Source organism: Mytilus edulis, chromosome 1 (genome assembly GCF_963676685.1).
Source record: "Mytilus edulis chromosome 1, xbMytEdul2.2, whole genome shotgun sequence".
NCBI classification, from domain to species: domain Eukaryota; kingdom Metazoa; phylum Mollusca; class Bivalvia; order Mytilida; family Mytilidae; genus Mytilus; species Mytilus edulis.
The window spans coordinates 32,363,256-32,651,613 of record NC_092344.1 but is presented as its reverse complement, the minus strand read 5'-3'; the positions used below and the strand labels follow the sequence as shown (position 1 = coordinate 32,651,613).

The window sequence follows — 288,358 nt, the reverse complement described above, 5'->3', positions numbered from 1 at the left end:
TTTCTTTTAGAACATAAATGAAAATAAAAAAAATCCCACCTGCGCTTTCTCAAAGAAACTTTTACAGTGTGTTGTACTACTTTTGGGACAAATTATATCAAAATTATAGAAAACTTCATCGCCTCTAACTCAAAATATGGACAATTTTATGTTTAGGGCGTCTTGAAATCTTTTGACAGCTTCCGAAGTGCTCATTTTCAACCTTTTTCAGCTGGACCAAATCACTACTTTCCTTTAAAATTCTGGACCCAAATTTTTTTACAGTGTAATTTTATCCCCCTACTTGCAATTTGAGGCATTAAACATGGAGAAATAAATTTGGAAGAGGTATAAAAATTAATGGCAAGTAACCCACTGTCAACACTAGGGACTATATTTGTGAACAACGAAAATCAAGGGACGACAATGGTGGTCTCGGACCTAATAGGGTATAAAAAGTGGACAAATCTTAAAAAGACTTGGTATGACCAAAGCTTAATGAATTATAACACTGCTTACAAAGTTTCATGACAATAGGATGTATATTATAGACATTAAGTAAAATTCTATACTCCTCTTTGCGTGTAAAATTTTGACGTTAAAATTGAAAAATTTCAACTATCATCATTTGGGGCTTTAAAAATTCAAATATTGCAAAAAAATACTTTTTAAATGACTTAATATATAACTTATCATGTACTTAAAGCAATAGAGTACTCATTTGATTTATAAGACTTGGCATAATTATTCAAAAGTCAAATTTATATGAGCCTGCGCCTAAAAATTGAGGTTTTTCAATGAAGGGGGGCCTTACATGAAGATGTGATATTTTCCACCAATTTTAAATTTGTGAAGCTTTTTGGTTATAAATAATCCTTACATATGTATTGAAAGTACTTTAAATGGAAAGAAAAGTTACAAATAACATATCATATTAGTTTAAAAGGGTCATGGGCCAACTAAGAGTGGAAAAAATTTGGGGTCAATTTAGGCCGTGCCACATATTTGCATTAAAAAATGCATATTGAGACTATAAGAAATAAAAATGTGTGTCTTTTTTATCATTTCTATACTCATGTGACATGATACAACAAATCTGAGCACAAAAAGACTCTTGCCATTAACTTTTCTTACAAGCAGTATGGGCTGATCCAAAGATTTTTGCCTTTTTAGGGAAAAACTTGCATGCAATTTATTCTCAACAGGCTTATATTTAAACCACTTGCTATCCTACAGAAGAAAAGAAAGATATTATGTGAAATGAAACAGGTACAATAGACATTGTAAAGTGCATTTGATACAAATTTAGTGAGGTCTTCAATATGGACATCAAATTTTATGTACCAAGCTCCCCACTATTGACTTCATCCAAACAAGGCGTTAGACAAGGGTCATTTATATAACACATTTTGCACATTTTGTCTGAGATAAACTTCTTTTCTGTAGATTCAGAGTTCATAAATAAGTAAAAGAAGTAGATAAAGGCATAGAAACACAAATATTGACACATGAAAACCTGCCAGATAGAAAGTCAGGATGCCATTTATGCATCAATATTGAAAAAGTTATAAAATGCCTATTTTGACCATAAAATGCCAAAATTGGTTATTTTTGCAGAAATTCTATAAAATAAAAGTTTAAATCCTTTAGTTTCATGCTATTTGACAAGTTGACACCATCAAATAATTTAGGGAAGTTGCCAGAGTACAAATTCTATATTTACAGATTTCACCTCTTAGGTCCGAGAACACAATTAATTCGTAGTGCATTTCTTTTAGAACATAAATGAAAATAAAAAAAAATCCCACCTGCGCTTTCTCAAAGAAACTTTTACAGTGTGTTGTACTACTTTTGGGACAAATTATATCAAAATTATAGAAAACTTCATCGCCTCTAACTCAAAATATGGACAATTTTATGTTTAGGGCGTCTTGAAATCTTTTGACAGCTTCCGAAGTGCTCATTTTCAACCTTTTTCAGCTGGACCAAATCACTACTTTCCTTTAAAATTCTGGACCCAAATTTTTTTACAGTGTAATTTTATCCCCCTACTTGCAATTTGAGGCATTAAACATGGAGAAATAAATTTGGAAGAGGTATAAAAATTAATGGCAAGTAACCCACTGTCAACACTAGGGACTATATTTGTGAACAACGAAAATCAAGGGACGACAATGGTGGTCTCGGACCTAATAGGGTATAAAAAGTGGACAAATCTTAAAAAGACTTGGTATGACCAAAGCTTAATGAATTATAACACTGCTTACAAAGTTTCATGACAATAGGATGTATATTATAGACATTAAGTAAAATTCTATACTCCTCTTTGCGTGTAAAATTTTGACGTTAAAATTGAAAAATTTCAACTATCATCATTTGGGGCTTTAAAAATTCAAATATTGCAAAAAAATACTTTTTAAATGACTTAATATATAACTTATCATGTACTTAAAGCAATAGAGTACTCATTTGATTTATAAGACTTGGCATAATTATTCAAAAGTCAAATTTATATGAGCCTGCGCCTAAAAATTGAGGTTTTTCAATGAAGGGGGGCCTTACATGAAGATGTGATATTTTCCACCAATTTTAAATTTGTGAAGCTTTTTGGTTATAAATAATCCTTACATATGTATTGAAAGTACTTTAAATGGAAAGAAAAGTTACAAATAACATATCATATTAGTTTAAAAGGGTCATGGGCCAACTAAGAGTGGAAAAAATTTGGGGTCAATTTAGGCCGTGCCACATATTTGCATTAAAAAATGCATATTGAGACTATAAGAAATAAAAATGTGTGTCTTTTTTATCATTTCTATACTCATGTGACATGATACAACAAATCTGAGCACAAAAAGACTCTTGCCATTAACTTTTCTTACAAGCAGTATGGGCTGATCCAAAGATTTTTGCCTTTTTAGGGAAAAACTTGCATGCAATTTATTCTCAACAGGCTTATATTTAAACCACTTGCTATCCTACAGAAGAAAAGAAAGATATTATGTGAAATGAAACAGGTACAATAGACATTGTAAAGTGCATTTGATACAAATTTAGTGAGGTCTTCAATATGGACATCAAATTTTATGTACCAAGCTCCCCACTATTGACTTCATCCAAACAAGGCGTTAGACAAGGGTCATTTATATAACACATTTTGCACATTTTGTCTGAGATAAACTTCTTTTCTGTAGATTCAGAGTTCATAAATAAGTAAAAGAAGTAGATAAAGGCATAGAAACACAAATATTGACACATGAAAACCTGCCAGATAGAAAGTCAGGATGCCATTTATGCATCAATATTGAAAAAGTTATAAAATGCCTATTTTGACCATAAAATGCCAAAATTGGTTATTTTTGCAGAAATTCTATAAAATAAAAGTTTAAATCCTTTAGTTTCATGCTATTTGACAAGTTGACACCATCAAATAATTTAGGGAAGTTGCCAGAGTACAAATTCTATATTTACAGATTTCACCTCTTAGGTCCGAGAACACAATTAATTCGTAGTGCATTTCTTTTAGAACATAAATGAAAATAAAAAAAATCCCACCTGCGCTTTCTCAAAGAAACTTTTACAGTGTGTTGTACTACTTTTGGGACAAATTATATCAAAATTATAGAAAACTTCATCGCCTCTAACTCAAAATATGGACAATTTTATGTTTAGGGCGTCTTGAAATCTTTTGACAGCTTCCGAAGTGCTCATTTTCAACCTTTTTCAGCTGGACCAAATCACTACTTTCCTTTAAAATTCTGGACCCAAATTTTTTTACAGTGTAATTTTATCCCCCTACTTGCAATTTGAGGCATTAAACATGGAGAAATAAATTTGGAAGAGGTATAAAAATTAATGGCAAGTAACCCACTGTCAACACTAGGGACTATATTTGTGAACAACGAAAATCAAGGGACGACAATGGTGGTCTCGGACCTAATAGGGTATAAAAAGTGGACAAATCTTAAAAAGACTTGGTATGACCAAAGCTTAATGAATTATAACACTGCTTACAAAGTTTCATGACAATAGGATGTATATTATAGACATTAAGTAAAATTCTATACTCCTCTTTGCGTGTAAAATTTTGACGTTAAAATTGAAAAATTTCAACTATCATCATTTGGGGCTTTAAAAATTCAAATATTGCAAAAAAATACTTTTTAAATGACTTAATATATAACTTATCATGTACTTAAAGCAATAGAGTACTCATTTGATTTATAAGACTTGGCATAATTATTCAAAAGTCAAATTTATATGAGCCTGCGCCTAAAAATTGAGGTTTTTCAATGAAGGGGGGCCTTACATGAAGATGTGATATTTTCCACCAATTTTAAATTTGTGAAGCTTTTTGGTTATAAATAATCCTTACATATGTATTGAAAGTACTTTAAATGGAAAGAAAAGTTACAAATAACATATCATATTAGTTTAAAAGGGTCATGGGCCAACTAAGAGTGGAAAAAATTTGGGGTCAATTTAGGCCGTGCCACATATTTGCATTAAAAAATGCATATTGAGACTATAAGAAATAAAAATGTGTGTCTTTTTTATCATTTCTATACTCATGTGACATGATACAACAAATCTGAGCACAAAAAGACTCTTGCCATTAACTTTTCTTACAAGCAGTATGGGCTGATCCAAAGATTTTTGCCTTTTTAGGGAAAAACTTGCATGCAATTTATTCTCAACAGGCTTATATTTAAACCACTTGCTATCCTACAGAAGAAAAGAAAGATATTATGTGAAATGAAACAGGTACAATAGACATTGTAAAGTGCATTTGATACAAATTTAGTGAGGTCTTCAATATGGACATCAAATTTTATGTACCAAGCTCCCCACTATTGACTTCATCCAAACAAGGCGTTAGACAAGGGTCATTTATATAACACATTTTGCACATTTTGTCTGAGATAAACTTCTTTTCTGTAGATTCAGAGTTCATAAATAAGTAAAAGAAGTAGATAAAGGCATAGAAACACAAATATTGACACATGAAAACCTGCCAGATAGAAAGTCAGGATGCCATTTATGCATCAATATTGAAAAAGTTATAAAATGCCTATTTTGACCATAAAATGCCAAAATTGGTTATTTTTGCAGAAATTCTATAAAATAAAAGTTTAAATCCTTTAGTTTCATGCTATTTGACAAGTTGACACCATCAAATAATTTAGGGAAGTTGCCAGAGTACAAATTCTATATTTACAGATTTCACCTCTTAGGTCCGAGAACACAATTAATTCGTAGTGCATTTCTTTTAGAACATAAATGAAAATAAAAAAAATCCCACCTGCGCTTTCTCAAAGAAACTTTTACAGTGTGTTGTACTACTTTTGGGACAAATTATATCAAAATTATAGAAAACTTCATCGCCTCTAACTCAAAATATGGACAATTTTATGTTTAGGGCGTCTTGAAATCTTTTGACAGCTTCCGAAGTGCTCATTTTCAACCTTTTTCAGCTGGACCAAATCACTACTTTCCTTTAAAATTCTGGACCCAAATTTTTTTACAGTGTAATTTTATCCCCCTACTTGCAATTTGAGGCATTAAACATGGAGAAATAAATTTGGAAGAGGTATAAAAATTAATGGCAAGTAACCCACTGTCAACACTAGGGACTATATTTGTGAACAACGAAAATCAAGGGACGACAATGGTGGTCTCGGACCTAATAGGGTATAAAAAGTGGACAAATCTTAAAAAGACTTGGTATGACCAAAGCTTAATGAATTATAACACTGCTTACAAAGTTTCATGACAATAGGATGTATATTATAGACATTAAGTAAAATTCTATACTCCTCTTTGCGTGTAAAATTTTGACGTTAAAATTGAAAAATTTCAACTATCATCATTTGGGGCTTTAAAAATTCAAATATTGCAAAAAAATACTTTTTAAATGACTTAATATATAACTTATCATGTACTTAAAGCAATAGAGTACTCATTTGATTTATAAGACTTGGCATAATTATTCAAAAGTCAAATTTATATGAGCCTGCGCCTAAAAATTGAGGTTTTTCAATGAAGGGGGGCCTTACATGAAGATGTGATATTTTCCACCAATTTTAAATTTGTGAAGCTTTTTGGTTATAAATAATCCTTACATATGTATTGAAAGTACTTTAAATGGAAAGAAAAGTTACAAATAACATATCATATTAGTTTAAAAGGGTCATGGGCCAACTAAGAGTGGAAAAAATTTGGGGTCAATTTAGGCCGTGCCACATATTTGCATTAAAAAATGCATATTGAGACTATAAGAAATAAAAATGTGTGTCTTTTTTATCATTTCTATACTCATGTGACATGATACAACAAATCTGAGCACAAAAAGACTCTTGCCATTAACTTTTCTTACAAGCAGTATGGGCTGATCCAAAGATTTTTGCCTTTTTAGGGAAAAACTTGCATGCAATTTATTCTCAACAGGCTTATATTTAAACCACTTGCTATCCTACAGAAGAAAAGAAAGATATTATGTGAAATGAAACAGGTACAATAGACATTGTAAAGTGCATTTGATACAAATTTAGTGAGGTCTTCAATATGGACATCAAATTTTATGTACCAAGCTCCCCACTATTGACTTCATCCAAACAAGGCGTTAGACAAGGGTCATTTATATAACACATTTTGCACATTTTGTCTGAGATAAACTTCTTTTCTGTAGATTCAGAGTTCATAAATAAGTAAAAGAAGTAGATAAAGGCATAGAAACACAAATATTGACACATGAAAACCTGCCAGATAGAAAGTCAGGATGCCATTTATGCATCAATATTGAAAAAGTTATAAAATGCCTATTTTGACCATAAAATGCCAAAATTGGTTATTTTTGCAGAAATTCTATAAAATAAAAGTTTAAATCCTTTAGTTTCATGCTATTTGACAAGTTGACACCATCAAATAATTTAGGGAAGTTGCCAGAGTACAAATTCTATATTTACAGATTTCACATCTTAGGGTATAAAAAGTGGACAAATCTTAAAAAGACTTGGTATGACCAAAGCTTAATGAATTATAACACTGCTTACAAAGTTTCATGACAATAGGATGTATATTATAGACATTAAGTAAAATTCTATACTCCTCTTTGCGTGTAAAATTTTGACGTTAAAATTGAAAAATTTCAACTATCATCATTTGGGGCTTTAAAAATTCAAATATTGCAAAAAAATACTTTTTAAATGACTTAATATATAACTTATCATGTACTTAAAGCAATAGAGTACTCATTTGATTTATAAGACTTGGCATAATTATTCAAAAGTCAAATTTATATGAGCCTGCGCCTAAAAATTGAGGTTTTTCAATGAAGGGGGGCCTTACATGAAGATGTGATATTTTCCACCAATTTTAAATTTGTGAAGCTTTTTGGTTATAAATAATCCTTACATATGTATTGAAAGTACTTTAAATGGAAAGAAAAGTTACAAATAACATATCATATTAGTTTAAAAGGGTCATGGGCCAACTAAGAGTGGAAAAAATTTGGGGTCAATTTAGGCCGTGCCACATATTTGCATTAAAAAATGCATATTGAGACTATAAGAAATAAAAATGTGTGTCTTTTTTATCATTTCTATACTCATGTGACATGATACAACAAATCTGAGCACAAAAAGACTCTTGCCATTAACTTTTCTTACAAGCAGTATGGGCTGATCCAAAGATTTTTGCCTTTTTAGGGAAAAACTTGCATGCAATTTATTCTCAACAGGCTTATATTTAAACCACTTGCTATCCTACAGAAGAAAAGAAAGATATTATGTGAAATGAAACAGGTACAATAGACATTGTAAAGTGCATTTGATACAAATTTAGTGAGGTCTTCAATATGGACATCAAATTTTATGTACCAAGCTCCCCACTATTGACTTCATCCAAACAAGGCGTTAGACAAGGGTCATTTATATAACACATTTTGCACATTTTGTCTGAGATAAACTTCTTTTCTGTAGATTCAGAGTTCATAAATAAGTAAAAGAAGTAGATAAAGGCATAGAAACACAAATATTGACACATGAAAACCTGCCAGATAGAAAGTCAGGATGCCATTTATGCATCAATATTGAAAAAGTTATAAAATGCCTATTTTGACCATAAAATGCCAAAATTGGTTATTTTTGCAGAAATTCTATAAAATAAAAGTTTAAATCCTTTAGTTTCATGCTATTTGACAAGTTGACACCATCAAATAATTTAGGGAAGTTGCCAGAGTACAAATTCTATATTTACAGATTTCACCTCTTAGGTCCGAGAACACAATTAATTCGTAGTGCATTTCTTTTAGAACATAAATGAAAATAAAAAAAATCCCACCTGCGCTTTCTCAAAGAAACTTTTACAGTGTGTTGTACTACTTTTGGGACAAATTATATCAAAATTATAGAAAACTTCATCGCCTCTAACTCAAAATATGGACAATTTTATGTTTAGGGCGTCTTGAAATCTTTTGACAGCTTCCGAAGTGCTCATTTTCAACCTTTTTCAGCTGGACCAAATCACTACTTTCCTTTAAAATTCTGGACCCAAATTTTTTTACAGTGTAATTTTATCCCCCTACTTGCAATTTGAGGCATTAAACATGGAGAAATAAATTTGGAAGAGGTATAAAAATTAATGGCAAGTAACCCACTGTCAACACTAGGGACTATATTTGTGAACAACGAAAATCAAGGGACGACAATGGTGGTCTCGGACCTAATAGGGTATAAAAAGTGGACAAATCTTAAAAAGACTTGGTATGACCAAAGCTTAATGAATTATAACACTGCTTACAAAGTTTCATGACAATAGGATGTATATTATAGACATTAAGTAAAATTCTATACTCCTCTTTGCGTGTAAAATTTTGACGTTAAAATTGAAAAATTTCAACTATCATCATTTGGGGCTTTAAAAATTCAAATATTGCAAAAAAATACTTTTTAAATGACTTAATATATAACTTATCATGTACTTAAAGCAATAGAGTACTCATTTGATTTATAAGACTTGGCATAATTATTCAAAAGTCAAATTTATATGAGCCTGCGCCTAAAAATTGAGGTTTTTCAATGAAGGGGGGCCTTACATGAAGATGTGATATTTTCCACCAATTTTAAATTTGTGAAGCTTTTTGGTTATAAATAATCCTTACATATGTATTGAAAGTACTTTAAATGGAAAGAAAAGTTACAAATAACATATCATATTAGTTTAAAAGGGTCATGGGCCAACTAAGAGTGGAAAAAATTTGGGGTCAATTTAGGCCGTGCCACATATTTGCATTAAAAAATGCATATTGAGACTATAAGAAATAAAAATGTGTGTCTTTTTTATCATTTCTATACTCATGTGACATGATACAACAAATCTGAGCACAAAAAGACTCTTGCCATTAACTTTTCTTACAAGCAGTATGGGCTGATCCAAAGATTTTTGCCTTTTTAGGGAAAAACTTGCATGCAATTTATTCTCAACAGGCTTATATTTAAACCACTTGCTATCCTACAGAAGAAAAGAAAGATATTATGTGAAATGAAACAGGTACAATAGACATTGTAAAGTGCATTTGATACAAATTTAGTGAGGTCTTCAATATGGACATCAAATTTTATGTACCAAGCTCCCCACTATTGACTTCATCCAAACAAGGCGTTAGACAAGGGTCATTTATATAACACATTTTGCACATTTTGTCTGAGATAAACTTCTTTTCTGTAGATTCAGAGTTCATAAATAAGTAAAAGAAGTAGATAAAGGCATAGAAACACAAATATTGACACATGAAAACCTGCCAGATAGAAAGTCAGGATGCCATTTATGCATCAATATTGAAAAAGTTATAAAATGCCTATTTTGACCATAAAATGCCAAAATTGGTTATTTTTGCAGAAATTCTATAAAATAAAAGTTTAAATCCTTTAGTTTCATGCTATTTGACAAGTTGACACCATCAAATAATTTAGGGAAGTTGCCAGAGTACAAATTCTATATTTACAGATTTCACCTCTTAGGGTATAAAAAGTGGACAAATCTTAAAAAGACTTGGTATGACCAAAGCTTAATGAATTATAACACTGCTTACAAAGTTTCATGACAATAGGATGTATATTATAGACATTAAGTAAAATTCTATACTCCTCTTTGCGTGTAAAATTTTGACGTTAAAATTGAAAAATTTCAACTATCATCATTTGGGGCTTTAAAAATTCAAATATTGCAAAAAAATACTTTTTAAATGACTTAATATATAACTTATCATGTACTTAAAGCAATAGAGTACTCATTTGATTTATAAGACTTGGCATAATTATTCAAAAGTCAAATTTATATGAGCCTGCGCCTAAAAATTGAGGTTTTTCAATGAAGGGGGGCCTTACATGAAGATGTGATATTTTCCACCAATTTTAAATTTGTGAAGCTTTTTGGTTATAAATAATCCTTACATATGTATTGAAAGTACTTTAAATGGAAAGAAAAGTTACAAATAACATATCATATTAGTTTAAAAGGGTCATGGGCCAACTAAGAGTGGAAAAAATTTGGGGTCAATTTAGGCCGTGCCACATATTTGCATTAAAAAATGCATATTGAGACTATAAGAAATAAAAATGTGTGTCTTTTTTATCATTTCTATACTCATGTGACATGATACAACAAATCTGAGCACAAAAAGACTCTTGCCATTAACTTTTCTTACAAGCAGTATGGGCTGATCCAAAGATTTTTGCCTTTTTAGGGAAAAACTTGCATGCAATTTATTCTCAACAGGCTTATATTTAAACCACTTGCTATCCTACAGAAGAAAAGAAAGATATTATGTGAAATGAAACAGGTACAATAGACATTGTAAAGTGCATTTGATACAAATTTAGTGAGGTCTTCAATATGGACATCAAATTTTATGTACCAAGCTCCCCACTATTGACTTCATCCAAACAAGGCGTTAGACAAGGGTCATTTATATAACACATTTTGCACATTTTGTCTGAGATAAACTTCTTTTCTGTAGATTCAGAGTTCATAAATAAGTAAAAGAAGTAGATAAAGGCATAGAAACACAAATATTGACACATGAAAACCTGCCAGATAGAAAGTCAGGATGCCATTTATGCATCAATATTGAAAAAGTTATAAAATGCCTATTTTGACCATAAAATGCCAAAATTGGTTATTTTTGCAGAAATTCTATAAAATAAAAGTTTAAATCCTTTAGTTTCATGCTATTTGACAAGTTGACACCATCAAATAATTTAGGGAAGTTGCCAGAGTACAAATTCTATATTTACAGATTTCACCTCTTAGGTCCGAGAACACAATTAATTCGTAGTGCATTTCTTTTAGAACATAAATGAAAATAAAAAAAATCCCACCTGCGCTTTCTCAAAGAAACTTTTACAGTGTGTTGTACTACTTTTGGGACAAATTATATCAAAATTATAGAAAACTTCATCGCCTCTAACTCAAAATATGGACAATTTTATGTTTAGGGCGTCTTGAAATCTTTTGACAGCTTCCGAAGTGCTCATTTTCAACCTTTTTCAGCTGGACCAAATCACTACTTTCCTTTAAAATTCTGGACCCAAATTTTTTTACAGTGTAATTTTATCCCCCTACTTGCAATTTGAGGCATTAAACATGGAGAAATAAATTTGGAAGAGGTATAAAAATTAATGGCAAGTAACCCACTGTCAACACTAGGGACTATATTTGTGAACAACGAAAATCAAGGGACGACAATGGTGGTCTCGGACCTAATAGGGTATAAAAAGTGGACAAATCTTAAAAAGACTTGGTATGACCAAAGCTTAATGAATTATAACACTGCTTACAAAGTTTCATGACAATAGGATGTATATTATAGACATTAAGTAAAATTCTATACTCCTCTTTGCGTGTAAAATTTTGACGTTAAAATTGAAAAATTTCAACTATCATCATTTGGGGCTTTAAAAATTCAAATATTGCAAAAAAATACTTTTTAAATGACTTAATATATAACTTATCATGTACTTAAAGCAATAGAGTACTCATTTGATTTATAAGACTTGGCATAATTATTCAAAAGTCAAATTTATATGAGCCTGCGCCTAAAAATTGAGGTTTTTCAATGAAGGGGGGCCTTACATGAAGATGTGATATTTTCCACCAATTTTAAATTTGTGAAGCTTTTTGGTTATAAATAATCCTTACATATGTATTGAAAGTACTTTAAATGGAAAGAAAAGTTACAAATAACATATCATATTAGTTTAAAAGGGTCATGGGCCAACTAAGAGTGGAAAAAATTTGGGGTCAATTTAGGCCGTGCCACATATTTGCATTAAAAAATGCATATTGAGACTATAAGAAATAAAAATGTGTGTCTTTTTTATCATTTCTATACTCATGTGACATGATACAACAAATCTGAGCACAAAAAGACTCTTGCCATTAACTTTTCTTACAAGCAGTATGGGCTGATCCAAAGATTTTTGCCTTTTTAGGGAAAAACTTGCATGCAATTTATTCTCAACAGGCTTATATTTAAACCACTTGCTATCCTACAGAAGAAAAGAAAGATATTATGTGAAATGAAACAGGTACAATAGACATTGTAAAGTGCATTTGATACAAATTTAGTGAGGTCTTCAATATGGACATCAAATTTTATGTACCAAGCTCCCCACTATTGACTTCATCCAAACAAGGCGTTAGACAAGGGTCATTTATATAACACATTTTGCACATTTTGTCTGAGATAAACTTCTTTTCTGTAGATTCAGAGTTCATAAATAAGTAAAAGAAGTAGATAAAGGCATAGAAACACAAATATTGACACATGAAAACCTGCCAGATAGAAAGTCAGGATGCCATTTATGCATCAATATTGAAAAAGTTATAAAATGCCTATTTTGACCATAAAATGCCAAAATTGGTTATTTTTGCAGAAATTCTATAAAATAAAAGTTTAAATCCTTTAGTTTCATGCTATTTGACAAGTTGACACCATCAAATAATTTAGGGAAGTTGCCAGAGTACAAATTCTATATTTACAGATTTCACCTCTTAGGTCCGAGAACACAATTAATTCGTAGTGCATTTCTTTTAGAACATAAATGAAAATAAAAAAAATCCCACCTGCGCTTTCTCAAAGAAACTTTTACAGTGTGTTGTACTACTTTTGGGACAAATTATATCAAAATTATAGAAAACTTCATCGCCTCTAACTCAAAATATGGACAATTTTATGTTTAGGGCGTCTTGAAATCTTTTGACAGCTTCCGAAGTGCTCATTTTCAACCTTTTTCAGCTGGACCAAATCACTACTTTCCTTTAAAATTCTGGACCCAAATTTTTTTACAGTGTAATTTTATCCCCCTACTTGCAATTTGAGGCATTAAACATGGAGAAATAAATTTGGAAGAGGTATAAAAATTAATGGCAAGTAACCCACTGTCAACACTAGGGACTATATTTGTGAACAACGAAAATCAAGGGACGACAATGGTGGTCTCGGACCTAATAGGGTATAAAAAGTGGACAAATCTTAAAAAGACTTGGTATGACCAAAGCTTAATGAATTATAACACTGCTTACAAAGTTTCATGACAATAGGATGTATATTATAGACATTAAGTAAAATTCTATACTCCTCTTTGCGTGTAAAATTTTGACGTTAAAATTGAAAAATTTCAACTATCATCATTTGGGGCTTTAAAAATTCAAATATTGCAAAAAAATACTTTTTAAATGACTTAATATATAACTTATCATGTACTTAAAGCAATAGAGTACTCATTTGATTTATAAGACTTGGCATAATTATTCAAAAGTCAAATTTATATGAGCCTGCGCCTAAAAATTGAGGTTTTTCAATGAAGGGGGGCCTTACATGAAGATGTGATATTTTCCACCAATTTTAAATTTGTGAAGCTTTTTGGTTATAAATAATCCTTACATATGTATTGAAAGTACTTTAAATGGAAAGAAAAGTTACAAATAACATATCATATTAGTTTAAAAGGGTCATGGGCCAACTAAGAGTGGAAAAAATTTGGGGTCAATTTAGGCCGTGCCACATATTTGCATTAAAAAATGCATATTGAGACTATAAGAAATAAAAATGTGTGTCTTTTTTATCATTTCTATACTCATGTGACATGATACAACAAATCTGAGCACAAAAAGACTCTTGCCATTAACTTTTCTTACAAGCAGTATGGGCTGATCCAAAGATTTTTGCCTTTTTAGGGAAAAACTTGCATGCAATTTATTCTCAACAGGCTTATATTTAAACCACTTGCTATCCTACAGAAGAAAAGAAAGATATTATGTGAAATGAAACAGGTACAATAGACATTGTAAAGTGCATTTGATACAAATTTAGTGAGGTCTTCAATATGGACATCAAATTTTATGTACCAAGCTCCCCACTATTGACTTCATCCAAACAAGGCGTTAGACAAGGGTCATTTATATAACACATTTTGCACATTTTGTCTGAGATAAACTTCTTTTCTGTAGATTCAGAGTTCATAAATAAGTAAAAGAAGTAGATAAAGGCATAGAAACACAAATATTGACACATGAAAACCTGCCAGATAGAAAGTCAGGATGCCATTTATGCATCAATATTGAAAAAGTTATAAAATGCCTATTTTGACCATAAAATGCCAAAATTGGTTATTTTTGCAGAAATTCTATAAAATAAAAGTTTAAATCCTTTAGTTTCATGCTATTTGACAAGTTGACACCATCAAATAATTTAGGGAAGTTGCCAGAGTACAAATTCTATATTTACAGATTTCACCTCTTAGGGTATAAAAAGTGGACAAATCTTAAAAAGACTTGGTATGACCAAAGCTTAATGAATTATAACACTGCTTACAAAGTTTCATGACAATAGGATGTATATTATAGACATTAAGTAAAATTCTATACTCCTCTTTGCGTGTAAAATTTTGACGTTAAAATTGAAAAATTTCAACTATCATCATTTGGGGCTTTAAAAATTCAAATATTGCAAAAAAATACTTTTTAAATGACTTAATATATAACTTATCATGTACTTAAAGCAATAGAGTACTCATTTGATTTATAAGACTTGGCATAATTATTCAAAAGTCAAATTTATATGAGCCTGCGCCTAAAAATTGAGGTTTTTCAATGAAGGGGGGCCTTACATGAAGATGTGATATTTTCCACCAATTTTAAATTTGTGAAGCTTTTTGGTTATAAATAATCCTTACATATGTATTGAAAGTACTTTAAATGGAAAGAAAAGTTACAAATAACATATCATATTAGTTTAAAAGGGTCATGGGCCAACTAAGAGTGGAAAAAATTTGGGGTCAATTTAGGCCGTGCCACATATTTGCATTAAAAAATGCATATTGAGACTATAAGAAATAAAAATGTGTGTCTTTTTTATCATTTCTATACTCATGTGACATGATACAACAAATCTGAGCACAAAAAGACTCTTGCCATTAACTTTTCTTACAAGCAGTATGGGCTGATCCAAAGATTTTTGCCTTTTTAGGGAAAAACTTGCATGCAATTTATTCTCAACAGGCTTATATTTAAACCACTTGCTATCCTACAGAAGAAAAGAAAGATATTATGTGAAATGAAACAGGTACAATAGACATTGTAAAGTGCATTTGATACAAATTTAGTGAGGTCTTCAATATGGACATCAAATTTTATGTACCAAGCTCCCCACTATTGACTTCATCCAAACAAGGCGTTAGACAAGGGTCATTTATATAACACATTTTGCACATTTTGTCTGAGATAAACTTCTTTTCTGTAGATTCAGAGTTCATAAATAAGTAAAAGAAGTAGATAAAGGCATAGAAACACAAATATTGACACATGAAAACCTGCCAGATAGAAAGTCAGGATGCCATTTATGCATCAATATTGAAAAAGTTATAAAATGCCTATTTTGACCATAAAATGCCAAAATTGGTTATTTTTGCAGAAATTCTATAAAATAAAAGTTTAAATCCTTTAGTTTCATGCTATTTGACAAGTTGACACCATCAAATAATTTAGGGAAGTTGCCAGAGTACAAATTCTATATTTACAGATTTCACCTCTTAGGGTATAAAAAGTGGACAAATCTTAAAAAGACTTGGTATGACCAAAGCTTAATGAATTATAACACTGCTTACAAAGTTTCATGACAATAGGATGTATATTATAGACATTAAGTAAAATTCTATACTCCTCTTTGCGTGTAAAATTTTGACGTTAAAATTGAAAAATTTCAACTATCATCATTTGGGGCTTTAAAAATTCAAATATTGCAAAAAAATACTTTTTAAATGACTTAATATATAACTTATCATGTACTTAAAGCAATAGAGTACTCATTTGATTTATAAGACTTGGCATAATTATTCAAAAGTCAAATTTATATGAGCCTGCGCCTAAAAATTGAGGTTTTTCAATGAAGGGGGGCCTTACATGAAGATGTGATATTTTCCACCAATTTTAAATTTGTGAAGCTTTTTGGTTATAAATAATCCTTACATATGTATTGAAAGTACTTTAAATGGAAAGAAAAGTTACAAATAACATATCATATTAGTTTAAAAGGGTCATGGGCCAACTAAGAGTGGAAAAAATTTGGGGTCAATTTAGGCCGTGCCACATATTTGCATTAAAAAATGCATATTGAGACTATAAGAAATAAAAATGTGTGTCTTTTTTATCATTTCTATACTCATGTGACATGATACAACAAATCTGAGCACAAAAAGACTCTTGCCATTAACTTTTCTTACAAGCAGTATGGGCTGATCCAAAGATTTTTGCCTTTTTAGGGAAAAACTTGCATGCAATTTATTCTCAACAGGCTTATATTTAAACCACTTGCTATCCTACAGAAGAAAAGAAAGATATTATGTGAAATGAAACAGGTACAATAGACATTGTAAAGTGCATTTGATACAAATTTAGTGAGGTCTTCAATATGGACATCAAATTTTATGTACCAAGCTCCCCACTATTGACTTCATCCAAACAAGGCGTTAGACAAGGGTCATTTATATAACACATTTTGCACATTTTGTCTGAGATAAACTTCTTTTCTGTAGATTCAGAGTTCATAAATAAGTAAAAGAAGTAGATAAAGGCATAGAAACACAAATATTGACACATGAAAACCTGCCAGATAGAAAGTCAGGATGCCATTTATGCATCAATATTGAAAAAGTTATAAAATGCCTATTTTGACCATAAAATGCCAAAATTGGTTATTTTTGCAGAAATTCTATAAAATAAAAGTTTAAATCCTTTAGTTTCATGCTATTTGACAAGTTGACACCATCAAATAATTTAGGGAAGTTGCCAGAGTACAAATTCTATATTTACAGATTTCACCTCTTAGGTCCGAGAACACAATTAATTCGTAGTGCATTTCTTTTAGAACATAAATGAAAATAAAAAAAATCCCACCTGCGCTTTCTCAAAGAAACTTTTACAGTGTGTTGTACTACTTTTGGGACAAATTATATCAAAATTATAGAAAACTTCATCGCCTCTAACTCAAAATATGGACAATTTTATGTTTAGGGCGTCTTGAAATCTTTTGACAGCTTCCGAAGTGCTCATTTTCAACCTTTTTCAGCTGGACCAAATCACTACTTTCCTTTAAAATTCTGGACCCAAATTTTTTTACAGTGTAATTTTATCCCCCTACTTGCAATTTGAGGCATTAAACATGGAGAAATAAATTTGGAAGAGGTATAAAAATTAATGGCAAGTAACCCACTGTCAACACTAGGGACTATATTTGTGAACAACGAAAATCAAGGGACGACAATGGTGGTCTCGGACCTAATAGGGTATAAAAAGTGGACAAATCTTAAAAAGACTTGGTATGACCAAAGCTTAATGAATTATAACACTGCTTACAAAGTTTCATGACAATAGGATGTATATTATAGACATTAAGTAAAATTCTATACTCCTCTTTGCGTGTAAAATTTTGACGTTAAAATTGAAAAATTTCAACTATCATCATTTGGGGCTTTAAAAATTCAAATATTGCAAAAAAATACTTTTTAAATGACTTAATATATAACTTATCATGTACTTAAAGCAATAGAGTACTCATTTGATTTATAAGACTTGGCATAATTATTCAAAAGTCAAATTTATATGAGCCTGCGCCTAAAAATTGAGGTTTTTCAATGAAGGGGGGCCTTACATGAAGATGTGATATTTTCCACCAATTTTAAATTTGTGAAGCTTTTTGGTTATAAATAATCCTTACATATGTATTGAAAGTACTTTAAATGGAAAGAAAAGTTACAAATAACATATCATATTAGTTTAAAAGGGTCATGGGCCAACTAAGAGTGGAAAAAATTTGGGGTCAATTTAGGCCGTGCCACATATTTGCATTAAAAAATGCATATTGAGACTATAAGAAATAAAAATGTGTGTCTTTTTTATCATTTCTATACTCATGTGACATGATACAACAAATCTGAGCACAAAAAGACTCTTGCCATTAACTTTTCTTACAAGCAGTATGGGCTGATCCAAAGATTTTTGCCTTTTTAGGGAAAAACTTGCATGCAATTTATTCTCAACAGGCTTATATTTAAACCACTTGCTATCCTACAGAAGAAAAGAAAGATATTATGTGAAATGAAACAGGTACAATAGACATTGTAAAGTGCATTTGATACAAATTTAGTGAGGTCTTCAATATGGACATCAAATTTTATGTACCAAGCTCCCCACTATTGACTTCATCCAAACAAGGCGTTAGACAAGGGTCATTTATATAACACATTTTGCACATTTTGTCTGAGATAAACTTCTTTTCTGTAGATTCAGAGTTCATAAATAAGTAAAAGAAGTAGATAAAGGCATAGAAACACAAATATTGACACATGAAAACCTGCCAGATAGAAAGTCAGGATGCCATTTATGCATCAATATTGAAAAAGTTATAAAATGCCTATTTTGACCATAAAATGCCAAAATTGGTTATTTTTGCAGAAATTCTATAAAATAAAAGTTTAAATCCTTTAGTTTCATGCTATTTGACAAGTTGACACCATCAAATAATTTAGGGAAGTTGCCAGAGTACAAATTCTATATTTACAGATTTCACCTCTTAGGTCCGAGAACACAATTAATTCGTAGTGCATTTCTTTTAGAACATAAATGAAAATAAAAAAAATCCCACCTGCGCTTTCTCAAAGAAACTTTTACAGTGTGTTGTACTACTTTTGGGACAAATTATATCAAAATTATAGAAAACTTCATCGCCTCTAACTCAAAATATGGACAATTTTATGTTTAGGGCGTCTTGAAATCTTTTGACAGCTTCCGAAGTGCTCATTTTCAACCTTTTTCAGCTGGACCAAATCACTACTTTCCTTTAAAATTCTGGACCCAAATTTTTTTACAGTGTAATTTTATCCCCCTACTTGCAATTTGAGGCATTAAACATGGAGAAATAAATTTGGAAGAGGTATAAAAATTAATGGCAAGTAACCCACTGTCAACACTAGGGACTATATTTGTGAACAACGAAAATCAAGGGACGACAATGGTGGTCTCGGACCTAATAGGGTATAAAAAGTGGACAAATCTTAAAAAGACTTGGTATGACCAAAGCTTAATGAATTATAACACTGCTTACAAAGTTTCATGACAATAGGATGTATATTATAGACATTAAGTAAAATTCTATACTCCTCTTTGCGTGTAAAATTTTGACGTTAAAATTGAAAAATTTCAACTACCATCATTTGGGGCTTTAAAAATTCAAATATTGCAAAAAAATACTTTTTAAATGACTTAATATATAACTTATCATGTACTTAAAGCAATAGAGTACTCATTTGATTTATAAGACTTGGCATAATTATTCAAAAGTCAAATTTATATGAGCCTGCGCCTAAAAATTGAGGTTTTTCAATGAAGGGGGGCCTTACATGAAGATGTGATATTTTCCACCAATTTTAAATTTGTGAAGCTTTTTGGTTATAAATAATCCTTACATATGTATTGAAAGTACTTTAAATGGAAAGAAAAGTTACAAATAACATATCATATTAGTTTAAAAGGGTCATGGGCCAACTAAGAGTGGAAAAAATTTGGGGTCAATTTAGGCCGTGCCACATATTTGCATTAAAAAATGCATATTGAGACTATAAGAAATAAAAATGTGTGTCTTTTTTATCATTTCTATACTCATGTGACATGATACAACAAATCTGAGCACAAAAAGACTCTTGCCATTAACTTTTCTTACAAGCAGTATGGGCTGATCCAAAGATTTTTGCCTTTTTAGGGAAAAACTTGCATGCAATTTATTCTCAACAGGCTTATATTTAAACCACTTGCTATCCTACAGAAGAAAAGAAAGATATTATGTGAAATGAAACAGGTACAATAGACATTGTAAAGTGCATTTGATACAAATTTAGTGAGGTCTTCAATATGGACATCAAATTTTATGTACCAAGCTCCCCACTATTGACTTCATCCAAACAAGGCGTTAGACAAGGGTCATTTATATAACACATTTTGCACATTTTGTCTGAGATAAACTTCTTTTCTGTAGATTCAGAGTTCATAAATAAGTAAAAGAAGTAGATAAAGGCATAGAAACACAAATATTGACACATGAAAACCTGCCAGATAGAAAGTCAGGATGCCATTTATGCATCAATATTGAAAAAGTTATAAAATGCCTATTTTGACCATAAAATGCCAAAATTGGTTATTTTTGCAGAAATTCTATAAAATAAAAGTTTAAATCCTTTAGTTTCATGCTATTTGACAAGTTGACACCATCAAATAATTTAGGGAAGTTGCCAGAGTACAAATTCTATATTTACAGATTTCACCTCTTAGGTCCGAGAACACAATTAATTCGTAGTGCATTTCTTTTAGAACATAAATGAAAATAAAAAAAATCCCACCTGCGCTTTCTCAAAGAAACTTTTACAGTGTGTTGTACTACTTTTGGGACAAATTATATCAAAATTATAGAAAACTTCATCGCCTCTAACTCAAAATATGGACAATTTTATGTTTAGGGCGTCTTGAAATCTTTTGACAGCTTCCGAAGTGCTCATTTTCAACCTTTTTCAGCTGGACCAAATCACTACTTTCCTTTAAAATTCTGGACCCAAATTTTTTTACAGTGTAATTTTATCCCCCTACTTGCAATTTGAGGCATTAAACATGGAGAAATAAATTTGGAAGAGGTATAAAAATTAATGGCAAGTAACCCACTGTCAACACTAGGGACTATATTTGTGAACAACGAAAATCAAGGGACGACAATGGTGGTCTCGGACCTAATAGGGTATAAAAAGTGGACAAATCTTAAAAAGACTTGGTATGACCAAAGCTTAATGAATTATAACACTGCTTACAAAGTTTCATGACAATAGGATGTATATTATAGACATTAAGTAAAATTCTATACTCCTCTTTGCGTGTAAAATTTTGACGTTAAAATTGAAAAATTTCAACTACCATCATTTGGGGCTTTAAAAATTCAAATATTGCAAAAAAATACTTTTTAAATGACTTAATATATAACTTATCATGTACTTAAAGCAATAGAGTACTCATTTGATTTATAAGACTTGGCATAATTATTCAAAAGTCAAATTTATATGAGCCTGCGCCTAAAAATTGAGGTTTTTCAATGAAGGGGGGCCTTACATGAAGATGTGATATTTTCCACCAATTTTAAATTTGTGAAGCTTTTTGGTTATAAATAATCCTTACATATGTATTGAAAGTACTTTAAATGGAAAGAAAAGTTACAAATAACATATCATATTAGTTTAAAAGGGTCATGGGCCAACTAAGAGTGGAAAAAATTTGGGGTCAATTTAGGCCGTGCCACATATTTGCATTAAAAAATGCATATTGAGACTATAAGAAATAAAAATGTGTGTCTTTTTTATCATTTCTATACTCATGTGACATGATACAACAAATCTGAGCACAAAAAGACTCTTGCCATTAACTTTTCTTACAAGCAGTATGGGCTGATCCAAAGATTTTTGCCTTTTTAGGGAAAAACTTGCATGCAATTTATTCTCAACAGGCTTATATTTAAACCACTTGCTATCCTACAGAAGAAAAGAAAGATATTATGTGAAATGAAACAGGTACAATAGACATTGTAAAGTGCATTTGATACAAATTTAGTGAGGTCTTCAATATGGACATCAAATTTTATGTACCAAGCTCCCCACTATTGACTTCATCCAAACAAGGCGTTAGACAAGGGTCATTTATATAACACATTTTGCACATTTTGTCTGAGATAAACTTCTTTTCTGTAGATTCAGAGTTCATAAATAAGTAAAAGAAGTAGATAAAGGCATAGAAACACAAATATTGACACATGAAAACCTGCCAGATAGAAAGTCAGGATGCCATTTATGCATCAATATTGAAAAAGTTATAAAATGCCTATTTTGACCATAAAATGCCAAAATTGGTTATTTTTGCAGAAATTCTATAAAATAAAAGTTTAAATCCTTTAGTTTCATGCTATTTGACAAGTTGACACCATCAAATAATTTAGGGAAGTTGCCAGAGTACAAATTCTATATTTACAGATTTCACCTCTTAGGTCCGAGAACACAATTAATTCGTAGTGCATTTCTTTTAGAACATAAATGAAAATAAAAAAAATCCCACCTGCGCTTTCTCAAAGAAACTTTTACAGTGTGTTGTACTACTTTTGGGACAAATTATATCAAAATTATAGAAAACTTCATCGCCTCTAACTCAAAATATGGACAATTTTATGTTTAGGGCGTCTTGAAATCTTTTGACAGCTTCCGAAGTGCTCATTTTCAACCTTTTTCAGCTGGACCAAATCACTACTTTCCTTTAAAATTCTGGACCCAAATTTTTTTACAGTGTAATTTTATCCCCCTACTTGCAATTTGAGGCATTAAACATGGAGAAATAAATTTGGAAGAGGTATAAAAATTAATGGCAAGTAACCCACTGTCAACACTAGGGACTATATTTGTGAACAACGAAAATCAAGGGACGACAATGGTGGTCTCGGACCTAATAGGGTATAAAAAGTGGACAAATCTTAAAAAGACTTGGTATGACCAAAGCTTAATGAATTATAACACTGCTTACAAAGTTTCATGACAATAGGATGTATATTATAGACATTAAGTAAAATTCTATACTCCTCTTTGCGTGTAAAATTTTGACGTTAAAATTGAAAAATTTCAACTATCATCATTTGGGGCTTTAAAAATTCAAATATTGCAAAAAAATACTTTTTAAATGACTTAATATATAACTTATCATGTACTTAAAGCAATAGAGTACTCATTTGATTTATAAGACTTGGCATAATTATTCAAAAGTCAAATTTATATGAGCCTGCGCCTAAAAATTGAGGTTTTTCAATGAAGGGGGGCCTTACATGAAGATGTGATATTTTCCACCAATTTTAAATTTGTGAAGCTTTTTGGTTATAAATAATCCTTACATATGTATTGAAAGTACTTTAAATGGAAAGAAAAGTTACAAATAACATATCATATTAGTTTAAAAGGGTCATGGGCCAACTAAGAGTGGAAAAAATTTGGGGTCAATTTAGGCCGTGCCACATATTTGCATTAAAAAATGCATATTGAGACTATAAGAAATAAAAATGTGTGTCTTTTTTATCATTTCTATACTCATGTGACATGATACAACAAATCTGAGCACAAAAAGACTCTTGCCATTAACTTTTCTTACAAGCAGTATGGGCTGATCCAAAGATTTTTGCCTTTTTAGGGAAAAACTTGCATGCAATTTATTCTCAACAGGCTTATATTTAAACCACTTGCTATCCTACAGAAGAAAAGAAAGATATTATGTGAAATGAAACAGGTACAATAGACATTGTAAAGTGCATTTGATACAAATTTAGTGAGGTCTTCAATATGGACATCAAATTTTATGTACCAAGCTCCCCACTATTGACTTCATCCAAACAAGGCGTTAGACAAGGGTCATTTATATAACACATTTTGCACATTTTGTCTGAGATAAACTTCTTTTCTGTAGATTCAGAGTTCATAAATAAGTAAAAGAAGTAGATAAAGGCATAGAAACACAAATATTGACACATGAAAACCTGCCAGATAGAAAGTCAGGATGCCATTTATGCATCAATATTGAAAAAGTTATAAAATGCCTATTTTGACCATAAAATGCCAAAATTGGTTATTTTTGCAGAAATTCTATAAAATAAAAGTTTAAATCCTTTAGTTTCATGCTATTTGACAAGTTGACACCATCAAATAATTTAGGGAAGTTGCCAGAGTACAAATTCTATATTTACAGATTTCACCTCTTAGGTCCGAGAACACAATTAATTCGTAGTGCATTTCTTTTAGAACATAAATGAAAATAAAAAAAATCCCACCTGCGCTTTCTCAAAGAAACTTTTACAGTGTGTTGTACTACTTTTGGGACAAATTATATCAAAATTATAGAAAACTTCATCGCCTCTAACTCAAAATATGGACAATTTTATGTTTAGGGCGTCTTGAAATCTTTTGACAGCTTCCGAAGTGCTCATTTTCAACCTTTTTCAGCTGGACCAAATCACTACTTTCCTTTAAAATTCTGGACCCAAATTTTTTTACAGTGTAATTTTATCCCCCTACTTGCAATTTGAGGCATTAAACATGGAGAAATAAATTTGGAAGAGGTATAAAAATTAATGGCAAGTAACCCACTGTCAACACTAGGGACTATATTTGTGAACAACGAAAATCAAGGGACGACAATGGTGGTCTCGGACCTAATAGGGTATAAAAAGTGGACAAATCTTAAAAAGACTTGGTATGACCAAAGCTTAATGAATTATAACACTGCTTACAAAGTTTCATGACAATAGGATGTATATTATAGACATTAAGTAAAATTCTATACTCCTCTTTGCGTGTAAAATTTTGACGTTAAAATTGAAAAATTTCAACTATCATCATTTGGGGCTTTAAAAATTCAAATATTGCAAAAAAATACTTTTTAAATGACTTAATATATAACTTATCAAGTACTTAAAGCAATAGAGTACTCATTTGATTTATAAGACTTGGCATAATTATTCAAAAGTCAAATTTATATGAGCCTGCGCCTAAAAATTGAGGTTTTTCAATGAAGGGGGGCCTTACATGAAGATGTGATATTTTCCACCAATTTTAAATTTGTGAAGCTTTTTGGTTATAAATAATCCTTACATATGTATTGAAAGTACTTTAAATGGAAAGAAAAGTTACAAATAACATATCATATTAGTTTAAAAGGGTCATGGGCCAACTAAGAGTGGAAAAAATTTGGGGTCAATTTAGGCCGTGCCACATATTTGCATTAAAAAATGCATATTGAGACTATAAGAAATAAAAATGTGTGTCTTTTTTATCATTTCTATACTCATGTGACATGATACAACAAATCTGAGCACAAAAAGACTCTTGCCATTAACTTTTCTTACAAGCAGTATGGGCTGATCCAAAGATTTTTGCCTTTTTAGGGAAAAACTTGCATGCAATTTATTCTCAACAGGCTTATATTTAAACCACTTGCTATCCTACAGAAGAAAAGAAAGATATTATGTGAAATGAAACAGGTACAATAGACATTGTAAAGTGCATTTGATACAAATTTAGTGAGGTCTTCAATATGGACATCAAATTTTATGTACCAAGCTCCCCACTATTGACTTCATCCAAACAAGGCGTTAGACAAGGGTCATTTATATAACACATTTTGCACATTTTGTCTGAGATAAACTTCTTTTCTGTAGATTCAGAGTTCATAAATAAGTAAAAGAAGTAGATAAAGGCATAGAAACACAAATATTGACACATGAAAACCTGCCAGATAGAAAGTCAGGATGCCATTTATGCATCAATATTGAAAAAGTTATAAAATGCCTATTTTGACCATAAAATGCCAAAATTGGTTATTTTTGCAGAAATTCTATAAAATAAAAGTTTAAATCCTTTAGTTTCATGCTATTTGACAAGTTGACACCATCAAATAATTTAGGGAAGTTGCCAGAGTACAAATTCTATATTTACAGATTTCACCTCTTAGGTCCGAGAACACAATTAATTCGTAGTGCATTTCTTTTAGAACATAAATGAAAATAAAAAAAATCCCACCTGCGCTTTCTCAAAGAAACTTTTACAGTGTGTTGTACTACTTTTGGGACAAATTATATCAAAATTATAGAAAACTTCATCGCCTCTAACTCAAAATATGGACAATTTTATGTTTAGGGCGTCTTGAAATCTTTTGACAGCTTCCGAAGTGCTCATTTTCAACCTTTTTCAGCTGGACCAAATCACTACTTTCCTTTAAAATTCTGGACCCAAATTTTTTTACAGTGTAATTTTATCCCCCTACTTGCAATTTGAGGCATTAAACATGGAGAAATAAATTTGGAAGAGGTATAAAAATTAATGGCAAGTAACCCACTGTCAACACTAGGGACTATATTTGTGAACAACGAAAATCAAGGGACGACAATGGTGGTCTCGGACCTAATAGGGTATAAAAAGTGGACAAATCTTAAAAAGACTTGGTATGACCAAAGCTTAATGAATTATAACACTGCTTACAAAGTTTCATGACAATAGGATGTATATTATAGACATTAAGTAAAATTCTATACTCCTCTTTGCGTGTAAAATTTTGACGTTAAAATTGAAAAATTTCAACTATCATCATTTGGGGCTTTAAAAATTCAAATATTGCAAAAAAATACTTTTTAAATGACTTAATATATAACTTATCATGTACTTAAAGCAATAGAGTACTCATTTGATTTATAAGACTTGGCATAATTATTCAAAAGTCAAATTTATATGAGCCTGCGCCTAAAAATTGAGGTTTTTCAATGAAGGGGGGCCTTACATGAAGATGTGATATTTTCCACCAATTTTAAATTTGTGAAGCTTTTTGGTTATAAATAATCCTTACATATGTATTGAAAGTACTTTAAATGGAAAGAAAAGTTACAAATAACATATCATATTAGTTTAAAAGGGTCATGGGCCAACTAAGAGTGGAAAAAATTTGGGGTCAATTTAGGCCGTGCCACATATTTGCATTAAAAAATGCATATTGAGACTATAAGAAATAAAAATGTGTGTCTTTTTTATCATTTCTATACTCATGTGACATGATACAACAAATCTGAGCACAAAAAGACTCTTGCCATTAACTTTTCTTACAAGCAGTATGGGCTGATCCAAAGATTTTTGCCTTTTTAGGGAAAAACTTGCATGCAATTTATTCTCAACAGGCTTATATTTAAACCACTTGCTATCCTACAGAAGAAAAGAAAGATATTATGTGAAATGAAACAGGTACAATAGACATTGTAAAGTGCATTTGATACAAATTTAGTGAGGTCTTCAATATGGACATCAAATTTTATGTACCAAGCTCCCCACTATTGACTTCATCCAAACAAGGCGTTAGACAAGGGTCATTTATATAACACATTTTGCACATTTTGTCTGAGATAAACTTCTTTTCTGTAGATTCAGAGTTCATAAATAAGTAAAAGAAGTAGATAAAGGCATAGAAACACAAATATTGACACATGAAAACCTGCCAGATAGAAAGTCAGGATGCCATTTATGCATCAATATTGAAAAAGTTATAAAATGCCTATTTTGACCATAAAATGCCAAAATTGGTTATTTTTGCAGAAATTCTATAAAATAAAAGTTTAAATCCTTTAGTTTCATGCTATTTGACAAGTTGACACCATCAAATAATTTAGGGAAGTTGCCAGAGTACAAATTCTATATTTACAGATTTCACCTCTTAGGTCCGAGAACACAATTAATTCGTAGTGCATTTCTTTTAGAACATAAATGAAAATAAAAAAAATCCCACCTGCGCTTTCTCAAAGAAACTTTTACAGTGTGTTGTACTACTTTTGGGACAAATTATATCAAAATTATAGAAAACTTCATCGCCTCTAACTCAAAATATGGACAATTTTATGTTTAGGGCGTCTTGAAATCTTTTGACAGCTTCCGAAGTGCTCATTTTCAACCTTTTTCAGCTGGACCAAATCACTACTTTCCTTTAAAATTCTGGACCCAAATTTTTTTACAGTGTAATTTTATCCCCCTACTTGCAATTTGAGGCATTAAACATGGAGAAATAAATTTGGAAGAGGTATAAAAATTAATGGCAAGTAACCCACTGTCAACACTAGGGACTATATTTGTGAACAACGAAAATCAAGGGACGACAATGGTGGTCTCGGACCTAATAGGGTATAAAAAGTGGACAAATCTTAAAAAGACTTGGTATGACCAAAGCTTAATGAATTATAACACTGCTTACAAAGTTTCATGACAATAGGATGTATATTATAGACATTAAGTAAAATTCTATACTCCTCTTTGCGTGTAAAATTTTGACGTTAAAATTGAAAAATTTCAACTATCATCATTTGGGGCTTTAAAAATTCAAATATTGCAAAAAAATACTTTTTAAATGACTTAATATATAACTTATCATGTACTTAAAGCAATAGAGTACTCATTTGATTTATAAGACTTGGCATAATTATTCAAAAGTCAAATTTATATGAGCCTGCGCCTAAAAATTGAGGTTTTTCAATGAAGGGGGGCCTTACATGAAGATGTGATATTTTCCACCAATTTTAAATTTGTGAAGCTTTTTGGTTATAAATAATCCTTACATATGTATTGAAAGTACTTTAAATGGAAAGAAAAGTTACAAATAACATATCATATTAGTTTAAAAGGGTCATGGGCCAACTAAGAGTGGAAAAAATTTGGGGTCAATTTAGGCCGTGCCACATATTTGCATTAAAAAATGCATATTGAGACTATAAGAAATAAAAATGTGTGTCTTTTTTATCATTTCTATACTCATGTGACATGATACAACAAATCTGAGCACAAAAAGACTCTTGCCATTAACTTTTCTTACAAGCAGTATGGGCTGATCCAAAGATTTTTGCCTTTTTAGGGAAAAACTTGCATGCAATTTATTCTCAACAGGCTTATATTTAAACCACTTGCTATCCTACAGAAGAAAAGAAAGATATTATGTGAAATGAAACAGGTACAATAGACATTGTAAAGTGCATTTGATACAAATTTAGTGAGGTCTTCAATATGGACATCAAATTTTATGTACCAAGCTCCCCACTATTGACTTCATCCAAACAAGGCGTTAGACAAGGGTCATTTATATAACACATTTTGCACATTTTGTCTGAGATAAACTTCTTTTCTGTAGATTCAGAGTTCATAAATAAGTAAAAGAAGTAGATAAAGGCATAGAAACACAAATATTGACACATGAAAACCTGCCAGATAGAAAGTCAGGATGCCATTTATGCATCAATATTGAAAAAGTTATAAAATGCCTATTTTGACCATAAAATGCCAAAATTGGTTATTTTTGCAGAAATTCTATAAAATAAAAGTTTAAATCCTTTAGTTTCATGCTATTTGACAAGTTGACACCATCAAATAATTTAGGGAAGTTGCCAGAGTACAAATTCTATATTTACAGATTTCACCTCTTAGGTCCGAGAACACAATTAATTCGTAGTGCATTTCTTTTAGAACATAAATGAAAATAAAAAAAATCCCACCTGCGCTTTCTCAAAGAAACTTTTACAGTGTGTTGTACTACTTTTGGGACAAATTATATCAAAATTATAGAAAACTTCATCGCCTCTAACTCAAAATATGGACAATTTTATGTTTAGGGCGTCTTGAAATCTTTTGACAGCTTCCGAAGTGCTCATTTTCAACCTTTTTCAGCTGGACCAAATCACTACTTTCCTTTAAAATTCTGGACCCAAATTTTTTTACAGTGTAATTTTATCCCCCTACTTGCAATTTGAGGCATTAAACATGGAGAAATAAATTTGGAAGAGGTATAAAAATTAATGGCAAGTAACCCACTGTCAACACTAGGGACTATATTTGTGAACAACGAAAATCAAGGGACGACAATGGTGGTCTCGGACCTAATAGGGTATAAAAAGTGGACAAATCTTAAAAAGACTTGGTATGACCAAAGCTTAATGAATTATAACACTGCTTACAAAGTTTCATGACAATAGGATGTATATTATAGACATTAAGTAAAATTCTATACTCCTCTTTGCGTGTAAAATTTTGACGTTAAAATTGAAAAATTTCAACTATCATCATTTGGGGCTTTAAAAATTCAAATATTGCAAAAAAATACTTTTTAAATGACTTAATATATAACTTATCATGTACTTAAAGCAATAGAGTACTCATTTGATTTATAAGACTTGGCATAATTATTCAAAAGTCAAATTTATATGAGCCTGCGCCTAAAAATTGAGGTTTTTCAATGAAGGGGGGCCTTACATGAAGATGTGATATTTTCCACCAATTTTAAATTTGTGAAGCTTTTTGGTTATAAATAATCCTTACATATGTATTGAAAGTACTTTAAATGGAAAGAAAAGTTACAAATAACATATCATATTAGTTTAAAAGGGTCATGGGCCAACTAAGAGTGGAAAAAATTTGGGGTCAATTTAGGCCGTGCCACATATTTGCATTAAAAAATGCATATTGAGACTATAAGAAATAAAAATGTGTGTCTTTTTTATCATTTCTATACTCATGTGACATGATACAACAAATCTGAGCACAAAAAGACTCTTGCCATTAACTTTTCTTACAAGCAGTATGGGCTGATCCAAAGATTTTTGCCTTTTTAGGGAAAAACTTGCATGCAATTTATTCTCAACAGGCTTATATTTAAACCACTTGCTATCCTACAGAAGAAAAGAAAGATATTATGTGAAATGAAACAGGTACAATAGACATTGTAAAGTGCATTTGATACAAATTTAGTGAGGTCTTCAATATGGACATCAAATTTTATGTACCAAGCTCCCCACTATTGACTTCATCCAAACAAGGCGTTAGACAAGGGTCATTTATATAACACATTTTGCACATTTTGTCTGAGATAAACTTCTTTTCTGTAGATTCAGAGTTCATAAATAAGTAAAAGAAGTAGATAAAGGCATAGAAACACAAATATTGACACATGAAAACCTGCCAGATAGAAAGTCAGGATGCCATTTATGCATCAATATTGAAAAAGTTATAAAATGCCTATTTTGACCATAAAATGCCAAAATTGGTTATTTTTGCAGAAATTCTATAAAATAAAAGTTTAAATCCTTTAGTTTCATGCTATTTGACAAGTTGACACCATCAAATAATTTAGGGAAGTTGCCAGAGTACAAATTCTATATTTACAGATTTCACCTCTTAGGGTATAAAAAGTGGACAAATCTTAAAAAGACTTGGTATGACCAAAGCTTAATGAATTATAACACTGCTTACAAAGTTTCATGACAATAGGATGTATATTATAGACATTAAGTAAAATTCTATACTCCTCTTTGCGTGTAAAATTTTGACGTTAAAATTGAAAAATTTCAACTATCATCATTTGGGGCTTTAAAAATTCAAATATTGCAAAAAAATACTTTTTAAATGACTTAATATATAACTTATCATGTACTTAAAGCAATAGAGTACTCATTTGATTTATAAGACTTGGCATAATTATTCAAAAGTCAAATTTATATGAGCCTGCGCCTAAAAATTGAGGTTTTTCAATGAAGGGGGGCCTTACATGAAGATGTGATATTTTCCACCAATTTTAAATTTGTGAAGCTTTTTGGTTATAAATAATCCTTACATATGTATTGAAAGTACTTTAAATGGAAAGAAAAGTTACAAATAACATATCATATTAGTTTAAAAGGGTCATGGGCCAACTAAGAGTGGAAAAAATTTGGGGTCAATTTAGGCCGTGCCACATATTTGCATTAAAAAATGCATATTGAGACTATAAGAAATAAAAATGTGTGTCTTTTTTATCATTTCTATACTCATGTGACATGATACAACAAATCTGAGCACAAAAAGACTCTTGCCATTAACTTTTCTTACAAGCAGTATGGGCTGATCCAAAGATTTTTGCCTTTTTAGGGAAAAACTTGCATGCAATTTATTCTCAACAGGCTTATATTTAAACCACTTGCTATCCTACAGAAGAAAAGAAAGATATTATGTGAAATGAAACAGGTACAATAGACATTGTAAAGTGCATTTGATACAAATTTAGTGAGGTCTTCAATATGGACATCAAATTTTATGTACCAAGCTCCCCACTATTGACTTCATCCAAACAAGGCGTTAGACAAGGGTCATTTATATAACACATTTTGCACATTTTGTCTGAGATAAACTTCTTTTCTGTAGATTCAGAGTTCATAAATAAGTAAAAGAAGTAGATAAAGGCATAGAAACACAAATATTGACACATGAAAACCTGCCAGATAGAAAGTCAGGATGCCATTTATGCATCAATATTGAAAAAGTTATAAAATGCCTATTTTGACCATAAAATGCCAAAATTGGTTATTTTTGCAGAAATTCTATAAAATAAAAGTTTAAATCCTTTAGTTTCATGCTATTTGACAAGTTGACACCATCAAATAATTTAGGGAAGTTGCCAGAGTACAAATTCTATATTTACAGATTTCACCTCTTAGGTCCGAGAACACAATTAATTCGTAGTGCATTTCTTTTAGAACATAAATGAAAATAAAAAAAATCCCACCTGCGCTTTCTCAAAGAAACTTTTACAGTGTGTTGTACTACTTTTGGGACAAATTATATCAAAATTATAGAAAACTTCATCGCCTCTAACTCAAAATATGGACAATTTTATGTTTAGGGCGTCTTGAAATCTTTTGACAGCTTCCGAAGTGCTCATTTTCAACCTTTTTCAGCTGGACCAAATCACTACTTTCCTTTAAAATTCTGGACCCAAATTTTTTTACAGTGTAATTTTATCCCCCTACTTGCAATTTGAGGCATTAAACATGGAGAAATAAATTTGGAAGAGGTATAAAAATTAATGGCAAGTAACCCACTGTCAACACTAGGGACTATATTTGTGAACAACGAAAATCAAGGGACGACAATGGTGGTCTCGGACCTAATAGGGTATAAAAAGTGGACAAATCTTAAAAAGACTTGGTATGACCAAAGCTTAATGAATTATAACACTGCTTACAAAGTTTCATGACAATAGGATGTATATTATAGACATTAAGTAAAATTCTATACTCCTCTTTGCGTGTAAAATTTTGACGTTAAAATTGAAAAATTTCAACTATCATCATTTGGGGCTTTAAAAATTCAAATATTGCAAAAAAATACTTTTTAAATGACTTAATATATAACTTATCATGTACTTAAAGCAATAGAGTACTCATTTGATTTATAAGACTTGGCATAATTATTCAAAAGTCAAATTTATATGAGCCTGCGCCTAAAAATTGAGGTTTTTCAATGAAGGGGGGCCTTACATGAAGATGTGATATTTTCCACCAATTTTAAATTTGTGAAGCTTTTTGGTTATAAATAATCCTTACATATGTATTGAAAGTACTTTAAATGGAAAGAAAAGTTACAAATAACATATCATATTAGTTTAAAAGGGTCATGGGCCAACTAAGAGTGGAAAAAATTTGGGGTCAATTTAGGCCGTGCCACATATTTGCATTAAAAAATGCATATTGAGACTATAAGAAATAAAAATGTGTGTCTTTTTTATCATTTCTATACTCATGTGACATGATACAACAAATCTGAGCACAAAAAGACTCTTGCCATTAACTTTTCTTACAAGCAGTATGGGCTGATCCAAAGATTTTTGCCTTTTTAGGGAAAAACTTGCATGCAATTTATTCTCAACAGGCTTATATTTAAACCACTTGCTATCCTACAGAAGAAAAGAAAGATATTATGTGAAATGAAACAGGTACAATAGACATTGTAAAGTGCATTTGATACAAATTTAGTGAGGTCTTCAATATGGACATCAAATTTTATGTACCAAGCTCCCCACTATTGACTTCATCCAAACAAGGCGTTAGACAAGGGTCATTTATATAACACATTTTGCACATTTTGTCTGAGATAAACTTCTTTTCTGTAGATTCAGAGTTCATAAATAAGTAAAAGAAGTAGATAAAGGCATAGAAACACAAATATTGACACATGAAAACCTGCCAGATAGAAAGTCAGGATGCCATTTATGCATCAATATTGAAAAAGTTATAAAATGCCTATTTTGACCATAAAATGCCAAAATTGGTTATTTTTGCAGAAATTCTATAAAATAAAAGTTTAAATCCTTTAGTTTCATGCTATTTGACAAGTTGACACCATCAAATAATTTAGGGAAGTTGCCAGAGTACAAATTCTATATTTACAGATTTCACCTCTTAGGTCCGAGAACACAATTAATTCGTAGTGCATTTCTTTTAGAACATAAATGAAAATAAAAAAAATCCCACCTGCGCTTTCTCAAAGAAACTTTTACAGTGTGTTGTACTACTTTTGGGACAAATTATATCAAAATTATAGAAAACTTCATCGCCTCTAACTCAAAATATGGACAATTTTATGTTTAGGGCGTCTTGAAATCTTTTGACAGCTTCCGAAGTGCTCATTTTCAACCTTTTTCAGCTGGACCAAATCACTACTTTCCTTTAAAATTCTGGACCCAAATTTTTTTACAGTGTAATTTTATCCCCCTACTTGCAATTTGAGGCATTAAACATGGAGAAATAAATTTGGAAGAGGTATAAAAATTAATGGCAAGTAACCCACTGTCAACACTAGGGACTATATTTGTGAACAACGAAAATCAAGGGACGACAATGGTGGTCTCGGACCTAATAGGGTATAAAAAGTGGACAAATCTTAAAAAGACTTGGTATGACCAAAGCTTAATGAATTATAACACTGCTTACAAAGTTTCATGACAATAGGATGTATATTATAGACATTAAGTAAAATTCTATACTCCTCTTTGCGTGTAAAATTTTGACGTTAAAATTGAAAAATTTCAACTATCATCATTTGGGGCTTTAAAAATTCAAATATTGCAAAAAAATACTTTTTAAATGACTTAATATATAACTTATCATGTACTTAAAGCAATAGAGTACTCATTTGATTTATAAGACTTGGCATAATTATTCAAAAGTCAAATTTATATGAGCCTGCGCCTAAAAATTGAGGTTTTTCAATGAAGGGGGGCCTTACATGAAGATGTGATATTTTCCACCAATTTTAAATTTGTGAAGCTTTTTGGTTATAAATAATCCTTACATATGTATTGAAAGTACTTTAAATGGAAAGAAAAGTTACAAATAACATATCATATTAGTTTAAAAGGGTCATGGGCCAACTAAGAGTGGAAAAAATTTGGGGTCAATTTAGGCCGTGCCACATATTTGCATTAAAAAATGCATATTGAGACTATAAGAAATAAAAATGTGTGTCTTTTTTATCATTTCTATACTCATGTGACATGATACAACAAATCTGAGCACAAAAAGACTCTTGCCATTAACTTTTCTTACAAGCAGTATGGGCTGATCCAAAGATTTTTGCCTTTTTAGGGAAAAACTTGCATGCAATTTATTCTCAACAGGCTTATATTTAAACCACTTGCTATCCTACAGAAGAAAAGAAAGATATTATGTGAAATGAAACAGGTACAATAGACATTGTAAAGTGCATTTGATACAAATTTAGTGAGGTCTTCAATATGGACATCAAATTTTATGTACCAAGCTCCCCACTATTGACTTCATCCAAACAAGGCGTTAGACAAGGGTCATTTATATAACACATTTTGCACATTTTGTCTGAGATAAACTTCTTTTCTGTAGATTCAGAGTTCATAAATAAGTAAAAGAAGTAGATAAAGGCATAGAAACACAAATATTGACACATGAAAACCTGCCAGATAGAAAGTCAGGATGCCATTTATGCATCAATATTGAAAAAGTTATAAAATGCCTATTTTGACCATAAAATGCCAAAATTGGTTATTTTTGCAGAAATTCTATAAAATAAAAGTTTAAATCCTTTAGTTTCATGCTATTTGACAAGTTGACACCATCAAATAATTTAGGGAAGTTGCCAGAGTACAAATTCTATATTTACAGATTTCACCTCTTAGGTCCGAGAACACAATTAATTCGTAGTGCATTTCTTTTAGAACATAAATGAAAATAAAAAAAATCCCACCTGCGCTTTCTCAAAGAAACTTTTACAGTGTGTTGTACTACTTTTGGGACAAATTATATCAAAATTATAGAAAACTTCATCGCCTCTAACTCAAAATATGGACAATTTTATGTTTAGGGCGTCTTGAAATCTTTTGACAGCTTCCGAAGTGCTCATTTTCAACCTTTTTCAGCTGGACCAAATCACTACTTTCCTTTAAAATTCTGGACCCAAATTTTTTTACAGTGTAATTTTATCCCCCTACTTGCAATTTGAGGCATTAAACATGGAGAAATAAATTTGGAAGAGGTATAAAAATTAATGGCAAGTAACCCACTGTCAACACTAGGGACTATATTTGTGAACAACGAAAATCAAGGGACGACAATGGTGGTCTCGGACCTAATAGGGTATAAAAAGTGGACAAATCTTAAAAAGACTTGGTATGACCAAAGCTTAATGAATTATAACACTGCTTACAAAGTTTCATGACAATAGGATGTATATTATAGACATTAAGTAAAATTCTATACTCCTCTTTGCGTGTAAAATTTTGACGTTAAAATTGAAAAATTTCAACTATCATCATTTGGGGCTTTAAAAATTCAAATATTGCAAAAAAATACTTTTTAAATGACTTAATATATAACTTATCATGTACTTAAAGCAATAGAGTACTCATTTGATTTATAAGACTTGGCATAATTATTCAAAAGTCAAATTTATATGAGCCTGCGCCTAAAAATTGAGGTTTTTCAATGAAGGGGGGCCTTACATGAAGATGTGATATTTTCCACCAATTTTAAATTTGTGAAGCTTTTTGGTTATAAATAATCCTTACATATGTATTGAAAGTACTTTAAATGGAAAGAAAAGTTACAAATAACATATCATATTAGTTTAAAAGGGTCATGGGCCAACTAAGAGTGGAAAAAATTTGGGGTCAATTTAGGCCGTGCCACATATTTGCATTAAAAAATGCATATTGAGACTATAAGAAATAAAAATGTGTGTCTTTTTTATCATTTCTATACTCATGTGACATGATACAACAAATCTGAGCACAAAAAGACTCTTGCCATTAACTTTTCTTACAAGCAGTATGGGCTGATCCAAAGATTTTTGCCTTTTTAGGGAAAAACTTGCATGCAATTTATTCTCAACAGGCTTATATTTAAACCACTTGCTATCCTACAGAAGAAAAGAAAGATATTATGTGAAATGAAACAGGTACAATAGACATTGTAAAGTGCATTTGATACAAATTTAGTGAGGTCTTCAATATGGACATCAAATTTTATGTACCAAGCTCCCCACTATTGACTTCATCCAAACAAGGCGTTAGACAAGGGTCATTTATATAACACATTTTGCACATTTTGTCTGAGATAAACTTCTTTTCTGTAGATTCAGAGTTCATAAATAAGTAAAAGAAGTAGATAAAGGCATAGAAACACAAATATTGACACATGAAAACCTGCCAGATAGAAAGTCAGGATGCCATTTATGCATCAATATTGAAAAAGTTATAAAATGCCTATTTTGACCATAAAATGCCAAAATTGGTTATTTTTGCAGAAATTCTATAAAATAAAAGTTTAAATCCTTTAGTTTCATGCTATTTGACAAGTTGACACCATCAAATAATTTAGGGAAGTTGCCAGAGTACAAATTCTATATTTACAGATTTCACCTCTTAGGTCCGAGAACACAATTAATTCGTAGTGCATTTCTTTTAGAACATAAATGAAAATAAAAAAAATCCCACCTGCGCTTTCTCAAAGAAACTTTTACAGTGTGTTGTACTACTTTTGGGACAAATTATATCAAAATTATAGAAAACTTCATCGCCTCTAACTCAAAATATGGACAATTTTATGTTTAGGGCGTCTTGAAATCTTTTGACAGCTTCCGAAGTGCTCATTTTCAACCTTTTTCAGCTGGACCAAATCACTACTTTCCTTTAAAATTCTGGACCCAAATTTTTTTACAGTGTAATTTTATCCCCCTACTTGCAATTTGAGGCATTAAACATGGAGAAATAAATTTGGAAGAGGTATAAAAATTAATGGCAAGTAACCCACTGTCAACACTAGGGACTATATTTGTGAACAACGAAAATCAAGGGACGACAATGGTGGTCTCGGACCTAATAGGGTATAAAAAGTGGACAAATCTTAAAAAGACTTGGTATGACCAAAGCTTAATGAATTATAACACTGCTTACAAAGTTTCATGACAATAGGATGTATATTATAGACATTAAGTAAAATTCTATACTCCTCTTTGCGTGTAAAATTTTGACGTTAAAATTGAAAAATTTCAACTATCATCATTTGGGGCTTTAAAAATTCAAATATTGCAAAAAAATACTTTTTAAATGACTTAATATATAACTTATCATGTACTTAAAGCAATAGAGTACTCATTTGATTTATAAGACTTGGCATAATTATTCAAAAGTCAAATTTATATGAGCCTGCGCCTAAAAATTGAGGTTTTTCAATGAAGGGGGGCCTTACATGAAGATGTGATATTTTCCACCAATTTTAAATTTGTGAAGCTTTTTGGTTATAAATAATCCTTACATATGTATTGAAAGTACTTTAAATGGAAAGAAAAGTTACAAATAACATATCATATTAGTTTAAAAGGGTCATGGGCCAACTAAGAGTGGAAAAAATTTGGGGTCAATTTAGGCCGTGCCACATATTTGCATTAAAAAATGCATATTGAGACTATAAGAAATAAAAATGTGTGTCTTTTTTATCATTTCTATACTCATGTGACATGATACAACAAATCTGAGCACAAAAAGACTCTTGCCATTAACTTTTCTTACAAGCAGTATGGGCTGATCCAAAGATTTTTGCCTTTTTAGGGAAAAACTTGCATGCAATTTATTCTCAACAGGCTTATATTTAAACCACTTGCTATCCTACAGAAGAAAAGAAAGATATTATGTGAAATGAAACAGGTACAATAGACATTGTAAAGTGCATTTGATACAAATTTAGTGAGGTCTTCAATATGGACATCAAATTTTATGTACCAAGCTCCCCACTATTGACTTCATCCAAACAAGGCGTTAGACAAGGGTCATTTATATAACACATTTTGCACATTTTGTCTGAGATAAACTTCTTTTCTGTAGATTCAGAGTTCATAAATAAGTAAAAGAAGTAGATAAAGGCATAGAAACACAAATATTGACACATGAAAACCTGCCAGATAGAAAGTCAGGATGCCATTTATGCATCAATATTGAAAAAGTTATAAAATGCCTATTTTGACCATAAAATGCCAAAATTGGTTATTTTTGCAGAAATTCTATAAAATAAAAGTTTAAATCCTTTAGTTTCATGCTATTTGACAAGTTGACACCATCAAATAATTTAGGGAAGTTGCCAGAGTACAAATTCTATATTTACAGATTTCACCTCTTAGGTCCGAGAACACAATTAATTCGTAGTGCATTTCTTTTAGAACATAAATGAAAATAAAAAAAATCCCACCTGCGCTTTCTCAAAGAAACTTTTACAGTGTGTTGTACTACTTTTGGGACAAATTATATCAAAATTATAGAAAACTTCATCGCCTCTAACTCAAAATATGGACAATTTTATGTTTAGGGCGTCTTGAAATCTTTTGACAGCTTCCGAAGTGCTCATTTTCAACCTTTTTCAGCTGGACCAAATCACTACTTTCCTTTAAAATTCTGGACCCAAATTTTTTTACAGTGTAATTTTATCCCCCTACTTGCAATTTGAGGCATTAAACATGGAGAAATAAATTTGGAAGAGGTATAAAAATTAATGGCAAGTAACCCACTGTCAACACTAGGGACTATATTTGTGAACAACGAAAATCAAGGGACGACAATGGTGGTCTCGGACCTAATAGGGTATAAAAAGTGGACAAATCTTAAAAAGACTTGGTATGACCAAAGCTTAATGAATTATAACACTGCTTACAAAGTTTCATGACAATAGGATGTATATTATAGACATTAAGTAAAATTCTATACTCCTCTTTGCGTGTAAAATTTTGACGTTAAAATTGAAAAATTTCAACTATCATCATTTGGGGCTTTAAAAATTCAAATATTGCAAAAAAATACTTTTTAAATGACTTAATATATAACTTATCATGTACTTAAAGCAATAGAGTACTCATTTGATTTATAAGACTTGGCATAATTATTCAAAAGTCAAATTTATATGAGCCTGCGCCTAAAAATTGAGGTTTTTCAATGAAGGGGGGCCTTACATGAAGATGTGATATTTTCCACCAATTTTAAATTTGTGAAGCTTTTTGGTTATAAATAATCCTTACATATGTATTGAAAGTACTTTAAATGGAAAGAAAAGTTACAAATAACATATCATATTAGTTTAAAAGGGTCATGGGCCAACTAAGAGTGGAAAAAATTTGGGGTCAATTTAGGCCGTGCCACATATTTGCATTAAAAAATGCATATTGAGACTATAAGAAATAAAAATGTGTGTCTTTTTTATCATTTCTATACTCATGTGACATGATACAACAAATCTGAGCACAAAAAGACTCTTGCCATTAACTTTTCTTACAAGCAGTATGGGCTGATCCAAAGATTTTTGCCTTTTTAGGGAAAAACTTGCATGCAATTTATTCTCAACAGGCTTATATTTAAACCACTTGCTATCCTACAGAAGAAAAGAAAGATATTATGTGAAATGAAACAGGTACAATAGACATTGTAAAGTGCATTTGATACAAATTTAGTGAGGTCTTCAATATGGACATCAAATTTTATGTACCAAGCTCCCCACTATTGACTTCATCCAAACAAGGCGTTAGACAAGGGTCATTTATATAACACATTTTGCACATTTTGTCTGAGATAAACTTCTTTTCTGTAGATTCAGAGTTCATAAATAAGTAAAAGAAGTAGATAAAGGCATAGAAACACAAATATTGACACATGAAAACCTGCCAGATAGAAAGTCAGGATGCCATTTATGCATCAATATTGAAAAAGTTATAAAATGCCTATTTTGACCATAAAATGCCAAAATTGGTTATTTTTGCAGAAATTCTATAAAATAAAAGTTTAAATCCTTTAGTTTCATGCTATTTGACAAGTTGACACCATCAAATAATTTAGGGAAGTTGCCAGAGTACAAATTCTATATTTACAGATTTCACCTCTTAGGTCCGAGAACACAATTAATTCGTAGTGCATTTCTTTTAGAACATAAATGAAAATAAAAAAAATCCCACCTGCGCTTTCTCAAAGAAACTTTTACAGTGTGTTGTACTACTTTTGGGACAAATTATATCAAAATTATAGAAAACTTCATCGCCTCTAACTCAAAATATGGACAATTTTATGTTTAGGGCGTCTTGAAATCTTTTGACAGCTTCCGAAGTGCTCATTTTCAACCTTTTTCAGCTGGACCAAATCACTACTTTCCTTTAAAATTCTGGACCCAAATTTTTTTACAGTGTAATTTTATCCCCCTACTTGCAATTTGAGGCATTAAACATGGAGAAATAAATTTGGAAGAGGTATAAAAATTAATGGCAAGTAACCCACTGTCAACACTAGGGACTATATTTGTGAACAACGAAAATCAAGGGACGACAATGGTGGTCTCGGACCTAATAGGGTATAAAAAGTGGACAAATCTTAAAAAGACTTGGTATGACCAAAGCTTAATGAATTATAACACTGCTTACAAAGTTTCATGACAATAGGATGTATATTATAGACATTAAGTAAAATTCTATACTCCTCTTTGCGTGTAAAATTTTGACGTTAAAATTGAAAAATTTCAACTATCATCATTTGGGGCTTTAAAAATTCAAATATTGCAAAAAAATACTTTTTAAATGACTTAATATATAACTTATCATGTACTTAAAGCAATAGAGTACTCATTTGATTTATAAGACTTGGCATAATTATTCAAAAGTCAAATTTATATGAGCCTGCGCCTAAAAATTGAGGTTTTTCAATGAAGGGGGGCCTTACATGAAGATGTGATATTTTCCACCAATTTTAAATTTGTGAAGCTTTTTGGTTATAAATAATCCTTACATATGTATTGAAAGTACTTTAAATGGAAAGAAAAGTTACAAATAACATATCATATTAGTTTAAAAGGGTCATGGGCCAACTAAGAGTGGAAAAAATTTGGGGTCAATTTAGGCCGTGCCACATATTTGCATTAAAAAATGCATATTGAGACTATAAGAAATAAAAATGTGTGTCTTTTTTATCATTTCTATACTCATGTGACATGATACAACAAATCTGAGCACAAAAAGACTCTTGCCATTAACTTTTCTTACAAGCAGTATGGGCTGATCCAAAGATTTTTGCCTTTTTAGGGAAAAACTTGCATGCAATTTATTCTCAACAGGCTTATATTTAAACCACTTGCTATCCTACAGAAGAAAAGAAAGATATTATGTGAAATGAAACAGGTACAATAGACATTGTAAAGTGCATTTGATACAAATTTAGTGAGGTCTTCAATATGGACATCAAATTTTATGTACCAAGCTCCCCACTATTGACTTCATCCAAACAAGGCGTTAGACAAGGGTCATTTATATAACACATTTTGCACATTTTGTCTGAGATAAACTTCTTTTCTGTAGATTCAGAGTTCATAAATAAGTAAAAGAAGTAGATAAAGGCATAGAAACACAAATATTGACACATGAAAACCTGCCAGATAGAAAGTCAGGATGCCATTTATGCATCAATATTGAAAAAGTTATAAAATGCCTATTTTGACCATAAAATGCCAAAATTGGTTATTTTTGCAGAAATTCTATAAAATAAAAGTTTAAATCCTTTAGTTTCATGCTATTTGACAAGTTGACACCATCAAATAATTTAGGGAAGTTGCCAGAGTACAAATTCTATATTTACAGATTTCACCTCTTAGGTCCGAGAACACAATTAATTCGTAGTGCATTTCTTTTAGAACATAAATGAAAATAAAAAAAATCCCACCTGCGCTTTCTCAAAGAAACTTTTACAGTGTGTTGTACTACTTTTGGGACAAATTATATCAAAATTATAGAAAACTTCATCGCCTCTAACTCAAAATATGGACAATTTTATGTTTAGGGCGTCTTGAAATCTTTTGACAGCTTCCGAAGTGCTCATTTTCAACCTTTTTCAGCTGGACCAAATCACTACTTTCCTTTAAAATTCTGGACCCAAATTTTTTTACAGTGTAATTTTATCCCCCTACTTGCAATTTGAGGCATTAAACATGGAGAAATAAATTTGGAAGAGGTATAAAAATTAATGGCAAGTAACCCACTGTCAACACTAGGGACTATATTTGTGAACAACGAAAATCAAGGGACGACAATGGTGGTCTCGGACCTAATAGGGTATAAAAAGTGGACAAATCTTAAAAAGACTTGGTATGACCAAAGCTTAATGAATTATAACACTGCTTACAAAGTTTCATGACAATAGGATGTATATTATAGACATTAAGTAAAATTCTATACTCCTCTTTGCGTGTAAAATTTTGACGTTAAAATTGAAAAATTTCAACTATCATCATTTGGGGCTTTAAAAATTCAAATATTGCAAAAAAATACTTTTTAAATGACTTAATATATAACTTATCATGTACTTAAAGCAATAGAGTACTCATTTGATTTATAAGACTTGGCATAATTATTCAAAAGTCAAATTTATATGAGCCTGCGCCTAAAAATTGAGGTTTTTCAATGAAGGGGGGCCTTACATGAAGATGTGATATTTTCCACCAATTTTAAATTTGTGAAGCTTTTTGGTTATAAATAATCCTTACATATGTATTGAAAGTACTTTAAATGGAAAGAAAAGTTACAAATAACATATCATATTAGTTTAAAAGGGTCATGGGCCAACTAAGAGTGGAAAAAATTTGGGGTCAATTTAGGCCGTGCCACATATTTGCATTAAAAAATGCATATTGAGACTATAAGAAATAAAAATGTGTGTCTTTTTTATCATTTCTATACTCATGTGACATGATACAACAAATCTGAGCACAAAAAGACTCTTGCCATTAACTTTTCTTACAAGCAGTATGGGCTGATCCAAAGATTTTTGCCTTTTTAGGGAAAAACTTGCATGCAATTTATTCTCAACAGGCTTATATTTAAACCACTTGCTATCCTACAGAAGAAAAGAAAGATATTATGTGAAATGAAACAGGTACAATAGACATTGTAAAGTGCATTTGATACAAATTTAGTGAGGTCTTCAATATGGACATCAAATTTTATGTACCAAGCTCCCCACTATTGACTTCATCCAAACAAGGCGTTAGACAAGGGTCATTTATATAACACATTTTGCACATTTTGTCTGAGATAAACTTCTTTTCTGTAGATTCAGAGTTCATAAATAAGTAAAAGAAGTAGATAAAGGCATAGAAACACAAATATTGACACATGAAAACCTGCCAGATAGAAAGTCAGGATGCCATTTATGCATCAATATTGAAAAAGTTATAAAATGCCTATTTTGACCATAAAATGCCAAAATTGGTTATTTTTGCAGAAATTCTATAAAATAAAAGTTTAAATCCTTTAGTTTCATGCTATTTGACAAGTTGACACCATCAAATAATTTAGGGAAGTTGCCAGAGTACAAATTCTATATTTACAGATTTCACCTCTTAGGTCCGAGAACACAATTAATTCGTAGTGCATTTCTTTTAGAACATAAATGAAAATAAAAAAAATCCCACCTGCGCTTTCTCAAAGAAACTTTTACAGTGTGTTGTACTACTTTTGGGACAAATTATATCAAAATTATAGAAAACTTCATCGCCTCTAACTCAAAATATGGACAATTTTATGTTTAGGGCGTCTTGAAATCTTTTGACAGCTTCCGAAGTGCTCATTTTCAACCTTTTTCAGCTGGACCAAATCACTACTTTCCTTTAAAATTCTGGACCCAAATTTTTTTACAGTGTAATTTTATCCCCCTACTTGCAATTTGAGGCATTAAACATGGAGAAATAAATTTGGAAGAGGTATAAAAATTAATGGCAAGTAACCCACTGTCAACACTAGGGACTATATTTGTGAACAACGAAAATCAAGGGACGACAATGGTGGTCTCGGACCTAATAGGGTATAAAAAGTGGACAAATCTTAAAAAGACTTGGTATGACCAAAGCTTAATGAATTATAACACTGCTTACAAAGTTTCATGACAATAGGATGTATATTATAGACATTAAGTAAAATTCTATACTCCTCTTTGCGTGTAAAATTTTGACGTTAAAATTGAAAAATTTCAACTATCATCATTTGGGGCTTTAAAAATTCAAATATTGCAAAAAAATACTTTTTAAATGACTTAATATATAACTTATCATGTACTTAAAGCAATAGAGTACTCATTTGATTTATAAGACTTGGCATAATTATTCAAAAGTCAAATTTATATGAGCCTGCGCCTAAAAATTGAGGTTTTTCAATGAAGGGGGGCCTTACATGAAGATGTGATATTTTCCACCAATTTTAAATTTGTGAAGCTTTTTGGTTATAAATAATCCTTACATATGTATTGAAAGTACTTTAAATGGAAAGAAAAGTTACAAATAACATATCATATTAGTTTAAAAGGGTCATGGGCCAACTAAGAGTGGAAAAAATTTGGGGTCAATTTAGGCCGTGCCACATATTTGCATTAAAAAATGCATATTGAGACTATAAGAAATAAAAATGTGTGTCTTTTTTATCATTTCTATACTCATGTGACATGATACAACAAATCTGAGCACAAAAAGACTCTTGCCATTAACTTTTCTTACAAGCAGTATGGGCTGATCCAAAGATTTTTGCCTTTTTAGGGAAAAACTTGCATGCAATTTATTCTCAACAGGCTTATATTTAAACCACTTGCTATCCTACAGAAGAAAAGAAAGATATTATGTGAAATGAAACAGGTACAATAGACATTGTAAAGTGCATTTGATACAAATTTAGTGAGGTCTTCAATATGGACATCAAATTTTATGTACCAAGCTCCCCACTATTGACTTCATCCAAACAAGGCGTTAGACAAGGGTCATTTATATAACACATTTTGCACATTTTGTCTGAGATAAACTTCTTTTCTGTAGATTCAGAGTTCATAAATAAGTAAAAGAAGTAGATAAAGGCATAGAAACACAAATATTGACACATGAAAACCTGCCAGATAGAAAGTCAGGATGCCATTTATGCATCAATATTGAAAAAGTTATAAAATGCCTATTTTGACCATAAAATGCCAAAATTGGTTATTTTTGCAGAAATTCTATAAAATAAAAGTTTAAATCCTTTAGTTTCATGCTATTTGACAAGTTGACACCATCAAATAATTTAGGGAAGTTGCCAGAGTACAAATTCTATATTTACAGATTTCACCTCTTAGGTCCGAGAACACAATTAATTCGTAGTGCATTTCTTTTAGAACATAAATGAAAATAAAAAAAATCCCACCTGCGCTTTCTCAAAGAAACTTTTACAGTGTGTTGTACTACTTTTGGGACAAATTATATCAAAATTATAGAAAACTTCATCGCCTCTAACTCAAAATATGGACAATTTTATGTTTAGGGCGTCTTGAAATCTTTTGACAGCTTCCGAAGTGCTCATTTTCAACCTTTTTCAGCTGGACCAAATCACTACTTTCCTTTAAAATTCTGGACCCAAATTTTTTTACAGTGTAATTTTATCCCCCTACTTGCAATTTGAGGCATTAAACATGGAGAAATAAATTTGGAAGAGGTATAAAAATTAATGGCAAGTAACCCACTGTCAACACTAGGGACTATATTTGTGAACAACGAAAATCAAGGGACGACAATGGTGGTCTCGGACCAAATATCAGCGATAAATGGAAATCTTTTTGGGAATCCGATATATAAGTATTGTCACTAAGGTGACACTTTTCTTACTTGGATACTTCCACGAGGGGCTTCAATAATGGTACATACAATTATTCTGATCCTCAATTTGATGAAGAAAAAATATTCTGTGCAAGTAGAGAACAAACAAAAAAAAATTCTGAAGCCAGATTTTCCCATGCCTTATAGTGTTAATTTTTTAACCAAATAATTTGATTAATAGCGATGAAAATCTTATAAAATAAAATTGTTAGTGCTTAGCGCGATTTCTTTTTGGTTCACTTCGACAAAACAACCAAAAGCCTACTGTTGAAGTTAAATGCATGGTTGCCCCCTTGGACAACGTTTGGACTGTAAAAACTATATGCATTTATCATATACGTAGCTCCATTAGGGGCCCTAAATCAACCACTGTTTTTAAATAGCAAATAACAGAAAAAGTTTTTTTGTTGTATTAAGGGACATCAATCCTGAATACAAATCTTTACTACAACTATCACATAAACGTAACCACGGCCGACACTCGGCTAACCGAGAGATTGGTCGGTTAATCTATATTGAGTATGTGGCTATATCGGCGGTGGGTCTGTTAATCGGGTTGGCTAAAGTCTGTTAATCAGGTGTTATCGAGGAAATCATTGGAAATTCTGCATGTTTCATTGTATAAATTTTTAAATATATGTTTATCATAAAAATTATTCATGTCTAACAAAACAATTCAATGTACTGAATCCAGTGGTGTAATTATTATTTTTCTAGCTTCGATGTACGATCTATAAAATGAAAAGGCGTGTTACTCATCAATAAATTTATACACATTTTACACACACAAAATGTACACAAAAAGACACGTTGGTTGAATTTACTTGCATGCGATATTTTGAACATCGAACAAAGACAGGCATTATGTTTGTCAACCAAATTGATATCATTGTGTGAAAAATCTACACAAAAATCTGTATTTTGGTGACATAAATCAATCTTTATTTAAAACCTGGTCTGTTAATGGGTCGGATGTATAAAACCCGGTCTGTTAATTGGTCTGTTAAGAGTTATGAATGGCAATACAAGTATAATTTTATTGCTGTACGGAGTGTTATCGGATCAATTGGGTAGGCTCAAGACGAGTGGCTAAAATATACGGAAACAACACATGAGCAATGAAACATAATATATACGGAAACACTGACATGAACAATGAATTTAGGCCATGAATATTGAAAACTGATATAAAAAAGTGTAATATTAAAGTATTATTATACATCATGTTAAAATGCCATATTTTGATTGCCTAATACGAAGGTGTTAATTTACTCTATCACATGGCTGAGCGGGTGACAATTTTTTGGAATGTCACCCTCTCGGCTAGACCAATCAAAAATCGGCAGTTTAAACGACAATGAATTGAATCTACATCAAGTTATTTTATAGACAATGCTTAAAGTTCTAATTTACTATACAACGAAGCGTGGAACGACTCAAACTTATTTCTTTTACAATTGTTGGAAAAACGTATTTCACTTGTTAATATTTTTACTTTAAAACCTATAAATCATTGTGTGTTATGCTTATTGTTGATATTAAACGCATTCGTTCACCATCGATGGGTTTCAACTGGTGATGTACATTTCATCATGTTCATTGTGATGTATATTTCTCAGCCAGATATGAGGCCTTTTGAAAGGGGTATTTACCCAAAATTTAAATAAAATAAATAACAATAACAAAATAACAACAATTGAAAATATTTATTTTCTTGATAGCAGAGCTTTTTTCCCGTTTCGGGCCTAATCCTTGTATCGTTTATATGTCAAGTCAATGCACTACTATTGTCTATTTTCTTCACTTCTGATGATTTTTCAAATACCCGTTACGCTGTCAAGTACGTGACTACATAGAAAATACTTATAATAAAACTCATCTGATAAAGAAAATGATGACAGGACATTCATTATAATAAATCAAATATCACATAGCTGAGAGGGTGTTAGAGCAGATCGGTATCCTTCGAAAAAACATTGTCAACCTTGGCTTCGCCGCGGTTGACAATGTTTTCTCGGGACCCAATCTGATCTATCACCCTCTCAGCTATGTGTTATTCATATCTTATCACATATTTGTTACGCATACGGATAAATTTTTAAGATTTACTTGTTATGTTTCATTAAATTGTTATAATTGAACTTTTTTTCCCTCTTTTCTGCAACACTTAAATGTGTGATAAATAGCTTAAAGATTATAACATGTTTTTTTCATATTTGCCCTAGTATCATCCCTCGACCCATATCGTCCCTCGGCTAAAGCCTCGAGGCCGATATGGGAGTCTCGGGATGATACCAGGTCTAATATAGAAAAGGGCATTTTATAATCTATACATATTGATTTCATCCAAGAATGGTCGCATATATCATGTGGATTCTGTTTAGGTTGTCATGAATGACACTAATTTGTATCTAAATTGGTATTAACCAGTATATATATCAAAGATAAACGTCGTAATGTAACTAAACATCAGTAAGTAAAATATATTGGGATGCTAGAATATATAAAGAATAAAGAAATAATAATGAGTAAGGCAGCACACAGAATATATAGAATAATAGATAAGGACAGTAGGAAGTAATGCATTAATAAAAAAAAAAGATAGAAAAAAATAATAACTGTTTGAGAATAAAGACATGAAACACCCCTGGGTGTTGAAACAGTAATGGATTGCTATGTACTCATATTGGTAATAAATGCTAAAAGTTTACATGCGGACAACTGCATTTCTCCTCTGCACTTATGTAGAAAGGAACTAAACGGAATAAAATGAATTAAAACTTAGGATAACCAAATGTAGCTGCATTCGCACCTTTCCATTTACTTCTTTAGACTGATTTGTAAACAACAGATGATTCAGTAATAGAAGAAAAGAACCAATCGGATGAGGTTGACGATTTAGAGTTTAACGTCCAGTGACAAATATCATGTGCATATGAGAACGACAACACGTTATATGTACCCTGTGTTGTATTAGAAAGACACTTTCGGACGGATTTGAGAACGTGCTACTTTGAACAGACACAAAAATTAAGGCTGAAGAAAACGTTAATAATAAATTCATGCATATTCCAGCAGGCAATCCATATCCATATATTGAAGTGACACACCCCTTAATAAAATGCAAAGGAAGTCAAAATAAAAATGTTCTTACTAGAAGGATACGTTACTGTTGCAGCGTATTGTCATTTTTTTATTACTCAAGAGCATCTCATTCTTAACTTTTTCAAAGGGAAAATATAAAGGTAGCACAACTATTGTCGTGGCTAAATAACTCTTAACTGACACAATATCAATTGTCCAACCCATTAACAGACTTTATTCCCATAAAGTTCACTAAAACATGGTATTACTCACGTTATATTACAATTATGAAATATTTGCTAATTTATATTTTAGAACCAAAGTACGATTTTGTGTCCTTAAAATGATATCTAAAATTGTTTTTTTCGCCTTTCATTACAAAAATTGCTATGCGTATAAGCATAAATACTACATACTTGCGCGACGCCTTTTAGTTTTACTGAAAACTGCGCAGACTATGAAATGTTTTAACAGTTGGAAAATGTTCTATGATATATATCATTTTGTCAGACACTTTTCTTTTTTTGATTTGATTCTTATAATGTACCTTAATCTGTATATTAAATAGATTTTAATATTAAAATTGTGCGTTTTACTTTTAACAGACGTATAACCAACCCGATTAACAGACCAACCGCCGATATAGCCGCATACTCAATATAGATTAACCGACCCATCTCTCGGTTAGCCGAGTGTCGGCCGTGTTAACATGATCCAAGAAAATGCTGTCAAGGTCAGATAAACCAAACAGGAAATACAGGTACAACTTACAATCATTCAATACACTTAATATAGTGTAAGGCACCAGCCCCTACTCAATTTAATATAAGAATTGGTTGATATTATTGTGTGTATTATATGACAAGTACATGCAGTGTTTGAATTGTATGTTTTGAATTGTGCATAGATTTATGATGTTATTTATTTGAATGTTCACCGTATGAAATGTGTTGTTAAGACAAGCAGCTTTAAGTATTTTTGATCATTTTGTAATTGTTCATTTTTGAATAGAAACAGTCATCATGACAGTGACATACAAATGTAATAGAAATAGAACATATTTTATTCAATTTTATTATTGACTAGAAATTTCACAACTGTAACATTCTCATTTTTGAATGATTTATGGCACCTAAAGTTAACTTTTCACAGTTTAAATCTATGAAACTGTTATAACAGAAATAAATTGGCATCACATACTTCCCAATATCTGTATAATATCTGACTCTTGTTAACATAACTTCCTTGTTAATTCATTTGAAATTGTTGAAACTTTTGTCCTTCTCCATGTTGATATATAAGGCTAAAGTGTCGTCTGCTACAAGTGCCTCGTTCCAGAATTAATTTGCATTTTTAAACATGTGCTGATGTCAATCCACATAAGGTGTTACTGTTAGAAAAACGCTATTTTTATGCGTGTTGTAAATAAACTGTAGTTGTTGTATGAAGAAATGTTATTCCTGATACCAGTTCTGTTGATTGAATTGTTGTTATATGAAGTTTTCCATTGTAGACTATGCAATGTAAATTACGAGCACCTGTTCTGAGTGTTTATCTTTATGAATGAATGACTACATTCCTGCTCATGCGCAGTAGTTATAACATGTCAATCTGATCGTTGATGATTATTAGTTCGATTTTTAATTTAACGCTTTCACAGTGGTACTCACCGGCATATCGTATATCCATGAGTTGTATATAAAGTAATCACATAGTTTTTATAAGCTGTCAAGTTGTTTTAACGGTGAATTCTGTAATTTTTGTCAGCCGTTAACACACACATGTTTTGTTCTCATATTCAAGCCGCTACTTCCGGTGGCGCAGTTGTAACTTTATTTATAGTTGCCAAGGAGAATTGAATTAAATAACTTAGTAGAAGCTTTTATATAAATATAAGATGAGAAATGTATTTTATTTGGATTTAAGAATTATTTTTATAAATAATTATTTTTCTTTAAATCTAACTTCCGCGGGAATTTCCTACGTTCCAACATCCAACAATCCAACTGCCCACATTTTCCAACGGTGACGTAGAAAACGCTAAAAACGTTAGTCTTGTTTAAAACTTTGGCTTGTTAAGGCATATTTTGGATTCAAGTTAATTTAAGACAAATTTCCATATTTACTCTAACTAAATGTATAGTTCTTTAAGATTGAAAAGGTAAAAACAATGTCTTTTTAGTTATTGAAAGTTAAACCTATTTTAGCGGACTTTTAGGAGCATTTTAATCTTGTTTTCTTCAGTCATGTTAAGTTAAATTTAAGAAACTGTAGCTTTTATACCTTTAGTTAATTTGACGGATTTTCCAGGCAATGCTTTAATTAAATAGTTATTTGATGTTTGTAAATTTTAAAACACTTTAAATAGGAATAAATAGGCCATCTTTAGAATTAAGGGTTATGGTTTCCATAAGGTTTGGAAACCATATTAAATTCGTTCACAGTTAGAAAGGTTCTAACTGTTAACTTAAAATAGGTACTGTTTCAGGAAGGACCTGGTAGTTGCCTTGATTTTGTAGAATGCTGTCTAAGAAGGACTTGACAGTATTTCTTTTAACCACATTTTTTGTATATATATATATATATCAGGAAGGTCCTGATAGCTATTTAAAATATTGAACTGATAAGGTATCAGTTTCCTAAACTACTTATCTAAATCAGAAAAGGTTTCTGATTAACTTCTTCACGAAATTTTAAACTTTATATTTATAGAAATTGTTAGTTAAATAAGTAATTTATATAGCAAGACTCAACCATGTAAATTTTCTTATACACATCAGTACAAATTATTATATAGTTCTACCAACAGTACTATATAAAACTAGAGATCACAACCTCCTACTGTATTTTTCCCATGTATCTCAACACATTTAATTAACTTATTTTGAATTCATAAATTGATAAACAGATTAGTTCCTACATTTTATTGGGAGCTCTAAGACTGGTTTAGAGCGGTTTAGAGAGGTGCTAGAACTTTTATGATGTAATAACTGTACATGTATACTTATACTGTGAAATACATATTTGATACCTATAATATATAAAAATAAAGAAATATATGGAAACTTCAAAACTTGTTTGGTGTTCTTTTCACCAGGATATAGCATTATAATCTGATTGTCCGGATTCTATGGAGAACCTTTAGTCATAGAATATTCAGTGTTGTCAGTAATAGTCATTTAGTCTTGAGTTTTATACTTTTCCAAGTGGTTGGAATTCAGAGATAAAATTTTGTTTTCTGTTGGGTTAGTCAACCCCTGGCTCGCTACAATAGTGACCTATTGTATTTAGTTTCTAAGAAACAGACGTAAACTAAACATTGACCAGTGAACCATGAAAATGAGGTCAAGGTCAGATGAACCATGCATGGTAGGCAGACATTTTCACTTCACAATCAATCTATGCATTAAATATAGTTGACCTATTCCTTATAGTACCTAAAAATCACACTTAATCATGAAAAAATTACACTGACCAATGAACCACCCAAATACGGTCAAATGATACCTGCCAGACAGACATATACAGCTTACAATCCTTCCATACAACAAATATAGTCACTGGAGTAAAGCTGATGACCGTAACTGCATTCACGGTCATCCCAATATGTCGGATGAAAAATAAGGTCAGTATCTGTATTGTCTGTTACAGTGTTTCTATATCATTTTCTTTACAAAGTATACATTGATACGATGTGAATTTATAAAAGATTCACACAGAAATCACAAATCAGGAAACGGGAAATTCAATTTGAAAAAATCGCTAAGATGTCCGTAAATCATTATCAAAATATTTTCAAGATGACCGTAACATAAAACAAGGATGTTTGGTAAACAGATGATCGTAACTTGTAAAAGATGACCGTAATTTGTAAAGATTGACTGTAATTTATAAAGGATGATCTTAACTTTTAAATGATGACCCTCAATTCTTAGAATATCCGTATTTGTATTCATAGCTTTTTGTTGTGTTTGTCTAAATAGGGGCTAAGTTAGCGGATATAAACATGTTTCATCAGTTATTTTTAACTATTTGCCGTATTTTGAGTTCATGACAATTATAGTAAATTGCAAATTTCTCGTAAACAATGAAATATTTATTGATAACGACTTTAAAATTTTAATACAAATTAAGAGAGACACGACGAAAAGTTGAAGAAACAAGAACGTGTCTCTAGTACATGCCTCATCTACACTATAATTTTCTATGTTCAGTGGACCGTTAAAATGGGGGGAAAATGTAATTTGGCATTATGATTAGAAAGATCATATCATAGAAAACATGTGTACTAAGTTTCAAGTTGATTGGACATCAACGTCATCAAAAACCTCCTCGACCAATAACTTTAACCTGAGGTGGGACAGACGGACGAACGCACAGACGAACGGACGAACAAACGAACGGACGCACAGACCAGAAAACATAATGTACATAAATGAAGCATAAAAAACCAGGGCCGTAACTACATTGAGGCAAATGAGGCAAATGCCTCATGTTAGAAATTAAAAAAAAAAAAAAAAAAAAAACTTAAACAAAAGATTGTCTTAATATCAAATTGTTTTCACGGAAAGTGTCTAGCAAGAAGCAAGTTCACTTCAATCTCTGATGTCGCCCCTGTATGTTTTTCGTTATCCATGATTCTATTTTACTTTTAGTTTTCAGAGTTGATGTTCCATTGTTTATACTTCTAGGTGACTGTCCCGAGTTTGTCTTTTGTTCATTTATTGTCCTACTTTATGACTATAGTCTGAGTGATGATCTTCATTTGTAAACGTGTGGGTTTGCAATGTTGCATTCCCACCGATGTCCAGATATTGTGCGAGAAAATATTTTAAGAATATACGATGCTACAAGACACAGAAAAAAAATGTCGTTTCTGCATGGAGAATTGAACTTGATATCAAAGAATACAAAACTAGCTTTTTTGGGGGGTAAATAAAACTAGAAAGCTGACATGGTTTAAATTAAAGTAAGGTCACCAATTTCCATGATTCAAATAATTTGAAAAAAAACCAATAATGTATTGCCATATGACCTTTTCCATCGAAGGGTTTAACTTGCATTAAGTCATGTTCAGACCCTCTAACAGAAAATAAAGGAATATGGAGTAAATGTGCACGAAAGTCAATGCATAGAAAAAATTCTAAAAGACAATGGTCAAAGTTGCTGGAGGGTCTTCAACAATAAAAAGAATCAATAATACCGTAAAACAGGGTCAAGATGGTCCCTAGTGTCGACTGAAGCAGTACTAGTACTTAAAGTACAATCTGTCACTATAACTAAATCTAGTCATAAAAAATAACCATAGTCTAAGCACAATACAATTAAGACAAAAACAGACAGACAGATCCTGAATTAATGATTATGAGAATTACGATTTTTGCTTTATCCTACATATCGGTCTTTTAATGTTTTCCATAAAACCTAAAAGTCTTAAATCACAATGAATCTATGTTTTTTCTTTGAGACCAGATTATTGTCGGAAAGATAGCAAACAATTAATTGCGTTTTAATGTCAGAAAGAGTCCGGGAAACTTTCAGAATGCACGATTTTTCGTAATTTTTCTCAGAGCTTCTGGGGGCCTTGAGCGACCCCAAACTATTTTGCCTCACAATTAGAAGAGGCTAGTTACGGTCCTGAAAACACTAATCAAACATATGAATATCCGGTAATAGAGCCTGTGTATATGGTTCCAGAGGAAGCAGATTAAAATCTTAGTTTGTCTTTATATATGAATAATATTGCTGAATAATATTGCTGTATATACAAATTGACAAAGTTAACCTCAGTGGTGGATCCAAGAGGGTGGGGGGGGGGGGGTTGTCCGGAACCCCCTTTTTATTTACCGATCTGTGCATTTGAATGGAGACATATAGTTCGAAACCCCTTTACCCTGGGTTGGGACCCCCCTTTTTTTGAAAATGGCTTAATCCGCCCCTGCCCCTTGTGCACAAGACTATTTTAAGGATCTATTTTGCTGGAGCCCGCCTTCACTAGCTTGATCGTAGTATTTTAAAAACAGGTTCTGTCATTTTACTTGCAAGACAAAATAGAAGACAAATCAAAGACGATATATAATACCAATGGGTGTACATCAATTGGCATTTTAAAAAATGCATTTATTATATATGTCATTACAAGGAATTCCAGAAATAAAAAAAAATCTTTTGGCTTTTAGTTGGAGGCTGTGCAGCACAAATTTTTTTTTTATTATACTTGTAAGGTGTCATTTAATCGCGCTTTTGTTTTTGCATGTTTTTCCCACATTTTCATGTGCATGTCTTGTTGTATGTTCATTTAAAAAATTATACCCTCTACCGAAAAAAAGATATATAAGGCGAACTATGTATTTAAAGCACGTCCCCACTTTTTCATGTGCATTTGTATGTTCATTTTAAAAATTATACCCTCTACCGTAAAAAAGATATATATGGTGAACTATGTATTTAAAGCACGTCCCCACTTTTTCATGTGCATGTCTTGTTGTATGTTCATTCTAAAAATTATACCCTCTACCGTAAAAAAAGATATATATGGTGAACTATGTATTTAAAGCACGTCTTATTTTCTCCTACCTATAGGATAATACTCTCATATAAATACGTTTTATATCAACACCATTAATCATTTGATACAAAAAAGGTAGTTATACAAATACGGATATTTCTTAGAATTGACGATTATCCTTTAAAAGTTACGGTCATCATGTAGAAATTACGGTCATCCTTTACAAATTACGGTCATCTTTTAACCAATTACGGTCACCCTTATTATGAATTGCTGATTCTGTTACGGTCATCTCGATTGTGATTTACGGACATCTTAGCGATTTTTTTAAATCGAATTTCCTGTTTCATGCACATTTCTCGGAAGTAATTTGTGATTTCCGTGTGAATCTTTTATAAATTTACATCGTATTAATTTCTCATTTGTAAATAAAATGATATAGAAACACTGTAACAGACAATACAGATACTGACCTATTTTTTCATCCGACATCTTGGGATGACCGTGAATGCAGTTACGGTCATCAGCTTTACCCCAGTGAAAGTTGACTTATTGCTATAGTTTAATAAAACAAACCAACACACTAAAACTAAACATTGAGCAAGGAACCGTGAAAATGAGGTCACGGTCAAATAAAACCTGCGGAACTGACATGTACTATTTTCATTTGGTATTGTGCTTTGTCAGATTTCTTGCTGCCTTTTTTGTCGAGCAAACCATATCCTGTCGTCGGCGGATTGAAAAATATGGTTCAGCCTGTGGTTAAAGTATTTTTTTAAACATCGATAACTTCGTCAAACCTTCATGGAATCTCAGAAGATTTGGACAGAGGTTAAAACGACGGAAATACAGTATTCAGGGCGAAATTTTGAAACTATTTATTTTCATTTTCCGTATTTTACTGATAAATGAACACAGTTTTGTTTCTACAGTTAACAAGGAGATACAGTATGAGGTTTCAGTTTTTCAGCCATCATTACTTTCTTTGTCTAACTTCCATGCAATTTATATAGTTAGGACAGAAGCTTATTTAGGAATAAAATTTCGAATTTTTATCAGTTCCACGGAACCTCTTACATTTTTGTTATCTGTTTGAAACTTAAGTTTCAGTGTCCTTTAGAAATTTGACTGCAATATAAACTGCTTCAAGTTCCTTCCTAGTGGAACTTTTCATTCTTTCTATATCCAGCTACCTATATATTATGTCCGTCTGTGGCATTTACCAATCAAAGAGCTGATAGCTCTGAAGTGGAAGAAGGTGAATAAAAGGTAACTTGAATTACCATAAAAGCAGCCCCACTTACCCAGGCTGTTCCATTATCGTTAAAATGTATTTTTTTTCTTCAAACAAGAAAAGGTCATAAGTACATGGATTTCCCATCCGTACAATCATTTTCTATGTTCAGTTGACTATGAAAATTAGGTAAAATCTTTAATTTGGCAGTAATTAAGAAGATCATATCAAGAGGAACACATGTGTACTAAGTTTCAAGTTGATTGGATTTCAACTTCATCAAAAACTACCTCGACCATAAACTTTATAACCAGAAGCAGGACGGACGGACAGACTAGAAAACATATTGCCCATAAATGGAGCATAAAAATAGTAAGACTTGTTACATACCTGCCAACTTTTGAAAGTTCCCATATGGGTTTTTACTGCACAACAAAATTAAAGGTTACAATTTTTAGTGATGTATTTTGCAAGATCTGGATTGTCTAGAAAAAGCGTCATATTTGTATGAACTTACATGACTTACATGCCTTTTCCTTAAGTCTGTTTGTATAATTCTAGTTATTTTTAAATCGGTAGAAAAATTATACATGAAGCTAGCAGAAGCTAGACTATTAGCCTAGTTGCACATATTGTATGTTGACTTCTAACCAGTTATAAACAAATTTAATATATAAACTTCAATTTAATCCTTGAAAGGAGGTCTAAATTAATAAAATAATTTATAAATTTTAATTTTTTTATTTGTCCAAAATCATTTAAATTCATTTAATCAACATCCTTTTATGATTATTAGATTAAAATATTAATCATTTATAGTCTTTTTACCATTTACATTTTTAAAAGCAAAATAACTGAAAACAGGATAAAACAAAGGGAAGTAACAAAAAAGTATTTCAATATTCCCAATACACATCGTTTTGATAACACAACGGCAGTTAGCCGGAGGTAAACATCGTTGATTACCAGTATGTTTGACACCCAAGCTGTCAAGTGAAGCCATATAATTATACATCTTCTTTGATGTTCAGGTAAAATTTAACACAGGTGTCAATTACACCCGTACAGTAGTAAGAAATGATCAAATATGGCGTCTGAAAAATTTCATACACGGGAGTTTTTTCTCCTAAACGGAGATGTATGTTACGAAGGGCATCTAATTCACATGACAAAGGAAACCCATGAATAAAGATAACACTTTATATATCCTTTTTATTTATATAAAAATAAAATCTTCTTGTCTGCAGGATTGCAAATTCGTAACTTCAAGGGCGAACTTGTAAACAGGGCGAGTTGTACCGATACCAAATTCACGCATGCGTAATACAAATATCTACAGTTAAAACATTCTGTTACAAGTAAACAAATTACGTTCATGTGGATGAGATAAAAGGGTCATATTTACGATAGTGATTGTTTTACAATCATAATTTACAAATTAATTCAGATGCCCAATCATGTGTAAAAATCGGTGTCAGGAATCTAAGTTGTTTTGAAATTGTAATACACGAAATGAATGCGGCATACGGAGACTCAAAGCCAATGGTCGGCCCCTTAAGTCTTCAGAAGACTTGACGTCTTCTTCCACTAAAAAACAACCATAGTTGTTACAACAGCCATGTAAAAATAACTGTTTGAAAGCATGGCCATCTAATATGCACCTGCAAAGTGGAAAGGGATTAATATAAGTTGCAAAACTTGTTACCAAATCCACTATAAATAAATATGTTTAAACTAAATATGCCCATACAAGCTATATAAAAAAAGAAGCTAACAGTGAACAAAACTTAATTTTGCCAGTAGTCCTACCTCAAGAATCAGACTTTGTTATGGAAGGTCGTTTTGATCCCAACACTAATAAATTCGAAACGATCTTTATTCAATGTACCAATATATTAATATTTATTTGATTCACGGTCAATGTAAAGCTAGAGTTTCTACTGGTAAAGTCATCCCTTTCAAAAGAGCTTAACAAAGCCATCATGAATCGGTTGACCATTATCAATGTGTCGCAGCTAGAGATGACCACAGGTATGTTTGGAACACTTTTAAGAATTGTGGGTCATTAGAATTCTACTACTTTGAACTTTATTTGGCATTCAACTTTTTGGATTCTAGCATCTCTGACAGTCTTTTTAAAAAATAGTCTGATATGGAAGATTATCAGTCTGGTATTTTTGACAGTTTTATTCCAACTGTTGTAAGCACAATTCCTCTAACCTTTGAGTGTGAAGGTTAGGTAATATCTTAGGTTAGCATGCTTGCAAGGCCGCTAGCTGCTGATCCGTAGCTCTTAGGTCCTTATGTTTTTTTCAACTAATTGCGAACCATACTAGGAATACTATCCTCCTTCAAGAGTAGACTAGTCCAACAGATAACCAATCAATCTAACTGTAAGACTTCTCCGAAAGGAGGGTAGTATATCTAACCTAATGATTTTACCTTTCAGCTAGCAAGCAAGCTAGCTAAAAATATTACCTTTGCCTACACACTAAAGTCGTTTTGCTGTAAAACCATACTAAATATTACACATATGTACTTTCAAGGTACTGCAATATATCATATCTAGAGTTTGACATTGCACAAGGTCATGTTTTTCTCTTGACTGTTAAAGACATCTTTACACCAAATCAATTGAATGATGGATGTGTACTGGTTGAAATTTTAGTCTTATGTACATGTACATGATTTTTCATAAGTTGTAATTAGCTTTGAACTAGCTGTCAGTAACTGGAATAGCTCCCACATAGGTACTCATGATCAGTGTCTTTTGTTTTTGCGATGTATATTTTTCATGTTAAGCTTTTAAAGGCATTAATCCAGTGTTGGTATTTATCATTGTCAAAGGCCATACAGTTGCCTACATCCTCTTCATTTGAAGTTCAGTGGATAGTTAGTTGTCTCATTGGCAATAAAACCACATCTTATTTTTATAATAAAAGTTGCATCAAATCAATCAGTAGAGCATTTCAATCTTAAAAAAGTACAAATGTTCAGTACAATTACACCAATGTGGAAAGATACACCTATCAAGTTTGTTCTTCTATGTTCAATAATCATGATAATGCAAAGAGTTCCCTGGTGTGAATAATGGACATGTAATATGTTGGGTAAAATTCAAACTAGATTCATCCCCCGAAAGTCACAATTTATGGAGAAAATTAAAATAAACAATGAGGGTTTTCTAAGATTTATTCAGACTTTACAGTCCTATCTGTAGAACCACTTCACCATTTCTTGTTTGTCTGTGGTTACCTTAAAGTAAAAAAATACAGACATGTTATTACATGATAAACCCCGAAAATGGTTTTGTTTTGGTGTATATTTTAAGATTTTTGTTATATTCATGATATTTACATGTAGCTATCTAACTAATACATATAATGGATGAGGAGTTGTGTTTTGAAATCATCATATAGTCTTCAAATTAATAATGGCTTTACAAATTATAGCAATTTTTTTTAACCCATGAGGAATTTTAAATGATACATTTTGAACAAATATACATGAACCAAGGCTCCATGTTGAAGACCGTACTTTGACCTATAATGGTTTACTTTTACAAATTGTGACTTGCATGGAGAGTTGTCTCATTGGCACTCATACCACATCTTTTTATATCTATCTTTTTTTATTGAAAGGATAATATTCTATAATAAACAGCCTTATAAAATATTTCTGTGTACAAATAAATTTTGCCATGTTATGCTACATTACAAGTGTATATTCTTCACTATATGATTTTATAAATTGCAACAAAAGTATAAAACTTCGATTTTTGGTTCCATTTTAAGACATTACTTTCATTTTGGTTTGAAAAATAGAGGAAATACCACTTCAGCATATCTTTTACTGATTTATGATTACTTTAGAATAATACTATCAAACAATTACAAAAAAGTTTGACTGCTGTCCCATACCTTAATCTTCTGGCTTCTCTCTCAGATTCTAACAGTGTCAGGATATCTCCTTCTCTTACTGGACCTTTAACATTTCTGATGATGGATCTGTTACTATCATCTAAAAATTCTACACGGACCTGTAATGAAAATTAAATGATGCAAGGCTTGGAAAAACTTTAATATAATAGAGTATCTTATATCACTATATTAAAAATAATTGTTCCTTGTCCTAAGAATTTGTTTAATTATGTTTTCAACTGCAGCTCAAAATCTAAATGTTAAATACATGTACATGTGCATGCAAGTGTTTAAATATATCTTACCTTATGAAGAAAAAAAGTTACATTTAAAATTTTCTGACAATATTAAACTTGTTAACTAAACAAGCATCTTTACAGAAACAAAATAATTGACCCTGGGAAGATGATAGTCTCATTTTGAGTAAAACCCATTTACAATCTTAATGTTCACAAAAAAAAAAAATACCTGAGTACACTGTCCTTGTGATCCTGTTCTGCCCAAAATTTTGGTGACCTGGAAAATAGGAATAAAATATTTATTATGTAATACATTGCAGTGTTCTCCCCAGGCCGTCTTAGTGTCGCGGCACTGTGACGCTATATTTTATTTCCGTGATGCTATAATAATTTCCACAACGCTATAATTATTTTGAGGATGCTATTTTTCATTGTATCTATTGTAAAACCATGTCGATATTTTGAACTTTCATCTAATTCCTGCTTGTGATTATAAAAATTATATCACCTTAAATTGTAATCCCTTTAAATGGGATAATAGAGGCAATTCAGAGTGATTAAATAGGTGTTAATTGCCCTTTGGGTAATAACTGTTTGGATACAAATACCCCATGCTGTCACTTGTGACATCACTGACATGACTTATACCACATGTTCAAATCGCAAATTCAACATGCAGAAAAAGTAATTAGAATCATTAAACAATTCGAAATCTATGTTTGCATAATGAAAATTCAAAGATACAAACGAATTATCCTTAGGCCTAAAAAAAAAGATATGTGTTTCCGGTAACATCATTTTGAAAAAAAGGGTCGGTAGGTCGGAATTCTTTTTTTTTTTTTTTTTTTTTTTTTGACATCGTAAATGAAATCCGGAAAATTATCATGGTTTTTCCAAGTCCGGATCCGTAATTAGTTTCAAAAACCGGAAGTGTGCCATTTGCAATGTTTTTGAAGCACCTGCTGTGCAAATTTCTTGGATTTTAACCTATTTGGAATACCTTTTGACATTAATAAAATGTTTTACTGGCTTTCTATGCAAGTAGAAGCAAGAGAGAAAAAATATTATGTCATCTATCAGAAGCCTGTGTCAAAAACGGGGTCGGTTGATACAATTTTTTTTTTTTTTTTTGAAGATCAAATAAAAAAGTTAGGGTCGGGGCTAAAAAAACAGGGTCGGTCGGGTTACCGGAAACATCGATCTTTTTTTTCTCGGCCTTAAGAAAAAAGGTTTGGTCGTATTTTTTAACTACTTTCAAAAAATTACTTTCTTTTCCTTCACGTATAATAATATTTACTTGTCAATCGAGAGTGTATATAAAACATTTTAGTTTTGAGCTAAATAATTTTGATACTGCTTTAGAAACTGATCATAATTGGCCTAGTTGATGTGTCATCCTTTTGACACATTACAAGCACCATATGATATGTATTCTCAATCTCTTGTCAAACATTGTTAATTTTCGTAAATTTTCCTACGGCCGACATTGAAATATTTGGGTAAACTACAGATCGGAACCGGGCTAGATACGTTAAAAATCCTCATTTTCTGATAATAACTACAAATGCACAAATTAAATGGCACAGTAGAGTAAGACAAAAAAAAAACAATCTCTAAAAGAAAATTGCTTGATCTTCTTACTAAATTTATTCTTTTTGAAATTGCATTGTTAATATATACGGATTAAAGAAACTTAACTTTTGTTATAAATATATATCATTTTGATATAAAGAACTAACTGGAACTAATTCATTAAGTACCATGAAACAATGAATTTCATAGACTGTTAAGACATAACAAAGAAAAAAATGAAATTTTATTGCTATGATACTTTCTCTTCCCATTTTATACACAATTCATTCATTCTTGAGTTGGGTATGTACTAGGGTAACTGGAACCACACATATATTTATATTTGGCCCAATAGGAAAAAAATAATTCTGTAACTTTAAATGAATATAGAAAACATAATTAAATTGAAACAATTGTTATCATGGGTATAGTTTAATTGTATTCTCAGTTGTGAATTAAAACAACACAAACATATAACATATTAAAGAAAATAGAGCATTGCTGCGACGCGACAAATGACTGGAAAAAATACAGGTTTTTTTACGCCAAATGTGATGCTATCCAAAATTTCTGGGGAGAACACTGCATTGTAAGTTTAACACTTTTCAACCCCTAGTAAAAAGTAACATAAAGAACAGAAGCTTTGGCCATTTCAGCAAATTGTTTATTTTCCCTCTAGAATATTCTTACTTCAATTTAGTCTCCTACTGTCTCTTTTCTATTATTTTCTGTATTTCTGATAAATAAAGCACTAATTTATTTACTAAATTTTTGTCTGCAAATTGTCAAAAAGTCTTAAAAGGACCAAAATAGCCAAGGTTCTGCAGCTAGTCTGTGTCATACATGTATTCAAAAGATTGGTTGTTACTAATTTATCAAAGACCATCTTGTTCACATTAAATTGTGTACATGAAGTGTGCCTCCAGTGATTACAGACGTAAAATACTGACAAGGATAAAACTTAATGCCCCCTCCACCATGGCGGGAGCATAAAATAATATCTGCTTGTTGATATCACTTATATGGTAGTTTCCAAACAAAAGACCCTCATGGTCTCATAGACTTCTTTTGAAATTCATTGCATTTCCTTCATAAACTTTGGTTGTAGTGAACATCATTCATGCATCTAGGGGTTACTTCAATAAAAGTATTTCTCACCATTATGGTGTCGAAATAGCGAAAAATATGATACTGTATTGCACAAATTATTGATTTATTATTTTTCTGCAAATTAAAGTTCTTATATTTAAAAATTCAGCACTACTGTCATTAGAGAATTTTGATAATAAATTGCCTAAGGCTAAGGAACAATATTGATTTCTAGTTTATCCTGAATTTTCAAAACAAAAATGCTTGATGAATTTTAACAGTCCCATAACAGTTCATAGTGGTGAATAAGTAAGAAAGTATGGCTATAAAAGGTGGGGAATAGTTCCAATACACACCCCCCCCCCCTTTTCTCGACAGTCGCTGTCAATATAACAGTACAATTAGGAAGATTTATGAAGGAATTAGGGCACTTTGACCTCGAGCTTTGAGACAAGGGGAAAGAAAATTTTACTCAAATTGTGCCAAACAAAGCCCATTTTTAACTGATGTTCTATAGAAGCTAGACTTAAAATTCGCGCGATTGACCAAAAAAGGCAAATAAATTTACGCAATGGAAATTTTAGTAAATGTTCAAAATTAGTGTTTTATTTTTTATCAGAAAATTTAAATGATACTTTCTTTTAATGCCTGCTTATATACGGAATCCTTGAGGCAGATCATTTAAAATGGGTTATATCATAATTTACAGGGGCGATAGTAAAGGACAACTCTGCATAAATAATTTGGCCATTGACTCGTTGTCATGTTAGAGTTGGAAAAAAAATAAGTATATCTGTACATCATATCTTAAAACGTAAAAGGGGTTCCATGTAAAGGTTTTAAGTGAAAATTAAACACTGTGAATAGCATTTATGAACTAACTTTAGCAAGTTTTACTGGCTGGAGTTTATCCATGCTGGTGAATTTTACAAGGCCGGAAGTGAAAAGAAAGTAGGCACGTGCTTCCGGTGTAGATAAATTTGGTATTTCTTTGGAACAAACCCCAATATCCGGAAAACAACAGCTTCTTTGCTCGACAAAAATGCATATGTACTTCGCTGCATAATTTTACAAAACCATGTAAAGATTTGCAACAAAGCAATAAATTGTAAATAACAGCAATATGCAGCGATGAATGACTAATTTATTTAATGATGGAATTAAAACAAAAGCATGAAAACAAATAGCAACTGTATCTTAATGTCAGTTTGTCTGCATTTTGTGGTTTGCTTTTTTTTGGTTAAAGATGCTAACAAATTGCTATGATATGCTGCGCTTGTTACCAATATGTATGCTTTGCATATCTTATTTATCATTTTCAAACTGCTGAAATTTTAGAAATATTATATATATACTTCAGTGTTCATATCCGGCACATTATTATTTTTCAGTGTTAGTGGCTAATCTATGCAGTCTCTGTTGTAAATATCTAACCTTAGTATGTTCGGTTTTATGATTGTATAAATTTCGATATTGTTTTAGTTAACTTGAATCAGATTCAAAATGGATCGATATGATTCATTTTACATCATAATCATACTGATAAAGGATATCTGTTTTTCTAATTTTTCCATGTTTGAAATACAGAACTTCTCAAAAAATTTAGAAAATTTTACCCCCGCCCGGCCCAATTTGAAGTGCCGAAAAATCTAATATCCCCCATATTCTTTCCCAAATATTTCCAATGCGCGATCCCTTCCGTCCTTTAAGTTACAAATGACCAATCCATATTGTTAAATAGCACAAGAATATACAGTAAAATCAAACAGATTTTAAAAAAAAATAGTCTGAGTTAGGCCCCCTTTTCCGTTTAACATCAATTTTAAACTTTCCTATTGCAATAGTATCAAAGCATTTGGTTTTCCTGCCGTTTACACGGGTGCTCCCAATTCCGAACTATAAGACCGTCAATCAGTGAAAGAATTAGTCCTACGTTGTTTCATTCAAAAATGGCCAACGTAGATATACATATCGCCGAATCAAACCTTGAAGGAATAAATCTTTCTATTTTTGTTTAAATCGCCCTGATTCTGGAATAGGGTTCTTTGAAACTGATAATATCAAAATGCTTGATTTCTTGATTGACAACATATTTGTTACGTTTGGAGAACAAACGTAAAATCACCAAAAAAAAAAACCCGACCTCCAAGACAAATTCTTTACGGGAAAAAGTCCCTTTACAAATGCCAATATCAAAAGCTCAATCACATCAAACGGCTGGAAAACAACTGTTATAATCTTAACTTGGTACATGCATGTCCTTATGTAGATAACCTGGTTTTATAGCTTGCTAAACCTTTCACTTGTATGACAGTCGTCAACTGATCTGCTCTTCTGATCGACTAAGCCAGTAAACGTGTCCCTTTATTTCATAGAGGCTGACTTCATACAGGATCGAGCTTCTTAATTAAGACTGCCGCTTATCTTGACTTATATGTTGAAATTGACAATGAGGGTTATTTAATACAGAACTTTACGGCACAAGAGATGTTTCACTTCCATGCAATTGTGGATTTCCATTTTTCATGTATCAACATTCTGATGCAGCGTCTGCATGCACATGGAGTTACTCAGTATATTTATATAACACCTAGTTGATATGATATTTTACATCACGATTTCCATGATAGAGGGTTGATGCATATGTGCTAATAGGAAGCTATAAAGCCAAGAGTTTCAAGTTTTGATGTCAAAATCAGCCCTTCGAACAATTTTCGGATGCCTCACGAGTTGGTTGATTGTTCAATAATACCTTGTCGACAGATCATGACGCATGTTCCAATTGTCGTAACCCCACGAGTTGATTGGTTGTTCCATAATACTTTGTTCACAGATCATGACGCATGTTCCAAGTGTCGTAACCACAATCTTTTCCTGTAATGCATTAGAACTGCCGATTAAACTCATCACCGTGTTTATACATACACGAGCAACAAGATGGGTTATCAGTCATGTTGAGCAGGATCTGCTTACCCTTCTGGAGAACCTGAGATCATCCACGGTATTTGTCGGTTTCATTTTGCTCAGTTTTTAGTTTTGTATTCTGTAGGTTTTTTTTCAGTGTCATGGTATTGTTTTTACGTAGATACATTGAAAACTCCAAACATACCATTATATCTGAAACGATGATAACTTTAAATGGAATAAATGTACAGTAAATAAACCAAACAGGGTGACCAGCAGGATTTTTAAACAGCCGAAAAAGTTATTGTTTGGTAAGAGCGTTGTCCTTTTGTTATAGCTGAACGAATACCCGTTCAATAAACTTTTTGGGCAAAGTAGGCTTTTTCATCACGTCGTCTATTACACGGCCGACACTCGGCTAACCGAGAGATTGGTCGGTTAATCTATATTGAGTATGCGGCTATATCGGCGGTTGGTCTGTTAATCGGGTTGGCTAAAGTCTGTTAATCAGGTGTTATCGAGAAAATCATTGAAAGTTCAGCATGTTTCATTGTATAACTTTCTTAATATATTTTCATCATAAAAAGTATTCATGTCTAACAAAACAATGCAATGTACTGAATTCAGTGCTGTAATTATTATTTTTCTAGCTTCAATGTACGATCTATAAAATGAAAAGGCGGGTTACTCATCAATAAATTTACACACATTTTACACACATAAAATGTACACAAAATAACACATTGGTTAAATTTACTTGCATTCAATATTTTGAACATCGATAAAAGAAAGGCATTATATTTGTTAACAATATTAATATCATTGTGTGAAAAATTTAAACGAAAATCTATATTTTGGTGACATAAATCAATCTTTATTTAAAACCTGGTCTGTTAATGGGTCGGATGTATAAAACCCGGTCTGTTAATTGGTCTGTTAAGAGTTATGAATGGCAATAAAAGTATAATTTTATTGCTATATGGGGTGTTATCGGATCAAATGAGTAGGCTCAAGACGAGCGGCTAAAATATACGAAAACAACACATGAGCAATGAAACATAACATATACGGAAACAACACATGAAATTGAAAATTGATAAAAATGGTTTCAAAAAGTGTAATATTAAAGTGATATTAATTTCATCCAAGAATGATCGCATATATCATGTTGAGCCTGTTTAATTGTCATGAATGGCACAAATTTGTCATCTACATTGGTAACCAGTATATAAATCAGAGATAAACGTCGTAATGTAACTAAACATCAGTAAGTAAAATATATTGGGATGACAAAAATAAATAAAATGTAGAAAAAAAATGACATAACCGAATTTAAAGAATACAGAAATAAACAATACCCCCAATCCGGACCCTCATGGTATACACGAGAATCTGGATGGAAACTCAGAATATAGAATAATATATATAAGGACAGTAGATAGTGATACATTGCTAGAAACGAGAGAAAAATAATACTTGTTTAAGAATACACACATGAAACACCGATAGCTGTTGAAACAGTAACGGATTACGATGTACTTATATTGGTGACAAATTCTAGAAGTTTACATGCGGACAACTATGGTGGCAGGTTAATGCCATTTTGCGTTTTAGCGCTTTAGCGTTATCGCCTTACATATTCTATATGGCGAAAACGCGAAATTGCGAAGTCGAAAACGCGAAACCGATTTCTCGTTTTCGACTTCGCGTTTTCGCGTTTTCGACTTCGCGATTTCGCCTTTTCGCCCTATAGAATATGAAACGCGAAATGAACTTCACCGGCCACCATAGACAACTGTAGTTCTCCTCTGCACTTATGTAGAAAGGAACTAAACGGAATAAAATGAATTGAAACTTAAAATAACCAAATGCAGCTGCATTCGCTCCTTTCCGTTTACTTCTTTAGAGTGATTTGTTAACAACATATGATTAAGTAATAGAAGAAAAGAACCAATTGGATGATGCTGACCAATTAGGGTTTAACGTCCAGTGACAAATATCATGTTCATATGTGAACGAGAACACGTTATATGTACCCTGTGTTGTATTAGAAAGACACTTTCAGTCGGAATTGAGAACGTGCTACTTCGAACAGACACAAACATTAAGGCTGATTGAAAACGTCAATAAAAAATGCATGCATATGCCAGAGACCAATCCATATCACGCTATATTGAAGATACACACCCTTCAATAAGATGCAAAGAAAGTCAAAATAAAAATGCTCTTTCTGGGATACTGTGGCACCGTATTGTCATTTTTGTTTACTCAGGAACATCTCATTCTTAATTTTTTCAAGGGGAAAATATAAAGGTAGCAAAATTATTGTCGTGGCTAAATAACTCTTAACTGACACAATTTCAATTGTCCAACCCATTAACAGACTTTATTCCCATAATTTTCACTAAAACGTGGTATTATTCACGTTATTTTCAATAATGAAATATTTACTCATGTCAATTTATTTTTTAGAACCACAGTACTATTTTTTGCCCTTTAAATGATATCTAAATTTGTTTGTTTCGCCTTTTATTAAAAAAAATGCTATGCGTATAAGCATAAATACTACATACTTGCGCGACGCCTTTTAGTTTTACTGAAAACTGCGCAGACTAAGAAATGTTTTTACAAGTGCAAAATGTTCTATGATAGATATCATTTTGTCAGACACTTTTCTTTGTTTGATTTGGTTCTTATAACATGCCAACAATCTGTATATTTAACAGTTTAACATTAAATTAAGCGTTTTACTCTTAACAGATGTATAACCAACCCGATTAACAGACCAATCGCCCATATAGCCGCATACTCAATATGGATTAACCGACCAATCTCTCGGTTAGCCGAGTGTCGGCCGTGTATTAGCTTTTACAAAAATCTTCTCCTCTAAAACTGTACTAGGCCAAATCATTGTTTTCCTTTTCATTCAGAAACCGATTAATTTAATTGTTTTGTTTGGTAGTCGTTCAGTTGCAAGTATTTCATGCATTTTCTAGACGAGAAATATAATACTTAGGTTATTCTGTTGCGGATCCAGAAATGTTCAAAAGAAGTGGACATTGGCTGCCATAAACTTGAGTTGTTCCAGGAAATAAATACTAGTATATGAATTATTCTGTATAGATTCAAAGCAAGTTGTAATGAAATCTAGATTATATATGTGTCCGTTTAGGACAATTTCGGTGGTTATTTCGTATTTAAGACTTCGATTGGTACGTGTGCTGTTAAAAAACACGTACTTTATAGAATTACAATGCATGTTTGTTTCTAATTACAATTGTCCGTATATAGGCTACCTTTTTATGCTTGATTTGAGATCAAAAGTTGATTGTTTAACAAGGCTGCGGTCAAATAGAATTTCGTGAGTAGTTTTAGTGTCGAGAGTGTGTCTTGTTTTGTGGGTTCTCATTGGTTTGAAATTTTGTGACCCTAACTTTTGGCCAGTGGAAAACTTCCCGCCGAAGTGTTTCAAATAGCAGATACTTTGATTTCAGACTAACAAGTTGGACATAATTTACAGAAGCAAAATATTTAATAATCTTTGATGTGAAAAGATTTGAAGCTTTTGTAGTAGCCACACATACATGAGGTAAATGTTACTTAGATATTTTCCAAGAATTAAAATTATACGACTTTTTAACTCATAAATTTTGGATATGACACAAAAGACCATCTGACATAGAATTTTTGATGAAGTTAAAATTATATATGCTTTCAAGATGGAAAGAAAAAAAAAGACTTCATGGCTGATGTATTTCTGAATTATATTAACATCATATTTATCTTTATCTATTTAACATTTTATTTGTATTTCAAATTTCAAAAGCATCAACTGATGGCTCGTGTTCATTGACCCCCTTTATTGTTTTTAGACGACGGAACAAATTGAAATTAATAAAAGATACAAGGCTTGCACTGGTTATTAAGAAACCAACTAAGAGTTTGGTTTGATACAGTCAAATATATTTTTCAATAACAAATATTATATCTCATATTAATTTGCAAATATATATAACACATTATTTTGCTTAATTATCGATAGAGGGTCAGTGGCGGATCCAGGGGGGGGTCCGGGGGTTGGAACCCCCCTTCTTTTTGGCCGATCAATGCATTTGAATGGGAGCATATAGTTGGAACCCCCCTTTTACTCTGGGTTGGGACCCCCCTTTTTAAAATGGCTGGATCCGCGCCTGAGGGTAGTGAAGAACCAGGTTCGACTGGCCGTTTTTATTCAGTTTTTACACCACCACGAGCCTTTTCTAAACCCCAGTGTTGTCTATTGTTTATAAAAGTATCTCCTTTATTGGACAATCAATTCTATTTACTTGATCATGAATATTCGTGAAATATTTGAACTGAAAGTCGTGAAAGCCGAAAAATGTCAAATCGAACGAACTTTTGTCAGTGGTCAAGGTCAATTTAAGCGGAAGCACCTCCTAGCGCATCTTTTTCAGTTTCAGAAAACCATCAACATCATTTTAAAGTTGAATCGAATTCACGATTTCAGAAATATCTTGAGTTTCGTCATTATATTTATAGCTGTTGGCTTTTTTTAAGAGAAGCTGCATAAGCTGTTTAGGTTGATTTAATCATTTAGCAAATATATGACCTCATTTTGGGAGCAACCATTTCAAAGGCAAAGTGGGAAAAAAGGGGTGGGGTATTTGAGTTTTAGAGTAGGAATTAACTTTTTTTTAGGTTTTAGGATTTGCATACTTCACTCTGGGTACAGACAAACCTGGATAAGTTTTAAAGCATGACTGGACATAGATGTATGACATTTTTTTTTGTTTTTTATTTCATTCCTGCAAATTTTCTAAGGAACTTAATATTGAATTCAGTGGCAAAAACCCTTATATTTGTTTTCTTTCATCATGTTTTTAAATCAGGGCCCCTTTTTTGTCCCAAGATTCCAGATAAGATATTAAACATCATTCAATCAATCAAGATATCACAAACCATATAAATTCAATAAATGATACACACAATGGCTTTGTAATGATATTACATTAGAAAGAGAAAATTCACACACAGCTAACAACTATATATCTGTATTATATCCTATTTTGTAGGAACTTGCTATAACTGTTTAATTTACAAGGAATCTAAATAAACAGAATGACTACATAGCGACAAGACAGCAAGTCATAAAAGAAAAAAGTTTGGTTGCTGGGATGGTAAGTTAATGATATTACATATAGCGATTACATTGTATTTACTTAAGCAAGGAAGAAATATATTATCATTACAAATCTGAGTTATCTCCCATATTTAAAGTATACATAAAAATAGAGTTTAATACATCTTTCATCATAACTTAATCAAACGTATAAGAAGGGAAACAAGAAAGACGGTTTTACAGAAATAATATTATGTATGTAATAAATGATAAAAATTGCTACCAAACATTTGTAAAACTTAATTATAAACTAAAATTTGAAACTTAATTTTATAACATTATCCCCCTTTAATTAGCAAAAAAAGTTATAAAAGAAGAAATATGTACTTCATATGATACTGTAACCTGAAATTGAGTTGTGATATAATAAAGGGAAACAGTAATGTAAAATACAAAAACATATTTTTTTATTTTTTATTTTAACCCACACATGATGATGTGACACATGATATGCTTGTTCCAAATCCTTAAAATATGTAAATACATTGTACCGTAGTTATATTTTCTTAAATCTTATTGTGTTTTTTTGTCGTTGTCATGTCTGTGAAATTGGTGGTAATGGAAGATCTAGGATAATCTCTGGATTTCTCAACTTCAAAAATATTATAGCCTGAAGAAATCTGTAGTTTAATATTCCTGAAGAAATCTGTAGTTTAATATTCCTGAAGAAATCTGTAGTTTAATATTCCTGAAGAAAGTATGTTGATGGCCAGATATGTTTTGAGTTTTTTCTGTAATTTTATAAATTTTGTTTTCAGGAATAAAGCATCCATGATACAAGCATTTTCTGCTTCCCCATAGACGGATGCTACAGAGCTAATTGTACATCAGAATGTTAATATGACATCAATTCAAAATTTCTTTTTCATTTGTTTCTGAAAGTTGACATTGTATTGCATTCTCAACCTTTAGATAGGTACAAGAAATTCAAACACATTTATTAAAAGTGATGCTTAAAAGTTGATTTTAAAATTTATAATATAAGAGCAAAACACCATAATAATAGAAAGTTCAACATAGCAGACTTGCTTGTCAGTGTTTACAATCTGTTTCAAAGCAAAATGGATAGTAACCTTTGGTTGGCAAGACATAAAGCATGAGCATGGCGCGGACTAACATAGCAGCAGCACCATCTAACATACCCAAAAGCATGCATTTAGCACAGTATATAACTTAAATGCTATGCTGACTTACTGATCCTATGGTGGTTTTACTCTTTCAATTTCTGGTAAATTTTATTTAATTGAAAAAAAATGATGAATCGGTAGTTTTCTAATGTGCCTCAGTGAAGAGCCAGTGGAAGCCAAAGATTCTTGCAGAGGTTGAGAATTTGTAAGTTTATATACTATATCAGGTTATGTTTAGTCTCAGATTTTATTACTGGATTGGACCTCAAATTGGATACTGTGGAATCATTATTATTTGTTTAATACTGATCCTCATGGATTTCGTAGGAACAGGTGAACCACAAAATTAAATGTTCAACAAATTCCAAATTTTTAATAGGCTTGTATGCATACTTTGGTAAATCCATCAAATTAAATATTCACAAACATGTAAGTTTTCCTCAATCCACGAAAAATTGGTACCCATGAAAATACTTGAATCTACAGTAGTTACATCTTTTTTAATTAAATACAGCATTTATTTTTATTTTTATGTTGCCAAACAATGTATTGCAAATTTTAATGTCTACTGGAAATTAGCAAAAATTAAAAACTCCAACTTTTTTTTATTATTTGATGAATCCAGTTTTATGGTTTGAAAAATGATGGCTTACACTTTAATGTATATGATAGAATATAATGAACACTTAATATAAATTCAGCATTTTTCATACTGAGTCAGAATCTTGTTTGATAATTGAAAACAAAGCTATTTTGTTTTACACTATCATTTAATTAAAAAGTAATAAGCATGCAGGGGTGACCAGCCATTTAAAAAAAGGGGGTTGCATGGAAGGGGGCTCAACCTTGTATAAAGGGGTGTTCCAACAATATGTTCCCATTCAAATGCATTGATTGTCAGTTAAAAGGGTAGGTCCTACCCCTGGAACCACTGGCATGAGACAACTAAAATACAGTACATTTCACTCCACTATACATATTCCCAAATTTGTTTTGACTTTCTAACGTGTAAAAAATGAATGAAAATTGTTTATCCAGTTTTTTGTCGAGCCTGCAACTTTTGTTGCAGAAAGCTCGACATAGGGATAGTGATCCGGCAGCGGCGGTGTTAGCTAACTTCTTAAAAACTTTATATTTTAGAAGGTGGAAGACCTGGTTGCTTCAAACTTTGTATATAGATGCCTCATGTTACGAAGTTTCCGTCAGTCACATGTCCAATGTCCTTGACCTCATTTTCATGGTTCAGTGACCACTTGAAAAAAAAGTTCAAATTTTTTGTAATGTTGAATTCTCTCTTATTATAAGTAATAGGATAACTATATTTCATATGTGCGTACCTTGCAAGGTCCTCATGTCTGTCAGACAGTTTTCACTTGACCTCGACCTCATTTCATGGATCAGTGAACAAGGTTAAGTTTTGGTGGTCAAGTCCATATCTCAGATACTATAAGCAATAGGTCTAGTATATTTGGTGTATGGAAGAACTGTAAGGTGTACATGTCCAACTGGCAGGTGTCATCTGACCTTGACCTCATTTTCATGGTTCAGTGGTTATAGTTAAATTTTTGTGTTTTGGTCTGTTTTTCTCATACTATATGCAATAGGTCTACTATATTTGTTGTATGGAATGATTGTAAGGTGAACATGTCTAGCGGGCAGATGTCATGTGACCTTGACCTCATTTTCATGGTTCAGTAGTCAATGTTAAGTTTTTGAGTTTTGGTCTTTTTATCTAATACTATAAGCTATAGGTGAACTATATTTGTATGGAAATATTTTATGATCTTTATGTCAGTCGCGCAGGTTTTATTTGACCGTGACCTCATTTTCACGGTTCATTGCCCTGTGTTAGGTTTTTGTCGAGCCTGCAACTTTTGTTGCAGAAAGCTCGACAGGATAGTGATCCGGCGGCGGCGGCTACGGCGGCAGTGTTAGCTAACCTTTTAAAAGCTTTATATTTCATAAGGTGGAAGACCTGGATGCTTCATACTTTGTATATAGATGCCTCATGTTACGAAGTTTCCTTCAGTCACATGTCCAATATCCTTGACCTCATTTTCATGGTTCAGTGACCACTTGAAAAAAAAGTTCAAATTTTTTGTAATGTTGAATTCTCTCTTATTATAAGTAATAGGATAACTATATTTCATATGTGCGTACCTTGCAAGGTCCTCATGTCTGTCAGACAGTTTTCACTTGACCTCGACCTCATTTCATGGATCAGTGAACAAGGTTAAGTTTTGGTGGTCAAGTCCATATCTCAGATACTATAAGCAATAGGGCTAGTATATTCGGTGTATGGAAGGACTGTAAGGTGTACATGTCCAACTGGCAGGTGTCATCTGACCTTGACCTCATTTTCATGGTTCAGTGGTTATAGTTAAATTTTTGTGTTTTGGTCTGTTTTTCTCATACTATATGCAATAGGTCTACTATATTTGTTGTATGGAATGATTGTAAGGTATACATGTCTAGCGGGCAGATGTCATGTGACCTTGACCTCATTTTCATGGTTCAGTGGTCAATGTTAAGTTTTTGAGTTTTGGTCTATAAGCTATAGGTGAACTATATTTGTATGGAAATATTTTATGATCTTTATGTCAGTCGCGCAGGTTTTATTTGACCGTGACCTCATTTTCACGGTTCATTGCCCTGTGTTAGGTTTTTGTCGAGCCTGCAACTTTTGTTGCAGAAAGCTCGACAGGGATAGTGATCCGGCGGCGGCGGCAGTGTTAGCTAACCTTTTAAAAGCTTTATATTTCAGAAGGCGGAAGACCTGGATGCTTCATACTTTGTATATAGATGCCTCATGTTACGAAGTTTCCTTCAGTCACATGTCCAATGTCCTTGACCTCATTTTCATGGTTCAGTGACCACTTGAAAAAAAAGTTCAAATTTTTTGTAATATTGAATTCTCTCTTATTATAAGTAATAGGATAACTATATTTCATATGTGCGTACCTTGCAAGGTCCTCATGTCTGTCAGACAGTTTTCACTTGACCTCGACCTCATTTCATGGATCAGTGAACAAGGTTAAGTTTTGGTGGTCAAGTCCATATCTCAGATACTATAAGCAATAGGGCTAGTATATTCGGTGTATGGAAGGACTGTAAGGTGTACATGTCCAACTGGCAGGTGTCATCTGACCTTGACCTCATTTTCATGGTTCAGTGGTTATAGTTAAATTTTTGTGTTTTGGTCTGTTTTTCTCATACTATATGCAATAGGTCTACTATATTTGTTGTATGGAATGATTGTAAGGTGTACATGTCTAGCGGGCAGATGTCATGTGACCTTGACCTCATTTTCATGGTTCAGTGGTCAATGTTAAGTTTTTGAGTTTTGGTCTTTTTATCTAATACTCTATGCTATAGATCAACTATATTCGGTGTATGAAAATATTTTATGATCTTTATGTCAGTCGCGCAGGTTTTATTTGACCGTAACCTCATTTTCATGGTTCATTGCACAATGTTAAGTTTTTGTGTTTTGGTCTATTTTTCTTAAACTATTAGTAATAGGTCAACTATATATGTTGTATAGAAGCATTGTTAGCTGTACATGTCTGGCTGGCACGGTTCATCTGACCTTGACCTCATTTTCAAGGTTCATTGGTCTTTGTTTAGTTATCTTGGTTAATGTTAAGTTTATGTGACAGTTGTTATAAAGCTTAACTTTATACTTAGGACTATCAACATAATATCAATGATTAGTATAGAAGGCGAGACATTTCAGCGTGTGAACTCTTGTGATGTCTTCCTTTTAATTTTGCTGGTTTATCATAAGCATTTTGATTTAATCTACCACAGACAATCAAGCATGATAATTTTAAACAAACTTGTAATTTCAAAATCAATCTTTTCTTTTCAGTCTTTCATCTTGTATACTTCACAAGATTATATGAGAGCCTGCATCCTTAACCTATTGGATGATGGCCAATATCTGTATCCTTAACTTAACTGATTTTTGTCAGCCTGTAAGTTGATGCTATATAAAACTTGTTCTTTTTTCACATCAGGTTTAAATTCCAGTTTGGACCCTAAATTTTTACACGGGTTTACTGCATTTATTGTTAATGTTCAATGGCCAAAGTGCATTTTAATGAAAAGAGAAATGTTCATGTATAATTTTTATCATGGTTAAATATTTATTTTGATATACAACTCACAAAATTTTCCGTATACTGTGAAAGTACTTTAATTCGTGGGTATCAATTTTCGTGGATTGAGCAATATTTACATGTTCGTGGGTTTTTTAATTCGTGGATTTTATTTTATTTTTTTTAAATTGAAAATTAAAGCCTATAAAAACGAAGGTTACAAATGTTTTGAATGGTGGAAATTGCAAAGTAAGCATTCACCCCTGTAAATTGAAGTAATAACACTAATGAATCCATGATAAAGTGATCATCAAAGGTGTAAATTAGGCCATAAACATGTCACCTAAAGAAAATAGTAACATAAAAAATGATATAAACGTATCTTAAATTTTGAAATAATTCTTATCAAAATCAAGCCCAGTATGAAATTATTATTTCCCATATGTACGAGCACTATGAGGATATGAAATGAATACTTTATCATACTAGCATATCAATATCAGAAATCTGACTTTCATCGATCAAAAATATTTTTTATGAGAATTAAAAGAACAAAAGTTGTACAGTTTAGGCTATTAAAGATTAAATGAGTATAATCCTGCATGTGGTTGTAGTTCTGTGACTGCTATTAAAGTATTCTCAGATTTGGCGTTATTCAATATATTCTCAAGAATATATCAGTAGTCAAACCTACCGACGGGGATCTTTCCATGTCTTGATTTGGACAATGGTTGTTTTATTTCGTTGGAAACTTAAATTCGTGGATAAAGTCATCCACGAAAACCACGAAAATTGGTACCCCACGAATAAAAGTACTTTCACAGTATACAGTATTTTGTTTATAAAATGACAAATCACAAATTATTAATTGATTCTACCACAAACTGTGTACGTCTCCTTACAATATCAAATGTATGCCAAACTGTATCCTTACAATATCAGATGTATGCAAAACTATCCATACAATATAAGATGTATGAATGCATGTATCTTTACAAAATCAGATGTATGCCAAACTATATCCAATTACAAAATCAGATGTATGCAAAACTATCCTTACAAAATGAGATGTTTGCCAACTGTATCCTTACAAAATCAGATGTATGCAAGCCTGTATCCTAACAAAATCAGATGTGTGCCAAACTATATCCTTACAAAATCAAATGTATGCCAAAACTGTATCCTTACATAATCAAATGTATGCCAACCTGTATCCTTACTATATCAGATGTATGCCACAACTGTATCCTTACAAAATCAGATGTATGCCAAAACTGTATCCTTACAATATCAGATGTATGCCAGCCTGTATCCTTACAATATTAGATGTATGCCAAACTATATCCTTCCAAAACAAGATGTATGCCAACTGTATCCTTACAAGATCAGATGTTTGCCAAAACTGTAACCTTACAAAATCAGACGTATGTCAAAACTGTATCCTTACAAGATCAGATATATGCCAAAACTGGATCCTTCCAATATCAGATATATGCCAAAACTGTATCCTTACTATATCAGATGTATGCCAAAACTGTATCCTTACAAAATCAGATGTATTCTGAAACTGTATCCTTACAAAATCAGATATATATCCTTACAAAATCAGATGTATGCAAGCCTGTATCCTTACAAAATCAGATGTATGCCAGCCTGTATCCTTACAATATTAGATGTATGCCAAACTATATCCTTCCAAAACAAGATGTATGCCAACTGTATCCTTACAAGATCAGATATTTGCCAAAACTGGATCCTTCCAATATCAGATATATGCCAAAACTGTATCCTTACTATATCAGATGTATGCCAAAACTGTATCCTTACAAAATCAGATGTATTCTGACACTGTATCCTTACAAAATCAGATATATATCCTTACAAAATCAGATGTATGCAAGCCTGTATCCTTACAAAATCAGATGTATGCCAGCCTGTATCCTTACAAAATCAGATGTATGCCAAAACTGTATCCTTACAAAATCAGATTTATGCCAAAACTGCATCCTTACAAAATCATATGTTTGCCAAACTATATCCTTACAAAATCAGATGTTTGCCAGCATGTATCCTTGCAAAATCAGATGTATGCCAAAACTATATCCTTACAAAATCAGATGTATGCCAAAACTGTATCCTTACATAATCAGATGTATTCAAAACTGTATCCTTACAAAATCAGATGTATGCCAATCTGTATCCTTACTATATCAGATGTATGCCTCAACTGTATCCTTACAAAATCAGATGTATGCCAAAACTATATTCTTACCATATCAGATAAATGCCAGCCTGTATCCTTACAAAATCAGATGTATGCCAAAACTATATCCTTACAAAATCAGATGTATTCCAAAACTGTTTCCTTACAAAATCATATGTATGCCAAACTATATCCTTACAAAATCAGATGTATGCCAAAACTATATCCTTACAAAATCAGATGTATTCCAAAACTGTTTCCTTACAAAATCATATGTATGCCAAACTATATCCTTACAAAATCAGATGTATGCCAAACTGTATCCTTACAAAATCATATGTATGCCAGCCTGTATCCTTACAAAATCATATGTATGCCAGCCTGTATCCTTACAAAATCAGATGTATGCCAAAACTATATCCTTACAATATCAGATGTATGCCAGCCTGTATCCTTACAAAATCAGATGTATGCCAAAACTATATATACAAAATCATATGTATGCCAGCCTGTATCCTTACAAAATCATATGTATGCCAAAACTATATTCTCACAAAATCAGATGTATTCCAAAACTGTTTCCTTACAAAATCATATGTATGCCAAACTATATCCTTACAAAATCAGATGTATGCCAAAACTGTATCCTTACAAAATCAGATGTATGCCAACCTTTATCCTTACAAAATCAGATGTATGCCAAACTATTTCCTTACAAAATCAGATGTTTGCAAAACTACCCTTACAAAATCAGATGTATACCAGCCTGTATACAAACATAATCAAATGTATGCCAAACTATATTCTTACAAAATCAGATGTATGCAAGCCTGTATCCTTACAAAATCAGATGTATGCCAAACTATATCCCTACAAAATCAGATGTATGCCAGCCTGTATCCTTACAAAATCAGATGTATGCCAAAACTGTATCCTTACAAAATCAGATTTATGCCAAAACTGTATCCTTACAAAATCAGATGTATTCCAAAACTGTTTCCTTACAAAATCAGATGTATGCCAACACTGTATCCTTACAAAATCAGATGTATGGCAAACTGTATCCATACAATATCAAATTTATGCCAAACTGTATCCTTACAAAATCAGATGTTTGCCAACTGTATCCTTACAAAATCAGATGTATACCAAACTATATCCTTACAAAATCCGATGTTTGCCAGCATGTATCCTTGCAAAATCAGATGTGTGCCAAACTATTTCCTTACAAAATCAGATGTATGCTAAAACTGTATCCTTACATAATCAGATGTATGCCACAACTGTATCCTTACAAAATCAGATGTATGCAAAACTGTATCCTTACCATATCAGATGTATGCAAGCCTGTATCCTTACAAAATCATATGTTTGCCAAACTATATCCTTACAAAATCATATGTTTGCCAGCCTGTATTCTTACAAAAAAAATATGGCAAACTGTATCCTAACACAATCAGATGTATGGCAAACTGTATCCTTAAAAATTCAGATGTATGCAAAACTGTATCCTTACAAAATCAGATGTATGCCAAAAACTGTATCCTTACAAAATCAGATGTATGCCAAAACTGTATCCTTACTAAATCAGATGTATTCTGAAACTATATCCTTACAAAATCAGATATATAAATTTACAAAATCAGTTGCAGCCAGCATGTATCCTTACATAATCAAATGTATGCCAGCCTGTATCCTTACAAAATCAGATGTATGCCAGCCTGTATCCTTACAAAATCATATGTTTGCCAAACTATATCCTTACAAAATCAGATGTTTGCCAGCCTGTATTCTTACAAAAAAAATATGGCAAACTGTATCCTTACACAATCAGATGTATGGCAAACTGTATCCTTACAAAATCAGATGTGCAAAACTGTATCCTTACAAAATCAGATGTATGCCCAAACTGTCCTTACACAATCAGATGTATGTCAAAACTGTATCCTTAAAAAAACAGATGTATGCCAAACTGTATGCTTACACAATCAGATGTATGCCAAAATTGTATCCTTACAAAATCTGATGTATGCCAAAACTGTATCCTTACAAAATCAGATGTATGCCAAACTATATCCTTACAAAATCAGATGTATGCCAGCCTGTATCCTTACAAAATCAGATGTATGCCAAAACTGTATCCTTACAAAATCAGATTTATGCCACAACTGTATCCTTACAAAATCAGATGTATTCCAAAACTGTTTCCTTACAAAATCAGATGTATGACAACACTCTATCCTTACAAAATCAGATGTATGGCAAACTGTATCCTTACAATATTAAATTAATGCCAAACTGTATCCTTACAAAATCAGATGTTTGCCAACTGTATCCTTACAAAATCAGATGTATACCAGCCTGTATCCTTACATAATCATATGTTTGCCAGCCTATATCCTTACAAAATCAGATGTTTGCCAGCATATATCCTTACAAAATCAGATGTGTACAAAACTATATCATTACAAAATCAGATGTATGCCAAAACTGTATCCTTACATAATCAGATGTATGCAAAACTGTATCCTTACAAAATCAGATGTATGCCAACCTGTATCCTTACTATATCAGATGTATGCCACAACTGTATCCTTACAAAATCAGATGTATGCCAAAACTGTATCACAATATCAGATGTATGCCAAAACTAAATCCTTACAATATCAGATGTATGCTAACCTGTATTCTTACATTATTAGATGTATGCCAAACTATATCCTTTCAAAATCAGATGTATGCCAACTGTATCCTTACAAGATCAGATGTTTGCCAAAACTGTAACCTTACAATATCAGATGTATGCCAAAACTGTATCCTTACAAAATCAGATGTATGCCAGCCTGTATCCTTACAATATCAGACGTATGTCAAAACTGTATCCTTACAAGATCAGATATTTGCCAAAACTGTATCCTTGCAATATCAGATGTATGCCAAAACTGTATCCTTACTATATCAGATGTATGCCAAAACTGTATCCTTACAAAATCAGATGTATTCTGAAACTGTATCCTTACAAAATCAGATATATAAATTTACAAAATCAGTTGCAGCCAGCATGTTTCCTTACATAATCAAATGTATGCCAGCCTGTATCCTTACAAAATCATATGTATGCCAAACTATATCCTTACAAAATCAGATGTATGCCAAAACTGTATCCTTACAAAATCGGATGTATGCCAACCTTTATCCTTACAAAATCAGATGTATGCCAAACTATATCCTTACAAAATCAGATGTTTGCAAAACTGTATCCTTACAATATTAGATGTATGCCAGCATGTATCCATACATAAACAAATGTATGCCAGCCTGTATCCTTACAAAATCATATGTGTGCCAAACTATATCCTTACAAAATCAGATGTATGCCAGCCTGGATCCTTACAAAATCATATGTGTGCCAAACTATATCATTACAAAATCAGATGTATGCCAAAACTGTATCCTTACAAAATCAGATGTATGCCAAAACTGTATCCTTACAAAATCAGATGTATGCCAGCCTGGATCCTTACAAAATCATATGTGTGCCAAACTATATCCTTACAAAATCAGATGTATGCCAGCCTGGATTCTTACAAAATCAGATGTATGCCAAAACTGTATCCTTACAAAATCAGATTTATGCCAAAACTGTATCCTCACAAAATCAGATGTATTACAAAACTGTTTCCTTACAAAATCAGATGTATGCCAACACTGTATCCTTACAAAATCAGATGTATGGCAAACTGTATCCTTACAATATCAAATTTATGCCAAACTGTATCGTTACAAAATCAGATGTTTGCCAACTGTATCCTTACAAAATCAGATGTATACCAGCCTGTATCCATACAAAATCATATGTTTGCCAAACTATATCCTTACAAAATCAGATGTTTGCCAGCATGTATCCTTGCAAAATCAGATGTGTGCCAAACTATATCCTTACAAAATCAGATGTATGCCAAAACTGTATCCTTACAAAATCAGATGTTTGCCAAAACTACATCCTTACAAAATCAGATGTATGCAAAAATGTATCCTTACAAAATCAGATGTATGCCAGCCTGTATCCTTACAAAATCAGATGTTTGCCAGCTTGTATTCTTACAAAATCAGATGTATGCCAGCCTGTATCCTTACAAAATCATATGTTTGCCAAACTATATCCTTACAAAATCAGATGTTTGCCAGCCTGTATTCTTACAAAAAAAAGTATGGCAAACTGTATCCTTACAAATTCAGATGTATGCAAAACTGTATCCTTACAAAATCAGATGTATGCAAAACTATATCCTTCCAAAATCAGATGTATGCCAAAACTGTATCCTTACAAAATCAGATGTATGCCAGCCAGTATCCTTACAAAATTAGATGTTTGCCAACTGTATTCTTACAAAATAAGATGTATGCAAAACTGTATCCTTACAAAATCAGATGTATGCCAGCCTGTATCCTTACAAAATCATATGTTTGCCAAACTATATCCTTACAAAATCAGATGTTTGCCAGCCTGTATTCTTAAAAAATCAAAAGTATGGCAAACTGTATTTTTACAAAATCAGATGTATCCCAGCCTGTATTCTTACAAAATCAGATGTGCACCAAACTGTATCCTTACAAAATCAGATATATGCCAGCATGTATCCTTGCAAAATCAGATGTGTGCCAAACTATATCCTTACAAAATCAGATGTATGCCAAAACTGTATCCTTACAAAATCAGATGTTTGCCAAAACTACATCCTTACAAAATCAGATGTATGCAAAAATGTATCCTTACAAAATCAGATGTATGCCAGCCTGTATCCTTACAAAATCAGATGTTTGCCAGCTTGTATCCTTACAAAATCAGATGTATGCCAGCCTGTATCCTTACAAAATCATATGTTTGCCAAACTATATCCTTACAAAATCAGATGTTTGCCAGCCTGTATTCTTACAAAAAAAAGTATGGCAAACTGTATCCTTACAAATTCAGATGTATGCAAAACTGTATCCTTACAAAATCAGATGTATGCAAAACTGTATCCTTCCAAAATCAGATGTATGCCAAAACTGTATCCTTACAAAATCAGATGTATGCCAGCCAGTATCCTTACAAAATTAGATGTTTGCCAACTGTATTCTTACAAAATCAGATGTATGCAAAACTGTATCCTTACAAAATCAGATGTATGCCAGCCTGTATCCTTACAAAATCATATGTTTGCCAAACTATATCCTTACAAAATCAGATGTTTGCCAGCCTGTATTCTTAAAAAATCAAAAGTATGGCAAACTGTATTTTTACAAAATCAGATGTATCCCAGCCTGTATTCTTACAAAATCTGATGTGCACCAAACTGTATCCTTACAAAATCAGATATATGCCAGCCTGTATCCTTACAAAATCAGATGTATGCCAAACTGTATCCTTACAAAATCATATGTTTGCCAAACTATATCCTTACAAAATCAGATGTTTGCAAGCCTGTATTCTTACAAAAAAAAGTATGGCAAACTGTATCCTTACAAAATCAGATGTATGCCAGCCAGTATCCTTACAAAATTAGATGTTTGCCAACTGTATTCTTACAAAATCAGATGTATGCAAAACTGTATCCTTACAAAATCAGATGTATGCCAGCCTGTATCCTTACAAAATCATATGTTTGCCAAACTATATCCTTACAAAATCAGATGTTTGCCAGCCTGTATTCTTAAAAAATCAAAAGTATGGCAAAGTGTATTTTTACAAAATCAGATGTATCCCAGCCTGTATTCTTACAAAATCAGATGTGCACCAAACTGTATCCTTACAAAATCAGATATATGCCAGCCTGTATCCTTACAAAATCAGATGTATGCCAAACTGTATCCTTACAAAATCATATGTTTGCCAAACTATATCCTTACAAAATCAGATGTTTGCAAGCCTGTATTCTTACAAAAAAAAGTATGGCAAACTGTATCCTTACATAATCAGATGTATGGCAAACTGTATCCTTACAAAATCAGATGTTTGCCCAAACTGTCCTTACACAATCAGATGTATGCCAAAACTGTATCCTTACAAAATCAGATGTATGCCAAAACTGTATCCTTACAAAATCAGATGCTTGCCAACTGTATCCTTACAAAATCAGATGTGCAAAACTGTATCCTTACAAAATCAGATGTATGTCCAAACTGTCCTTACACAATCAGATGTATGCCAAAACTGTATCCTTACAAAATCAGATGTATGCCAAAACTGTATCCTTACAAAATCAGATGTTTGCCAACTGTATCCTTACAAAATCAGATGTATTCCAAAACTGTATCCTTACATAATCAGATGTATTCAAAACTATATCCTTACAAAATCAGATGTATGCCAACCTATATCCTTACTATATCAGATGTATGCCAAAACTGTATCCTTACAAAATCAGATGTATGCCAAAACTATATCCTTACAAAATCAGATGTATGCATAGCTGTATCCTTACAATATCAGATGTATGCAAAACTGTATCCTTACAATATCAGATGTATGCAAATCTGTATCCTTACAAAATCAGATGTATGCTAAAACTTTATCCTTACAATATCAGATGTATGCAAAACTGTATCCTTACAAAATCAGATGTATGCCAAAACTGTATCCTTACAAAATCAAATGTATGCCAGCCTTTATCCTTACAAATACAGATGTTTGCCAACTGTATCCTTACAAAATCAGATGTATGCAAAACTGTATCCTTACAAAATCAGATGTATGCCAGCCTGTATCCTTACAAAATCAGAAGTTTGCCAACTGTATCCTTACAAAATCAGATGTATGCCAAAACTGTATCCTTACAAAATCAGATGTATGCCAGCCTGTATCCTTACAAAATCAGATGTATGCCAGCCTGTATCCTTACAATATGAGATGTATGCAAAACTGTATCCTTACAATATCAGATGTATGCCAGCCTGTATCCTTACAATATGAGATGTATGCAAAACTGTATCCTTACAATATCAGATGTATGCCAAAACTGTATCCTCACAAAATCAGATGCTTGCCAACTGTATCCTTACAAAATCAGATGTAGTAGGAATCCACCAAGAATTAAGGATTCTATATAGAAAGTAGGCAGTCAGGGATAATGAAAAAAAATCTTGACTGGATTTTTTTTCATTCCCCTGAACAAAATCCTACTATCTAGCTGGAATTTTAAAAGTCTGTGGTTTTTTTCTGTTTTGAAAATCTCAAAAATATGATTAAATTATTCATTTTTCCTACTACAAGATCCTACCAGAATTAATAAATTCCTACCAGAAATCTTTCTATCTGGAATCTTTTTAATTATCTGAAACTGTATTCCTGTTTGCTAATAACACAAATTTTGCTGTGTTTAATGCAACCAAGTTCCAGTTCACAAATTCAAAAGTTTGGGGGGAAAAGAAAGAAAAGTTGTGTTGAAAGTTGGAACACAGTGCTCCAAGGTTCAAACAACTACAATATTGAAATGTTAGAAAATACTGCTCATGTAGACTTCGGGAAGGTTATTTTATTACTTTTCAGTGATTTTTTTTTATATATCGGCTAATATGTTTAGTTATCAATTATTTCAACAATAACGCATTTGTAGATTAGCAAAAAAGTTGCTAAAAGTTAAATATGAACAAATAATGAATAAAATATATCTGCTATTTTCCATGTGGATTCCTATTACTTTCTGATTATAATATAACTCTTTTCTGGTAGGAATTCAATGCAATATTCCTCCTATATTCCGTGTACTTTCTGTATGGAAATTTTTCATACAGGATTAGTCTATATCCTTAACAATTTTTCAGATATATGCCAGCCTGTATCCTGAATGTATATATCTTTTTGTGTTATATTGTATATTCATTTAATTCCAGAGTTCAACAACAGATTTTTAATTTTGTATTTGCAGATGCAGCTGAGAGGATGTTTCAGTCATAGACATTGGATAGACTCCGTTGTAGCAGACCAGGAAGGGTAGCCTATAGTTTCCGCAACGCTATACAATAGTAACAAGATCATTCTACTCTGAGATTGTTAAAGGGCCTGTTTGATGGAAGTGACACCAACGTTCTCAAATTTTAATTTTTTTGCAGATGGAGCTGAGAGGATGTTACAGTCATAGACCTTGGATAGACTCCGTTGTAGCAGACCAGGAAGGGTAGCATATAGTTTCCGCAACCCTATACAATAGTAACAAGATCATTCTACTCTGAGATTGTTAAAGGGCCTGTTTGATGGAAGTGACACCAACGTTCTCAAAAACAGTACTAATATATGATTTGTTTTTGTTGTAGATGGCAGCCAAGGGTATTTCAGTCTTCTCCAACAAATTACTAATCTTTATTATTTTTATCCATTTCAGAGTTCTTACAAAGATGTATAGACTCTTTCTGTGTTTTTGTATATCATATGGTATCAATGTCAATGAGATAAAACACACATGGAATCAACATAAATACCTTAAGTTATAATATTTATATGGATCTATCCTGATTGAATTCTTATACGGATAATTAAAAAATAACTACCTTTAAAAGTATAAATAATACGTTTAGAAACCATATGCAGGATGGGAACAAAAAATCTTTCGAGTGAGAAATCATCATTGGTACCTGGTGTAATTTGAGACTGAACTCTGTGGAGCACAAAATATCATACCTCACAATATTTAACACATAAGACATCTTTTTTTACATTTCTTTTATCAACCAGCACACACAATTTAATCAAAAAGAAGGTATCCATTTCCTAGAACATTTGGGAATGGCTTATCCCTTATAGTATTTCCACCACTGTCCACAACGTTCAAAGAGCCCAGGTATAATGATCAACAGAGATTGAATCAAAAATGGAAGATACAAAGTTGGCAATTTAAAACCATGGACGAAAAAAGACAACACATAACAAAAAAAAGTCTGCAAAACACTACACTGAAATAAAAGTACATCATCAACCCTCTCGAGCACCAACCCAACCAAAGACGATGGATGATCTCCAGCGCCACAGGATAGTAAGTATTTAATATGTTAGCTAATTTCCAAATCGACAAAGTTACATGCTTTTTTTCCCATTCATTTTTCCATTTTTTCTCCAATCAAATATTATGAAAATGCAACATTAATTTTATTTATCAGATATTTTTGAACTTCCGTTGAAATTTTAAAAGTAAAAAGTAAATAATTTTTTAATAAAACCAAAATTGGGAAATGTTAATTTACTTTAATTCACTAATTTAAAATGACATTTGCAAACCTTTTTCATGCATTAAATAATTAAATTATTAAGTATGTCACAATTAACAAATTTCTGTATTTTTTTATGCATATGAAGGTATGCTACCTTAAAAAAAATATTTCCAAAATTTAATAATGTATCCTTTTCACAGAAAATATAAGTAAAACAGACTGATGACTCAGCCTAACTGCATGAACACACTGATATCTTGAATGACAGTAGAGAAGGAAAAAAAATCACTCAATAAGAAGGGGAAGTAACTCTAATGAAATTGGTATATAAATCATACCAATATGATGTGGCATTCAACTTATTGATTCAGTTGTACTGTATATTTGCAAAGTAAAAATAGGGTACACTATACAAAGATTAAAGTGATATATATTTCATCCTTAGGAAAGTTGAAGGGGTACAATGTCATACCAGTGGTGGATTCATAAATTCATTGGAACCCCCCCTTTTTTTGGCCGATCAATGCATTTGAATGGGAGCATATAGCTGGAACCCCCCCTTTACTCTGGGTTGGGAACCCCCCCTTTTTAAAATGGCTGGATCCGCCCCTGCCCACTGACTGCCTAAGATGGTGCTGGCTCCAGTCTTGTTTCAATATTTACGTCAAAAATCAACAAAATGTTTTTCCACTAAAAAAGGGGTGGGGGTGGGGTCCCCTGAAAAACCCTCTGAATCTGCCTGTGTATACTAATGGAGTAATTAGACAAATATAATTGGGTTCAGATTATTTGAATTTCATTAAAAAGTTATCAAAATGCAAAAATTCAGGCTTATAAATAAACAAATATCCAATTTTTTCTATTTTCAATACGTCAAAATGTAGAATAACTAAATTGAATTGTGGTCAGGTGCATTAAAATTTTCATAGCTGAACATTTATCTTTTTATCTTAAATGTTTGCTTGTAGACTAAGTAAATATCGAATTATCATTTCAGAAATACATTGAGATTGGAGTGCTGCGTCTTTGCTAACATTTAACATAGTTGCTTTTTGCTGTAGCTTGCAGTTGGTTCTAGTTATGTCTTCTGTTTTTTCTTGGTTCTTTGGATTGTTTTATGGTTTTCAAGTATTCAGGGTATGGTGTTTTGTTAACAAGGAATCTTTATATGTAATTCTGAAATGAAATTTTGATATTTTTACGGTCATTTATATAGAAAAAATTGTATTTGATTTTTATTGTGATGTATTGGAAATAGAAAAATGAATTATATTTGTATTTTAAATTATTATAGTGAAACATTATCCAAAATGTTTAAGATTATAACATTGTCTAAATGAGAAGAACAATTATTTTGAATCATCATTTAAAAACCTTCATTCTGAGTTATCTGAAACTATCATCATCTCTCAGAGTTTTTCCAAGTATTTATTCCTAATATTTACAGAAGGAATGTCTCTTTTCCTTGGTGGATTCAGCCATTTTTAAAGGGGTCCCAACCCAGGATTAAGGGTGGGTTCCAACAATATGTTGGCATTTGAACTCATTGATCATCCAAAATAAGGGGTTACCAATATTAATTTGTAATAATTTGTCTTTTCATTGCATTTAATAGTTGCTCATCATGATTTGTGGAAAAGTTTTTTGGAGATTGGTACAGATTGGGATTTTTTTCCTAAAAAATTGCACACACTCAGTTGTATAACCAAGCAGTCTTTAATTCAAATTCAAATTTGACCCTGTTCTAGACTATGGAGATTTCACTAATCGTTTTTTTTTATCAGTTAATGACATTATAGAAAACCTACTAGTTTTAATTTGGGATCTGTTTCCTCTCCCAATAGCAAAAAATGCTTTTTATTGACTTCAACTGGTTCTGTATTGATCCAGTGGTTCCCCAAGAGTTACCTTATGTCAGTCCATCTCTATTGATGTCAAGATATCAGTGATTTTCTTGCTTTTCCAGAAGGAGTAATTGGAAGCAGTCCCAAGAAAAAGAAATTTGATATCACCAATCAAAATGTTATCTAATATAATTTGGGAACAAAAGCATTACTTTTTAATTGTATATTTTGGAACTATTATTCTTCAAGTATTATAGTTTAAAAAACAAAATTTTGCAGAATCGCGTTCAATTTGAATTTTGAAAATTATTTTTATATACCCGGTAAATGAATCTGTATTTTTATCAGTTCACCATTTTTCTTACTAAATTTTGTCCTAATTTTAAAGATTTCATACTATATTGTACCATTTTGCATCATATTTGTATTTTTTTATTTCAGGATTTTTTTGTACCGCTTCACAGAAAGATTGCACACATGTTGAAGTTGTGTACCTACTAGTATGGAATTGCTTGAGGAATTTTCCCCCGTTTTTCCAAATTTTTTAAATTTAATGATTTTTTATCAAAATTTACATGGTCCCTACCAATTTTGTGTAATCAATTCCTGCAGTTTTCAATCTAGATCTTTTAAACTTCACACAATGATTGCACAAATATTTAAGTGTGCACTTGTAACAGTGAAATTGTTAGATTTTAGGCATTTTTCTTCAAAAAATTGCAAAGAAGCTATCAAATTTATTTTTTACCCATATCTTTGGAAATTGAAAAGAGTTGAAAATTGATTGAGGTTGATCATCATCCCCCCTATTTACATTTATGTTTCCATATATTTAAATTTAGATATATACCACATGACTTCTATTATGAGTAAAGCATTAGAAGAAGGGATATTTATTAAACTATGCTTTTATTGCTATACTGTACTTTTTTATTACATTAGTACATTTTTTTGTATAAGTATTTACATATCAGATGTCTGCGAACTAGTACATTAGCTATTGTTAAGAGTTCTGTAAATAAAAAAAAAATGTAAACATAGTTCTAAATAATACTTTTAATGGGAAAGAAAATTTGTGGGGTACCAAAAAAACCATTTGGTAAATTTAAAAGCACATCTGGTATTTTTACATAGTATTATGAACGAAATATAATTTTTTGTTTTACATCAAGAATTACTCCAGTAGCCATCATTGGAAAAAGAATATGTTGTTAGATCCTTTGGAACATTGTTGTGACAATTGTACGTTTGATTAGATACAATGGAAAGGACATTTCATTAAATGGATAAAATGGATTCAGTGAACTAATCAGCACAAAAACCTTTGTTGAAAAGCATATAAAAGTAGCCTAGGTAGCAGCTCCAAGGAAGATGGTCAAATTAATCTTCAACCAAGTCTGAGGCTTTTCCATGGAAATAATGAAGCAAGTTTAATTAAGCCAAATAAATGCTATACATTTCTGTAATTAATTTGATTTTATATTAGTACAACACCTTTGTAATCTTATGCATTCATAACACCATTGCTAGTTTGTAATTTAAGATACCAGGTACATGAAGATTTTTATATAGATACAAAATTAAATCTGGAGTACAACTTGAAGACTAATATGTACAATGAATAAGATTTTTTCATTCAATGGGAGATAACTCATTATAATATATGCAGATTTAATATTTGTTTTTTTGAACATTGATGATTTAAACTAGATGATTTACAGATTTACATTTAAATCATAAACTTAATAAGACTAATTTTTATGTTTTTTTTCCAATTTTAATATTAATTTCACAAACTGTTATTTTACTATTATGTACTAGTGATGTTTTAGAATTTAGAACAATATTTGGTAAATGTTGGAGAAATTGAATTGTAAAATATATAAATTATCAATTTTAATATTTAAGGTTCTTTTTGTGAGATGTTTTCGTGGTGTGGTAATAAGACTTGGTTGTCTAATACAGCTAATATGAAGGTTGGTACCAGTATACCTATTTGAAAAAAATTAAATGTATTAGAAATATTAGAAATATGTGCTCTAGGCTTGAAAGTTTAAATGAGTGTGGTGATTAGTCAATACCCTACTTTTTCTTTTATTGGTAAATCTAAGGAACTAACTTAATTATTTAGTTTTTTTGGTTTTGTTGAATTGCTGTATAGTGAATGTTCTCAACATCTATTACACATATAGACTTTTTCTATATAATGTACATACATAGAGTATAAGAAGTCAGAATTTGTAAAAGTAAACCATTAAAAGTCAAAGTAAGGTCTTCAACACGGAGCCTTGGCTGACACGGAACAGCAAGCTAGAAAGGGCCCCTACAAATGTCCAGTGTTAAACCAATAAAACGGTAAAACAAACAGTCTAATATATATATATAAAACTAAAACATTAATGAACCACATCAACAAACAACAACCACTGAACATCAAGTTCCTGACTTAGGACAGTTGCAAACAAATGCAGGGGGTTGAAACATTTTAATAGGTACCAACCTTCACCACTTTACCAGCTGAGATCCTTTTAAACAAGTTTGAATGACTAAGCATTTTATATTTCAGGTTAGCACCACAGCTTGTCTGTAAGGATTGAGGCTGGGAAGGGCCATTAGAGCTGACTTTTATGGTAAAAACCAATACATAGATTTATTAACTATTCAGCCAAGAGCATGTAAATACCATAGATTCTATTATGCAGAGATTTAGATCTTTCATTTTAATTTTTCTTAAAATAACTTTATATAATCTCAAAATGAGGTATCAAGCTGAATAAGGGAAATATTATACCTGTACTAAGAAAATCTTCCTTCAGTCTGCACCTTCGTTTCTTTGTCTGTCTGATTTCTATCTGTCCCACTTTAGGTTAGTTTTTAGTCAAAGTAATTCTTGATGATCAACTTGAAACTTGTATGATTGCTAAGGAGATAACTCACCCAGAGACCAAATGCTGTGGATGTAAGCTAAAAAGCTCATTGTATGGCCTACAACGATGTGCAAAAGCTATACTGTACAGTTAAAAAAAAGTCCCCAATGTGAAAAAAAAGATGATTCAAACTAGAAAACCAACAGCCTAATTCACGATGAAACAATGAAAAAATATGTCAGACATCATCCAACTACTTGTTTGTCATGCTTGCTAATGAAGACTGGTAGTTTAAAATTTATGCTAACGCAGGACATAACAAGTTTAAGCTTTCTTACAGTGAGTTGACTGTTAGTGTTGCTCTCCACCAATTGCAACTCATTCAAAATTTTGACCAAATTGCAATTTGTTATATTAAACCAAATTGTTCAACTGGACAGAATATTGAACAAATTGTTCAGTCAAAAGTGAAAGTGCAAGGTGATAAAATAAAACATACTTACAATCCTATAAGACTTTAACTCCGCTTTAATGAAGTTGTGACAAAATTAGTTTATCAGTTTGTATAGTTATATTATAGCCATTTCCATGCTGAAAAGGAACTGTTTATTTTGAATTGCTATAAAATTGTCCAAACTAAGCTTTCATATAGTTTTTCTTTCTAAAATAATTCTATATTTATAAGAATCAGATATCATTTTAAAAAAAACATCATATATTCAGTAAAATATGTGTGAAATAACAATATGCTATTGATAAGTTTTCTAGTATTATGTAAAACAAGTGCTGTCATAAAAAAAGATGTATGATAACTGCCTTTCATTCCGTGTTTCATATTTTCATTACAAAGTTTACCTCAACCAAATGTGATGAAACTTGAACACAATGCTTATTACCACAAAACACAGCTCAAGATCTAATTTAGGTGACGTCACCTTTACAGTTATGCTCCTTTAAATGTTATATGCAAGTTGGGGCATCATATGTGTTTCATTGACACATTCTTCATTTATTTCATTTTTAGCTCACCCTTCCTAAAAGGAAATGTGAGCTTTTGTCATCACTTGGTGTCTGTTATCATAATATGTTCAGTGTAAACTATTTCAAACATCTTTTCCTCTGAAACTGCTAAACCAATTACAGGCATGATGATCCTTAGAGTTTTCGTTCATTAATATGTTTTTTAATTAAAAAATTGCTGTTTTAATTTTATTAAATATCCAAATTATTTGATATACTAAGATTAAAACTTAAATGTGTTTCTTTTCAGTTGAAAGTGTTACGGTTGCTGCCTTGTATGGTAAAATCTTCAGACAACAACATACAAACAATCGGATGAACTGTTGCTATCTCTATTGGTAGAATCTGTAGACGGTTTAAGTCTTATAAGCAGACGAAAAAATTAACAAATTTTGTTTTTATTGTATTGAGTTCAAATTATATATTTTTTTTTATCATTTTTACTTGCATTTGATTATTGTTTTGTTTTGTAATTAATAAAAATTAAACTGTAAAATTATTGTAATTTGAGGGGTCCAAAGGTATGCCATAGGTTACACAAAGTACCTATAAGACTTACATCAGTTTACATATATTTTTTAAGTTATGTACGTGTTAGTCTTACAAGTGCTTTGTGAAACGAATTTTGCCTGTTACGAACCTATAATGTAGGACTTTGATGGCCAAAAACTAAGAAATATAAAACAAATACCCTGTTGAGCATTTATAGTTTTTGATTCCAAAAATAAATATTTGGCTATTTGGTTGTGTTTTACTCATCTTTCTGTACATTAATACAAAGAAATGGCTGTCAGTTTAATTATTTGGTTTTGTTTATTTAATGCGTTATTCAGAATTTGATACCACTCAACATGCCCAAGTGAAAATAATTTCACAGTTTTTGTAGATTGTTTAATTATATAATTTTTATGTTTTTTTCTCATTGATAATTTATATTTTAAGGAATGTTTTAGGTTTGTCTTTTGAAGATTGTACTCAACATTTTAAGAATTATTTTTTTCACCCAAGATTACTCAGGAACTTTAAGATTATTTTACCTTGGATGGCATTTTAATGTCCAGTGGCAAACTGAATGATTTAGGGTGGGAACATATTAATGTTGTAATAATATAGACCCTGCTTTGTACTAGACCAGCAGTACTAGTAATTGTGGGTAAAAGTTGAAGATCAGTGAGTAAACAGATGATACACTTACTCGCTATAGCCCGAAGGTGGTAATGGGTCTGGTACCTTCATGATGAATAAGGGTAAAACATCTTGCCAAATGACATCAACTGTAATTTTTGGTGCATGACAATAAACAGTACACTTTCTTTAAGACAATAAAAAGATCGACTGATTTTAACCAATCATGTTAAATTTTTCCCAAAATTATGGTAGCAATATTTATTTGAAACCTGACAAATCACAGTAAAACTTTAACCAATTTTTCGCTAAGGGATGCCAACAATGATTGTTTGACGCCTTATGGTAAAAGGAATTCCTACCACATTCCCCAATGGATAAATCAGACTGAAAAAATGCATACTAGTTATCTTCCTTCCTTTCTGGAGGAAAAGTACTGGCTCCCTATAAAAATGAGAAGATTTTTTTTTATAATAACTCTGATTAGAAATACTGAAATAGGGTTGGAGTAAAACTATTTATATTTTAAAACAGCAGGGATTAGAAAGATGGAATGAAATGCAGTTAACTCTTTCCTTGGCAATTCAATAGTTTTTGCACAAATCAAGATCTTTAGATTAAAATAATTACCCAGTTAATAAGTTGGAGTACATCTCAAAAATCTATTTCATTCATACCAATTTTTGTATTTTTATATTTTATAGTAGCTTTTACTATTTGTTTAAGAGTTGTAATGTTTGTGAACATCCTTTTTAAAATTTGAGACAAACTAAGGAATTTTTTATGGAATTCTATTACTTTTTTTATTTCTATCATTAAGTTTGGTAAATTTAAAGCAATGAAAAACTTAAAAGTATATATACTAAGCAAAAAACTAGTCGTTTTAAAAATCAATTATAACATAATTTGATACATGTGTCTTAAAAACAGACTTATTTTTCTAAAAAAAAACAGTCTTATAACTGGTACCCAGGAAAATAGAAATCCTCAGTACTCTCATTTATTTTGTACTATTTTATTGTAATATTATGTTTATGATACCAAACCCATGATGCAGATCCTTTTCCTCCTTTTGATTGTGAAGATAATGTACAACTGTGGCCAAAAGCATATCACAATTTGTTTGATAAAATTACACCCCTACACAGGGGCGGATCCAGCCATTTTAAAAAAGGTGGGTTCCTAACCCAGGACAAAGGGGGGTTCCAATTAAATGTCCCCATTCAAATGCATTGATCGTCCAAAAAAAAGGGGGGGGGTTCCAACCCCCGAGACCTCCCCTCTGGATCCGCGCCTGCCTACAGAAGCAGATTGTGTTTGGTTTCATTTGCGTATTTTGTATAATAATGTATGTTAATAATAAAATTTATTTAAAACCCATCTTATATTTCGTTCAAGCCTGGATGACAAATAAAGGGGATGAGGTTTCTGTTCTTGAGGTTGTGACAGAGACAATGTATATATCCATCACTTGATGCCAATCATCAAACTTCTTTGCTACTTTAAACAAGATTTGAGACAAATGATGCTTAAGACATTACTCAATTAACTCTGGGTTCATCATTATTTGTTGGAAACCAAATTTTCAAGGATTTCCTGGGTATTAGTACACTACAAATTTGAATGTTGAACAAAATGCAAATTTTGTTTAGGCTTGTAGGCAGAGGTTTGCAGTGCCACAATATCAATAATCCACAAAATCAAAATTTTACTTCAGTCCCCGAAAATCAGTATCTATGGAAATAAATGTATCCACAGTGTCTTACAGAATTGTTCATTGGACTTGCCATAACCAGCTTAGCAGCTAATGCTTTTAATATATAGATCAAGAATTATCTAATTTATTGTCCTATCTGTCGCTTGCAAAACATAGGACTGCAGAGGCGTCTTTGAATGAAACTTCATTTATCCAGACGGTAGAAAAGCTGGGTCAACTTTATTTGGTATGCAGGTGCATTATGGTCTGAAGTTTTCGTCTTGCATATGATCATTGTCTTAACTTCGTTTTTAAGGTTCAAAAACCACTTATATTTGGTATTCATTGCAAGAAATTATTTGTCCAGACAGAAATCACATGACCAGTGGTGTTGTGCCATGGTTTAGTGTTAAATCGTCAGTTCCAGATAAGGCATTAGTTTCTTTGAAATTTTATCGACATATTCAATGGATAAAATGATTGTAAGTGTTCATGTCTGTCTAACAAGTATAAAAAGATGTGTTATGATTGCCAATGAGACATCTCTCCACAAGATACCAAATGACACAGAAATTAACATATAGGTCACTGTACAACCTTTAACAATGTGCAAAGTCAATACCGTAATAGTCAGCTATAAAAGGCCCAGAAATGGACAAATGTAAAAGAATTCTAACGAGAAAACTAACAGCCTAATTTATGTACAATAAATGAACATAAGGTATATTTGACCTTTACCTCATTTTCATGGATTTTTGGACAACATTTGGTTTCAATGATTAAGTCTTTTTAGCTCACCTGGCCTAAAAGGCCAAGTGAGCTTTTCTCATCACTTGGCGTCCGGCGTCCGGCGTCCGGCATCCGGCGTCCGTCGTCGTCGTTAACTTTTACAAAAATCTTCTCCTCTGAAACTACTGGGCCAAATTAAACCAAACTTGGTCACAATCATCTTTGGGGTATCTAGTTTAAAAAATGTGTCCGGTGACCCGGCCAACCATCCAAGATGGCCGCCATGGCTAAAAATAGAACATAGGGGTAAAATGCAGTTTTTGGCTTATAACTCAAAAACCAAAGCATTTAGAGCAAATCTGACATGGGGTAGAATTGTTAAACAGGTGAAGATCTATCTGCCCTGAAATTTTCAGATGAATCGGATTACCCGTTGTTGGGTTGCTGCCCCTGAATTAGTAATTTTAAGGAAATTTTGCTGTTTTTGGTTATTATCTTGAATATTATTATAGATAGAGATAAACAGTAAACAGCAATAATGTTCAGCAAAGTAAGATTTACAAATAAGTCAACATGACTGAAATGGTCAGTTGACCCCTTTAGGAGTTATTGCCCTTTATAGTCAATTTTTAACCATTTTTCGTAAATCTTAGTAATATTTTACAAAAATCTTCTCCTCTGAAACTACTTGGCCAAATTAATCCAAACTTGGCCACAATCATCTTTTGGGTTAGTAGTTTGAAAAATGTGTCTGGTGACCCGGCCATCAAACCAAGATGGCCGCCATGGCTAAAAATAGAACATGGGGTAAAATGCAGTTTTTGGCTTATAACTCAAAACCCAAAGCATTTAGAGCAAATCTGACATGGGGGTAAAATTGTTTATCAGTTCAAGATCTATCTGCCCTGAAATTTTCAGATGAATCGGACAACCCGTTGTTGGGTTGCTGGCCCTGAATTAGTAATTTTAAGGAAATTTTGCTGTTTTTGGTTATTATCTTGAATATTATTATAGATAGAGATAAACTATAAACAACAATAATGTTCACCAAAGTAAGATTTACAAATAAGTCAACAGGACTGAAATGGTCAGTTGACCCCTTTAGGAGTTATTGCCCTTTATAGTCAATTTTTAACCATTCTTCGTAAATCTTAGTAATCTTTTACAAAAATCTTCTCCTCTGAAACTACTGGGCTAAATTAAACCAAACTTGGTCACAATCATCTTTGGGGTATCTAGTTTAAAAAATGTGTCTGGTGACCAGGCCAACCATCCAAGATGGCCGCCATGGCTAAAAATAGAACATAGGGGTAAAATGCAGTTTTTGGCTTATAACTCAAAAACCAAAGCATTTAAAGCAAATCTGACAGGAGTAGAATTGTTAAACAGGTGTAGATCTATCTGCCCTGATATTTTCAGATGAATCGGATAACCCGTTGTTGGGTTGCTGCCCCTGAATTAGTAATTTTAAGGAAATTTTGCTGTTTTTGGTTATTATCTTGAATATTATTATAGATAGAGATAAACAGTAAACAGCAATAATGTTCAGCAAAGTAAGATTTACAAATAAGTCAACATGACTGAAATGGTCAGTTGACCCCTTTAGGAGTTATTGCCCTTTATAGTCAATTTTTAACCATTTTTCGTAAATCTTAGTAATCTTTTACAAAAATCTTCTCCTCTGAAACTACTTGGCCAAATTAATCCAAACTTGGCCACAATCATCTTTTGGGTTAGTAGTTTGAAAAATGTGTCCGGTGACCCGGCCATCCAACCAAGATGGCCGCCATGGCTAAAAATAGAACATGGGGTGAAATGCAGTTTTTGGCTTACAACTCAAAACCCAAAGCATTTAGAGCAAATCTGACATGGGGTAAAATTGTTTATCAGGTCAACATTTATCTGCTCTGAAATTTTAAGATGAATCGGACAACCCGTTGTTGGGTTGCTGACCCTGAATTGTTAGTTTTAAGGAAATTTTGCTGTTTTTGGTCATTATCTTGAATATTATTATTGATAGAGATAAACTGTAAACAACAATAATGTTCAGCAAAGTAAGATTTACAAATAAGTCAACATGACCGAAATGGTCAATTGACCCCCTTAGGAGTTATTGTTCTTTATAGTCAATTTTTAACAATTTTCATAAAATTTGTAAATTTTTACTAACATTTTCCACTGAAACTAATGGGCCAAGTTCATTATAGATAGAGATAATTGTAAGCAGCAAGAATGTTCAGTAAAGTAAGATGTACAAACACATCACCATCACCAAAACACAATTTTGTCATGAATCTATCTGCGTCCTTTGTTTAATATTCACATAGACAAAGGTGAGCGACACAGGCTCTTTAGAGCCTCTAGTTCTCAGATACTATAATTAATTGATACTATAAATAATAATTCAAATATATTTTAGGTGAACATGTCTGTCTAATGAGGTACATCTGACCTTGGGCCTTATTTTACTAGTTTTTGGCTGGAATGATAGTCTCAAATCTAGTGTGGGTGAAAAATGCTTTTAAAGTGTTTTAATGCTTTAGGGTTTATCTAAAATTGGCCTTAGTTTCGTGGATCATTGATGATGTTTATTTTCTGTTCTACTTGCATTTAATCCCTTAGTCACAATGACTTTCCACTTAGCATTAGACAGGAAAATTCAGTTTATGCATTCTTTTCCAAATCATATTTGAACATTTTGGGGGTTTTAAATGTAGTTGTTCTTTGAGCACCTTTTCAACATTTGGCAATTGAAAACTTGAATATGATCTACACATGGTTATAACTGCAAAAAATTAACCAGTTAGTCTCTTGCAATGCTGATGATATTTTTTAAAGGATGCTGAGATATTTTTGTTGAGGCTGCATTATTTTGTCATGGAAGCTGTAGCATACTCAACAGTTAGGTTTAGATTAAAGACACCAAATATTTTTCAAACCCCCTCAAATTGTATGAAACTTTGGTCGTTAAGGTCAGAGGCAAATTTAGGGGGTAGCCCAGACCCATCTTTTGTTGAAAAAAATTGGTTCAGTATTTAGGGAATCACTGAAGCATGACTGGAGCAAGTCCCCTCTTATCAAAATTTCTGGATCTGCCACTGACGGTAGATCTGGAGACTTAATTAAAATCAAGACTTTTTGAATGATATGCCAAAATTAAGTTTATATACAATAAAAAGTGTGGATATCAAAGCTTTTGTTTCCAGCTACAGTTAGAGATAATGTTTGAACTTTTCAGTTAACAGTATTTTACTGATAGAAGGTCTAATTATCTTCTGCTTAACACGTTGCTGGGGACATAGAAATACTGAGTGTCTGCTTGTCTGTCCCTTTATCCCTCTGCTGTCGTCCCCTCTAACAGGTACAATTTTTGCCAGATTTTTATAAAACTTATAGGTTTATATTAGCAATATCTCAGACGAGTTTTATCATGGTGGAAGATAGACTTTTCTAAAAGAGTTATGCCCCTTGGAAATAAACGGCCCACAAAACAAAATTTCATGATAGATATATAACAAAGACATTATTACTATGAAGATGTGCTATCCACAGGAAATTGTTATTTAATTTTTGTTCTAGGAGTTGTGCCCATTTGAACTTAGAATTTAAAATTTACTGCTGCAACAGTTTGTCATCGCAACTCCTCAAAAACCACACAATAGAATTTCATGCTACCGAGTAGATAATAAGGATATATTATTATTATGTAGATGTGCATTTCGAACAGGAAATAAAGATTCAACTTTTCTAAGAGACCCTTTGTACTTAGAATTTTAAATATACTGTTGCAACAGTTTGGCATTGCAACTAACTCCTCTGAAACCACACAACAGAATTTAATGAAACTTTGTTTTTAATGAGGACATGATAAGTTCATGTGCATATCCACAAGAAATTTTAATCAGTTGACTATTGTAGGATCTATGGTCAGTTCTGGGTCTTTGAACTTGAAATCTAGTGATATTTGTTTGCCCAGTGAAAATTCAAGGCATGGGGTATGTGAACATGATCACCAACGTTCTTATTAAAGGCCCTGTAAAGGTGTATTTAGAAAAAAATATTTAACAACAAAATTGTACACACTGTTATTAACAATAACTCCATTTACACAGCTAAGTTGACGGTAATACATCACTTTAATATGACACAATTTTGAAATCTTTTTTAACTCAAACAATTGAACATTTCAACATTATATATATATCCATAAAATTTTCACAACATCATTGAAGTAAAAATGTATCAGATCTAAGGGCCAAAATTATAAGTAAATGAACCAACTTCTTTCACAGATTTGGCTATTATAGAAAAATGATTATAACAATAAGAGCTACATGTAAAAATTGCAGAATTTGTAAATTGATGATGCCTTATAGAAGTTATTGCCTTTGAATATCATAATGCAAAAGTTTCAGAAGTTGTCTGTATCCTTTTAACTTTACTTTCTGCTATATTGATGATGTTCTCTCACTAAATAATTCAAAATTTGGTGACTATTGAACACATCTATCCCACCCAACTTGAAATAAAGGATACATCAGATACAGTTAATTATGCCTCATATCTTGACTTACATCTATAAATAGACAATGAGGGTCATGTTGAAAAAGAACGTTGTGACGAAAGAGACGATTTCAGCTTCCAAATTGTAAACTTTCGTTTTCTTTGTAGCAACATACCAGCAACACATTGTATATAGTTAATGCGATATATTCCAGGTCTTGTATTTCCTCACATTATTTCCTTGATAAAGGGCTGCCCAGAGAGAAGCTTTTAACCCACGAGTTCCAGGTAGTGAAGTTGAAATCATCCCTTCATAAATTTTAAGGAACCCTTCAATAGTTGGTTGACCGTTATGGAATATCCATTTCACAGATGATAGCTGATATGTTCCATTTCATAGATATTAGGCGTTATGTTCCTTAACTACAATTCTTCCCTCTCTTTCAAAATGTGACCTACCCAATTAGACCTACTACATAACGAGTGCTACATGTTGAGCAGGATATGCTGATCCTTCCGTAGCACCTGAGATCAACCCATTTTTGGTAAGTTTCGTCTAGCTTAGTCTTTAGTTTTCTATGTTACATTTTGTGTTTATAATAATACTTTATTCCAAAAGCAATACAGCTTATAGGATTCATACTACTGTTAGTTTGTTTGGTCTTTTTCTTTTTTAGTCAGTTTATTTTAGACTCATGATTTTGAATGTTCCTTTGATATCTTTCGTGGCAATACTTGAACACTAATTATACCAAACATTGAAAGTCAATAGATCACGAATGAAGGGCAAGATAAAAATAAATATCCATGGCAATAAGAAAGGCAAATGCTAATGTCAACTGCATACCAAATATCATTGACCTACTACTTATTGTTCAGATTAGTTAATCACAAACTAAAGATTCACTGCTGCCACTGGAACCAGCACACCGAAGTCTCGATTTTTCAACTTCATCAAGGCAGGATACAAATTGACTTGTGGTTAGCCCTTGGGTAAATAACCTTAGCATGGTTGACAGATTTGGATATCCCCCTCCTTAGAGGGCTGTTTTTGTATATTATTGTGCTTCTCGGTATATTTGTTTTTAATGTGTTTTTTTTTTATAGAATAAACCATCTATATATCTAACACAGGTATTTAAAAACAAACAAAACAAGATATTCATAAATAATACTTTATGATTAAATGCTTCTTACACATGGACTACGCTATGGTTACAAATGTACATGATAATAAAACATGTGTAGCAGTGGTGCATACATCTGTCAATGTTAAAAATAGATTTGTAAAAAATAAAAAAATTGTTTAATGTCTGATATTAATCAATAATTTTGTAAACAAATGTCTGGCTGCCAAGTTGAAGAATTATAAATTTTACTCATGCACCATAATCAATAACAACAAAAAGTGAAAAATAAAACAGATATCAATAATATCTTTCCTAACATTGTCTTCAACTTAAATTATTAATTTTTTTATATTTTAAATTAATTTTTTTTTTACTTTTTACATTCGTAAAGGAAATCATATATTCTGAGATATCTATGTAACTGAGGATCATCAATATACGATTAAAATTCCCTGTTTATCTTTCTAAACCCTGTTGTCTAAATGAATTGAATATATTATAACTTTATAACCATTGACATACTATAGTTTTTATTAATAATTTTTGAAAAATTGTTAACCAGAAATCCAAAATTTAACACAATTGTAGAGCACAGAGACACACTAACAACATTCAAATAATTTAAAATATAAATATATAAATTTTGGTACTCTAAAACAATTAAAACAAAAGCTTGTTAAAAGCTAAAACTTAATAAAAATGACATTTATTTCAGAAACCCTACAACTGAAAAATGTTCACCGAGTATCTTGTTAAACATTTTTCAGAACGGAGGTAGTTCAAGCACAAAAGTAACATTGTTTACCATGTAGTTTGTTAGTAATTCTAAGTTTTAAAACTTGCAAAAAGAAAGTAGTTTAAAAATATCATATATATTGAATGTATTCTATATAAGTATTGTTAAAACTCTACAATCATCACTTAAATTCAGATTTTTTTCTCCATAAAAGAATAACATAAATAAGAAATTCTTTAAAAAAATACATATATTTTAATGGTATATAAACAACAGGAACAACTATCACGTCTACACGTATCACAAACTAATTAAAACAGTGAGTAAATGTTGAAATATAACATCAGTTAAATACATGTATAAATAAATTAAAACTAAAAATTTAATTTCATAAATATTTATCACAGTCAGTTTTAGGCAGGATATGTATCTAACAATCTTGTTAACAATCAAATGCTATTTTTAGAACTGATTTTTATTTTTTTATTATGCATTTTCTTATTGAAAAACCTCACTTGTCTTATAAATACTAGAAAATATTCAAATTATATTGAAAAGAAAAAAAAAACCACCCCATCTGCTTTTGGGAATATTTTATCAATTATGCTGAAAATTTCCCCTAACAATCTGAATTCCCCTCCCTCTGCAATTAAAAAAAGAAAAAGGAAAAGAAAAATATTCTAAAAATAGCATAAGAATTTTAATATACCTTAAAAATAGCATTAGAATCTTACAACTTTATACTAGCTCAATAATAAAAACATTTAGACTACAATTTTCTTCTTAGCGTTACTGTACAATTTACTGTAAGACGAGCTCAAAGTGTCATTAAAAACTTGTCTGTGTGACGTTCCTGAATACTGAGCTGACTTCTCTGTCCAATATTTACCATTGTCCAAATGAACTTCTGGTCTGTAAACACAAAATATCAAAATGATTATTTAGAAAAGATCTTTAATTAATATGTCCAATGTATCTTCAACTAATGTTCCCCCTTGCATATGACATTATAAAGGGGCATAACTCAAGAACGGTAAAAGTAACACATCCCAAATTCAAATTTGATCTGTGTTTTGTGGTAATAAGCATTGTAAAAGATTCATAACATTTGGTTGAGGCAAACTAAAGTTAGAGTACTGGACATACAGACAAGGGTAAAACTTAATGTCCCCTTCATTGCAGTTAGGCATAAAAAAAACAAAAATTTGATTACTTTATATATTCACTATTAGTAGGTTTAAAGGTTTTGGAAGTTGATCTAAGAATGGAAACTATTTGAGACAACCATTTGAGTTTCAGGATGACTAAAAGGACAACTGATAAAGAAAATTGGAGCCATACATTTTATAATTTGTTAAGTAATCAATTATACAATGACAAAAAAGTAAGGGAAGAAAAAGGAACAATTCTGTTGTCAATGAGATAGGAACCAAACAAAATGCATGAACACGTACATGAACATATAATATTCATTAATTAAAAGCTTTTGATGGTGAGCAGATCCCCAAACTTGTGTTGTATTTTGATTTCTTTTTATAAATAAGAACATTGTTGGCATGCATTCATTCTTTTATCATTGAAAGCAGTAGATGAATGCAAGTTCATAACAGCTTGATATGCAGCCAATATACAATAAAGCAAAAATATATATACATTCTATAGTAGTCTTATCATGCTTCAGACACATTCATCAGAATTCTATAAAAATAAATGGACATAAATTTACCATATACCAAAATGGTGAGTTATTCTGATATGCCATATTTTTACCTAAATAAAAAAGCATTTAAATGTATTATACTTCTTTTCATGTATCATATTTTTCATAAGACCTTTTTCATTACTTTTGATGTTGTTAGTTAACTATAATGTTATTCTCAGTTTTGTTCATGTTTGATATTGTCAGTTATAAAAAAGCAGAAACAGCAATACTTGTTTGAACTATATACAATTTTAAAGATTGTCTTTAGACTTTTAAAATATTTAGAAATATTGGTGTGGGGGAGTTGCTGCCACCCTAGACTCTCTCCTTTCAATTTATTTTCTATGCCAATACAAGTCACAATAAATACTTTGATGAAAAACATTTTTCTTATGATATTATTAAACTGAGAATAACAAAAAGAACTAAAGTTAGTGATATAGAAGAAAATTGACAAGTACCATGCTAGTCATGCAACGCTAGTAGTAGTAACCATAGTTGTAATACCTCCTTCTTTCGGCTAGGGTTGTATCTAGCGCAAGGTCATCTAGAGAATCTCGAAAGGGAGATACATATCTTGGTCTATAAGTTGGTGTAAGTCTTGAAAGAGACTGAAACAAACAAATACAGTTCTTATAATAATTAAAACTTTATATAACTGCAAAAGCATTCCTTTTACCATTTGAAAAATTCATTATATTTTATGTTTCATATTGCAATAAATATATATATGTATAAACAAATTAGATGTAAGGAATACACCCGCATATATAAAACCAAAACAAACATCCGAATTATAATTGACTTACACAATTTTATAATTCACATTTTGCAAATTTTATCCCTATCAATAAAAGGAGATGTAAAAGACTCACAGTCAATCAGACAGTATCCAATATGCCTATTATTAGGAGATATTTCTCTCAAATTTAGATATTTAGAAACCATTAATGAATAATAACAACATAACAACAACCACATCTTATCCCTTCCTTAGACCTGTTGATGATAATCTTTCTTGCAGGCAACATATATGAAGTATGTTTCAGTGTTACATTTTACATTTTTTAAAGTAATGTAAGTCTTTTGTGAGATGACAGTTACCAAGTGATGTCGATCATGTAAACTAAAAATATCTGTGTCTAATTGTGATCTTTCAATTGCGGTGTTGTATATTAAGGTTGCATTTGTGATTCATATTTGTATCATTTGCCTCCTTTGCTTAACAACCACCATGAACTAATATATCAAACTATCACATGCAAATAATTAAAACATGACAGATTTTTTTAGATAAAATGTTCAGTAAATGTATTTGTAATGTATTTAGATCATCAGGCAATCACCTTTTCGTGACTTCCTGAGTTCTATTATTCATGCATTTTAACTAAATATATTCAGAATTCAAAATATTTCACCTTAATATAAACTTGAATTCATAATTTTAGTCTATACTGCTTTATTATTTAAAGTGATTGAAAACAACTGATTGAGAAAAAAATGGAAAATGCATATATTATTTTTATATTTCCATGCATGTTATATAACAGAAAGGCCTTATCATATCCCAAAAATTAAAATGTTCTTCAAATGCATATATGAAAAGCACAAAAGTACTTTTGGTTAATATTTCTGGTAGGTTCATTATTAAATAACTTATAAAATTATAAAAAAAAAACCAAAAAAACTGTTATCCCCAAAACAGATTAAGGTAGTAAAAAATAGTGTTTTCAAACAGTGAACCCAACCCCAAATGGTGGATGATTAAATAAATGAATTCAGAAGAAAAATCATACCAAATAAGGCCTTCCTGTGAATGTATGTCTTACCCGGTACTTTTTCTTTTTCTTCTACAAAAATCACTCAAATTCTCAAAATACACATCAAGACAATCCATTTCATCTTTAGTATTTGAAATGTTAAATATCTGACTCTGACAGATCTTACTGTGGATTCATTTATTTTCGTGGGTATCAATTTTCATGTATTCATGAAAACTTGCATTTTTGTGGATATTTGATTTTACTGTTTTGCCAATCTCTGCATACAAGACTTATAGAAAATTTGTCATTCATTGAATATTTGAAATTGTGGTTCAACGAAAATTGGTATCCAACGAATAATAATGAATCCACAGTAATACATTTTGTTTAAGATGATGTAAGAAACCAAGAAATGACAAAAATGTACAGTCATAGCCAATAGCATGATAAATTACACTTACAAGTGCTGGTGACAGCATACTCAGTCTTTCTAAAGATCTATTTCTTCTCAATGCACTACGAACTTTCAAGTCCACCCTTTCTGCTGCTGTTAAGGGACTGTAGGTATAACGACTACTAAATGTTGGTTTGTATACAAATGGACTTGGTGACCTTGACCGAGCTCGAATTCTATTCAACGAAGAAGTCAATGCTGCAACTTCCAAATCTTATAAAAAAGAAATAAATGTTTGTTCAATAACATTCTTTCAGTGTTCAGTGGTTGTCGTCTGTTTATGTGGTTCATAAGTGTTTCTCGTTTTTATATAGATAAGACAGTTGGTTTTCCCGTTTGAATGGTTTTACACAAGTAATTTTTGGGGCCCTTTTTAGCTTGCTGGTAGGTGTGAGCCAAGGCTCCTTGTTGAAGGTCATACCTTGACCTATAATGGTTTACTTTTATAAATTGTTACTTGTATGGAGAGTTGTCTCATTGGCACTCATACCACATCTTCCTTAATCTATTTGTATGAATAAAAGTTATGAAGTATAATTCTTTGGTCCAGCTCTCACCAATTCCAAAAATCTAGTCATCTAGTGGTCAACATACTGTTGTAAACGAAATCCAAGGTGTCTTTTTAATTGATGTCAAAACCATTCCCCTTTGAAATATATTTGATCTACTCTTTTTAAATTACTTTTTTATTTATACCACTTAAACAACAAAATATTCAGATGAAAATTAATGGTTATTGGCTATCTTTTTCAAAATGAACAAAAGAAGATATGGGTAAATGTTAAGAATCCATTTTACCCCCCCCCCCCCCCCCCACCCCTTTTTCAACTTAACCAATGAACATTGCATACATACCTTCATCATCACTAACTGCGTAAGATTTGTACAATGGATCATCTCCTGCATCAGGATATTTCTGAAAATAGGATTTAAGCTTTTTTTTAAATTAAGATATTTTAAAACAGTGTTTCGTAAATTTCAATGGTACAGGTAGGTTTCTTTAAAAAAAAAAATTTAGATTAAGTATTGTAACGTTACAATATTGAAATGAGTGTGAAACTTTAATTTGCCCTGTTCTATTATTGATAGATTAGTTAACAAAAGCAGATAAAATATAAAAAAAAAGATATTTGAAGTCTCTGCTCATGCCTACCACAAAAGGTATAAATTCCTGACTTCTCCACCCTACCTCCAAATTTGAGATATGTTGATAATGTGAATAGTAACATGTGTTTATATAATTTATCCTTTTTAATTCTAGTAAGAGGTAAAATCATGCTGTTATAAAGATCAACATACATATACATGTATCTTACATTGGGTCTCTGCCAAGGTTCCAACTTTAAAATACAATAATGTCACTTTCTCTATTAGATAAAAAAGACTATCTAGTGGTTCCAATGTAAGATATACATATTTTACTTTATATAAGAGCATGATCAAAAAGGACATATGAAGAATACTTGTTCAAAGGCTGAAAATTAAGTTAAAATGTTTTACCAAGTTTATAAAAAATTTGGCAAGTTAAAAATAAGCTGTAACAATTTGACAGACATGCACCTTTTTTTTAATTCCTTTGTTTTTAGTAAGCATTTTATAATTCAATGTATTTTTCTTTTTTTTCTTTTCTACAAAACACATTGATTTTAACAAAGCTTAGTATTAGTATTACCTTATAGCTGGCGGTAGATGATAGTGGATATCGGCTATAGTCACTATAATACCCTACAAACGATAAAAACATGCACAAACTAAAATCATGCTTAAATAGTTCCTTTAATTATTTTCATTCATTTTATCAGTTTTGTAAGTTACACAGTCTAGGTAATACAATTAAATGGATGACTTAATACTCCACGCTGGAAAACAAAATAAGTTGTGTGTTTTCTTTTTAAAATATGTTTCAAAATATATGGGTTCAAGTTCACTCAAATGTCACACACACACCCCAAATTTTGCTTGTGAGCAGTGATGCCAACAAGAGTTCTGGCTGTAAAATTATGCAAGATTATGGTTTAAATTTAGATTTTTTTTTCAATCTTTTTCTAAAAACTAAATACCAGGAACCTAAATAATTCAAGCATAAGAAAACAGAGTAAATTATTACAAAACTGATATAATGATAAAATGAACTTTTACAAAATAAGTTTGAATAAAAAACAGAAACATGCATTCTGTACATTGATTATATTTATAACCATTTGACAGTATTTTTCTTTCTGAAATCATGCAAATAGTTGTTTTACTCTGTGCATTACACACCTTTTTCTAACATATTGAAATGTGTAAAAAGCTTGTGACAATTGTACTTTATAGAGACCATGCATGTATTCAATTAACAAAAAGCATGTAACTATTTTTGCAATATTTCATAAACATCATGCCCAACACGACATACCTTTTTCATTACCATGCCTGTGGGATGGTAAGTTGGGGAATGTCCCCAGTACCGTTTTCCCATATGTCTGCGATAAGCTTTACACACCGAACACTTATCTTCAGACATAACATAGCAAGCCTTTGGGGAAGAAGACCTTATTCCAAGAGCTGTCATAACAGAAATATTACTAGTATTACTAACTATCTATCTGATAACTATATGTTTACAAATTATGGAAAGGATCATCATTATCCTAATTTTAATGATATGGAACTGCTTCATTTGTAACTTTCAAAAGATCAATTCTTTCCAACAGTGCTATACTCTCATGCATAGTCAAGGTTGTAAAACACTTCCATAGTAGAATATAAATTTTCTCTTAAACTTTTTAATTAATAAGAGAAAGAAGAATGACCTTGTGAAGTGTTTTAGTGACATACATAGTCCTTAATTCTGTCTGCCATTTTGATCAGATTTTGTTTTATGTCTTACCTGTATCAGACATAGCACTTGTTGGTCTGCTCAGTCTCTTTCCCTTCTTCTTTCCTTTCTTAAGAACTGAGCTTCCTAAACCAGCTGGTAATCTTCCAATTAAACTTTTATCCAACTGTTTTAAAAAAAAAAGTTTTTGATTTTTGAGTAAATGTAGAGGTGTATTCTATATATGTGACAAAAATAATTGCCTCAATCAAAAGTGAAACAGAATTAATAGTTTTTTCCATCCCCATGTATTACCCCTAAAATTACATAGTATAAAAATCAATTCAATTACTAATTGTGAACTAAATGGCTTTATAATTTGTTATTGGAGGTTGTTAATTACATGTACTTACTATACTGTATGTGTTTTGCTCAGACAGTGTTCGGAAGGTGATTACATTCTTATTTTTTGGTCTTTGATGGACAAGTGTTTCATTAGCAATAATACCACATCTCCTTATTTTCATACAGTCTTCTATCAATTTGACTCAAATTAACCCAAAATCAATTTACTTTACTGTGGATTCATTTATTTTCATGGATTAAGGAAAACTTGCATATTTGTGGATATCTAATTTCATGGTTTTGCCAAATTCTGCCTACATTCCTTTAGGACCTGGACCCACAAATTCCACAAAAATTAGTATCCAACGAATATTAATGAATCCACAGTATTAGTGTTTTTCCCTTTTTTAATTAAATAACTTACATGTCTGACAACAAATGGTGGTCTTCCATTGTCTGTTATTGGACCTGGTGACTTGCTCCTGAGGTAAGGGGATGGGGACCTAGAATGACAAACAGAGGAGACCGTTGGCCGGTGGTAGCTTTTCGAGTCCTCCTCTGGTTCAACATGCACAAAGGTCCTACGGGGAAAGAAAGATCGTGAATATGATTTTTCCTTTAAGCGTTTTTACCCACCACCATAAAAATTCTTTCCAATTCTTAAATCTAATCACATTTAAAAGCTTCAGGATTTTAGCACAAAATTAAATGAAAAAGTTAAAGAGTGTCAAAATATATCTTCTCCTAAAACAAAAAATTAAAATATTGACACTCAAGTTAAAGGTAAAATATTGACCATCACTAAGTTATTTTCCATTAACAAAGTAAAACAAGTTAGCTGACTAGTTAGGATTAGATACATTTGTACATCTGTGATTTATATATTCTTGTGCATATAAAATTGAAGAAAAAAAATGGGATTCCTTTGTGTGTATTGTAACTATCTATTCCTTCAGTGCATGATAATATACACCTTTGTGCAAGTTATGAACCAGAGGTTGGAAAATACAACACAATTTATACAAACAATGATATATGCAAAATCAAAAAGACTCTGTATTGAAACTGACTGAAACTTTTAAAATCACATGTAATGAATATTCAATTTTCAGCTTTACATTTTGGTTTATTCGATCCTTTTTTCAAATCTTGGCTGCATTTACTGCAATTCAATATAATATGTGAATAGAGGGATTTTAAAATTTAAAATTCAAATTCAAATTTTTGAATCACAGATGCTCATTTCTAGCTCACACACAGCAAATTAACACTACATATAAGCAAGGACACATGGTAATGAGTCTACTAATGACTACAAACTGTATTAAATATGAATATGTTCTTCTGTGAACTGTTCTCGTCTTTTCAATTTCAAACTTAAAACTTGTTTTTAATCAAATTTAATTTTCAATTTATTTCTTGAATAGAAGTTTTAATTTATTAATAAAAATATATCATGTATATAGAAATGAATAATTAATTTCTTTCCTGTTAATATGAATAAATTATTAGAAAGAAACTAAATGAATTAACATGATCAATTTTAAACAAAACAATAAAGTCTGGGATCAAATGTGCTAAAGTGAATGAAAACAACATGTCATTGCACAAACAAACAGCCATTTCACCAGAACACAAACAGTCATCTGTTACAAACCTCATGGATGCTCTGGATGATGGCCTACTTCTTGACCTTGATCGTGACCTCCTTCTTGATTTCTGTGATAAAGAGAGGGAAAAAAACAATAATAATTTGTAACATTAAAAGTACCTCCACATAATTTTATCAAGTGTCTGAAGTGAAGGACTTTTTTTCAATTCAATTCCTAATTTATTGATTTTTTTATTCATTTAATCTGTCAATCTTTTTTTATCAATGAACAAGGTAATGGTTTATAAAATGTATACTTTATCCTAGTATTTGAGCTTTTCTATTAAATATGTATCAATATATGCATGAATGTTGAACATTCTGCTGTTGTCATAGAAACTGTATAAAATTTGTAAGGGGAGATAATTGTTTAAATTGAAACATCAATAAATCTTTAAGCCAAATAAATAATTGTAATCAACCAATAGAGTAATCGATTCATTCAGCACATAAGACATTACATGTATGTCTATTTTTAAAGACTGCATAATTATTTAACTCTTAATACCAATTGGGTATTTTGTGTGCTGAGTTCAGGTCTTATTGAAGTTGACCACACAATTCATTTTTTCACATGTAAATTAAACAGAATTTCATCTTTAATATTTTGAGTTATACCCTTGCATCCTGCAAAGCCTCATCTAATGCATCCAACTCAGGTGACACTGATTCTTTGATGTTTGTCACAGTTATAAACTCCAGCTTTGGTGAAATTCCCTGAAAATAAGAGTCAATTATAAATAATGGTTAGTCAAATAATGTCGCTTCTTCATGTGTTGAAAAATGCATTTGGACTTCAATAATATGACTATTAGTACTAATACACTTTCTTTTACTACTGGCATCGCAATGTATTTGATAATTCTCAGTGCTTCTGTATGTTTGGTAAGTTATCCACTCTGCATCCCAAGTAAGCTTATTGATTTTACTAATAGTAAAACCTATATGATATCATGTAAAATGATTAAGAAATAATTGATGCAAGCTATACTTTATTGTAGTTTTAATATAGGTAGGCATTATAGTTGTGATTATTTTACCCCAAGCGATGACGAGGGCTAAAATACTATTGGGCATGGGTTTGTTTACAAAGCGAAAAAAACACATTATATTAGCAACACGAATCAGATCATTTGGTGAATATTTTGTGAAAAGAAGTTTGTATCTTTCAACATCTTTAGTATATGATATAGTATATGTATAATAGTTGATCGTGCAAATGCAGATCTTAGTTACTTGTTTCTACTTACAGGGAAGTCAATTGTTCTGTTAAGCAATATTTCTTTAGCAGTGGAAGCATAACATGGAGCTAAAGATGGGTATGGGAAGAGAAAGTCTTTAGCATTACATGAGTAGGATGCCAGTCGAACAGCACCTTCACAGTACTCTGACATTTGTAGAAGTTCAAATATTACTAATTCATCTGAAAATACAAAACAGAATTCATTTGATAGAAAGTTTGTAGGTCAAAAACTTCCAAAATTGTGTTTATATATATTTAATTATTAGACATTTAAAATGTAAATTACCTGTCAATTTTGATATCCACTATGACACAATAGAACTTGTTCAAACAAAAACATAAATTAAGGTGGTACCAAACACCTTGACTAAAATTAATTTAGCTAATTTAATTTTCATGAAATTTGACAAAATATTTACTTTGACCCTTTGACAAAAATATAAAAATTTCAAAAAACTTGAACCACACACTTTCTCAGAAAAATTTCATTGGATATATAGCAGTATGACCAACGCTGATTTTGATCATTGAGAAGATTAATATTTCCCCAACAAAACAATGTGCCTATAACGTTTAGCTGATTATATATAGATTCTACCACTGTCTCGAGTGTGATACAATATTTATCCACTCGAGACAGTTAAATTTTCAAATTTATAATTTGAGTCTCTCCAAGCGTTTTAAATATTTAAAATTTAACTGTCGAGAGTGGATAAATATCGTATTAAACGAGATTTGGTGGTGGAATCTGTTTCTCTAATGATTTTCAAACAATACCCAGGCAAACTTATTCCTTCTTTTCGACTGATCTGCTTAAATGTACATATATGCAATGTAATGTAAACTAATGTGTTTTTCTGTATACCTTTGTCCAACTTAGGTGATACAAGAATAAAATGATATATATAAAAGATGTGTTCTTTCTATGTGACATCATCAGACATGGTCGCCTATTTTCAAGCTGTCACAATAGGAAATTCAGAGGAAAACAAGAATATTAACCTTCATAATCGGATTTTAACCAATGAAGAACTGAGATCAAACGTACCACATGTGGATTAAATTTGTTTATACAATGGGTGCAGAAATGGATAAATTGATGAAGAATTGGAGAAACAGAGTTATCTCCACCTTTATTTGAATATAAATGAGCAGACATTTACCAATAGATTGTTAGAACAGTTTCATTCATTTCCAAATGTAAAGAGGAGTTATTGTACAATTATTTAATAGGATTGCATTCTTCTTCATATGAAATGATTATATTCTACATATTTAATATTGCCTTGTCAAGATAAAGTCTTTTGATTTTGTTAATCTCTGATTTAATATCTAATTGTTACAAGTAAAGACAACAACAAAAATAGACACTGTTTGTATATTGCTGTAAATACTGTGGATTCATTATTATTCGTTGGATACCAATTTTCGTTGTTTTTGTGGGTACAGGTAAACCATGAATACAAATGTTCAACAAATAACACATTTGCTATATATGCTTTGTATGAAGCGATTGGCAAAACCATGAAATTAAATACCCATGAAAATGCTGGTTTTCCTAGCGCTAAATTCACAAAAATTGATTCCCACAAAAATAAATAAATTCACAGTATGTTCTTTTTTAAAAACTTACCTTCTAAATAGTCTGATATATCTGATGGGTCTAAGGCTGTGTAGTATGTCTACAAAAGTAATCACAATGTACATTAATTGTTAAATAAAATGTTTGGTATTGAATCAAGTACAGTTGAATTGAATGAATGAATGAATACTTTATTTGCAAGAAGCATATACATGTATGGCAAACAAAAATATATACAATATATGACAAACAAAAGACAGCAGAGTAGTTACAGAGTATACAATAATATTATGACAATATGTGATATAATTTTCCAAGCTGCATTTTAAATAGTTGCATAGTTTTACTGTCAGAGAGATTTAGAATGAGCTTGTAATAAATTATCTAACTTCTGCTGATTTGGCCAAGAACATTAGTCTAAGAATAAAGGTAAAAATTCTAGACGCCCAGATCTACATGTATACGCTGGACATGATAAAACAAAATGACATTTGTCCTCTAAAACATTCATATTGCAACATATACAAATTCTGTTTTCTCTTTGAGTATTTAGATAACGATCAACTTCAACATTTAATCTAAGTGTGTCGCATCACAGTTTTGTTAATATAGATACATTACAATGAAATTCATTAAATTATCAAATTGTCTAAATCAATTTTTGATGAACTTAAGCTGATTTGATTACATTACACATTACACATGTCATAATTGTCATCTTTTCTTTATTGGAACTAATATACTGATCCAATTACTCTTTATTGTCTGAAATATCTTAATTAAGGGGATCCTAATTAAAGGTATAATTTTACTTTTGATGTAATTAATGAAATTAAGACAGTGTTTGCATACAATGTATCTCTGTTTTGAAAACATCTTTGTATCAAGGTGCTAAAACTCACTGACAAGAACGCCAGTGGCGGATCCAGGGGGGGGGGGTTCCGGGGGTGCGCACCCCCCCTTTATTTTTGCCGATCAATGCATTTGTATCGAGATATATGTTTTGCACCCCCCCCCCCCCCTTTTGCCCTGGGTGCCCTGGGTTTACACCCCCCCTTTCGAAAATTCCTGCATCCGCCCCTGAACGCTTACTTGAGTTGTTAGGGTGCTGTCCCCTTGACAATTTTTTTGTACAAAATATATAGTACACCCTTTAATTCATATGATGGGGAAGATTAAGAACAGAAATTGAAGTTCAATTCTTTCAATTTAAAAAGATAATTGTAAACAGATTAACATAAAATGAATGACATTGTTAGCAATTGCTCTGATGAACCTAAAAAAAATAAAAAAGCAATCATAAAAACATATTTTTCATCTAATATAATTTTATTAATCATCATAAAACGTGTACATACTTGAAATTATCTACCATCATTCACTTACCTTTTCAAAAACAAAATCTTCTTTAAACAGTAGAGGGAATATAGATGGTACTAAATTAGTATTTCTGTATTGTCCAAATAGACTTATACTAAGGTAAACATCTTCTCTACTACTTAACCATACACCTGGTGCTGATACCTGAAATAACACAAAAATATTGTACACATCTGGATTTCATATTTTAGGCCCATGTGTCCTGTTATACTTACAATATACTCAATCCATTTACATTTTTAAGGGCGGTGCATGACGAAAAGAAAATTCAACTATCATAAAAAAACAATTCAATAAGAGCACTTACATTGTACACTACTGGTACTTTAAAAAGATTTTAAAAGAACGCAAGATCTCCAAAAGCTTCTAGTTTGGGTTCATGTTGTTCGATCATAAATTTTAGTAGTTCAAAATCAACAGTTATTTTTTCTGCATTATAATCTGTAAAGGAGTGAAATTTTACCATCGTACATTCTATCAATACAAAAGAAACTGAATAATTAAAGTGTACATGTGTCCATAAAAGCATTGTCACAACTCAAGTTTAGAAACATAATCAGTTGGCTTGCTATTTTATATCCAAATTCTTGGGCCAGTATCTGTTCAGATACAATCTATACAAAAGAAAGCATAAGTATTCTAAAAAGGACCCCCCCCCCCCCCCCCCACCCATAAAAAATAAAAAAAATAAATAATCAAGTCAAAAATTATATAGTTAATTTTTAAAATTGATTGTTACCAATGAAATTGTTCAGATCGAACATATAAATGAAGGTACATGTATATGTACATTTGTTTAATGTACTTCTCCTCATTTCCTTATAATTTATGCAGGTCTACTGCATGGTCACCATGTAACTGTTTAAAAATATTGTAATATTAATAGTGCTTTAATAATCATGTCAATGTTGTAAATTGTAAACTGAGTCTTCGGAATTTTGAGGTGTGCATCTTATTTAATTACAAATACACGAAATATTTGGAAGGAAAGTTAACTGGCTGTGTTTAACACATAATGTATTGTCCTTGACAATAAAGACTCAGATAAAATATTTGTACAAATAAAACATGTCTCTATGTGGAAAGAATTTATCAATGAATTCTTTGTTAGTTACATACAGCAAGTGGCCATTTAAAAAGTTAAATCGTGTTTACCTTTTAATTAAACATCAATAGAAGAATTGTAACAGTATTTAGGGGGGTCTATAATTAAATGTATAGGAGTTTTGCAATTAAGTTTCAAATTCTTACGGTTAACACGAAAAATTATTAAATAGTAGCAAAAATATTGAAGAATAAAGCAAAATCATTTCTTTCTGATATTTAGCTCTGAAATATAAATGGGGATTTGAAATAAATTTTCTATATTTTTTATTTTCATTGAAATAACTGGAAGAGTTTGTGAAAAGTGTCAGTCCTCAGGATTTCACAACCAAAATTTTGTATAGGACTGACACAATTTTAGTATTTGTCAATAGATTAATAGTGAGGACCAGCAGATTTTCTTCAAGGACCACCATAGGCGCAGATCCAGAGGGGGGTTCCGGGGGTTGGAACCCCCCTTTTTTTTGGAGGATCAATGCATTTGAATGGGGACATGTAATTGGAACCCCCCCTTTGTCCTGGGTTAGGAAGCCCCCTTTTTAAAATGGCTGGATCCGCCCATGCACCAGGGGAAAAAAGATTTCGCAAACTTTGAACTGGTGCATCAGATGCATTCATTTCATCAGTCAAATCAAATAATAATTTAAAACTTAGAATTGGTAACTAAGGTGAAAAGCTTTTGTTAAATAGTCATGTAAATTAATGTATACAGTTCCCTTAAATGTAAATGGCACTACGATTATATTAAAGTAAATGGTTTTCAATTTCACTGTCAAATTGATTCAATTTATTTTATTCATCAAATATTTTATTATATATAACATCAATTGAATATCCGAAATTAAAATGTTTTCTACTTCATTGACCTTTAATAAATCGTTCTATTTAACAAAATACACCAGCGGGTTAAATTCAGAACATGACCAAACACGCAATATCAACAAGCAGCTCATAATGCATTGTGACAAATGCTTAAATATAATCTTACCGCTCGTATTTTGAGGTCAACAACACATCTCAATGCTCTCCTCGGCATTTTCACTCTTAATCAATGTGTTATCCTTCTAAAACTTAACAAAACTGTGACAACCACTACAAGTCTCTCCGGTGTCAGGGACGCCTAACGTTCTTAACGATAAAGGGAGATAACCGAATCGACTTCCGGAGTCCTGGTCAATTTCCGGGCACCTGTGTTGACATTTTCAGTTGTTTTGTTATCGGCTGAAATGTCCGAATATGAGAACGTTGGAAGAGGTTCATTGAAACTAAAAGGTGTCTCAGATCATTCTATTAAAAAGTAAGTGAAGTACCCAGTAGCATTTTAAATGTATAAAAGAACTGCAACTCATGATATCTAAGATTTGAAGACATTCCGGCCCAAAGTCGAATCGTCCCTAGGTCGTTTCGTTCCCAATCGATCTGTCCCAATATTAAGTTTTATAAGAATTTATATTAACGCCACTGTCATATGATCCTAAGAGGATTTGGTCACATGTATGAGTTTTTACATGAACACCTAGTCCAAATGGTATACACAAACTGAAACTCCTGCAAAAAATAAATCAAAATAATTTAAAGCAGCTGGACCAGATAATATAAAACCTAAACTACTCAACGAACTGGCCACAAAAATAGCCCCAATCCTTACAATCATTTTCAAAACATCAATAGAAACTGGGGATGTACCAAATGACTGGAGAAATGCGAACGTAACACCAGTATTCAAGAAAGGAGAAATATATAAAGCAGAAAATTATAGACCAATCTCTCTAACTTGTATCTGCTGCAAACTAATAGAGCATATAGTTACAAGCCACATCATGAAACATGCTGATCAACATCAAATCCTCTATTCTTTACAACATCGTTTCAATACTAAACGCTCGTGTGAAACCCAACTAATCGAATTCATGGATGACATCACTAAAAATATGAGTGCAGGTAAACACTAAAACAGACAGATGTTTTTATACATTTGTAATGGATTTCTCAAAGGCATTTGACAAAGTCGGTCCCAGTCTCCTGGTACACAAACTAGAACATTATGGTATCATTGGTAAAACCAATAGATGGATTGCCAGCTTCCCATCGAACGCAAGCAGTACTAGTAGTGGATGGAGAGTGCTCATCACATATTGATGTAGAATCTGGAGTTCCCCAAGGCTCTGTACTTTGTCCTGCATTATTCCTATTTTACATCAACGACATGCCAGATGGGATCACATCCACTGTCTGCCTATTTGCTGATGATACAATAGCATATCTTACCATCTCATCTGACTAAGATTCAAATGACCTTGACAAACTGGGAACATGGGAAGTCAAATGGAAAATGTCCTTCCATCCGGAAAAATGCAACGTTCTTACCATCAGCCGCAAAAACAACACCATCCCAACATCGTACACATTGCATGGCCACAAACTTGAACCTGTCAAAAGTGCTAAATACTTTGGTTGCACCTTCACATCCGAACTGATATGGACAACTTCAGTCAAAGCCTTGCAAAACCAATAATAGAGTATGCAAGTCCAGTATATGGGACCCATACTTTAAAACCGAAATAGATCGTCTAGAAATGGTCCAGAGAAGAGCAGCAAGATATGTTTCCAACAAACACCATAATCACTCAAGTGTAAGCAAAATGATTGAGCACCTGGAATGGCCATCTCTGGAAAAAAGGTGAAAAGACACTAGGCTAACTATGCTCTATAAAATAGAACACGACAAAGTGGCTGTAACTAAGGAATGTCATCTTATGCAACCAACACGACTGTCGAGGAACATGCACGACAAAAGTTTCCCAATTCCAGCAACCAGAAGTGATTACAGGAAATACTCATTTTTCCTGAGAACAATTAGGGATTGGAACGCTCTCCCTCCTGGGGTAGCATCAGCACCGTCAGTCAAGGCCTTTAAAGCCTCACTGACAAAGCTGAACTAAATCATCAAACTGGGGGGGGGGGGGGAGGGGGTCTGTATGCGCACTTAAGTCATTACATAATAATCAGTCTGTATGCGCACTTAAGTCATGGCATAATAATCAGCTTGCTGACTAAGATTCAAATGACCTTGACAAACTGGGAACATGGGAAGTCAAATGGAAAATGTCCTTCCATCCGGAAAAATGCAACGTTCTAATACCATCAGCCGCAAAAACAACACCATCCCAACATCGTACACATTGCATGGCCACAAACTTGAACCTGTCAAAAGTGCTAAATACTTTGGTTGCACCTTCACATCCGAACTGATATGGAGCAACTTCAGTCAAAGAAAATGCATACAAAAGCCTTGCAAAACCAATAATAGAGTATGCAAGTCCAGTATATGGGACCCATACTTTAAAACCGAAATAGATCGTCTAGAAATGGTCCAGAGAAGAGCAGCAAGATACGTTTCCAACAAACACCATAATCACTCAAGTGTAAGCAAAATGATTGAGCACCTGGAATGGCCATCTCTGGAAAAAAGGTGAAAAGACACTAGGCTAACTATGCTCTATAAAATAGAACACGACAAAGTGGCTGTAACTAAGGAATGTCATCTTATGCAACCAACACGACTGTCGAGGAACATGCACGACAAAAGTTTCCCAATTCCAGCAACCAGAAGTGATTACAGGAAATACTCATTTTTCCTGAGAACAATTAGGGATTGGAACGCTCTCCCTCCTGGGGTAGCATCAGCACCGTCAGTCAAGGCCTTTAAAGCCTCACTGACAAAGCTGAACTAAATCATCAAACTGGGGGGGGGGGGGGGGGAGGGGGTCTGTATGCGCACTTAAGTCATTACATAATAATCAGTCTGTATGCGCACTTAAGTCATGGCATAATAATCAGCTTGCTGACTAAGATTCAAATGACCTTGACAAACTGGGAACATGGGAAGTCAAATGGAAAATGTCCTTCCATCCGGAAAAATGCAACGTTCTAATACCATCAGCCGCAAAAACAACACCATCCCAACATCGTACACATTGCATGGCCACAAACTTGAACCTGTCAAAAGTGCTAAATACTTTGGTTGCACCTTCACATCCGAACTGATATGGAGCAACTTCAGTCAAAGAAAATGCATACAAAAGCCTTGCAAAACCAATAATAGAGTATGCAAGTCCAGTATATGGGACCCATACTTTAAAACCGAAATAGATCGTCTAGAAATGGTCCAGAGAAGAGCAGCAAGATACGTTTCCAACAAACACCATAATCACTCAAGTGTAAGCAAAATGATTGAGCACCTGGAATGGCCATCTCTGGAAAAAAGGTGAAAAGACACTAGGCTAACTATGCTCTATAAAATAGAACACGACAAAGTGGCTGTAACTAAGGAATGTCATCTTATGCAACCAACACGACTGTCGAGGAACATGCACGACAAAAGTTTTCCAATTCCAGCAACCAGAAGTGATTACAGGAAATACTCATTTTTCCTGAGAACAATTAGGGATTGGAACGCTCTCCCTCCTGGGGTAGCATCAGCACCGTCAGTCAAGGCCTTTAAAGCCTCACTGACAAAGCTGAACTAAATCATCAAACTGGGGGGGGGGGGGGGAGGGGGTCTGTATGCGCACTTAAGTCATTACATAATAATCAGTCTGTATGCGCACTTAAGTCATGGCATAATAATCAGCTTGTTGATTGTGGCCATTATCAGACAGAAGCAGAGGCAAATAATTATGATGTTTTGCGAGGCTATTTTATTTTCTTCTTGGACGCCTTCCTACCACATCCCAGAAAACAATTAAAAAAGCCTTGACAGACGTCATAATTATTTGGACTAATGAACACCATGTAGCTGCATATATATATATATATACAATAAAAGATAAATTTACTTTTGTCACTGTAGGACAGTAGGTACATGTAATGATGTTCTGTATTTGTTCACTCAATATGGCAGTTCTGTGCATGGACTCGTACATTTATTATGAAAATTCAATACTTTTGCACTCAGCATTAAACTTCTGTACATGTACACTCAACATTAAAATTCTGTACTTGAACACTCAACATGAAAGTACAAAATGTACTATACTTTTACACTCAACATGAAAATTATTCATTCCATTCAAGTGCCTCATCAAATTTATATATGTAAGTGATTTTGTACTTTCAGGAAAAAGAAGAAAAGGGACAAAGAGAAAGATGCTCAGAAAATGTTTGAGCAAATTTCTAATGCCAAAAAGACAAATGAAGGAGATTCTACATCACAAATAATAGTGGATAAACGTACAAAAGCTGAAATAGCATTTGAAAAGGCTAGAGAAGAAAGGGTATATTTATATTGCATGTATTTCTAAATTGAGAATATATTCAGTTTCATACTTGTTAGAATTTCAATATTAAATGGGTATAAAATATTATAAAGAAAGTTCCAACTTACCAAAAGAAAGCTGGTTACTTATTAACTTTTCGTAACCAAAGGTCCACTTAGACACATCCTATTGCAATAATTTTGAATCTGTCAAACTTCACCTTTGTATAGATTCACAGAAACGACATCTTTAAAATAATAACGTACAGAGGTTTCTCTACCTCTTAATTATATTAAATGCTAATTTTAGCATCATTTTTTACTACAGTACAAGTATTACTAAAAACACTTTTTTGTCAGTGAATAAAAATGTATAAAATATAGTTACTCCAACTCTCCAATCTCACTCTCATTTTTATACAACAGCAAAAAAAAATTGCGTCGTATATTGGTATCATGTCGTCTGCGTCGTCATAATCCGAAGATGCATTTAGTTTCCGGTCAATAACTTTTGTTTTAGTTAATGTATCTCTATAAATTTTAATTGGAGTGTTCAATACCACTAAAGGCAGGTTGGGATTGATTTTGGGGGTTATGGTCCCAATAGTTAAGGAATTAGGGGCCAAAAAGGGGGCCCAAAATAAGCATTTTTGTAGTTTTCAAACAATAGCTTATGTTTAAGTGTATGAGTCTCTCTGATATTATACCATGATAGGATGGTTAGTATTGACTTTGGGGGGTTATTGCTAAAAAAAAATGGAATTTGGGGCAAAAGGGCTAAAAAAGGGAAAAAACTAGGTTTTTCTGGTCAATGGACAATGAAGACAATTTAAAAGCAGTGTAAGGGAGGTAATTCAAAAATCATTTAACATACAACAATGTTGGGTATGTTCAGATTTACCTCCCTTACACTGACTACTTGTAAATTATGTCATGTATGTATAAGGAAATGTCAGGTTTTGGAATAATTGCAAAAAAAAAGGGTGGTGGTAGATAAACTCATCATAGATACCAGGACTAAATTTTGTATATACGCCAGATGCGCGTTTCGTCTACAAAAGACTCATGAGTGACGCTCGAATCCAAAAAAGTTAAGAAGGCCAAATAAAGTACGAAGTTGAAGAGCATTGAGGACCAAAATTCCTAAAAGTTTTGCCAAATCCAGCTAAGGTTATCTATGCCTGAGGTAGAAAAGCCTTAGTATTTCAAAAATTCTAAATTTTGTAAACAGTTAATTTATAAATATATCCATATCAATGATAATTCATGTCAGCACAAAAAGTGCTGACTACTGGGCTGGTGATACCCTCGGGGAAATAAATCTCCACCAGCAGTGGTTGTAAATAAACTCATTATAGATACCAGGACTAAATTTTGTATATATACGCCAGACGCGCCTTTCATCTACAAAAGACTCATCAGTGACGCTCGAATTTAAAAAAGTTAAGAAGGCCAAATAAAGTACAAAGTTGAAGGGCATTGAGGACCAAAGTAGTAAATAATACTACTATAGAAACAATACCATTGTCATAATTGGCCTGTGTCACTAAGCTATTAAAATAACATCTACATTTTACATGTTTATGTTATATGTATACAGTATAAACATTTAATATACATTTAGAGAAAAATGAACATTTTAAAAAAAAAACTAAAAAATAAATATGACTGAATAATTTATTATTTTCGTTTCTGTTTACAGAAAGCAGAACAGATTATTGAAAAGGCTAGTAAAACTCACAAGGAAAGAATCATGGTAGGTGTTTGTTTTAAATATAAATGTGGTATGATTGCCCATGAAACATCTTTCAAACGAAAACTAAATGACATAGAATAAGCAGCTATAGGTCACCTTACAACCTTTAACAATGTCTGTTTGTATGGAGAAGAATAGCAAGACTTGTACCTTTGATGTAAAAGATAAAGTAGTGTATACGCCTGTTTTAATACTGGAAATATTACAATATATGATTGTCCATCCATCCATTCGTCCATTTGTCATCAACACTTCAGACAGTAACTTAAAATACTTTCACAAATAATCGTGAAACTTTAACACAACTCGTTATTCTAGTTTTTCAGTGACTATGGCTAAAATGGTAAAATGCATTTTTTGCTTTTGAAGAAAAAGCGACAGATATAAAGAACATTTAAATGGCATTCTCATTAATATATGTTGAAAAGCACGAAATCATAAAATGACATTGATGAAAGGTTTAAGCAAAAATTACAGGTGAGCACTGATGTAATTATTATTATTTTATCTTCAATATACATGTATCTTATATACATGTACTTTAGATTTCCAATTGTTTAGATGATAGCTCAAAGTATAATATGTACTTTTGATCTTTCAGGATTTTAATAAACACTTGGATAATCTCACAGAACATTTTGACATTCCAAAGGTCAGCTGGACAAAGTGAAACCTGAAAATATTTGTAAATGGTAATTGCAGCTGTCTTAAATGTGGAACTTATGGATATTTTTCTATGGAAAGTATTCTAGTGACCAAGTCCTAAACGTGATGACCAGGAATTATACTGTTAAAGTGTTTTGGAATGTGATGATCTGTCTAAATTGAAAACACATTTTATTTATATAATGTATGTAAAAACACTTCTATAATTTATTGTCATATCAAATAACAGTAATATTGAAACGTTCTAAATGAAACCTGAGTTAGCAAAAACTGTATATATGTATTTTTCAGGATTTATTCATTATCATTCTGAAGTGCAAATTTTCGTTGATTTCATGAGCATAAGTGAACCATTAATATAAGTTAAAGAAAATGAAAATTTCATCTAGGATTTTATTCAAAATTGTTTACAGCAAGTTTTCACTATAAATAACAATTGTTTCTCTATTCATAAAGTTAATATTGATTGATCACATATTCTCTTTGATGACAGTGACATGTTTGGTGAATTTATAATTCAGATAAAACTCTTTACAGGGCCCTTTAATTGGAAATTAAAATATTCTTATTTTGTTTGTAGTATGTAATTATTTTTTTTATACAACTTTGTGGTTGTATATTGGTATGACATTGGCGTCGTCGTCTGAAGACACATTGGTTTTCGCTCTTTTAGGAACCAAAAATGGGCCCAAATAAGCATATTTCTTTGTTTTCGCACAATAACTTTAGTATAAGTAAATAGAAATCTATGAAATTTAAACACAAGGTTTATGAACACAAAAGGAAGGTTGGGATTGATTTTGGGAGTTTTGGTCCCAACAGTTTAGGAATTAGGGGCCCAAATAAGCATTTTTCTTGGTTTTCACACCATTTCTTTAGTATAAGTAAATAGAAATCTATGAAATTTAAACACAAGTTTTATGACCATAAAAAGAAGGTTGCAATTGATTTTGGGAGTTTTGGTCCCAACAGGGTTCAAAGGGTCCGAAATTAAACTTTGTTTGATTTCATCAAAAATTGAATAATTGGGGTTCTTTGATATGCCAAATCTAACTGTGTATGTAGATTCTTAATTTTTGGTCCCGTTCTAAATTGGTCTACATTAAGCTCCAAAGGGTCCAAATCGGGGTCCAAAATTAAACTTCGTTTGATTTCAACAAAAATTGAATTCTTTGAGGTCTTTGATATGCTGAATCTAAACATGTACTTAGATTTTTTATTATGGGCCCAGTATTCAAGTTGGTCCAAATCGGGGTCAAAAATTAAACTTTGTTTGATTTCAACAAAAATTGAATCCTTGGGGTTCTTTGATATGCTGAATCTTAACATGTATTAAGATTTTTGCTTATGGGGCTAGTTTTTAAGTTGGTCCAAATCGTGGTCCACAAAATTAAACTTTTTTTGATATCAACAAAAATTGAATCCTTGGGCTTCTTTGATAAGCTGAATCTAAACATGTATTTAGATTTTTGATTATAGGCCCAGTTTTCAAGTTGGTCCAAATCGGGGTCCAAAATTAAATTTTGTTTGATTTCAACAAAAATTGAATATATCGATATGCTGAATCTAACGTGACGGTACCCAAATTGCACCTATTTTGACAGTTTTTTCATCTACGTTTTTTTATGATAAAGACAAAAATGTCCATTCTGTGTTTATTTTGTAGCCGTATCCTTCTTTATTTTAAAGGTACACCAATTTGATTTTAATTCAATATGGAATCATAGAAAAATTGGTCTAAACTGACCTCCAAACCATCAATGATTCTGAAATGAGGAGTACCCACATTGCATCCATGCTTAAATTCACATTGTCAAAAGTGTAATAACAGAGTTTTTGTTTAATTTCTTCAAATATTTTGAACAATTGGATATTAGTCCATGCTTACTCTTCATTATTTTATAAATGGATACTTGTAACATATTGTACTTGCCCATTTTAAAAAGATGACGTTTTGATGACGTCGCATGGCGACGTATCAGTACATTTTGCTTTTTCAGTAAATACTTCATCTGTTGATAAATACTGTGAACGTTTTGTGCCTATCTAAATAGTTTTACCTATGTTAAAAGATGTGCTTAGTAACAAATCATAAAAATACAAATTGTTTAGTCTCTATGAAGTCTTGTAAGATTTTCGCTGCTAGTTTTGCTAAATAGGTGAAATTTGGGTACTCGTGCAATTTGGGTACCGTTACGTTAACCATGTATTTAGATTTTGGATATTGGACCATAATAGGTAAATGTCCAATTTAAAAATTTTAAGTTTTTAAGTTTTAGTTCTTAGACCACATTCATTCTGTGTCAGAAACCTAACTATTTAATCACAATCCAAATTCAGAGGTGTATCAAGCTTGAATGTTGCGTCCATACTTGCCCAAACTGTTCAGGGTTTGAACTCTGAGGTCGTCTAAAGCTGCTCCTGCGAAGCACTTGGTTTCACATAGCAAGACTTCATCCCTTTTGTGTTGCCTATTGCGTTGGTATATGCAGTATTTACAAATCAATATTATTGAAGTTCAAATCTGTTGTTATGTTTTCTCTGCATACATTTTGAAAAAAAATCAATGTTTGAACAATTGAATAAACATAACTTAGATGTAAAAAGGTTGCTATTTTAAATTCTCATCTTGGATGAGTATTCTGCGAATTTGGGGTGTGTGTTTATATATGCATATAAAAGAAGATGAAATATTTTATCATGTGTATTCATTGATAGTTTTATACCACTGAACTTGAAACAGCCATTAACATCATCATTATCATTATCATGATCATCATCTTAGGTTTGAAAAATTGAACTTTTATCATTTTTATTTCTTATTTTTTAACTAAATATTTTGTCATGTTTCCAACACAGAAACTGAATGTTTTGTTGCAATAAAGAAGACAGAAATGAAATTTTTATTTTATATGACTGGAATCTGTAGATGGTTTCATTCATGATCCTGGATTATAGGTAATCATGCCTTGATACTTTTAATAACCTTGCTGTCTGATGTGAATATGGGTGTTATGGTGAATTATCAAACAAGGGAAGTCCGTATTTGTTTTGCTTTCAAATAGTTGGAGTGATTTTACTTAAGCAATCTGTTTCCATCAGTTTTGTCGGTGTGTCAATTTAAGTGAAACCACCAATGAACAGTCTATTATTTGAACTTGGAATTATTTTTAACTATGGAATTTGCTTGATTTCTTGTTATTGAAATTTTTAATAAATTCCAGGGCCGTAGGAAGGTTTTGTCAAGAGGGGGTGCGAAGGGGGTGGGTGTGGGAGGGGCACTCCCCTCCTACAGCTTAGATTTTTTTTGAAAATAGGTAAGCCAATTTCAGGGTTTAATGTGTTCTCAGAACGTTAAATACATGAATATCCATACTCTTTTAATAAGCTTTTAAACGGTTAATAGGGAGATATTTAATTGAAGAAAGCGTATAAATCATTGATCGAACTAGTACTGAAGGTACTTTTTATTTCAACATATTAAATCAATATAACAGTGGTACCTTTCAAAGTTAACATTACAATTTCATATATATGATAAAAACAATGGATTGCACACATCACTTTTGTTCCGTAATTATTTCGGATAAAATAAATCATTCTTATATAAACATAAACCTACTGGCATTTTATCATGATCTATTTAGAGATTTTAAACGGCGTTTTGCATTTGCGCCGATCTGCATTTCATTTGCGCCGATTTTTTCTTTCATTTGCGCCGATTTTTTTTTCATTTGCGCCGATTTTTTTTACAGGTAAATTACAGGTGAATAGATATTAGAAGAAGTTGTATGAGTGCCAATGAATGAACTCTCAATCCAAGTCATGTTCTTATTCATTTATCATTATAGACCTCCTCAGTTATCCACTTGTACAAATTTAATGAATTATCAATCATAACTTATATATAACTGTTGTTCCCTGCTCACCACGGGTACTGAGTGGAAGAAGTCCTTCAAGATACATCTCCAGAATTTACATTGACTGTACCCGCTGTCTTTCGGACATCTACCACATGGTTATGCTCGTTCTGTGTTTTGACAATAGAATCCGTGGTGACTCTGGCTGTACACGATTTTATGGTACATTAGTAAAATGTGTTTCAGGACACTTATCTTCCGATATGTATGGCCCTCGATGATTAAAGAATTGACTCCTCGACCCGTTTCAGTGTGCAATATGTCTATCATGTTACTATGAAGTTTCAGAACAATATGAATCAAAATTAACATAAATGAACAGCATTTATAACCAGACTTTACCAATAGTATAGTACAGTATATAGTACATGTACAAGTATTATCTTACCTGTAAATCTAATTAGGAGCAAATATAAAATCGGCGCAAATGAAAAAATGAAATCAGCGCAAATGAAAGAATGAATATTTTCAAAATCGGCGCAAATGTCATACGCCCATTTTAAAGACAACATGGCTTCATGTCTTTCAAGTTTACTTTTATTATGAACACATAATGTGTTCATAATAAAAGTAAACGTAATAAGACGAATTCCATGAATGACGTACGTGTGTCTTATTACAATATGATGGATTATAAAAAAAAAACAAGGAGCTTAATAAGCATCTATTAAAATCCTTAGAAAAAACATAGTTGATTCTCTCTGAAAATTTCTCAATTTAAGATTTTATCCTTTGACGGATACATGATAAGCTTGGCTAGGGGCGATTCTAATCCTACAAATCTCATTTAAACACCATCATCGGTTGCATTTACATGCGCCTGTCCCATGCCAAGTCAGGAGTATTTTGGTCATTGGCGAAGCATTTAATTTTTATAAGCTTTGGAAGAGGAATACCAACGATACAAGAAGCGTTTTTAATAAGAATTTAGGAAATTATGCTGTGCTTTAAGGTTAAGGATTACCCTTTTGGGTTTTACAGTTATTGTTTTATTTGACATACAGAGCTGTAAGTAATAGTTCCTGCTCTTTTGAGAAGTAGTTTTTTGTGTTATATTTAGTAGGTAGGGGATTGTGACTGTCTTCGTGTCATATTGGGTCTTTTTTCATAAAACCAACACGTGCTATGTGATAGAAAAAAGATTAAACTATTAAATTGTATGCCAATGTCACATCTATTATATATTTAACCCTTACCAGAATACGGCGTGTTGGTGTATTTATTGACGCATTACTTAAAATTTCCAACATATGTTTTAACATGTTCCAACATGTTGAATGAAAAAAAATATCATTTACATTGTACCAATAACATTTAGCAATCGTAATTTAGACCAAACTGTAGGAAAATATTCCTTCTTTAAAATAATATATCATTTTCTCGCTTTGTTCTTTCTGCTTTCCAATATATATACAAAATAAATCGTTTTACACTCCCAAATTGAAAGACATGTTTTGACGGAATGTTGAAATTAAAAACTGAAATTTCGAAAAATCGTAGAAAATTCAGAAATGTTACCAGAAACTAGAAAAAAAGTGCTTAATGCTAGTATAAGGTTTCAGCTTCATAATGATATCAACTATTTTGGTTTGAACTTCGTATTTTTAAGAAAAAAAATCATAATACTGTATTTTTTGTTTTGCAATCCGGATGGAACTCAATCAAGGTTCAAGACCGAGGTCTATACTGATAAGAATTTGCATGATGAATATTACAAACATATGTTCTATGAGGCATTAAAATGATTCCTAAGTCCTTGCCGTTTCACGGAATAGTCGTTTATTCTTGATTTTGGGCTTCTCTCTCCTTTATATCTTCTCAAGCAAGATGACCCCGTGAATTTAAAAGATCGATCTATATGACAGGAAATGGACCTCCGTCATGATTCTTTATATAACGAGTCAGACATGGATTATAGCTCTACGGGTGCTCTGTGAATATCCCGATTGATCTCGAGCCGCCTTTCCATTCCTTTTTAATATACAATTCCTTGACCCCAATAAACAATTTTGAGATTAGGAGAATCTTTACTACAAGACTACCATACGTACTTCTTTTCATAGATTGCAAATATGAGTTGGTAGATCTAATGTAATTTGCCAATTTTATAGATAATGAAATTGAGAATGGATATGGGGAATGTGTCAAAGAAACAACAACCCGACCATAGAACAGAGTTCAACAGACTACAGTAGAAGGCCAACCATAGGTCTTCAATACAGCGAGAAATTCCCGCAACCGGAAGCGTCCTTCAGCTGGTCCCTAAACAAATCACGAAATATATATGCTAGTCAGTCAGTAATAATGAACGTCATACTAATGATGATCTCTCAAACTGTATCAGATGTGTCCTATTTTGTCACAGAAAAACCACGGTAACCCGTCAGCGTGGAGAACAAATGCTCATCCGTGCCTGAAAATTCTTCTAATATTTTTTTATTTTTTTTTTTTTTGAAAGAGGGGGTGCGACCGCACCCGACGCACCTCCCCTTCCGACGGCCTTGAATTCCATGATTATTCTGTACTGAAATGTTCTGTGCTGCGCACAACACTTTCTATTACAAAGAAAATAGTATATTTTCAATAGAATGTGCTGTGCCGCGCACAACACTATCTAACCAAAATACATTGTATGGAAAGTGTTATTAACCACTCAAAAGATCATAATACAAAATAAACATGGAATTTATAAAAAAAATTAAACACAAGAAATTATGCGAATTCCATAATTAAAAATAATTCCAAGTTTAAATAATAGCCTGTTCAATGGTAAATCAATGATATTTGGTATGCTGTTTTAGAAGTATTGGCATATCTCATTTCCACAGAAATCGGTTGGCTATGCACTTTCAGTAATGATTTATTGAAGTCAGATGTTTTGCATAGCTTACATGTAAAATTATTGCAATTTTAACTTCCAAACATTTCCATTATACAATTTATACATTATACGCAGTGAAGTTTCAGATTTTTGCTTCAGTGCTGATATTTCTGGGTTTAATTACACAAAAATCTTACTTGAATGAACTAGTATAACGAAATAAAAAAAAAAGCATCAAGAATTATATCTACTTGTGTTTCAGTAATTTATATGATTCTACATATGTATTATATAATTGACAGCTATTCTAATTGGGAGAGTAAATAAGTTTTTCACCATCATCGAACTTTTTTTAAAGGATTCCTATTTGGACATGTAATGTATTAAAGATATACTTGTACCTGTTTGATGACCCTGTGCAATGAGTTGGGGGGACATATAAATTCCGAGAATCTAACCTTCTACACACCTGCTCTTGTAAGCAATCTCACTTGAACAGTTCTTGCCACATTTGTAAGAAACTTTTATCACTTACTGGATTTGATTGATAAGCCTGATACTATGTTCTGAAATATACAGTAAATTCGGACATTATTGCATTCATTCATAATTGACCATAATTGCAATTAATCAAGAATGGACAAAAAGGCGAGTTAAATTATTGCGAATTTGAAGGTCTATGTTTCAATTATCAGAATGTGACTGTTTACTTTTGCAATACTCACTAGTCCCATTATTCACAATATTAGAAACCTCACGATAATTTCTGAGTTTTCAGTAACTTGGAACAGTGTAGTTTGCTTGTGTGGGATATAACTATCTTTATGTCCTTCTCTTTATATCATATGGATTTATATATATATGTAAATATTTATCTATTATATTTCATTGTCACTGTTCAGAAGATGAAACCAAAAAATCCAGATGTGAATCCTACATATATTACACAACATTGGAACAAGAACCAACAAAAAAGTTCAAAACTATGCATCATAATTATTTTTTTAGATAAAAATAAAAGCATTCCAAATGCAGTACTCACAATGTTAATCATTTAAAAATACTCTTTACATATAATTATAAAGGGTGAGTCAGTTTGGCTGGTAATTGAGGAATTAATTAATTTAATTCAGGAATATGTGGTATGAGTGCCAATGAGACAACTCTAGATCTCCATCCAAGTCACAATATATAAAAGTAAACCATTATAAGTCAAGGTGTTCTTCTTTAATTTCTTTATATTATATAAAATATTAATTCATTAATATCAGAAAATTTCAGAACATGCATAAGTGCATAGCAATCTTTATTGATTTGTAGAAGAATTACATTTTTTAGTCCTATTTTAATTTTAACATGCACGCCAAAACTGTCGGGACATATGATATTATGGTATACAAATGTTTAGCATCCGTCCAGGCCAAAATTAAAAATATGTTTGTTTCCCTTCCCCCCACACGGGTCAAAAAATTATTTTCCACAGAAAAATCAAAATTATTCTTTCCTGAAAATAATTTGTTTCCATTTTTGGAAAGTGCTTGAAAGCAGAAGGATTGATAATCTAAATAAATACACCTAAATTGAGCACAAACAACTGATAAGTGACCTGGACTGGACAAGTCAAACCATTCATGTGACCATGCTATGACAATCACATCCAGTTAAAAAAAAAAAAAAAAAAAAAAAAAACTGCCTTCCTGGTCTGTTTACAAAGGGTAGACCCTGGGGAGGGGAAACAGACATTCTTTTAAATGTGGCCCCATCTGTCTGTCTGGTGTCCACATGTTGCACCATAACTTGAAAACGACTTATTAAAATTTCATGAAATTTAGCATAGTTGTTTCTGGTGATGGTCAAACAATCTGTATGCATTTTGGTGGAAAAAAAGATTAAATCCTTTTGAGTTACGGGACTTTGTAATATAAATGCCAATCTGCATAGTAAACAAAAATATTTGTAATAAATATAATTGTCAAATGTATACCTATGGTTTATATACACTTTGGTAATAAAGATATATAACTGGTACCTAACATCTTCCTGATGAAGTTAAGTTTTCTTTTGAAATTATCAGCAGTCTGTTCAGGTAAACATCATATTAATCAATAATTAGTCAATCTGAAATATCTCTGAATAGGATATGCTATTGGTTAGGAATTATTCTAAAATGAGACTATCACACAAAATCAGGGGCAATCACTCTGTATTACATTTTATATGAATAAAAAAGTACTGAGTTCACGTATTGCTTTTTTTTTTTTTTTTAAGAAACCAACTTTGTCTTCAATTAATTTACGATTTTTAGATTCTTTTGATTCTTTTTAACCCTTTTCACATTATTATTTACATAGCTAAGCCTTCAAGGAACATTTCTTAATGAAATTTCACTTTTACACTGTTATTCGGTACTCTTTAGAACAGAGATTTAAAGGGTACCAACCGGAAGTATTTACGAAAGAAAACAAAACCACGTGTGCTCGTGAATAGAAAACATTGAAAATGCCAAAAAAGTGAGAACGATTATTTTCTTATTAATTTCTCCTCTGTTTTACAAGAGAAAGTGTGTGAGTCTTTGAACCACTGCATGTCAGTTAAACATACAACGCCGTTTTACAGCTCATCTTAAGTTCCATGTGGCACTCAGAAAAAGTGCCAACACCCCTTTCTGGTTCTTTTTTTATTTCAGAGTCTCGGAGATAGATTACTTGAAGGAAATTCAAAATTTCATTATTTAGTTAACTCAGCTTCCACATACACATTTTTTTTTATGAACTGCATATTTTTCTTCAAGTTCAACCCAGTTCAAAATAGCATGAATGAATGTTCCAGTGTCTGATACCTTTGGCTTTGTCTACTGGTCATACATGTAGCATAAGCCATATCATAGGCTCCCACAGACCCCTCATCTTGGAGTGCCATAATCAGATATTCCTGTCAGGTAATCTAAATGTATATTATACCACAGTTGCTTGAAATTTACTGATATACATATGATTTTTTTTTTAAATAAAAATTTACTATTATATAATTATTATATAAATAACAGTAATTTTTTTCATTTTTTTTCTCATATATATATATCACTAAAATTCAAGCGACTGTGATTATACTTTATAATGGTAGGCAGGCATAATTTACCTGTTGGAGATGAAGTCCACATATTTTAACTTTAAAATCTGTTAAAAAATAAACTGAAACACTGTTAGATTTCTGATTTTGGCCCTGTTGTTAGGGATTTTAGAAGCGATGTCATTCATTTCATTTCATTTAATTAATGACATCATTTTCAATGTAAACAAAGAAATGTCATCACGGTTAACGTTTTTTCGTATTAAAGAATATTTAAAAATGAAATTATTATTGTACTCCTTCGTATATTTTACTAGACTGATATTTTTCTCAAAGTTTCATGACAAACCAGACTGGAAGAAAAAAAGATTTCTGCCCAAATGTGGGAAAATAGAAAAGTCTGAAAATAAAAAGTTAACGATTTTGAGTTCATCAGTACATTTTGTAGATTGATTTTTCTTCTGTAATTGGGGAGAAGTCCCTATATTTAATATTGATAATAACATAATATATTAATAAATCAATTGAGAACAAACTTGTAAATTTATATGGGTTCCAGTTCGCAGTTTGCCAGATTTTTTAGGGACTACTAGACCATTAGGCTAGTCACCATTTTATTGCTACTAGACCATACAGTTTTCTCTAGACTGGAAATTTTCAAGAGAAATAAACTGTGTATAAATAGGATTAAAGGTTCATCAAAAGGAGTTGAAAACTATATCCATGGTTTTGTAGGATTGTATATTGCTTACTATGAAATTATGTTGAAGGAACACTTTTTCACAGTTAATTAAACCAAAAGTTCCAAATGGTGAAGTTGAAATCATCCCTTCGTAAATTTTACGGACGCCATCACGAATTGGTTGACCATTATGGAATAACCGTTTCACAAATGATATCGGATATGTTCCTTACGTCGTAACTACAATCCCCTTCCCTTTCATGAATGTGACCTACCGAATTAGACTATTTACCGGATTTGTTATCACATAAGCAACACGACGGGTGCCGCATGTGGAGCAGGATCTGCTTACCCTTCTGGAGCACCTGAGATCACCCCTAGTTTTTTGGTGGGGTTCGTGTTGTTTATTCTTTAGTTTTCTATGTTGTGTCGTGTGTGCTGTTGTTTGTTTGTCTTTTTCATTTTTAGCCATGGCGTTGTCAGTTTGTTTAAGATGTATGAGTTTGACTGTCCCTTTGGTATCTTTCGTCCCTCTTTTGTCACCGTACATAATGTTATCCGACATGAATTGTCGTCTGGACAATATCTACCGTTGAAATTGTGTCCATAGAGAAGAAAAGGTGTTTTCAAACTCAAAGAAAAAACAATATTTCACATGATATAAACATGTGTTTACTCTCATTACTTCCAAAATATATAAATATACATGTAGGTTCATTTCTTCAGAGATATGTATGTGATTTCTCTATCCTAATTGAAGTTTGGATGGAAATAAGCATGTTTTTTTGTCTCTATTTAAATTTGGCTTGTAAACAATTGTGAACTGGAGTATTGAATTCATACAAAATTTGCTCATCACCAAGTGCAATTAAACAGAAAAATATACAATAAAAACAATACTCTCACTACTGTTATTATTTTATCAATAGTTGTGATGTACAATTTCAATTTATTTTTTATACAACCGCAAAATTTGAAAAAAATTTCGTCGTATATTGCTATCACGTTGGCGTCGTCGTCGTCCGAATACTTTTAGTTTTCGCACTCTAACTTTAGTAAAAGTGAATGGAAATCTATGAAATTTTAACACAAGGTTTATGACCACAAAAGGAAGGTTGGTATTGATTTTGGGTGTTTTGGTCCCAACATTTTAGGAATTAGGGGCCAAAAAGGGCCCAAATAAGCATTTTCTTGGTTTTCGCACTATAACTTTAGTTTAAGTTAATAGAAATCTATGAAATTTTGACACAATGTTAATGACTACAAAAGGAAGGTTGGTATTGATTTTGGGAGTTTAGGTCCCAACAGTTTAGGAATTAGGGGCCAAAAAGGGACCCAAATAAGCATTTTTCTTGGTTTTCGCACCATAACGTTAGTATAAGTAAATAGAAATCTATGAAATTTAAACACAAGGTTTATGACCATAAAAGGAAGGTTGGTATTGATTTTGGGAGTTTTGGTCCCAACAGAATAAGGGGCCCAAAGGGTCCAAAATTAAACTTTGTTTGATTTCATCCAAATTGAATAATTGGGGTTCTTTGATATGCCGAATCTAACTGTCATGACTGTGTATATGTAGATTCTTAACTTTTGGTCCCGTTTTCAAATTGGTCTACATTAAGGTCCAAAGGGTCCAAAATTAAACTTAGTTTGATTTTGACAAAAAATGAATCAGTTAGGTTCTTTGATATGCTGAATCTAAAAATGTACTTAGATTCTTGATTATTGGCCCAGTTTTCAAGTTGGTCCAAATCGGGGTCCAAAATTAAACTTTGTTTGATTTCATCAAAAATTGAATAAATGGGGTTCTTTGATATACCAAATCTAACTGTGTATGTAGATTCTTCATTTTTGGTCCTGTTTTCAAATTGGTCTACACTAAAGTCCAAAGGGTCCAAAAACTTAGTCTGATTTTAACAAAAATTGAAATCTTGGGGTTCTTTGATATGCTGAATCCAAAAATGTACTTAGATTTTTTATTATGGGCCTAGTTTTCAAGTTGGTCCAAATCAGGATCTAAAATTATTATATTAAGTATTGTGCAATAGCAAGTCTTTTCAATTGCACAGTATTGCGCAATGGCAAGAAATATCTAATTGCACAATATTGTGAAATAGCAAATTTTTTTTTAATTAGAGTTATCTTTCTTTGTCCAGAATAGTAAGCAAGAAAATATCTAATTGCAAAATATTGTGCAATAGCAAGATTTTTTTTTAATTGGAGTTATCTTTCTTTGTCCAGAATCAACTTAAATCTTTGTTATATACAATATACAATGTATATTTACTTTTTACTACCAACAGATAAATTAGAATAATCTTTACCATTCAGTGATAACAAGCAGTTTTTTTACATCTTAATATTTTATGATGTATTTAAATGAGTAGTTATTGTTGCAAACTCCATTAGAAATTTTAATTGAGATTAGTTTTGGAATAAGGGAAAGGGGGATGTGATTAAAAAAATTGGGTTCAATTTTTCTCATTTGAAATTTCATAAATAAAAAAGAAAATTTCTTCAAACATTTTTTTGAGAGGATTAATATTCAACAGCATAGTGAATTGCTCTAAGAGAAAACAAAAATTTTAAGTTCATTAGAACACATTCATTCTGTGTCAGAAACCTATGCTGTGTCAACTATTTAATCACAATCCAAATTTAGAGCTGAATCCAGCTTGAATGTTGTGTCCATACTTGCCCCAACCGTTCAGGGTTCAACCTCTGCGGTCGTATAAAGCTACGCCCTGCGGAGCATCTGGTTAAAGTGTAGTTGGATGCTCCCCTCTTGATCAATAGTTTTTTTCTCATTGTCAGTTGAGGCCAGTGGATGTTTCTGTCAACATCTTTATAATTAAAATAATTAGAAATGCTTTGGAATTCAACACTTCATTTTTAGCTCACCTGGCCCGAAGGGCCAAGTGAGCTTTTCCCATCACTTTGCGTACGGCGTCCGGCGTCGTCTGTCGTCGTCGTTAACTTTTACAAAAATCTTCTCCTCTGAAACTACTGGGCAATATTAAACCAAACTTGGCCACAATCATCATTGGGGTATCTAGTTTAAAAAATGTGTCCGGTTACCCTGCCAACCAACCAAGATGGCCGCAATGGCTAAAAATAGAACATAGGGGTAAAATGCAGTTTTTGGCTTATAATTCAAAAACCAAAGCATTTAGAGCAAATCTGATATGGGGTAAAATTGTTTATCAGGTCAAATTCTATCTGCCCTGAAATTTTCAGACAAATCGGACAACCCGTTGTTGGGTTGCTGCCCCTGAATTAGTTATTTTATGGAAATTTTGCAGTTTTTGCTTATTATCTTGAATATTATTATAGATAGAGATAAACTGTAAACAGCAATAATGTTCAGCAAAGTAAGATTTACAAATAAGTCAACATGACCGAAATGGTCAATTGACCACTTTAGGAGTTATTGCCCTTTATAGTCAATTTTTAACCATTTTTCGTAAATCTTAGTAATCTTTTACAAAAATCTTCTCCTCTGAAACTACTGGGCCAAATTTATCCAAACTTGGCCACAATTATCTTTGGGGTATCTAGTTTAAAAAATGTGTCCGTTGACCCGGCCATCCAACCAAGATGGCCGCCATGGCTAAAAAAAGAACATAGGGGTAAAATGCAGTTTTTGGCTTATAACTAAAAAACAAAGCGTTTAGAGCAAATCTGACGTGGGTTAAATTGTTTATCAGGTCAAGATCTATCTGCCCCGAAATTTTCAGATGAATCGGACAACCCGTTGTTGGGTTGCTGCCCCTGAATTGGTAATTTTAAGGAAATTTTGTTGTTTTTGGTTATTGTCTTGAATATTATTATAGATAGAGATAAACTGTAAACAACAATAATGTTCAGCAAAGTAAGATTTACAAATAGGTCAACATGACCGAAATGGTCAATTGACCCCCTAAGGAGTTATTGTCCTTTATAGTCAATTTTCAACAATTTTTATAAAATTTGTAAATTTTTACTAACATTTTCCACTGAAACTACTGGGCCAAGTTCATTATAGATAGAGATAATTGTAAGCAGCAAGGATGTTCAGTAAAGTAAGATGTACAAACACATCACCATCACCAAAATACAATTTTGTCATGAATCCATCTGCTTCCTTTGTTTAATAGTCACATAGACCAAGGTGAGCGACACAGGCTCTTTAGAGCCTCTAGTTGTTTATATCAAATTATAATTGGTTTGTATTTGTACTAGAAAATTAAAACATTGCTATATGTGCAATATTTCAGTGACTGTTATTATCTCCCTTTATAGGAGACTTTTTATTTTGTCCGGTTTGACACTTTCTCACAGGACACTTTTATGGCTCACATTTACACCACACAATCTACTATCAGAACAGAAAAACAGATGCATTAGGGAAAGGTTTAAGTCATGACATGGTATAGACATATAGTAGTTATATGATGTCTATAATTCAGTAAATCAAAAACTTTTTTCAAGTATCAGTGCAGAAGATAGCAAAATAAGCAAACACATGAGTTAAATTTGACCAATCCACCCAGTTTCATAGTTTAATTCACCTTTTGTTTGCAGATGTCTATTGTTCATCTGTTGTCCATGTCAATAAATACAACTCCAAACATTTTTGTTATATGAGGGGAGATTCTGAAACTTTTTTCCCAACTTAGTTTATTTTGGCGCCTTCTACAGGAGTGACAAAAAATGAGTAGAACAATTTAGAAAAGTTGATTTTTTTTCATTTTTTTTTTAAATCAGTATCTTTTTTCTCATTACCATTGCAGATACATAGGAACAAAGAGAGTGCAAAATATGTACATGTATATGTATGAACAGTTTATGATTTTCTGAAACATGAAATACATAGTTATATAATTTAATTATCTAGTCCCTGGCATTCCTTAAAGCTTTTCAGTGGCACAGGTTTATCTGTACTAAGAGTAAAGTTTTTGGTTTAAATTTATGTGATCATATTAGCCAAAACTGGTTATGAGAAACAGTAAATGAAATTTTATATCAGATTTTAATTTTTGTTTATTTATTGCTTATATTTTTTCAGGAGAAAAGGGGGGAAAGAAAAAGTAGCTGTATATAACAGTGACGATGAAGATGCTCTCAGTAAGGAGAATCAACCTGATCCTACTTCTGAGGAGTATTTCATGGATGATATTGATGTATTCCATGCTAAAAAGGACAAGGTAAGTAAAATCATTGCTCCAAATCACACATTTAAAGAATGAAGTATGCTTCTTGGTGGCATATTATTTTATTTCTACAGCACACTAGCCATTATTTCATGATTAAACTAAATATTAAAAATGACATGGATAATCTGACCACCAAGATATAGGCTGTTGAATCACAAATTGTACATTCTTGTCTCTCTGTAACTGTGTTAATATGCTTATTTTGAATTTATTAAATTTTTACTCTTTGTATTTGAACAGATTTGTGAATATCTATTTCCTTAACATGTATTGTGCTCAGAACAATAAGGAAAAAAAGAAATAGTAACATATATAAATCAAAGAGTATCTATATGAATAGTTGAACATTTAAAGTATTTTGTAACCTATAGTGATGTACAAAAAAAAAGACTTTATTATTTCCTTTCTTTAAATTAATTTCCTTTTTTCCATTTATAGGTATTGTTAGGAAAAGGAATACAAGATGATGTTGACATGGAATCAGAATCAGAGGTAAATATTACAAAGTCTGACAGAACATCTTTTACAGGTTTCTGTTGAATGTATAATTTCTTGAGCATTTCTTTACCAATTAGATTTTTAGTCCCCTGTCAACAAAGTTGAAGGGGACTTTAGGTTTGCACTCCATCTGTCTGTCTGTCCATCAGTCAGTCTGTCAAATTATTTTTTCACACTTTTTTTCTTCATGCTTGAAGATATTGATTTGTTATTAGGTATATTGTTTTATTATGACCAGTTACAGATAAAATTTGAATTTTGTTTCAGTTTAAAAAAATTGTGCAGAGTTATAGTCCTTGGAAAATTAACTCAAATGATCAGTTTTCATGGTTTTCCATGCTTTTTTTGTCATGCTTAAAGATGCTGATTTGATAATTATTATAGTTTTATCATGACAAGTTATAGACAAAGTTCAAATTTTATTTTGGTCTCATAATTTTGTGCAGAGTTATGGTCTTTGGACCTAGAAATATTACTTAAATAATCAGTTTTCCACACTTTTTTCGTCATTCTTTAAGATATTGACTTGATATTTGTTTCATAGTACAATTAATTTTTAATTGACTATGTTTTGCCATGCAATACTCTAAGAATGCTTGATACTACCAGCATTTGTTTTATGCTGAAAAGGATCATTTTATTGAATTCAGATATTTCTAAAAAGGCTGTTTTATTCTGAAAAGGATCATTTTATTGAATTCAGATATTTCTGAAAAGGCGCTTTTATGTTTTTTTCTCAATAATAGAATCAGAAGATGCCTTTAAATTGACACATAGGAATGACTCAACTTTATAAGGAAAACACTATTTAAAGGTAAAGAAAAAGATTTAGTAATTGTTAATAGCACACTTTACCCTTTGGATGAACTAACATGTTTATACTAAACAACAGAAACAAAACCTATACTAATGTCTTATAAATATATAATAAAGCTCTTTATATTATAGGATGAAGTTTTGGGTCTTGTCAATAGTGACGAAAGTGTAATGTATAATAAAAATATTATAAAGCTCTTTATATTATAGGATGAAGTTTTGGGTCTTGTCGATAGTGACGAAAGTGATGAAGAAATAAGAAACTATCAACAGCAGTTACGTCAAATTAAAAGATTCAAGAAAAAAGATGACATGGGAAGTGATCTGGAAGAAGATGAGGATGAGGAAGCTGGTATTTAACATTAAGATACTTCTTATTATTAATATTGAAAATTCGATATTTTATCTTTAATGAATTAAAGTAGAGTTATGGTATATGATCATGATACAGTAACAGAAGTAATTAAAGGCTAAAAATCATCTAGGGGTCAATATGTGGTCTTCAACAATAGACAGGTGTCTTTTCAATAAGCCAAGCTCCAAATTAATTAAAACATTGGGAATAAAAGTCCTAATCTCCAGTTAACTTAATGGTATACTGTAAACGTGAATGAAAATACACTGTTTGATTTCCTTATTTCTGAATTTATAAGCTTTTAATTGTAAATAACTAATTGTACAGTGTGGCATATGGGGAGATAACTGAACTGTTGTCTTAAATACATGGAGATGGTTAGATTACACAACCTATTAACATGTACAATGATGTAATAGATTTTTTAATCTTAAAAATATAATAAAACAACTTTCCAAAGTTTTGTTGCAGTATATTGTTCTAAAGTACTGTTTTTTATAAGCCTAATGAATTATTTAGATTGATTTATAATGAGTAGTGATATTATGTTTAAACAAGTTACATGAAATGTATTGTGAAAAGTTTGTCAATCTATTTAGGCTTACCAGACTCCAAGGCTTGGGGAATTAAAAAGTCAAAGTATTATGGTGGAGATGTGGAAGATGAAGATTTGGGTAAGTGTAACCTTATTTACTGATTATTTATACAATTGTTTTATTTGCATCATCTTTTAAGAGTTAAAATGTTATGTCTGCCAATACTAAAATTTTCTTTAGGAAATTTTACAGATATTGAAATGCACCAATTGCTATCTAACATAGTGGAAAACTGCCTTCAAATATGACAACCACCCTTTTTTAAAGGTAATACAATAGATAATAGAATTATTTCATATGTAAAACAACTACATTTCTTTGTTTCCTTTAAAAGATCTGTCAGGTTCTGAAGATGAAGAAGCTGCTGCTGTAATGGAAGAAAAGGAAGCTCTGGCTCTACAGAAAAAAATGGCAGCAGAACTTGATGAACAGGACTTTGATCTAGACATATTTAAAGTAAATATATAAACAGGACTTTGATCTAGACATATTTTAAGTAAATACATAAACTGGACTATGATTTAGACATATTCAAAGTGATCTTTTATGGGGGGAAAAGGCAATTAAGAAGTACTTTTTGGAATAAGTATAATCAGTTTTAGTTTTCACAATTCTTGTTTCATATTTGATGGAGAAAAAACAAACTTTATGAAGTTGTCACAATATTAACTCTATTATAGGAGAAGAGAACATACTTTCCCATACAGTTTTTATGCCCTCACTACCCTTGTCTGTCTGTTTGTTTGTCCTGATGTTGATTTCCATTCTTTAACTTTAGTTTGCCTCAACCAATTGTTATGAAACATATACACAATGCTAATTTCCACAAAACTCAGATCAAGTTTGAATTTTGGTGGAGTTACTTTTACTGTTCTAGACAAGTTATGCCCTTTATAAATGGAAAAATTGCTGAATTTTTAGTTTCCGTTTTCTAACTTAAGTTTGCCTCAACCAAACATTATGAAACTTATAGTCTTATACAAAATACTTATTACCACAAATTTTAAATAAACAAACAAATTTGGACAGTGTCACTTATATTGTTTTTCAGTTATGTCTTATATGATATGCAAGCTGGGGAATCATCTGTTTCCTATGGACACATTCCGCATACATTCCTTTTATATCTAAGAAATTGGTTCTTTTTAATTCATAATATAGAAATATATTATCTATAGATATTTATTCATGCTTTTTCATTGTTGTAGAAAACAAAGGTTGTTGAGGAAAAAGACAAAGAAGAAGAGAAGATTATTAAAGATTTGACGAAACTGTCAAAACAGGAAAAAATTAAGGTAAATTTTTATTTTGATAAGTAATTGCTGAATACCAGAAAAAATATAGGTTAAATGTAGCTGCTATCAATTGTTATATATTCATATTAAGTTTGTAACAAAATTTTGGTATAGAATTAATATAGGAATTTATGTCTGTTTAATTTTTGAATGGTGTCTGTTAGTGAATAGCTGTTAAATTATTGAAATGTTTACATGAGTTGCTGTTAATGTTAAACTGTTGACTTGTGTCTTTACATGAATAGCTGTTAAAGAAAGAATCACCTGAATTGATGACATTGATAGAAGATTTTAAAGTAAAGGTAAGAATCAAATCTTGACCAGGTTATTGTTATGTAGAAGGATGATACATGAAAACCTATGTATAAATAAAACACTTGAGACTAGAGAAACTCAGCCTCATTTAAGAGGTGACCTCTGAATTGAGGTTCAAAATGCAATCATTATAAAACTGAAGATCATATGTCAAAGACCAGGATCTGTCAACACTTTGTTTTACTCTTTAATCTGGTAATTATTACATCAGCCAATGAAATTACAGTTTTAATTTTTTGAAGATGTGCATGAATCAGACAAAGGCAGAGAATCCTGAAAATCCTCAAATACAGAAAGGAAATCTGAGCATTTTCAGACTCTAGTAAGCAAAGCTTGGACACAGTATCTATATTTTGATCAGATCAGGATGACAAGAGAAAACCATTTTGGTTTCAAGGTTTATTCTTGAAATATATATTAACCAACACCAGAGGATGTGTCATAATGTATGTACAACTTCCTAAATCCAAGGTCATGGTCAAAACTTGGTTTAAGTTGACAACCCCATGTTCTATGGTTAAGATTGTGTCCGCTCTACATCTTGAGAACCGTTATTTCCAAGTTTATACTTGACATGTATACAAACCAACACCAGAGGGTGTGTCTTAATATATGTACAACTTCCTAGGTCAAAGGTCAAGATCAAAAACTTTTGTTTCAGTTGACAACCACATGTCCTATGGTATAGATCTTGTCCGCTTTATATCTTGAGAACCATTAGGATTTCAAAGTTAATACTTGACATGTATATAAACCAACACCTGATGGTGTGTTTTAATTTATGTAAAAGTTCCTAGGTCAAAGGTCAAGATCAAAATCTTTGGTTTCAGTTGACAACCACATGTCCTATGGTAAAGATACAATTATTTTACCACACATTATTCACAGTGGGGCTCACATAGATGGCTCCCATCTCAATGGTGTCTAGTTTTACCAATTTCTAGAGAAGACCTCAGTTTGTGTGTTGCTTCTATTCCTTTCACAATACATACATCATCATGCCTCTGTGTTCTATTGGTACCATGCATAGTATATTTGTCATCCTCACTTATGATTATTCAGTTTGGGTTATTTAGGGAGAAAAACGAAAATAAAGGCGTTCGAATAGTATTTCCGTCATCGGATGGACTTTTAAGTCTATACAAGACTCTGTTTAGGACAGGACAATTAGTTTTGCGTTTTTCTGTATACTATGATCATACATATACTAGAAATAAAGTGTATTTTTATTTATTATCAAGTTATAGTTTAGTAAATACTTTCAGCCACGATCTAATTGCCCGCGATTCCGCGGGTGTGTTCTAGTACAATTTTAATTTTGTAAAGATATGTTGAATACTAGTGTTAGATGCAGTGATAAAGCACGTGAAATTGAGAATGAGATTGAGTTGTGCATTCAGGAATACTACTGCCAGTAATATTTCATCGAATATTAAAACATTTGTTTCTTTGATTTCCAAGTAAAACTTTGTAATGAGTGCTTATTTGTTGTAGATGACAGAGGTTAAGGACATCTATCATCCCCTTTTGACTCTAGTCAAGGATGGAAAAATACATGGCAAAGCTGCAGAATATGTGGAAACTAAGTTCAAACTTTTACTCAAGTAAGTTCTCAAAAATTAAAACAATCTTGCCTAATGCTAATTTATCAAATATTTTTGGATTTATTAAAAATCTAGTGAATTGAACATTCAAAAATCATAAAAAAAATATTGCAGCTTAAAAAAATTAAATACCTGATACTTGGTATTATATTGCCTGCCACCTGAGGTTGAGTAGCAAATAAGCTGGGAATGTCTGTTTGCGAGATCAACATCTACATATATTGTTTAATAAATACAATGGATGCCCAAGGGTGTTCGGGCTGGAGGGAATTGTTATGTTTGCTTTGCTAGCAGAACCTTTAATATTGTAATATGTGGTTATAGTAATTATCATAATTTTAGTTTATGACTACAGAACTAAAGGTGATGATATGATTTTTGTTCAAAAGTTAGGATTTTTACCTTATTTCATGCTTTAACTTTAAAAGCATTTCATTTTATAAATACATACTTGAAATTTTTTATTTCAGTTACTGTACAAACATAAGCTTCTACATGATGTTGAAATCTAAGCAAGTTCCCGTGCAGAACCATCCAGTCATTAAAAGGCTAGTTCAACACAGGAATGTAAGTATTTAATAGAATCCAGTATAGAACATTCAAATATCTCTAATTCTGCATAACACAATCACCAATCAATCAATCAATCAATCAATCAATCAAATATCACCACTTAATTCTGTAATTTGGATGCAACTCTATTAGTTTAATAAATTTATTTGAAAATTGCCTGAATTGAAATATTTGATAAATTTACTTTGAGAGTAACTTAGAGGTGCTATCATTAGAATGATTTATAAAAAGCATGAACCAGTAGTCCAGTACAGATTTTTTTCCTGTTTTAACCTCATATTTAGCCTTAATATATGTAATTTCAAAGCAATATCCAAGACAGAAGAATTTCTATGTTTTCAAGTATTGAGCTGTATATAACTTTTGTTTATAGTTAATGAAGCAGTTGGAACCAGTAGATGACAAGGTCAGACCAGAGATTGAGGATATTTTAGAAAAGTTAAACAAAGGAGAAGAAATTCATTTTGTAGAACCTGCATCTTCACAGAAGACTTTCATTAGGTACAATACTGTTATGAATACTCCATGCAAAGGCCTTGCTTTTTGGGGTATGATGTTTTCCACCTGACCTATCAGTATGTCCATCATCTTTTGCATCTCCTATTTCATTTCTTCATCAGAATGATTGTTTGGGGTTTACATTGGCATAACATGGACTTTGACATAGCTGCAGTGCCACACACTGAACTACATCTTTCTATGTGCTTCTCCTCCAAAACACCTATTCAGAATTAATGAAACTTTGTAGAATTTCAGTATATAATGCTATTGGGCACCTATATTGTTTTTTTATCAAACTAATTTCGGGGAGTTTTTGCTAACAAATTGTGAAACCCAGTCTACAATTCACTAAAACTTTCTTTGAACCATAACCATATAAATTCATTGTGCATATTTGAGGAGAATTCTTTGAATGTATTCCACAATGGCTATTCTAGAAAAAAATATTGTGGGGTTGGAAGGCAGTTTGGTTCAGCTCCACCACACAGATAATAATAATTGAAAATCATATTGCATTATAGTGTGAAAAAGTTGCTCTACTACCCATCTTCCATGTATTATTAATATAAAGTGATTTATATAAATTTTGTTTAAGTAAAAAGTAAGACCATAAAAGTAAACATGTCAAGATCTTTGTCTTATCATCAACAAGCACCTGTTTTTATGCCCCACCTACGATAGTAGAGGGGCATTATGTTTTCTGGTCTGTGCGTCCGTTCGTTCGTCCGTCCGTTCGTTCGTCCGTTCGTTCGTCCGTCCGTTCGTCCGTCCGTCTGTCCCGCTTCAGGTTAAAGTTTTTGGTCGAGGTAGTTTTTGATGAAGTTGAAGTCCAATCGACTTCAAACTTGGTACACATGTTCCCTATGATATGATCTTTCTAATTTTAATGCCAAATTAGAGATTTTACCCCAATTTCACGGTCCACTGAACATAGAAAATGATAGTGCGAGTGGGGCATTCGTGTACTGAGGACACATTCTTGTTAAATAATGAGTGTATCCTCTTACATACTACATCTGTCTCATAATACCAGTTATTCTAATAAAAATATCTGTTACTTTCCTTTCTGACCTATATGCTCATAAAGGCCACCGTAAAATTAGGTTGTTCGTTATTAAATTATGACATTGTGTGTTGAACAGGAGGAAGCCATCAAAACAAAGCAGAGATAGAATAGAGCAGAAGAAATTAAGTGAATTGGTCTCTGAATCAGAGGAAGATGAATCTGGTCTACAATCAAATAAAAAGGTAAACATAGCAGAATGTGTTATTATTCTTGGTAATCAAATATTTACTTTTTATCTATCATCTAATATTGAAGGATAAGAAAAAATTTAAACAGAGCAGAACACAACTTTTTAATTAGTCACAAAAACAACTATTTTCTCTCCTGTTTTTAATTTGTAACCAATTTAGTTGAGAATGTTAACAAATATTTAATCTGGAATCATTCATGTATAGATTGTGTTATATTAATGATGTTCTATTACCAGAATTCTTCTGTGCTCCTTTTCTTAGACCTTGACATTACCAGAAAGCCTTAACAAAAAATGTAGGTGAATATTGCCCAATTTTTGTTTAACTATTGTTAAAAAATTTAAAAGATGTATCTACAGACCAAAAATCACTCCTTAAAGAAATAAATAGGTGCTGTATGTATCTCAATGAGACAACTATCCACCATTTTCCAACAATCACTCCTCTTTAGTTGGAAGTTAATCTTTACACAACTCTTAATTACAAAGAATGAAGGAAAAAATGTTGAATCTCCAACTTGTATGTGGCAGGAAATTAAAATAAAATTACAGTGTGCATGTTTAAATGAATAGAACATTTTGTTATTTAGAAAATTTGAGAACGAAAATAGATATGAATAATTTTAAAAAATTACCTCTCTTACTTATAATTGTAGAAGAAGAATTCAACAGACAAAAGATATGAAACGAAAGATGAGAAAGATGCTTTAGAATATTACAATATGATGAAATCAGGAGGAAAAGGTCAAAGGTTTGTTAATCTGTCATTATTTTTCCAGATAAATTATAATTCTGGCATAAAGCTGTCGAGAATACCGCGGGAGTCAAGACGTCGTGTTTTACTGTTATGTATCTAGGGTTGACATCAGAGTGCGACGTCGCCTTAACAGCTCTGTTATATGAAGTAAACGTTAAACTGTATGATTGTATTGTTTTCTGTATACGATAATAGAAGTTAGCCTCGACAATTTCTGTATACGATAATAGAAGTTAGCCTCAACAAAAGCAAACTCTTATATACTTTAACATGTTTATGAGTCCAATAAAGAAAGAGTTTTACAGCATAACATCAATACTTTAAGGTGGTACCCAACACTTTCACTAAAATTAATTTGGCTCGTTTAATTTTCCTAAAATTTTGACAAAGTATTTACTTTGGCCCTTTTACAAAAATATAATAAATTCAAAAAATTTGAACCAAGCGTTTTATCAGAAAAATTACACTGGTTATATAGAAGTTTGACAAAAACTAATTTTGATCATTGAGAAGCTTTATATTGCCTTCACAACGCAATGTAATTAAAACGTTTAGCTGATATTACAGAGTTATCTCCCTGTAGTGTTAGGTACCACCTTAAACACTCAGAACAAATAAAGAATATTGTACTGTCAGTATCTGAACAATTGCACCAAAAAGTGATTTCAAGCAAAATCTCTCTCAAGTGCTACTGTAAATAATGGAATAATATCACCTGTAAGAAATTAACAAAATTGCTGGTTAAATGTCATAATAATATTACCTTTAATATAAGAATTAACAAACAAACAAAATGGCTGCTGCAATGTCATATCAGAGAAATTGTCAGTTGCTTGACAAATTGTTTTGCAAAGTATGGTCACCTTGGATTCTATAATTTTAATATCAAGAATCATTATTTGAAAATATGTTTGCAGTGATGGTGAGGAAGTGGAGGAGGGAACAATGAATGGTATAGAGGACATGAATGGTGATGAAAATGTTGGGGAGGAGGATGAATTTGAGGGTAAAAGAAAAGTAACTTATCAGGTATGTATTGATAGATCTATGACAGTGTTAATTACTTATCAGGTGTGTATTGATAGATCTATGACAGTGTAAATTACTTATCAGGTGTGTATTGATAGATCTATGACAGTGTTAATTACTTATCAGGTGTGTATTGATAGATCTATGACAGTGTAAATTACTTATCAGGTGTGTATTGATAGATCTATGACAGTGTTAATTACTTATCAGGTGTGTATTGATAGATCTATGACAGGGTTAAAAGCATCCAAAAACTTGCAAATTATTTTAAGTTCACAGAGGCTTAGGGCTCATTTGAGCTTATGCCACTTCTTTTTGCCCATTGTTGTCTGTCATCATCTAAACTTAAGTCATTTTAAAATATGTTGATATAAATTGTGTAACAATATTTGTAAATTTCAAATGTTTCAATTTTGACCGATTATTTATCGTTTGGAAATAAAACTTTATTTAGTGTAATTATAAAAATTGTGGAATAATGTTTAAAGTGAGAAATATTTTAAGAATCACTTTTGGTTTTCCCCCATGAATGACGCTTTAAAGATGTTTCATAGTATGCTGTAACTTTTTTACAACTTCGTATTTATCAAATTGATTAGTCATTTATGAAATACATAATAATTGAAAAAATGGTACACAAATTACTTGTTGATCACTGATAAATGCTCAGGAGATAAGAGAATCAAAATTTCTAAAGACCTAACCTTCGCAGTAACAGTAGTTTTGAAATACTCAGCTTGTTAGCTATAACTATGCGTGATTTTTATTTACAGATTGAGAAAAATAAGAATATACAGATAAAGAAGAAAAAGGAGGATAGAAACCCTAGAGTTAAACTAAGGAACAAGTTTAGAAAGGCCAAAATTAGGAGAAAGGGACAGGTAATTTGCCATCCAAAAAATATATATCGCACATAAAAGATATTGATACTTAAAGATTTGTTTTACATTAAAAGAAAATGTATTGAAAATCTTCCATATTAAAGCTTGAAAATGCTTGATATTCTTACCTAAATAAAGCTTGGTATTTTTACATGTTGGAAGCTTAAAAAGCTTGGTATTCTTACATACTAAATCTTGAGAAGTTTTTAAAAATACATTTGATAGACTGAGTCATTTTCATGACAATTTTCTTATAATGCACATGGTTCATCATTTTAACTTTTTTTGAATCTTTACCAAATTTGTACATTATATTTTTTATTTTTTTTTTACTACTCATAATAAAATAATCATCTGTTTAATGATTTCCACATTATTTCACAAGTGAAACCAAAAAGAAAGTAGTATTTATACACATTGAAACTGCTTATAAGAAATTGAACTCTCATTGTTATTTGAATTATTATAATTTCAGGTCAGAGAGGCTCGTACTGAAATGAAACGCTACGGTGGTGAGGTGTCTGGCATCAGAGCTGGTATAAAGAGAAGTGTGAAACTCAAAACTTGAATTAGAAGAAAAGACATTTTTCTGTTAGTGTATCAGACTTATCATCACTTACGATGTTTTCTAACCGTAACCTTATGTTATTAAAATGTGTTATTGTTTCTTTTATTTGTTTTACTTTTAATATCATAAAGGTAACAGTGGTATATTGGTGTTCAAAATTGATTGAGAGAAAACAAACTAAAACCGAGTTAAACACATTATCTATTAGAGAAAAACAAAGGAACAAATGGAACACTGAAGTGCAACAAAAACAAACGCCAACATACATAGAAAGGAACATTTGATAAGAACTGCCATATTCCTGACTTGGTACAGGACATTAGTTGAACCTGGTTTTATGGCTAACCAAACCTTCCAATTCATATCACTATTATAAATGATTGTAAATAAGTTTTGGATAAGATGACAGAATTAAGGGCTAAGAAATATTTGCCCATATTGCAATGTTTTAAGAATCAATCTGTGTATATGCAATGTCAAGGTCTCAATAGAAGTTCAACTTTACAAACCTCAATTCAAAAGTATTCAATACAAATTCATGTTTTATATTTGATATGCTCTGAAGGATATTAATGTATCCTGTAATGCTAGTTCAACTTAATAATAACAAAACCGTAAAAGTTTGGTGTTAAGGAATTGCACACAGTTATTACTTTAATAAACTTCTAGATACACTTCAAGAAAAATGTTGTGGAGCGAAGTATGTGAGCTTCATTGGTATGACTAGATATCAGACTTTGATAGGAAAAAGCAATGTCTTGAAATTTGCGGTAGTTATCGAATTGAAATAGTAAGAAAACATGAGGTTTGAGAGCTGTCGGGCAACAGGTTGACAAAAATTTGCCAGCTGAATAAGGGACGACATCAAAAGTTCAATGAAGGATAAAAAACTTAATTCAAATAGTTTTTTCACTGACCCCCCTACCCCCCTATTAACTTAATTTGGGAAAAATTGATTGACCCATATGGATATATGTAAAAATCAATGTCGGATAACAAAATCTTGCAGCAGTTCAACCCCCCCACCCCCAAACTATTTGAATTAAGTTTTTTATCTTACATTGATCTTTTGATGTCGTCCCTAAGGCATTGAAGATAGATGCAGTTGTTTTAAATTTTTAAAGAATTTTTAACAGACAAAGTGATGCATTTGTTTATGTATTACCTTTTTGTTTTTCATTCTTTTTTTTTGGTACATAAATAAGGCTGTTAGTTTTCTCGTTTGAATTGTTTTACATTGTCATTTCGGGGCCTTTTATAGCTGACTGCGGTATGGGCTTTGCTGATTGTTGAAGGTCATACGGTGACCTATAGTTGTTTAATTTCTGTGTCATTTTGATCTCTTGCAGAGAATTGTCTCATTGGCAATCATACCACATCTTCTTTTTTTATATTTATAGTTCCATTTTAATGTTTATGGTTACTGGTAGTTGTTTTTTTAGCTGAAGTACTCGAACAACAGCTGCCTTCACCTTAATGGTAGCTTCCTATATTAAGGAGCAAACTTTTTTTCCAAATTATGAGATCTTTATTTCCTTGTTCTTGAAGTTAGTGGTTGTTCTGTTGTAAGCTTGACTCTGCAGCTTTTATATTGTGGGTCTATTTGACACAGGACAGTTTGTCCAAATGTGAACCTGGTTAAGCCACACCACAAGTTGCCCTGTACCAAGTCAGGCTATCTTGAGTATGTGTTGTTCTTTTTAGTTGTTTTATACTGTATAAAATAGGAAGACTGAAGTCACAAGTTGTTTTATACTGTATAAAATAGGAAGACTGAAGTCACAAGTTGTTTTATACTGTATAAAATAGGAAGACTGAAGTCACAAGTTGTTCTTTGCCTTCCTATTTTGTTCCATGTTACTTCATTTGTGATATCACAACTGGATTATTGGAATCTTTTCAAAACTTACAAGTCTACAGTAATGATAGTATAGGGAATGTAAACTAGGGAAAATGTCGGACAACAAACACGACCATAGAGCAGAAAATTGCCAAAGGTCAACAATGGATTTTCAACTCTTAGAGAGAATTGTTACCGCAATCCTGTCCTCTTTTCTCCGAATTTGAACGACTGAAAAAGATTAATCGCCAGATTTAAATTTACACAGGCAAAACAATGAGTGCCACAGGTGGAGCTTTTCTACTTATTCTTCATGAGCACCTGAGATCAACCCCTGCTTTTGGTGGGGTTAGCATAGCTCAGTCTTTTGTGTTCTATGCTGTATTTTTTGTACTATGGTTTGTCATGACATGGTCAGTTTGTTTTCAAACTAATGAGTTTGAATATATCCCTTTAGTATCTTTTGACTCACTTTTCGTACATTCAAATGTCTATTAACATGGGGGTAATAAAAACCAAGAAATTTTTGTTTATTCTTTATTATGAATGGCTCAGATGAAAGATGAGTATTCATGATTATTTATATTTATTCTTATCATTGTATTACATTTTGTATTGAAAAAATTGTGTTATGAACAACATAATAGCTTATGTATCATACTTCTCATGGGAAATGTGACCTGAAAAAAAAGACAATTGTTTAATCATAGACATATGTGGTAAATTTTATCAGTAATTACATCTGGCCACCATACATATATAAACTTCTCTAAGAAGATTATGCTTTCACAAAGAAAGCTGGGAAGATGTCAAAATGAACAATAGACTGACTAGAAAATTTCACAATTACAACATTTACTACGCACTGGGTATTGGAAAACAGTTCTTATATTTTACTTTTTCTGCGCTCAAAAATAATAGCAACCAATCAGATGATTAAAGAGATTCTGAAATAATTTATGGTGTTTAAATGGTTAAAGGAATTAAGTTTAAACTTAAATTTGGTGTACAGAACAACATCAATAGTTGAAACAAAATTGATATTTCTAAATTAAAATTCAACCAAAAAAATATTTGCATATAAAGGATGAGTTTAAAAAAAATTACAGCAGATTTCAGTCAGTATGTAGCTAATGGTAATATCTTTGGTTAGCTTGCTTGTTAGCTGAACCGTGAAGTCATTGTTAGGTAAGGTATACTACCCTCCTTTTAAAGTAGTTTAGTCCTACAGAGAGATAGATTTTTATCTGTTGGGCTAGTCTACTATTAAAGGAGGGAAGTATACCTTACCTAACAATGACTTCACAAGCAAGCTAACAAGCAAGCTAACCAAAGATATTACCATTAGCTACATACTGACTGAAATCTGCTGTAAACGATACATGTGTAATTTATAGCTTAAAACGGGGAATTTATTTTTTCAATGATTAATATTTGGCAAGTTATCCGTATTTTGGATTCATTGGGGTCTAAAACTGAAGTAAATTGATTGAAAATGTATTAGCAAAATAATTGTATGAGCATCTTTAACATACACATTCAGAATAAACACTCAATATCAAATGAGCTGGTTTCTGTTTATGGAATATTAAGCAACTAAATTTTTCAAACAACACATACTTGCTACATACTGACATACATTTTTTTTAATTGTTTCAAAAGCTCACACTTGAGAAATGGTCTGTAATGTATATTTCATTTAAAAATGATGCTTGATTTTCAATACTTTATTTTTGATACAAGAAATAAATTGCAACTTTATTTCTCCCCTTTAAATTGCACATGTATTTGATAAACAATGAACATTTGTTATAGGAATGATACTTTAAAAACAGAAATTTCAAATTAATATCAAAATATAAAGTGAAATGCCCGTCATGTTATCAACCTTATTTAACCTGACCGTGATTCTAAATTAGTAAACAACCATCTGACAATGATATAAAATTCAGGGATATAAAAAATCTGATAAAAGTTTAAGAAAACAAGCCTTTTAAACAGACCCATAAAAATGTTAGTCCAGTTATTAATTTATAATAAAAAAGCAATACACATCAATACAACCAGTAATTGAATACAAAATATATAGCTTCACAACCTTATTTTGTAGCACTTTCTTTATATATTTTGGACCTTTAACTCCTTATATGTATGCAAACCTGGTATTACTCTAAATTATTTATGATACAATTATGAAACATATCAATGATATTGATGAATTATTCAAAACTAAATTAATGACATTTTTGTTACTTATTCTGTGTGGATGTGGAGTAACTATATTGAGACTTTTTAGTATTATTAGGTGTTACAACTATAACACTTTTCTGCAAGACTTTTACAAATACAACAAAGGAATCTCATATTCCGAAAATTAATTGGTTAATAATAAAAAAAAATATGTTTGCATGTAAGTTTTGAATGGAAAACACTTGTAGCCACATACAGTTAACAAATTGTTTAAATACAGCATAAATGTCCAATCAACAGTAAACATTCCAAGAATAATACATCAAGAAATTGAATTGTTTCAAATAGAAATAAATGTTAATTGCATGTTTGAATCCATATTACACAAATCTACAAATAAAATCAGGTCAATACTTTGTCATGGCATAAATAACCAAGAAGTAGCATGAAAATGAAAATAACTGTATCCTTTATATATCATTGGGGGAACCTCTTTAAAAAGAGATAGGTATTAAATATTTCACATTTTGAGGTTTTATTGGCAAAGTTTTATGCTTACATAAATTTTTGTATATTAACCTATATATTATCTTCAAACTTTTTTAATACCTGCAATTAGGTACAGGCCCGTAGCCAGGAATTTCCAAGGGGGGGGGGGTTCGTTGGACTCATGAACTCGACTTGAACAGTCACAATTTGAACAAACTGTTGACTTTAACAGTACTTATTTGATTTCAAGGGGAGGGGTTCGTCCGAACCCCCTGGCTACGGGTATGACACATATAAAATTTACTTTTCATATTGTGATCTGCCCATGATTGTGTCATGAGTTTTACAAAGATTTATATGAATCCTAAACAGTAACTAGCAGTCACAAACAACGCAAAAAATAAGGTTGTTTTATCAATATATGTAGGTCAATAGGAAGATCTGTAACTCATGACTTATCTGCATATAAAATGGACATGTTGTTTTAATTCTTTCAAATGATGGAGAGACGATGCTTGGACTATAGATACAATGGAAGGGGTATTAAAGCAATGATTCTCATAATATCTTATTTAGTTCTGAATGAAGCAGGAATATGTAAATTCAGAAATTTTTATAATGTTTTTATAACTGTGACAAGATAAGTTTGCAAAAATAACCACTTGCATTTAAAAATTTGATATCATTATATGTATGAAGCTTTTCCCCAAATCCAGTTTGTGTCCTTGATTCAATACAATAATAAATACATGCAAACATTTCTGAATTAGCAGTACATCTGCCAGATCTATCTCTTAATGATATAATGGATACAGTCTAATGAAAAATTGAAATTTGTATTTTAAGTTCTTGAATATGGATTTCTTATTAATATACAACTTTTTTTTCTACTACTCTTATTATTTATGATTTGTGACCATGCCTGTTATTATATTACCTTCAGTAAAACAATTGGTTAAACATAAAAACAATCTGAATGTATAACATGTATAACATGAGTTGGAACAATTTTGTCAGAAGGCAATTTTGCAATATAATGAGCAATTGCCTTATAAAATTAAAATCACATTCAGCAATATAAACATACACTGACATACAACACTATTGAGGAAAAAAAATAACTGTGGAATCATTATTAATCGTTGGATATCAGTTTTCATGGATTTCATACAGGTGAACCACAAAATCAAATGTTCAACAATAACAATTATCCTATAGGCTTTTATGCAGACTTCAGCAAAACCACGAAATTAAATATCCAAGAACATGTAAATTTTCCGTAATCCACCAAAATTGGTATCCACGAATACAAATGAATCCACAGTAGATAAAATTGATGTGTAGGCATCCATTTTGTTTCTCTGTTATCTGTTTTAAAACCATCATCTTCAAGGCTGCCTTGTAAATCTCGATTATACCCTGGTATGTTTTCCAGCACTTAGTCCCAGTGACTATCTATATCCATAATCGAGAAATCAGAATATGCAAAAAAGTTTCATTATAAAACATTATCGAATGCTTGATGCTTCTTTATAGTCATTGCCATCAAGATTAAAGAAGTCTTCTAATTTCCATTGTAATGTTTCAAACGTTGGTCTTTCCATTTCTTCCTTTCTCCAACATTCCAGCATTATTTCATACAAAGTCTGTGAACAATTTGGCGGAGCTGGCATTCTATATCCATGTTCTACTTGATGAAGCACTTCAGCATTTGTCATACCTAAAAAAATTCATAAACATTTGTTAAAGCATAATAAATTGAATAGTAAAAATCCAGAATTGTCAAAAAAAATCATAAACATTTGTTAAAGCATAATAAATCGAAGAGTAAAAATTCAGAATTGTGAAGCACTGTTAGTCTAACTATAATGAAATTCTTATCCTACATTAGAGCAAGCTTCATTGAACAAAAATCTATTCATATCAGTATTCATTCAGATTCATGAGAAATGTTTAGTAGCAACTTTTGTAATTATGTCTGCTTTGTGAAGGACAGAGATGAAACTATATTATGATCTTAGCCTCTTATTTTGGTTCATTTGTATGTTTTTTAGAGTGCAGTGTGGTGCCCATTTCGCTTGAAAATTATACATTATTATTGAGAGGCCAGCTGATGCCCATTTCAGATGCATGATTTTCTCATAGTATTGAAGACCCATCAGTAGCCTTGGGCTGTTTTCTGCTCATTGCTCAAATTGTTTCTTTTGACACATTCCCATTTTCGTTCTCTATTTCATAGTTAAAGGTAATTATAAAATTGAAAACAAAACAATGGCAGCTATAATAAACATTTGGTAGGATAACATCATATGAAGATTTTGTTTATGGATTGTCTAGAACATAAGGATGATGATGTAGTAAATATTATACTTGTATGAGTACCAAGACCTACCTGGATATGGTATTCTGCCAAAAGTTACTATTTCTGTAAGTAGTATACCAAATGACCATACATCAGATTTGATTGTAAATCTATTATAATTAGCTGCCTCTGGGGCGGTCCATTTTATGGGGAATCTAGCACCAACTCTGGCTTCATATTCATCTTCCTATAAAAAATAATTAAATTTTTCAATTTTTCAAGATCCTAAATAATAATAGACATGCTCAGATGCCCTATTCAGTTGGTAAATAACTATACTAGAATATAACAAATAGATTCTTAACCAATAGGAACATATCTTTTTCCAAATTAGTATCATATCAGATAACTTTTAGAGCAAAAGGATATACAAAACAGTCTTCTACATAATTTCAAGCTATGAATGAACTTGTGTAATTTGTATTTTAGGAAATAGGTAAGAGCTGATCCATTATTCTTTTTTACACACTTTTTCTGAATGATTGTTTTTCTAATATTAATTCATTTACAGCTAGGATGGAGATATTGAAATACAAATTCATTTGTCTCTCTAGTAAGTTGTGTCATTGGAAATCATATCATATCTCTTTATCTTTTTATTGTGTTTATATTTACCCCTTGATGTCATTAAGTGTCATAGATTTGTCATGATTTATTCTTAAGCCATGTGCAATTTCTAAAAGATTATTAAATTTAAATCATGTTGTACTAAAGGGCTAACACTCTCTGTTGTACATATTTAATATCAACGCCTCAAAATATTAAAATTTAATCTTTATTATTCATCATTTATGAAAACCTGTAAAACACTGACGACAAGACATAAATAAGTTTACCTTTATTACTCTGGCTAAGCCAAAGTCAGCAATTTTCACAATACTACTGTCACTAACTAATATATTTCTGGCTGCTAAATCTCTGTGAATATAATTCTGAGATTCTAAATAGGCCATACCACTGGCTATCTGTGCTGCCATGTCTATCAACTGGGGCAGTTTTAATTGTCTCCCTTTACCTGAAAAATAAAATAAAATAAAAACGTTAACCAAAACACAATCTTTTTATCAAAATAATGCTATCAATGCCCTTTAGAACTAATTTCTTAATGCATGTAGCGCAAGACTTTGGTTAGCTTGCTTGCTTTGTTTGTAAATTGTACAATTGTAATTGGGATAATGTTCAATCAAATTAAACATAATATATACAGGTTTGGCTATGCCTATATATAATTTATGAAGATGTCAATCTTAATTACAAAGCTTGGGTAAATATTCATATAAACTAACCAAGCAAAGCACCAAACTTTTTCTCTACAAGCATTAGGAAATTAGCTAAGATAAACTGTGACCTCCTAACTGGGAGGATTGAAATCTTCTTAATTTCATCTTCTCTATGTTCCTTTTTACAGATGTTTGTGGTTGACAATGGAAAAAATACATCTATACAGTCATCAAGGGACAAGAAGTAAGGTTGTAACTTATTTTTTTCTTACTCAAATCTATGTGTAAATGTTCCTATACTTTCTACAGATGTGTCTTACTTAAAACTATGGAATACATATTGGTATGCAAAAACTGGGTATTTTTTCTTCTTAAAAAAAATCTTTTCAACAAAAAAAATTCATTTCGCCAATCTAATCTCAGTGTTCATGTAGATGTTGGTTAATTCATGATATATTGCATTTTTAAAAATGGTCTCAGAAGTGCATTTCACTATTGATTTTTCAAAGATTTTGTTTCTGCTATGAGATTAACTGACACAATCGGATAACATTTTTGATGTCATATAAATGAATCTAATAGACACTCTTTGTGGATGTATACTTTTCTAATTTAGTACATGTACATTGTAGACCCTTTGTAGACACATAAGACGATTATTGATTTCTTCTATTATTTTTGGACACCCTTTATGAACTAATCTATAGTACTACATGTGGACACATAAGCAGATTATTGATCTTTTGTTTTCTGTAGTCTTGTATAACTGTATGATTTATACAATTATCTTGATATTGTACTGGTGCATCAAGCAATTTGAATATATACATGCATAAATAATGGAACCTGGCCAATACACCATTGTATATTTTTGCCACTTGTAATGGAAAGTGTTTTAAATGTGATAAATTAGAGCTGATATCTATTCATATTAACCTTGTAGGAAATCCAATAAACTTCCATGTTTCATTAATTCTGTAACAATAAATATTGGTTCATCTTGTGTACAGACAGCATACAGCTGTATTAATTTTGGATGTCGTAATTTCTTCATGATCTGTGCCTCGGCAAGGAAATCTTTGGCGTCCATAGTACCTGAAAAGAGAATTCACTTCAATGTAAATTTGATTATCTTAAATAATTTAGGTGCTAAACAACTAAATTAACTAGTAACATTGCATACATAGGCAAGATAACTACTTTTTAGGAAATTTATTGACTAATCTAAATAAGATGTCATGTGTGCAAAAAAAAAAAACCTTCTTTTTTGTTTGTTTACAAATTACGGTGTACTGTGGGGGAAATACAGTTGTTTAATTCCTGTATGCCATTGTTTCTGATAATTTTTTTCGATTTAAATTAATTTTTTTGGAAATTATACTAATAGTTTTTCTCAAGTATATCATTATCCTTTTTGAGAAAAGATTGCTCGAAGTCATCTTACAACCTTCGACAAACAGGTGTCCTTCTCTTGATCACAAAACGTTCAGAGTCTTGAAAAACAACTATTTCAAGTTCTGTAATTGCTGTTGAATTCTTATAAGGGAATTTATCATCTCATGGGATATCACCAATTGAATTTTGGTAATAGTTTGACATATGGCTAAAAAGATAACATGTTGAAACCAAATTTTTGCCTAAATTTTGTCAATTCAGTGCAACCCGTTTTATCCCACACATTGGGGACCAGAAAAAAAGGGTCTGATTAAGCCAGATGTCGGAATGCTCAGGTTTTTTCTGAAAGGATATGCATATTTTGGAACCATGAAAATGTGTTGGTTAAATGTTGGAATACTCAGGTGTTGGATTAGGCAGGTTACACTGTACTTGTTTCCTTGATCGTTTTATTATTTACCCTAAAAACAATAGTCATCTTCCTCATTCCATGGGGTATTATTAAAATAATTTTGGTAAAAGTTGGACATATGGTTCAAAAGAGAACATCTGGAATCAAACTTTCCTATAAATTTCAGTATATCAATATTTCCTGTGACCTCGATCTTCAACCTATTAATGTCAAAACCATTACAGATCAAAGTCTTTCCATGAGGAATTATCAAGCCAAGTTTGGTTTAGATATATTCTTAACTGCCCAAAACATTTTGTCAAAACAATAGCCAGGAGCTTGACAGGCATTCAATATATTACAAGCTGAGTTAGAATTTGTCTTAGGATGACTCTCACCTCCACTTACAAATGTTGATTACTAAATGTTTTGTATTATTTCTACGTATGTTGAGGTTTCAGGTGTTGTCATTTTACCTTTCAAGTTGCAGTATGAAACTATCCTATTGTTTCATGGCTGAACTGTTTTAGTTGTGTTGGTTCAGTGATCTGAGGTTACATATTTAATGACATTATCCTATGCCTTATTGTTTGTTTATGATGTGTTGTTTTAATAAGTGATCTCAGGACTCAGGCTATATGTCATATTATAACATTATCCTATGCTTTAATGTTTTAGCAATCTCGAGCTACACATGTGAAATTTTAACTGTTGCTATAATTTAGATGTTGTTTCGGTTCATTTACCTGCAACATGTGCTGACTTACCTGGTTTTAATGTTTTGATTGCTACAGGTGTAGTACTGTTCCACATGCCTTCCCATACTTCACCAAACTGACCATGACCTATCTTGCGTAGAAGTTTCAGGGATGACTTAGGAATTTCCCATTGATCTTTTGTGTTGTATGATAAACCAACTGTCTGTGGTTTCTCAATCTGTAATGAAATAATTAAAATTTCATCATCAAATTGATGGATGTCAAAATATATTATATTTTTTATTTTTTTGTGAGGTAATTTAGATTTTAAATTAATGGTAAACAAAGCTGTGCACACCATTCATCTCCCAGTCACTCAGACATATGATAGTGAATACAAAATTTATTCTAATTCAACCAAGGGCTATGGATAATAATTATTTTCTATATATTAATATTGTAACACCCATTTGGTAAATATTGTAGAAAGACAGCATCAAAGTACAATATCAGTAATGACTTCCAAAACTTTAACCAGATTTACTGTACATAAGCTACTATTTATATAATACCAATTAAAATTTCTATATAATGTAATATGTTGGCTAAGAGATTTCTCACGGTTTCTGTTAAAATAATTATTTTTAAGACTAACAGTACAAATATTCATATTCATAACAATAAGTCTAATGAGGTAGATTTTTATTTGTTTTGGACAGTTAAAATTATTTTACTTCATGTGTTTCCTAGATTATTCCATTGATTAAGCTATCTCCTTCAGATGGTACAAGGTGCATTAAAGTAATAATTTTCTTGTTTTCATGTGGTTTTACCATTTCCTTGATACATAATCAAGTAAGTAAACAACAGAATCCAAGTACACTATACTTTTGTACATTAGTAAATATGAATTTAAACTAACATCAATGAATGCTCATACACTATGGATGAGCATCATTTAGCACAGACCAAGTCTGATGAAAGAAAACGTATACACTCTACTGGGAAAAAATGCTTAACATCATCTACAGGTCTTATTAGTTAACTTTAAAACAGGGAAGTAATAAAAAATTGAAAACAATTTGAGTTTTTGGTCTATAAACTAACCCAGCAAAGTAAGTTTAGCCATGCATGTATGACATTTGGTCCAAGGACACAGTTATCGTCCTTTGGTTTTCGTTGTCTACGAATATAGTCCCTAGTGTAAACAGTGTATAACTTGCATGTTTAATTTAATACACTTTCCCAATTTATTTCTTTATATTAAATGCATGAAATATGAAGTAGGGGGATGTAATTACATGTCAAACAAATTTGGGTGCTGAAACTTTATGTTAAGTAGTGAATTGGTCTAGTACTAAAAGGTCAAATTTTATCACGTCTGAAGCTGTCAAACTGAATTTTACACCCCCTTAACACAGAATTGTCAATATTTTGAGTTAGAGCTGGTAGAAGTTTCTATAATTTTGATATTATTTGTCTCACTGGTAGTACACTACACTGTAAAAATATTTTTGAGAAAGAGCAGGTGCGATTTTTTTAATTTGAATTTATTGTCTAAAAGAAATGCACTATGAAATAACTGTGTTCTCGGGCCTAAGAGATGGATTCCTGAAATCTAGATTCTGTACTTTGGGAACTTTCCTGAATGATTTGCTGGTTTCAATTTGTCAAACTCAAAAAAAGTAAAGGATTTACATCTTTGGTTTACAAACATTCTGTTAAAAAGTGCCATTTTGGCATTATACGGCTATAATAAGCATTTTAAAGCAGTTTACATTTTATGCCTAAGAGGCATGCAGACTTTCTATCTAACAGCTATTTTGTTCCTGATATTTGTGTTTCTATGCTTAAATCAAATTAAATTAACCATTTGTGAACTCTGAATAAAGAGAAAATTAGATTATCACAGAAAAAAGTGCAGCATATTTTGAATTCATGGCCCTGGTTAAACGGCTTAATTGATGTATGTAAAATGTGAAGCGCTTTGTACATCAAATCTGTAGTCCATCACAAATATTTCACTAAATCTGTAAAAAAAGTATTTAACTATATTCAGTACACCTTACTCCTTTAAAGCTACCATATTTTTTTTCCTGTATGATAGTAAGTGGTCAAAATTTATGCCTATTGAGACTAAAACTAAATGCAAGTTTTCCATCGAAAAGTGAAAAAAATGGCCGTCAGACCATATTGTCTTTCAAAAAATTTAAATGCAAGAGTCCTTTTGCATTTAGACTTCTTGTATCATAACACCTTAGCATAGAAATGAACAAAAAGTAACACATTTTCACTTCTGATAGCTTCTGTGTGCATTTTTATATGTCAATATGGACTACCGCCTAAATTGACTCTAAATAATTCTCAGTACTACATGCTCCAAGACCATTTTATACTCATGTGGTTTACTTTTTGTAACTTTTCTATACATTTAAAGTACATTTAATATATATGAAAGAATAATTTAAGCTTCAAAAACTTACAAAACTTCAAATTGGCTGAGAAAAATGCATATTTATATAAGGCTTCCCTGAATTGGAAAATCTCTATTTTCAGGCATAGGCGCATATAAATTTGACTTTGGAATAAATACAATACATCTGATAAATAAAATGAGTATGCAGATGCTTTTAATACTTAATATCTAATATTCAAGAGCATTTGAAAAGCAAATTTTTGCAAAATTTCAAGTTTTTAGGCCAAAATCTTGACAGTTGAAGAAATTTAATTTATACGTCAAAAATAAACATCCAAATGTCAATACTAAAATGACCATAGTTTCTGTTATATATGACATATGGCCATGAAACTTGGCAAACTATCTCATTATTGCCTAAGCTTAGGTTATGCAAAGTTTTATAAAGATTGGTCAAGTCTTTCTGTACTATTAGGTCCAAGGACACAGTTATCGTCCTTTGGTTTTCGTTGTCTACGAATATAGTCCCTAGTGTAAACAGTGTATAACTTGCATGTTTAATTTAATACACTTTCCCAATTTATTTCTTTATATTAAATGCATGAAATATGAAGTAGGGGGATGTAATTACATGTCAAACAAATTTGGGTGCTGAAACTTTATGTTAAGTAGTGAATTGGTCTAGTACTAAAAGGTCAAATTTTATCACGTCTGAAGCTGTCAAACTGAATTTTACACCCCCTTAACACAGAATTGTCAATATTTTGAGTTAGAGCTGGTAGAAGTTTCTATAATTTTGATATTATTTGTCTCACTGGTAGTACACTACACTGTAAAAATATTTTTGAGAAAGAGCAGGTGCGATTTTTTTAATTTGAATTTATTGTCTAAAAGAAATGCACTATGAAATAACTGTGTTCTCGGGCCATTTGGTCTTCAGTGGGTTAACATAGAAGTAAATATAAAACAAACTAACCCCTAAGCCATGTATGCATGGCTAAATCACTTTAGTCAGGTTAGCTTTAAAAATAAACCATTACTTAATGCTCTAGAATTTAAATAAAATTGAGAATGGAAATGGGGAATGAGTCAAAGAGATCACAACCCACCCAGGGCAGTATCTGCGAAGGCCACCAATCGGTCTCCAGCACAGCATGAAATATTTGATTCTACATTAAAATAATTCCTAATTTTTAACCTAAAACAATACAGAAAGGCACCAGATTTTTTTTTTCTAATTTGAAATAATTTTTCAATTTTTAACCTAAAACAATACAGAAAGGTACCTGAAAGATTCTATAAAAAAAAACTTATAAAAAGGGACACCTATTCTAACACAGAAAATTCTCAGCTATCAAGAAACTATCATTTATCCTATTTTTGCTGTAGAACTTGTATTGACAGGTACTAAGTAGATTTTATTTTATTTGATTATCATCTGTTTTAGTCATTCTGACTCAGCTCCAGAGTTCTATTAAAACCGATGAATCAATTCTGTACTGTGTTGTGAGAAATTGAAACATAACGGAAAAGTGCATTTCAGCATTATCTCAAAACGTGTTCATTTTATTACAAAAGCAATTCCCCAAACAACTAATAAATCAATATGAATTACTAATTATTAACTAAATTTATCTTAAATCCTCACATTAAACATGAAGACCCAGAGATCACTTCATTAGACGTTATGTAACTTCAACGACAGACGGTGACTAATTCCTGAATCATGAACCAACCTTTTCTTTACCGATCAATATTATGTCAATATCTCAGAAAAAAAATTGATATCAATTCATTAACGTAGAAATTAACCTCACCCAATGACAACACTTATTTTTACACTCATTCATAAAAATAAGAAATTGACACTGAGAAAGTTTTAATTAAGAGCTAAATCCTTGTTGTTGATACTACTTCAGCATTTATACCCTTCACCTTCATTCCAATAACCTAAATGTAAATTTCATGGAAATTCCGGGAAAAATAAATAATCACCACATTCCATAGTTATGAATTCCACAAAAGAAAAGCTCTTCATGAAATAATCAATTTTACTGTTCTTTGTAACAGCATAGCATTTGATTATGTCCAAGATATTTCAGATTGTCATTTCTTTAAAAGTCTTAACCAAGGATTCTGACCAATCAGGAGAAATTGTTTTAGGATGCTGAAAGCCGTTGGGGTTGTTGTTTGTGGAGAAAAATAAGCTTCCTTTGTTTTGACACATGTTTATATATTCCTTAAAGAATTGTAATGCACCTGATTCCTTTATTATGATATATGTGTACCGTATTCCATAAAGAATTGGAATACAACTACTATAAAATTCTTATGAATTATGTTGCAAATTTACTTAGGTGTTTTACAAACTGAAGTCTCAATTGTATAATAACAGATTATGAAATAGTGATATTATTTAATGAAATAGCCAGCTGTGTGTTTCTGGTGAAGTGTTAAAGTTATGCTTGTTTGAATTTAGATGAAGAATACCATGTTTCCTTTCATTTGACTTTACAGCCAATTAACATATACCATATGTGCATATTCTGGCATTCATCATCTTGAGAACTCTTTTTTAGTCTTTGAAGTAATGTGAACACAAAGTTTCCCAGATAGCTAGGGTACAGAATGATCCTTTTTGGTTACTTGTTTACATGTGACAGAGAGACCAGGTGAATCAATAATAATGTCAAATTTAACTTTTGCATGTGGGGTCCATATACATGTACAAGTATATACTTTGGATTCATTTATTTTCATGGGTGTAATTTATCAATTGTTTTGTTGTTTGTGGGAAAAATGTATTTTCATGGATATTTGATCTTGTGGTTTTAACAGTGATATTGTTGTGGTTTTAACAGTGATATTGTTGGCTTTTATCAAATTGGGAAATCTAGAATACACCATGAATTTGACTGAAACTTCAATTTGCAGACCCCTTTTAAGAGTCAACCCCTGCTTTGAAACTAGATCCCTTATTGTCAGTGATGATGATACATAAATAGACCCTCAAATCTGTATAGTCATTTTAGGCATGACAAATGTATGAATGAGTGTTTTTCAGTTTGATTTCATGCACAATTACTACTGAGACTGCACTGTTTGGGGAAAAAATTGTCTTTTTCGGAATAATTTGAAGCCATTTTTTTTCAAATTGGGATTTTTCTCCAGGGGAAAAAGCCTTTATTCTCCAGTATTTTAAGGCAAACAATATCACTGATTTTACTACAGCTTACATACAGTCTTATGGAAAATTTGCAGCTCATTAAACACATTTAAATTTGTGAAACAAATATGGCCTAAACCCGCAATATTTTGAAACTCGGCTACCCATGAAAAATAATGAATTATTGAATCCACAGTAAGAAATGCTTAATTAATTGCCTGTCTGATTGTAGTGGATAATTCTTCCACATAGTCTTTGTTCACCTACTTTTCAAATACCTCTTATAGTTGTCCTCTATATGCATGACATATTTCTACTCTCTATTTACACTGAAAAAATCTTTTCCATAATACATGTACATATGCTTGGTTACTTTTTGAAGCTTTCAATTTCATAATAATTAAAGTTATCTACAAACTTTATAAATCATGACTTATAAAAGATAAAGAAAACATTTTAAACAGATTCAACAACACATGAGTAGATTTGATAATGTAACATAAAATATAGCCATTTTTAAGAATTTACATAAAAAAAATACTTTCACATCTGAAGAGTGAAGATATTAAATAGTGTGGCATGGAATATACTGTTTCTTTCTAAGAATTTCGATCATAAGAAATGATATTAAATATTGGGTCATGAATTATACAGTTGACTAACTTTTGTACTGTACTTTATAAACTAAAATGGTATTTTCCTGAATATATTTAGTACATACATATATTCATCATTTTGTATGAAAAGAGTTATGAACTTAAAACTAAGATGTACTAAAATGATACAAGCCCCTTACATACCACACAGTGTGTATTAAGTCATTTTAAACACCCAGGTAATTACATGTATTAGTACTAGAGTGACCGATGTCACTGTTATAATGGATGGGTTTCACATCACCGAACATAATAAACATAACAGTGTAACATCTTAAAATGTAAATTGATACCCTGTACTTTATGATTTATAAAGGGCAACAAAATTTGTAAGAAAACAATAGAAAACATGTGTAAAACTCATTCTCAAATAGTATAAATACAGCTTAACAAAGTTTATTTTTGAGCGTGTTCAAATCCTAAATTTTCATAAAAAATGTAAAAAAAGTAACAAAAAATCTATCATTTTTCTATCTTCTTGAATAAAAACAAAGTTGCTACTTTACATGTATGGTCAACAATACTGTGTTTTAAAAGAGGAAATCATCCAACTTTCATCAAACAAGCTTGATGTAACTGTATCCTATATGTCGAATGTGTTTGATGTTATTATTTGGGTGTTTCCTCAACTTTGATCAAACATAGCTTATCATGCACTGTGTAGAGACCTTAGTAGAAGCCAAGTCAAGATTAAGAATCTTACAAGAAAAGGTCAAGACTCTGAGGGTCAAGATTACTGCTTTACAAGAGAGAATGTGTCAACCAAAAACAAACTATAATCTCATCAAATCTAGACTGTGTGAATTGTATCAAGAGAAATATACTTCACCTGACAATGATTTACAACTTAGAAAAGACCAGCACATATACTTGAACATGTGAAGTTTTACTATGTTTTTTTTTATATTACTAAGAGAAAGAATTGTAAAAAGACTATCAGAACATGAACTCTTTTATATTTCTAAATCAAAATACATCAGATTTGATATTTACTGGAAAGAAATCCCAAGTGGAATACTGACGTCAATTGTTAATTTATAAAAACTAGAAATATAGCTTTAATCACCCTCTACAGGTCAACTACACAGCAGGAAAAAAGACAAAGACAAAAGAATATGACCTACAGGATATTCCCATGAAGTGTGTGAAGCTGAGTTCATGCCCTTACAGATCAATATAAAGACTTTTACCTTTTCTAAATTTTGCACACAGCAATTAGTGGCAAGTGTAAAGACTAGTTTGTTTGGAGTCAGAAATTGCTTAAGGTTCAGTGGCAATTATTTCATGCAGGTAAAAGTTGAGCAGGGTAATGTGTCTGTTTGAAGTGACCTCAGAAAACATTACTTTGTAAGCTAGCACATTAAATAACTCACTAGAGTATGTTTGTCAAGTAAAAAGTATGGTATTTCTATATCAAAATAAAAATCTCATGTAACCTGTTTATACAATTTTTAAATCAAGAAATATCAAAAAGTGTGGATAATTATAAGTAATAACACTATATAGCACTGCTGAGTTAATATGGCCATCTGTTACAAAAAACTTTAAACAAACAGAATATAAAAAGCCACAAGAATTTATCTTTAACAGTTCAGCAGGTCTGTACTTTGATGTTATGCTCTTTATGGGCCCTTAATTTGGAAAATAAAAATATTGTATTGTACTTTGACTTTATTTTAAGTATTTGTCTCATTTACTTTTTACTGATTTACTGATAATGACCCAAAGTGTTCAGTACAAATTAATCAATGTAATTCTTAAATCCACATTGTGTATAGAAATTACACAAAGTAACATAATGTATATATATGATGACAATTTCTTCATTAACATTTCTTCATAGTGTTTGGAGGAAATATAGAACATGACACAAGACTCTACTTAACATACTAGGTGTATTTCATAGTATCTCATTACAAACCCAATTCAAAATGTACAAGTACCAACTTCCACAAATCTTCATTACAAGTTAAAACACTTCTTATTGTTCATTAAACTGACAGCTATATGACTACCGGTATAGAGCTTGTTCCAATGACCTGCAATGACTACATCCGTGTCTTATACTTTCTTTTTACCTTGAAATTGAAGCTAATTAATTTATCAATTGTTTAGTATTTCTGATGAGAATAATGACCTTGAGCAATATTTCCCATGCAGATCAGAATTGCAATTTAAATCCTTACCATTTGGAAAAGTGGGATTGTAAAATTACTGCTATACCCAAAATACTGTTATTTGATTCAAATGGCTCTCCATACTCTTTTTTTGGAGGACAACTTTATTTCGTAGTGTATGCATGTTACCTCAAGCTTTCAAAATTTGTTTATCATGTATCTCAGTTCATTATGAGTTCAAATACAAACTCTGGATTTTTTGGAGGGATTAGCTTCCCTTTGATGTCTGACACATGAAGTTCACAGACCTAAAACTGACACAAATTATAGTAAACCCACGGGTATATAACTATTTATTATTGAAATCCGCCTAGGAAACGACTACTTCCAGTTCCAGGCTCAGTTTAAGTCCAAAATTGTGAAATTTCAGATTTTTGGTCCAAATTACTTTCTTTTAGATTGCTGAAAATACTGAGAATTTATAATGTTACCTCTAAGAATCAATTTTGGATAAAATCAAGTCAGAGATGCATATTCGAAATATGTGTTGTTTTATTTTTGATAATATTGTAGAAAGTGTAACATTTGTTGATAATTAGCTTAGCAATTCAAAATGGTTGGTCACTCCTTAGTTATCACAATTACAATAGCAACATTAAAAGTGCATGACAATCTGCATTTTATTACTCCTGAAGATTTATATTTAAATATCTAACATACTGAAGGTTTAAAACCTTGAACCAAAATAATTGAAAATTTCAGATGTATGTCATACTCATACTTTCATATTCTTGGACAAGTCTATCTGTCATCATAAAATATGACAAGTCCATGATGCAAGTGGCTGAAAATGTCTGAATTCATTGGGAAAGCTGACAGTGGAAACTGATTGTATAATTGACATGCAGGTATAGAATAACTCTGTTTGATAATATTTCTATTGAAATATTGTTTTATCTGCATAATTAGCATTCAATTCAAATGATATAACAAACCTATTAGAGATACAGTGCATGGACATAAGTATTTGTCACCAACATTTTTTGAAACATGTACATAATTTACATGAAATACATGTAATACATAACACATTTTCCCCATAAAATATAAGGTGTTTACAGTTTGATTTTTACAAACCAGGTGATGAAAGATTCAATATTGTCTGTAGTAGTCTATTAGGGTTCTTTTTCTGGTCATAATTTTGAATTAAGAGGTGTTGGACACAGTATATAATTCAAAAGTTTGTTTTATTCAAGGTAATCATAAATAAATGGACCAATTACTGAGGGGACAAGAATAATTAATCTCCACAGAAATGTGATGTGACAATGTTAACACAACAGCATACCAAATATCATTAACTTACAATAAGTGGTTCCACTTTCACTGACTTAATCAAAAAGTTTCACATTTGTTGACATCAACTAAGGCTATGCAAGAATTGTTATAAAATTGAGAATGGTAATGGGAAATATGTTAAAGAGACAATAACCCGACCAATGAGCAGATAACAGCCAAAGGCCATCAATGGGTTTTCAACACAGCAAATAAATCCTACAACCTGAGGTGGGCCTCAGTCTTGTTACTGCTACTGACACAATAAACATGGCCAAGGCTACACAAACCAAGAACACAAATTTGTGGCATTTAAACATTTATAGTGTTCCTAAGTTTATTAAAATCATCCAGAAATGATGCTGGGATTATTTTGGGGGAAAATGTGAATTTGTATGAAAATAATTTATTGAAAAATATCAAGAGACAGATAATTATGTCCTTGCACTGTACAAGCTATATGTAGGGATGTTTAAATGTGTAAAACTCATATTTACTACAAAAATCAATATAATACTTGATGCAAAAAGTAAAGAGCTTGCATGTACTATAACGTTTTCAATATTGAACTTCACTCAAAGCCAATTAACTGTAATTACATGGGAAAAAAACTCTACTAACATGTATGTTATACATGTAAATCGCTAAATATCTGAAGCTACATCATCCATGTAACAATCTAAGGAAGTTAACTGTACAAATATAATTCTTCTAATAAATATGCACATATTATCATGGTAAATCAAGAATAGATATGTGGGGTAAATGAAATGTTTGCCTACCCTGGAAATCTGTAATAGAAACATTGCTTTGGATTAAAGTTTCTATTGGAAAAAATATTGATGCCAAACTCTCTTCGTGCTCATGAAGAAATTCATAGAAAATTCAAACCTGACAAGTTTATGTTCAATGTACATGTATAAGAGATGTATTTACAATTTTGATATTTAGCTGAATTTTGTCTTCGAATGATCCTAGATCTGTCTCCAAATAACCTTCAGACATCAAGCAACCCTTTTTAATTATGACATTGCTTTGCTGGAACTTGTGTGATTTTTAAGTAAATTGTAATGAGACAGCAACACAAAAAACAAAGAAAAAACTCATAAGACATTTACATGTCAACATACAGTCATTAACAAAACATAAGTGACCATACCATGTTAAGATCTAGATTGACCAGAGTCTAAAATTAAAAGAATAAATTTCACAAAAACTACCAAATCTTTGGAGATAAACAGAAGATTCACTAAAAAAACACATTAAAATATACATTTGTAACTTTAGACACCACCAAAGAATTTCCAGACTAAGGGCAGCTGTTGAGTACCACAATAAACAGTGCAGAAAGTCATTATCTAATAGTATAATACAATGCCCAAAGTTTAGTGTGTGTAGAATTTCACCAAAAATAAGAAATTTTCAACAAACAACTGAGCTTTAGCTTTGATAGCAGTTACGTATCACCTTGGCATCAGTTAGTCCCAAGTAGAACACATACATGTTAATGTAATACATTTAAAAAAAATATATTTGTACTTCATATGCAAGGAATAAAATGAACAAATTGTCCCTTTAGATGTTTAGAAGTTTAAGAAAATGACCACATGCACAAACAACAACAACTATTACAAACTAACCTGAGTACATGGTTTTCTAAGGTTAACACACAGTCCATCAGCCTCCTCAGAATAATGGTCTACTAATTCTGATAATGTTCTGAATGTCACTCGTCTAGCAATGAAAATTCCTCCCTCATCAAGTTGTCTTATTCTGTAATGCTTTACTGTGTCTCCATCTCTCACTGAAAGTAGACATGCAAAACTTTGAATGACATTTCAGGTACAGATTCACGAATTTTGAAAAAAGAGAAAGCCAATGTTTGGAGTGAATCTTGTAAAAAGTGTATACATTTATCATATATATACAAAGCTTCATATAAGCCCTACCACCTTAAATTCCACCTTTATTTACTACTACCAAAATACTAAGACCACATTCATTACATACATGTGTATATAAGCAAATTTATGATACATATTCCATCTCACTTGTGGTTGAGGCAAACCTAAGTTAGAGAAAAGAAATGAATAATACAACAATTATTACATTTTGAAAAGGGCATATGACAACTTTAAAAAGGTAAACATGCCCCCCCAAATTAAAACTTGATCTGCATTTTGTACCAATGTACAAACAGATGGACAAGAGTATAACTTAATGCCCCCTTTGCTCATGTTGCTACGACATATATACATTGTACATGCACATTTAAAAATAAAAAGATATAGTATGATTTCCAATGAGACAACTCTCCAACAGAGATCAAACTTGAACTACATGTACTAAGTATGTTAAGCTGTACGGCTTTCAACAATCTGCAATACCAATACCATATCCTAAGCACTATGATGTATATGATTATATGTATCATGAGTTTCACTTACCTGAAAGTGAATAGTCATTTCTTCTACTTTCACTGTCTCTGATCAAAAATGCTCCATGTTCATTTTCTGGTAAAAGTAATTTCTTTTCTGCTTCCACTCGTTTGATTTTGCCAAAATACCATCTGCATGAAAGAGAAGAAAAAAAATTTTCTTTATGGCATTTAGAAAGTACAATGTAACAGTACAAGAGTTTTACATACATGTAAATAAAATTGAGAATGGAATGTGTATATGTTCCAGACCATATGAGTATTTGGACCGTACGCGTACGGTCCGGACCGTACGCGTACGGTCCGGACCGTATACGTATACTCGTACGGTCCGACCATACGCGTACGGTCGGACCGTATGGGTATACGCGTACGGTCCAGCTGAGCAGACATGTTTTGGGATCATATGGGTTAAATTTAAACAAACATTTATCAAAATCTTTATTTTTAGTTATACAAATTGTTATTATTACAAATAGATGAATAAAGTGAATAAGCGAACAATTGACATTAAATATTTGTTTAATTGTATATCTGAATCCTATTTTGTTACTCTGGACCAAGGTGACACTTGCTACAAATATACCACAAAGAACGTCATATTTTCTTTTACATTAACATGATTTGTTCATGCATGTTCCTTTGTCTTTTTTTGTAAAGTTCCTAAATATTCTATATCAATTGTCTCCCCACATTATGTTTACTTCAGATAACTTCAATTTCAATGAGCATAATGGGCTGCATGTAGTTAACGAATTACTGACATGCTAAATACAGGAGATTAACAGATTAAATAAGCGTGTTTATTTTAAATAGTTAAAATAATAAGTTTTTATTTCCATTACTATTGAACTTTTTATATTAATTTGAGACATAAGTTCTGTTGATCTGTTATATACATTTGTATCTAGTAAACTTGACTAACTTCTTAATATTAATCAGACCGTACGCGTACGGTCCGACCGTATGCGTATTTTGAAAAAGTATGCATACAGTCCAGACCGTACGCGTACGGTCCAAATACTCATACGGTCTGGAACATATACATGTACATGAATATTAATAAATATCTCAATACATGCAAAACGAAAGAAAGACGAGGGTCGGGTTGAAGAATTGATAAACTCAAAAAGTCAATAGTAGGCACTGTGTATTCCTGTGAACTGTTCACTTGGTTCATGGGGTCAGCACGAGGTGTAAGCTTCACTAAAGTGCAATATAGGACTAAGGATGATACAAACTTGATGATTGTCTGCATGAAAGCGCTAATTAATGATAAAGGGGTGATCATAAGCATTAGTAGTTATGTCAAATCTATTTGACCAGATTATATTTAGCTTACTACAAATGTATATGGCTTAGCATGGGTGTTTGTGAACAGTTGGTCTAGGGTGCAGGGAAAAGAAACGGAAGGAATTTTACCTAACAGCAAAGTAACAAACCACCTTGAGACCCCTAGTTTTATTGTAAGTGTTTCCTAACATACAGATAGAGTGGTACTCTCCCTTCTTGCATTGAGAAGATAGAATTAAAATTTTATCAATATGTATACATACATGTACATGGCTACAAATTTAAGCATCCCACATGCACACTTCCAAACATGACGTTGCTCACATGAGCAATAATTTTATCATCAAGAAAATAATGATACCTAACCTGATAATCTAGTTATGGCTCTAAAAACATCTAAACTGTAAAGAACATGCACATCTTTATAACACCTCAAAGTGTATTTAAAACGAGATATCTTTTTTATCTCTTTTTAGACAAGTTTAAAGTTTATTACAACCACTCAGGCACACATTGTGTGCAACAAGAGCAACATAATATATATAGTATACAAAATAATAAATTGGTCAATAAATATTACAAATAAAAATAATGCAACCCCTTTATCACTGCGGGTGAAAAAGAGGTTTTCAGTCTTTGTGAATTAGAAGTATTAAATGCAGCTAGTGCACAGTGTGTCACACATACACATACACTATTAATCAATGAACTGCCATCAATTTCACCAAAATGCTTATGAGAAAAGGTACTCTTCAAGTAATGAACATACATGTACACTGTACATGTAATGAACATTTTGTTATTAGTTGCGATCAATTCTTGTCATAAGTTTTTTTTTTAATGGAAAGTCAGCCACCATACTTAGAGAGTAACATGTAGAGAAGTACTATATACTGTACATTTTTCCCAAAACTAAGTAGAAGCTCAAGTCTCACTTAAAAATAAAAAAAAACATACATGTACATGTATGTATACAGTACTATTGCTGTTAGGCACCAACACCAAAGCAATTTCTCTTGTTGAGTAAAAATAATGCAAAAACATAAAAAATGTCTGAGATGTCCAGAATGACGGGTAAATAAGATACATATGTCACACTCCCCCTTATAGGCTTATACACATTATCGCTATAAATGCTACATGGAAATCTGCTGTGGTTTACAAGAGAAACTGCGCCTCTTGAACTATTGACTTCATAGACAACATACACTTTTCCATTATGGTGTAAGATATTTTGTATTATCATGATAACGACATCAACATTTTACGGGAACCTTTGTGATGGCAGACAAATAGCGATAAGGTGTACATGTACATAGTCATATTGATGATACATTTACTTACGGTTCAGACTCTAAGCTTTTCAACTTGGCTACATAATTAGATGGTATATATCCTTCCTTTTTTGACAGTCTTGATTTAGCATACCACCAATCTCCTTGTGTGTCATTAAGAATTTCTAGGTGCTCCCCTTTTATAAAGCTCAAGTCCTCAGCTGTTCTAGCATCATAATCATAAAGGGAAATAAATATTTTGACATTGCTGGTTGAGGCTTCACTAGCTGATGGTTCTGCAGGCTGCGAAGAAACAACAGAAACAGCCGGACTATCAGGCTGTGGGTTAGTTGTTATTGTTATCTGATTAGGAGATACAACAGCTCCATTCGGCTCGGGTTTTTTCAGCTGAACTGCTCCAGTGGCTGGGGATGATGAATTGTTAAGGTTTGAATTGTCTGGACACAAGCAGTTTCCCATTTTAGAAAATCATCAAACAATATGACATAAGTATAATATTCATTCTTTCATCTTGATCACATTCTTGTTAAAATATCATATTCTACTAGATTACTTCCGGAAGATTGGATAGTTCCGATCGATGATCCATTGACATGATGAGCCGGCGAATTCCGTTCGAAAATATTATTAATCCGCGGAATTAGGACATGATTAGATATATGCCATGCATTTCAGTCAATGCGACTAACGATCTTTCTTTTATATATTCAAATAAAATTCAATATTCCTAATGAGTTCATTATTTCTTTTTTTTTAACTGCATAACTTTCATGTTAAATGCGGATTAATTCATGAAGAACTATTTATAACAGGTGCCCGTCAAAACTGAAATGAAAAGAAAGATTTGATTGGTCCAGTTACCAAAAGAAATAAATTGAGAAAAGTTTTCTCCAATCCAAAATCTTGTACCATATATATTACTTATGAGTCATGTCCTATTTTCAAAGTACTGTTATACTGTGAACACCGATGTCCTATTTTCAAAGTACTGTTATACTGTGAACACCAATGTTTATCAAAGGTACTTAAATTTTAACTCGAATAATTCAAGCCCTTTCCGTGTCCGATTTTCTCCCACACGAGGAGATATGAATGTTTTGTGATACACAATGTATAATTTACAGTATGAAATGTTATAAAAACACACTTTATGTTTTCTTAAACCCTTGGATATAGCCAGAATCAACTGTTATTTTTTAATATAAATCCTTTCAGACCTGAAATAGGACTGTTATTCATAGCATTTGTTATCAGAACTTATCACTTTTTATTGCATTCCGATACATACAAACATTTTTTAATGATTTGGGAGGTGTATGTTGGTTTTGGTTTTATAATAAAAAAAAATCACCAAAAGGGAAAGTCTCATTTTTTAAGTCAATGGTGTAACCAAAAGACAAATTGGTAGGGTAAGAGTTATCTTTCTCAAGATTTCAGCATCTGCAATACCGGTAGTTTCTCCCTTAGTAATGTTACCTGTAAGCATGTTATGCAAAAGAAAACAAACAATTATGTTGAAAATTTATTGAATTTTTTTTAAAGTAAGTAAAAGCTATATCATAAATGAAAATAGTGTCCATGGTGTACCCTTGTAAAAATCATTTTTTGAAAACATTTCCTTAACTTTGAATCATGAAATATATTGATTATAGAATCATACACCAGTAACAACATATAGAATAGGGGAATGGAGCACTTATTTCGTAACTGAATCTTAAAATACACCTTAAATCATTGGTGTTACTGTCAGTGGTGAGACCATTTTGATAAAATAACACCATTGACCAGTTTAGTAACACCACTGAATATATCATGACAATCAGCATTGTTTTGTGTTTCTTTCATGTTTAACAAGCGAAACATATTATTTATGAAAAACAATACTTATTTAACGTTTAAACAATATCATGTATTACATATACAAACTTTTCACAAAATTCATGTATGCTGGTAACACCAATGACACTACTTAGTAACACTATTGACATTTTTAGTAATGGATGTTATGTTATATAATTTGAGATTTTTTAGCCTAAGAAGTATTTTTTCATCTTTTTCTTTTGCTCGGTGTTCTTGGCTTTGTGTTCAGTACTTAATAAAAGTAAAATTTTAAATGTGATGTTTATGGTGATACTTTTGTGTCATTGGAGTTACTGAAGGGTTAGTTGTGTTATTATATAAAAACGGCGACATTTTTCTATTTTTATTCATAATAAATGAAAGTGTTTTTAGGTCGTATACGAAGGATTAGGTATTCTGAAATGAATGTTTGAATAAAATGCACAGCTATATGAATAATGTCAATGTATATTTAAATATACAATTCCTTGGTAACACCATTGATCAACATTGGTACATTCAAATGTTTTAAACACTGACATCACTTTTCAAATTATTACCCCTTCGAAATTTGCACTTTTTTTTATAATGACCCGTGTATATGACTGATTTACAAATATTTATGTCATTTTCGATCAACATGAATTTAACATACATTTTAAATAATACATGTATAGTTCAGTCATCATGTACCATTCAATCAGAATTAATCATCATCCTCTGAAGAAATGAATCTTCTATATTCCCAACTGCATATACATGTATTGCTTCCAGACACTATATTAAAGATTGATTGTATCTAGCCTATTTTAAAAGTATTGGCAAAACATGGTACGCCGAGCGGAGTGAGGCAATTTTTTTTAAGGGTTTTGGAGCCACTGAAAGCACAAGAAGCTTTAGAAGAATTGATGCAAATACAAAAGGAATGCAACACTAACAGAATACAGAAGGGCAATCAATGAACAAAAGACAATAAATAAGAAACATTGATCCCGAAAAATCAGGGGCTATCTCTTAGGGAGAACAGAACTTGCTTCTTGCAAGGCACTCGACGCGAAAACTTCAATTTGATATGGAGACAAGCGTTTGGTTTTGAAATTCAGTGGCGGATCCAGCCATTTTAAAAAGGGGGGGGGTCCTAACCCAGAGTAAAGGGGGGGGGGGGGGGGGTTCCAACTATATGCTCCCATTCAAATGCATTGATCGGCAAAAAAAGGGGGGTTCGAAACCCCCGGTTCCCCCCCCCCCCTGGATCCGCCACTGGTTTTGAAATTTTCTACATGAGGCATTTGCCTCAATGTAGTTACGGCCCTGTAATAAATAAAAGTGAGGTAAGTGTTGCTGAGAAAACATACCTCAAGTTAAATGAAGTCAATTTACAGACATTTCAAGTATATCTAAATAATATTTATACTTTTATTTTTAAACAATGTGGGCAGTGTTTGCCGAAGGCGATTTAAAAAAAAAAGATAATCCGTATCATGCCAACAACTGGTTTTAGAACAAACGTGTTTATTTCCGAATCAAAGACCCTATAAGTGAATCAATATTAAAGTCAAAATATGCAATCTTTAATGACCTGAAAACAGCATCGTACCTATAGCTCTTCTTAATAAATCTGTTTAAAGGTTTTGCTAGCTTTTGAGGCGATTGTCGACATGTTTGTGCATTGTTAAGAATATTACCATAAAAAATTGGATTTGACATACCTGAACGTATAAGATGTATACATTATGTGTGTGTTTCAGTTGTTTGTATTTCCCTTGAAACAAAAGAATGTCAAAATTAGTAATAAATGAAAAGAAATCTGAAAAAAAATATTATCAGTTATTAGGACAACATATGTTAAAACTTATTATTACAATGAACATCTTTATTAAAAATACAGATTTCGCTATCCCTCTTGTCCTACAATCTGATCAAAATATAGATCTCATATTTCCTTCAGTATACTCCATAACACTTGTCCTATTGAAAATGGACCTGTCACTCTTCAATAATCTATCACCCGCGGCTCTTATCAGATCTTGAGATGTTGCATGCATTTGCCTGGTTTGATTCAGGAATGTAGCGTTGACCATCGACATAAAATATGTCTACAACTTGCCCTGGTCCATAACTTGTTTCATTATTTTTACCAGCTATTTTCATCAATCACTTAATTCTAGTGAGTACTGTGAGTAAACGTTTGAGTCTTGTCCCTTAAAACTAACTGTCAGTTTGTTTCGCACTGCCAGACATGCTCTTTGTCCTTAAAGGAAACAAATGGGTTAACAATTCCTCTTGGCTAACGATCAACACATTTTCGTTAAAACTTAAAAAGAAACAATTGTTTTACATTGTCTTATCGGGGCCTTTTATAGCTGACTATGCGGTATGGGCTTTGCTCATTGTTGAAGGCCGTACGGTGACCTATAGTTGTTAGTGTTTGTGTCATTTTGGTCTCTTGTGGGCAGTTGTCCCATTGGCAATCATACCACATCTTCTTTTTTATATATTGTACAGAAAACGCATTAAGATTCGTCTACAATGACTACATATAATCATCGGAAACTCTTCTTGAGAAATTTCTGACTCCTTTGTATCATATAAATTATTCGAAATATTCTAGAAGGTGAAATAAAAGAGATTTCGCACTCCCACGCATGACAATATATGTTCGTTTTGTCGCTCGGTTTCTATGTAGATATAGGAAGATGTGGTGTGAGTGCCAATGAGATAACTCTCCATCCAAATAACAATTTAAAAAAAGTAAACCACTGTAGGTCAATGTACGGCCTTCAACACGGAGCCTTGGGACACACCGAACAACAAGCTATAAAGGGCCCCAAAATTACTAGTGTAAAACCATTCAAACGGGAAAACCAACGGTCTAATCTATATAAAATTTAAAAAAAAAAAACGAGAAACGAGAAACATATATAAATTACATAAACAAACGACAACTACTGTACATCAGATTCCTGACTTAGGACAGGTGCAAACATTTGCAGCGGGATTAAACGTTTTAATGGATCCAAACCTACTCCCTTTTTCTGAAACAATAGCATAACATCAAAACATAGAAAAACACACAATAAAATATCAATTGGCAACTCAATCAAAAACGTACATTAATACACTATAAACGAACTTGTAAATTTGATCTGCGATATCTGAATGAAAATGCACAGTTAATAAAATATTAGGGACAAACATTCAAGGCCAAAAAAGCAAACAAACAAGTCCAAACAAAGCCGTTGCAAATCACCACTGCGAAATATTTAACCCTTCGAAAATATTCACTTTAGAAAAAAAAATGGTTTTAAAAAAACACAGGTAAATCTTGAAGTACATACCAATGTAGTATAAGAAGTGAAACTTAGAATATATTCCAAATGATCAAAGCTGGTATATAGACAAGATCCATATAAATATAAAATAACAACAAAAAGCATTATAAACAGTATCAACAGGTCGAATTAACAAGAAAATACGATTTGAGAGTACTCGCAGTTACTGACAGCTAGTTAAAAGCCAAAAACAATTAATAATAAAAAAATCATGCATCAGAGACTAAAATCAACTAAAACACATCCCAGGGATTATATGTGACTGAATAGTCTACCAGACAACGTTATAACTGAAAACAGAATCACATATTTTAGAAGTCTTGTTCAGTCTTGAAGTGGTTCTGACGGTTGTTTGAACATCTTGCAGGCAATCAGAAACATGTTCATGCATTTTTTTTTTCATTGCTATCAAACTTTTTATTTTAAAGACAATCCGGTACATATTTAAATATTTCTATGTAAACCTCTTGTTTCACCATTGTTATGACAGAGGGTAACTTTGTTTCTATTATTTTCTGTAAAGCACTGTATTCAGATAGGTTATTGGAATAAACTTGTAACTCATTACATAACTTACACAGTCGGTGCACTTCAATTGCACGTGCTGTTACATTATATAAATATCAGAGGTCCCTAACAATGGACTTCTGATAATATTTGTGTGGACAAAAACACAGATATATTTACTGCATAGATTAAGTTGCATTTTTTATAAGTTATTATCTTCTTCATATACTGTCTTAGTGTGTTATATATTTAACATAATATAGTCTCTGTGTATATACTATTCCCAGCTTATATATCCTTATAGATGCTTTTAGTGTGGTGGCCCCTTATGGGGTGTAAAACTGATAATTACATAGTCACAATTTTTTGGCCAATATACTCACATAATCATATTTTTTAAACATTATAATCATATAATAAAAAGTACAGTTCTTGATTTTCAAATCATCGAATACAATGAAATATTTGGTTATCAAATGATCACTATTAAAACAGTCAAGTAACTATAATAAAAAAAAACATGGAGGAGGCTCAAGGCAGGGACTTTCAATATTAGTATAGAAGTCCCTGCTCACTGTGACCTTTATGTTTGCAATGCAGTTATCATGGCTATTTTTTTTATGATTATTTATTTTTATTTTCATTTTGCATGCCTTGTTTTATTGTTACTTAGAAGTTTTTATTTTGTTGAAAAGCTAATCAGAGTAAAAATTTTAAAATTCGAATCGAAAATTTAGACAGAGTTATCCCTCTTTGTACATTTTCTTAGAGACTGACTTCTCATCCTTTATTATTAAACGATGATTGTTTGGTATGAGTGTTAATTAATTTTAATCATGTTGAATCGTAAGTATCTTTTCACCCAATCGGTTTTGTAATGAGTTCTACATTAAGACAATAAAATATCAGTGTACCTGAATATATCCGGAAATTATCTATCATTTCCGGACACGGATCTTAATTTAGACACCTGAAAGTTTCAAACAGAAAAGAACCGAAAAGTTTATTTTTATTTAATGTTACAAAGAACAATATTATCATGTTTGACAGACAAGGAAGACACCTATAAACCCTAAAATCAGAAGAATTTGAAGTGTTAAACGAATATCACTAAATAGGTAAAAGCGTCTGATTATGAATTTAGATTTCATTATTTCATTTTTTCCAAGTGGCTAGTACATGTACGTACACAGGAACTTGACGACTTGTCTCAGAAAAAAGTCCTATATATACATTAATATAACACAATCACAAGGTACTTAACTCCCATTTTAGAAAAATGTCAGACGCTGGCAAATTTCCTTTATATGCTGATTTCTCGGCTGTCAACCCCACTAAAACTTGTAATGTCGTAAATATAAATTGATTTATCTTCACAGTGGTGTATAACATGACGCAGAGCCGCTATAAGGTCAAATCTCACCGTCTTTGTCTCCCGGACAGGACAACATACTTACCTTTTACAGCCAGCCACCAAAGACTGTAGAAAAATGGTCCTTCTTTGTAAACACCGTCAAGGATGGGAACAAACTGACACCAGATAATGCCACAGCACTCAACAATGAGAAAAAAATAATGTCTCTTCTGTAATGTTCAAAGCCAAAACCAATATAATGTGATAAATGTCAATTATAAAAATGATGCCTTTTGTTCTATATGCAGTGTAAAAGCAAGGCTGGCTGGGGAATCTCAACTGATTGAGGCAGACATACACATTTCTGAATCCGGGTCCGTTCGCGCCCATTCACGTTCGCACCCACTCATGTTCGCCCCCTTTCACTTTCGCACCCTACATGTTCGCGCCCAATCTTAATTGGTTTTGTGTTTTTAAACTTTGTAAGCAAGTAAAATTGAGAAAGGAAATGGTGAATATGTCAAAGCGACAACCACCCGACCATAGAGCAAACAACAGCCGAAGGCAACCAATGGGTCTTCAATGTAGCGAGAATTCCCGCACCCGTAGGTGTCCTTCAGCTGGCCCCTAAAATATGCATAATAGTACAGTGATAATGGACGTCATACTAAACTCCGAATTATACACAAGAAACTAAAATTTAAAATCATACAAGACTAACAAAGGCCAGAGGCTCCTGACTTGGGACAGGCGCAAAATTGCGGCGGGGTTAAACATGTTTATGAGATCTCAACCCTCCCCCTATACCTCTAGCCAATGTAGAAAAGTAAAAGAATAACAATACGCACATTAAAATTCAGTTCAAGAGAAGTCCGAGTCTGATGTCAAAAGATGTAACAAAAGAAAATAAATAAAATGACAATAATACATAAATAACAACAGACTACTAGCAGTTAACTGACATGCCAGCTCCAGACCTCAATTAAACTGATTGAAAGATTATGTCTTCATCATATGAATATCAGGTACAATCCCTCCCGTTAGGGGTTTAGTATCATACTATCATAAAATATATGAGAAGAACATAACCTGTGTCATGCCAACAACTGTTTTTTTTAGAAATAAATGTGTTTAGTTCCGATGCAAAGACCCTATCAGTGAATCAATGTTAAAGCCAAAATATGCAATCTTTAATGACCTGACAACAGTATCGTAACTATATCCCCTTTTTATAAGTCTATTTAAAGGTTTTGTTAGTTTCTGAGGAGAATACTGACATTTTTGTGCTTTATAAAGAATATTTCCATAAAATTTTGGATGTGAAATACCTGAACGTATAAGATGTCTGCATGTTGAGTTATATTTACGAATTATTTCCTTATACCGGTGATAAAATTTAGTAAATGTTTTGACCAGTTTGTGATATCGAAAACCCTGGTGTAATAATTTTTCAGTAATACATAAATTTCTCTCGCTAAAATCTAATACATTGTTACATACACGAGCGAATCGTACAAGTTGAGATATATAAACACCATAAGATGGTGACAAGGGAACGTCACCATCTAAAAATGGATAATTAACAATAGGAAATGAAAAATCATCTCTTTTATCATAAATTTTTGTATTAAGCTTCCCGTTTATGATATAGATATCAAGATCGAGGAAAGGGCAGTGGTCATTGTTATCATTAGCTTTATTTAAAGTAAGTTCTACAGGATAAATTTCTTTAGTATACATACTGAAGTCGTCATTATTTAGAGCCAATATATCATCCAAATATCTAAAAGTATTGTTAAATTTTTGTATCAAATGTTGTTTTGATGGGTCTTTGCTAATTTTAGTCATAAATTGTAACTCATAACAATACAAAAACAGGTCCGCAATAAGTGGTGCACAGTTAGTCCCCATTGGAATTCCAATAACTTGACGATATACGGAATCTCCAAAGCGAACAAAAATGTTATCAAGTAAAAATTCAAGTGCATAAATAGTATCAAAGCATGTCCAATTGACATAGTTCTTTTGTTTATTGCTACTAAAAAATGATCTAAAAGAGTTTGAACATATGTACTCGCATTCCGACTTTTTAAATGCCCAGTTAATTAGGGATGTGAATTTTTTCTTAATAAGAATATGAGGCAAAGTGGTATATAGGGTAGAAAAATCAAAACTTTGAACAGATTCAAAATCACCAATATATGCATGCAATTTATCAAGTACTTCCAACGAGTTTTTGACACTCCAAAAGTAATTAATTCCACTATTTTCAAAGGCCTTATTTGAACAATTGTATTCTTATAAGTATAATTGTTGTCATTGTCTCAAAATAAAGTGAGACAGCATTTTTTGTGTGTATATGTCTCTGATCTTAATCATGTTTTGGATAGTGTATTGTTAAAAATAATAATAATCCTTTCTAAATAAAGTGGGATTCTGTCAACGTTTTATTTTGTGTTGAATAACTCTTAATCATGTTTTGGTTAGTGTATTACTATAACTTTGTTTCATTGACTTGTTTCAAAATTTTATCATGTTTTGGTTATAATAGTGAATTGCTGATCATTGCTATATTTTGGTTCCTATATTTTATTGTTTCATTGTTTCAGATCAAAGGGACCAAGCTGTTGAAAACTATTATCTTTTGTGTTTTTCATTTAAAATCTTCAATGTTTTACTCGTACCAAGCTATAAATACATTCAGTATTTACACCGAAGCAATTTAAAAAAACAATCATGATTTTCCAATTATTCAACTGGAATTTGAATTAAAATTGGGTGAGAACATGTAGAGTGTGAACGGACCTTTGGTGCGAACGTGCGAGGTGCGAACGTGTAGGGTGCGAAAGTGTATTGGGCGCGAACAGACCTGATACCCACATTTCTTCTCATTCTTTATGTTCAAATCAAGTCAAACATTTTGATTAGAAAAGTATTAATGGACTGTTTAATGTTAGTTTTTGATGTCTATCATAAAAACCCACATGCTGATGAAAAGTTTGATGCAAGTACACAGTGTAATAGATAATCAATACCATGAATACTGGACCTTTTAATAGATCACTAGAGCCTGTATTTTTTTTTCAGCTCAAAATTTATTTACAGGAATATGATTTCGGATAGGAGTAGAAATTGGTATAATAGTATTTCATGTTTAATAATTTATTTTTTAGATCTCAATGTTGGATAGTATAGATTTTTGTTTGTTTTATTGAGTAAACAAGGACTGTTCTATAGCAGTGTTAGAATTTGGGATAGAGTTACTGTTCTTTGTGTATAAGTTTAAATTTGCATTTATATCATAGGTGACATTATTATATCATAGGTGGCAACCAGAGCCCTGTTTTATTTTTAAGAATTTGGAAGTTCTGTTAGAAAAACAAGAAGGCATGGTGAGGCTACCTTTTTTAGTACAATTAATTTTTGAATACTTTTTTTTATATTCTTTTTGAATTTATTTTTCTTTCAAAGGCATTTGCAACTAAGAAAAAAATCCAAAATAGTCTCATTTTGAGCTCTAGTCTTTTTAATCTTTAGATACTAATAAATAAAGGTCTATCATGTCTATCCTGTGTTCCTTTCTTGGTTAAGTAAAATTTACGTCATAAAGAAAATAGCCATTATAGAATGAAGAAATGTCTGTCGTCGGATCAAATGAATACCAGAAATTATCTCCAGTCCCCAGTTTTGATGATTCAATGAAAAACTATGATGTTTTTTTTTCACCGTTTTTTTAATTTTTAACTACTGTGGATTCATTATTATTCGTTGGGTACCAATTTTCGTGGTATTCGTGGGAACAGGTAAACCACGAAATTAATTGTTCAACGAATATCACATTTTCTATAGGCTAGTAAGCAGATTTCTGCAAAACCACGAAAGCAAATATCCACAAACATGCAAATTTTCCTTAATCCACGAAAATTGGTACCCATGAAAATAAATGAATCCACAGTATAAGTGTACCTAAGGCTCATTTAGATATTTGAACTGCATCAACATTTATATTTAAGGAATGTTAGATATAAATGTGACTGTGGGCCATAGGTATGCTCATAGTTTAAAATGCAGAAAAAGGTTTTGTAACTGCAATTTCTCTGCCCTTTTAGTGAATCTTGAGGTGTTTGCATCATCAAAGTATAAATATAATATCAACAGAAGTTGACAAATCTATTGATGTTTCCAAAAATCATGAAAATATAGGTTTTAAACCATAAAAAAAAATTATTATAATATATGGCATGTCACTTCTAATTTGAACGAAAATTAGGGGTCGTTTGCTGATGCTTATCGTACATTGTACCTTGTCCTTTACATTAATATTTTATTAAGAAAAGAAGTAGAATTTATCTGTTGAAATGCCTTTCAAGTACAATAGGGTTGTCTCGCATGTGGGTCAATTTTCCTTTGAATGGTCCTCGAAGTAAGGAATGAGATTGTTTAATCACTAAGCCATGATGAATGTTAATATAACTAAGAAGTATTTATATGTTTGGAATGAATTGAATTACAAAAATATCACTGAATGAAATTTGTTATTTTTCACATAGAAGCCTTATCACAAAGGGTTCTAAGGATTAAGCTAAATTGTGGGAAAATTAAATCTCATATAAATATATGCTTTTCAGAATTTTTAACCATATATGTGAAGAGCCATTTTGCATGTCAAATTACAGCAATGGATAAAAATTAAATATGTCAAACAGCTACAAATGACAAACACTAGATTGTGATGTCCTGCATTTGGATATGTTGGACTGGCAAATAAAGAATTTTGGAGGGTTTACATGTTAGAAATTCCTCAACTGTCCCAGTAATGTAACACCACAGCATAAGGACAAACTGAAAAATCCATCTGAAAGAGGTTCGTCTCATCACTCCATCAGTTTTTGTCTCGCCTTGACAGAATAAAAAAGCGAGACATATGTACAAATGTATGCTGTTTCCTACGTCCCAGACGGCGGCGACGACGGCGTCACCAATGTATTAGTTTTTGATTAGGTCTAGTTTATGGTGAACCACAAATGGTAGGTCAATCATATTTGGTATGCAGTTGTATAAGCATTGGCACATCTTATTTCCATAGAGATTATTTGGCCCTGCCCCTTCAGTCATGGTCTATTGACTTCACAACATTTGATTATTTTACATGTATTAGTTTGTGATTAGGTCAGTTAATGGGGAACCACAAGTAGTAGGTCAATGATATTTGGTATGCAGTTGTAAAAGGTGTATAAGCAATGGTATACCTCATTTCCATGGAGATAATTTGGCTCTGTCCCCTTAGTCATGATCTATTGACTTTGAAAATTTTTGTAAGTTATCACATATTAGTTTGTGATTAAGTCAGTTCAAGGGGAACCATTAGAGGTAGGCCAATGTTAATTGGTATTTAGTTTTATAAGCATTGGCACATCTCATTTCCATGGAGACTATTTGGCCTCGGTCCTCAGTCACAGTCTATATATATAGCTATTAGCTAATGACTTTTAAACTTATCTTGGTATACATTGTTAGTTTGTGTGATTAGATCAGTTTAAGATGAACTGCTCATGTTAAGTCAATGCTATTTGGTATGCATATTTATTGGCATTTGCAAGTATCCTTTCCATGGAAATTATATAGCCCCACCCCCTCTTCATGGTTCATTGACCTAGAACATTGTAGAAACTTTTACATAGTTTACAAGTTGATGTTAGTATTTAGGTTTGCAGGTAACGACTTATAATAAGTCAATGGCATCTGGTATGCAGTTGTATTAGAATTGGCACATCTCATTTACATGGAGATTGTTGAGCCATGTAACTCAGTCATGGTTCATTGACTTTGAATATTTGCATAACTTGTGTAAGATGTAAGTATAACTATTTTGATTTCAACATTTGCATTATCAACATGATCAAAATTACAAAAAGGCGAGACATATCTCTGTGATAACAGTTTATCTTACTGAAGGTCAGTGGTTCTCTCCTGGCACTGATCAACCTCCACCAGAAATAACTGATCATATCCAATAGTGCTGAAAGTGTTGCTAAACACCAATCAATCAATCATTACTCCATGTCTACATCCATTCATTACTGAACAAAATCACTACATGTACGACTTATTTTGTCTGAAATTTGCATCAACTGGATGGTAGATGTGAAGAACAACACCATTTTAAATATAGTTTTGTTGATATTGATCATGTTTTTGCAGTTTATGGGAAAAAATACAGATGGAAAGAATGTACAAATCTACTTGATGTGGCTATATTTCATATTACTTGTACATTTTTGTACAGTTTTATACTTCTGTAATAAAACTTGAACACTAATTTAGCAGATACATTTTAAAGTTATAAATTCATCATTTTATGATAATCCATTTGCTGATCTGCATGTATACATTAATTAACAAATGATAAAAAAACAAATAAATGTTACTTGTTGGTTTATAGTGTGAAATTTAATAAATAGTTTGATATAACTGAATATATATATATATATATATATATATATATATATATATGATGTTATTTTTTTCTAAATATCTGTATAAACATGGTAAACTTTAAAAGTATATGTTTTATTTCATTTTTACAGGTTTTGTTTAAAAGAAAGCTGCGAAAGACAACAAGCCTGGAGAACAATACAAGGTAATGTTTTTTTTTTACTAACATCAAATGATTATCCTATGGGCAAACATAAAATAGATGTATACAGTGGATTAATGTTTCAAATATTTCTTAGGTGTGGGTCGTTAATATAAAAAGGTATACACCCAAAACCTATATATTGAATAGTTTTGGGTGTATGCCTTTTGTAATGATATTTACAAATAGTATTTAGATGATGGTATTGAGCCTCACTCCTAACATGCTGTTGTTTGTACATGATCAAAAAATTTCTAGTTCACCTCCACAGCAAAGACTATTGGAGTCTTAGTGTCCACATTGATGAAAAAAATTGACATAGTTTGGCCTGTAGATATTATTCTGATTATCTGACCATATGTAAAAAGGTGAGGGTTGAATTTATACATCAGGATTAACTACAATAAAATCTAATTTAAAAATTTAGTTCATAGATACTGTGGGATATATTCTGAGGTAAATTGGTGTATAAGGCCCATCAAAATAGGTCAATATGACCTATTTTTAACGCTTTATGAATTCATATTTCTAATGTTTATTTATTCAAATTTGAGTTATCAAAATTCAAGGTATCTGGTCTGGGTTGCATAAATAGCATTAAAACTCATTTAAATTCAAATTGCTGAATTATCCTTCACAAATACAACAGATACATCAGTGGCAGATCCAGGGGGGGGGGGTTCCGGGGGTGCACACCCCCCCTTTATTTTTGCCGATCAATGCATTTGTATCGGGACATATGTTTTGCACCCCCCCTTTGCCCTGGGTTAGCCTGGGTTAGCACCCCCCCTTTCGAAAATTCCTGCATCCGCCCCTGTACATGCTTCAGTTGGCCCCTAAACAAAATGTGTACTACATGTAGTACTAAACTCAGAAATATAAAGAAAAAAACTAAAATTAACATCATACAAGACTAACAAAGGCCAGAGTTATTGAACACTTTAAAAATAATTATCATTTTTGTACAAAACAATGAATGAAAATAAATATGGTTTACAGCAACAAACAACAACCTCTGAATTACAGGCTATGGCTTGGGACAAGTACATACAGAATGTGGTGGGGTTAAATAAGCATACTGATGCAAAATTCATTTGACATGGCACATCTGACCTTCACCTCCATGACCTCATTTTTATACGACCGCGCATTTTCGTCGTATATTGCTATCACGTTGGCGTCGTCATCCTGCGTCGTTGTCGTCGTCGTCGTCCGAATACTTTTAGTTTTCGCACTCTAACTTTAGTAAAAGTGAATAGAAATCTATGATCTATGAAATTTTAACACAAGGTTTATAACCACAAAAGGAAGGTTGGGATTGATTTTGGGAGTTTTGGTCCCAAAATTTTAGGAATTAGGGGCCAAAAAGGGCCCAAATGAGCATTTTCTTGGTTTTCGCACTATAACTTTAGTTTAAGTAAATAGAAATCTATGAAATTTTGACACAAGGTTTATGACCACAAAAGGAAGGTTGGGGTTGATTTAGGGAGTTTTAGTTCAAACAGTTAAGAATTAGGGGCCAAAAAAGGGCCCAAATAAGCATTATTCTTGGTTTTCGCACAATAACTTTAGTATAAGTAAATAGAAATCAATGAAATTTAAACACAAGGTTTATGACCACAAAAGGAAGGTTGGGATTGATTTTGGGAGTTGAGGTCTGAACAGTTCAGGAATTAGAGGCCAAAAAGGGGCCCAAGTAAGCATTATTCTTGGTTTTCGCACCATAACTTTAGTATAAGTAAATAGAAATCTTTGAAATTTAAACACAAGGTTTATGACCACAAAAGGAAGGTTGGGTCTGATTTTGGGAGTTTTGGTCCCAACAGGTTTTTAGGAATAAGGGGCCCAAAGGGTCCAAAATTGAACTTTGTTTGATTTCATCAAAAATTGAATAATTGGGGTTCTTTGATATGCCGGGTCTAACTGTGTATGTAGATTCTTAATTTTTGATCCCGTTTTCCAATTGGTCTACATTAAGTTCCAAAGGGTCCAAAATTAAACTTAGTTTGATTTTAACAAAAATTGAATCCTTGGGGTTCTTTGATATGCTGAATCTAAAAATGTACTTAGATTTTTGATTATTGGCCCAGTTTTCAAGTTGGTCCAAATCGGGGTCCAAAATTAAACTTTGTTTGATTTCATCAAAAATTGAATAATTGGGGTTCTTTGATATGCCAAATCTAACTGTGTATGTAGATTCTTAATTTTTAGTCCCGTTTTCAAATTGGTCTACATTTAAGTCCAAAGGGTCCAAAATTAAACTAAATTTGATTTTAATAAAAATTGAATTCTTTGGCTTTTTTGATATGCTGAATTTAATCATGTACTTAGATTTTTGATTATGGGCCCAGTTTTCAAGTTGGTTCAAATCAGGATCCAAAATTATTATATTAAGTATTGTGCAATAGCAAGAAATTTTCAATTGCAAAGTATTCAGCAATAACAAGAAATCTTCAATTGCACAGTATTGTGCAATAGCAAGAAATTTTCAATTGCACAGTATTGTGCAATAGCAAGAAATCTTCAATTGCACAGTAATGAGTATTGTGCAATAGCAAATATTTTCAATTGCACAGTATTGCGCAATAGCAAGAAATATCTAATTGCACAATATTGTGCAATAGCAAGAAATTTTCAATTGATTGGAGTTATCTTTCTTTGTCCAGAATAGAAGTTGAATCAACTTAAGAATTATTAAGCAAAGAATTATTTGTATCTGGAATAATTTTGATTCTGGAAATTTGATAGATAGGTATAATGAAAACTAGCCCAATTGAGTAGGCTTGCAAAACTATTCCAGGTTTCATCTAAACCTTGACCTGATTTTCATGGTTCATTGGTCAATGTAAGGTTTTTGTGATAATATTCATTTCTATTACAAGCAGTAGGTCAATAGATCTAAGGAGATGTGATATGAGTGCCAATGAGACAAATCTCCATCCAAGTCACAGTTCTTAAAAGTAAACCATTATAGGTCAAAGTACGGTCTTAAACACAGAGCATTGGCTCACACAGAACAGCAAGTATATTTTGTTTAAAGTATGATTGTATTTAGGCGTACATGACTTTTTGACTCCTGTTTAACATTAAATGGATCGTGAAAGTAATGGAAATATTCTGAACCATCCAAACATTAATCTTTAAAGGTTGTAATAGAGTCTTAACTAATTTATAATTGGATTTTTATTTTGATAAAGTAAATCCTTGTTAATATTTTTGTAAGTAAACTTTAAAGTTCAATCATTTGAATTAAATTGTTGATATAGTTTTCAAAGCCTTTCTTTGATGAAGATCAGAAGTTTGGTGATCTAGATATTGTAAGTGTTTATTTGTTATTCTTGCCTTTAAGGGGTATTTTGCACTGACTATCATATTTATAATCAAGGGTTTATATAGGTTAGACTGTCAGTCTGTTGGACATTAACATTCTCATCTCATCAGCAAACCATTTTGTTTGTTTCGGTAAGTGGATTATGTTTGATATATACATGTATATATATTTATGTATTTTAATTACATTGTTATATATATGTTTATGTATTTCTATTACATTGTTAAATGTTTATGTTTTTCAATTACATTGTTATATGTTTAAGTTCATACACAGAATGTTGTATCTTTTTCAAGGTTTTCTCTGTAAAAAATTTTATGATATTTTTAACTCACTTCTTGTCCAATTTTTTCTACCACCAAACATGATTGCTTGATTTTTTTTCGCACTTTTTTAATTTGTTGTTATGTTTTTCGGTCTGTTCCTCTGTTCGTCTGTTTTAAGTTTTTGGTTAAAGTTTTTTGTCAAGGTAGTTTTTCGAAGAATTTGAAGTCCAGTCAACTTGAAACTTGTGTACATGTATTCCCTATATTATGATCTAGTAGATCTAATACTGTAATTGCTAGACAGTCAACACTGAGGTTGTGATTCGAACCAAGCTCTTGCAGGTGCACTCAACACTAGAATCTTAATTGACTAGGATTTGTAAGTTTTCCTATCAAAGGTGTGCAGTTGTCTCTTGGCACTCGGCCTTATTCCACCCATTAAAAACTGACTGCCACAAAATAGCCACAAAAGTGGCATTAAAACACCAACAATCAATCAATATAATCTTTCTAATTTTAATGACAAATTACAGTTTTGACCCCAATTTTACGGTCCACTGAATATAGAAAATGATAGGCTGAGTGGGGCATCCTTTTACTATGGACTCATTCTTGTTTTAATTTGTCAAATGAAGCACTAGCTTTAAATGTCAAAATTTTATGAATGTCAAACGCTCCCTTTTGATTTTGAAAACTTTGAATTTGTCATTCCTGTTATTTAAGGGACTTTAAAAATGGTTTGAATAAAGGCTATTTTTTCTTCAAAACTGTATGGTTTGAATTGATGAAAGGAAGCTCCATTTTGATTTTTTGATTTTCTGTTTTTGTTATCCCAGAGTTAAGGGACTTTAATTGTTAAATCTTATTATTTTTTTTCATATTTGTACCATAACTAGAAGTTGCTTGGGTTGATTTACTGACAACTTTGAATAATTGGCAGAATTGGTGAACAAAAACACAACTTATGATTTAAGGATGTTCGCTACTCTGTTAAAAAATAACAAGCTTTTTAAAAGACTATTATGAATTGATAGTATTTAATAAAGAAACTCAAAGAGTAGAAAAAAATGGAGGGTCCGTGTGCTAATTTTCGAGATATAAGCCATTGAAAATTTGGCGGGAAATAATTCTCTCTAGATTTTTCATATATTTAACATTGGCACCTTATTTGTTTCAAAAACTATGAAAAAATAACAAGAATTTTATAAAATTTTGAAATATGGCTTTTAAAACTTTATGTAATAAAATTATGAAAAGAAAAGTAGGGGTTAGTGGGCAAATTGTTTTAATGACAATACATGGATAAAACCAGAGGATTCCGAAAATCTGGCAAAAAATCAAAAAATGGAGGAGCAAACATCCTTAAAACATTCTATCTGATATGCGATTCCAGAGTTATGGGTTTTTGATCGTCAAATAAATAAGGCTGTTTAATATGTCAGACACTAGCTATATTATGCTTGAAACATTTTAATTACTTCAAACTCAATAATGTTATTGTGGTTGGTAAATGTAAAAAGGCTTTTGATTTAAAAAAAAAATTGTAATTCCAGTCATATTGGACACAAAAGTCACACAATATTTATAAACCTACTGGGATCTTTATGCATGTTCTTGTACTAGCAAATTTATTTGCTTTTGGTCTTTGCAACAACTTCAATATACACACTAAGGGTGTATCATGTGCTGCTTATTATTTTTGCCTTATGAAATTCTGGATAATTTTTGTCACCATTTTAGGTATCTTAATTGCCAGACTACTGTACGGTACTGGATTTTTATTTATATAACAACAAATCAAGCTAAAAATAGAACATAGGGGTAAACAGAGATGGGTCCGATTACTTTCAATGTAATTGATTAAATTACAATTACTTTGTCATTTGTACGATTAAATTAAATTAACGATTACATAATTTCTGAAAGTGTCTGATTAAATTAATGATTACATTGGCAAAGTAATCATGATTACATCTGATTACAATGAATAAAAAAAACAAAAAATCATTTTGAATGATGTGAATGAATTAACGTTTAATATATAACTATAGCACTTTTTCAAAAGGATTTTGTTTTGTATATTATAAAATGACAACCTCAAACTTCATCTATTTCACTACATACATACATGAACATTATGTCACCCATTACACTTTATCATAATTTATCTCTGAATTATTTTGACTTCAATTGAATCTGGCTTTATTAATAGTTTGCTGTTTGTCTTCTGACCTCTTCCAGACTTTGTATGTATTTCAAGGTGCAGAGTATGAAAGTTAAAATATGGATGAAATAAAGTTACCAGATAAAAACTATGTAAAATTTTAATAGAATTGTTTAAACAAATTGTTAACAAAATACAATACTATAAATCAATGCATTTTACATGGCCAGTCCAATTACATACTAAAATTTACTTACTTACCGGGTAAAATGCAGTTTTTGGCTTATAACTCAAAAACCAAAGCATTTAGAGCAAATCTGATCAAAGTAAAATTGTTTATAAGGTCAAGATCTATCTGCCCTGATATATTCAGATGAATTGGACAACCTCTTATTGGGTTGCTGCCCCTGAATTGGTAATTTTAAGGAAATTTTGCTGTTTTTGGTTATTATCTTGAATATTATCATAGATAAAGATAAACTGTAAACAGCAAAAATGTTCAGTAAAGTAAGATCTACAAATAAGTCAACAGGACCAAAATGGTCTGTTGACCCCTTTAGGAGTTATTGCCCTTTATAGTCAATTTTTAACCATTTTTCGTAAATCTTAGTCATCTTTTACAAAAATCTTCTCCTCTGAAACTACTGAGCCAAATTAAACCAAACTTCATCACAATCATCATTGGTGTATCTAGTTAAAAAATTGTGTCCGGTGACCTGGCCAACCAACCAAGATGGCCGCCATGGCTAAAAATAGAACATAGGGGTAAAATGCAGTTTTTGGCTTATAACTCAAAAACCAAAGCATTTAGAGCAAATCTGACATCGGGTAAAACTGTTAATCAGGTCAAGATCTATATGCCCTGAAATTTTGAGATTAATTGGACAACCCGTTGATATGTTGCTGCCCCTGAATTGGTAATTTTAAGGACATTTTGCTGTTTTTGGTTATTATCTTGAATATTATTATAGATAGAGATAAACTGTAAACAGCAAAAATGTTCAGCAAAGTAAGATCTACAAATAAGTCAACAAGACCAAAATGGTCTGTTGATTTCTTTAGGAGTTATTGCCCTTTATAGTCAATTTTTAACCATTTGTCGTAAATCTTAGTTATCTTTTACAAAAATCTTCTCCTCTTAAACTACTGAGCCAAATTAAACCAAACTTGGCCACAATCATCATTGGGGTATCTAGTTTAAAAATTGTGTCCCGTAACCTGGCCAAATAACCAAGATGGCCGCCATGGCTAAAAATAGGACATAGGGGTGAAATGTAGATTTTGGCTTATAACTCTGAAACCGCAGCCTTTAGAGCAAATCTAACACAGGTAAAATTATTTATCAGGTCAAGATCTATCTGCCCTGAAATTTTCAGATGAATGTGACAACCTGTTGTTGGGTTGCTGCCCCTGAATTGGTAATTTTAAGGAAATTTTGCTGTTTTTGGTTATTATCTTGAATATTATTATAGACAGAGATAAACTGTAAACATCAATAATGTTAAGCAAAGTAAGATTTACAAATAAATCAACATGACAGAAATGGTCAATTGACCCCTAAGGAGTTATTGTCCTTTATAGTCAATTTTTAACAATTTTCATAAAATTTGTAAATTTTAACTAACATTTTCCACGGATACTACTGGGCCAAGTTCATTATAGATAGAGATAATTGTAAGCAGCAAGAATGTTCAGTAAAGGAAGATGTACAAACACATCACTATCACCAAAACACAATTTTGCCATGAATCTATCTGCTTCCTTTGTTTAATATTCACATAGACCATGATGAGCGACACAGGTTCTTTAGAGCCTCTAGTTCTTTTTCTTAAAAAGACAAGTCTTACTTGAATTATAAAACATATCTTTATTTTGAATGTCCTTGAACAATATGAAATAAACCTGCTTATAAATTATGCAATATGCAACACATGGTTGCATGTATCTTTTATCGATAACAGTAGTTTTTATAGTGACATACATCTGCATATATGAGGATCCGGATGGGGTTTATAGAATGGAGAATAATGGAAGAATGTGCAGGAGAAAGCCCCCAAAAAGAGTGAATAGAGAATCATAGGCAAAAAAATGCAGAAGCTAGAATAATGAGGTTCTAAAATATAACAAAATAGAGAACAATGCGGAAAAACATTAGAAATAGAGAAATATTGTCTAAAGAATTAAAGAATAAAGAAAGGAAGTACCCCCTTCAAAACCCTCATATATCGACCAGTAAGGCCAAAGGAATATGAACAAACTAAATTATGAGTACCAATAAACTTATATAAAGAAAACCATTAATTTAATCAACAAAGTAAACTCCATCGCCTGAGAAATCAATTAAAAATCAATGGTTTCATTCACTTGGAACACTGGATGTTATTCAATATGTCCATCTATTTGTGAGGGAGAGGGTATCTCAGTTACAATGTGGTATAGAGAGGAATTTGAATGAAGATTTTTCACTTGAATGAGTATGTTGTTTTGTTTTGTAAATCTTTCATGTAGAAAAAAGGAATATTATCGTAGGTGTTTAATATTATTTTGGAGGCAAGGACCCTATGTTTTGTTATTTAAATAAGCTTAAAGCTATGAGCATTTTTTTTTTAAAGTAAATTGAAAAATATTGTATTTTAACAGTGAATTTTCAAATATCAAACTGCAACATGCACGATTGTGTTTGATTATTCAAAATTGTTTGTAAAGATCTAGAAATGATAATTATTTTGTTGTTGCCTTCTTATTTTGATAACCTAATTATTACTGAAAGACTTTTGAACTAAGATGTACCAACTCCCTTTGTCCAAATATGTTTTTATATCATTGTTTATTTTTGTACTGTGTTAAATATTTAAAATCAGCATTAGGGTGTACATATCAGTAGGAACTGTGTAATAACAGGAGGAATTCTGTGGACCATTTAAAATGAGGTTACTTGGTCTCTTATCTATAATACATAGATCATCTTTATATCAACACCCCTCTTATTTAGACCTTCAAAAGAATATTTAATTAGCACAACATTGAAGCAATCGACATTTGATGAAATGCCAAATGAGGAATTTAAAATTTTTAAAATGTTAGAAAATATTTGCACAAGTGTTTGTAATTGGTGAACTGATGAATGTTTAAAAAAGATCCATGCTGTGAGTAGCTTTAGATAAATCTTAGGTATAAAAGTGAAATTCAATGTGAATACTTATATTGACAAATTAAAACAGGGAAATTATTGACACAAAATTTTGGCAGATACTGTGGATAAAATTGGTGATAATAGTTTAATACAATCACGAACAATGGAATATATACAAAGTAAACATTGTAGTATTTTGTGTCTCAAGCAACATCTGATTTAGCCTGTAGAGAGACTTTGTTTACAAGGTAGCAATCTTGTTAATTTCTGTAAGCAAATATTTCATAAAACTTAAATAAGATCCTTCTCAAGTCAATATATCATAAGGAAAAATATAATGTTTCACTGAAATACTGTGTTGTAAGGTTACTGCAGCAGTTCATTGCTCTTTATATACAGGCATCTTGATGAATATAATATGGCAGTTATTCATTGCTCCCTGAATTTCAGTGTCTTAAAGTAAATGTTCTACAGTAATTCATTGCTTCCTGAATTAAGTTGTCCCATATGGTGTAAATGTTACTACATTCATTGTTTCCTGAATTAAGAGTGGGGTAGGAGGGGTCCTGATCCCGAAATCCCAGGTTTAAAAACACAAAATCCTGATGTCACGAATATAAGGCCTGTTTTTGGCCCCCCTATTTTCTGATTTTTCAAATTCTGTTTTTGAAAGCTACTTATTATATTAAAACAAGTTTGTTTGGATGAACTTCAAAACCACTAATTTTCACAACTGGATGAGGTGAGGAGGGTTAACTTTCTGTTATTATTCAAATATTGTAATTATTATCAATTTTGCAAGTGATTTTACAACAAATTGTTATTTTTTTAGTGCTTGCGCCAACATGACCTTGGATTTTTTTTATTCCAATGTCATGAGAACTGTTTTTACTGTCTAAATCGCCATATTTTTTTCCAGGTCACATAGGCACACACTATTAAATCTTAAGAAACAATGGCCAAAAATCGTTATTTCCGCTTCTTTTGGCGTTTTTAATGCACTTTTACCACCCTCAACTCGCGCATTTTCTGAAATTAATGGTTTTGAAGTTCATCCAAACAAACATTAAACCTAAGGGAATATTTTAATGTGGTGAGTAGCTTTCCAAAGCAAAATTTAAAAAAATGAGAAAAGAGGGGGGCCAAAAACGGGGCATTTTCGTACCTAGTCCTTTAAATCCGGACATCCCGAAATTTGAAAAAAAGAAATCCCGATCTTGAAAGGGTAAAACCCAAAATCCTGAGCTTAAAAACACCCGATCCCGGAGTCTCGATAAAGGTCCTATCCCCCTTCAATTAAGTTGTCTTGATGTAAATGGTACTGCAGTTATTCATTGCTACCTGAATTTAAAGACCTAACAGCCTATTCATTTCTATCACTGATTTTTCCTTAAAATTTTGTGTGAAGGTGTTGCATGATTTGAGGAACAAAATATGATTAAAAAAATTGGGGGTCACCGACTTAGTTTTGTCACTTTAGCAACCTAGGTTTCGTGTTTTCCCGAATATTAACATTATATTTGCTTTTTATCTAAACTCTCAAAAAAATGCTTTATATCAAACCTACAAGCATAATTCTTGTTTCACTTTAAACAGTAGATTTGTATCTTTCAAATACAGGTTCAAGAGTTTAAGACTCATATTCTTAAGATCTTTAAAAATATGAATTATTTCATTCCCGCCAAAAAATTAAACGTAAAAATGAAAAACGTTTCCAGTATTTAAAAATATCTACCAGTGATTTTTTTCATAAAAATTTAAGGAAGGAAAGTGCCATATGTACTCTTCAAAATAAAGCAAAAAAAGTGTATGTCACCGACCTTTCAAAAACGTAATGAGTAATTTTCATGTTTTTTTCTCGTTCGTTTTGAAGAAAAGAGTTGTCTTTCTTCAGAACATTGCATCTGAGGTCATAGTACAAACTTTCCTTGCTGGCGCACTATTTGAAGAAAAAAAAATCGCAAATTGGACGTTTGAAACCCACATTTTAATTTCCAAGAATAACAACTATATTCACCTACTTTATTATCTGATAATACAAGAGATTAAGCATGTATCAGTATCAGATCTTATGATGTTGTTGTGGCACAATATAAACCTTCAGAAACACCATCTGTCAGAATGGAAAATTGTTTGAAATAACCTTTCACGCCACTTTTGTATTAAAAGTCTGTTTTTGTCCTCTGTCCCTCATTAGCAAAATTATTGAAAATTAATAAAGAAATGAAAGATGGCACTGGTTAACTTACAGAGTATTTGACTATATCAGACTAGATGTGCTTGTTTCTTTTCAGAAGTTTGCCGTAACGAACTCATTCACTACTGTTGACAGACAGACATGCAAAAGTATGGACGGACTTCTTTATACCATTATTTTTCCCGACTAAGACGAACGTTTAGAAATTATTGAATCAAGTTTGTGAATTCATTATTTTTGAATATTTAGATATAAGGAAATTAAAATTATAGGTATAATATATGAATGAAAGTTTTTGATTCTAAAAACGTTATACATCTATCTTAAAATACAATCCTCATGTGTTTTGAATAAACGAGCCAGTAAATATAAAATACAAAAAGTTTTAATTCAAAAATTAATTTAGAAATAAATTTTTAACTTCATTGCAAGATCGGACATTATTTTACGAGAATCGTCCAGACATCAGTTACATGCATACATTGCCAGTATGTCAAAACTTCTAGGAATAATTGATTATTGGCCTAACCTTGTGAATACTCAATTTTTGCAATTTTGGAAAAATTGACACTAAAATAAGGAGGATCATTGCATAAGGAACATGTTTAATAAGTTTTAAGTTGATAGGACTTCAACTGCTTCAAAAACTACCTTGACCAAAAACTGTAACCAAAAACTTTAACCTATAGCGGGACAGACGGACGAACGAACGGACACACAGACTAGAAAACATAATGCCTATAAATGGGGCATAAAAATAACTTTCACCTATTAAACATGTACACAATCGGCGCAAATGAAAGACAAAATATACGCAAGTGAAGAATAAAAAAAAAATGAAATGCAGATCGGCGCAAATATAACAAAATCGATGCATGATAAAGAATAAAAAAAAAATGAAATGCAGAACGGCGCAAATGTAAAAAGTCGAGATCAAAATTTATATTTTATTATTTTTATTAGAATGAAGGTTAAATATAGTGTAGTATCTTATGTGTCCATTTGTGTTAAATTTCCACAGGATATTAGCGCGACACATAATATTTCCTCTTTTCTTGGGTGATGTAGCGTATAGTCTGTTTCCTGGCCGTTATAGAAATTCTTGACAATAATTGTATATTCCGAAGGCATACTGAATGTTTTACGGAGGGGATCAACCTACTTAACGTACACTATGTTGGAATCCATGAAAAACACAAAATAGGACGTTATACTTTGACGTTTTTTCATTGCTAGAATTAACGTCATAGAGCTTTTATGTCACTACCAAGTTGCGTTTGCTGATGCGCATAAACACTAGGCTGTTTGGTCTTTAAGTGACTTGATGTAAATGTTACTGCATTCATTGCTTCCTTGGATTTAAATGTCTTGGTCTAAATGTTACTGCAGTAAATCATTGCTCCCTGACTTTAGGTGTCTTGATGTTTATATTATTGTAGTATTTTTTTTCTTTAAAGTTTTGTGCTTATTCTTTTGAATGAACAAAGAATTGCAAAAAATAAATGTATTAGCATGTTTTGAAAGACCAAAAAGAATAATTGATACATAAAGGACAGGAAAATAAAGAAATTTCAAGACCAAGACGAGGAAATCAAGATGGAATGTGTTATCGTAAATCAATGATTAATATTGAGGACATATTTTTTAAGATTAATTTTTCATTATTCAAATATAAGTATGCAAACTTATCCTCTGTTAATAATATAATAGTTATGAATAATTAAGTCAATAAGATCTGTTTACTTTCAGTAAATACTGATTAAAACTTCTGTATAAAACTTGAACTTAATATGTGGTAAATAGAAGTAAGATTTGCCAACAAGTTTTATTTGCCAATGATAAATGGTTTTTATGCTGGCCTAAGTATATGTTTTCTCTTGGGGCCAAGGTGTGTATCCAATATAGATGTTAAATAAGTTTTTACACCTTTCTGCTTGTTTCTGTAAAGGTAGGAATGTTAACACTTTATTTATTCTACTGTATTTTAAATGTTTGATGTTCGTTTTATATGTAACTTTCTCTAGAAAGGTTTATTCCAGGTTAAGAATTAAAAATTTACTATTTAAGTAGTAATGATATATCTTTTCTTGAGCACTAGAATTTGGCAGGGATTTTGTTTTTGAAACAGTTAATCCCTTCATACTTATGAAAAATAACCTGCAACATTTTTTTTTTCAAAGAAATGTTTCTTTTAATAGTCTAGAATAATTTGAAACCAGGAATTTTAAAGATACATGTACTTTTTCATCAATGCATTTCTGTTATTGCATTCACATGAACACATGATGTAATTGGTAAACTTCACAAAGGCAGATGGTATTCCTATGCATATATAAACAAGTAAAAACAGTATATTTTGATAAGATTTAAGCTCCTTATGCCTTTTTCGTTGGTCTTTGATGCAAAGTTTTCTCATACAGACATAGCATTTTATTATATATTGTGAGGAAAAATAGATTTTCAAACTTATGGGAAGATTGTCTGACCCACAATTTAGCTGACTGATTTAGTTTAAGTTCTATATCTCAGGGTTTCAGAAGCATATGAAGGTCAGTGATATGTTACCACTTCATTCCTCTTATAAAATAAAACATTGATCAACAAAATTGTCAACTTGACTTGATTTTGATAAAAAAAAAAAAAAAAAAATCATTTTTAGGAAATAACAATGATATTTTAGTTATCAGTAGTATTTGCCAAAACCTCTCAGAATTTTAAGGATCTCATGATTAAAGCTCTGCAACCCTATACTTTTTTTTTTTTTTAAATTGTTTTGATAAGAGCATCACTAATGAGTCTTTTACAGATGAAACACACGTCTGGAGTACAAAGTTCTAATCCTGGTATCTACGATGAGTTTATTTATTTATTAGATTGAGATAATACAAACTGAAAACATGTAGTTTAAAACTGAAATAAAGATAAGAAGATGTGTTATAATTGTCTTTGAGACACTTCTATCCACCAGAGTTCAGATGGCATGGATGTAAGCAATTGTAGACCTGTTTACTGTAAGACCATAAGGAAAAGTACAAACACTAGTACATTTTTAAAAGAAAATCAGGTTAAGATGTATTTACATTTTTGCGCTGATCTTTTTATTTCATTTTTCAACAAACTATTTGAATTGAATATATGATAAATTATGATAATTTTTTCATCGTGGACCTCCTTCTGTATAAACATACTTAAGATTTTATAATCAGGTGTTTTGTGACATTCATTACATTATGAATTAAGCTTCAAAGTGTTTAAATTCTGCTAATCATCCACTTGGTTTCAAAACTATATTTATTGGTTGTTGAGTAGAAATATTTGAACATAGAGTAATATTAGAAAATGATTAAGTTGTCCTTTATAAATTTATAATAGGTCATAAATTTTTGATAAATTGAAAATGGTCATATATTAGATAAGAACATGAAGTTAATGTATTGTGTGTAAATAAGAAGTCTAAAGCCAAAGACAGAATGATCATGTTGATAGAAATTAACTGTGGTTCATCTGAACCAATACTTTAAACCAATACACTGACATGGTCCTGAACATACATGCAATATTTGCCACTGGACATTAAGCAACCCACAATCAATCGCACAGACATGAATCTAAAGTGTTCTATGACCTTCATTTATAACATAGGGCCCTTGGTGGCAGAGTGGTCAAAGTAGTTACTTCTGTAATTACTAGCCAGTCAACACTGAGGTTGTGAGTTTGAACCCAGCTCGTGCAGGTTCACTAGACTCCAATCTTAATTGACTAGGATTGTCAGTTTTCCTATCAGGTCGAGGTTTTCTCCAGGCACTCTGGCTTCCTTCACAAATAAAAACTGACTGCCACGAAATAGCCCAAAAGCGGTGCTTAAAAGTGATGTTAAAAACTCGTAAAATCAAATCGAAATCATTGATAACCTTAAAGTATTGAAATCTGTATTTGATATAAAAAATACCCATACAAATTTTTATATGATAACTTCTTGCATTGTCACCCCTTGATAGGACCCTCAGTGATCAAGTGGCCTGAAGTAGTTCATCTAATTCATCACTTGCCTGTCAGCACTGTGGCTGTCAGTTGGAACCCTCTTGGCTGGTGTGTGTTCAACTCACATTTTAATTGACTTAAGTATTGGCAGCTTCTCGGCCAGAGGTAAGCGGTTTTCATCAGGCACTTTGACTTCCATCACCAATAAAAACTGGCCACCATGATAGAGCCAGAAATGCTGAAAGTGGCATCAAACACCAGCGATTAATCAATCAAGCATCCCATACTCATTGAAGTTGTATTGGTCATATGCATGTGTATAAGTGTATGTTGCTTAAATTAATTCCTTTCCAAAACTAAAAATAAGAGTTAGAATATACTATTTAATTGCCAAGAGACAACTATTCACTAGAGACCAAATATTGCTAGAAACTAAAGGTCACTGTATGACCTTCAACAATGAGCAATTCCTATATTCAATGGTATAAAAAGTGATTGGCCTAGAGTGAGTGGCCAAGACATGAAAAAATGTAAACAATTCAAACAAGAAAACAAACGACCTGATATATTGGTGTTACTAAAATAGGACATAAAAAGGTTGACCTGACAAGACAAATTTCATGTTCAGTAGGGGTGACCTTTTTTTGCCTTAAATTTACACACAGGAGAGACATATCTCTGTGTCAACAGTTTATAAATTGTACTACAGGGGTTTCAAAAAATCTTTTATCTTCGTTATTTCTTTGAAATTATAAACAGGTACACATTATTTAACATATTTTATATTTACAACTGCAAACAGCCAGTATAGTAGTGAACTGTCATATTATTATAAAATAGAAACATAAAAAAGCAATATCTATATATGCACAAATACAAGGTTGTGAGAAAATGATAAAGGATAGATAACTATTTATTGTTAATCTAAGGTGTGTATCAAAGGGAAAATTAATGAATCTGAGCGATGAACTTTATCATACTTCTAAAGTTGATAGATATTTATCTTAAGGCATTTAGTACCTGGGAGACAATTTTGTCGTTTCTGAAAGGTCATTTTATGTTTATAAATAATTGAATTGTACTGTAATCTGTATGACAAATAAAAGTAACTACTCACTTGTAACTTAGGACAGAAATGCAGGTGCTGAAACAATTTTTAACCGGATTTACGAAGTTTAAATCGGTAATTGATTTGGGGATGTACGATGGGTGGTCAGACAGGCAGATGGGCATGCAGGCATGTGGGAGGAAGACAGCCAAATGTTGTCCTTGCATTTACTCATGAACTGTTCAACCAAAGCTTTAAACATTTTAATATGTTGTTACTGACAACAAAATGGAGGTCAAGTTAAATAATGATGATTTTGACTTTCCCATTCAGGAGTTATGGTTCTTGATTGAATATTGTATGACAATGTATAAGTAAATGTGATAGAAATCCAAGCTTGTTCATTTTATGTGGCAATAGCAAACAGTAAAAAAGCAAAATTGGTCCATTGTGTATGCCATATACTTTTGATCATTATTTAGATTTTAATTTTGTTTATGAAAAAAGCACATACCAAGCTAGTTCATTTTATGTGGCAATAGCAAACAGTAAAAAAGCAAAATTGGTCCATTGTGTATGCCATATACTTTTGATCATTATTTAGATTTTAATTTTGTTTATGAAAAAAACACATACTTTTAAATCATTTGCTTATAAACTAATTCTTGCATAGAAAGTCCAAAAGGGAGCTTAATTTACATTATTTGTAGTGAAAAACCATTTCCCTATCATTTTGATAATGTCATTCTTTAACTTATCTATCATATACTTCAACTCCATGACAGGCAGATTTAGTAGAAGGCCCTGCGGAGGGTGCCTTTTTTTGGAAATATTTGGTTGATTATATAAGGAATCACTGAAGCATGATTGGAGTGGGCCCCTCTTAGGCAGTCAGTGTGATAAGGTCAGTTTCAGAACCTGTAATCTAGATGATAAGACAATTTTATTTGGTATACAGTTGTAATAGCACTGACATATCTCATTTCCATGTTGATAATATTTGGTACCCGTAGTCAAATTTTGCAAATACTCCATGAATTATTGTCATTTTAGTCTTTACATTTGTAAAATACTATCAGAATTTCAGACAAGCCATACATACTCTGTGTCCACAGTAAATATATAATGCAATCCAATCAAGAAGCGGGAAAAATGTGCCTAGTATGTTTGTACCAATAGCTAAAATATTTGATTCCAGCGGCATAATTGGTCCCCCAAGCAGTGCAAGGATATACATACACCTCATACTTATTGATTTAGGATTTATAATGTCAACGATCGCATATCATAATATGATTAAAGGCTTTCCTTTTTACTAGGGCTTCAAACTTACAGCTCAAGCTATTGATCTTTGTGCACTTTATGCATTGATATGATAAAAAGGTATAAGAAGAGAAACATGATTGCAGGTTAACTAGTATAAGTAGGAATCATAAAATGTCTGGAAATAAGATAGGTTCCGTCAGAACAGAAGGTCTATTTAAATAATCTTTAATTTATAGAACATATTATTGTCCTATGTCATCTAAAATGTATTCAGCAGATATATGTATGTTTGATCTAATGCAGGTTGCTGCATAATATGCATTTGATCAACCACAGGAAGAGAGATGACTTCATGAAATTTTGAAAAGATTTATAAAAGTTGTAGTTCAGGGCATTTAATAGCTGACAATGTGGTATGGGTTTTGTTCATTGTTGAAGGCCGCATGTTGATCTATAGTTGTTAATTTTTATATTGTTTGGTCTCTGGTGGGGTGTTGTCTTATTGGCAATTAGTTACCACATCTTATTTTTATATCAAAATTGAGAAGGTCTGTAAAATAAATAGGAACTTCATATTTGTCCTTGATAGTTAAAATTCTGTTAAGTATTTTGTGAATTAATTACTGTATAACCCCCTGGTGTAAATTCTACTTTGTATACATTTTTTTGTAAGAAGAATCCTGTCTATATATCTTTATGATTGGTAAAATGACACTTTATATTACCTGCTAATTATAATGGATTTGAATGAGAACTGTCATAAGAGAGGTACCATCTCTTTACCCTTTGTAATTTGACCTATTGATTATTAATATTTCCATATGGAAACTACTTGATTATTTTATACCCAAATTCAATAATGATTTGTAATTTTGATTGAAAAATCAGAAAATTTCATTATAGTTATTGAATTATTGATACATAGTTTTAATATTGGATTTATTAATTAGATATTGAACTGGTTTGGTTCACCATCTGTTGTATTATCACATGTAACCTATGCAATAATTTTATGCAGATATTTTCGTATGGATGTTAATTTAAACTACAACTTTTGTAAATATACAAATATATGTTGATGTATTACATTTTTAATGTTAAAACTTTAATATAATGTGGGTATAGTCTATTGTGCTTCCTACGATATTTATACTGGTGAATGAAATTATAAACTTATTGAAGGGTAGGAAATTAGTTCAGCGTGTTAAAGAAACTGGAAAAAACAAGGTGTAGGCTTTCATAAAGCTGTGAAGGCAAAAGAGAAAGATTTTGAATTAAATATTGCCTTCAAGAAGTTATAATTAGGTTTTGATCAGAATGTTTTATTGTAAGTTGTGGCTTTAAGCAGTATGCATGGTTATAGAAATCATATGGATGAAACACATAACTTGCATATTCAGAGGCAGGATTTGAGGTTAAAGCATACAATCCTCTCTTTGCAAATTATTTGAGAAAACACAGTTAAAGGGAACTAGCAATGGACTAGAATATCTATCCAAAAAAAATTATTGTTTTTGATTTAAAAAAAACTCTTGTACACATTTATACCAGAGGAAATTAAACATTTGTGTCCCAGGATTAATGAACTTTCCAAACTATTTTTACTCTACCGCATGTTAATGAGTTTCTTCCAAGTCAGATAGCAGCTCTGAGGGTTAACTGGTGTTTCTTAATGTTTATATTCATTTCAAGATTAAGATGATGCTCCAGGTTCAGTTGCAAATATTACATGCATATTCAGAATAAAAAAATGTTAGAGTCATGAATCTACCTTACTTTGTTGTACACAGGGTGGGCTGGATATTTTATTAATCTATGATCTTACTAGCTGCATAAAAAAATTCTTGATGGGGAAGCAACAAATATTTAAAAAAAAAGTTTTGGGTTGCTGTCTGTTGACATTTTACCCTTCATTTCACATCAAAGATTTGTATGATACATAACTTTTGTATAAAATTGAAAAAAAAAATTATTTGCATAGGCTTTGAAGGAAAACCAACTTTTATGACTTTATATTGTTATAGTTTAGCTTGACAAGGAGCTATGTATGGGACTTGTTATACCATGTCTAACTGTTTAATAAGGTCGTATCAGCAGGTCAGATAACTAAACAAGGAAATCTACTTTGACACACCTATTTATATTGTAAGATAGGAGGAAATAATATTTTTTTCCTACAGAATGTCAAAATGATCACAAATGATTACAAGTTGTACAGAAATCTGATTGTAGAATATTTCTATGACATAGAATTTTTCTGCTCTATTAATTATAATGTTTGGTCATTGAAAGATTTGTATGACATTAATTTAAATATTATACCTCCAGCTTGTATTCCCTTTGTATAGAGATACTGCAAGGTTATCTTCATTCTTTTCTGCTCAAATGCACATACGTTTTCATTGTACACCTTGTCACAGGGTAAATGTTCGATAAAACGAAGGACAGGATATTTTATGATAACTTTCAACTTGGGATATTTTTATAATCTTTTCAGTGGGATGTACAGAAAAAGGCAGAAGAAAACTTGATTGTTTAGGTTGATGTTTTATGTGAAGCAGGTAAGCCTGATATATAAGTAAACGATAAATTGATATACAATGGATATATGAATAGCCCAGAGAAATAAACAATCTTACACTGTGCAGATTATGACTCATATATTGCATACGTTTTCATATAAGGTGGTAATCTATAAAGGTGTATGTCTTTAGTGGGTTGAAGGAGAATTTTATGAATTTTATGAATTATCCGTCCCTTTGATGTGTTTGAGCTTTTGATTTTGCAATTTGATTACAGACTTTCAATTTTGAATTTTCTTAAGAATTCGTTATTTTTGTTATTGATTTTGTAATATACATGTATATGAAAATTATGGTCTATTCAGAGCATTAAGAGAATAGATTTCTCGTAAGATATATGCCTTTGTAACAATGAAATATAGAACAATCTTGTTTTGGTATTATTACTCAAAATTATCCAATATAAGTAGATCATTTGTTAAATTATCCACTTTTCTTGGAGAGATTTTGGTTTTCTTTACATCATTTGCATCCTAATGTCCCAATTTAAATATATAGGGGATCTCCTGTTATATTGGGCAAACAATCTTTCTCTTTATCTTAATAAAACAGAGACAGAACAAATTTTTTTTTTTTTTTTATCATCAAATTTTACATTTTCCCTTTGACATTACTGGCTTGCATAGTAATTCTAAGATCAGGGACCATACCTAATGCATAAAAATATTAGGCAGTGACGTCCAGTACCAGGTCAGCAACTTTGCACTATCATGTCCATCCATGCTAGTTTAGACAGTTATCAATTAAATGGACACAACCAATCATTACTATCACAAAGATTTCTTAGCTAAAAATATTTCATCCCATATTCTCAATAAGAAAAACATACTGTTAATATAACAATTGCAGAAAAAAATAAGAAAAAAATGGCACTTATATATTTATGCCCCACCTATAGTCATTATTTTTTCAGTCTGTGAATCCGTCTGTCTGTCTGTCTGTTCGTATCTCCGACTTGTGTCAAGTTTAAGGTTAAAGGTATTGCTCAAGGTAGTTTTTGATGAAGTTGAAGTCCAATCAAATTGAAACTGAGTACACATGTTCCCCATGATAATATCTTTCTAATTTTAATGCCAAATTAGAGTGTTGGCCCCAATTTCATGGTCCACTGAACTTAGAAAATGATAGTGCAAGTGAGGCATTAGTGTACTATGAACACATTCGTGTTTTATACCTTTTGTGTTTCTTTCTGAAAGCACATTATCATGGTTATCTTTTGATATTTTATTTTAAAATTTTGTATTTACACAAAAGAGATTTTACCATGTATAGTATTTACAAAATATAACAATTTTTAAACCACTGGTATCGGGAATAAAAGCTCTGTAACATACTGGTACTTTTTATTATGTTTTTGTCTGGGTATTTTTCTACAAAATTTATATGGTGACACTTGTTACCAACATTGAAACTTTTAAAATTGATAGATAGTGCTAGCTGAGAGCAGCTAGATGTTTTAAATTGATACATTGTTTCTTGATTTATTGTATCGTAATGTAGCTGGTTCTTAAAATAATCTATTTTGTAAATTATATAGAATTGGACATGAAAATCACCGGTTACTTCCAAGTTTAAACAACTCTATCATAGATGATGTATTTTTCAAATGAATACATTGATAAGGAAATATATCAAACCACAATATAACACAGAAAAGAACACAAACATGTCACAGAAAAGTGTTTAAATGTCCAGTGGAAAGTATTACATTGATACATGCATATCAGGACGAGAACATGTTTATTTATATATACCCTGCTTTGTACTAGATAAACATGAGGAGCTAGATTTTTAAAATGCTCATTTAGAAGGCAGCAGTCTGTAGAAATTCACCATGCCATGACACATTATTCTGTCTCCGAGCTCGCAAGTCTTTGATCTTACTCGTAAATGCTGCATCGATCAATGGTAGAGAAATAGAAAAATTTCAAGCTTCAAATCTTTAATTACTTTACCTGGCCAGAGATCAAACCATATACCTCCTGTAGTCAAGGCAAGCATGGGACGTAGGAGGTAGATTTTTTTCAACTATGAGCGAAATCCAATTCAGTATTGCAGACTGTCAAGTCACTTTAACTAATAAAATTATGAAATTATTCAAAAAAGAATAAAAATCAAACTGAGTGCATGATAACAAAAAATTGTATTTTGAGACATGAGAAGAATTTGATATTCTTGTTGAATATTGAAAATTTAAACCACATAAAGATTTTATAACATTTAGAAGCAACATGTATTTATATAGACACTTTATGTTCATATTTATGTTTTTGGGCAACTGCACAAGTTATGAAATAAACGCCTTTATTGATTTATATGCAAATTCAATTATATATATATAATATGATACCATGCAGAAAAATGAAATAACAGTATATGATAATAGATTATAATGTAGTATTATTTCATAACCATAATACAATGAATCATGCTATGAAAGGGGGGTTTTCTTTTGATGTGTTAGACTATAATCTTAAGCTGTTCAAAATAGAATAGGTGAAAAAGTGTCAGAAATAGATAAAATTCTAACCTTATATATTACGGAATATTACATAAGGCTTATCTTTCCAAATCTCACCTATCATTGCTGGTGGTCTACAATATTGATTTGGTAATTGACGACTACCTGTTCAGGTAAATCATTGTCTGTTTACCTCTTTAAATATTTAAAGTGTTACATACAATAATATTAACCACTTTGACTGGATTGTTCTAGGAGAGATGTTGGATATATTTACTTTTCGCTAGCAGGTCTGTTGTCATTTGTAATCTGAAAAATGTGAATATCTACTGTAATTTTTCGTTAAATTGTAAAATATTGAAGAAAATTTACCTAAACAAACATGTGTGACGATATGGTGCACACCTTTGTAATTTTACATACCTGGTTATGGTCTCTATCATGTTTTATTTAAATAAACTTATACACAGTTATGGACTAGATATTCGTTGAGTGTAGAACATGAATGTTGTTTTGTTTTTGTATGATTGTGTTGTTGAGTAACTTTTGATTGATCTTTAACCCACATCTCCTTTCATTCATAAAATTAAAATCAAAATAGCATGGGAAAACTTCATAAAAACTAAACTTATTTTGTACTTTTGGTAGTATGGGAAAACTTCATAAAAACTAAACTTATTTTGTACTTTTTGGTCACCAAAAGCCATTTCCTGTCTGATAACAGGGGTGTTTCCACATTAAAACAATATTTTAAACTTTAAATTTCCATTATAAGCAGTGATAGCCGTAGTATTGTTGTTTTGAATAGCGTGACTGGAATAGTTTACTCAGGATATTTAAGGGTCAATGTGTTAAATTGATCAAAATGAAAGAGAACACACAGCCAATTTCCTTACATGAATAGGTTTGGTAAACAGACTGGAAATACCTTCACTTTAATGTAAATACTATTAAACTAAATTCTGTATAGCACAAATAATTGTGCTTAAAAAGTTAATAACACTTGTTTATTTTGGGATAACATCGGTTTGGACTAGTAACTTTTAAATAAGAATGGATTTTTTTTTTCATGGATAAATACTTTCTATAAGGGCAAGTTCATTTCAGCAAAGCTGTTAAACCTTTTATAAATAGAAGATCTGCTTAACTATGTAACTATTTTAATCAGAATTGAAGTGTCGACCTTATATAATATTATAGAATTAATCTAAGATTATACTATTAATTCAATCATGACAAAATGATAGGACCATTTGAATTAATGTCACATGTATCTTTTGAAAATCAACAAAAAAAGGAAAAAGAATATATTGTGTGGGTTTTATAACCTTTATACACCCACAGAATTTGTCATAGCCTGCTCTGTTCAGTTAAATTTTGTCCTGAATGTGTTTACCGGTAATTTGATCATTTGATATTAATTGGTAGTGCGGAACCCAATGCATATATTGATCATGTTGATGTACAACAAGTTGCAATAGTGCATATGTTCTAATCTATTTGCACTTAGTAAGACATGCCATCTCCAAACCTTTACTTTTTATTCCATTGCCTGTTTTTAAATAGCTACACACAGTTTTAGGTTTTCATTAAATGTCATGCAAAAACTTATACATTCTTATATATCTACTGAATTAAAAAAAAAATTAAAATCCAGAGAATTATTATTGTAAAAAGTAAATAAAAGGTGATTTAGTATTATTTAGATATAATTTTTGTCAGGTGTGGTATATTAACCGATTTATCATAGGGTGTAGGCCCTAGGAGATAGTCCACATAGTAAGAATGTAATCTTAATGTTTGTCTCATTATTGTATGATAAACTGGATCAAAATCAAAGTCAGTCTGCATGTAACTACAGGTATTTGTGTGTATACTTCATTGTTTGTTTGTATACTGTTTGTATTAAATATTTATTAACGATTTTTAAGCGTTCACGGTTTGGTATACATATGAATTTATGTCACAGATATTAACTTTTAGTATACATATGTATTCAATGGTTCTTAAAAGTATGTATTCTTGACATCCTTGTTTATATAAAACTTTATAAAACTTTTCATTTTTTTTTACAAAGATTAATCTACTTTTATAAAACACCTGGCTGGTTTATTAATAACAGGTAGTTGTACTTTATGTATATAATTTTAATGTTTATTTCCTTGAAAAAGTAAATGAGCCATGCCATTGTTTTAAATAGGTTAAGATATTCAGTAGAAAGAAGAAATCTTTGTATGGGCATCTACAACCTTTTTTTACCTATTTTTACAATTTCTTGTTATGAAAAAGGGATAAATGAAACTTAGTCGTTCATGGAAACAAAATCTCAAATTCTTTCATATAAATGTATTGTTAATATTTAAAATTTCAATTGGAATCCAACTGTTGCAATTACTTATAATTCATATTTTAAAGTAATTTAAAAAAAAAATGGTTTCCTGTTTTGACCAGACAGAGGATAACAGATGTTGCCTTTCATCTATCATATAATTATCCTAAATTATGTAAATTTCTCTCATTTGTTGTGTAAATTATTGAATAATTCTGGTGCATATTGCATACATTTAACTGGTGAAAGTAAAATCAATTTTTGTGTTGAGAGAAGATATGCATGGTTGATTTGTAAGTGGGATGGCTGTATGGTTAATTTAAAATTGATAGTGAAATTCAGACAGGACTATGATCAACTATAGTGCTGTGAGAGTAGAGCTAATACCAAGGACATTCAAATAGCATGTAAGGCATTTCTTTCATTTTATTTCTTTTCATTTTTTGACTAATTTATAAGCAAAATGTTTAAGTTGATTTTAGATATGAATGTAACAGGATGCATTGTATATTTTATGTATTTATTAATTGTAAAGATTGCAACTACTAAGTTTCTAGATTTACAAGAAGTCTATCTAACTTTTTTTTCAATTTCTAAATGCTCCCCTATGATTACAACATGCGTTTGATAGTTGAAAAAGCGGATATTTATGTCATCTCTACAGTTTTACAGAAGCAGTTGGCAAAGAGAAAAGACTAGTAGAGGAAGCAGGGACAATGATCACAAGCTTTGAATGCAACAGACCATAAGCTTTCAATTGATTATTCATATTTTTTAAAGCATTTTGCTGTTTTCAAATATGTTTGAAGTTCCTGAAAACTGTTTATATAAGACCACAAGACCATTACTTGTATGTCTAAGTCTTTTGGTACATGTATCATCATTTTGAAAAAATAACACTTTCCGCTGTTTTAAATCATGAAAAATAGATAAACATTTTCATGTTAGAAAGCTGAGACATAATAATGACAGTCATTAGAGAAATTAACATATTTGGAAAGTTGTCAGTACACTATTGACAGTTTAGAATTATAACTGTACATCTATTGGACAAATTCTTTCTGCTTCAACCCTATAATTATGTATAGAGCATTGAGGTATTAAATGAGACGGCAAAATTTTATGAGGACATTAATGCTATATACCTCAGTAAATTTAAATAAAAGATAGATGGGTTTAATAGTAAGCTATAGAAATAATTGCTACACTTCAGTTTTGCTCCAAGGCAAAAGGTATTTACCTAGACTTCATTCATATGTTGGGGATAGGGAACCACATTAATCGCCATCGTTTCTTTGATAAATTTACTGTCAGTAATTTACTTGTAAACTAACCAGTAGAAATTAATGATGCTTAACATATAAGGTTGTGTGAAGTTTTAAATGACGTAACAGTTAATTTTTTGTAAAGTTTATTTTAGACTACATTTAAATTTCGGTAGGTTTTGTTCATTTTAAAATATTGTTATACATGTATTCTAACTGAAAAACATCCATGTTTTGTTTGAATAAATAACACAGGTGGATAGGAAAGTTTGTTTAAGCATAGTTGAGAATTACTGAATTAGGTTAAGGCACCTTAATGCTGCCACAAAGAATGATATCAGAAATGTTAATCAGCTCAGGTCAACCTAAATCCCATTGGGTTCACCTTGGAAGGAAGCATATGTTGTGTGAATTTACTTATTAGAAGGTGCAAACAACCTACCTTAGATAAAAATAACAATGTCAAAGCATTTATCATGGTGACTTTTTCCAGATTAGATGAAAAATTTAAAGCTTTTTATTTGGGTTAACAGGATTAATCAGTCATCTTTTTATGCAACTTGCAAAATTTTGAAGTAATAGATTAACATGTAGATGTCCTCAGATAGATACCAAGATCAGTATGTAAGCACCAAGCTTATCACAATAGAAAAACTATTTCTTATGTCATCCCCCAAATTCCTGGTTCAAAATAAGGGGGACAACCTGAGACAGTATGATCCAACTTATTTAAAAAAAACAATGGCATTTGGAAAAAGACAACAGCTTATATTATTAGGTCTCAGACCTAGTCCAAAAGACCACTGTAATGTATTTCTTGCATTCAGACTCTCTTTGCATGAATTTACAAGGCCTTGTTGTCATCATTCTTTTGCATATGTGCTCTTCAGGATTTTTGAAATTTTTACTTGTTGATCAGGAATTTTCAGGCAAATAAATCTTTTTCGCTAAGATATGTTTTGTAAATTCTTCCAACAGCCAACAATAGGGCCCATCTACTGTATCTGGTGTTCTGTTATCAAACTGAAATGGTTGAAAAAGAAATATTTATTCATGAATGCATGGATTATAAAAAGTATTCAGCACAAAGCAACTAATGTGAGCCCATCAATTGCAATTAACTTGTGAGTTAAGTGGGTATTAGAAGAATAATAAAAAGATGTTCAGGATATTTTGGATTTTTATCTGAATGAAATGAATTTGTTTGTTTTGATTAAAAAAAAAATTCTATTGTAAATTTTCATCATAGGTTTCAGACTGCTTTAACGAAATAACATCAAAGTAAACCCAAATAGAAACGATGGTCACCACAGAATTTAAATGTCCAGTTTAACCTTCTTATACTTGTCAAGTTGTCAAATTCTTAATAATGGAAAGATGAAGATAAGTGACTAGTAATTGCCTGTAGCCAGGTTAGGTGTGTCCCTACATGTATGTTTACAGACAGGTGTTTTCTGACAGGTAGATGATATAGGTATAGGCGATACATACATTTATCATAAGTATATCTTTAAAGTAAATAGTTAATATTCAATAATATGTAATTACTATCTATTATAAATGTCATGTGATAACACATGTCATATTGTTTGTCAACAAATCATTGTGCTGTGACATCATAGTTGATATTGAATTGATAACTGTATTGTAACACTTATGTAGATTGGTATATGAATGATTTGTGTAAACTAATAACTTTATTGTAACACATATGTATATTGGAAGATGAATGTTTTGTGTATTGAAAGATTGATTTTCTTTTCCCCAGGTAAGCATGTTTTTATATTGCAACAAGCATGAATTTATTGAATCTTCAGTATTTTCCCTTACCTAAGGTGTTTTTTTTTTCGAAATCAATTTTCCATAAGGTTCTAGGCCTACAGCTAGTATATTCATATTGAACACTTTAATAATTGAGTTTAGAAGTTGTGTTAGGGGATACATGTATTGTAATCAGCTGTTTAAGGGACAAATGTGTATAGATTTTTGTGAAATATGTTAATTTTTAACAATGCAGTGAAAATTGAAATTATTGTAATCCCAAAGGACTTACTGTGGATTTATTAATTTTTTAGGAAAACTTGTATGTTTGTGGATATTTAATTTTGTGGTTTTACAAAGGTATGCATACAAGCTTATAAAAAAAATTGTCATTCGTTAACTTTTAAATTTGTCAGAGGCGGATTTAGGAGGGGGGGTGGGGGGGGCAGAGTTACCCCCCCCCCCTTTTTGGGAAAAAATTTGGTTTGCTTATATAGGGAATCATTGAAGCGTGACTGGAGCGGGCCCCCTCTTAGGTCAGTCAGTGGGCCCCCACTTATGAAAATTTCTGGATCTGCCACTGTTTGTGGTTTACATGTACTCATGAAAGCCATGAAAATTGGTATCCAACAAATAATAATGAATCCACAGTATTCAAAATGAGAATATGTAGCAGCCTGTGTATATATAAAGTATATTTTCTGTCCAGTTTGAATGTTATCAAGAAACAGGTGATATAGATAATTAGATAATTAACTTTCCAAATATACCATGGTTCTCATTAGTTTTACTTAAGATAAACACTTTACTTATATTCTCTCATATGAAAATAGACCAGTATAAACTGATGGGAAACATTTGTGATCATCACTTTTCTCATGAAAAGGGTAATTAAGATGTGTCAGATTTAAAAAAATCATTTTACTTTCTTTGTTTTTAGAATTGCTACTGTAAATTCAGAAATTATTGCATGCATTTGTTATTGCGATTTCGTCACTTTAGATTAAAACTTTTGAGATATTGAGAAAAAACCTGTTTTAATAATTTTCAAAAATGAGAGTTGAAATTATTGCGATTATAAAACCCTGTCACATTTTTCACTCTGAAAAAAATGCAATAATTTCTGAATTCATATATTACAGTATTGGTTTTTCAATGATATATTTAGATATTTTTTTGATTTTCAACCTGAATGAACTTTTGTCATTTAGAGCCAGAGTAGTCAGGTTGTCTGTCTGTTAATTTCATACACTCTAAGTACTTACATTAATGTATATCTTAAGAGATTGCAATTCAACACATCATGATGAGCTATGATTGTCATAAAGTGTTCATCTAATTGCATATAATTCCTAAATGATAAAAAAAACAAATTTTCAAGTTTTATAGAAGATGTGTAACATTGTAGGGATGTTCAACTTTAGAGAAATAATCGGCTAGAGTTTTCTGTAATTATCAATATTAGATTATATAAATAGCCATTACAAATTGATTGTTCTTAAGAATACCCAAGGGTATATATAAATGTAGATGTAATCATATTTTTTTCAGCTAATATTGTTTTTAATATGACTTTGTCTAGCCATGACTTATTAGATTAAAGATAGAGATAAGCTTCTCATAAGGTAGATAAATAATATGTTAGGAAACATGCCCAGTGTTTTGGTGATGTTTATTATGTTATTAGCTTATTATAAGGTTGACTGTTCCATAGTAAGTTTACCGATGTAGAAAACATGTCTTTGTTTAGTTATAGTATACTGCCCTATCCGTTAACCTTGACTCTTATTATTGATTATAGTTATTTTAAGGAAAAATAAAAAGGATTGTATTATTGAATTGCTACGTTTATTTAAGGTAAGCTTTTTTCAATTTATTTAATTTGTTACAAACTTTTAATTTAAAAATCAATAATTGAGATGGATAGCTTTATAAACTTGTAAAATTTTATCAATATTTTACAAATAAAATGGTCTGATAAACTTTTTTAACAATTGTCATATATATACACTCAACAACAATCAATCGATTATTGTAGATATTAATATTTTATATTTTTCAGTTACGATATAGATTTTTCAATGTCATATTTTTATATTTTCTTTTTTTTATGCCCCACCTACGATAGTAGAGGGGCATTATGTTTTCTGGTCTGTGCGTCCGTTCGTCTGTTCGTTCTTCCGTTCGTTTGTCCATCCATCCGTCTGTCCCGCTTCAGGTTAAAGTTTTTGGTCAAGGTAGTTTTTGATGAAGTTGAAGTCCAATCGACTTCAAACTTAGAATACATGTTCGCTATGATATGATCTTTTTAATTTTAATGCCAAATTAGAGGGTTTACCCCAATTTCACGGTCCACTGAACATAGAAAGTGATAGTGTGAGTGGGGCATTCGTGTACTGGGGACACATTCTTGTTTTGTCACAGTCTAATCACCTCAGCTGTTTATATATATATATATATATATATATATTCTGTAAATCAATTGATGCCTTCAGACGATCACTTAGTAAGTCCCATTGAACTTAATTGAGACTGTAATTTCATTGAGAAAATATATCGATCCTAAGCTGCTCCTTAGTACTGTTGTAATAACGTTAGGGTGTCTGAACTCACCATCTTGTTGTTGTCGTCCATTTACTTAAGAAAAATTAAGTTTGCTTATACCACTCCTTTACCCAGCAGATTTTTTTTATGAAAAGTGTAAAAGTATAAAAGTTTTGAAGACTTGTGCTAATGATACAGATGCATGCATGCTTATTTTGTAAGTTTTGGAATGTTTATATTTTAGATTAATTTTTTGCCCATGTAATTATTCCTGATTGAATATCTATGTAGTTTGTTAATGAAGAAATTGTGTAATGGAATGATTGGTGTGTATGGAGTATCATATAGTTTTTTATGTCTTACACAGTAAATATTGTGGTACACTAGTGTTAATGTACTAGGTATATGACATATATTATACCTTCAAACATTTTTTTATATTTATGGGACCTTGAGAGGAACTAGTATGTGCACTTTACATGGCAGAGTATAATTGTATGCATTTTATAAAGCTGTAACTAAGTCCATATTTTTCCTGTTTTATAGGTATGACATAAGAACAGTGAAGAAAGGGAAAACAAAGGCTATACCATGGGTGATAGAGCTTTAATAGTGAATGCACCCCCTCATCATTCACCAGTGAACACTATGAACTTTGGAAGTACAAGTTGGTCACCTGGCAATACCATGAGTGCTAGCTATGGTTCTGTGAGCCGGTCGCCTGGTAACACCATGAGTTCTAGTGCTAATTTTAAGTCTATGAACATGCAAGGAGAAAATGGAAGCTTCAGTGCTATGGAACAGCAAATGTACCAAGCCGAATCCAAGTCTGAGTTCTCCGCCATGTCAACATCAGGAGGTGGAACAACATATCATACTCAAAGCCTCAATAGGTTTCCTCAAAATGCTACAGCAGAGATTAGGCAACTGGATGCCAATCAAAATCATGTACCGAAAATTAGTTCCATAGATACCCAAAGAAGTTCTATGGATACACAATCATTGAGGAGAATAAAATCTGAGACTACAATGGTTAATGAAACGGTAAATGATACAAGTATGGAGGACAGTGGAGGAAGAACAACAGTCCACATTACTGGACCACCTCAGTCTATGATCGTGTCAGAATGTGCTGTGGCAGAAATGAAGGGTAGAGGAGGAACACAAAGTATGACCTCAGAAGTAAAGAGAAGAGGTAAGAATATCATTTGATTAAGCAAAATAAGTACTTTTTTGTCATATAAAAAAGAATATGTGGTATAATTGCTAATGAGACAACTATTCATCAAAGGTTTACTGACAAAGGTTTAAACAATTATAGGGTAAAGTTGAGAATGGAAATGGGGAATATGTCAAAGAGACAACAACCCTGACCAAAGAGCAGACAACAGACGAAGGCCACCAATGGTTCTTTAATAAAGTTAGAAAATCTAGCATCCAGAGGTGCTCCTCAGCTTGCCCCTAAATAAAATTGTGTACTAGTTCAGTGAAAATGGAAGTCACACTAAACTCTAAAACATATAACTGATCTAAAATTGAAAAACATTCAAGGCTAACAAAGGCAAGAGGCTCATGACTTGGGACAGGCGCAAAACTGTGTCTCTATATAGCATTCAACAATGAGCAAAACTCATATTATATTTAGTTATCAAAAGCCCTAGCATGATGAAATGTGAAACAATATAATAGAAAAAACCAAAGCCTGACTTATTCCCTTTATTACTGTATTGGGGACCAACATAACAATTGGAAATCCACATCATATATCTTTACATCTGCATAAGATTCCTCAGACAGTCCTCAGGCAGTTCTATTTTAAGTAGAATTTAGTAATACATGTATTGTACTTTTATATTTGTTCCTTTTCATTATATATTTGAACTTTCATCATGTTCCTAACTAAAGCTTTCTTTAGAAATTATTATTTTAAATTTGCATTGAGCATATTATTTTGATACCATGTTATTCCAAGTTCAATTGCAAACATAATTTAAGAATAAACAACTGCAATCAAAATGTCTAAAAAAGTCTTTATAATGCCTATGTCAGCAGAATGCTTTTGTCTCTAGAGGAATCTTCTGGTGTCAGAAGTATTATGAATGAATCCTAACAAACTGTAATGAATGTGACATCAGTATTGATCCGACCAGCAGTGAAACGAAATCACTAGAGACTTTGGATAAATTGGATTGTTAGTTTCACTGAATGTCATATCAACACAGTTCCTTAAGGCTTTTCATATGTTGGGTAAAACTTTCTTTCTATCGGAAGAAAAGATAATGAAATTGATTGTATAATTTCATTTCCTATTGTTTCTCTGTAGAGATTTGTGGATGAGTGAGGGGTTAAGACATTTATTAACGCATCTGACAGTTGTTATTATTTTCTTATGTTAAACCTTATTGATTACATGGCTATTTTGACATTATTATTTATCTTTGGACATATTTAGGTGCAGTTATATGTCAGAACACACTATGTATAATACCGTTACTACATAATAGTAATTTGATTCAAAGAAAATAGTGATAAGTTATAATTTGAGAATTATATCGCTGATTTAAAATGTAATTGTATTCTGTTGATCTGCCAATTTAGTCTTAAGTGATATATTTTGCAGGAAATCTTAGATATTTATTAGAAGATAGTGTTGAAAATAAAGAAATTGAATTAAAATATGTCTTATTTTTACAGGTACTGAACAGATTACAACAACATCTGAACAGAAGACAACATTGTCAGAAGGTGGAAAGTGTACATGTTGTCCCTATGGCTACCACATTGACCTTGGTTTTGTGCAATATTGTGAAAATATGTCTGATGGAGCTTATTTAAAAAAATTGAAAAGAATCCAGCGAGAAAAAAGAAAATTACGCAAATCCATGGAAGTTTTTCTACATCAGCAAGAAGAGGCAAAAACAACTCAGGAATATTATACTCAGCCGGAAACTGTTAGTGTACAGGCTACTGCTTTCTTAAAAGATGTTGAGCAACAGAATAATGTTACAAACAAAGTTTTAGATGAAATAGATTCATCAGTTGACCATACCTTACATTCAATAGACTCTATGATGTATACAGCAAAAAGTTCACGGATGTTTTCTGAAAGTGATGAAACATCAGCATCCTCAAGTCCAGGAACAACAGTAAAATTTAATACATTCCCATTGAAACGAGGGAGAGACATTCAGGAAGATATTGCAATATATAATAATAGTTTTGAAAAGAGTGGTAGAACTGATTCTCAGAGTTCGTTATCATCTATTTCTACTGTAGCTAGCGAACGTTCTTCTCCCTATACACCATACAACTACACTACAACATCACATAGTGTTACCAGTGAAACTATTTCCAAAATTACCCATATTACATCTGATCAGCTGGCAGCTACCATGGCAACACATTTACCAACAGAAGATGGCGCTGCATCTCCTCAGTCATCCACTACAACCATTAACAAAAATTCCCTCACTGCTATTCGTGAGGCAATGGCCGTAAGTTTGCAGCGGTTGAAAGAATTAGAGGAGCAAGTTAAAGCATTACCTGTGTTACAAGTCAGAATCTCAGTGCTTAAAGAAGAGAAACGTCTCTTGGCGCTTCAACAAAAAGCCAAGGAGGTTAAAAATACAAGAACAATTGGCGTAGGTGATTATAATGTAAATGAAGTGCCATCTCCTGCTACTCCATCAAGGTTTGACTTCAGAGTAAAATCTCCACCAGTGGCTCCAAAACCTAAAGTACGATTGGTTGGTGTTGGCGATCACAGTGTCATAGAACCATATCTACTTCAACCTGACTTGCCAACAGGTTATACAATAAGAGACAATGAAACATCAACAGATAGTCAGTTCTACCAACGTGATACTTATGTTATAGAGAGAGATAGAACACAGTCAGCACTTTACTCACCATTCAGCAAAACACCAAAACCACAAACAAGAACCATTGGGATTGGTGAAGGTAATGTTTTTGATGACGCTAGTATGAGAATACATGAAAAGGAATTAAGAACAGTTATTATTGGACAGAATCAAGGTGTTGGCAAAAGAAATGTTGGTGTTGACTGTAGAGTTGCCACAAGAGATGTTGGTATGATGTACTCTGCTGATGATGAAAAACCATCAACAAGAACTGTAGGTGTAAATGTTGATACCGGTGCTTTTATGAGTTCATTAAACTTCAAAGCTGAGGAAATGAGATCTGCCTTGAAAGAAGTGTTGTCAAAAAGTGTAAGGAGCATAGGAACATCATGTGAAATGACTGTTGAGAAACGAAGTACAGGCGTACAATATTCAAGTTCGTTTACACGATCTATTGGTGTGGGAGAGGATGACATTGACATTATCATTAAAAAACCAGTACACATGAAATCAATAGGAATTGATGTGTGTCCTCTTTCAATAAATAAATCTGTCAATACAGATTATGGCTGGAAACTAGACCAGAGCACTAACACCATGCAATTGTTCATGGAAAATAAGTCATGTTCAACAGAGCGTGCTCGCCAGGGAACTGTAAGCACTATGACCGAAGATAGTAGAATGGTTTCTGATAAAACACAAACTGATCTAAAAGTGTTCCAAGCGCTTGAGGTGGTTAAAAACCAGGGTACCAATCCACGTAAACAACATCAGAAAAATACTGGAATGAATACTGAAGTTAAAGAATTAGTAGATGAAGATTTTGGTTTACGTGTGACATACAAATATAGAGGATTAAATGCTTTTGATGCAACGACAAACACTGATGCTGCTCGAAAACATGATATGTCTGTTAACACTGAAAGGAAAAAACTTAGAGACGTAGCTGTTAGTGAAGATACTGTTGATTCTTTCGTCTGTAACTTTGAGGAGGAAGTACAAGAAAGAATGGAAGAAGAAACCGTAGAAGAAGTTATCTATCGAGAGCAGGATGAAATCATTGAAAAGGAATGGACGGAGAAAACAAGGAAGAGAACTGTTGAAGAGGTTGAGGGACCAATTGAAGAGAGCGAGGTGAAAACTATTATGGTCAGAGAAGTTCCAACAGCAACACAAGTTGTCAGACAAATTGTTGCTCCTACTGGTAAAGTTATTATAAGTAGTCCAGGCAAGAAAACAGGTGCTGATGATATGGTAGAGAAAAAAATTACAAGTAAAGGAGGTTCTTATACATTACAAACAATAACAAGAAAATCAGTCAGTGATGATGAGGATGAGGAAAATGCTGGTCAAACAACTACAACTATTTCTACAACTGGTAGTGGCTTAAGGTCAGGTGGTGATAGTTCCGGAGGCCTAGAGGTCACTACATCCTCTCTTTCTAAGCAGAAACTTGTGGACGATACTGAATTTCATAGTAATGTCAAGAGTACACAAGAACGAGCCTTAAGATTAAAAGCTAAGATGGATAAATTACATGGTGATACTGATACAACATCATCAAAAACAACAATTCATAGTTCAAGTGGGGGATACCTTGATTATCTGGATAATAAAAAAAAATCAGGTGATAGATTTGGCTCTGGTGAATATTTAGTTAATACATCAAGTAGAACTCATGGATTGGGTTCTGATGAAAATTTAAATGATTCTGGGTCATCTTTTACGTCATCTTCTACATCATACAGAACAGATGGTGGAGGATCTGGGACGTCTGACGGAGGATATAAAATAATTACTGCATCCTCCAGTAAAACGGCCAGCAGTGGCTCAGATGGTCAGTCAGGAGGTGGAAGTAAGATGATTTCATCAAGCTCTTCACGAAGTAGTGGGTCAGATGGACAGTCCGGAGGTGGATCTATTATGATATCATCAAGCTCTTCAAGAAGTAGTGGGTCAGATGGCAAATCGGGAGGTGGATACAAAACAATTACTTCAAGCTCTTCAAGAAGTAGTGGGTCAGATGGACAGTCTGAAGGTGGATACAAAACGATTTCATCAAGCTCTTCTAGAAGTAGTGGGTCAGATGGACAGTCTGGAGGTGGATCTATAATGATTTCTTCAAACTCTTCACGAAGTAGCGGTTCAGATGGTCAGTCAGGAGGAGGATACAAGATGGTTTCATCTAGCTCCTCTGGTGGTAGTGGAATTTCAGGATCAAATGATAAGTCTGGTGGTGGATACAAGATAATGAAATCATCATCTAGCTCTTCTCGTGGAAGTGGGTTGTCAGGGTCAGATGAACATTTAGGTACTTCACTGTCATCATCCCAGACTAGTGAATCATCATCAGATCAAGGATTAGGAACATCGTCTAGTTCTGATGAAGTGACCACCATTACACAGATTTATACTCTAGAGGATTATTATGGCGGAGGAAAAAGTTACTATGAGAAATATGTCAAGTCTAAGGATGGAGGTGTCAAGGTTTTAGAAAGGAGACCTACTGGAGAGGATTCTGATGCTATTGATTCTGGCTCTCTTAAATCTTGTATCAAAACCACGAAATCTGAGAAAAAAGCAAAGAAAGGAATAAGATTTGCTGAAAATGTCGTTGGAGGGTAAGTTTTTTTAAAACATGATTCAGTATTAATTTAATAGAAGTTATAATAGGATAAAATGTATATGACAAAGTTATTTTAGATTTTAGATCCTACAAACCAAACTCACTTCTTACATAACATTTTTAATTTCTGACAATTCAGTATGTTTTTCTATATGAATTATAGAAATATGCATAAAGTAATAAAGTGAGAAATTTAACCCAGTAGACCAGTATATGTAAAAAAAAATTGTAGGTGGGAAAATTAAACGTAAACTTAATCTAATCAAACTTTAAAAGAGAATAACTAAAAAGCAAGTATTTCCAACTTAATAATGTACATGATGTATCGTTTTGAAAGTAAAAAAGGATTTTATTATCCTTCAACCTAATTTTGCAGTCCAAAACCTTACACATTCATTTTGACATTTATACGGTAGTTCATTACTTTTATTACAAACTGCAAAAAACAAATGCATTTAGACTCACTAAAAACTTTTTACAGTCAGTAGTATAAACATATAAATCATTCATAAAAAGGATTTGTAGAAATGACAAATTAAGAAAACATATCTTACATGCATACACATTATGTAAGTGAAATATTTAATTTAAAAAAATAATTAAAGTTTGTATGCTATTGCGTGGTGAACCAAGTATGTTACATATATTGTAAATTTTATTAAATTACATGCCCTTAAAACTGTTTATCTGTAGTAAAACATTAAACATGCTTAAACTGAACTTAACATTGACTGAAAACCTATAGTCTATTTTGAAATTCTGTTTAAATTAAACTCATCCTAATATCTGATCAGGACACCAGTATAATCAAAACAAACTTTTATGTTCAAGTGTTGTTTCAATGCCTAGATTTCGTGTTGAAGACCGTACCTTGGTATATAATGGTTTAATTTTTAAATTGTGACTTGGATGGAGAGTTCTCTCATTGGCACTCATACAACATCGTCCTATATATATCTATTAACATTTTTTCTGTTCAAATGTTGTTTCACTGTTTCTAGATAATACTATAATGCATAAATTGGCACACAATATGAATGTTTCACTGTATCTGATTGATATTTCCTACTAAGGTAGTCACACAAAGTATGAAGTAACAACATTTGATCAAGTAGTAAATAAAGTCACTCAGGTGTGTTTGATTAGACAAGTTATCATTAAAATCTGTTGACATAATCTTGTTATGTAATAGAACAATAAAACAAACACTACATTATGCTTTGTACAAACATATGTGAATTATAAATCTCTGTGTTTATAACTAAATTACATTTTCAGACAGACATAGGACTATAGTCTATATAAACTAAATTTGTACAGATTGAACTTGTGCTACCTGACTTGATGTTCAGGGGTGGAGTTATGGGGAAGCGTTGAACTTAAGCTACCTGAGTAACCTGACGATGTGCAGGAGTGGATTTAGGGGGAAGCAGGTGTGACCCCACTAAATTAGGGGTTCCAAGTTCTTCAAGAACAAAAGAGAGAGAGAAAAAAAAAAAAAAAAAAAGAAAATACATTCATAAAAAAAACCCTCATAAATTTGGCAATGTCTTTACGTGGCTTTACTCCATGGGCTCCTTTTGTCCCCCTATAAGAGTACTTCTCTAAAACTGCTTTCCCCAGTCTCTTATTTCATATTTATTTTATCCATTTCATGTTTATTACTTGAAATTGATTTTAGATTCTGCTTTTTAAAACCAACAATCCCATAAAAAAATTCTCTTTAAATGAATGCAATGAATATGTTTTAACCTACCACTGTATATAAGTGTTTATGAGTATAAACTGTCAATAAGAAAATAATACTCACTGCCATTAAATTCAACAAGTGTATAAATTTTTTAAAAACTGTAAATTTATAATGAGCAAAGTAAGAAATATTTCTTGAGAAATCATACAGTGCTGAATGTATTGTAGGTATACATCTAGTAGTACTGATTCTGACGATGATGATGGATCGGACAGTGGCTCTGCCAGTTATGATGAGGGGTCGTATGATGGCAGAGAGGGCAGTATAGTATACCAATGTAAAGATGATGAAGCTATTGCTAAAGGAAGACCTGGAGCCCAGATGTTTGACCAGAATATCCGGGAAACGTAAGACTTTCTCTCAATGATCTATTTTCTGTCTGTGTTACTGCTATGGTACAAATGGTTGTTCTATTGGTAATCAGATCTTATCTTATATCATTCATACACTATCTATCTCAACAGTAGTTAAGAACTTTTAATAACTTTGAATATATCAATGTTGTCTTTTATGTTTTGAAAAAGGGAGCTTAAAATTTAGATAATATACTTTGTTTTAATAATAAGTACTTATTAGATCAAGAAGGTTATGTTTTTTAAAGTTCTTTATATCTTCTAATGTATCAACTTGCCACTTTAAAACAGGAAACATACACTATATATGAAAGGATCCTTTCAACATGATCAAGAAAATTGTATTTATATGTATATATACTAGTTTCAACCCATCATTAAAACTCTGATATGATATACTCCAAGACCTCTAAATAGACCTGTTTTTGTTGTATGTCTGTAATTGCCTGTTAAATTGAAATATATTAAAAACAAAGTCACTTATATAAAAATACCAATCTTTTAATCTTATGTATTGATATTTTTCTGAACATTAGTATAAGTTCCTCTTGATTTATAAAATTCAAGATTAGAAATCTTCAAGTCTTCATACGAGATGAGTTGTTGGACAATCATTGATAGCAACTTGACATAAGTTTCTCTGTTAAATAGAGGTATTTTTTCAACTGTCTACAATGAGTTTAGGGTGTCCATTGTTAACATCTGCCTTTATATGATCATACACAAAATATTCAAAATAATAGTATTTGGTAAAACATTTGTAGTTAAAAAAAACTTAAATTTAATGGTAAGGTAGTTGTTGACAGCAAATATTTTACAGGTTACACCTGTTTTAAAATAGTAGTTTGGTGTAGTATAACCATAATTGAAAGTTTTGTCACATACAAACAGACGTAAAACTGTAATTTAAGAAATTAAGGACCATGTATTTTAAATATGGTGGATCAAATTTGCCTACATAAATATCATTAAAATGTTTGCTGTTCATGTTATGACTTTCTTGAAACAGTATTCATGTAATGATATATGTCCCTGAATTGCTGAAATTGTTTAATTTAACATTATATTTTCTTTTTTTCAGTTTCGAGCTAAGTAGAGGGATGAGGACTTCATGTGAAACTTTATCCAAGTATTTGGAAGATTCCACAGAGGTTCAGACTAAAGAACTAGTAAGTTCTGTAGAAATGGATGAGTTTTTTTAACTGTGTACTTTAAGTTGATAGTAAGAACTGTTCAATAAGTACATACATGGAACAAAGGGAAGGCCCATTAAAATCTCAACTATGGGTGTCTGTAAAGTTCCACTGTGAAAATGTAAATAAAACTTTTAAGTTACCAGAATGTCTTTCCTGAGTTCCATTTATGTTTAAAAGGGATCAACCCTTAGGTGAGCAACTAATCAGTAATGTTTTAATTCACTATTATGAATACAAGATAACACTGGTTGTTATTTGATATATATATTTTTATTTGTCACAAATTTTGACTTTGTTAATTTAATTGTGTTTTTTGTGTGCAGACAGAATAGCAATAACTGTTTTCATTTTGTTTACTAATGTCTGTGTGGGGTATTTTATTACAGTAATTGAAAACACTCAACCTGAATTACTTTAAGGTATTAATTTGCTATTAAATAATCTTAACAGTTGATAAGGAATATGTATATTTAAGTGGTACTCCTGGTGTATGAAATTCCAAGTTAAATTTCCCAGAACTGGAAGCATTCCTGGTTTTGAAAAGTTCTTTAAAAATGTATATATTTAAAAGCATTAACAGAAATAATTTCAATATATTAGCTAAAATGTTTACTGAGTTAATATTCATAGTACTGAATCAGTGTGTAAACATAATAAAACTTCTTATGATGTATTGAAATGTATAAGTTTTGTCTGTCTCTTTTACGAAATGAAAGTTTAGAGATTATTAAAGAAGTATACTGAATAAAAGAATCATATACTGAATAAGTGTGTACACAACATAAAACTTCTTATGATGTATTGAAATGTATAAGTTTTGTCTGTCTCTTTTACGAAATGAAGAAAGTTTAGAGATTATAAAAGAAGTATAATACTGAATAAAAGATTCATATACTGAATAAGTGTGTACACATAATAAAACTTCTTATAATGTATTAAAATGTATTAGTTTTCTTTGTTTGTTGACAGAATGCTAGTTTAGAGATTATTAAAGAGGAGTGGTTTAAGATTTCCAGTGGTAAATTGTCAGAACCATACCAAGTGGAAGATTTTATGTCCAGTTTTAATGAAATTTCTAGACGTCTGCTGGAGTATATTGTTAATATCCAAGATTCTAATGTAAGAACTGTAACTACATCCTTGAAATGTTTGAGGTCTTAATGTTTGATAATTCCAATGAATTGTACATATGAAATGTCACAGATTTTTGTACAGCTTGATCATGTTTAACTGAAAATTGAAAGAACTCATATAGCGGTTTTAAATGCTTAAAAATAAGGTGAAAAAATAAAAACACTATAAAGTTAGTTAATTTCCTGAAGAAAGTTTCGTTACAACAAAACATATATATATATATATACCTTACTACCTTATAGCAGTTTAATGAAAATCACTAGTTAAAAAAATAGTTAAAAAACAGAATTCTCGACTGACATGTGACAGGATTAAACAAAGTTTTAGTATTGAAATAATGTAAATTTGGAAATTTAAGGTGCACAATATTTATTGTTCATGTTGTCAATCCAACAACTTACAATAAGATGATATTAATTGAATTGTTTTCTATGCAAGTCTGAACCAAAAATTGAAATATCAGTTTCAATCATTTGATGGTTAAGTTAAGTACATTTTCTTTACCCGTTAGAACATGCATTATTTTGTGAATTTTTAATTTATTGGTTACATAGACATGCAATAACTGAAGTTTCAATTCCATGACATTTAATGACACTTTCAGTTTCTTATGTTTTATAAAATAAATATATTATGTACAATCAGTCTAAAACAGGTTGTCCTTCTAACGTCATATATATTAAAAAAATATCAAATTGTACTGATCATTTATTGTTACTTGTAGGGAAATACTGCTCTTCACTATGCTGTATCCCATTGTAATTTCGAGGTAGTCAGTCTTCTCCTCGACACTGGTATTGTAGATCTGAACAAGCAGAACAAAGCAGGGTATACATCTACAATGTTAGCTACTCTAGCCTACACACAGACAGACAGACAGAGAGAAGTGGTTCAAAGACTGTTTTCTATGACTGATACTAATGCTAAAGCATCCAAGGTATTTATTCTAATGTCAAATCATCAATCCTTTATTTGTTTACATGTATGAATTTATGAGTAAAATGTACTTAACACAATTTGACTTTTCAAGTGCAAATTAAATGCATAAATTTATTCATTTATTTAATGGGAGATAATTCAAGCTGTTCAAAAATTACAATGGAAATTAGTATATCATCTTTAAATAGCAATGGCCTTATAACTAAAAGTATTTACTGCACTTGAATGACAAACAAACTATTATTCAAAAGAATTTGAATGTATTACAGATTTTTCAGTAAAATGTGTTTTTTCCTTTTATGATAGAATGTATTTCTTGTGTGAGGTAATTAAAGACAATAATAAGTTCGGTATTAGCCGAAGAAAACCATGAATGTGCATGGCATCAGCTTATAGCTTATATTTCAAATGTTTGACAATTTGGGAGATTTTGTATGTAGAGTAGATACAAATTTATGTTTGGGCAGAACAATTTAGTATAAGAGTTTGTGCACTTATAGTGAATATTTTTGTAGTAATGACATGAGATATTTTTATCAGTTTTACAAACCATAGATAACAGTAAATACTCTGTTATTTAGATTTCTGTATTGTACACATTCACTGCTCAGTTGAAACTTTAGACATTTTTGTGCACACAATTTTAGGGGCCAAAGCAGCCATCAGATGTAACTCCAATTCTGCTCTCGGATGCTGCATCTGGGAGTTACCGACAGGAGAGTATAATACCAGGATTTCGCTCATCCTCTGGATCAGTCTACATTCCTCCAAGGACTGCTGCTAAACGCTCTACCTATCACGAGTTTTTTCGCATATAAGCATATTAAATATTAGATAGAGGTATTGCATAGCAGTTATTTATAGAAATTCCTAACTAATGTTTCAGTCTTAGTATCCATAACCTACATTGGCGTGAAACTTTAGTTAGGAGTCAATGTCACACAACCTATAGATGTGTAGCACACCTATTTTATACAGCATGTATCAGAATACAGGTACTCTACATGTAGTATTATGCATGGACATTCTCATTCAAGTGTATACATTCATATTTACAATTTTCATCTACATATGTGGAAATTTCGTCCTTCTTTTTGGTTCTGATTTGTCATTATTTTCTGGAAATGAAAATAAAAGTTTGATCTGGACTATCTGAAATCTTGAAGATTCTTTTTGTTTTAAACATCAGAATCCAAAAAGAAGGATCTTTTATTTAAATGGGGATTGTATCATGATACTATCATCTCATATTTTTACTAATTCTGTATATTAGGATGGTCAAACTGCCCTGATGTTAGCGGTCAGTCAAGGTCGTACAGAGATGGTTAATATGCTGATAGATAGTGGTGCTGATATAAACGTACAAGATGACGAAGGATCTACAGCTCTAATGTGTGCATGTGAACACGGCCATACTGATATTGTTAAAATTCTCCTAGCTCATCCTGACTGTGATTCAACCCTTTCAGACAATGTAAGGATATTGTTCTTACTTTTTGTCCTTTAATTTTAAATGTTGTATGGTATTTCTGTCCTTGTAAAATACTACATGTATTTTTAGTTTTAAAAATACTTGAATTTCTATTTGTTTTAGTTATTTATCAGTGGTTTTCTTCTGTATGATGCATTTGCTTACATTTTATTGGTGTAATGTTCTTCGTAATGTTTCTTAATCTAAAATCTTTAAAAATTTCTTAAATTATTTAAATATTGTGTAAATTTAGTTTCTAATTGTTCATTTCAGTTCTTTCTTTCTCTCAAAACTAATTTAAGTTATCGTGTGCATCTTGTGACCTATGACCTCTAACCTTTGTGCATGTTTGTTGTTATATATTTAATGCATGGATATTGTAGGATGGATGTACAGCCTTGTCTATAGCCATGGAGGCTGGCCATAAAGATATAGGAGTTATATTATATGCTCATGTTAATTTTAAAAGTCAGTCCTCTCCTGTAAGTGTGCTGTAGATCAGTTAGAATAAATAGTGAGATCTAACACAGTGTTGTTCCTCTGTATGAGAGGAAATAGCTGCAGAACTTGTCCTTTCTTACATTAAATTGTGCACTTTTCTTTAAAAACATTTTTAAGGACACATGACAAAAACTGCATTGTAAGTTTACGATCAGAAAGAAATATTTTCCAAATATCAAAATTCTAGTCAAATTCTGAAGATTAATATCACTGATAAAAAGATGCATTGTATTGAAATTGAAGTTTTTGAATATTTTTTTCTTAATTCATATTTTGAAAGTAAAATATTTTAAGAAAGTTTTGCAACACTTCCATTGGGATTAATGAGGGTCTGGCCCTGGTCAAACTTTGAGGCCTGTTTCATTGTAGAATTGATTAAAGAAGAAAACTAAAAAATAGATGTGATAATAAATTAGAGTACAGTGGGTAAAAAAAGTGCCCCTTTAAATTTTTTTTTTGCTAACAGGGAAATGTTTCATATATTATCAATTATACCATCAGATCCATTTTGTGCATTGTATGAATTTTTGAACAAGACCATGTGCATTAGAATTGTTAGTTTGAATTTTGACAAACAGTGTAGCTGCCTAAAATTAGACCAACATAACTGTAGCATTTATCAATACACAAATGGTAAAAGATTAAGAAAAAAGACAATCTTTTATATTAGAAAAATCATGATTTTTTTTTGTAAATACTTTTTGTTTCTTAACTTTTTTTACTGGTAATTTTTTAATGAAAGTTGAGCCTTTTTATTGAAGTTGCAGTCAAATTTTATATATGAGATAAATATAGCCTTAATTATGAATAATATGCAGTTTCCAAGAAAAAACCCAACATGTATGATATTTACAATTGCTTAGATCTCACTATTTATAAATATCTATTGCTTTATTAACTCAGTTTTATGTTAATATTGTTGTTTTAATTTTACACAATTTTATTTAAAGTTTTCCATGTTTATTACTTAAAAGGCTTTGCCATAAACTGGTGTTTGTCGTAAGAAACTTTTTTACATGATTCCTTCAAATGAAGTAAAAATATAGCAGTAAACTAGGAGATAAGAATTTTAGAATTTTACTAGCATATTTTGAATTTTAAAAGAATTTATTGCTTACCAATTGAAACTTTTCAACAGAATTCATCTAATTGTCGATCTATTAAAATTTTTGTCATTTTTTTGGTCCCATTCAATGTATACAATAGCTTATCTTTGTGTAGTTTATTGACTTGGACCTTTAAAATAAATTTTCTTTTAAGAGAAACCATCACTCATTGATAAATTCACCGTTACCAGTAAAATATTAATTGCTTGTTCTCAGTTCTTCCTTTGTGGAATTCAACTTTAACATCACATTTAGAATTTTCCTTGCCTGTATGTTGTTCAGCATGCCAAAAAACAGTATCTAAAAATATGTAAATTCTATCTTTGCAAACAATTTTAATGTTATTCTTAATCAATGAGTGTTTAAAATGAAAAAATAGACAGCTTAAAAAAAGTAACACTTAATATCTATTAAAGTCAATTTTGCAATATTGTTGTTATAATTGGTCTTTTGTTCAATACGTTTATGATGAAATGCTAGACAACTCACTTCATTATTGTTTCTGATTTAACTTATAGGCAATAGTTAAAAAAAGAAGAACTTCTGGAAATACTTCACCTTTGCCAAGGTATATATGTTATAATATAAAATTGTGTATGCACTATGTTTATGTAAGATTTCATTTACATTTTATGTTAATAATTGATCTACATATTGAAAATATAAAGTCTAGGGTGATTTTTAGTTTGTTACTGTGCTTATCCAGTGACCTTTGGGGTATCACAATAGCAATGGCCAAAACAGTTTACCAAATTGCAGTTAGATTTCTTCTCCAACTAACTGATCAACTGGTAAAATGTTTTAGCAGATTGGTCAAGAGTCAAGTGAAAGGTTGTTAGTATGAATTGAGTGCTGTGAAATCAAAAGTAATACTTACCATCCAGATCCAGTTAGTTGATATCTTTGTCAATTGTTTCAAACACAAAAATGACTTACTATAGTATAAGTCACTGAATAAGAAGGTCTAATTTTGACATGGAAACTTCTATCATAAATAGATTTTATAAATAAATAGTTCAAACCATTGTTTTGTAGATGTATATTTTATAGCTTTCTCTTCTAAGACAAAGTTATTGTGTAATTATGATTCGTATAATATTTTCTATACAAATTACTGATCTGCTGGCATTAAAGGGAAATAATTTTTATTGAGTTATTGTAGACTAAAAAATTAATCAATGATACCTGGCTTCTGATTTTGCCTACAATTTTTTTTAAAATTTTAATTATCTTAAAAATAAATTTCATTGTTTCTTTACAGAGGATAAAAGTTTAATAATCATAAAAGTAATGTTACAAACAAATTAAATGAGGAAAGTTGATATTTATCAGACAAAAATTGTGACAACATTTTGCTGATTTTCAGTAATGTAAATTATTTCCCTTTAATGGTAGCAGATAAGTAATTGCTTTAGAAAAAAAAATCCAAATTACAATTATGCACTAACTTGTTGTTGGAAAACGGAGCTATAAATTATAGACTTACAAAACAATGTTTTCAACTATTTATTTATAAAATCTATTTATGATAGAAGTTTCCATGTCAAAATTAGACCTTCTTATTCAGTGACTTATACTATAGTAAGTCATTTTTGTGTTTGAATCAAATGACAAAGATATCAACTAACTGGATCTGGATGGTAAGTATTACTTTTGATTTTACAGCACTTACTTCATACTCACAACATATCACTTGACCAATCTGCTAAAACATTTTACCAGTTGATCAGTTAGTTGGAGAAGAAATCTAACTGCAATTTGGTAAACTGTTTTGGCCATTGCTATTGTGATACCCCAAAGGTCACTGGATAAGCACTGTAACAGAAAACAGGTTTGATGGATGGTGAAAATCAAAATATGAACTTTAGGCTTTGGTAGTACCTGACTTGTACATAGAAGTACTGGGCCCTCTTCACCTTACATCCAGTATTATTAACGCTCTAATATATACATTTGTTGCCAGATTTTTATTTAACTTACATCAGAGGTTTATATCAGCAACGTCTTGGAAAAATTTGTAAATCAGTGCCTGTCAAAAAAATTGGAAGTATAAGAAATATATTAAAAATTGCATTGTTTTAGAGGGCTTTCAAGCATACATTTCTTTAAGATAGATATAAAAAGTTTTCCAGTGACCCTTGTACAGATAAAATATGTGCATCATGGGTACATTGGAATTCTATTCTTTTATTATCTTAATTACAATATCTAGCAGTAGCACACACAGAAAATATGCTGACCATACACCTAATGTTTGTTTAAAAGAATGTTTATAACTATGCAGTATAGGCTTTGCGCATTGTTGAAGGCCATATTTTTACCTATAGTTGTTGATTTTATGTGTCATTTAGTCTATTGTGAATAGTGGACAATCATACCACATCTTCTTTTTATATTACAATGATTTGATTTTTATCTTTTCAGTCCAACGATAAGATAGCATGTTTTACAATAATGTCCAGATAAAGCAGACTGTGGTGATAATGATCATAATCTGACACCAAGATGGTTGATCCCTCAATGGTAATTAAGCAGAGCTTGCCAGGCGTGTTGTCCAGTATTGATGCATTTGTAACCAGTCAGGCATTTACCAGACATTGACTTTGTGGAAACGATCATCTTATACATTTTATACACAAATTTTATATTACCTATTGGTCTGAAAGGAACCATTAATTATAACTTTGTATAAGCATGTTATTTAAATGTTTACCCTTTACATTCCAAATGTTGACCTTATTCTATGTCCTACATCATGCATTTTGGCATACTAATATGTATTTTTATAAATAGGTACAAAGTTATTTTAATGCTCCTGTATGAAAGTTATTAAGTCAACATTGAAATTTTGTCATGTACCCATATTTTTGGAAAAGTGTGTTTTGTCAATAAGACAAATTTTGTTCAAAGTATTTTTCCAAAACATATGTCCTTCTACCTCACATTTTCTTTGACCTGTCATGACCTACCCATAATACTCAGAAATACTAACTTTTGATGCATGTACTGTATTCCTTCAACTGCATTAACTGGTTTATAATGTCTAAGGTTAAATACAGGCCATAATGTAATGGTTGTGGTCTTTCCTTGTAAATTCCTTCTCTAAAATTTCTTCAATATTTGTCTTTTAGTACCAGCCTGAATATTTTTAAATAGCATCTGAAGTTAGCAACATATTTTTTAAACTTAGAGCACTGACAAATGTAATTTTAAAGGTTGTTCTTTTAAAAATGATTTATTTAGATGATGAAAATAGAATTTATCATTGTATTACAATTATTGTAATGTTGTTATTAAGTGTTGTTATAAGTGCTACAGATCTCATCCAAAGTGTTGTGTGAAGTGTTGTATTTCATGTTTTAACTTATTTGTTTAACATTCCAATATTAATTTGTTATTATAAGTTTTCTATGATGTTTGTTGAATAAACAACATTTAGTTATAAATAAAAATTAAAACTTTTTAAAATATGCTACATTTTGTTAATGTCTAAGATTAAAGGAAAGTAATAAGTAATTTCTTAGATTAAAGGGAAGTAATGTCTAAGATTAAAGGGAAGTAATGTCTTAGATTAAAGGGAAGTAAATACCAGATTTCCAAGTAACCATCACAAGACTACTGTCTTATACATGTATTTTTATAATGTCCAGGCTTTTTATATTTGTATCAGCTGTTGTAATAGCCCATACTTATAGAGTGAATACTTGGTTTTAATGTCTGTCAACAATTATTTATACCACCAACTTGAAATCTATATGGTTGATAAGAATGATTGCATTGTGCCATATTTTATTTTTTTTTATCTGCAAAGGGCACCTGCTTTATTAATACTGAACTCATTTTTAGTAAAGACTATATTGATATTATGCATACAAAAATATTTCTTATATAGTGGTCCCGATCTTAAGCTTTTTTTTTATTTAAATAGCTTGGTCAGAGGCGACAGTATAAATATGTAATGTTTTAATTTACAACATTTATAAAATAATACAAAATGATTATGTATTTAAGCCATCAGTTAGGTTGTTTGGGATTCATATTTTGTACATATTTTATAATTAAACTATTATACTTCTGTAATCTTTGAAGTCATCCATATTTTCTTTAATACCATGTCATGGTGACAAAATTAAAAACAAATCAAGGTTGTACAAGAAGCAATGATTTAATGGCTAGTTAGTCTTGAATCAGATAAGATATTACTTCTTGGCAAAAAGAAAGTTTATAGTTTGGGTAAAACAATTTTATTCATGTATTTGCTTTTTTCACATACATAATTGATTATATAATTGAAAAATGAACAGTCAAACAGTTAGATTTATTCAAATTATGAATGTTGTTATATAAAATGGTTGACATGCTTTTAAGAAGTAATTTATAAAATTTGAAAATTGAAATTTTATGGCATTCAGTGTTTTAAAAGATAATATATAAACATGCATTAAGTTTTGGTGTGAAATCATAATTCTTTATGTTTTGGAAAACATTCATTTTCTTGAAAGATTTATTTTCATTTAGATCATTTTAGTAAAACCTCAAATGTGGCATTAAATATGTCAATACTCAAACATAAATTCCTAACCAGTAAGTGTTAAATTATAGATGGTGCTATTTTTAGAATACACAGTTTTATGTTAATTTTTCACTTTTGTGTTTCTTTGGGAAGTAGAGAATTCTTAAATAGACATGTTCAATTTTAGAACAGATTTTATTATTTTTACACGAAATGATAACTATCAAATTGGGTTGGATAATGTGCGACCAGCTTGTATGAGAGACTTGATTTCCTCCCCTATTTTTTCTACAATACTTCAGTCTTTTCCAATGTGAACTGTACTATGTTTAAATTAGAAATAAAGTTGTGCAAATAGTTATCATATAAAAAGAGAAAATATGAAATTGTTTAATTTAATAAAGTGAAATATTAGCATATTACGGTGTATATTATAGGAGGTTATGATTCAGTAGGCTGTTGTTTGTGTATTCTGTAGATCTGATACAATGAATGTAAATACATTTAATATTTATGTAGTGCCTCATTGCACTCTCTGATAGTTTTACAATAAATTGTTTTTGTTATAACATATCAAAACCATTAATAAAATAAATGACTGTAAAAGATACTTTTATTTTTTGTCTTGATATTTGTTCTCATTGTGGAAATGTCATGAAAGTACATGCGGAATGTACAAGTACAAAATGTAGTAGCCTTTTTGTTGCTTCAGCTTCAATCAACAAGTTTTATGAAATTCATCTTGGATCACATAGAGTAGGAATAAAAGGAGATGCAGTAAAATGTCAATGGGAGCAACACAGTGACACAATATAAAAGTAAGGAGATTTGGTATGATTGCTAATGAGTCAACTATGGACCAGAGATCAAATGACATGAATGTAAGCAATTCCAAGTCACCATACAATATTCAGTTACTTGCATAATATTGTAAACTCATCTTTCTTTATTCTTCTTGAAGGAGTATATACCCTTCGAAATAAATGCATACTGTTAACTGATATATTGTAAGTTTTTACATCACAAGTGATGAAATGGTAATAAATTTAAACTAGAGATGACAAATCGATGAAGAAATGTGTAATCCAGTATTTATTGCTTTTACGCAGCAAATCATAGAACTGGCTAGGTAGAATATTTTCAAAATAGGAACACAAATTGTGCAACGAGCCAGGAACAACTAAAGCATTAGGAAAATTGATTGCATTATACACTGTTATTTACTAGTCAACAATTTACATATCAACGATTACGCATGCAGACATCCAAGAAATATGAAATTAGATTTTTTTTTGTAAATTATGTGTAACCATCCATGGAACCACTAAATATAAAGTTGTTTTAAAGTATGGAATACTAATATAAAAATAGGGAGTGGTTCAGAGTTGATACATTCCACAAACAAGGTATGAGAAGCCTTCTGCTGTTGTTTTTTCTGTGGTCGGGTTGTTGTCTCTTTGACTCATTCCCCATTTCCATTCTCAATTTTAGTGTTACGTTAGTTGTCATCCTGTTAGTAGCTGTTCTGAGTAGAATTTTTATAATGCAGTTTACTAGTATGGTTATCTAAATTTTGCAAAGTGGTATGTTTATGCAAAAAATAAAAAAAAATGGTTTAATCCCATTAAATTTTGTTCCTTTCAAATGTACATTTCAGATATATAGCCCTAGTCTTCAACTTCAGACCATAGGTAAAATATCTTTGTTCCCTACAATGTATATTAATCATAAGATGTTTATTTTTTATGATGTCACTAAACTTTGATGTAAGTTGCAAAATTTTGAGTTTATTGTCATCTTTTGTCAGCACTTCAGTTATGATGTATATCACATAATCTATATCTGGTTTATATTACTCAAATATTGATAGGCAGTCAGTTTGTCATTTTTTTCATACTCAAAATTTCATGATCTCTTTCTGTTTCTAGATCGGGGTAGCTGTCTCAAAGACCATGAATCACCTTTTATGCATATTTACTCCAACTTGACTCAATTGTTACTATCTTCAATCATATACTATTACTACAGTAAATCTGCTATCATCTGACCTCTACTTATGATATATAACAGTTCTTGGATAAGATCTGTTTCTCAGTTACTTAGTAAAAATGTAATCAGATGAAAGACATTTAAAAATGCTAAAAAAACAATGAATAGCTTCTTTAAAACCTGACCAAGTAAAAACCTTGGCAATTTATAGTCAACAGACCAGGGATAATGTTGTTCAGAAACAGTCTACATAGAAATTATGTCAAGTGTGAGTACTCTCAGATCAGGACTAAGTGTCTTTTTGTTCTTGGAATATACAAGTTCCCAGCCACTTCCACTCTGTGTTTTTATGCCCCATTTATGGGCATTATGTTTTCTGGTCTGTGTGTCAATTCGTCCTTCCGTCTGTCCCGCTTCAGGTTAAAGTTTTTGGTCAGAGTAGTTTTTTATGAAGTTGAAGTCCAATCAACTTGAAACTTAGTACACATGTTGCCTATAATATGATCTTTCTAATTTTAAGGCCAAATTAGAGTTTTTACCCCAATTTCAGTGTCCACTAAACATAGAAAATGATAGTGCGGAAAGGGGCATCTGTGTACTTGGGACACATTCATGTTGTTAGATGTATTTCCATTTGTATCCATCTGATGAGTTAAGCTTTTTTCAACTGATTTTTATAGTTCGTTCTTATGTTGTACCATTACACCACTGTCCCAGATTAGGTGGAGGGTTTGGATCCCACTAACATGTTTAACCACTCAAAAATCTGTATGTATGTGCCTGTCCAAAGTCAGGAGCCTGTAATTCTGTGGTTGTTGTTTGTTGATGTGTTACATATTTGTTTTCTTCAGGGTTTTTTGGAAGATAAATTTAGTAGGCCATTAGTTTTACATTTGTCATTTTGGGGTGTTTTATAGCTGACTTTGGGGCATGGGCTTTGCTCATTGTTAAAGGCCATATTGTGACCTAATTTCTGTGTTATTTGGTCTTTTGTGTTGAGTTCTCTCATTGGCAATCCTACCGCATCTTCTTTTTTATATTGAAGAAAGGTTGTTAAACTGGCCTCATATATTGGTTTTAAAAAATATAATTGGCTATTGATGAAATCAAACAGCACGTTAGAAAAAACAAAACATATCCCTTTGAGAATGCAAATATTCATACCCAGTTCTACTTCATCTCAAGCACATTTCTTTTTAGTTACATAGAATATTAAATTGTCCTAAATATGCATGATATTATATTCACCACTTGACATTAAACAAACCAATTTTAGTCAATGTACATGTATTTCTAAACAAAACAATGCAGCAGACAAAAACAGTAAAAAAACAGTATAAACCATGAAAATTTAATTAGTATTTATTAATCTCCATCCTCATCTGATGAATCTGAATATGGAAGCAATGTTTGTAGAGAGTTATCTCCCATGTTGACAGTTACTTTGTTCTGAATATCCTTTGAACTACATTCTCTAAGTGTCTTAGTTGTCACAAAATTTAATGGCTGATCTTGTAACTCTAAATTAACAATAGATGTTTCATCTTGGTATATACTCTTGTTATCTATGTATCCAAATGTATTTCTGTACTGTGAATCATTGTTTAAGATAGGTGTTTCTAACGGTAAAAATTGTTGGCTTTCCTGATGATCACATGGAGTTTCATTTAACTCTTTATTTGTTTTGGCACTAACTGAATCTGTTTGACTAGCTGACATTGATGTGCTGTCTGAACCTTCATATGATGATAACATGTTTGTACGTTTTCCAGGCATTTGACAAAATGGCATTTCATGTGATATTGCCATTTGAACAGTCACAGATTCATCCGAATTCAATTTCCTCTTCTGTCCTAAAATAACAGAAGAATGTTACAGACAAGAAAATATTGGTGATCAAATTAAAAACAATTGGGAATATGTCATGGGACACAGATGATGTTTCTGCATTTAAAGGGACATAACTCAAGAACAATAAAAGTGCATGAAACAAACTATATAAATTAGTAAGATAACAATATTTTCAGAATCCTAAAGACTATGCAAAATGCAATTTTTGTATAAAAATAAAATTAAGCTATTCATTGAGTATACATTACTTTGTTATGGATACTCGTAAGAAATCACATTGTCTTGGTGTGTGATTTTAATAATAGAATGCCTAAGACTCTGAGAATTTGTTTGTGTTTTGAAATATAGTTTTCATCAATGCCACTGGATGAAAATGGAATAACAAAAATCAGGTTAAAAATAACATAGGTTTAACATACAACCTGTTGTATAGCCTCTCTCTACCCATGGAATTTGCTTTACTTTGGGATCAAGCTTCCTCAACTTCCATACAAATGCTTTGTATTGTCTTTGTAAGTGATCAATTTTCAGATTAAATTCTTTAATTTTTGCTTCAGGGTAACATGGTACTTGTGATTGCTGAAATAATGAAATAATCAATGTATATTTTCCATTTCTTTTAAATTTAAATACATCTGAGTAAAAAATTGGAAAGTCATTTTATTGACTAATTTAACAATTCTTAATTAATCCAAAAAATAATACTCAGAAAAATAACACATCCTAAAGTTTCTCTCTCTCTCTCCTTCATTTAAATTTGTAATTGTTATATCAAAGGAAGATGTAGTTAAAAGGTAATATTTTTATAATGCAGGAATGTGAAACTGAAAGTCGTCAAAACACAGTAATATAAACAAACTATGAAAAAATAAGTTGAAAGCCATTTTTTTAAATGAAAGAAGGAAAATATTTAACTTCATTAAAAACCCATGAAACTTTTCTAAGTTAAGTATGTTATTATAAATCACTTTAGTATGTTATTAAATCAGTTTGTTTTCTTTTTCTCTTTCATCAATATTGATAGTTGTTTTTAACCCTTTCAACGCTATACACGGCATATGCCGCGATGACATACGCCGTTCGCCACTGCTATTCGCGGCATATGCCGCGATGACAACGGATTTTTCATAAGGACTCTTAAACCATTCGGTTTTCATTCGGGTTCTCTCTAATTTTTCCTTGTATGAATCGAGGATATGCAAGGTCTCATTTGCGCTTGAAATCCCGACAATTTTTATTGTAAAATCATGCAGTAGAAGGAAAATTGAAGGAAAATAAAAACAAATATTTTGACAAATGCAAATGGCGGAAATCGGAAACGAAGCTGTAAATATGGAAATATTTCAGCATTTCTATGGCGAAACTGATGACGAGGATTAGTTAAAAGGTTTCTTGTTATCTCAATGTGTTTATTACATTCAATTCGTGTGGGAAATATGATTTGATCGATCATTACGAGACGTAGAAAAAGGGGGGAAAACGGAGGTTGACTGAAAATTTTGAGGACGGAGCCACTGATTTGTGCCATGATTACATAATACGTTGTGTATGGTGCAATACGCTACGGAATCGAGCAATTGGTGTCTTCTTTATTATATGGCAGATAAAAAAACAAAATAGATGAAGACGAAAAGTAGTTTTTATTCAAAATTCAACACAAATGTAACAAATTACACCTTTTACCTGTTAATTACCTGAAAATGCAGATAACCTGATAAAAATTTTACTGAAATAACTGCCTAACATTACAGTTCATACTCTCCTGTGCATTTTTCATGCAATAACTTTTTCTGTATCTCTTATAATAAAAAAGATACAGCAGTCTGAAAAGGAATATACTGTTCTAATGAATGAACACAAAAAAAATGCAGCAGCAGCAGCCATTTTTCTATTTTTTTGTGTAGCGTTGAAAGGGTTAAATTAAGGGAACAGCAAATATTTGCCATCATCTAGAGCACTTCCATCCAAAAGAATTGCTGTATTGCTCCTATAATAATAGAAATAATGCATAAGGACTTGAATTTAAACTGATTTTACTACTGGTTGACATTTACTGTTGATATTTTACCCCTCCATATCACTTTTTGTAAAATATTCAGATAAATATGCTAAATATTTTACAGGGAGGGATACAATTTTGGCATACAGGGTTAACCTGTGGTAATATCAGTATAAATTCAAGAACCTATGAACCACTTCTTTAATATACACATACTACACAAAAATGTACAAGTTCTTGCATGTTAAAATCTATTTACTTACTAACTAAGTGAACAATTTCTTATGTACCGGTATACAGTTTTTTTCATATCAATATCATAATTACACGTAAAATAAATGTTCATGTGGTTATCTCAAGTAAGATGTTGCTTTATTTTATGAAACGTTTTTGTTTGTTTGGCAACTTAGTGTTGAAAGCTAGTTTTTATAGCTACTTTTGTTTCCTTTACAAATTTTCTTTTTTTCCTGGGACTTTAACTAATACATATATTGTATAGACACATATCTATTGTTAAAGACTGGATATATTTTGAACACATTTATTTTGAGTGTTATTGGGGTGCTGCGGCACTGCTGACTCACTGATATAAAATAAAATTTGAAAACTACACATAGAAACAAAATTGAAACTGTGACAAAGTAAAAGAAACTACCTTCAAACAAAAGTCAATATCATCTTTAATACTTGGTATCCAGTATCTGATGTCTTCAGCTGTATTGATTTCATCCTGTTATAATAAGAAGTAGATTTCCTTTATTGATAAATACAGATTCTCTTTTAAAGGAAAAAGAAGCAGGAATAGGTATATAATTCCCTTATTCACCTGGAAACATAATACATCATGTTGAACATACTTAATTAAAATTTCATTTTCATAAATTAAGAACAAGAATCCATCTCCCTAAGGCACAGTTGACCGTAAGTATTCACTCATTCCTGGCTTTCAAATGTTTGTTTGAACATTCCTGATTCATGAACATAAATTCTAAAAATAGCTTCAAAGACACAGAATTTATCAAGTGTTGATTTAATTTGTTAAACACAATGAATATAACAAAAAAAAACCTAACAACATACCAATCTAGGTCTTTTGGGATTTTTCTTCTGCTGTTCTGAAATATAAATTAAATCAAATGAATCAAAGACCCAAATGGCAAGGTGGTGCAGACATTTTAAACATATAATACAGGGCTGCCAAGTCTCACGCATGTTCATGCTTTTTTGGCTGCATTTTCCTTTGAACTATTGTTTTTTCTCTTTGATCTTTTCAATTTTGGTCATTAAATCTCACGCATTTGCTTCATGAAAAGTTGGCAGAACTGTATATATAGTTTCTTTAAACAAAAAGAAGAATATCTAAAATGTGTCACTCAGTAATGAATAACCATGGACTTTCTATACTTAGTACAGAAAGTGCCTGGAATAACCAGAAGAATTTTAATATGTTATATAATCATGATAATAGAAAATTAATAAAAGATAATAACAGTTTAAATTCATCACTTTTACTAGTACTTTCACAGCTTTCACAGATCTGCAAGTAATGTGACTTGTATACATAAGTATAATATAAAACAATTCATTACTTTTACAAGTACTTTCACTGCTTTCACAGATCTTCAGGTGTATATAACTATAAGAAATATAATCAGAGACATATATACACATATATGTCTCTGATATAAATATAGAACAATTTTATATTTTACTATGCCTGGCCCTTTTTATATAACTTGTTAAAAATTGTTATTTGACTGCAACTTAAGTTGATATTAAAGTCAGTACCATCTTTTTGTTGCTTCAACAATAACCTATTTAACCTCCCAAGTTGTTTCTCCTCATTTCTGGCCATTCTTGTGTTATTTTCTCTTTTTGGTCAATGATAATTTTCTTGCTTTAATTGTTTTCGTATTTTAAAAAGTCATTGCAACTGAAGTGTCTTGATAGCTGTTTACTTCTTTTAATAGATAAAAGTGATCCTTTATCAGCCTTTTCTCTTTTCCTTTGAAATAACTCTTCACGAACTGTCCATTTGAGAATAATATAAATCCGAAAACATTACTATAAAAACGGCGTTGAAAATTTTACCGAAAACTTATAATTTTTTTATTTTTTTATTTTACGAGTTAGAAAATAGCCTATATAACTAAAACCACATTTTGATGGCAACGCCAATCAGTCAGCCACAGGTGGTAAGATTAATTTGACACATTATATAAGATGATACAATACAAGTCCTCACATCAGCTATCAAACACTTTATCGAGGATTTGTATAGTATACAAATCCTTGACTTTATCATGAAATTACCAGATTACCACATCCATGACATCGGAAAATATCAGTACAAGTACAAAGGCAAATACAACTTTAGGCTTTATACGACTGAATCTTGGTAAATGTCAAACGAATAATATGAGGCAGGCATTACCTGTAAATGGGGACGAAGTCTATGAATTATTATTTTAATTCAAATATGTTGATAAAAGAAACGGAAATACCGTAATGTTTTCGATTTTGGTTCAGTTGTTAGGGATTTAAGTGTGACGTTATTTAAGTTATGACGTCATATTCAATGTAAACAAAAGAAACGCTTTCATCAGGTAACGTTTTTTTCATATAAAATGATAAAACGATTATTAAAAATGAATAGGGCTCTTCACGGTTAGTTCGGCCATATTGGATAGGGGGCAGATTTTCATAATAGAGGTAAAAATGGTGTGAAAAATACGGGAAAACATCATTAAAACAGAGCTGTTGCTTGGAAACACACATAGGATTTCCCACACTTTCATACCATTTCCACCTCCTTCTAAAAAATCTGCCCCCTATCCAATATGGCCGAACTAACCGTGAAGAGCCCTATTGGTATTTGAGTTCCAATCCTTTATTTTACTTTACTGATAAATATATATTTTAGTCAAAGTCTCATGCATACAAGACTGGAAAAAGGAAATAAATTTCTGCGCAAATGCGGGGATTTAAAAAAGTCTGAAAAAAATTTAACGATTTTGAGTTCATTAGTAAATGTAGTATATACTAAAAAATTCGGGAAATTTTCTCGAATTTTTTTTTTTTTCTTCTTTTTTTTATTGATTTTTCTACCGTAATAGGGGACTTCGTCCTACATGTAATATAAAGCGTTAGATATATATGACCAACACTAGAATATGCTAGCAATGTCTGGGACCCACATCTCCAAAAACACATACAACAATACATCTTATCACTATTTGTCCGCCATTCTCTGGTATAGAAAATCCTATCTTCGAAGGAGTACTTTAATTTGCACAATGACAAATAGAAATGGTTATAAACATAAAAAGACATATGAGGTATGCCTTGTGGGATGAGTGTTGGTTACTGTTAAAGACCCTTACGCTTTTTTGATCATACAAGTTTGTAGTCTGTGTAGAGCAAAGCAAAGCTTCCTCATTATGTATTTTATAGTGTAGCAAGCATCAGTACATTTACACTTGCAACCACAGTCACAGATAAAGCTACTTGGATCCAATATAAAGTTAGTGTCTAGGGTGACGTACTATGGGTACATTTCATGCACACATCAATACTACATATTATGCAGATAAGGTGCACAGATTTCATGCAGAACTGGACATTCCATAAGAAAATAATCTATTGTTTCTGGCCTACCCTAGCACAATAGGCATGTTGGATCTACTGTGTTACTGGACATCGCAATAGTTCCCGTAAAGTTTTGACGTCACAATAGAAAATATCTGACAGATCAATGGAAATGTGTTTGCTGTAATGACGTCAACAGTTCAAGCAGGATTAGCCATAAGATGTATGTCAATGCAACTAGAAATGATCCAAAGGCAAAGGAGAGCAGCCAGATTCATCAGCATGAGTATACTCGAGACCCATATATTAGAGGACCTTATAAAACTACCACAACTACATAAGGGACGATAAACATCATGTTTACTCCCTTTTCACAAAATAATCCACCAATTTATTGCAATCCCAATTCCAGAATGCTTGATGACACCAGCAAGAATGACACCTCTGCTCCATCAAAGAGAATTTGTCAGATTAGGATCATGTTCTGAAAAAAAGAAAGCATAGGTTCTTCGTAAGAACCATCACAAACTGTAATGAACTACCACCTAGCCTATTAGTCAAGACCAAACTCATATCACACAGATCTGTAAATCAGCACACACATGTTTTTATCTGCACTGGCACATGTATATATATGTTAAACACCTGAACATGCTGAACATATGATTTTAAAAGAGCACTTTTTGATGACACAACTTTAATTTTAACTTAATTATGTGTATGATGAGTCAACTGACTGTTTACGTATTACCCATGTAGATGTAGATGTAGACATCAGAATATATAATCTTCTGACTAGTGACTAGTGTTTTTCCCAAAAGAAAAAATGTTCATTCAGCAAGCATTGTATTTTAAAGTTTACTCACACACATATATACAGATTATATGAATCAATTATACTTCTGTAATCTCATGATACTTTTGTTACTTTTATAGGCTGCAGCTTCTGGCAGTGCCACACAAGAACACAGTGTAAGAGTTCTCAAGTAAGTTGTTTATGCTAGAGGAACCAAAAATTTTGTTACTAACTTGGGACAATATAACTCATGGAGTACCAATTTTTATGGATTTTGTTGGGATTGATGAACCACAAAGTTAAGTGCTCAAATAATCTTTTCTCCATCCAAGAAAATTGGTATATTGTAGATTCAAAAATTAATTCAATCCAGTTATATTTCTATCTTAGTATATAAAATGCATTGGACAAAAATCATCTAGTCCATTTGATGCAACAGCATGAACAGGATTGTTAAAGTAACCTGTTCTGATCAAACCAAATATTAAAAATCATATGCATTTTCTGTTCTTTGTCGGGGTTGTTGTTGCCTTGACAAATTCCCTCCATTTCCATTTTCAATCTTGTTGGATTTCACTAGCAAATTGCTTCTTATATATATATCATGTATATATTGGTTAGATTTAGTGACCTCCAGTGAAATATATTGAAATGATCAACCTTAATGTTGTCATGGCTGTCCAGGTAATGTGTAAATATGACTTAAAGATGAACATTATATAGGCAATATTTACTGTCACAAATCATTTGTAACAAATGTTGAGGTCAGTGAATGAATGGTACATTAAGTAATTCCAAGTTTATTTCGACTTGTTTCTATCATAAAAAAAGTAAAATCACAAAAACTACTGAGTCCAGTAAAATTCAAAATGGAAAGTTCCTAATTAAATGGCAAATTCAAAAGCTCAAACACATCAAATGACTGGACAACTCTCATATTCCTTACTTAAACAAGAATACAAATATTATCATAGAACAATAACACATTGACCATGATGACAGAATGTATAAGGACAGAGCTACGTCAAATGGATACCATAACACCTTATTAAGATAATATACACCTTTGGTACCCAAAAGCAAAAACACAAAAACCTAAAAAAAACCACACTAACCTAAAAAAAACCCACACAAACCTTAAAAAAATAATCTACATGTATGAACTCTTCAGTCTGATGTCTTATATTCTGTGCATTAATGTAATTGTATATATTTTATGAATTGTAGAGACCATAGGAAGATTTACAAGATGATGAAGTTTTCCTCTGGCAATGAGTTGGACTTTGTAAAACTTAGCGAGGTAAGAAATTAAGATTCAATTGATTTTATTCTAATGTTATCATCAATTATCATGATTTAAATAGCACCATGCTATACTGAACCCACAACTATAAGGTATGGGTTTTCCTCATTGTGGAAGGCCGTAAGGTTGCCTATAATTGCTAACATTAACTTCAACTAAAGAGGTGGATAGTTGTCTCATTGGCAATCATACCACAGCTGCTAACTTTTATTATATTAATGTTATGTATACTATTCATTTTTATAAACTATTACTTGGATCTAATAATTTACCAGTTTACCAAAGTTAGTACTCCTACTGTACTAGGAATGATATATTAGTTCATAATACTTGTTTATGTTTGTATTTGTTTTTAATCCATCATTGTAAAAAATGACTACTCAGCTCCTTGGCACTGTAATCATTACTTTATGATAAATTAAAAAAATAAATGAAAACATATTTTTTTGTAATAGACACCGGTCAGAATGGAGAGGGAAAATAACTTCAAAGAGTACAAAACAGCTAATGATATAGGTCAGATGCCTAAGTTTGGGGCTGGTAGTGAGTTTGGCAGAGAACAGAAAGAAATAGCCAGAAAAAAGAAGTATGGAATCATGATGAAAAATTATAATCCAAGTGATCAGCCATGGCTTCTAAAGATTGGGAAAAATAAAGAAACGAAAAGGTATGCAGTGTTCTCCCCAGGCCGATATGACGCTGCGGTGCCGCAGCGCCTTCATAATATTTTCGAAGATCCCGCAGCGTCTTAATTGTCCTCTGTCCCTTAATACTTGATCCCGCAGCGTGTTAATTTTCACATTTTCATTATAAATGTTGGTTAAAATTGTCAAGTTGCTGATCACCGCTGAGAGGTCAGTCAGTGTTACGCAATAACTGATAATAAGTTTTACCTGAGCCACGCTTATCTCAGCCTTATCGGACTATGTTATCATGTGATAGCGTACATGATCATCAAGAAGATGGATATTTGTAGAAGAAAATTAAAAAAAATAAAAACTTCAGTGCAGAAATTGAAGAAATAGATTGCAAATACATTGTATTTACGCATTGTGTGTGTAATCACTTGACCATTTAAATAACGAATTTTTTCATTGGTCGAGAGGAAGAATCTATTTTAACACGACCAATGAACGTGATGAATACACGTGATAAATTTGAATACACATTGCTAAAGATATTTACGATGAAAATTATGAATGAGAGTATTTGTAATTGAAAAAAATAAAATAAACTTTGATTAAAGATTATTAGATAAAGAGAAGTGATTTATTTTAATATAAAGTGATAAAATGTTACTTGCAAGGTAAATTGTCTCAAACTCTCATGTTTTTAGAAATAAAATGATCATTGAACATCGATCGTAAAATTCCGTTCGTCGGGAAATGCGACAATCAACACGGCTACGGAATTGCTGCAGCGTTTATATAATGTCACTAGTTGATAATTTCAATGGTCTTAACTTTAAAAGAAAACTTGCAAAGTTTCGTTTATATCTACCTGCCAGAGATAGGTTTTAACAATAACACACACGGAAGCGTAATGTAAAACTACGGAAACTTGTCAGGTGTTCATTAACATATTTTTGTTTTAAAAAGTTGTATACAAAATATGATCAAATAACTTAACCATATTCGATTTTATTAATTTTGAATGAACATGTTCTCTGCAAATAACAAAAGGCAGATGATGGAAGTAGAAGTTTTTTTTTCAGCCTAATGACTTCTAATGAAAAGGGGAATACACCTTCCTCTTCACTGTCAGTATAAGCAGATGTCATTGCTTCTCCTAATCCCAACCTAACTAAAGTTTTAGCAAGTGATAACAGCAAGCACCATGTTTCTGGTTTCAATGACAAGTGGCTGACTGAGTTTTCATGGCTTACAAATGTTAAAGGGGGTATAAGCAAAAGTTAATGTGAGAGTTTTTTTTTTAACCCTACAGAGGATAAAGACAAAATTAAGGAACAGACTGTCCAACAAAATAACACTATCTTAAAACATTATCCCTAGAAGGAGCAGAGAGTACAGAGATGAATATTTATATTTTGACTTATAAATAACTTCAATTTATTTCATATATATATGTATATTCTTGTAATTCATTATTAAATACTCTGCATTATCAAACACATAACACAAAGCATTATAATTCATATTGCATGTCATGGATTAATGACTGATTGCTTCAGATCACAAAAGTTCACTCTAAAAAAAGAGTTACGCGCCCTTGAATTTTGCGCCTTAAAAAAATCCTGGGGAGAACACTGGTATGTATTTAGTTATATTATATATATGCAGCGATTTTGCTAGCGCTTGTCACTTCATAATTTAAGAAATGATTTTCGCATTGACGAAAGTATTTCAAATCAATTTCGTCACTTAAAATTTGAAAGTGTAACAAATATTTTTGCCTTAAAATACTATAAATTTACCTGTCTTTATGTTTTTGACAAGTTTATGATCCCCAGGTAATTTACATTTACAACAGATACAAAGGTGTGAGAGAAGGAACTATAACAGAGAATACATCATATTACATATTTACCCAATGTTCTGATGGAGCATTTGAAGCTTTCCCTGTAGAAGAATGGTATAACTTTTCTCCAATGATAAGATACAAGTACCTCAACTCAGAGGAAGCCGAAGAGGAGTTCAGCAGGTAATAAACATATTCATTTTAACGTTTCCTTTGACACTTTTTAAGATATTTTCTTGTCTGCCTGTACTTTCAATCCATATCAGGTTTAAACATGGACACTGGATATTTGGTTGCATGAATGTGTACATGTCTAATGGACATATTATATTTTATTAATAAGTTTTTCAAGTAATTCAAAAATGAAATCACAAAGTTTTTATTCAAACCATTTAGATTATTACCGGTACTATCATTTTGGTTGCAGTGACTTTACATGTTTAAAAGATTTTATGGTTACCATAATTACAATTCAAGTCAAGATAGCATATATACACTGTCATAGGTATTTGTATTTTGTTAGATACTACACTATCATCAATATACAAAGATACTACACTATCATCAAGATACAATGAGATATCTTTTTGCATTATTGTGGTGCGAAATAGCAACCTATCATTTTAATTTTATCATGCATCAATTGTTATTTTTGTTATTAGTGTTTGATTAACGCCAAGTGTTTTGAGACAAAGTAAGCCATTGAATTGTTTCTTTGTAGACGAGATAAGACATTGAATTATTTTTCCATCATGGTACGGAAGAGATGTAGAAATGATGAAGATCTTGATAAAGTTGACGAAGAGGAGAAGAATCTCAAAGTGAAGACTTCAAAGAAAAGCAGTAAAGATTTAGTAAGATGTTGTTTATTGCTGTTCAATTACTATCTTATTACATGTTTTTCCTACTCCCAACAAAGTTGCAGAGGATATAAAATCATTTATTTCTGTACAGTCTGATTTTTATATGGAACTAAACCTTTATTTCTTTTAGTGAAAAGATGTTTAGATTTTTAAAATACCATTATTCACTTCAAAAGTTAATAGATAAAGGTGAAAAGTTCGATATATCTGACACTGTATCAGGTGTTAACAGATATAGATGAATGGTTTGATATATTGTGTATTTCAGGTGTTAACAGATATAGATGAATGGTTTGATATATTGTGTATTTCAGGTGTTAACAGATATAGATGAATGGTTTGATATATTGTGTATTTCAGGTGTTAACAGATATAGATGAATGATTTGATATATCAGACACTGTGTATTTCAGGTGTTAACAGATATAGATGAATGGTTTGATATATTGTATATTTCAGGTAATAACAGATATAGATGAATGGTTTGATATAATGAATATTTCAGGTAATAACAGATATAGATGAATGGTTTGATATATTGTATATTTCAGGTGTTAACAGATATAGATTAATGGTTTGCTGTATATTTCAGGTGTTAACAGATATAAATGAATGGTTTGATGTATATTTCAGGTGTTAACAGATATAGATGAATGGTTTGATATATTGTATATTTCAGGTGTTAACAGATATAGATGAATGGTTTGATATATTGTATATTTCAGGTGTTAACAGATATAGATGAATTGTTTGCTGTATATTTCAGATGTTAACAGGTATAGATGAATAGTTTGATATATTTAATATTTCAGGTGTTAACAGATATAGATGAATGGTTTGATATATTGTATATTTCAGGTGTTAACAGATATAGATGAATGGTTTGAGGTATATTTCAGGTGTTAACAGATATAGATGAATGGTTTGATATATTGTATATTTCAGGTGTTAACAGATATAGATGAATGGTTGGATTTATCAGATGATGAAGATGATGATGACAATGACGAGGAAGATGGCGATGAAGGTTTGATATTATCTTTCAATAAACTTAAAACATGCTTATCTTTACTGTACTGAAAACTTGTTTGAGGATTTTTATGCCCCCACTGTAGTGGAGGGTGAATTAAGTTTTACCCTTGTCCGTCCCTACATCAGTTTACGTCCCGAAATTAATTTCTGTTCACTAACTTTAGTTTGCCACAGACAAATGTAATGAATCTTATACACCATGCCTATTACCTCAAAACACACATCAAAATGGAAAATTGGAGGCATCACTGTTACTGTTCTAGAGTTATGTCCCTTTATAAATGGAAAAGTTGCTTATTTTTTGTTTCCTGTCTCTAACTTACTTTTGCCTCAACCAAATGTTTGTAAACTTAAACACAATGCTTATTGCCACAAAATTCAGATCAAAATCAAAAACTGGTGGGGTCACTTTTACCGTTCTAGAGTTATATCCCTTTACAAATGGGAAAATTGCTGGATTTTTCCGTTTCTGTTCTTTAACTTAAGTTTGCCTCAACCAAATGTTATGAAATGTATACACAATGCTTATTTCCACAAAACTCAAATTAATGCAAGGGTATCACCAGCCCAGTAGTCAGCACTTCTATGTTTACGTGAATATCAATTTTTACAAATTTGCTGTTTATAACAGATAAGTGTCCTTACAAACAACGGTATATTGCTGGGTCTTCCAAGTGTTCCACGAAACCGCTTTCTAAATTATTAACATCTATTTTATCAGCAATCAAAGACGGGCTTCAAAGTTATTGTGAAACTGCCTATTCTTGAGGTGGCTTGAATCAGATGTGGATACTTAAAAATTCCAAAGATCTTTTAGAGTACATACAATCTAACTCTCTTTCATCTTGTAATAGTATTAAAACATTTGACTTTTCTACACTTTACACAAGTATTCCACATTCCAAACTTAAAGACAAATTGAAAGAGTTGGTATTGCTTTATTTCATAAAAAAGAATGGCCAATGTAGATACAAGTATCTTGTCTTAGGGAGGGATAAATCCTACTTTGTAAAGGATCACTCTGATTCAAACAAAAAATTCTCTGAAACTAACATTATCAAGAGGCTTGATTTCTTGATTGACAACATATTTGTTACGTTCGGAGGAAGTGTTTTTCAACAGACTGTCAGCATTCCAATGGGAACAAATTGTGCCCCTCTTCTTGCCGACTTGTTTTTTTGTCGAGCCTGCAACTTTTGTTGCAGAAAGCTTGACATAGGGATAGTGATCCGGCGGCGGCGGCGGCGGTGTTAGCTAACTTCTTAAAAGCTTTATATTTTAGAAGGTGGAAGACCTGGATGCTTCATACTTTGTATATAGATGCCTCATGTTACGAAGTTTCCGTCAGTCACATGTCCAATGTCCTTGACCTCATTTTCATGGTTCAGTGACCACTTGAAAAAAAAGTTCAAATTTTTTGTAATGTTGAATTCTCTCTTATTATAAGTAATAGGATAACTATATTTGATATGTGCGTACCTTGCAAGGTCCTCATGTCTGTCAGACAGTTTTCACTTGACCTCGACCTCATTTCATGGATCAGTGAACAAGGTTAAGTTTTGGTGGTCAAGTCCATATCTCAGATACTATAAGCAATAGGGCTAGTATATTCAGTGTATGGAAGGACTGTAAGGTGTACATCTCCAACTGGCAGGTGTCATCTGACCTTGACCTCATTTTCATGGTTCAGTGGTTATAGTTAAATTTTTGCGTTTTGTTCTGTTTTTCTCATACTATATGCAATAGGTCTACTATATTTGTTGTATGGAACGATTGTAAGGTGTACATGTCTATCGGGCAGATGTCATGTGACCTTGACCTCATTTTCATGGTTCAGTGGTCAAAGTTAAATTTTTGTGTTTTGGTCTGTTTTTCTCATACTATATGCAATAGGTCTACTATATTTGTTGTATGGAACGATTGTAAGGTGTACATGTCTATCGGGCAGATGTCATGTGACTTTGACCTCATTTTCATGGTTCAGTGGTCAAAGTTAAATTTTTGTGTTTTGGTCTGTTTTTCTCATACTATATGCAATAGGTCTACTATATTTGTTGTATTGAACGATTGTAAGGTGTACATGTCTAACGGGCAGATGTCATGTGACCTTGACCTCATTTTCAAGGTTCAGTGGTCAAAGTTAAGTTTTTGAGTTTTGGTCTTTTTATCTAATACTATATGCCATAGGTCAACTGTATTTGGTGTATGGAAATATTTTATGATCTTTATGTTAGTCGCACAGGTTTTATTTGACCGTGACCTCATTTTCACGGTTCATTGCACAGTGTTAAGGTTTTGTGTTTTGGTCTATTTTTCTTAAACTATAAGTAATCGGTCAACTATATATGTTGTATAGAAGCATTGTTAGCTGTACATGTCTGCCTGGCATGGTTCATCTGACCTTGACCTCATTTTGAAGGTTTATTGGTCTATGTTTAGTTATCTTGGTTAATGTTAAGTTTATGTGACAATTGTTATAAAGCTTAGCTTTATACTTAGGACTATCAACATAATATCAATGATTAGTATAGAAGGCGAGACATTTCAGCGTGTGCACTCTTGTTTATTATAATGAGGCTGACTTCATACAGGAACTTCTTTGGAAGAAAGATGAGAAGTTAGTGATATCCTTTAACTTTACTTTCCGCTATATAGATGATATTCTTTCACTAAATAATTCAAAATTTTGTGACTATGTGGAAAGCATCTATCCCATCGAACTAAAGATAAAGGATACTACAGATACATTTAAGTCGGCCTCATAACTTACATCTAGAAATTGACAATGAGGGTCGGTTGAAAACAAAACTTTACAACAAAAAAGATGATTTCAGCTTTCTAATTGTGAACTTTCCATTTCTAAGTAGCAACATTCCAGCAGCACCTGACTAGGTATATATCTCCCAACTGATACGATATTCCTGTGCTTGCATTTCCTATCATGATTTTCTTGATAGAGGGTTGCTGCTCACAAGGAAGCTATAAAACCAAGAGTTCCAAATGGTGAAGTTAAAATCATCCCTTTGTAAATTTTACGGACGCCATCACGAGTTTTTGACGAAATTTGACTTACATAGTATATTAAGTGTCTAAATTTGATATTCATTTTGAACTTCATTACAGATTCTAAAAAGAAGAAAAAGGGTAAAAAGTTAGCAAAGAAAATAAAGAAGAAGAGAACAGCTAAACATAATTCTGATGATGAGGCTATAGAGGAAAGTGATGAGGGAGATTACGATGACAAAGAAGTTGACTATATATCTGATTCTGGAAGGTAAAAATGAACTTTGGAAGTACATAGCATTATTAAAACATGTAGACTATTTTAGCAACTTTTGCTAGGGCTATGGTCCTTTTTATTCTCAAGTAAACTATGTGAATGCAGTTCTAAATTCAGGGATTTATGATCCACATTTTTTTCTTTTAAAGTCAAATTGCTTTGTAGTGGAGGCTGTTTAAACAGTACTACAAGCAAGAAATAAGAGAAAACCGTTAAGTTGTGTTAAAAAAAAATGAACAACCTTGCTGAGCATTGTTTAAAGTCATATGAAACTTCAAATAAAAAAAAAAAAATGAGGCATATGTTTTTCATAACTAAATGTCTAGTTTTTATTATAAAACTTATGTATACTTTTTTCTCAAGAAAATTCTATAGTTTGGCCAAATTGAGAAGAAATGTACATTTAAAAAAAAAATTTTGCTTCCAGTTAACAATTCACAGATGTTTGCCATATGCATTGAACACAGGGTGACCTAAGTATGACATTTCTCGTAAAAATCCAGTGATTGTAATACGCTTGGATCTGTCATTGAAATAAACTATTATCTTATTGTACATGTTATACACAGGCTCAAAATCCATGCTTCTTTGTTGATTGTTTACTATAAGGTGACAATCGGTAAGCCATGTCTTCAAAACACGACAATTAATTAGCTGCCATATTTTCACATCATAACAGACTGAGAGAAACTTTTTTTTGACAATTATACAATATGGTTGCCGAAAAATTTATAAAATTGTGCACAGAAGACTAAGTTCATGATAACTACATGCATTGGTTCAAGAATTGGATAAACATTATTTTTCACAAGTCACTCATTTCATATTACTTTAAGGTCTCCATCAATAGAAAGAGCTATATTTCTTATCTTTGATAATTAATTTCAAATATATAGAAGTACAATAAAAATGTCTCATTGTTAAATTTGATAAATTTAAATATCGCAAGTGTAAAATCATATACTTTTTAATGAAGTTGAATGAGCTTGCACTATACTTACTAGGCTTTTAGAAATAAATACGTTTGAAAGTAAAAAATAATCAGGCCTTAGTCTTTAATACAAAAATAACAACAATCCAACAATTCTTTCATTTGTTTTCTTCCATTGAAATTTGTTTTCAGCTCCTCTGAAGAAGAAGGGGCTAAAAAGGATAAATATGAAGAGAAAGGTGTTGATGAAGAAAAAGGACTTAGAAAATTGATTGGTTCTGATGAAGAAGAGAGTGAGGAAGAAGAAAAGAAAGAAGAGAATAAAGAAAAAGAAGAAAAAGCAAAGAAAGGTTTGCTCATTTCTTGGAAGTTTTGAGTTTTCTGGCTGACAATAATTTGCGCTTCTACTAATCTTTTAATGAATAAAAAGATATGTATGTATACCTCACTGAAAAAACAACAATCCATAAGACACAAATATCATGGCTCGTCAAGACTTAAAAACTCAAAAACACAAGGCACATAAAAAACATGCAATTAAAATCATTTCAAAAAAGCATTTAGCTTTATTATATTGGTATTAAAGCTATCAAGTAAAACAATACTAAAAAACACTGTAAAAGTAATGAAAGTGAGCACAAAGTGTTTAAACTGCTAGTATATATAGAAATCATACCATACTACACTGTGAATGTTAATTTTATACAGGTACATGAACAATGCAGAAATACTTGATATTTAGAAATGCCTAACACTTTTATTAAAGAAACTTTGTTGTCATGTTCAAATTGAAAAATCAAATTTGATGGAAACTACATCTCCAAATAATAATTTTTTTTAGTTGTTTTAAAATTAAAGTTTGAATTTATGATGTCTGTATATTAGTATGAAGACATTCAGGTTAAATTCAATTATTAAGGCATATATTAAAAGTCTCTGTTTAAATTTTTGACTTTGTAAATTTAGACCAGATAGATAAATTTCATTAGTATGTTTAGAAAAATCTGGATTATTTAGATAGATTATGTCGTCTAGATATAAAATGGTGTTATAGAAAATATCAAGTGGTGTTTCTTTTGTCTTTTTGAAGTTTAACCAAAAACTTAACTCCATAACAATTAAGGAAAAATATCAATGAATATTGTAAATGGATTTTCATTCTTTATTCTATAGAAATTGAATAAGCAATACAAAATAAAAATGATCATCAGAATTATTGATTTTTTGTTACGTTTGGCCTTAATCTAGTTAAAGATGATTGTGTGACCAATAAATCGTTCTTTTTATTTATTCAAAATATTCAAAATTTTATTGTTCAAATTTTTAGGAAAAAACAAATATTTCTGTTAGAATTGTAGTCCACAGAGTAAATAATGTGATATTGTGTTCATCAATACATAGCATGCAGAATGTCAGAAATTGAATGCGGTTTTAATTTTGATCGTTATTAATAATTCATATCCAGTGAACCATAACAATTATTTTAAGGTGATGAAGATGAAAGTAGCAGTTCTAGTTCAGGTGAAGATTCTGATATAGAAAAAGACGAAGGTCTCGCATCAGCAATATTTTTACAGGTATGTATGACTCAAAATGTATGCTTAAATTAAGAGACAAAAACTAGCATGTTTTGCAGTTGGTAAAAAATATATTTCTTCACAAGTTCTTACTTTAATTTTGTGACTGATTCAGTGATAAAGTTAAAATCATTGAATTTATAAAATGGGTTTAAATAGAAAGATTTTGGAAGCACAGGAAAATGTGCACCTTATATATTAGCATGACGAGATCAGATTATTAAGGCATAGGTACTTTAATTCAGTCACAGACTGGGATGTTGGGGTGTGTTCTAGTGTATTATTATTTTCATCTGCTTTTTAGAAAATGAATTTTAGTTTTATATGACCGCAAAATATTTTTGCGTCATATAATGGTATCCTGTCGACGTCCGCGTGGTGGTGGTACGAGGACGTATTTAGTTTCCAGACAATAACTTTTGTTTTAGTGAATGGATCTCTATAGATTTTTACTTGTAGTTCAATACCACTAAAGGAAGGTTGGGATTGATTTTGGGGGTTATGTCCCAACAGTTTGTAAATTAGGGGCCAAATAGGGGGCCCAAAGGCATTTTTGTAGTTTTCAAACAATAACTTGTGTTTAAGTGTATGAATCTCTCTGAAATTATATCGCAAGTTTCCATACCATTGATTGATTGATTGTTGGTTGCTTAACGTCCAGTGGCAAATATTTAATGCATATTCAGGACGAGAACAAGTTCACAATAAATACAATAGGTAGGTCTTGTCATAATAGAGGTCATCAGGGATGATGGTCTGGGAAATTTCGAACGCCACTGGAAAATGAGGGTATACTGGATAGGGACAGAAATTTTGCCTTACAACAGGCCACCTACGGGCCCTCAAAGAGTTGTTGTAAGGGTTCTTAATGTGCAAAGAACAAGGTACTCTCTTTACACAAGACATCAGATTTAACGTCCCCATTCTGACCGGACGTGACTGCAAACTTAATACATCCTGCACAGCCAAGCGAACACCCACTTCGGCAAGTGTTTTACTGCCGGTCGGGAGAAGACCAAGTGACCATATTTCTATTCCCCAGTCACCCTTGGTTTTTCCATACCATGAAGGGGTGGTCAGTATCGACTTTGGGGGTTATTGCTCAAAATGTTTCAGAATTAGGTGCAAAAGGGCCATAAACGGGGATAAACTAGGTTTTTCTGGTCAATGGACAATTAAGACAATTTAAAAGCAGTGTAAAGCAGGTAATTCACAAACCTTTAACATACAATGTTGGGTATGTTCAGATTTACCTCCCTTAAACTACTTGTAAATTAGGTATAAAGAAATGTCAGGTTTTGGACTAATTGCAAAAATAAGGGGGGTAGTAGTTTTCAATTTTTTTCCTCCAAAATTTCTGAAATTTTTTAAAAGTTTGAAGAAGAAATCTTTAATTGCACAATTAGCGCAATAGATTTGTAAGATTTTGACATTTGTTTTGTGTCAGAAACTCATAGTATGTCAAAAATTTGATTACAACCCAAATTCAGAGCTGTATCAAGCTTGAATGTTGTGTCCATAATTTCCCCCCCCCCCCAACTGTTCAGGGTTCGACCTCTGCAGTCTTATAAAGCTGCCCCCCTGCGGAGCACCTGGTTGTTTAAGTTGAGATTCCTTTGGTTTTTATACGACCGCAAAATTTGAAAACATTTTCGTCGTATATTGGTATCACGTTGGCGTCGTCGTCGTCGTCCGAATACTTTTAGTTTTCGCACTCTAACTTTAGTAAAAGTGAATGGAAATCTATGAAATTTTAACACAAGGTTTATGACCACAATAGGAAGGTTGGTATTGATTTTGGGAGTTTTGGTCCCAACATTTTAGGAATTAAGGGCCAAAAAGGGCCCAAATAAGCATTTTCTTGGTTTTTGAACTATAACTTTAGTTTAAGTTAATAGAAATCTATGAAATTTTGACACAAGGTTTATGATCACAAAAGAACGGTTGGGATTGATTTTGGGAGTTTTGGTTTCAACAGTTTAGGAATTAGGGGCCAAAAAAGGGCCCAAATAAGCATTATTCTTGGTTTTCGCACAATAACTTTAGTTTAAGTAAATAGAAATCAATGAAATTTAAACACAATGTTAATGACTACAAAAGGAAGGTTGGTATTGATTTTGGGAGTTTAGGTCCCAACAGTTTAGGAATTAGGGGCCAAAAAGGGACCCAAATAAGCATTTTTCTTGGTTTTCGCACCATAACGTTAGTATAAGTAAATAGAAATCTATGAAATTTAAACACAAGGTTTATGACCATAAAAGGAAGGTTGGTATTGATTTTGGGAGTTTTGGTCCCAACAGAATAAGGGGCCCAAAGGGTCCAAAATTAAACTTTGTTTGATTTCATCAAAATTGAATAATTGGGGTTCTTTGATATGCCGAATCTAACTGTCATGACTGTGTATGTAGATTCTTAACTTTTGGTCCTGTTTTCAAATTGGTCTACATTAAGGTCCAAAGGGTCCAAAATTAAACTTACTTTGATTTTGACAAAAAATGAATCAGTTAGGTTCTTTGATATGCTGAATCTAAAAATGTACTTAGATTCTTGATTATTGGCCCAGTTTTCAAGTGGGTCCAAATCGGGGTCCAAAATTAAACTTTGATTGATTTCAGCAAAAATTGAATAAGTGGGGTTCTTTGATATACCAAATCTAACTGTGTATGTAGATTCTTCATTTTTGGTCCTGTTTTCAAATTGGTCTACACTAAAGTCCAAAGGGTCCAAAATTAAACTTAGTCTGATTTTAACAAAAATTGAAATCTTGGGGTTCTTTGATATGCTGAATCCAAAAATGTACTTAAATTTTTTATTATGGGCCCAGTTTTCAAGTTGGTCCAAATCAGGATCTAAAATTATTATATTAAGTATTGTGCAATAGCAAGTCTTTTCAATTGCACAGTATTGCGCAATGGCAAGAAATATCTAATTGCACAATATTGTGAAATAGCAAAATTTTTTTTAATTAGAGTTATCTTTCTTTGTCCAGAATAGTAAGAAGAAATATCTAATTGCAAAATATTGTGCAATAGTAAGATTTTTTTTTAATTGGAGTTGTCTTTCTTTGTCCAGAATCAACTTAAATCTTTGTTATATACAATATACAATGTATATTCACTTTTTACTACCAACTGATAAATTAAAATAATCTTTACCATTCAGTGATAACAAGCAGTTTTTTTACATCTTAATATTTTATGATGTATTTAAATGAGTAGTTATTGTTGCAAACTCCATTAGAAATTTTAATTGAGATTAGTTTTGGAATAAGGGAAAGGGGGATGTGATTAAAAAAATTGGGTTCAATTTTTCTCATTTGAAATTTCATAAATAAAAAAGAAAATTTCTTCAAACATTTTTTTGAGAGGATTAATATTCAACAGCATAGTGAATTGCTCTAAGAGAAAACAAAAATTTTAAGTTCATTAGAACACATTCATTCTGTGTCAGAAACCTATGCTGTGTCAACTATTTAATCACAATCCAAATTTAGAGCTGAATCCAGCTTGAATGTTGTGTCCATACTTGCCCCAACCGTTCAGGGTTCAACCTCTGCGGTCGTATAAAGCTACGCCCTGCGGAGCATCTGGTTAACTTTTGTTGTATGTCACATACAAATATTCAATCAATTTCTTTAATGTACTAAGAAATTGGTTTAATATTAGAAGATATTAAAATAGATATATTTCACTTTCAGCAAGAGGCTAAAAGAAATTCACCAGTGCCGAGATCTGATACACCTAGCTCAATGGAAACTGAAGATAAGAAATGTAAGTAAAATATAACACTATTGGAAGGTTGCACTTAGAACCTTGTATGGCCTAAAAATTGATATGTTACAATATATCATGTACATTTTGTGTAAAAATAGAAAACAAATATGTTAAATGGTAAATCTGATGGACTTTCATTTTTAAAGAAAATTCATCGAAATTTTAAGATTTGAAAGTAGCATAAATTTCATATTTCTTACAAAAAGGTCAAACTATACAAAGTTTTGATTCATATTTATTTAAGAATTGAATGCTTCTTTTTGTAACTTCATTGGGGTATACATACTTGCAATTGGATAGGATTGCTACGGATGATTCCGACAACAAAAGTAGACATGAGATACACCATTGTGAAGATAAATCGATTTAGATTTAAGAAATAACAAGTTTTAGTGGGGTCAACAGTGGAGAAATCGGCATATAACGGAATTTCGTAACCGCCTGACATTTTTCTAAATCGCGAGTTAAGTACCTTGTGTTATATAAAGGTATATAGGAAATTTTTTTTCTGAGACAAGTGCTTGTGATTTAACATACAAAAGTAAATTCTCTAAATGCAAATTTTAAAGTGACTCATGCTTTCTGTATAGTATGGTTTTGAAAGAAAAAAATATATGTTGAATATGTTTGGCTAAATTTATGATTAAAATACAAAGCATGATTTTGTATTTCAGCAATGAAGAGAAAACTAGAAGGAGAAGCATCATCATCAAAGAAAATGAGAACAGACAGTCCTAGTGTAGGAGGTTCTAAGTATGTAGTTGATAATAACAATTTATAATTATACATAGGATATAATTTTAGTGACCTTGAAACAGAATAAAAACTATGATATCCCAACAAACAATAAGGACTTTGGTCTACAGCCAAGCTTTTGGTATAATGGTTTCTTGATTGTGAGTGTTTCTCTACACCTATGCGAAATTCTGACTCAGAGGCAATTTTTTTTATCAAACTAAAATGTTAAAATTGTCAGACATTCTACATACTGCTGTAGAAAACCACAGTAAAGTCTTATCAATGTAAGGGGATAAAATAAAGCACAGTTACAGTCCTATAAGAAGTTTAAAATCTCTTATCGCTATTATGAAAGCTTGATTTTTATTAAAACATGTTATTTCAATAAAATATATGTGAAATTACAATAAGTAGTTTTAAATTAGTTTCCATGGGAGATAATCTAAATTTATTGATCTTTTGACATACTGATCTTATCTCCCTTTATAACTTCAAGAGAACATATTTGAGCTTGCAGTATATTTCTCACAAAGTATTTTAGAAATTTGAAGCATAAATAGAAACACTTCATTTTAAAAGCAATAATTTAAACTAAAATTTCATGTTTTAAAAAAAATTACTACCTTACTTAAGACAACATAGTTAATTAAAGTGTTAACCAGAAAAAGAAATTCTAACTGACAAATAACATTAAAGAATTTGTAGTTATGCTAAATAAGTTTTGTCATGGCATTTAACCACGTTTTTTTTACTGTTAGTATTTGCTTTCTGCTATACAAATAAACAAATTGTCATCTTTTCTTTTCAGGGAAGGAATTACAGAAAGTGCAATACGTCGGTACCTTATGAGGAAACCTATGACACCAAAAGAATTGGTTCAAAAATTCAAGTCGAAGAAACTGAATATATCAAAAGAACAAATGACATCTACTATAGCTCAGTTGTTAAAGAAAATCAATCCGGACAAAAAGATTATAAACAAAGCTATGTATCTGTCATTAAAATCTTCATGAATACACAGGATGTATAATTGTTTATTGTATTGTTAAGTCTGAATATGGCAGCATTTGATGCAGTAATCATAGCTACAGAGGTTTTTTAAAAATCACTGCGGACTTGAAATAATACAAAGAAGAAGAAAATGGCAAAAGAACTGTCATACTGGAAGCATTCAAGGAAGAACAATAGTTAAATAATGAATTGCAAAAATACATATATGTAATGCTCTATTTTTCAATTGATTGTCAGATCTGAAAACATGTAATTTTTTTCAGATTTTCAATGCCTGATTTATTTTCTATTTTTTTTTTTCATTCTATAAAATTTGCATAAATAAGAGTCAGAAACCTGCTTATATACAGGGGAAAAAAACAGGATGTTAAATTGTGTGTTGCAAGGGTACAATGAGTTGCTCTGTCATCAAGGGTACAATGAGTTGCTCTGTCATTATATTTTGTTTACATGACCATTCCATATGAATGTTGTAAAAAAACTCATTTGGTCACTTTTGTAAAAGTAAAAGCATTTTACAATGAAAACTGATAAAAATCTATTCATGTATTTTATGTATTAAGATATTTTATGTTGAATAAATTTTTATTTGTCTACTAATTGTTTTGTACTCATCCATGAATTATTAATGCCTTCTGATGGAAGGCCGGTTTTAACTTTTCCTGTCACTTGATGTACACATGTATGTGACACATAAGCTATTTCTAAGATCCTCTCTGACAAAACAATTGAATCTATTTAAATATAATCTAACATTGATCCTTAGGATGTGTAGTTTATTCCAGTCCATCAAATGACAAAGCAATCATGGAAAACCATAATAGATACAGAAAATCAGTCTGTGTTAAAAATCTTTTGAAATCAATTCTCTGAAATCCAGGTTTTAGAGGACAAATATATTTCATCACTTTATATGCATAAAAAATGGATATATTTTAAAGAGACAACAGTTCTAAAGACACCTGCAGGTCAACTAAAGACTGGTGGTCTTTACAATATGTCAAGCTCTAAACCGTCTCCAATAGAAAAAAAAAGGTGATTAAATTTAACAGAAAATATCAAAATCTGCCATCAACATCTTATACTCTAACAAATAAAACAACAGTAAAACATATGGCAACCATTGAAGAGGCTCCTTTTTGTCGAGCCTGCAACTTTTGTTGCAGAAAGCTCGACATAGGGATAGTGATCCGGCGGCGGCGGCTGCGGCGTTAGCTAACTTCTTAAAAGGTTTATATTTTAGAAGGTGAAAGACCTGGATGCTTCATACTTTGTATATAGATGCCTCATGTTATGAAGTTTCTGTCAGTCACATGTCCAATGTCCTTGACCTCATTTTCATGGTTCAGTGACCACTTGAAAAAAAAGTTCAGAATTTTTGTAATGTTGAATTCTCTCTTATTATAAGTAATAGGATAACTATATTTGGTATGTACGTACCTTGCAAGGTCCTCATGCCCGTCAAACAGTTTTCACTTGACCTCGACCTCATTTCATGGATCAGTGAACAAGGTTAAGTTTTGGTGGTTAAGTCCATATCTCAGATACTGTAAGAAATAGGGCTAGTATATTTGGTGTATGGAAGAACTGGAAGGTGTACATGTCCAACTGGCAGGTGTCATCTGACCTTGACCTCATTTTCATGGTTCAGTGGTTATAGTTAAGTTTTTGTGTTTTGGTCTGTTTTTCTCATACTTTATGCAATAGGTCTACTATATTTGTTGTATGGAATGATTGTAAGGTGTACATGTCTAGCGGGCAGATATCATCTGACCTTGACCTCATTTTCATGGTTCAGTGGTCAAAGTTAAGTTTTTAAGTTTTGGTCTTTTTATCTAATATAATATGCCAAAGGTCAACTATCTTTGGTGTATGGAAATATATTATGATCTATATGTCAGTCCCGCAGGTTTATTTGACCATGACCTCAATTGCACGGTTCATTGCACAGTGTTAAGTTTTTGTGTTTTATTCTTTTTTTCTTAAACTATAAGTCATAGGTCAACTATATTTGTTGTATGGAAGCTTTGTTAGCTGTACATGTCTGCCTGGCATGGTTCATCTGACCTTGACCTCATTTTCATGGTTCATTGGTCTTTGTTTAGCTATCTTGGTTAATGTTAAGTTTATGTGACAGTTGTAATAAAGCTTTATACTTAGGACTATCAACATAATATCAATGATTAGTAAAGAAGGCGAGACATTTCAGTGTGTGCACTCTTGTTTGATTATTACTGATATCTGACGATCACCTAACCTTAAACAGTGATAATTGAATATATAATATTTGGGTCTACACACGAGAATCTGAACTATAAATTGGCCTTTCAGTTACCATGTTGATTTCTCATGAATAAAACGAAATGTGGGGTATGCATTAACTAGACGGCAACCCAATGACAAAAATAACAAAGACATCTAGAAGGCAACATTCATTAAGTATACATAACCAGACACACAAACGATGAAAGTAATCTGTAGACTGTAATAAAAATAATGCATAGTTCAAATATTTTTATTTTGAAACATACAAAAATCAACAAGTATAAAAATATAAATATATTTAGAATGTAAAAACATAAATATATTAAGAAGAGTTTTCTTGGTATCACATCTGCAGGATCCAAACACTACATTAACTTGAAGCATGTTTAGTTTAGTACATGAAGGTTTTGTTCATACTTCAAATGTCAAATCACAACAATGTCCTTCATACTTGAGGTACTGGTAATTTGGCACAATGCATGATTTATAACAAGCAAATCAACAAAGTAACTTGATCTTCTACAAATGTATATGGTTGTGCATCATCTTCTTTGAGATTGTTCTATTAACCATGAAAAGCTGTCAATAACTCCTTCAAGATTTTCTACCAAACAGTCTCGTACCTGAAATAGAGAATAAGGTTATAAAATAATAAAAATACAAGTGAACCAACACCTGAAGTGGTGATCGTGCGGTAGGGTAAAAACAAGTGGATACCGCTAGGTATTCACAGTCATCTTGAAAATAAAGAATGTGTCGCCAACAAAGACAACAACACTCATGTGTTTACTGCATAGTATCTGTTTATTGAGTCTACATGCTTCGCTTAGTAGATAGGCATCATCAGGACAATTATACAAAGAAATATGACAGTGAAGTATGAATCTTGCGGTTTAGCGGTTTAACTGGAAGTGTAAGTTACATAATAGTAGTTATGGTGACGTTATATAAATAGAAAGTGAAAGTGAAAGTAAATTGAAATAGAAAATATATAAATAGAAATGTTAGTGTTTTCTTGAATGGTAACAGCATCTCGTGTGGTTGACATCTATCCCGTTCTGTGTAGTTAATCTCATGGGAGGTCTTTAGTGGAATTGTACGTTATTGTTATCTAATAATCATGTCAGTGAATTCCAAATTGGACAACACTAGAGAATAAGGGTTAAGTCTGCTGCACTATATTTTAAAAAAAGATGGTAATTTCCATGATAATATACACTGTATTTGGCATGCAGTTATTTTAGCTTCTGCATTGTGATCTTATCTATGAAGGTGTATTAGCATTTGCTTATATCTCAATTCTATGGAGTTCACTATGCCCTTTACCCTCATTTATGGTTTATGATTTTTTTTTTAGGCACGATTAATTAATTAACTGAGTCTATTGTTCTTCTATTTACATGATATAAATCACTGATCAAGATTTAAAATGAAAATTAAAAAAGAAACTGTAGTTTCTTTTGTTGGACCTACACATGTATATGTCATGTATTTTTGTGTTGATTGCTCTATGATGATGTAATACAACTATTTCCTTTCAATCATATTAAGAACATCAAGTTTAGTAGGTTATGAATTACCTGCCATGGTCTGTTTAGGTTTCCTAGATTGAGAGCTTCTACTACTTTTATACATGGTAATCTAGGACTGAGTGAGTTTGGAATGCAGGACATGACCAACAGTGGAATGTGAGTATCTGACCATCTTTCTTTTAACATTGCTGATAGTTCATAGATTTCATCGGCCTCTGAAAAAATCAAAAAAATATATATTTTATGAATTGATAGAGTACTATAACATAAACAAGGTTTCCAAGTAATGATATAACAAAAGGTGATATCTGTCAAGAAATTGACATTTTTTCTTAGTCATTTCTCAGAACTAACCAGCTTTCAGATGTACGAAATTTAAGCACTTTTTCTACCATTTAAGACTTAAAGTATCTTATTAAAACAGAATACTGTGGATTCATTATTATTCGTTGGATACCAATTTTCGTGGATTTTGTGGGTGCAAGTGTACCACGAAATTAAATGTTCAACGAATGACATATTTTATATAGGCTTGTATGCAGACATCTGCAAAACCACGAAATTAAATATCCACGAACATGCAGGTTTTCCTTAATCCACGAAAATTGGTACCCACGAAAATAAATGAATCCACAGTAATCAGAGATTTAACAGTTATCCATTGATTGCAAGTAATAAATGAGACACTACCCAATAATGGTAAACTGCTACTTACTTAAATTATCTAATGATGTACCATCCACAACAAACACAAAAGCATCAACAGATCTACAAAAGTCACGAACAGCAGGTTTTAATTCAACTATTGTTTCTCCTTCTTCATCTTTATTAATTTGGATTAGATTATTGCCTTCTACTCTGTTCCATAATTTTTGTGTGCGTTGTTGTTTTGATGCTGAGTATAAAACAGATAGTTGGAATGTCTGTCCATTGGGCAGCTTGTAACACCAACCAGAACCAACTCCTGTAAAATGAAAGTACAATGTTAATGATGGTATATGTCCGCAATCAATTTAGTGATCAACATTAAATAACCTACCAACAATCTTAGGGTGGGGGGGGGGGGGGGTTCCAGGGGTTGAAACCCCCCTTTTTTGGAGATGATCAATGCATTTGAATAGGGACATATGGTTGGAACCCAGCTTTATCCTCGGTTCACGCGTCGGTTGGGAACTTCCCATTTGAAAAATGGTTGGATCACCCCCTGCCAGGAATGCTTATCATATAGTTACAATCTTACATGTTTTCAAACTGTGGTAAAAATAGATTCTGCAGACATCAGTCTATGATTAGTTTTATAACTTACAATGAATCTTACCTTCAAATTGTCCAGACACAAGACCTGTTCTTTCCATATGTTCATTATGGTCATATAAAATTTTTCGAACAAGACCACTCGTTAAATCAGATTCCAGTCCTGGTCCAAACATTGCTATTTTTGGTGTCCATGACTTCTTTGGAAGAAATGATTTCAAAAAGTCAGTAAAACTAAACACTGCATCATTTTTGTGCATCAACTTGTTGATATGTGGAGAACATCTGATGTATCTACAAATAATAATTATTAAAAATTTTCAATAAATATTATGAAACAGAAAATTAAATTCCATAAAAAATAATTACCAATTAAAAATATGCATGTAAAGTTATTCTTTTGATATAGTAAATCTTATTATTTTAACATAGATAAATAAAGGAGTAATAATTTATATATGATTTTTAGTAAGGTTTTTTAAGCTGATATTGTGAGGAGTTCGGATAAATTTTCTCCAATAAGTTTTTTTTCAAAATCAAATTTATAAATACCTACAATTTTTAATAATGAGAATATAAATGTATACTTACATTTCTTTATTAGACCAGTCAGACTGAACTTCTTGGTATAAGGCTGGATTAGTTTTATGACCAATTACATTCCATGCTTTAACATCTCGATCCATTAACTCTTTCCACAGAATACTATCTTCACTTACAAAATACCAGTCTCTACAAACAGCACTTATCCTACACAGATCTTCTGGTCCTAAGTATGAAAAGATATGCAGCTTACAGTCCAGCTAAATAAAAAGAAAATGAATGAAATGTACATGGGGGAAAAAATATGATACACATACTGTATTAATTAACTTATTATACATTGTGACTAAAATCAAAATTATATAAAATATATATACTGTACATGAAGTATTGTACAAATACATATGTTTTAAGAGTTTAAATTAATTCGTAGGATTAAAATATAAGGAGTCAAATTCAATTTGAGATCAATTACAATATTTTTTTCAATAATTGTAAACACTGTATCATTTGTTAACTTGTTAAGAAAAACATTTGTACATACATAATTATGTATACATGCAAGTAAAAAGGTTTTGCATTTCCTGGATAGCAATTTTTGAACACAATTTATGTTACAATAATTTAAAGAAAAAAAATATGCTATAAACAAGTTTATAAAAAAAAACTGAAAAACTAACTGTGAATGGAATTGCAATGATTTATACTGTTTTCAGACTTTACATTTATTAAAAATAATAGTTAAGAAGTAAAAAAAAAGTTACTTACTGGTAAGTTATGAAATAAAGAGTCTTGTTGATGAATGTCTTCATTTGTCTCTGTTTTCTTAAGTGCCTTCTTATTCAAATATTGCTGAAGTCCACCAGTTACAATTGATATATCATTTGTATCGCCCATTTGTTTTTTGTACTTTCTCACTAAGTTTTTAAAAGCATAAATTACTGTCTGATCAACAATGGGAGTTTCCTGTGATATTGTTTCTTCCTGACTACTATCACATGTGCAAGAATTTTTTGTTTGTAAACAAATTTCACAGTTTGAACAACTTTTATAACTATTACACTGTCCCAAATAAATTGTTGAAGAAATATCAAAAGGAATAATTTCCATCATTTTGTTGTTCTAGAATATCGATTTTTGACTTCTCTTTTATCGTTAAAAATGTTAGAATAAACATGGCTATAAGTTTGGTGTTTTAATATATATAGTATTCTAAGGGGCACTTGTCAGAACCTCCAACGTGGCCAGTGACAGCTATTTGTTTACATCCGCATAGTGACGTACCGGAAGATCTAACTGTTTCCGGGTTAAATCTTGAGTTCAAACTTTACAGGTTCTTTTCTATTTCCGGTTACTGGATCAACATGGTGAAAATTTTTATAATTCATAGTAATCGGTTTCATCTGTGAACCATACAATGTTTTAAAGCTTGCATTTTCCTTATTTAAGAAGCACTATTGATCCATATGAAATGAACACGATATTTTGTTCGAAATAAGTTAATTCTCGCATTGAATGGATGGTGATATGTACCATCCGAGATGGCATTGTAAAACTGTTGAGCTTAATATTCCGTTTATATGCATTTCTTGATAATACAAGCTCAAATGACATTATACTTCGGTGTGTATGTTTGCTCTTTCACAACACAATTTTCTGAAAACTCCAAAGAAACGTATTAAATTAAAGCTTCACACGTTCGACATTGTAGCTTGTTTGTTTACAAAATTATTTGTACTCATCATTTCATGTACAAATACAATGTAACTATATATGATCTATATATGATAAATAAGGGTCCCATTAGCTAAGTCAATATAATTATGAGGTCTTGAACTTTCTTAATCTCTGTGCACTGTACACATAAGGAATTTTGAATGAACTGCAAGATCGATGTGTACAGCCAACACTGGCATGTACGATCAAATTGCTGTAAATTACAAATGAATTTAGTTGGTTCAAAAAAACAAATCTGAAATGTGGATAATGCAATTACAAATTGAGTAATATTCATAGTCGCATATGACTTTTGTTAGCCTTTTCAAAATTAATGGAACAAGTGAAGAAATAAAAGTACATGAAGTGCAGCAGCTGAAATAGAAAATAAATTTACTCTCAAAATAAGGAATGCACTGTATTTCTATATAACTTTTAATTGATATCATAATTGCAGTTAAAATAAATCATTTTAAACATGAATATCATTTAATCACTAGTTATTATAATTTACAGACGAAGGGAACATCCAGTTTTGGTAAAAGGATCAATAAGACCCACACACATGACAGAAGAACCGGAAGGCGTAATTACCATATCCAAAAGAAAACTACTCCTAGCCATTGTGAGTTTTAGAGACGTTTATGGTTATAACCGCATTAATTTATCATAGGGAACACTATTTCCCATGTTCAAGTGATCATATCTCAATAGCAAATTAAATAGCTTGGTATATTTACATTATCTTATTGCTGTTCAGAACAAGAAAAAGACTTGTATGCTGGAGCAACTGTGTAGATAGCAATGCAGCTTACACTTTCTGATTTCATTTGATTAGGAAATACTGATTGATTGTGTTATACACAGGTCAAGAAAATTGACAACACGGTTTAAAGGGGTAGATTTGTTTCAAATTTCTCCCCAACATCCTACATTTATGTACATTGGTAGAATTAAACATGTACAGTGCGTTATTATTTAAATGTTCAAAGAAGTACAAACTTTTGTTAGGCTCATTGGCTTGTGTGCAGACTTGTAAAACTACACAGTCAAATATTCCTGAAGAACATTATTTGTGTTGTTTTCAGCAGAGACTCGAGGTTTTATTATCCTTAGTATCATTTATCAATCCATTAGCACATTTTAAAAGAATCTAGTAATTATTTATTCTTGCGTATTAACTATTCAGGGACAGATTATGGCTCTTTTCATACCATCAGAGGCTTCCAATTTACAAGATTAATATGCATTCTCACTGAAAATCATTTCGTCTTAACATGTACATTTTAAATACATGTACTTTAGTGTAGTGTAGATAGTGACTGCAACACTTAGAAATAATCCTGTATAAAATGATTTTCAGATAATTGGAGTGTAAAAGCAAAGAGGAGATGCACAACAGGAACAGGTCGTATGAGGCACATGAAAAAAGTTTTCAGAAGATTCAGGTATGTGACCATCAATTTATAGCCAGTCAAGTTCACTTGATGACAACATGGTCAAATTTATTACCACATAAATTGCCTACATGTTTGTGGATTCAAAAGTCATATTTACTATAAGAGGAACATTTTTATAATGATTTTGTTTGTAAATTTTATTGAACAAACTTTTTAAGTAGGATTGTTTCCAGCAAAAATGGCATTTGTAAGAAATAGCAAATCTCAATAATAGAATCTATAAACTGTCAAGGAGAAGATAGCTAGGAGAAAATGAAAAATTTCAGAAAACATCAAAGAAAAGCATAAAAAGTCTAACACCACACTCAAAACATCAAAGAAAAGCATAAAAAGTCTATCACCATACACAAAACATCAAAGAAAAGCGTAAAAAGTCTTAACACCACATAGAAAACATAAAAGAAAAGCACGAAAGGTCCAACACCACACAAAACACTTAATATTGAGCAACAAGAATCAGACAAACAAAAGGAGAAGTTTAGGTGTTGTTAGAGGATCAGCATGTCCTACTCCACAAGTTATTTGATTATTCTTGCAGGGGTTTAACATCATTACTTCATCAGACCTAAATTTGTGCTTCCAACTCTACTTTTATATTTCAGTAAAACTATTTAAAAGTGATCCTTCATGTTTTAAGACTTATATTGACCTTATCATGAAATATTGTGCGGTTAAATTTTATTTTACTGAACCTACTTACAGTTCTATTTTTATCATACTTTATTTTATTATTATATTAAGCTGCTAGATATAAAGGATGATTATGATGTTTTTTTTCTTTTCAGAAATGGATTCCGTGAAGGAACAACACCTAAGCCAAAAAGAAGGTCAGCTGCCGCACCTTCAGCTGTTGCAACAAAATAGACAATAAAGTTCCTGTAAATAACATGGTTTAATTTTATTATTTCTCTTCTCAATGGAAAAGCTGTTAAATTTCATTCTAGGACACTGTTTTAACCTGTTTGTCCACTATTCATATTTTCTTGGCTTACAAAGCATAATAGCTTACAAAGATTCATAACTCATAAACTTTGTCCCGAGGGTATCACCAGCCCAGTAGTCAACACTTCAGTGTTGACATGAATATCAATAATGTGGTCATTTTTATAAATTTCCTGTTAACAAAACTGAATTTTTTCGAAAATCTAAGGATTTTCTTATCCCAGGCATGGATTACTTTAGCCGTCTTTGGCACAACTTTTTGGAATTTTGGATCCTCAATGCTCTTCAACTTTGTACTTGTTTGGCTTTATAAATATTTTGATATGAAAGTCACTGATGAGTCTTAAGTAGACTAAATGCGTGTTTGGCGTACTAAATTATAATCCTGGTACCTTTGATAACTATTTGTCTTTTTTATGCCCCTGCCTTAGCAGAGGGTGCATTAAGTTTACAAGAACCCTTGTCCCTCTTTCGGTTCAAAAGCTGGTTTCCATTCTCGAACTTTAGTTTGCCTGAACCAAATGTTATGAAACTAATAACAATGCTATTTATCACCCAAGACCGATCAAGTTTGAATTTTGGTGGCATCACTTTAACCATTCTAGAGTCACGTCTCTTTATAAATGTAAAAATGCTGAATTTTAAGTTTCCTTTCTCTAACTTAGTTACATGTAGCCTCAACCAAATGTTATGATACTTATACACAGTCAATTACCAAAAAACACTGATCAAGTTTGAGTTTTGGTGGTGTCCCTTAACAAATAGAAAAATTCCTGAATTCTCTGTTCTCTAATATAAGTTTGATTTTACCAAAATGTTATACAGAATGCTTATTACCACAAAGCACACTCCTATTTGTGCTTCAGGGACTTAAAAGATTTTTATACGACCGCAAAATTTGAAAAAATTTTCGTCGTATATTGCTATCACGTTGGCGTCGTCGTCGTCGTCGTCCGAATACTTTTAGTTTTTGCACTCTAACTTTAGTAAAAGTGAATGGAAATCTATGAAATTTTAACACAAGGTTTATGACCACAAAAGGAAGGTTGGTATTGATTTTGGGAGTTTTGGTCCCAACATTTTAGGAATTAAGGGCCAAAAAGGGCCCAAATAAGCATTTTCTTGGTTTTCGCACTATAACTTTAGTTTAAGTTAATAGAAATCTATGAAATTTTGACACAAGGTTTATGACCACAAAAGAACGGTTGGGATTGATTTTGGGAGTTTTGGTTTCAACAGTTTAGGAATTAGGTTTTCGCACAATAACTTTAGTTTAAGTAAATAGAAATCAATGAAATTTAAACACAATGTTAATGACTACAAAAGAAAGGTTGGTATTGATTTTGGGAGTTTAGGTCAGAACAGTTTAGGAATTAGGGGTCAAAAAGGGACCCAAATAAGCATTTTTCTTGGTTTTCTCACCATAACGTTAGTATAAGTAAATAGAAATCTATGAAATTTAAACACAAGGTTTATGACCATAAAAGGAAGGTTGATATTGATTTTGGGAGTTTTGGTCCCAACAGAATAAGGGGCCCAAAGGGTCCAAAATTAAACTTTGTTTGATTTCATCAAAATTGAATAATTGGGGTTCTTTGATATGCCGAATCTAACTGTCATGACTGTGTATGTAGATTCTTAACTTTTGGTCCCGTTTTCAAATTGTTCTACATTAAGGTCCAAAGGGTCCAAAATTAAACTTAGTTTGATTTTGACAAAAAATGAATCAGTTAGGTTCTTTGATATGCTGAATCTAAAAATGTACTTAGATTCTTGATTATTGGCCCAGTTTTCAAGTTGGTCCAAATCGGGGTCCCAAAATTAAACTTTGTTTGATTTCATCAAAAATTGAATAAATGGGGTTCTTTGATATACCAAATCTAACTGTGTATGTAGATTCTTCATTTTTGGTCCTGTTTTCAAATTGGTCTACACTAAAGTCCAAAGGGTCCAAAATTAAACTTAGTCTGATTTTAACAAAAATTGAAATCTTGGGGTTCTTTGATATGCTGAATCCAAAAATGTACTTAGATTTTTTATTATGGGCCCAGTTTTCAAGTTGGTCCAAATCAGGATCTAAAATTATTATATTAAGTATTGTGCAATAGCAAGTCTTTTCAATTGCACAGTATTGCGCAATGGCAAGAAATATCTAATTGCACAATATTGTGAAATAGCAAATTTTTTTTTAATTAGAGTTATCTTTCTTTGTCCAGAATAGTAAGCAAGAAATATCTAATTGCAAAATATTGTGCAATAGCAAGATTTTTTTTTAATTGGAGTTATCTTTCTTTGTCCAGAATCAACTTAAATCTTTGTTATATACAATATACAATGTATATTCACTTTTTACTACCAACTGATAAATTAAAATAATCTTTACCATTCAGTGATAACAAGCAGTTTTTTTACATCGTAATATTTTATGATGTATTTAAATGAGTAGTTATTTTTGCAAACTCCATTAGAAATTTTAATTGAGATTAGTTTTGGAATAAGGGAAAGGGGGATGTGATTAAAAAAATTGGGTTCAATTTTTCTCATTTGAAATTTCATAAATAAAAAAGAAAATTTCTTCAAACATTTTTTTGAGAGGATTAATATTCAACAGCATAGTGAATTGCTCTAAGAGAAAACAAAAATTTTAAGTTCATTAGAACACATAATCATTCTGTGTCAGAAACCTATGCTGTGTCAACTATTTAACCACAATCCAAATTTAGAGCTGAATCCAGCTTGAATGTTGTGTCCATACTTGCCCCAACCGTTCAGGGTTCAACCTCTGCGGTCGTATAAAGCTACGCCCTGCGGAGCATCTGGTTAGTACTATATTCTTAATTTCTTATGGTACAGAAAAACTAATTTAGGCCCAGCAAGAAAGAACATACAAGAAAGTAGTACATTTATAGAACAAAATAAAATTCTATGCATAGCTGTATCTTTGTCAATTGGTGAAATATTTGGGTAGTTTTGCTATCAAATGAAGATTTTAAAAAATTTGGAACCCCTGTTGAAAGTTTCTTTTGAATAATAAAGAAGTATATAAAATTTTAATAGGCGGGCACATTTACCCTGTTCAGATCAGAAGTAAAATAGTTTGGTGTACATGTTAAACTGGCAGGTGCCATCTGACTTTAATTATTTAGTTCATTGATCAATGTTAAGATTTAATGGTTAATATTAAAAAGAAGATGTGGTATGATTGCCAAAGAGACAACTCTTCACCAAATGACAGAAGTTAAAACTTATAGGTCACTGTATGGCCTTCAGCAATGAGCAAAGCCTGCTATAAAAGGCCCGGAAATGACAATGTAAAACAATTCAAACAAGAAAACTAACAGCCTATTTTATGAACAAAAAACAAATGTGTAACACACAAACAAACGACAACCACTGAATTACAGGCTCCTGACTTTGGACAGGCACATGCATACTGAATGTAGCAGGGTGAAACATGTTAGCTGGAACAGTGGTGTAACAGTACAACAACGAACTATATAAATCAGTTGAAAAGGCTTAACTCATCAGATGGATAAAAATACAAGTGGACGTGGTTGTCTGTGTCTTGGATACCATACACAATAGGTCCACTATATTATAGCATGTTTGTTGTATGGAATGATTGTTAGGTGTGCTTGGTTTATCTGACCTTAACCTCATTCTCTGAGATCATGTTAAGTTTGCATTATCTCTCTTCCACTGCTTTTAAATTATGTATACAGTTTCTGAGAAATTTTGTATTATCTTGAGGTGATTTATAGCTGTATATATTTTTAGCTCACCTGACCTGAAAGGTCAAGTGAGCTTTTCTCATCACTTAGCGTCCGTCGTCTGTAAACTTTTACAAAAATCTTCTCCTCTGAAACTACTTGGCCAAATTCTACCAAACTTGGCCACAATCATCCTTGGGGTATATAGTTTAAAAAATGTGTGTCTTGACCCGTCAAACCTACCAAGATGGCCGCCATGGCTAAATATAGAACATAGGGGTAAAATGCAGTTTTTGGCTTATAACTCAAAAACCTAAGCATTTAGAGCAAATCTGACAGAGTAAAATTGTTGATCAGGTCAAGATCTATCTGCCCTGAAATTTTCAGACGAATCGGACAACCTGTTGTTGGGTTGCTGCCTGTGAAATGGCTATTTTAAGGAAATTTTGCAGTTTTTGGTTATTATCTTGAATACTATTATAGATAAGAGATAAACTGTAAACAGCAATAATGTTCAGCAAAGTAAGACCTACAAATAAGTCAACATGACCAAAATGGTCAGTCGACCCCTTAAGGAGTTATTGCCCTTTATAGTCAATTTTTAACAATTTTTTGTCATTTTTTGTTACTTTTCTAAAAATCTTCTTCTCTGAAACTACTTTGCCAAATTTAACCAAACTTGTCAACAATTATCATTGTGGTTTATAGTTTATAAAATGTGTCCGATGACCCAGCCTACCAAACAAAATGGCCGACATGGCTAAAATTAGAACATAGTGGTAAAATGCAGTTTTTGCTTTATATCTTTGAAACTAAGACATTTAGGGCAAATCTTTCAAGATTTTAATGTCCATCAGAATAAGATATATCCCCTCACAAATTTTCAATTGAATCGGACAACCTGTTGCTGGGTTGCTGCCCTAAAATTGGTGATTTTAAGGAAATTTTGCAGTTTTTGGTTATTATCTTGAATACTATTATAGATAGAGATAAACTGTAAACAGCAATAATGTTCAGCAAAGTAAGATCTACAAATAAGTCAGAATGATCAAAATTGTTAGAGGACCCCTTAAGGAGTTATTGCCCTTTATAGTCAATATTGAACAACTTTTCGTCATTTTTGTAACTTGTATAAAAATCATTTCTAAAACTACTTGGCCAAATTTAACCAAACTTGGCCACAATCATAATACTAGGGTATCTTTTAAAAAAAAAGTGTCTAATGACCCGGCCTACCAACGAAGATGGCCGACATCAGTAAACACATTAAGAGGTGAGCGACACAGGCTCTTGAGAGCATCTAGTTTTTGAAGTTACAATTTAAGGAATATTAATTTTAGCCATTATAATTTCATTTTCTATTTTACAGTGAGTTGACTGTTAGTGTTGCTCTCTACCAATTGCAACTCATTCAAAATTTTGATCAAATTGCAATTTGTTTTTTAAAATCAAATTGTTCAACTGGTCAGAAATTTGAACCAACTGCTGTAGAAAACCACAGCCAAGTCATGAAAGTGTAAGATGATAAAATAAAACATACTTACAATCCTACAAGACTTTAAAATTAGTTTATCAGTTTGTATAGTTATATTATATTCATTTCCATGCTGAAGGGGAACTGTTTATTTTGAATTGCTATTAAATTGTCCAAACTAAGCTTTCATATAGTTTTTCTTTCTAAAAGTATTCTATATTTATAAAAATCAGACATCATTTTAAATAAAACATCATATATTCAGTAAAATATGTGTGAAATAACAATATGCTATTGATAAATTTTCAGGGGAGATAACCTAAAATATTATTCTTTTGAATAAAGACTTTTTGAAAGAAAAGTTATTATCTCCCCCATGGAAACTTCCTACAAACATATATTGCAATTTTACACATATTTTACTGAATATGAAATGTTTTAATTCACATAATGTCTGATTCTTATAAATACTAGAACACACCCGTCAACAGCATTGTCCTATATGAGTCATAAATAAAGTTGAATTCTTTGATTCGCTGTTTTACGTCATGCCCGCTAACAAATTGAAAACTGTACCTATACGCCTTATTTTAGTCCAGATTTTTAGAATTCGTATTGTTATCTTAGAAAGTGTAACTGATTAAAATACTACAATAGGTAACAATTTGACAATTAAGTAATGTCAACCATGTGATTATGACCCGTGTAATACTATATAACATATTAATCCTGAATACACCGTTTGGTGGTGCGCCTGTCAGATGCGGAACGTACAGATAAGGTAATCGGTAACAGGTGAATATACTATTGGTATCGGTATCAGACTCGACCCTGAACTTCTTAATTATTGGCAATATTAATTACGTGGAAAACAAAAGGGCCTGGAGTGGTGTAATTTTTAATCTACACCTTTGTACTATATTAGTTATATATAAAGTTGAATTTTTTTATTCGTCGTTTTTACGTGATGACGGCTGACAAATTGGACCTCGTAATTTTAGTATTATAGATAGAATACTTTTAGAAAGAAAAACTATATGAAAGCTTAGTTTGGACAATTTAATAGCAATTCAAAAAAGTATTCTATATTTATAAGAATCAGACATTATGTGAATTAAAACATTTCATATTCAGTAAAATATGTGTAAAATTGCAATATATGTTTGTGGGAAGTTTCCATGGGGGAGATAATAACTTTTCTTTCAAAAAGTCTTTATTCAAAAGAATAATATTTTAGGTTATCTCCCCTGAAAATTTATCAATAGCATATTGTTATTTCACACATATTTTACTGAATATATGATGTTTTATTTAAAATGATGTCTGATTCTTATAAATATAGAATACTTTTAGAAAGAAAAACTATATGAAAGCTTAGTTTGGACAATTTAATAGCACTTCAAAATAAACAGTTCCCCTTCAGCATGGAAATGAATATAATATAACTATACAAACTGATAAACCAATTTTTGTCACAACATCATTAAAGTGGAGTTAAAGTCTTATAGGATTGTAAGTATATTTTATTTTATCACCTTGCACTTTCACATTTTGACTGAACAATTTGTTCAATTTTCTGACCAGTTGAACAATTTGGTTTAATAAAACAAATTGCAATTTGGTCAAAATTTTGAATGAGTTCAATTGGTGGAGAGCAACACTAACAGTCAACTCACTGTAAGACTTTTATGATACATGTATTTAAATGGTTAATTATGGTTGCAAAGGCCATTAGAAATTGAATTGAGATTATGACCATATCTTGAGGGAAAGATTTTTTTTGGGTTAAAAGGGGTTGGAGGTTAAAAAAGAAATTAGGGGGGGGGGGGGGTCTCATTTCAAGTATTAAAAAGAAAATTTCTTCAAATATTATTTTGTTTGCCACAAAAAAAAGGGGGGGGTAGTCAATCAATACGCAACAGTATAGTGTATTACACAAAAGCAACCAAAAAAGGGGGTTATTTTTTTTGTAAATTCTGGGGGTGGGGGGCAATTCGCAAAAGCATAGTGTTACACGAAATATTTAATTACAATCCAAATTCAGACCTATATCAAGCATGAATATTGTGTCCATTTTTGCCCCAACTGTTCAGGGTTGGACCTCTGCGTTCCTAACAGCCAAGCATTTGATTAAATCTTGAATGGACATTGAAAAACACAGATGTGACCAGCAGGACAACACAATTAAGCTTAATTATTGACAAATGCCTTGTAGACTCGATAAAGAGTTCTTTATACCTTTACTTTGGCGTTTTTGTTGAGTCTGAGACTTTTGTCGAGGAAAGCTCAACATGGGGGTAATGATAGGCTGCAGCGGCGTTAGCTAACCTCTTTTAAAAACATAATATGTCAAAAGGTAGAAGACATAGATCCTTCATTCTTTGTATATAGATGCCTTATGATATGACGTTTCCGTCTGATATATGACGTCGTTGACCTCATTTTCATGGTTCAGTGACTACTTGAAAAAAGTTAAGATGTTAATTATACTTAATTTCTGTCTTATTATGAGTGATAGGATAAATATATTCAATATGTGCATACCTTGCAAAGTCATCATGCCCGTCAAACAGTTTTCATTTGACCTCGACCTCATTTCGTGGATCAATGAACAATGTTAAGTTCATATCTCAGATACAGTAACCAATAGGTCTACTATGTTCAGTGTATGGAATGATTGTAAGGTGTACATGTTCAACTGGCAGGTGTCATCTGACCTTGACCTCATTTTCATGGTTCAGTGATAAAAGTTAAGCTTTTGTGTTTTGGTCTTTTTTCTAATACTGTAAACAATAGGTCTACGATATTGAGGGAATGGAATGATTGTAAGGTTTACATGTCCATCTGACCTTTACTTCATTTTCATGGTTCAGTGGTTAAAGTTAAGGGTTTCAGTTTTGGTCTGTTGTTCTAATACTGTATGCAATAGGTCAACTATGTTAAGTGTTTGGAAATATTTTACGATGTACATGTCAGTCTGGCATGTTTTATTTGACCTTGACCTCATTTTTTATGGTTCATTGGTCAATGTTAAGTTTTCCTGGTATAGTTTGTTTCTTAGATATTATTTACAAAGGGGTTTTTTTTTTTGTATGTCTTTCTTATCACTTAGGTCAACTGTATTTGATGTATGGAATGATTGTAAGGTGTAAAAGATTTTCTGACAATTATCATCTGACAAATGGACCTCATTATCATGGTTCATTGGTCAATCTTAAATTTTCCTGGTTTAGTTTGTTTCTTAGATACTATTTACAAAGGAATCAACAATGTTTAAAGTATGTTGTGATTGTAAGGTGTACATGTCTTACTAGCAGGTTTATTCTGACCTTGACCTCATTTTCATGATCCGTTAATCAATGTTAAGTTTTCCTGGTTAAGTTTGTTAATCATTCGATGCGCAATAGGTCAACTGTATTTAGATAGATACAAGAAGACGTTGTATGATTGCCAATGAGACAACCCTCCGTCCAAGTAACATTTTGTAAAAGTAGACCATTATAGATCAAAGTACGGTATTTGGTTTATGGAATGATTGATTGTAAGGTGCACATGTATTTCCAGTTGGTTTATCTGGCCTTGACATCATTTTCTTGGATCATGTAAAATTGATGCGATAGTTGTTTTTTTTTTGTTGAATTTAGGACTACCAGCATAATATCAATGGTTATTAAATAAGGTGAGACATTTCAGCATGTTCACTCTTGTTGCATATTATCTAGAAAACTATCAAATATGATAGAAACGTTTAATAACAAAAATACCGAGCAAGGCAAGGTCTCCAATCAGGTAAAATTCTGCATAAATAGAAAATCAAATGATTCTTTTCAATATAAGAGGATAAATACGTAAGAATCTTGATCAATGAGCAATTATAATACATTTTTTTGTAAATAGAAGGGGGTCAAAGATTTCAACATTGATTAATTTTTCATACGAAATTAAAACCGAGA

At 31.5% G+C, this 288,358-nt stretch overlaps 9 protein-coding genes and 3 long non-coding RNA genes across 38 annotated transcripts; 6 read left to right on the top strand and 6 right to left on the bottom strand.

Annotated features, from left to right (window-relative positions):
* Nucleotides 1-62,337: 62,337 nt before the first annotated feature.
* LOC139481098 (uncharacterized) lies at nucleotides 62,338-65,701 on the bottom strand. Its single transcript, XR_011654561.1, has 2 exons — nucleotides 65,654-65,701; nucleotides 62,338-62,387 (listed from the first exon to the last, which is right to left on the bottom strand). It is a non-coding gene; the product is annotated as an uncharacterized lncRNA (long non-coding RNA).
* A 5,448-nt stretch (nucleotides 65,702-71,149) lies between these two features.
* LOC139530003 (protein FAM32A-like) lies at nucleotides 71,150-127,396 on the top strand. Of its 2 annotated transcripts, none has more exons than XM_071326031.1 (4): nucleotides 71,150-71,264; nucleotides 124,264-124,420; nucleotides 126,104-126,157; nucleotides 126,759-127,008. In XM_071326031.1, exons 1-4 carry the CDS (start codon nucleotides 71,260-71,262, stop codon nucleotides 126,825-126,827), a joined length of 285 nt encoding a protein of 94 aa, XP_071182132.1. In that variant the 5' UTR covers nucleotides 71,150-71,259; the 3' UTR covers nucleotides 126,828-127,008. The 2 variants fall into 2 exon arrangements, with proteins under 2 accessions (XP_071182132.1, XP_071182123.1); XM_071326022.1 differs by lacking the exon at nucleotides 71,150-71,264 and adding an exon at nucleotides 120,286-120,441 and having other exon boundaries at nucleotides 126,759-127,396.
* On the top strand, nucleotides 93,199-97,706 carry LOC139529947 (uncharacterized). Its single transcript, XR_011665924.1, has 3 exons — nucleotides 93,199-93,290; nucleotides 93,881-93,944; nucleotides 95,452-97,706. It is a non-coding gene; the product is annotated as an uncharacterized lncRNA (long non-coding RNA).
* On the bottom strand, nucleotides 104,416-120,302 carry LOC139529954 (spermatogenesis-associated protein 6-like). Of its 8 annotated transcripts, none has more exons than XM_071326008.1 (13): nucleotides 120,133-120,302; nucleotides 118,047-118,184; nucleotides 116,712-116,760; nucleotides 115,086-115,258; nucleotides 114,454-114,552; nucleotides 113,842-113,903; nucleotides 112,609-112,687; nucleotides 111,912-112,026; nucleotides 110,712-110,764; nucleotides 109,895-109,955; nucleotides 109,047-109,252; nucleotides 107,284-107,433; nucleotides 104,416-106,032 (listed from the first exon to the last, which is right to left on the bottom strand). In XM_071326008.1, exons 1-12 carry the CDS (start codon nucleotides 120,178-120,180, stop codon nucleotides 107,302-107,304), a joined length of 1,215 nt encoding a protein of 404 aa, XP_071182109.1. In that variant the 5' UTR covers nucleotides 120,181-120,302; the 3' UTR covers nucleotides 104,416-106,032; nucleotides 107,284-107,301. The 8 variants fall into 8 exon arrangements, with proteins under 8 accessions (XP_071182109.1, XP_071182086.1, XP_071182057.1 ...); XM_071325985.1 differs by having other exon boundaries at nucleotides 107,330-107,433; XM_071325956.1 differs by lacking the exon at nucleotides 110,712-110,764 and adding an exon at nucleotides 111,438-111,586 and having other exon boundaries at nucleotides 107,330-107,433; nucleotides 112,609-112,765; nucleotides 120,133-120,298.
* An 8,415-nt stretch (nucleotides 127,397-135,811) lies between the features above and the next one.
* Nucleotides 135,812-153,652, top strand: LOC139529937 (something about silencing protein 10-like). Of its 2 annotated transcripts, none has more exons than XM_071325937.1 (16): nucleotides 135,812-136,502; nucleotides 142,363-142,501; nucleotides 142,949-143,002; nucleotides 144,035-144,176; nucleotides 144,779-144,853; nucleotides 145,110-145,231; nucleotides 145,984-146,070; nucleotides 146,316-146,372; nucleotides 147,880-147,989; nucleotides 148,460-148,556; nucleotides 148,936-149,063; nucleotides 150,206-150,311; nucleotides 150,976-151,070; nucleotides 151,994-152,105; nucleotides 152,879-152,986; nucleotides 153,462-153,652. In XM_071325937.1, the coding sequence occupies exons 2-16, from the start codon at nucleotides 142,463-142,465 to the stop codon at nucleotides 153,552-153,554; spliced, it is 1,425 nt and encodes a 474-aa protein (XP_071182038.1). In that variant the 5' UTR covers nucleotides 135,812-136,502; nucleotides 142,363-142,462; the 3' UTR covers nucleotides 153,555-153,652. The 2 variants fall into 2 exon arrangements, with proteins under 2 accessions (XP_071182038.1, XP_071182029.1); XM_071325928.1 differs by having other exon boundaries at nucleotides 135,984-136,074.
* Nucleotides 153,653-155,917: 2,265 nt separating this feature from the next.
* Nucleotides 155,918-179,683, bottom strand: LOC139481087 (tyrosine-protein kinase Src42A-like). The gene is made up of 8 exons (XM_071264180.1): nucleotides 178,904-179,683; nucleotides 176,277-176,398; nucleotides 175,470-175,633; nucleotides 164,209-164,377; nucleotides 162,592-162,750; nucleotides 161,272-161,450; nucleotides 160,466-160,622; nucleotides 155,918-159,793 (listed from the first exon to the last, which is right to left on the bottom strand). Exons 1-8 carry the CDS (start codon nucleotides 179,311-179,313, stop codon nucleotides 159,582-159,584), a joined length of 1,572 nt encoding a protein of 523 aa, XP_071120281.1. The 5' UTR covers nucleotides 179,314-179,683; the 3' UTR covers nucleotides 155,918-159,581.
* Nucleotides 158,976-189,674, bottom strand: LOC139481095 (uncharacterized). Its single transcript, XR_011654560.1, has 2 exons — nucleotides 189,635-189,674; nucleotides 158,976-159,194 (listed from the first exon to the last, which is right to left on the bottom strand). It is a non-coding gene; the product is annotated as an uncharacterized lncRNA (long non-coding RNA).
* On the top strand, nucleotides 185,479-242,910 carry LOC139481006 (KN motif and ankyrin repeat domains 1-like). 18 transcript variants are annotated; one of them, XM_071264028.1, is made up of 13 exons: nucleotides 185,479-185,650; nucleotides 192,474-192,526; nucleotides 212,407-212,470; nucleotides 223,398-224,046; nucleotides 225,546-229,332; nucleotides 231,255-231,434; nucleotides 232,522-232,609; nucleotides 233,606-233,755; nucleotides 234,495-234,707; nucleotides 235,983-236,183; nucleotides 236,564-236,662; nucleotides 238,306-238,355; nucleotides 240,212-242,910. In XM_071264028.1, exons 4-13 carry the CDS (start codon nucleotides 223,443-223,445, stop codon nucleotides 240,225-240,227), a joined length of 5,388 nt encoding a protein of 1,795 aa, XP_071120129.1. In that variant the 5' UTR covers nucleotides 185,479-185,650; nucleotides 192,474-192,526; nucleotides 212,407-212,470; nucleotides 223,398-223,442; the 3' UTR covers nucleotides 240,228-242,910. The 18 variants fall into 18 exon arrangements, 17 of the variants coding, with proteins under 17 accessions (XP_071120129.1, XP_071120224.1, XP_071120198.1 ...); XM_071264037.1 differs by lacking the exon at nucleotides 185,479-185,650 and adding an exon at nucleotides 190,515-190,750; XR_011654559.1 differs by lacking the exons at nucleotides 235,983-236,183; nucleotides 236,564-236,662 and adding an exon at nucleotides 235,357-235,549.
* Nucleotides 242,911-245,635: 2,725 nt separating this feature from the next.
* On the bottom strand, nucleotides 245,636-250,052 carry LOC139481002 (uncharacterized). Its single transcript, XM_071264016.1, has 5 exons — nucleotides 249,928-250,052; nucleotides 249,220-249,254; nucleotides 248,795-248,869; nucleotides 246,563-246,719; nucleotides 245,636-246,142 (listed from the first exon to the last, which is right to left on the bottom strand). The coding sequence occupies exons 1-5, from the start codon at nucleotides 249,992-249,994 to the stop codon at nucleotides 245,655-245,657; spliced, it is 822 nt and encodes a 273-aa protein (XP_071120117.1). The 5' UTR covers nucleotides 249,995-250,052; the 3' UTR covers nucleotides 245,636-245,654.
* Nucleotides 250,053-250,183: 131 nt separating this feature from the next.
* On the top strand, nucleotides 250,184-270,105 carry LOC139480995 (general transcription factor IIF subunit 1-like). Its single transcript, XM_071264002.1, has 13 exons — nucleotides 250,184-250,334; nucleotides 252,664-252,713; nucleotides 253,751-253,823; nucleotides 254,282-254,493; nucleotides 256,317-256,487; nucleotides 257,026-257,158; nucleotides 258,113-258,194; nucleotides 261,323-261,473; nucleotides 262,603-262,760; nucleotides 263,899-263,987; nucleotides 267,685-267,757; nucleotides 268,435-268,513; nucleotides 269,307-270,105. The coding sequence occupies exons 1-13, from the start codon at nucleotides 250,305-250,307 to the stop codon at nucleotides 269,509-269,511; spliced, it is 1,506 nt and encodes a 501-aa protein (XP_071120103.1). The 5' UTR covers nucleotides 250,184-250,304; the 3' UTR covers nucleotides 269,512-270,105.
* Nucleotides 270,106-272,010: 1,905 nt separating this feature from the next.
* On the bottom strand, nucleotides 272,011-276,398 carry LOC139480978 (F-box only protein 4-like). The gene is made up of 6 exons (XM_071263980.1): nucleotides 275,872-276,398; nucleotides 275,152-275,363; nucleotides 274,625-274,854; nucleotides 274,022-274,270; nucleotides 273,355-273,521; nucleotides 272,011-272,397 (listed from the first exon to the last, which is right to left on the bottom strand). Exons 1-6 carry the CDS (start codon nucleotides 276,214-276,216, stop codon nucleotides 272,317-272,319), a joined length of 1,284 nt encoding a protein of 427 aa, XP_071120081.1. The 5' UTR covers nucleotides 276,217-276,398; the 3' UTR covers nucleotides 272,011-272,316.
* LOC139480986 (large ribosomal subunit protein eL37-like) lies at nucleotides 276,324-279,165 on the top strand. The gene is made up of 4 exons (XM_071263990.1): nucleotides 276,324-276,470; nucleotides 277,336-277,444; nucleotides 278,183-278,267; nucleotides 279,065-279,165. Exons 1-4 carry the CDS (start codon nucleotides 276,468-276,470, stop codon nucleotides 279,141-279,143), a joined length of 276 nt encoding a protein of 91 aa, XP_071120091.1. The 5' UTR covers nucleotides 276,324-276,467; the 3' UTR covers nucleotides 279,144-279,165.
* The last annotated feature ends 9,193 nt before the right edge of the window (nucleotides 279,166-288,358 follow it).

Bases quoted from the DNA above. Each gene is read 5' to 3' on its own strand.
- LOC139529954 (XM_071325956.1), bottom strand. From the start codon at position 120,180: ATGCCGAGGAGAGCATTGAGATGTGTTGTTGACCTCAAAATACGAGCG. The intron at 118,185-120,132 runs GTAAGATTATAT...GTGTTATTTCAG, and splicing joins TTGACCTCAAAATACGAGCG to GTATCAGCACCAGGTGTATG. The intron at 114,553-115,085 runs GTAAGTAGAAAC...TCTTATTTTCAG, and splicing joins ACAGAACAATTGACTTCCCT to GGAATTTCACCAAAGCTGGA.
- LOC139530003 (XM_071326022.1), top strand. From the start codon at position 120,371: ATGTCCGAATATGAGAACGTTGGAAGAGGTTCATTGAAACTAAAAGGT. The intron at 120,442-124,263 runs GTAAGTGAAGTA...TTGTACTTTCAG, and splicing joins TCAGATCATTCTATTAAAAA to GAAAAAGAAGAAAAGGGACA. The intron at 124,421-126,103 runs GTATATTTATAT...TTCTGTTTACAG, and splicing joins AAAAGGCTAGAGAAGAAAGG to AAAGCAGAACAGATTATTGA.
- LOC139529937 (XM_071325928.1), top strand. The intron at 144,177-144,778 runs GTATTTAACATT...CAATCTATTTAG, and splicing joins AGATGAGGATGAGGAAGCTG to GCTTACCAGACTCCAAGGCT. The intron at 152,987-153,461 runs GTAATTTGCCAT...TTATAATTTCAG, and splicing joins AAATTAGGAGAAAGGGACAG to GTCAGAGAGGCTCGTACTGA.
- LOC139481087 (XM_071264180.1), bottom strand. From the start codon at position 179,313: ATGGGAAACTGCTTGTGTCCAGACAATTCAAACCTTAACAATTCATCA. The intron at 162,751-164,208 runs GTAAGTCAGCAC...TTCTCTTTTCAG, and splicing joins AATCAAAACATTAAAACCAG to GTACTATGGACGCCAAAGAT. The intron at 161,451-162,591 runs GTTAATATGAAT...TTTATTTTTCAG, and splicing joins TTTATTGGATTTCCTACAAG to GTAAAGGGAGACAATTAAAA.
- LOC139481006 (XM_071264028.1), top strand. From the start codon at position 223,443: ATGGGTGATAGAGCTTTAATAGTGAATGCACCCCCTCATCATTCACCA. The intron at 224,047-225,545 runs GTAAGAATATCA...TTATTTTTACAG, and splicing joins CTCAGAAGTAAAGAGAAGAG to GTACTGAACAGATTACAACA. The intron at 234,708-235,982 runs GTATTTATTCTA...TCTGTATATTAG, and splicing joins CTAATGCTAAAGCATCCAAG to GATGGTCAAACTGCCCTGAT.
- LOC139481002 (XM_071264016.1), bottom strand. From the start codon at position 249,994: ATGGCCAGAAATGAGGAGAAACAACTTGGGAGGTTAAATAGGTTATTG. The intron at 248,870-249,219 runs GTATGTTGTTAG...TTATTATAACAG, and splicing joins ATCCCAAAAGACCTAGATTG to GATGAAATCAATACAGCTGA. The intron at 246,720-248,794 runs GTAGTTTCTTTT...TCATTATTTCAG, and splicing joins ATATTGACTTTTGTTTGAAG to CAATCACAAGTACCATGTTA.
- LOC139480995 (XM_071264002.1), top strand. From the start codon at position 250,305: ATGGCAACGCCAATCAGTCAGCCACAGGTG. The intron at 256,488-257,025 runs GTAATAAACATA...GTTTCTTTGTAG, and splicing joins GCCGAAGAGGAGTTCAGCAG to ACGAGATAAGACATTGAATT. The intron at 258,195-261,322 runs GTTTGATATTAT...ACTTCATTACAG, and splicing joins CGAGGAAGATGGCGATGAAG to ATTCTAAAAAGAAGAAAAAG.
- LOC139480978 (XM_071263980.1), bottom strand. From the start codon at position 276,216: ATGATGGAAATTATTCCTTTTGATATTTCTTCAACAATTTATTTGGGA. The intron at 274,855-275,151 runs GTAAGTATACAT...TATTATTTGTAG, and splicing joins GACTGGTCTAATAAAGAAAT to ATACATCAGATGTTCTCCAC. The intron at 274,271-274,624 runs GTAAGATTCATT...TTCATTTTACAG, and splicing joins TGTGTCTGGACAATTTGAAG to GAGTTGGTTCTGGTTGGTGT.
- LOC139480986 (XM_071263990.1), top strand. The intron at 277,445-278,182 runs GTGAGTTTTAGA...AATGATTTTCAG, and splicing joins GAAAACTACTCCTAGCCATT to ATAATTGGAGTGTAAAAGCA. The intron at 278,268-279,064 runs GTATGTGACCAT...TTTTCTTTTCAG, and splicing joins AAAGTTTTCAGAAGATTCAG to AAATGGATTCCGTGAAGGAA.